This window comes from Notamacropus eugenii, chromosome 3 (assembly GCF_028372415.1).
Source record: "Notamacropus eugenii isolate mMacEug1 chromosome 3, mMacEug1.pri_v2, whole genome shotgun sequence".
Taxonomy (NCBI): domain Eukaryota; kingdom Metazoa; phylum Chordata; class Mammalia; order Diprotodontia; family Macropodidae; genus Notamacropus; species Notamacropus eugenii.
The window spans coordinates 147,373,506-147,611,275 of NC_092874.1; the positions used below are offsets into that span (position 1 = coordinate 147,373,506).

At 38.4% G+C, this 237,770-nt stretch overlaps 2 protein-coding genes, 1 long non-coding RNA gene and 1 pseudogene across 4 annotated transcripts; 1 reads left to right on the forward strand and 3 right to left on the reverse strand.

Annotated features, from left to right (window-relative positions):
• Positions 1 to 3,234: 3,234 nt before the first annotated feature.
• On the reverse strand, positions 3,235 to 6,336 carry LOC140533389 (uncharacterized). The gene is made up of 2 exons (XR_011976904.1): positions 6,055 to 6,336; positions 3,235 to 4,130 (listed from the first exon to the last, which is right to left on the reverse strand). It is a non-coding gene; the product is annotated as an uncharacterized lncRNA (long non-coding RNA).
• On the forward strand, positions 6,142 to 97,575 carry LAMB1 (laminin subunit beta 1). 2 transcript variants are annotated; one of them, XM_072653047.1, is made up of 34 exons: positions 6,142 to 6,230; positions 6,678 to 6,792; positions 7,887 to 8,062; positions 11,027 to 11,162; positions 15,038 to 15,111; positions 20,378 to 20,566; positions 20,713 to 20,776; positions 25,002 to 25,204; positions 30,358 to 30,478; positions 32,186 to 32,374; positions 32,756 to 32,935; positions 33,070 to 33,182; positions 34,833 to 34,912; positions 41,544 to 41,679; positions 43,128 to 43,286; positions 43,494 to 43,621; positions 43,800 to 43,923; positions 45,264 to 45,468; positions 46,269 to 46,412; positions 47,283 to 47,514; positions 51,499 to 51,662; positions 54,074 to 54,298; positions 55,937 to 56,151; positions 59,572 to 59,668; positions 79,927 to 80,296; positions 84,599 to 84,783; positions 85,787 to 86,028; positions 90,374 to 90,577; positions 90,897 to 91,041; positions 92,827 to 93,034; positions 93,239 to 93,380; positions 95,392 to 95,568; positions 96,917 to 97,076; positions 97,255 to 97,575. In XM_072653047.1, exons 2-34 carry the CDS (start codon positions 6,756 to 6,758, stop codon positions 97,389 to 97,391), a joined length of 5,361 nt encoding a protein of 1,786 aa, XP_072509148.1. In that variant the 5' UTR covers positions 6,142 to 6,230; positions 6,678 to 6,755; the 3' UTR covers positions 97,392 to 97,575. The 2 variants fall into 2 exon arrangements, with proteins under 2 accessions (XP_072509148.1, XP_072509147.1); XM_072653046.1 differs by lacking the exon at positions 6,142 to 6,230 and adding an exon at positions 6,410 to 6,513.
• Positions 97,576 to 98,100: 525 nt separating this feature from the next.
• On the reverse strand, positions 98,101 to 127,455 carry DLD (dihydrolipoamide dehydrogenase). The gene is made up of 14 exons (XM_072653048.1): positions 127,289 to 127,455; positions 124,676 to 124,754; positions 121,679 to 121,758; positions 120,728 to 120,796; positions 118,055 to 118,121; positions 111,226 to 111,326; positions 110,154 to 110,297; positions 108,762 to 108,863; positions 106,400 to 106,590; positions 105,373 to 105,543; positions 104,856 to 105,045; positions 103,979 to 104,116; positions 100,053 to 100,142; positions 98,101 to 99,967 (listed from the first exon to the last, which is right to left on the reverse strand). The coding sequence occupies exons 1-14, from the start codon at positions 127,325 to 127,327 to the stop codon at positions 99,902 to 99,904; spliced, it is 1,527 nt and encodes a 508-aa protein (XP_072509149.1). The 5' UTR covers positions 127,328 to 127,455; the 3' UTR covers positions 98,101 to 99,901.
• Positions 127,456 to 188,471: 61,016 nt separating this feature from the next.
• LOC140531281 (large ribosomal subunit protein eL28 pseudogene) lies at positions 188,472 to 188,871 on the reverse strand (annotated as a pseudogene).
• Between the last annotated feature and the right edge of the window lie 48,899 nt (positions 188,872 to 237,770).

The window sequence follows — 237,770 nt, forward strand, 5'->3', positions numbered from 1 at the left end:
TGTTTCATCAGTTGACACACCTGGTTCTTCTAATACTAAGATAAAGGAGACTTTGAAATTCTGCCTAGTCTGTTAAGGTTTCTTCTCACAGAAAAGAATCCCTTAGGGGGCTAATAGTCATATCCTCTCTCACTTACTAGCAACCAAAAGTTTCTCATGATTGTATGAGTTAGAGAATTCTTCAGTCTTTTAAATGAAAATATTGTGTCACTGTTAGAGAAAGTTTATGACAAATGAATGGAAGGGAAGGAAAAGAAATTTGTGTAATGGACTAACTTTTGGAGAAATTTTAGTAATAAAGGCATAGATTATTTCTTGATATATATATATATATAAAACACCCACTGAAATCAGTGTAATAATAATAACTGATTTGTATAGGACTTCAAGATTTGAAAAACTTTTTTCTCACAAGTAATATAAATAGATATATTTCAACTTTTCAATTTTTTGAAATAAGTTGAATTGATGTCTTTTTTTTATATCTCCATAGTTTTCCCTGATATCCCTCTCCTTTCTGCTCTCAAAGAGCCATACCACATAACATTTTTTTAAAGAAAAGGAAGGGGAAAAATCAGCGTTACTGGTTAATGCACCAAAAAAGGTGGAAAATATGTTCAATGTACCCCTCTACAAAAAGGGGTAGAGATGGAATGGGAGTATCTCCCCAGACCTCTTCTCTCAAGACATGCTTTTTCTTTATTATTTTCAACTTCTGATTTCATGTGTGTGTTTGGGTGTGGTTCTCAAAACAAGCAGAGCCAAGAAAACCATATATACAATGACTAAACAAGGTAATATAAATATTATTATCCCCATTTTTAAAATTAGACCTCTAATTTCATTGGTATATATATGCAATCAGACTCCCATTTATCAGAGCACATCAGCACCTGCTAAGCAATTAATAGCCCTATTTGCTGGGGGTACTAAGTGACTTGTCTGAACTCATATGGTCAATATTTGTCCAAAGAAGAACTAGAATCAAAATCTTCCTGACTCTAAGGCAGGCTCTCCATCCTCTAATCCATGCTGCCTTTCCTTATTTTACAGATGAGGAAATTGAGGTCTTGAGGACAAATCCTAATAGGATTTGTCCAGGTGAGTAAGGATCTGAGGCAGGATTTGAACCCAGATGCTACTTCTCCATTTCCTGGGTACTTTTCACTGTGCCATTCTGCTTCTCAGGATATAGCTTGTAATTGAGAGATAGAATTTGGTTCAAAGAGAAGAATCTAGAATATCATTCTTAAAATGAACTTCAGCCAGCAATGGTGATGCTTCTTTGAGATTATGACTAAGAGAAAATTTGCTTTAGGCAGAACCTGGGTACAACTTGAGCAAGTTAGATGGAGGGATCAATTGCAGCCCTATTAAATTTGCAGATGACACAAAACTAATCAGGATAAACTAACATATTAAATGATAGATAAATCAATCAATAATGAATTAACCAAGTATGCCTGGCTAAGCCCCACTTCAAGCAGCACAGTCCCTGCTCTCAAAGACCTTACATTCCATGGGGTTGGGGGAAACACAATAATACATAAAGAGGAACTGGAAAGGGGTGGGGAGAGGTGGGCTATGCCCCAACATACAACATGGTATGGAGATGGCTGGGAAGTGGTGTAGAAGAGGTCTGATTCCTACCAAAATGAGTCAAGAATCTACCCATCAGAGTTATTTGAAGAAACATGCACCCATGGCATCATAGTCTCTTTAAACTCAGACCATCTCATGAAACCCAGGCTGCCTTTCCACCTTGCTCATCTATAAGTACTTTCCCTACCCTTCTTTCCCTTTTTGACTCTTTTTCTTAACGTATTCTCTTCCTCCACTAGAATATAAGTTCCTTGAGGATAGGAACTAACTTTCTTTTTGCTTTTATTTGTATTCCCAGCACTTAGTCCAGTGCCTGGCACAGAGTAAATATCTGTCTACCTACCTGTCTGTCTGTCTATCCATGTCTCTAATTCGAACAGTTATTATTTTTAAAAAACCTCAAGCTTAAATGATAGGACAAATCAATTGCACAACTACAGTTATGTCTAGACAGCAATTCATATGAGGGGAGAGGGAACTAGGGGTTTGAGTGGATGGCATATTCAATCTGAATCAATAGTGTGACATGATTAGCCAAAAAAAAAAACAAACCTAATGTGACTTTAGACTTACATATCATAAACAAGGAAATTATTAATCTGCTAGATTAAATCTAGAATATTAACTCAATTTTGGACATCACATTTTAGGAAGGACATTGAAAAATCTGAGTTATGAACAGAGAAGGGTGATCCAGAGGACATGTGAAGATAAGTTGAAGGAACAGGTGGTTTTTTCATCTGGAGAAAAGAGAAAGAAAGGTTGGGGATGTCAATGACAGTTTTTTCCCCACACACATTTAGAAAGTGGTCTTTTCAGAGGATTCATTTCATTCTGCCTCATTCCAGCGGGCAGAGTTAGGAAAAATGAATGGAAATTATAGTGAAGTAGAGTTATGCATGATATAAGGGGAAAATTTTCTAACCATTAGAGTTGTCTAAAAGGGTGAATTCAAGACGACCACCAGCTTTTCTTCACTGCAGTCCTTCAAATGATGTCTGGATGATCACTTGTCAGGGCTGTCATCAGGGGTCTTGTAAAAGAATATTCAAGTATGTGTAAGATGCTGGACTAGGTGACCTATTCCATATGCTTCTTTTAATGCTAAGATCTGTGGTAGTTTCAGAAAAGAAGATCACTTTAGCAGTGAAGGAAAAGTACTAGCATGAGAAGGGGGCAAGATTGACAATGTCATGGCAAATGATAGGACCATAACTGAAGCTGGACAGTTTGTTGGACATCATTTAGTCCAATTCCCTTATGTTACAAATGAGGAAACAGGAACCCCCCAGAAGTTAACATTTCTCCACAACTCCTGATGAAGCCAAGGCAGGTTCTTTGCCTTCTTTTATCCTTTAAATCTTACAAAGATGCTAGTGATTATAGGCATCTAAGGATAAGAAACTGTAAAATGCAACCTTGGGACCCTGAATTGTGCAAAATCCTCAAGATCAAAAGTTTACAAAATTACAGATTGAGAGTTTAGAGGGATTTTAGAGATTATGTACCCCAATCCCTTCATTTTACACATAAGGAAACCAAGGCCAAGAAAAGTAAAGCAGCTTGTTCCTGGCAAACTCTTTTGACTACACCATTCTGATGTCATCAATAAAGCCAGTTCTGGAGAATCTGTTTTTATCTTTTTATATTTTTAATTTATGGGATAAAACAAGCATTTCTATAATATAGTATAATAGAAAGTAATTGTACATGAAACTGAAAAGCTATTATGTACAACTTGCAACTCCATGTACATATAGAATAAATTTATTATAAATGTAATTTATATATAATTTTTTTCTTTTTTCTTCTATCTCACCCTCCACCCCAGAGATAGCTACCGTTAGACACAAATAGGTGTATGTATATATATATATGTATATATATATATACACATATATATGCACACACATATGTATGTAAATATATATGATATATACATATATGTAAAATTATTCTGTACACACTTTTTTATCAGTTCTTTCTCTGGATGCAGATAACATCTTTCTTATATGTCCTTTGCTCCCAATTTGGGTATTTATAATAGTCAAAATGACTTATGCACAGTCTTTCTTAAAACATTATTGTTGTTACAGTATACAAGGTGCTCTAGGTTCTGTTCATTTTGCTCTTCGTTATTTCATGCACATCTTTCCATGTTTTTCGAAAATCATTGAGTTTATCATTTATAGCATATTAGTATTCCATTATAATCATATACCACTACTTTTCAGCCATGATTTTTGTTTGTTTGTTTCAACCTAATACTGTGATTTATTCGGCATAGAGAAGTCCTGGTGTGGAAATTCCTTCCACAGCTCATGATGGGGGATTCATCCATATTTTTTTAGTCTTAAGAGAGCTGCCTCAGCATTGAAAGGTAACGTGATTCATCATTGGTCCCGGAGCAAATATTTGTCAGAGGCAAGTCTTGAATTCTGGTCTTCCTGACTCTTGGACCAACTCTCTCTCTATGACATCGTATTTACTTGGAACATGGTCCTCTTTATTTAGTACCTTGAGTGTCCCTATAAATAGTCATTGATAAAAAGAGAAACAGAGGCAAAGTGTTGATAATTAACAACATCTTATCACTAGTTTAGCTGTATCTTCAGACAGCTGCTTGTCGACATTTACAAATGAGTGAAACTTTTCTGTTAGTAGTAGCCTAACTGTATTGTCTAATGATTAAACCAGCCTGCGCCTCATTCTGCAGCTTCCACCCCAGCAGTTTAATAATTAGGTCAGAAGAAAAAGTCACAGTTAAAAACTGACCAATTATCCCTCAACACCATCTTCTCTGAGTAATTAATGAGCAGAGAAACAAACTGATTCATGTTCGAGAAAAAAACAGACACATTTACCTTCCCCACAAATGCCCTTAGCAACACACCACAGGAGGAAAGAAGATACATGAAATGTAAATGAATTTTTATTCTTTCCTTGCATACAGTAGCAGAATTTGGTCAACTCAGCAAACTGAGAAAAATCAACCACACTCCACCCCATCCACTCTGAGGACTAAAGGTCAGTAGGTAAGCACAGTTCTGCCAAAGAGCACTGGATCATTAGGAATTTCCCATGACCCATCACCCTTCCCATAGCCATTCTTGTTCTTAGGAGAACTACTATTTACAAGAATTGGCATTTTTAAGAGGAAGCAGACTGAGAGCTGGCCATGCAACCAGGAAGACACAGCTTCAAATCCAGCCTCGCAGATATTGGCGATGTGACTTGGGCAACTTCTTGGTACTCTAGGCACCAAGACAGTGGCAGAAAAGGTCTAGCATTTATCTTCTAACCTAACTCTTCCCAAGGAGCAGTGAAATTCAATAGCAAGAGTCATTTCCCCATGGCTATGTCAACATGGGTTGAAGAGCTGTGGAATATATAGTTATCTAAATGAAGGGAAATACTTACCTGAAATGGGGGAGGACGAACAAACCCATTCAACTGAAATAGCCAAGTAACTGAGGGGAATGCATAACATTGTTATTAAATTATTTGGATAATTTTTTTAAATGTAAGTAGATAGCACCTTTCAAAAATAGAAACAAATTCAACAAATTTTTACTAAGCATCAACTGTTCATAGAACCCTATCCTAGGCTAGAAGGAAGCTATATGACAAGGGAAGCTAAGACATGGTCCTACCCTCATGAAGCTTATAATCTGGAAGGGGGAAAACCACAGTAAGTGTTATACACAGCATCACAAAAGTGAATCTGTAGAGGTGTTAAAGTGTGCATCGGAAAGTAACTACAGAGGGATGTCTGGCTGCGTGGAGGATGTGGTGTTTGGGTTGGGTCTTAAGGATGGTCAGGAATTCAACTGGTAAAAGGTGGACATTCTAGATATAGGAGGCAGGAAGAAGACAGAATATCCTGATTGTGGTTCGTACAGTCCACGGAGGTAATATGCAAGAGAAGAAAAGACTGCAGAAGGGAAGGAAGGAATGGCACCAGCTTGGTGAAAGTCTTGAGTGCCAAGTAAAGAAGTTTTCACTTTACTCCATAAATTGGGAGCCATAGAAGATTTCTGAACAAATGACTGACATAAAGAAGATAAATCTAGCAGATGTGACAAGAATAGATTGGAGAAGAGAAAGAAGGCAGAAGACCTGACTGAGGCTTTTGCGGTAGTCCAGAGAAGGACAGTAAAGGAGGCCTATAGTGGGGTGGTGTCAGTGAGAGTAGAAAGGAAGATGCACAGAGTTGCCCACCTACAGGACTTGATGACTAATAAGATACTAAACAGGGGAGAGTATTATAGATATCATTATTTCAAAATTCTTGCAGGCTCATGAGACACAAGATTTATCTGCCTTAAAAATCACCTTGTGTCCTCTCCCTGCTCCGTCCTTCCTATAGAATGGTAAAGAGGACTCTCTCTCGAAAGGTTATGTGCTTGGGAGTTTTTTAGCTCTCAGCGGATTTTTTTTTAAGTGACTCACCTCTTACAAATGTAAATGGATGAATCCGCGGTAGGTCTTCTTCCCCCACCCCTCCTCCTCATCCTAGGACCTAGCTCCTAGACCAGACGGTATTCATTCCTGTCCCAGTTCGCATTTCTTGACCCCTTGGGCATCTCCAGGGGTGCTCAAGCTGGATCTGAAACCCTGTGCTCCAGGTAATGGCAAAGTGCTAGACCCCCACCCTCCTCCCTCTAGCAGGGTGCACCTATAGCAGGAGCACCAGTCCCACAAAAGGGGGAATACTCCAGCGTGGGAACACCACTACCACCCCTCCTGCTTCTCCAAAGACCCGCCAGCCCGCCCCCTTACCCCCCACCTCCCACCGTGTGCGCATGAGCAAAGGCACCTCCCTCTGTTCCTCCCTGGGCTAAACTTTCTAATTCCCTTCTTTGGGCTCCGGGGCTGGAAGGAGCTGGGAGAAGAAGCTTTGAGTTTGGGGTAAGAAAGTTTCTGTGCTCTTTCTTTTTACTCCCTTTTCCTCCTCCTCTTTTTTTCCTCCCACTTCTTGGAAGCAGCGGGTCGCGGTTGGGGGGAGGAAGAGCAGCCCCCTCCCCCCCACTCTGATCATTTAATTTGTCTTCTGCTTCCCCCCACTCCTGCAGAGAGAAAGCCGGCGGATCCCCAGGCGGCTTTTCCCCTTCTCTCTTCTGCAGTTGCCCTCCGGCAGAAGGGAGGAGGAGATGGGATTGCTCCAGGTGCACCTTCTCGGTTTCCTAGGTAATCCGGAGTGGTAGTACCTGGTGGTGTGCTCTTGGGTTTGGCGATGGGGGAGGGAGAGAGGGAGCCGAGAGGCCGGGGAAAAAAAACCCTTTCGCCGGCGCTTTGCTGGAAGTCGAAATGAATCAGAGCAGGAATTTGGGTTCGAAATGAAACGTTTGTTCTCAGATGCCACTCAGTCTCCCTTGGGCAGAGCAGCTGCCGCGGGGCGGCGGGACCTGGGCGCCGAAAGGTTCCCCGTGCGGGGGTCTCGCTGTCCTTTTCACCTCTGTTAGATCTGCCCTCCCCGGCAGGAGCTGAGGAAGCCCGAGCCCCCGAGGTTCGGTCCGAGGCCGATCCCTCTCTCGTCCGCCTGTAATCTATTTCCCTGGGAAAGTGCTCCGAGCTGAGCGAGGAAGGCTTCGTCCTGGGAATATCCTGGCGCCCCGCATGACTTTAATTAGCCATTGATCTTCGCCTCCGGAGAGCCCCAAAGGGCAGCGAGACGTTGCCTTCCTCGGATTGTGGCGAAATGTTAGGACGCCACAAAGTTGCGAAGTTCTTGTACCCATTTTTTCCACCCCTTGGAAGTCCCACCTCTCTGGGCTAAAGGCAGGGAACCGTGCCAGTGTGCACCCCAGGACGTCCCTGGGACACACGCGCACACACACACACACACAAAATCTGCAGCCTCCTGGCGCTTTGCAGTAAGCAAGCCGAATTAATGAGTTTGCAATTAATATCCTTTCTGGTGGGAACTGGGACTCCCCAGGATTGGGCTTTTCCCCTGGGACTGGAAGATGGGGGGGGGGGGGGCAAAAGGGTGTATGTGAATGAACATTGGAAGGTGGGGCTCATTCCTGATCTCTTGTTTTAATTTCTCTCTCATCCGTCTCAATTCCCCATCCATCTCTCTGTCTTCTGCTGTTCCCGGGACCCCAACATTCCTAATCTCTGCTCTTGCTCTCTCCTCGTCTCTGTGTCCTCGCTGAATGCTACTGCCCTTCCCGCATCTTCCTCCCTTTCTCTTCTCACTCTCTTGTGCACCCCCTCCTCCTTCTCTGTACATCTCTCACCTCCGCGTGCTTATCGTGGGTCTGACTCCTCACTCTCAGCCCTTTGGGGAGCCGGCGTGCACGCCCAAGAACCCGAGTACAGTTATGGCTGTGCGGAGGGCAGCTGCTACCCAGCCACGGGGGACCTGCTCATTGGCAGAGCCCAGAAACTCTCGGTGACCTCCACGTGCGGACTGCACAAACCTGAGCCCTACTGCATCGTCAGCCACCTCCAGGTGAGGCTGGGAGCTGCCAGGCGCCTGGCCCTGGCTGGGCACCCTGGGGTCCACAGGACCGAAAGGGCCAGACTTCCTGCACCAGCCAGTTACCTACATAGGAAGCCAGAGGCCAGGGAAGGTCTCAGGAGAGTATGACTGGAAGCCCTTCCTTTTGCCCCATCTCTATGTGTTTGCACAGTTGCATCCGCTTGATGTTTCCTGTCCCACTGGAAAGAGAGCCTAACCTTGAGTTCTGTGCCTCCCTACTTTTTCCTGAATTGGGAAACACTGAGAAACTTGACTAAAAAGAAATTGTGGATTCAAGTAATTTCTTCCATCCTCCTCACCTCAGACTTGGGAGGGGGGATTGAGGGATGGTGACCACATTGGCAGTTACTTTGGTGCTCTATAATCATAGAAACTTTTTCCATTCCTTGGGTGTATCACTGAAGAAGATAACTCGCACCAGGGTTCAACTCAGTCTATATTTAGAGGGTGCCAAGGTAGTGATGACATGGGTATTTGTTTGATGGCTCATTTTTTTCTTCATATTCCCTCTTCTCAAGTTAAATATTTCATCTTCACACACCAGATCTTTTGCTTTTCCAAAAAAGTATCCCAGGTACTATATTCTGACTGAATAAAAAAAAGGCAGCTTCTGAAGGAACTCTCAAACTTGAAATTTTGAACTTCCAAATTTCTAACTTAGAAAAATATTTTTTCTTTCTCCCACCTCTCTCTTTCTTCCCTTCTCATTGGAACAGAAAAAAAAAATTCTTGAAACAGATAGTCATAATCAAGCAAAATAAATCCCTTCATTGGTTGTGTCCAAAAAAATATACCTCATTCCGCACCCTGAGCTCATCTGTTTATTGAATTCTCTGTCAAGGAGTAGAGGTCACATTTAATTTTTGAAAGTTTAAAACTTTCAAAAAGTAAAATAAAATTTGTAATTGTTCTCATCACCTATTAAGGAAAGCAATAGAAGATAACAATGATTATTGTTCCAAATGCAGAATAATATTCAATCCTGAACTATCACTAATAATTTTAGAAATCCCCTCCCTTACCTACATATGATGTTAACTCTTCAGTAGAACAAACAGATGCATCAGCTTTGGACTGAAGTCCAGCCTTTAAAAGAAAGAAAGAACCCATTCCAAAGATCTGAAAGAATGTGGTAAAGTGGACTCCATTCGTTGCCTTCCAGGTTTATACAGAGATGTCTAGACCACTTCCTGATTAAAAGTGAGGCTATAATTAGCCCCTCCTTTTTTTAAAGTTCTGGTCATTGTTCTCCATTACTAATTTCCTTTACTGCTTGGTAATGACTGTAACTGATGTTGACTTTTTTTTAATAGTATTCCAATTTGAGGTAAAATAAGTTTCCGTGGGAGATATCTCTTGTTTCATCATGGTAAAATAAACTAGCCTCTCATAGATTTAGACAGCCTTTATGAACAAATCCCCATCCCATTCTGAAAGAAAAAGTGACCTCCTTAAAGTTCCGCCAAGGTCATTATGGTCTGTATTAAATGAGAGTCAAACTCTACATTTGACATGGTAAACCTTGGTATTGTGTGAATTTTTTCTATTTTTAAAACCATTTCTACCAATATGATTGCTTAAAGGCAGTTAACTCTCAAGGAGATTGCAGAAGATATACAAAACATTTGCACAGACCTCACTTTCGTACAGAGCCTTGATATTCTTGCTCAGCTACCAAGGAGACCAATGATGCCCCACTCTAGAACATGGAGTTAATTTCAACTCCTAGAGCATGCCTGGCCCTTCTAAGAATGAACCTATTGGTAATAGTTATCTATGGATGGCAGATCCTTTCCAAGGCTACTTTAACCTTTCGTATGTCTTTGAGTTTTAGTTTACTTTTTCCTATAACTCTTTAGGAGTGGGGTAGAGCAGAATCTGATCATTGTTTTTCTGAAGTTCCCAGGCCTTATCAAAATAGCATCATCTGACTGTAGATCTAGAGCTGAAAAGGACCCCAGAGGCCCTCTGTTCCAACTCCCTTATTTTTCACTTTTGAAGAAACCCTGAAAAATGAACTGACTTGTCTAAGGTCACATAGGTAGTAAGTTTCAGAGGCAGACCCTCTGAATTTACGGGCAATGCTTTCTCTTCCCTCTACTTTATTTGCTTCCCTATGGACTTTATGGGAGACCCTGGCCCTTTTAGGTTAAGGACTTTTCAGGTACTCACTTAGAGTGAGGTAATGCTCATTCACTGAATATGCCTCTCAAGGAGCCCAATAAGTTATTCCTATTATAGTTTGCTTTTTAAAAAAAATTTAGGTGCCATAGTATTTATGTCTACATTGTTGTTGCTCAGTTGTGTCCAGTCATGATCTCATTTTGGGGTTTACTGGAATATTTTGCTATTTCCTTCTCCAGTTCATTTTATAAATGAGGAAATTGAGACAAGCTGGGTTAAGAGACTTGCCCAAGGTCACACAGCTAATAAGTGTCTGAGGTCAGATTTGAACTCAGGGAGATGTCTTCTTAACTACAGGCCCAGCCAGCTATCTACTTCACTACATAGCTGCCCCTTGTGTCTATATACACACATATATATATTTAAGTTTTTTAAATTGTTCATTGATATTCTTTTTATAATATCACTTTTACTAACAAACATCTAAAATGTTTATAAAATCTGTGAATTGTACCACTAAATAAATCTTCTCAGGTTATTTATGAGGATTAAAATGTAAGCCAAGAAATTTATGTCTAATTAAATTAGTAGTTTGTGGAAAATATGTCCTATTCTACTTTTAAACTTTTATTTACAAGGAGAGGAGGCCTTTTCAATTGTTATTTAGATTAAAAGATGCACCAGTTATAAAAAGACACGACTAGGTGCAAAATAATATTGACTCATTCGCTTTTGTCACTAATGTTTTTGCCTTTTTTATAAGCATATTGAATTCTACCCAACTGATGTGCCCGCTTAACTTTTTTTCAGGAGGACAAGAAATGTTTCATATGTAATTCACAGGATCCTTACCATGAGACGCTCAACCCTGATAGTCATCTCATTGAAAATGTGGTTACAACATTTGCTCCAAACCGCCTTAAGATTTGGTGGCAATCTGAGAATGGTATGTGGTTGGTATGGGAACAAGTTCCGCAGAGATTGGTAACCTTTCTTTGGATTGAAGGGCTCCTGGGTGTTCGTAATTATTTGTTGGTTTCTCTGTCCTGTCATTATGGCCTTTGGAAGATTTATTGCCTTGAGTACTAACATGTCTTAGTAAAATCAGAGTCCTCCGCCCTGGAGCCTTCATTTTCTTCAAGAAAGCTCTCATTCATGGTAGAGCAAATGAGTTCTTCATAGACTGAGAGGGAAACAAGTTCATACTATCTGCTACCCTCAGTCTCTCACAGAGCATTACAATTTAAAATGGATAGAGTGACTGGGGGGAAGAGGGAAAGGAGGGAAGAAGAGGAAATGGGAAGCTAGAGAGAGCTGGAAAAACAACTCTTTTTTTTTCCTCTTTTCATTTAGAATTTTTAATACTGAGAAAGCACTTGATGATTTTAAGGACCTGTCTTTCTTCATTGATGAGATAATTCAGGCACTTTTTCCGCCTTTTTAGACTTTTGTTTAAAAACTAAATTTATTTTTTAGTCATAATAATAACAATAAAAAATAATTTTCATTTAAATTAACAAAGATGTTTGCCAAGTATGTTATGCCCTTAATGTCATTAGAGGAGTTCTTAACTCTTTTGTGTGTCATAGATGAAATCTATGAGCCCCTTCTCAGAATAGTGTTTTTAAATGGATAAAATAAAATTCATAGGATTACTAAGACAAGCAATTATATCGAAATTGTTACGTTTAAAAAATAACAGGTTCACAGATTTCAGATTAGGAATCCTTACCCTCTGAGATATTGACCCCATTTTACAGACAAAGAAACTGATGCCCAGAGAACTGATGCTCAAGGACAGATAGCTAGCAAGTCTCTGAAGGATTAGAACTCAGATCTTTATGGCTCTAAATACTGCATTTTATTTGTTTTGCCACACTAAAGAATTATCATTATTATGAAGAGAAAATGCCATTAGAAAATGCACTTTAATTTCAAACATGATGAAATGGATAACAGCAGTAAAGGAGATGATAGTGGTATCTTTTTTGTTTGAGGTTTCTTGAAGAAAATCACATTAAACCTTAATAAATAAAGTGTATAAGAAAGCTACGTCATGGGCAAGGCTTCCTGTGATCAAAAATGCTTCTGGGCTCTGCCTGATTTAACTGAGTCCTTGTTACAGCACCCACATCTCAGAAACGGAGATCCAAATAGCCATTTATCATCATGGGAGAGAAAACACTCCTTGCTAGAAGTCTGAGTTCCCAGGGCAAGAAAGCAGTGTAGTCAAAGCTTTAGATGAGAAGTAAGATTTGCGTTCCACTGTCAGTAATTTATAATTTTGTATGACTTTGGACAAGTCACCTAGTATCCCCTGGAGACCCCAGTTTTCTCCTCTCAAAAATGAAAGGTTCAACTAGGTGATTTCTGGCATACATTCCACCTCTTACATTCTTCCTTCCGTGGTTGTAATTCTATCTTGGGAAGGAGGTGCATTTCATCATCTGTTATCTGGGACTGGGTTTGGTCGGTAGAGTTAATCTGCATTCCAGAGTTTGGCTGCTTTTCATGTTGTTTTCTTTTACCTTATTGTCCTTGGGGTTATTTGTTCTCTGATTCTCTCTATCCCCTTTCTTATCCTGATTCTCTCTGTCAGTTCATTACTGCCCTCTTCCCGTGTTTCCTCATCCTCCTTGTGTCTATGGTACAACATTATTCCATTGCAGTCCTGTTCCTCAGTTTGTTGAGTCATTCTCCATTTGGCTGAGTCATGAAGGATCTGTTAAGTGCTTACTCTGTGCTAAGCACTGGGGGGATACAGAGAAAGGCAAAAAGTCCCTGTCTTCCAGGAACTCACCATCTAATGGAGGAGATAATGAGATAGAGAGAGGATAAATTGGAGATAAAATGTTTCCAAGTTTTTCTACCTCCAAAAAAAGGCACCCATAAATGTTTTGGTATATATGGAATCTTCTCTGTTTTTTGTCTTGCGTGGGATATATTTCCAGCAGTACAGTGCAGTCCCCTCCATGTTTGTTCATGAAATAAGCACTGAACTCGTGTGTCGTTCTTTCTAGCCATCTCACAAGAAAGTCTTACTTGTTTGCAGCTGTATGGGAGAGTTAGCCAATGCATCTAGGTTTTTGCAAGTTACTAGGGCAGAGGGAAGCCCATGTAGCAGGAGTAAAAGAGTATAGAATTGGCAGGTTTGGGTCACTATCACAGGAGATTAGATAAGAAAAACAAACAGCATTTGTTATTTCTACAGAAATGTTTAATTTTTTTTTTTACTAGTACCTGATTTTCTCCCCTATAATTTGAGAGTTCACATTTAAGGATCTTCTTCATGAACTTTATTTTTATTTCCTTTCTAGTGCCTTAAGCAAACATTTTTTCTTGTGCCTGAAAAACTAAAACTGTTGTAGCCAGATGCTGAAAGTAGCTTAGGGACACCAGGAGTTTTGAGTTATCCTGTGTAGCGAGCTATTTGCAAGTCTAAAGGAAGTTTTGAGAGCTATAGAAGACCAGCACCGTCTTTGTTTCTGACTGACTCCAAAAAAAAAAAAAAAAGAGTTCTTTACTCTTTTCTTATGGAAGGTGGGAGGGGAGTGAAGGGGAGATTAAGAAGGAAAATATTATAGCTCTTGTACTTTACTGCTACTGTTTTGGTATCTCATGACTTTAAGCTAATGTTGAAGGTTTGGGGAAGCTAGCCACTCCTCTAATGTTTGATGTCTTGGGCAAAGTGGTCCCATAGTGCTTTAACTAACATGTTGCCCAAGAAGTGAGCGTCTGGAGTAAGTTTATATTAAGACACTTTTAATAAGTTAGATAAGGCTAGTTAGAAAGGATTATAATGTTTTTCTTTGGCATTCCAACTAACTCATATCCGTTTCAATGACCATTCTTTTTTTTCCTTCTTCTTTCAATAGACTTGGCAATTTTCCAGGGCAGAAAGTTTATTCCAAAAGCTCCTAGTGATTTCCTGAAAACCAACCATGCTGTGACTTGATTCATTCTGACATGTTGAGTTCTTCCTGCCTTTTGAGGCTCCATAGATGTATAGAGTAGATCTCCAGGAGCACCAGTCAGATATAGGATCTTTTCTTACTGCCAGGTTTGGGGAAGCCTGCTTCTGTTGTATGTTCTCAAAGGAGGCTCTCTACCTCTGGAATTTAGTGACCTTTCTAATATGTTAAAGCTGGAACTTGTTGACCTCTAGGGCATAGGGCAAAAGCCAATTTGTTTGTTCAGGCTGTGGCCTGAATGGGGATATGTTAGTATTTGTTCAGGATGGGCTTATTTATTTGGGCCTATCTGATCTTTTGTCTAATTTCAGTTTGGTTTTGAATTGTGGAAATGCACCCGTAGCTTTTTCCAGTTTTGTAAACTAGAAGATAGCTAACATGTGTGGTAGATTTTATTTATTTTCCTTGCTCTTGTCTATGAAAAGAGGGAGCTATCTGTGTTTCTTTCTAGTTGAGGAAGAATTATTATGTCTTGGTGCTCCAGCATGCAAGCTGACCACCTACAGTGGGCAGGAAAGAATTTTTCCCCTTTGTGAATATCTTGGCACAGATGGTTGGGAAGATTTGCCTCCTAAGCAAACAATAACGGTTCTGGCCATTGCTAGAAACTGGATGCCAGACTTCCGTCAAATAGTGATCTGATTCAGTATAGTCAACTGTAGAGTCCAAAGCAAAGTGATGGCCCTGAAAACTGGAAGAGATAGATGAGGGTCTTGCCACCTAGCAGCACTGTGTGATTGTTAGAATCTTTCTGCTAATTATTGCCAAGAACATGAGAACAGAAAGTAGTTAAATTGCTCTCAGATGTTCCTGCTTACCTTGAGAGTTTCTTTTCTTTCATCTTTGGTAGGTGTGGAGAATGTTACTATCCAGCTGGATTTGGAAGCCGAATTCCATTTCACTCATCTCATCATGACTTTCAAGGTAAGGAATCCATAGATTTCTCCCAGGTGAGAAGAAAGGCCATGATTTAATCTCCCTTTCCAAACTGATGACTGCTCTGGGCTTCTATATTACCGTTGCCTTACCTGGAAATGCCAGTACAAGGGATTTTAAAACAAGGGATGTAAAAATGAGGCTTAACAAATAACTTTCTGGTAGGCAGAGCAAGCTACATTTTGAAGGTAATTCAGTCAAAAACTTTTAATTAGCTATCTGTATTTGCACATGGATAGAATCAGCTTTGACTCTGCCCCAAACCACAATAAAACATCTGGAGATTAAATCCCTGTTCCTGCTCTGTTTATATTTTAATGTTGGGTTTTCTAACAGAAAAGATTCTGTTGCTTTCTTTGATTCTCAAGATTCTGGAAGGTTTTTTGAATTAAAAAATTCTTTTTAAGCAGATACATGCATATGCATTTAAAAATATAAATTTTCTCTTTACTTTCAATTTGGAAATGTAAAAGTGACTCCACAAGTAGAGAATGTCTATACACAAAGTGCCTTTGTTTCTCCTTGAGCAGCTGTCTGGTAATGACAGATTTCAACATGGCTTAAAAGTACATTTTGATGCATATGAAACCTATAATTTAATTATATCATAGATTGAAATCACTTTTGAGTTGTTTTTCATTGGAATTCGGAGCCTTCACTATACCACCTCAGGTGTATTGATCTTCTTTATGGGCCAGTAGCCATAGACATCAGTCCTGTTCCCATGACCTCTGCCATTGCCTAGTGGCTGAGGGACTAAGGCCTAGAATTTAAAGCCATTCCAGCTGGCCCAGCAGACTGTGGCAAATGTGTTGGGTTTTTTTTTTAATTATAAGATGTTATCATAGATAGCCCCTCCTCTGACCTTTCCCCTTCCCTTACCCTCACACTAATAAACTTCTGCTGTTTCTGGCAAGTCAGAGGGGGGTGTTGGATCATGGCAGTGCTCACCAGTGTTTGTGACAGGCTAGAAAGGTGTCATGGGATAGCCTCTCAAGGAAACTCCCGCACTTTCATCCCACCCCCAGGCCTGCTATCCTTCTCCCAGAAGCACCTGATCGGTTCTCCCCATCCCCCTACTTGGAAACACATGGCCATACTGGATGACTAGAAGTTAAATTTAAACTTACGCCCCTGAATATTGATCTTTATGGCAAGTGAAGCATAGAAGGTGCTTTCATTAGTTTTGTTCTACAAAGACTAGAAATGTTTTTATTACCATGGTGACCTTTTAGTTTGTCTTTTTGGGAGGAGGGAAAGAAAGGTTCCTGATTATAGATCCATCTCAGTCTGAGTTCATTTTTTTTTTTAAAGTCATCTGGGTGCATACTCATTCAGTTGTTCAAGTGCTTTACCTGGGCATAAAAAGTAAGGCAAACTGAAAAAACGTTTTGGGAAAATCAAAGTCCGTTAAGGAGAATAGTATTGGACCAGGGTAACAGCAGTAATAGCCTTTGCACCTTAGAGTTTACAAAGCCCCTTACATTGATTATTTTGTCTCTGCCTCACAACCCTGTGAGGGATATACTCTGTGGCTATTAACACCATTTAATAGATGAGGAAACTGAGAGTCAGAAAAGTTCCTAAGATCATAGATTTAAGATCTGGAAGGGACTCTCAAGGGCATTGAAGCCAATGCCTTCATCTTACAGATAAGGAAACTGAGGCTTAGAGAGGTTAAGTAATTTGCCCATGTTATAAAACTATTAAATGTCACAGGAAGGATTCAAACATGAATCTTTCCTGACTGAAAGTCCGGTACTGTAACCTCAATACCATGAGACAAGTCTTCTGTGGGAAATGACCTGTGTAGAGTTAGTTCCCTGACCTTGAAATCTGAGAATTGTTTGTTTTGTCAAATAGGATGCATAGCATAGAATTAGGCAACAAGTCATTTATGTATAAAACTTGGCAATTGAAAGTTACACATGAGATGTCAGATTTTTAAGAAGTAATTTGAACAGAAACAGCAAAAAAAAAAGTCAGGGAAGGGAAGTAGACTGGATTTTTTTCCTTTTTAAAAAAACTTAATAAAAAAAATCACTTTTGAGGTGGCAATAGTTGGAGAATTTCTAAGTTCCTACACGTTGCTTGTCATTTTGAAGTCAAGGCAAATTGAAGAATGTTAATAGAACTTGCTACTTACCCACAAAAGCTTCTTAATATTTTCCTTTGTTTTACACTTTAGAGAAATTAATAGTTTATTTGTTCATGCTTAATTCTCATTACATAGGTTAGAGTTGGATTGTTTTTGTTTTTTTCTAATAAGATATGAGATTTTAAAACATCCAAAAATTGGTTCCCAATCAATTATGCAATCTTAGGTTAAATTAACATCTTATGTTTTGCTTCTCACAAGAAACTGTTAATTTTTTAAAGGAATTAACTTCGTTCAACTTAAAGTAACACAAAAAATGGGTTTGTGAAGTGCTTTTTTGCTCTACTGTTCTTGGAACATCCTCATGGCACATCTGGTCATGATTATGTAATATTTGTTGTCAAAGGGGAGTAAAAAGGGGAAATCTTATGAAAACCAAGTCATTTTCCAGAAAAAAATTATCCAGGGATTTAGTCAGATCTGGGTTATTCAAAGCTTTTGTTTCTTTTTTTTTCTTCTCACTGCTTATGTTTTAGCTGTCTCATCGAGTAGGTCAAAGCTAGTGAGTAAAATGAGATTTTCATTTTTTTGTATTTCAGTTACCCAGGCCTTAATTAGCATGGGAAATAAAAAATGAAATGTCTGTTTATTAACTATGTCTTTTTAAATACTGTTGCTCATTTACAATAGTTTGGGGTGGTTTTTTCCCTGGCTACAGTGCTGGAAATGGGGGTACACAAGAGTGTGCTGCTTTTATATACATACATACATATACACACACACATATACACATGCACACATACATATATACACATATATGCAACATATATGTACATAATACACACATATACATATATTCATGTATGTATGTATGTATATACTCACATACATAGGCACACTATACTCACAAGGAAGGGGGAACACAGTTGGAAGGAAGATAGGCTCATTCTTTTATTCCTCTGATCCACTTGGGTCTCATTCATACCCCAAGTAATTTCAGGCGAAGGTAGAGGAAGGGGCCTGGAAAAGGGAGTGATGACAGGTATCCTACCAGAACTGGTATTTTACTAGTTTAACATTTAATAATACTAAAACTAATTATACTAGCTAACACTTAGATGATGCGTTTAGCTTTGCCACATGCTTTACATGTACTGTCTCATTTGAGCCTCAAAAACATGTTGCATTGCACATACTCAGGATATTATTATCCTCATGTTATAGATGAAGAAACTGGTTTCTCAACTGACCCATTGTCACATAGCTAGTAAGTGTTGTAAGCAGGATTCAACGATGATAAGGCCAGCATGTTATACAACAAGAATATTAGCCAGAATTAGAGAAACTGGATTCAAATCTTACCTATGTGACCATGGGCAAGTCAGTTAGCCTTACTAGGTCTTAGTTTCCTCTTCTGTCCAATAAAGGGAGTTAGAATCAAGGTCTCTGAGGTCTGGAACTAACAATCTCAGAACTAGATAGATCAAACTGCTTCTTGAAGAATCCAGGGTCGTCTTCGAGACAAGGTAAGCATTCAGAATAGGTTTCAGATTTAATGGAGCTTTCAAATCTTATTGCCCAATTATTCATTGTAAATGTTTTAAGAAGGGTCCCTGTTTAAACATACCTACCCATTTTAAAGAAGATATTTGCCATTTTTCAATCACTTCTAATTCTTTGTAACACCATTTGGGGTTTTCTTGGCAAAGATACTAAAGTTGTTTGCCATTTCCCTCTCTAGTTCATTTCACAGATGAGGAAACTGAGGCAAACAGGGTTGAGTGACTTGCCCAAGGTCACACAGCTAGTGAGCCTCTGAGGCTGGATTGGAACTAGACCCAGTCCTCTATTCACGGCTCCACCTTGCTGCCTTAATTAAAGAAGCTAAAGTTGAGGCAAATGACTGCAAAATTTTTTTAAGGTAGACACATGGAAATGGTTCCAGTTGCCAGTACTACATTAGTTAGGCAAAAAATTGACTGTCTGAGCAAAAACAAGGAAAGAAGAAACAGTTGGGGTTGGCTCTAAAACTCTGCACTCTCTTTTCCCTCCACAACAAGTAATTCCAAGAAGACATAATGGAGAATTTTCTTAGCCTGCTGGGCAAACCAGATCCTCTCCTTTCAGGGTTTTATTTCTTTGTTTTAATTCCCTGGCTACTGCTTTTGCCAATATAACCTAATATCTCAACAAGTATCGAACTTAACTTGATACAAGAACCAGCCCTTCCATGTATCAAGTAGCCATATGATTCCTAGAGAACTCAACTGGTGTTTTAAAAAAAAATGCTGTTTTTAAATTGCCATTATCTAATAAACCTAAACAAGTTTTTTTTTTTAAAGCATGTAAAATAGCAGCCAAAGGTGAAATAATAAGATACAAAAAAGGCAGGGAGATGGGATAATATTCAGCCCTCTGCATTTTGGTGCGAGTGACTTCTTTTGCTAAAGAAGAAAAAAGTAAAGAAGATTGAAAGAACATAGAAGAAAAGGAAATAATGGTTACATTGTCCTCCTTAACTTAATCTATACCATCTTTCAACTTTCTGCCAAGTTTGTTTTAATTAAGAAGAGAATATGTTTATTCACATTTTACTTCCTGCATTTTCATGTGCCTTGTACTTTGTGTAAGATTGAAATTTGGGTCTGGCCTTGGGATTTTATTGGTCTAGGGTACTCCTGGATGAGGAACCTCCCCCTACCAGTACAGGTCAGCCCCCTCTCCAAAACTTAGTCCTAAAGAGTTGCCTAGAGTGATTCACCCAGGGTTAAAGGTTCCTCAGTCTATCTCATCTATACACCAATCTCTCCACTTACTATGCCTTATGTATATGTGGCAACTCTTTGCAAATAAGAAAAATTCTTTAATAAAAATGAAAGTAAAAGATTGCCTGTAATCCCGGCTTCCGTAAAGAGTTCTTTTCTCTAAAGAGAAACAAAACTGGTTTACCTGGTAGGGCTTAAAACTACTGGCTTTCCCTGCCCTGAAGAGGAGAGTATTTAAATTCTAGCCAGAGAGCTTTGATAAGTCATAACCACATGTAGTATTTGTGGGGGCAGGGAGGATGGAGAAGAGGGGGTTGCGAAGCATTAGACTATTGAATTTGAGACAGAGAGATTTACATTTCTAACTTTGGGGACTTTTTAATTCCTTTAGACATTCCGCCCAGCTGCAATGTTGATTGAAAGATCATCTGACTTTGGCAAAACCTGGGGTGTGTACAGATACTTTGCATATGACTGTGAGAGTTCATTCCCAGGTATTTCAACTGGACCAATGAAAAAAGTGGATGATATAATCTGTGACTCCCGCTACTCTGACATCGAACCCTCAACAGAAGGAGAGGTTGGCTCATTGCTTTTAATTCCTATTTGGAGTGGGGAATTGGAGGAGGGAGACAGTTGTCTATTTGAGAATTGACCTTCAGAGATTTATTATGCTAATTTTGTGGATAGTTCTTACTATTTCAGTCCTCTCCTTTGCTTTTTTAGGTGATATTCCGTGCTTTAGATCCTGCTTTCAAAATAGAAGATCCTTATAGTCCAAGGATCCAGAGTAAGTTTGTCTCAAAATAAAAGGCATAGACTGAGAATACTGGGGATGTAGGGAAGGTAATGAACCATCAAAATATTTGCTTCTTAATCCATCGTGATCACTTCCTTCCTCCTCCTTGAGTCTGTTCAAGTGTTCACCATGACCAAGCCTCCCATTGGTGGGGAAGAGTCCTTGTTAATGGAATGAGAAGGCTAGCTCATCCTGTAGAACTGGGGTGACCTACTCCAGTATTGTTAGGAGAGACTTCAGGCCATTGTGTTATTGCAGGAAGTGGAAGAAGCTGGACTTGGGTAACATCCCTGGAAATCTTGACTCCTCACCAGCTGCAGTGTGGGTCTTCAAACATCTGTGTTTATCCAGGGAACTGAGTCTGCTCCAGAAGCAAAGAGCAGTGATGGGTGGGGAGCAAAAATTCTCATTTAGACAAAAATCTTTTTTAAACCATAGGTTTCCCTAAAACAGTTTGGAGTATGGAAGGAGAGAGATGGGCTGAAATCCAGAAGATATTGTGAAAAATGCAATTTGGCCACATCTATTATATAAAGAACTGCCTCTGAAATCCCTTCATTCACTCATTTATTCTTTGGATGAGTGTTTATTAAATGTTTACTGTGTACCTGGCACTGAACTACAAGGCCCCCCTAACATTTTGAAGTTTATGTAATCTGGTTGTCAAGGATGATTATCTGACCCCCCCAAAAAAAACCAATACAAAACCAAAAGCATGCCATACTATTGGACAGAATCAGCCCCTGGTCTTTGGAATTCATTCTGAAATGACTTAAGTCAGTGGACAATCTCTTATTTTCATGGCATTTATAGAGTTTTATTATCACTTGTTGATCTGCATAAAAAAGTTTGTTCAGTGTTAATTGCAATTTTGAATGAAAGAACTTTTGATGTACTTTGTATCAGGGGACCCATAGCTTAACTTTTATATTCTCCTTCTTGTGCTCACTCTTAATCAGTTAACAAACCCTTATTACAAGAAGCTACTAGGAGACCTGGTGGAGAGGACACTCACTGCATATGGAATCAGGAAAGTCTGAGTTTGAATCCTGCCTCAGACACTTTCTAGCTATTTCATTCTGTACAAGTCTCTTAGCATCAGTACCCTCATCTGTAAAATGAGGATAATAATAGCACCCTCCTCACAGGGTTGTTGTTTGAGTCAAATGAGATAAATTTACATAGCTCCCTCTACAAATCTTAAAGTGCTATATAAATGCTAGCTATTATTAAGTGTCTACCGTATGTGCCAAATACTTGACTAGGGACTGGAGATTCAAAGATAGAAATGAAAGTCACTGCCATCACAGACCTTGCATTCTGTGGGCTAGAGTTTATTAGTAGCTTGGGGGACCAGGAAGGTCTTCATATGGGAGAGAGAGAGAGTGGAGAGCCCCTGGGCTGAGATTTGAGGGAAGTCAGGGGTTCTAAGAGAAATAGATAAGGAGGGCATGTACCCCAGCATGGGAGACAGATATCCTGTGCATTTACAGAGCTTCACAATAAAGTAAGAAACAGCAGGAAGGCCAAGCTGGCTGGTTCAGAGCACATAAAAGAAAATACTATAGAATAAGCCTGGGAAGCTAGGTTGCAGCCAGGCTGTAAAAGGCTTTACGTACAAAACAGACAAGTCTGGTCTTAATCCAAAAGGTAGTAGGAAGCCGCCTCTTGGATTTTTGAATTATTTGGTCAGACCCTTTGCTTTCGGCATATCACTTTGACAGCCATGTGGGGGATAAATTGGTTGGAGGAGAGCCTTGTGGCAGGAAGACCAATTAGGCTATCGCATTAGTCAGGGTGAGGGGTGAGGAGGGCCTGAACTAGGTAGTGGCTTTTGAATAGAAAGGGGACCACTGGGAAACATGTTGTGAGGATAGAATTCTCTGGACCAGGAAGAATTGTTTTTTAAGCTTCAAAAAGCCATGCTTCCATTAAGATTAGAGTCAAATGTAAGAGCTAATTGTTGTCTAAAGCTTCATCAAACACTGGGTGGGGGAGTAGGTGGGGCTCTCTGGGTCTCCCTAAGTGTCTCTACAGGGGTTAACTCTAGGACCTCTCCAGCCCTCAGCCACTCTTCAGGTTTTTATCCCATTGTCCAGCATTTCTTCAGTCAAAGCTTGTGTGTGCTCAGTTTTGTACAGGGTAGCGTTTCTCAAGGTTGGTTTTCAAAAGTTCCATTCAGTGGAGTAGTACCAATGTTTCTTTGTTTAGTTCTGGGATTTGCATTGCCCCATTCATACAAAGAGCTTAAGTTTATCGTATGGACTTTCTCCCTGAATCAGTAGCCAACTTCTACCATCTACACAGCAAATCTTGCATGACTTTTGAGCCTTTTAAGGCATTTTTGTCTTTGGAGAATACCTTTTGTACTCACCCAAGAGCAAAAGTGATTCTTGTGTTCAGAATTATTACCCGAGAGCTCTAGCAGTGTCCAGATTGAAGTGTGGAAGCAATTTGAGGCCAAAAGCTTAGGGATAATGACAGGGTAGGTGGGCTAATCAGTCCTTTGAAATCCAACTTGAGTACCAGTGACTTATTAATCAAAAACTTTGATGAAGGTGATTGAATGGCAGTGGTAGTTATTTTTAAATTTATTCTAAAAAGAAGTTGATATCATTGCCCTAATTAGCTTGGGGCTCTAAGCTTTAGAATTGAGCTTGTGTATGGGGCCAATGTGGAGAATTAGGATAAAAGAAATAGGAGTAAAACCAAGTAAGACTGAACAAAAATAAAGAACCTGCCCCTTCATACTAATAACTGTGCCTCTTCAGCATTATTGCTACATTAAGTTCCTTATGAACAAGCAGTATGGCATAGAGGATAAAGGGCAGTGGATTTATAATCAGAGGACCTGAGTTCGTATCTCATTTCAGACACTGGCCATGTTATCTTGGGCAAGTCATCTAACCTCTTGGGCCTCAGTTTCCTCATTTGTAAAATGAAGAGATGGGACCCAGTGTCCTCTAAAGTTCCTTTCAGTTCTAAATGAGTCATCTTATTTTTTTATCCTTTGTACTGGTATCCCAGTACTTAGCACAGTGTCAGTACTTAATAAATAATCTTTGATTGATTGATTACACTGGTAAATGTGGAGAAAGCTAATAAAAATGTTAAAATCCAGTACATATTTTAGACTGAATACTTTCAAAAAATCTCAATATGCCAGTCTGAAATAATTTCTAGATTGTTCTACTATGCAGTGCATTTGTTTTAAAATACCAAAGTGCTTGCAAAGAATTAGGATGCTCTCAATGTAAGCACTCCTGTCTCCACTGATTGTAACTTTCCATACCTCTAGTAATGAGTATAATGAGAGGCTGTGGCCAAAAATTTATCACCTGGTGGCCACGCTTTTGGTAACTGGCCTCCCCAAACTTAGACCACTTCTAGATGACCAAGTTCATTGTCAGACCTGTGCTCCAAGACTTCAGCTTTACAAAACCTGCTAGAGCTTGCACCCCCTGCCCTAGTAGGTTAAAGGAGTAAAATTGGGAGAAAATTTTCATAACCCTTTCTACTTGATTATGGGGTAGAAAATTTGCAAGTTGTAGGTATCATGGACTTTCTTTTCAAAAATAGGTCTGGAATTGCTTCTTTTTTTTTTTTCTTTTTAGTCATGCTACAATAGCAGGTCTGGATGTGTTTTTCTTACTACATAAGCATTCCTGTCTGAATGAAATATTCGCTGGTGAGAATTGACGTTGTTTGCTTTGGGATGCCCACATGACATTAGGGTACTGGCTTAAATCATTTGTATGCTGTTCAGTGATGTGCATGTTAGAGTGTTTAGGACCTCATGATATATTCCTGGTATCTTGACCTTTGCCACCCTTTTCTTTACACATCTTTTTTTCTTTTTTTACATATTCATATATCATAGAAGAGACATTTGGATTTAGTTGATGAAATGATAATCCCTCCTTTTGACAGCCAGCAAGAATTTGTGTTGTACTTTTCTCACAGTGGACATATGAATTATAGGATAAAATTTAAAGTCTTAATGGCAGTTTTAAGTTGCTTGCCTTTCTTTCCAGATACAGGAAACTGGTAGCCAAAAATGTAGTTCCCCAAAGGACTCTTCTTTCTTTCTTTCAACTTTATTTCTTAACCCAATGAATAATATGTAAAATAATTTTATAAACTATGAAAGTCATAAATGTCAGATTAATATCATCACCATCAGTCAAGTTGTATATGTTCTTGGTTCACATGACAGATCTCTTAAAAATCACTAACTTAAGAATCAAGTTTGTCAAATTGCACACTTTGGGAGACAACCTGTTGGATTCCAGAATGGAAATCAGAGAAAAGTATTACTATGCAGTTTATGACATGGTGGTACGTGGAAATTGCTTCTGTTATGGACATGCTAGTGAATGTGCCCCAGTGGATGGTCATAGTGAAGAAGTCGAAGGAATGGTAAGCGCATGTCTGCTATTTTTAAAAATCCAGTTTTAAATAGAAAATAGAAACATTCTGGTGTTTAACCTTATTACAGTTAGGTTTTATATACATCCTCTGATTAGAACTTTGCTTGAACTTTTACAATGTTTTCCAAGCATTTTACTTTGCAGGTTTTAAATCTTACCTTTGATTCCCTATAGCCAGAAAGGGCTGGTAGTGGATAGTGTGTGTTTTATTTCTTAGTATTAGCTTTTCATTAGTGGACAAAAGCAAATTAACTTTTTGGAATTTGTTGCTTCAGGCTACAGCAAAAGTAGACATTTTTAGTCAACAAAGATTAGAAAGATGGTGAAATTGCAAGAGTGTCTGCATTTATGTTAGGGAGGATTAAAAACCACAGGCATTCCAGTCTTATTGCTAGAGGCCATAAACTGATCATCCTTTGAAAGAGAAGGGATATTTAACCCATAGGGGAATACTACAGAACTGATCCCTTGGTCTTTCCCCCCCTCTTCTTGGTTTCATTTTCTTATTTTATTTTCTCTCCTTCTATGTTTTCCTTTAACATTGTTTTCTGGATTGGCAATTACTGAAGTTTTCAGAATGGTGGATAGAAAGTGTGGTGAGAGCCTCCTTCAAAGAGAGAATTTACAAACTCTTAGTGCAGACTGAAGCAAGCTTATTTTCTTTATCATTTTTTTCTTTTTGTTTTCTATTGCAACATGACTAATGTTGAAATATGTTTTGCATGATGTCACATGAATAATCAAAATCAAATTCCTTGCCTTCTCAAGGAAGGATTGAGGCAGGAGGGAGAGAATTTATAACTCAAAATGTTCATTCTTATAAGTAATTGGAAATATTTAATGAAATTAATAAAAAATATGTTTAAAAATAAAAAAGAAATGTGAGGAGATGGTGCAAATTTGATATATACATACGTATATATTTGTGTATATATACGTATATATACATATATACACATACATCAGATTGTGTTATATGGTGGTGCGTGAGTTTTTGTTGTTTTTAAAGAGGGTTGGATGAAGTCTCAGACATATCAACTTTTTTCTCACTTATGCTTTTGTCTTTATTTCTGTCATAACTACGATTTCAGAAATAAAGGTGTAAAATATTTATTGGAAATTTTGAGCTTAACCAACATCAAAAAACCACAACTATTTCTATATACAGAATAGAACACATAAAGATAATTGCATATGAAATGGAATCTCTAGTCTATACCACTTGCATTTTTAAAGTATGTAATAAATATAAATAAAAATTAAAAGTGTATAATAGATATAAAATACAATTAAAGTATATAATAAATAAGAGCATATAATAAAAACAAATAAATAAAAGTATATAATACATTCAAAATGGCTTTGCTTATCTGTGCTTCCTTATACATTTTAAAAAATGTTTCAATGGTCCTTTTTTCCCTTAACTTTTTTTCTTGGCATTACCATTGGTACCCTCTTTCTCTCACCCCTAATCAAAAACAGAACAAGAAAAAAAACTTGTTAACAAATAAGCATAGTCAAGAAAAACAAATCTAAAAAGTTCATGTCTCCTGTACCTTGAGACTATTACCACCTCTCTGTTGGGAGGTGGTGATATGCTTCATCATAGGTCCTCCAGAGCTGTGATTGGTCATTGCTTTGATTAGAGTTCTCAAGTTGTACAACGTTGTCATTGTTTGAAGTTCTTCTGATTCTGCTCTCTTTAATCTTTGTCAATTACTACTTCCCAGGATTTTCTGAAATCATCTCCTTTCCTATGGAAAAAGAATATTCCATGCCCCACAATTTGTTCAGCTATTTCCCGACTGATGTGTTCTTCTCCCTTTGTTTTCAGTTCTCTCCCCGCCCCCCCCAACCCCCAACCCCCTACCCCCGTCCCCTGCTCTCGCCCTCTCTCTTAACTTTTAATTCATCCTTTGGAATCAGGAAGTTTATAAACATTCCCTTTCTAGTATTATTTTCCTTTTTTTACCTGTTTCCCTTCCCTTAACCCATTCCCAGCTGTTTGCCCATAGAATTTGATGTATTTGTACCCTAGACCCTTTGTCTGTTTCACGTAAGAGAGAACTTCATCTGACCCTCCCCTACCCCTTCCTCCATGTTTGCATACCCTTCTTTTCACATATCCAAGTTATAAGAAATAGCAAGTTCTACCCCTTTCTTCCTCCTTTCTCCACTAGTGTCTTCCTATTGCTGTCTCTTTAATTTACCATCTTAAATTCCTAGGAACAGAGCAAGTCTTTCCTTAGATCCTGTTTTTCTTATTTTACACCATCAATACCCTTTGAAATCATTGAAGTTCTAAAGAGACACTTGTTTTCTCCCGTTAGGGTATCATCCCTTATTCATATACAATAGTCCTTATGATTGATAGAATAATTTTACCTTCCTCGGTTTCCTCATATTTCAGAGTTCTTACTCAGCTCTGATCCTTTTCTCAGGAATGTTCAAAAATCTTCTATTCCATTAAAGGTCTATTTTTCTTCCCTAGAGAATTATACTCAACTTTGTAGGATATGTTATTCTTGGTTGTAAGTCTATAGCTTTTGCCTTTTAAAATATATTCTAAGATCTCTTGTTTTTAGTGGAAATCGCCAGGTTTTGTGTGTGGTCTTGACTATGGTTCCTTGTTACTTAAACTCTTTCTTCTTGCTACTTGAAGTCTTTTTTTTTAAATTTTATGTGAAAGGTCTGGATTTGGGTTATGATATTCCTGGAAGCTTTTCTTTTAGGGAATGATTGGTGAATTCTTTCTATTTTTCCTTTGCTCTGTGGTTCTACTAGATCTGGGCAGTTTTCGTTTATGATTTCTTTAACTAGAGTACCTAGGGTTTTTTTTTTAATTGTTATGATTTTTAGGAAGTCTGAGGATTGAGTTACTTTCTTCTTGGTTGGATTTTAAGGTATCTTTGGATCTATTATAGTTTTTTGTGCTTACTTATCAGTTTCTGGATTGGATGCTTTGTTCCAGGGCCAGTTAGGCTTTGCCCCTTGCTATTTTGGATGGGGTGATAGACTACTTTTTCTCAACCTCTTTATCACCTGAGTTCCTCCTCCTGAGGTCAGTCCCCCTGGATCTTTGAAGTTCAGAGCACTGAATCTTTAGAGGCATCTATGGCATCTCAGGACAGAATGCTAGGAATTCAGAGCCTCTAGTCCTAAGGTGTCTGGGTCTGGAGCAGCACTGCCATATCTGGACTGCTTATAACCACTTTGGTCATTTCCAAGGCTCTCACTGTTGGTGTCCTGTTCTCTGAGGTTTTCTCAGGGGAACGCTGTGCTCTTGCTCCCTTAGGATACAGAAACTTGTTGGCTCAAACTATCTCTGGGAATTGCCTGCAGGCAGGCTTATAGCTTGTTTATTTGTGTGGGGATTCCTTTCCTATTGTCTGTGGAGTTATGGCTGACTTTTGTGTGATTTTTAGGGTGAAAGGAGTCACTAACTTTAATTCTCTTTGGATTTCTTAATAATCATTATTCATTCTCATGTGATTTTTAGGCTTTTGCTGCATTAGGTTTTTAGGAACTGTTCAGGCCCCCATTTTGGCTAGAAGTTTAAAGTTGATGTCTTAAGACTAAAGAGAGTTGTGTAACTTTCCATTGCCATGTTCCTTAAATTGATGTTAGAGCAAAGGTCCTTAACTTGGGACCCATGTAGTCCCAAGGGGACCATGGAGAGATTTCAGGGGGTTCTTAACATAGATGGGGAGAAAAATATAGCTTTCATTAAGTTTTGGTTTCCTTTACAATCTGAATATTTTATTTTGTGCATTTAAAATATTTTTTTGAGAAAAGATCCATAGACTTCACCATACAGTCAAAAGAAATCCATGACACAGAAAAGACTGAAAAAAACATGTGTTAGATAAACTCTGTGTGTTCCTCTGTAGCAGATCTTTTATCTGCTTGAAATTTCTGCAGAGAATGATCCATTTCATTAGGATGCATCACAGAGTTTATTGATATGATACTTAATGTGTATTAAGTACCTGCTATGTGCCAGGCTTTGCTCTAAGCATTAGGGATACCAGTACAATAAAGAAAGACAGTCCCTGTCCTCAAGGAGAAGACAGCATGAAAAGAAAAGAGGTGGAAAGGGGGATGAGGAGAAGGTGGTGTTAGAGGGGCATAGTGGAGAAATCCAAAGGAGAGCAGCCTGGTGGGAAATGAAGAGACAGCTATCCTTTGCAAATGGAGGTTCTAAGAAGACCTCTTCATAGTGCTGTCCAACCAGAGGGTACTGATGTAGTGTGAGCACCAAGTCTGACTCAACTCATGTGGTTTCTGATAATGAGGTTTCTCAGGGAATGATGGAGAACACCAAAGAAATACATGTGAATGGGAAATGAAGAGACCCATGCAGATACATAAGAGCCTTGCTATGAATGGGATCTTGTAATTGCCTACACCTTTTAGGTCAAACACTGTTCTGAATAGAGTCCAAGGTGAACCTGACAGCCATCTTGAATTCATAGTAACTGTTAGAGACCATCCAGGGCCAGTGCACATACATGCTCTGTAGATTGCACTCATGTCTATGTAACACCTGGAATTTAAAATGTGCCTTGCTGTATCATAATGAAAAATACTATAGTGCAAGACTTCCCTTCATAAACAAAACAAACTCATTTATACTTTCCAAATGACTCATCTTTAGAGATTTTTGGGTCTCACTATACTTAAGGTGAAATTTTTTTCAAATACATAAACATGAAAACGTCAAGTATATAATTTTAATCACAGAGGGTTTAGGGAGTTTTTTTTAATGATGTTCCCTAGATCAAAATTTCCATGGTACTGTGTGAGGCACAGTAGTAAGTCTAGAAACATGAGAGCTATACAGACTTCAAGGTGCCTCTTCTATGATATGTATGTATGTGAGCTCATGAACTTGTGTCTTTTGGTTTTTCTTATTTTTTGTTGATTTTTTCATGGAAAAAAATAAGAGGTCAACTATTTTGTCAATGGAAGAAGACATCAGTTTAAAAAAATCTCATTCATTTTTGCCTAAGTTTGCTTCTGTGTGTCAGAATGGAGAATAATTTGAGAAAGTAGCTACTGCTGTTGTGAGTTCTCATAGGCACTGTCCTATGAGGAACTCCCCTGTAACGTAATGATTTTTTTTCTCTCATTTCATTTCAGGTCCACGGACACTGCATGTGCAGGCATAATACCAAAGGTTTAAACTGTGAATTGTGCATGGACTTCTACCATGATTTACCTTGGAGGCCAGCTGAAGGTCGTAACAGTAACGCATGCAAAAGTAAGTTCAGAAAAGAGGAAGGGAGAAAGAATAGATTCAATTTTTTTGTTTTTGTTTTTTAAATGATTTTTAAAATAAACTTCAAACTAACCTCAAAAAAATAAAAACCAAGTCAAAAGATCCAAATGGAAACTCTGATATATAATCTCTGATATATTCAGGAAAATGACAATATAACCAGAATTTAATAAAAAAAATTTCACTTAATATAACATAATTTTCATGTTCCCTCTTGGCTTTTGTTTTTTTTTTAAAAAGCTGTGCACATATTTTTCTTTATATAGCAATAATTATAATAATAATAATAGCTAACATTTATATAGCACCTACTATGTGTTAAGCAGTATACTATATACTAAGCACTTTGTAATTATTATCCCTCACAGTAACCCTAGGTGCTATTATTATCCCCATTCTACAGATGAGGGAACTGAGGCAAAAAGAGGTTAAGTGACTTGCCCAGTGTCACACAGCTAAAGACCAGATATGGACTTAGAACTTTGACTCCAGGCCCATCTATCTACTATACCACTCAGTTAACATATATGCTTTTCTGGTCCTGTTTACTTTGTTATTTCCTATACATCTTTCCACGTTCATGTAGGCCTTTTTTATAATCTTGTGCTGTGATACTAATATCGTAAAAGAAAGACAATGTGTATAGTGGCTAGAGAACTAGCTGAGTCAGGGAACCTTGGATTCCATTTCTACCTCTGATAAATGATGACTGTGTAACTTCATTTAGCCTCCCTGTGCTGTAGACCAAAGGGATCAAATGAGAACAATTCCTGCTGAAGCAGATTAAAATGTGATTGGGAAAGGTTTAACAAAAATAAATAAAAATACGGTACAATATAGATAATGTTACTCTGTGGTTTTCTAAGTCCAAATGGAGCCCATACAGTTTAGTGGCCCCATTTCTATTTGAGTTTGACTCCACTGCTTTAAGCAACTCTTTTAAAGCTATAAATTGCAAAGAATGTGCCAAATGTATTGGAAGAGGGAATCTCCCCCTCTGGGAGTTCCCTAGATCAATAAAATCAGATCCCTTATTGAGAATGCAAAGCACTGTGTTAGGTGCTAAAGGAGAAACAGAATTCCAGCATTGTCCCTTCAAAGCCATACCTCTCATTAGAGTGGGTAACCTGAAACCCCCTTATTATCTTTATGTAATTCTGCAAGGTGACTTTCTAATGGCTGTCAATGGTCCCTTCTTTCTCACCCAGGGAAGAAAGTGCAGCTCAGTGTGGTTAGTAGATGGAGTCCTGGTCTTAGCATAAGGAAGACCTGGGTTCAGGATGCTCCTCTAATGCATACTGCCTCACTGAGTTCCCAAAGACTGTAAGCTGTAGAACTTCCTAACCATTCTTAGTCATTCACGTTGGTAGAGAAAGTGTCCTTTCCAGAGAACTCCCTACACCAGTCAAACCACAACTCCTGAATAAAACAAAACCAATTTTATTTTTTTGTGCTTTTCCAAAGTAGTTTTTTTGTATTTGTAAGAGAAACAGAATTATTTAGGAACTCAGTTTAATTGTTAGAATTTTAATAAACCCAGGTGGGTGCTTTTTTTGCCTATATCTAATCCCATATTTCAAACACAGCCCCCCTTGGTTGACAAGTAGAGAAGAGCATCTCTCGGAATTTGATTTAGAAGGCATTCCTATGCAAGTGAAATCTTATCATTTTATTGGGCTTGTTCTGCAGAGTGTAACTGCAATGAGCATTCGAGCTCATGTCACTTCGATATGGCTGTTTACTTGGCAACTGGCAACACCAGTGGAGGAGTGTGTGATGATTGCCAACATAACACAATGGGACGGAATTGCGAACAATGCAAGCCTTTTTACTATCAGCATCCAGAGAGAGATATCCGAGACCCTAACATCTGTGAGGGTAAGTAGGGAAGTGGCAGTTCTTTGGCTTTATATTTCAGGTGTTCTTTCCTTTTGAATAATCTATAATAATAATATAGCTATATATACAAAATATGTATAATAATCTCTAATAATAATGAAAATGTCAACAGTGGATTTAGCCCAAAGGATAAGTATCTTTCTGTGAGAGCTCCAGGCCGAGTTCCAAATATTGTTTTGCTCTCCTTTTTTAATTGTTTTGAACACTAGTGGCAAAATTCACACTTCGAGAATCCGTATTTTTAGTCCATTCATTTAGAAGATTTGGAAAGGCAAAGGGGAAGTATGTGTTTATACACACCAGTACACAGTGTTTCCTGTAATTAACATCGTGTTATATCATGTTTGGGGTTTTTTTTAGCATGTACCTGTGATCCAGCTGGTTCTCAGAATGGTGGAATTTGTGACCGCTATACTGACTTCTCTGCTGGCCTCATCGCTGGTCAGTGTCGGTGTAAATTGTACACAGAAGGAGAGAAGTGTGATATTTGCAAAGAAGGGTTCTATGGATTAAGTGCTGATGATCCATTTGGATGTCAACGTAAGTACAATATGCAAAGGAAAGAGAAGTTTGGGATTTGGAAATAACATTTACTTAAAATAATCTTGTTCTTGGGCTACTAAAGTTGTTTATTCTAATTCATTTGGCTATTGGTTTTTGTTTGTTTCATAAAGCCTGTGCTTGCAATCCCTTGGGAACTATCCCTGGAGGGAATCCTTGTGACTCTGAGACAGGATATTGCTACTGTAAACGTCTTGTGACAGGACAACATTGTGACCAGTGTCTGGTAGGTTTCTGTATTTTGGGGGGAAAGAATGTAGCAAATGGTGCAATTGATAAATTTTAATTTAGAACATTTTCCCCCTGAAGAATCCACTGGCATCAAATGTTATACACATACAATCATGAAATTTAGAGCCAAAAGGGACTTTAGAGATCATGTCTATTGACCTAATCTTGCAGAAGAGGAAACTGAGACACAGGTTTATTTCACCAAGGTATTAATAGTAATAATAATAATAGCTAGTATTTACATTGCACTTTAAAATTTGCAAAGACCTTCACAAGTATCTCATTTTATCCTCACCAAAACAATGCTAGGACGTGGGTGCTATTATCATTCCCATTTAACAGATGAGGAAATTGAGGCAGATGACAATTAAGTGACTTGTGCCCAGGATCTCACAGCTAGAAAGTTTCTGAGTCCAGATTTGAACCCAGAGCTACCTAACTTCAAATTCTGTGCTCTATTCATTCCATAAGCTCTGTGTTGTAATTGACGGAATTATTACATCAGGAAGGTAGCAAAGTCAGAGAGGGCAAAGAGGGAGGAGGCATACCATGTAATGATAATAGCATTGGACTGGGAATCTGGCAACTCAGTTTCTAGACTCATCTCTGCTCCTCATCATGTGACCTAAACAAGGCACTTAACCTTTCTTAGACTCCCTTATTAACTCTTCTGCTGATTAAGGGTTAGACTAGAAGACCTCAGAAGTCCCTTTCATCTCTATAATTCTGTGTTATCCAAATGTGGTCTAATCTAGCTTAGAATTGAACTGAATCTTTCTTTAGAATCTGGAAGAAACTAAGAAACTATTAATGAGCCCATTTCCCCTGTTCTCTAGGCAGGGAATTCATTTTTCCTCCCTAAGCTCAAAGTTGTACCTTTTCGTTCTGAGTTTTGTTGAATGATGTCCAGCCTCTAAGAGATGGTGCAACTACTCTGTTTTAAAGCATGCCTCTTAAGAAATATGAAAAAGAAAATGTAACTCTGGACCTTGGGGACAGTTGTTCTGTGATTGGATAAAACTCAAGGTCATGAGCAGCCCTCTCCTCAACTTGAAATCAGGAAAACAAAGCAGCTCCCTACTGTGGTTTAGGAAGGAAAGTTCTCTTCTAGCCTGCATTCACGCTCCAGGTTATCCAGTGGAAGTATTCTTACCAGTCTTCTCTTCCTTTATCACATGTCACCCTAGCCTCTGATTTGCAAGTCAGTTGAGGTCAGTGAACACTAAAAAACTTAATCAATTCATCAAATTCTTGCCAAGTGGGAATGATAATAATACCCATGTCCTAGCATTGTTTTTGTGAAGATAAAATTCTTACCATCAAATTCTCCCTAAGAGGAAAACACAAATACAAATGAATGGAATTCACGTCGTTATTGCTTCTTCAGATTAAATATTACTTCATATCATCAGTCAGATAAACTATGCATTATAATCATACAATTGTGCATTATCTGAAATTCATTGGTTGTTTCCCCCCTTAATTTTAACATTATATAGTCATTATTTTTTTGTGTGGCTTCCCACTTCCACAGTGAAAATGACTTGGGAGGATGCTCAGAGCATATCATCACCTGTCTCTTGTTGAGTCATGTCTGTGATTACAGAAACTCACCTTTTGACCATGTAATCTTTTTGTTCTACAGCAAGAACACTGGGGTTTGAGCAATGATTTGGATGGCTGTCGACCTTGTGACTGTGATGTAGGGGGATCATTAAACAATAAGTAAGTAAAATTGCATTTCTATTCCTGTAACCATCCACATAGAATTATTGTATCTTTCTACTTTTGTGGATCACAGCAACAACAGGGGACCCATCATGTGATAAGAAAATATTTTAAAACTGACTCTACTAACTAACTATTAACTTCCGTTAGACTACCAAGTAACTTTCAGAAATCTTAAACAGATATCCAGTTTTCTATGATTTCACTATTTCTAAGAATTATTTAGAATTAACTTGTACAAGGTGAACAGGACTCGTCTCAAGGTGTTGACATGGGGTAGAGGTAGGGCATGGAGAAGGAACACAACCTCCTCAGAAAGGTATGCTTCTTTGCTTCATACCTATACCTGTGACCCTCATAACATCACAGAATTTTACAGTGGAAGTGGCCTCAGTAGCTAGATAGTCTTTACCCCCCTACCTGAAAAAAAAGCCCCCAATAGAACATCCATGACAAATGTTCAGTTAGCCTTTGCTTAAGATCTTGATGAGAGAAGTCTCCACTAGTCCACTTTCTATAACTGTAGTTTTAAGAAGTGGTGGATTTTTTTTTCTGTATCTGAAACCTAAATTTGCCTCCTTTTTGCAAAGTTCTGCCTCCTGAAGCCAGACAGAAAAAAAAAATCTAATCTCTCTTCCACTTAACAGGCTTTGAAATACTTGAAAATAACTCTTACCCTCTCTTCCCACTCTTACCACCCCTGTGCTGTGCTGTCTTCTCTAAGATAAACACTCCCAGTTCTTTTAACCCATCTTCATGTAATGTGGACCTTTGCCATCCTGTGTCTCTAAAAGCTTAGGCAATAATGGGGTCTGCCCCCACAATGAAACTGCCCTCTACTGGATGCTGCCCCACCTCTGTGCTATACCCAACCACCCCCTCAACTGAGTTTGCTCCAAGTACTGTTAGTTTCCGCTCCAGATATGAAACCTAACCATAAACATTTTTCTCCTAACTCTCCTTTGACAGTTATTATCTCATTGGTGAAAATTCTGTCTGGAATAATTCAGAATGGCCCTGAATATTGGTAAATTGGGTGTGAACGCTTATTTTAAATTCCCAAGGGTTATAGTTGGTGAATTTGTTAGCTTTGTAGGAGTGGTATTAACTATTTCTGGATTAGTCATCAACGGGCACTGGGTCAGGCACTGGGCTAGGCTCGAGAATATAAAGGCAAAAAATGAAATAGTCCCTTTCCTTAAGGAACTTACAAATAACTGAGAGAAAATGTATTCTCATATAAATCTATAGAGACTACATATGAGATAAGTACAAGGAAAATTTACAATCTCCACAAAAGGAGAGATTTCCTCTTAGAAAGATCAGGAAAGGTGTCATGTAGAAAGTGGTGCCTGAACAAAGTTTCAAAAAAAAAATAACAAGAAAGGGGATTTAAGAGTAAAAGGGAGTTTCTGTCTAGTCTGTGTCTTGCTGGAAAACACAGCAGAAGCATCTGGTAAAGATAGTGTAAGTGACTGATGAGAGAATAAACAGATGTGAATTCCCTCTTGCTCTGGAATCATCTCCCGAGAGGCTTCTCTATTCATTGAGCAGGCTTGACTTACCCACAAAATCTGACTGTCCTCTGTAAGTTTATTTTTCAGATTCTTAGTAGTCTAGTGGAAAGGGACAACTTTGTTCCATTTGGCTTCTTAATTAGGGCTTGCTCTATTATGGATTGTGGCATATTCTTGAGGACAGAGTGTAGCATCTGAAAGTTCAATAAGAACTTCTGTTCTTCGAAAACCTCAGAGGGAGAGATAATGGGATAACCATCTCTAAGCAAAGAAGGGAGACCATAAACTTCTTAGTCCACCCAAAGGAATACAGGAGCTTAGATTTGAGAACCACAGCGACCTTAGAGATCATCTAGTCCAGCTTTCCTTTTTCACAGATTTGGAAACTGAGATGCGGAAGGTTGAATGCCTGATCCAAGGTCATTTAAGGTAGCAAATTATCAAGCTGGGATTTAAACTCAGATAACCTCTGTCTCCAGAGTCAGTACTCTGCCCACTACTCTCCACACTGGATGCTTTCTCTGAGTTTCTTTCCTTTGAGACTCCCAGAGCATATGTTCATTAATTTAGTAATTGATTGCCCAATATGAAATGGCTGTCTCATATAAAAATCTTCCTACTTAAATTAAAGCGATATATAAAGATCTTTCAGAGTCTTTCGTAACAAGAATTTCTTGTATCATTTTATCCCACAGAGTTATTTTTCTCTTTTTTTCTCACTGTCCCTCCTCTCTGCTCTTCTCCTCTTCTACCTTCTTGCCTCACCTCTCTCCAGTCTTCCACCTCCAAGTTCCAATTCCCTTTCCTCTGTCCTTTTTACATCCAACTCTGTATCCATCGCCTAGTCCTCTCCATTGAAGAGCAACACTCGGTTAAAACTGGAATTTGTTAACCAGGCAGAATGTGAAAGAAGTCTTCTTTAAAGATCCTTTAAAGCAAGAAAGATTTTTAACTCTCTAATATGATTAAAATGAAGGCCCACCTTTTAGGCAAGATAGCAGACAGTTGTTGAATCCTTTCAGATTTTTTCCAGGTCTGATTCTGGAGTTTATCTTTATTGACGTCATCTGTCCCAGAACACAGCACTGACTCTTTTGGAATGAGAATTCTTTACTTGGTCTACAAGCCAGGTGCATCAATTTAAACATATTCTTCTCCAACAGTCGATTAATACTGTTTAATCTACAAAATATCCTAGTGACATCAGACTTTCTACCCAGACTCTTTGAAAGAAAAATAGTAATAAGGAAAGGAAACACCCAAGATGATGGTTTGCATTTCCCATATATAATATCCAAGCTCTAAATAGAATTCCAGACTGCTACTCCATTGTTTGATTTGGAAAAAAAAAGTTTTAAAAAATATTTTAATATATTGAGTCCATTGTACTTTTTCTGTTATACGGTGAAAGCTCACTAGTTGTAGAGAAGATTAGTCTCAATTATGGAACATTTTTAAAGGAGTGCATTTAAAAAAAAATCTGAATACATACTGTCCCCAAACTAGGCTCACAAATTTTTTTTAATGAATAAACAAGAATTACCAGAAATTAGACTATTGATTGTTACAACAGACATCGTGTTTCTTAAAATGCCTGACAACTACCTAAATAGTATAAATACCTTCCTTCTAAATTAGTGAGGTCTAGACTTAATGAGGTATTTAATGTACTTTGAAATTAGAGTCAGCATCAACAGATATTGTAATCAGTTAATATTTACTGAATGTTTACTAAATGTCTTTTGATAATGTCACACACTGTGGAGCATAAAAGAAGAATATTAAGACATGGTCTCTTCTTCCGGGAGTTTTAAGTCTAATTGTTGTAAAAAAAAAAAAATGGTTAAAATGCAAAGTTACAAAGCAATAGAAAACAATTGATCACTAAACTGTGTGACACAGACTCCAAGTCTGAAAAGGGAGAGATTTATGTTAGAGAATTGGAAGAGGTTTTGTGGAATGAAGTGGAAATCAAGATAATGAGTGTAATGAGCAGTGGGACCTAAAATGGGACCAGATTATATAAGACCTTCAGTCTAGCCAGGAAGCTTGAACTGGATGCATTAGAAAATGACAAAACAATGAAGATTCTTAAGCAAGGTTCTAGCTTAATGAAAGTGATGTTTTAGGACAATTTATTCTGGCAGTCCACCTATAGGAAGGATTTGAAATAATGGTAAGATGGGATTGGATGTATGATTTCATGGGCATAGGGAACTCTCAGTCAGGAAACTTTCAACCAAGACCTCTGTAATTTATAGTCTCAGAAATTTTCTTGATGTATTGAAAGGTTAAGTGCCTTGCTTAGGGTCACACCACCAATATGTGTCAAAGACAGAACTTGAACCCAGGTCGTTCTGACTCCAAAGCAGGCTCCCGCTCTGTTCTACCTAATTGCCTCTCTAATAATAACAGCTCACGTTTATATGTTACTGTGTAGTTTATAGAGACCTTTCCTCAAGACAGCCCTGTTTAGTAGGTAGCGTAATTGTTATTATCCTCATGTTGTTGGTGATAAAAGTGAGACTCCCAGAGGTGCCTCTGCAGTCACATAGCTAGTCATTATCAGTCAAGACTCAAACTCAGGTTATCTGACTCTTGACGTCTAGTACTTTTTATACTTAGGAAGCTGCTGGAATAATCTGCCTGAAGTGAAAACAGTTATGGTAGTGACACTGGAAAGGAAATGATGATTCCAAGAGAAATTTTGAAGGGACAGAGAGAACTTGGTGATAGAGAGGTAGAGGCAGTTAGGTGACACATTGGAATCAGGAAAATCTGAGTTCCAATCTTGCCTATGAGACCCTGGACAAGTCTTGTAATCTTTCTGAGATCAGTTTCCTCAACTGTAAAATGAGGGGTTTTGACTCACTGACCCTTCCAGCTTCAAATCTATAATCCTGTGACCTTACTAAGTGTTATCATCACCAGAAAATGGCACTGTTGAGAATGTTTAGCCCATTTGGGACAGGTAGGAAAAATTTTGTGGTGGGGTGATTGAGCTTGAGGTGACAGGAAATCCAAGTGAAGAAATTGGAAATAGAGAACTAGAGTATACTTAAGAGATGTCAATACAGGAGTCATCTGTGTAGAGATTTAACTAAAGTCATGAAACTGAGCTTGAGTTCACTCAAAAGTCTGTATTGATTGACTTGAAAGTATGCCCAGTGGACAGTGACTTAAGACTATTGATACTTATGAAATGAGTAACTACTAAGACACATTCAATTGATTTATCCAGGGAAAATTCCTTGGTTCTATCCTTGACCAGCCGCTGTTGTCCGCATAATCAAAGTTCTCATGGCTTACGCCAGCAATAGATTATTAGGGAAAAAGCAACCTGAGAATTCTCTTCCATCTTAGGTAATTAGGTGGCACAGTGGATAAAGTGCATGATTTACACAGCTTTTGAGTTCAAATACTGCCTCAGAAACTCCCTACTTTGTTACGCTGGGCAAGTCATTTAACCTCTTTCACCTCAATTTCTTCATCTATAAAATAGGAATAATAATAGCACCTACCTCCCAGGGTTGTTGTGAGAATAAAATTAGATATTATTTATAAAGTATTTTGCAAAGATTTTAAGGTACTGCATAAGTGCTAGTTAGTTATTATTGTCGTACCTTTATTCTAATAATTTCTTTCCCTTTCGGTAGTTGCTTATTTTAGTTGCTTTATTTTAGTTAGGAGGATTTAGTTGCTCTTTTTTCCCCTCTTTAAACCTTCTTTCTTTTTCATTTGCTCCCTCTGTACACATCTGCTGGGAAGGGAAATAGGATTCTGTCTTGTACTTGTGATGTAACGTCTAATGCCTGAACTGCTAGAAATCTCTTTTGTTGGGAAGCTGTGCCAAAAGAGGCCTCGGTTCTAATTGGAACAAACGTTCCTCTCCTGAGAATTGGTAAAGGGATGTTAAGAACTTGTCTCCCTTTAGGAAAACAACCACCTACATAGTGCACAGCTGGAATGTGACAATGCTATTTTGGATGATTTTAAGGAACCACAGTTATAAGCCACCCCATGAGAAGGAACTTGTCCTGACTGCTTAGTCTAAAACATATTTTAAGAAAGGATCTTGAGGTTTTGCTTCTACAGGTTGATCTAAATTTTTAGATGGCATTTCCAAATTACATCTTTAATGGGGTTTTTAAAAAGAGAAAGAGAGATGCTGGTCACTGTGGCCAAAAGAATTATTCACATAATGACCAACTTCTTGAGTTGGAGAGCGGACATGGCCCGTTAACAAAAATTGGAGTCAAAGCTTGGTGGAACCTGCCAGATCTTGCCCTCCATTGGCATAGACTTCAAAAACTCAGGGTCTTCTGAACTCCGTGGAAAGACATCAGAGTACAATTGGGGGAGAGGGGGCAGGGTAGAGGGGAGGAGGTAGAGGAAAGGATCTAATTTTACATGGAGACAAGGTAGAGGAAACGATTCAGTTTTACTTTGTTCTTGGGGCAACAAGGATAAACAAAGAGATATATAAATGAACAGGCAGAGACAGAAACTAGTGGCGCACCACTCATCCAGGAGCCTTACAAAACAAATCCTTAGAAAAATGAAAAGTCCATGAAAAGCCTGTATTTTCAAATGTATCTTTTACAATCAATTTTATGATGAGCATCTAGGTGGTTTGTTGGATAGAGCCTAATTAGAATCACAGAAACCTGAGTTTGAATCCTTCCCCAAATACTTAGCAACCTGAGCAAGTCACTTCACCTCTGCCCTCCTCAGTTTGCTCATCTTTAAAATGGGTACAGTGATCACACTTAGCTCCCAGGGGAGATGTGAAGATCAAATGAGAGAATAACTGTAAAAGCACTTAGCACAGTGCCCAGGAACACGTAGAAGTGCTCTCTAAGTGTGTTAGCTCTTATGATCATTAACCTTTCTCTGCTTCCACTTCATCATCTGGACAATGAAGATCATAGCAGCACCTGCTTCATGGGGTTATTGTGGGGATAACATCAGTCAATTATTTTGCAAATCTTAAAGCACCGTATAGACGCTAGCTATTATCATTATTAATAGGAAATATAGAACCACTTTTAATGCATACATTTCAGTGTTTGAGAATCTGTAGGAAGTATAGCTTACATTTTCTCTTTCAGCTGCTCAGCAGAATCAGGCCAGTGCCTATGCAGGCCCCATATGATCGGTCGACAGTGCAGTGAAGTGGAATCTGGTTATTACTTCACAACCCTGGATCATTACATTTACGAGGCAGAGGAAGCCCACTTTGGCCCCGTAAGTAGGAAAGTGCTAGGCATGTGGGGGAGAAGTCCATGGAGTCTCAGAGGGACCTCAGTGACCATCTAATATGACCTGTTGGAAATAGACCTGTGATTTCTCTGGTGTAGGAAACTCCCTGTACTAGAGCAGGTTGGCATCTTCTCCATAACTGGTCCTCTTAATTGATCATAACACTGAAATGTTAAGAGACTTGCTCTTAATATCAGGAGGCACACTGGCCTCCTGAGTTCTCCTGCAAAGTTGTAAGTGTCAGAGATGAAACTCGATCCCAGGTCTTCTTAGATTTGGGGCTGGCTGTATCCACTACCCTCTCTCTCTGCCTGTGTTGTAGAACAGTTGGTAGCATGGCACCTAATATTCTGGGACAGGGGAGTTGGCAGCAAAACAGGCATGTATAATTGTGCAAACCATGGAAATTGTGCAAAACATGCAAAGTCATGTCCATGGCCTTCCCATAAGTGTTGTGAGCAGCTCATGTTGACCAGTGGCCAAACTTCTGGTCCTCAGCTTCAGAACTTAAATTGTCACTGGATTGAATGGATACTCATAACCCTGTTCCCACGCTGTCCTTAGAGAATTAAAGATGCCAGTCATAAAGCAAGCCTGACTCAGCATGAGCCTGGTCCAGTTGGAAATCAGACAAATGTCCAGTGACTCATGAAGTAGATTATGGGGTACAACAGGGACTGCAATTACATTTCAATAGCAAACTCTTGGGTGAGATTACTCCCTCTACTAATACAGAGAAGCTCCCTTCTCTGAAACTTAGAGATGTAATAGAGTCGCCTAAAACAGAGGTGTCAAATATAAGGCCATATATGTGGCCCATGACACATTTAAGTGCACCGTGATCCAGATTAAAATGTAGTTCCTATCTAATTTTAAGGTATTGATGTATTAATAAGGAAGAAATGTATAAGCAGGTAGTTTTCTAAGTCAATATGTGGCCTACAGGGAACTTTACATACAGTCTAGTAGCCCCCATTTTCACTTGAATTTTATACAACTGGCCTAGGACAACAGAGAATTTAAATGACTTGCCCAGGGTCACATAGCCAATAGATGTCAGAAGCAAGAGGAAGCACATTGGCCCCAAATCTTCCTGGTAGCTGAGTTCTCCTTCTGTCCTTCTTTTAATTATATTATCCTATTTATGTTATGGGAGATGTTCCCAAGCACCCCTCAAGTCCCCTAGAACCATTGTAACTACAGATTTAAGGATAAATTTTAAAATTAAATTAAAGTTTAAACAGCACTCAAACTTTTGGAATAGCCTGTATATGCAGACCAACAGGAATAAAAGATAGTATCTGATTGTGAAAGGGAGGGTAGAGAGAAAACATGTTTTAGTGACTTTAAATTTCTCTGCCCTCCTCAAATATTTTAACTGACACAGTTTGTGATAGAAAGTTATTCTTTGTTTTTTTCCCTTGATTTTTCAGGGAGTCAGCATAGTGGAAAGACAGTACATTCAGGATCGCATACCCTCCTGGACTGGAGCTGGATTTGTCAGAGTACCCGAGGGAGCCTATTTGGAATTTTTCATTGACAACATTCCATATTCCATGGAATACGACATCCTTATTCGCTATGAACCACAGGTAAAAGGCAATTATAAGACTGTAAGTAAAAGTGGGGATACTGTTCTTCTGCTCATAGAATCGTGATGTTCCATTGGAATAAATGAAACCTACTGACTTCCCTTGTAGGTGTTGAAAAATGTTTATCTTTCTTGATTTGGCAAATGATTTGTTCAAAACATCCTATAAATAGCATTGGGCTAATGTGAGTGTTAAAAATTATTCCAGTTGCCAGATCACTGGGAAAAAGCTGTCATCACCGTACAGCGTCCTGGAAGGATTCTCACGAGTAGCCGATGTGGTAACACTATTCCTGATGATGACAACCAGGTTGTATCGCTATCACCAGGATCCAGGTCAGTCTGACGCTGGTGCCATTTTTTTTCATAGAATTGTAATATTCTGGTTTATTTTCTCCCCCTAATTCCCTTGTTGTAGAGTCTGCTTGGTTATTATTTTGATTAATAGTTTGAAAGCCTACAGGTTGACCATTGTTTAAATCCTTAAAAGCTGACATGTTTTTTTCTTGGATAGATATGTAGTCCTTCCGCGTCCAGTGTGCTTTGAGAAGGGTGTGAACTACACAGTGCGGTTGGAGTTACCTCAATATACCTCCTCTGATAGTGGAGTAGAGAGCCCATATACCCTCATTGATTCAGTAAGTGAAAGGTGGCTGTTGTTAGTCATTTAGTCATGTCATGGCAGAGATACTAGAATGGTTTGCCATTTCCTTTTCCAGCTCATTTTACAGATAAGGAAACTGAGGCCAACAGAGGTTAAGTGACTTGCCTAGGGTCACATACCCAGAAAGTGTCTAAGGCTGGATTAGAACTCAGGTCCTCCTGAGTTCAGGACTGGGACTCTATCCTTGTGCCACCTACCTGCTCTGACAAAGGGAGAGGAGGCTAAACCTGTGTTGTTTACTTCAGTTTCAGTGGAATCATACAACTGAGAACATTCTGTGGAATTGTCGTTACTTTATTTTTTCCCTTTGCTTGCTTCAGAGATCCATTTGGTTATTCATTGTAAAAATTCTTTCCATCTTATGAAAAGAAGAGGAATGCCTGAAAGGGAGTTTGTGCCTCCCTCAACATCCTTTGTAACTTTCTGCACTGAAATACCTCTTGCTGGCTCCTAGGCTACCCCTTCCTTAATTGTGTGGCTTCCACTATTAGAATGCCTTGTTGTTAGAAGGTCCTTGAGGGCAGGGGCACTATATTTGTATTGCCAGGTCTTCCTTTTGCCTGGGTATTCCCAGGTATTAGCACAGTATGTAGCTTATCATAAGTGCTTAATAAACAATAATAATAGGTCACATATAGTACTTACACACAGTGTGTGTTTTTATTATCTCATTTAATCCTCACAACACCCCTGGGAGGTAGGTGTTATTATTATCATTTTATAAATGAGGAAATTGAGGCAGAGGTTCAGTGATTTGCCCAGGGTCACACAGCCAGTAAGTGTCTGAGGCTGGATTTGAACTCAAGTCTTTCTGACTCCAGGCTCAGCACTCTATCCCATGTACCAACTAGCTATCAGTCATTCTGATGCCCTAAGTATATTATAGTTCATTTCTATACAAAGATGGGGACCATGAGGAAGATTTTTCATAAATATCTATGATATAGGGTCAGCTAGGATTTCTGTAAGATGACTTCATATAAAACTTGGTTTGCAATGGTCTATTGCAATCATATAATATTGCATATTATAGTCATCAGTGTTAGACTCAGACTAGTATTCTAGAGGGCAGAAATAAGTGTCTCATTGAACTTAATATCTCTCCTAGTGTCTAGCACAGTACTTTGCACACAGTAAGAGCATAATAAATGTTATATTGCATTGCTAAAAGATATTTAAAATGAAACAGAGTGATTTTGTCATTGGATGAAATAAGATTTCTGTTCTTCTCTGATGGAAAATCAAATTCTTAGAAACCAGCAGTAGTATAATGAGATAAGAAAACTCCTCAAGCATTCTGTTTTCCCCCCACAGCTGGTTCTCATGCCATACTGTAAATCCCTGGATATATTCACCGTCGGAGGCTCAGGAGATGGTGTGGTCACTAACAGTGCTTGGGAGACTTTTCAAAGATACCGGTGTTTGGAGAATAGCAGGAGTGTTGTGAAGACCCCCATGACAGATGTATGCAGGAACATTATCTTCAGCATTTCTGCCCTGCTTCACCAGACAGGCCTGGGTAGGTGCAAGTTGTTTCATTTGCTGAGCCGGCAGACACATTACTATTATCTGAAAAGAAGTAGCTGCTGACCATGCTGCTGGTGAAAAGTATACTCAGCATAGTGAGGTCTCTACCAGGGAAACCACAGCCCTCAGCCCCATGGGCTTAATGCTGTGTTCGTCACTTGTAACAATACAAGTCACATATCAGATGCAAAGGTGGTGGACTCTCAGGATATCAGGGTATTTTTCTATATATGTTTTTCTTTCTCTTGGTTCTTCATGTCTTTCAGTGTTTTAGTATCACTGAAGAACTTTTCAGAAGTGAGTTTTAATGGTGAATTCTCAAAGATTTAACTTAAGACTACTGGGAAATGAGAGAAAAAAGACAATAGATGTTTGGTTAGGGTCAGAAGAATACCAAAGAGATGGAATCCATTTTTTTTAAAAATACTGGGTCAGAGTTAAACCCAGCAGGTCATAAAGCCTTTATCTCGTGATCTATGAGCTAACCAGAGATGTCTGAGCTGTACGAAGGATAAGGAAGATGCAACCAGGGACTTGGGGCTGTTCCCCTTATGGAGATTTTCCCAGAATGCCTTGTATCGATCATTCAGCCCTGTTTCTCCAACCTCTTCATTAGGGAAAAGGTGATGTCATCAACTGCAGAAATCTAACAACACCAAAAAAGCAAAAGAAAATCAGAGCAGTCGGATGAAGGAGAATGGAGTAGAAAGAAAGAAATTGCAACACAGTGTGTTGATTTCTTTAGTAGGGATTCATCTGTTTTATAGATTCTTCCATCTCTCTGCTTTTCAGCTTGTGAGTGTGATCCTCAGGGCTCCCTAAGTTCTGTGTGTGACCCTAATGGAGGCCAGTGCCAATGCCGCCCGAACGTTGTTGGAAGAACGTGCGACAGATGTGCCCCGGGCACTTTTGGATTCGGCCCCAATGGATGCAAACGTAGGTTACTCAGGAAAGATTTAAATTTCTTTTTTTAAAACACAGTAAGATTGAGTAATGCCAGATATGATTATTGTCATATTTTCCAAAGGCCGCTTTTCCCTTCCCATCCATGTTTGTTTCCATTTCCATTCAAATCCATATTCAGTTACATACCCCAGAATCTAACTCCTGCCCAAATCATGAATCTTCTCCACAAGATACTCAGAATTGATCTTTCAGTATCCACCTAAAACCCTCCAGAGCTAAGTAACTTCCTAGCCCAGGAGACAGCTTATGCCACTTTGGGACAATTCTAATTGTTAGAAACTTTTTTCTTTATGTGAAGTGCAAACCTGCCTGATGATAATTTCTAGTCATGGGGCTTAGTTTCACATCCACATCTAGCAGAACCAATCTAATGACTGTTATATGATGACCTTTAAAATATTTGAAAATTGCTTTTACATTCTGCCCTCTCCAGCTGCCCCAAACTGTCTGTTTTCCTCAGTAAAAATACCCCCAATTACTTTGAGACAGCCAGGTGACACAGTAGGTAGATTGCTGGGCCTGGAGTCAGCAAGAGCTAAGTTCGAATCCAGCCTCAGACACACACTAGACTTCACCACTGTTTGCCTCAGTTTCATCCATTATAAAATAGGGATAATAATAACACCTGCCTCAGAGGGTTGTTGGTGAAGATTAAATGAGATACTATTTATAAATGTATTTAGCACAGTACCTGGCACATAGTAGGTGCTTAATAAGTCCTCATTCTCTTCTCTTCTGTTAATACATCCTAGTGTGGCATCCTAGTAAGGACGGTGGTGATTGGTAGCTTTTCTATCTGCTTAATTGTTTCTGGATTTTTTTGCTGCTTTATTTTCTCAGCTTGTGACTGCCACATGCAAGGTTCCATCAATGCGTTCTGTGACCCAGTGACTGGCCAATGTCACTGTTTCCAGGGGGTCTATGCCCGGCAGTGTGACCGATGCCTCCCTGGTTACTGGGGCTTCCCGAGCTGCCAGCCTTGTCAGTGTAATGGGCATGCAGATGATTGCGATCCCATTTCGGGAGAATGTTTCGGCTGTCAGGACTACACTTCAGGTCATAACTGTGAAAGGTAGGTGAGAGCTGTGCCTATTGAACCATCTTCAGGAGTGATTAATTGTTACTCACAGTGATTAAATCCACCTTTTTGCAAACAATGTCTCCCTGCAGATCACAGAATTCATTTTCTATTTTCTATGTTTTCTTGATTTTTGTTCTTTGTCTTCTCTAACAAACCTTGGGAGAAATAATCCATTTGAAAAAAAAATGTGCTTCTAAGATTTTTGACCTAGGAAGAGGTAATAATGGTGATGGCTATAGCTAGCAGCTGTAGAGTGCTTGAAGAATTGCAGAATGATTTACAGAAATCTCATTTTATCTTTACAACAGCTCTGGGAGGTGGGTGCTATTATTATCCCCATTTTACAGATGAGGAAACTGAGGCAGATAGAAGTTAAGTGACTGAAGCAGAATTTGAACTCAGTTCTTTCTGAGTCCAGGTGGAGTCCACTGCACGTAGCAGAAGCAATCTAGAGCTAAGGATGACCACCTGCCCCTACCCTTGGTGGTTGGCAAACTGGGTAAAATATGACTCAGGATGCCTCATTACCACTGCGGAGTATGAGGAGGAAAGCTTAACATATATGCCTTTTGATCTGTGCTGTCAGCTTTGTATGGAAAAGGCAACCCAGATATTTGGCAAGGCTACTTGCCTGGTAAAGATATTAGTAGAAAGAAGTAAGAGCTCCCTGTGACCATAACATCCAGACACTATGTTATAGGGAGCCTAAGACTCAAATAAACTAGCATAACAAAGTGTGGTTGGCCACAGAGTCAGAAGGTCCTGGGTTCAAGACTGGCTGCTGATCTACTAACTGTGTGACCCTGGGACAACGTTTAAGTGTCCTAGGCATCTCTGTAAGACTAAGTTGCTAAGATGTCTTCATGGAAATAGTTTCCTCCCTGTGAATTCCTCCCTGTGCAAGCATACCAATTTTTTCAAGTGAGTATTACTTGCATTAGCAAGGAAATGGATCTTACTGTATTTTTCTCAAAATTATAAACTCAGAGTTGACATCTGACTTTGACCCTGAATTATTTCACTCTCGGGCTTTTTGTTCACCTATAAAAGCATTGCTTTGTCTTGTGGTTCATCATCACATTGTGGTAGGTGCTTCCTTGGACATTGCAGTGAAGTTGGGCTAAAGAGACCCAAGTCCTGTTTCTCTCATTTATTGGCTCTCTGATCTTGAATAAGTCACTTACCTCATCTTAGCCTCAATTTTCTTGTCTCTAAAATGGAGACAATGATCCTTTACATAAGTTACAGGGCTATTGTTAGGATCAAATTAAATTATTTATGTTAAAATGTTTTTTGGGGAAATAGAGTTAGGGGAGCTCTGTATCTGTGATTTCATTAGTATAAAGAACTGCTGGGAAAGAAACTACCAATTCAAGTGAACAGCTCTTACCTGGGGTAGTAAAAGGTTAAATGATTCACCCAGAGTCGTGTAGTCAGTATGTATCAGAAACCCACATCTTCCCAACTCTGAGGCTGACTCTCTGTCCACTGAGCTATGTCATTTCTCTTCTGGTGGCACAGTAGATAGAGCATTAGACTTGGAGTCAGTTCAGATCAAGTCTCAGACACTAACAATGTGATCCTGTGCAAATCACTCTGCCTGCCTCAGTTTCCTCATATGAAAAGTGGTGATCATAATAGCATCTGCCTCCCAGGGTTTTTGTGAGGATAAAATGAGATATTGTAAAGTACTTTGTAAACCTTAAAGTGCTTAGCTATTATCGTCATCTTCATTGTCATTATCATCATTCCCTGAAAAATGTGTAAAAGGCACACGTACACCTATAGCTAATTATTTCTCCATGTCCACAGAGGGCTGGATGAGGAAAACTGCTGTTTTTGACGATTTCCGACATGTGTTTCTTCCATTGTTCCAATGTGATTGAGAAATGATGAAGAGCAGAGTGTGAGGGTGCAGATGGGAAACGGGAGTCGTGGGAGACACAGAAAGGAAGAACTTTCCCAATTCTAGTTCAGAGCCAGTCAGATTGTGAACAGCATATGAAAGGATATCCTGTGCAAATATTTGTGGTATTGCTATGCATGCTTGCCATTTTGTGTTTAAATAATGAAGGGTTTTATTTTGCCTTGGGGAGAATGGGAGTGGGTGTGAGAGGAGAGAAGACCTTAGCCTAGGCTTGGATAAAATATAATTTTAATAAATGTTTGGAATTCTGAGATCTAGTTTCAGCCAATTTCTCCTTATTTTTTTTTTCCTCAGCCCCAAAGTTAATCTGAGTTCAAATTCTGTGAACTTGACAGGGAAGCTCTGATCTCAGATTTCCCTGTGGGGAGGCAGGGAATCCACCTTCTATTTCTGCCAGACTCTATTTGAATGGATTTCACTTAGGAAATCTTAGAAAACCCTCTTTAATTTTACTAAAGAAGAGATAGAAAGCATTATGAAATGCAAAATGGATAACTTTGATTACATTAAACTGAGAAGTTTTTGCACAACCAAACCCAATGCAACCAAAATCCGGAGGGATGTAGTAAATTGGGAAAGAATTTTTACAGCTAAGCTCAGGGATAAAGGCCTCATTTCTAGAATATATAGAGAACTGACTCAAATGTATAATCATACAAGTCATTCCCCAATTGATAAATGGTCAAAGGATATGAACAGACAATTTTTGGAAGAAGAAATTAAAGATATCTATAATCATATGAAAAAATGCTCTAAATCACTATTGATTAGAGAGATGCAAATCAAAACAACTCTGAGGTACCACATCACACCTATAAGATTGGCAAACATGACAGAACAAGAAAATGATAAATGCTGGAGAGGATGTGGGAGAGTTGGAACACTAATTCATTGTTGGTGGAGCTGCAAGCGCATCCAACCGTTCTGGAGAGCAATTTGGAACTATGCCCAAAGGGTTACAAAAATGTGCATACCCTTTGACCCAGCAATATCGCTACTAGGACTGTACCCCCAAGAGATCATAAAAATGGGAAAGGGTCCCACATGTACAAAAATATTTATAGCAGCACTCTTTGTAGTTGCCAAAAACTGGAAGTCAAGGGGATGTCCATCAATTGGGGAATGGCTGAATAAATTATGGTATATGAATGTAATGGAGTACTATTGTGCCATAAGAAATGATGTACAAGAAGACTTCAGAGAGGCCTGGAAGGACTTATATGACCTGATGCTGAGTGAAAGGAGCAGAACCAGGAGAACTTTGTGCACAGCAATGACGACAGTGTGTGAGAGTTTTTTCTGGTAGACTTGGAATTTTGTAATAACGCAAGAACTTCTTAAAAAAAAAAAATCCCAATGGTGGTTCTCTAAGGCAAAATGCCTTCCACACTCAGAGAAAGAAATATGGAAGTCATTCGCAAAATGTAGCAGATCATGTTTGTGTATGTGTATGTTTTTGTGTATCATGTTTTGATTTGTTACATGATTTCTTTCATTTATTTTAGTCTGACTACATAGCATGACTATAGTGAAAATATACTCAGTAGGAAAGTATATGTAGAACCTAATCAGAATTGTATGCAGTCGTGGGGAGGGAGGGGGGTAGTGGGGGGTAGGTGTGAGGGGGATAAAATCTCAATTGTATGGCAGTGATTGTTAAACATTAAAAAAGAAAAAAAAAGAAAACCCTCTTTAAAATAGTTTTGAAGAATATAAAATTACAGTATCTATGTAGATTTTCCTACCGTATAACCCTGAGTGCCAAGGAAAATTCATGATCTTTTGGAACAATACTTAATTTTATAGAATGTTTTTATTCTTTCAACCAGCCTCCTATCCCCTTCTTTTTCTTGGCTAGTTTGGGTAGAATATGGCTTTCTTTCAGAAAAAAAAAATGACAGAGTGAAAAATGACAGAGTTTTGGCTAATCCTTAATTAGTTGTGTTAATTATGAGAGTATTGGATTCGATGACCTCAAAGACCAGTTATTCCTCTCAATTTCTGTCATTCTATGTTGATTTTTTCTAACTGGTTGATGTTTGGTTTAGGTGCTTGCCTGGCTATTACGGAGACCCTATCATTGGTTCAGGAGATCACTGTCGGCCCTGCCCATGCCCAGATGGTCCAGAAAGTGGACGACAGTTTGCCAATACCTGTTATCAAGATCCTATTACTTTGCAGCTTGTGTGTGTCTGCAATCCTGGATACCTAGGTAAGTGGTGTATTTTTGTGCTCCAGAGAGGGTAAAGAATAAACAAAAATATTTGAGTAGTGAATAATCTGCAAAATAGCCCCTAAAAAAGCCATTTTCATGGATGACCAGATAGTTTCATTTTTGTGGTCATCAATTAAAAATTAAGGGCATCTGAAGTTGTAACAGTATTCCTCTGTCATTTTTGATAGTAATAATGGAAAGCAGAAAACAGGAGTAGCATGGAGATTATGGATAGTCCCCAAATCCATCAAATATTTTGCCATGATTACTAAACACTAGGAAAAATGGATTTTAGTTTCACTTCCTTTTCTTACCTCTATCTACCCTCTGATAAAGGCAACAAGCAATGAAATGGTCACAGGTATACAACAGGAGATAAGAAGAGGAAAAGCAAGAGACTGGGATCATCCACACTCATATTCAACCACAGTGGGTCACATATATTGCATTTTCTCATTGTTTGGAGACCTTTGTTTTATGTGTCTTGATAGAAAGAGCACAACTCCTGGAGGCAGAGGATTTGAACTCAAATCTCACTTGAGATACTAACTGCGTGTGCAACCTTGGGCACATCATTTGACATTTCTGGGCCTTGATTTCATCTCCAAAATAAGAGGATTGGGCTGTGTGGTATCTGAGGTCTTTTCCAACTGTATATCTACAATCCTTTGATCTCTACCCAATTCATCTACCTTACCTAGAATAAGACCTATGTTTAGCTCACTCAGTGTGAAAATGAATCCTTCATTCCCCCCCTTCTCCCTATTTTTAATTTTTATGGTTACTTTCACGCAGCACTTTTGTGCTCACACAGCTCTTGGCAACTATTTAGACTTGTAGCTTCCCCACAGAAAGCTGTGGGGAAACACTTAGCGTCAATGTCATTTTTCCTTGTTAACAATCCTGAAGTTTTTAAGCAGAAATGTTTTCCCAGTTCCTTGGCAAGTCCTTGGATTAGAATGTTGTAACACCTGATCCTATGTCTTCTAAGTTTTACCTAGCCCTACATCTTCTAAGTTTTACCTAGCCATCTATTGCATATCTGTTGAAATAAACATAACATTCCAGTGTAGACAATACTACCCATAGCAGTAGAATGGTAAGGTGAGGCCATATTTTTTCCCTTCACAAAAAGAATATGATTAGATTCAATCTGGAGCTCTTTTCCCCTCAAAGTGGATTAAAAATATTAATTGAATAAATGATTCAATTCAGTCATCATTTGTTTTATATATATATATATAAAAACAGATGGCACCAATCCTGCTCTCAAAGAGCTTATACTCTTTTCAAGTTACAAGGCCCTTTCTGTATCCCATTTCAGTCCTCACAACAGCCCTATTGTATGTAGGTAATAAAGTTTTAGAATTCAACATTTTTGAAAATTAATGTTAAAACTTTATTTTATGTGTAATTGGGGAAAAAATAAAATATTAAAAAAATAAAAAATATTAGGCAGCTAGGTGGTACAGCAAATAGAGGGCTGGGTCTGGAATTGGAAAGTCTTAAGTTCAGATGCAGGCTTAGGTACCCAGTAACTGCGTAAACCTGGGCAAGTCACTTACGTTCTGTCTACCAGAGTTTCCTCATATGTAAAACTGGGGTAATAGTCACCCAGGGTGGTTGTGGTGAGGATAAAATGAGATAATTAAAGAGCAAACCTTAAAGCAGTACATAAATGCTAGGTATTAACTCCATTTTGCAGAGGAGGAAACTGAGGCTCTGAGAAATGACCCAAGGTAACAGATATTAACCTAGTTTTTCTGACTAAATTTTGCCAGTATACCACCCTCTTGCCATTTCTTTCTTCCAGTGCCTCACTATGGCATGAGGAATGACTATTCAAAGGAATAGAATGTAAAATATGGCAGGTCTAAAGATAGTTCCCACATCAGACCCATATGTCTGTTGGTCCAAGGACTAGCTTTGCCATCTATCCAGGTGGGTCATAAAATCCTGTTTTCAAGCATAACAGCTCTCACAAATCATATAATTTGCAAAGAGGCTGACCAAAATCAGTATATAATAGGATCATAGATTTAGAGCAGGAAGAGATTTTATAAATCAATGAGTCCATACCCCCACCCCTCATTCCACAGATCCAAGCCTCAAGCTGCTATTTGACTTGCCCCAGGTAACATAGATCCTAAGTGGCAGGAGCTAGGATTTGAACCCAGGCCCTCTGACTTTGAATCCACTGCTCTTATCAGTAAATGCACTTACCAGTGCTCTTGCACTGCCTCCTGCCTCAGTGGAAGGGAATGTCCACAGTGACAAAATGTAAGCTTCTCAAAGTGTAGAAGGAAGTAAGCCTCTCAGCCTTTATTCACATTTCATCATTACACAATCCTGACCCATGAACATTTTAGGGAACCATCTGAAATGCTCTTGATTATTTTCATCCACAGGAGCCAGATGTGATGAATGTGCCTCGGGCTACTTTGGGAACCCTGGAGATGTTGGTGGGGTGTGCCAGCAGTGCCAGTGTCATAACAACATTGATACCACTGACCCTGAAGCCTGTGACAAAGTGACTGGAAGGTGCCTCAAGTGTCTGTATCACACTGAGGGTGAAAACTGCCAGCTTTGTAAATTTGGGTATTACGGAGATGCGCTTCGGCAGGACTGTAGAAGTAAGAGACCAGGGGACTATGTTACATCTCTACTCTTATTAAAACAGTCACCAATATGACTTCAGGGCTCGGGGCTGTCTACTATTGATAGTACTGAGTCCATTCGAAGAATGTTTGTACACATGGGAATTAATACCCCTTGTAGCATCTCTTTTAAATGTGAAGCATCATGGAGTTGACATTCGCTGTTTTTTCACCCTTATTTTCGGTCTCACCTCAAAAACTCCAGAATCAATCAGCCCATTGACTTGAAGGAAGGCATCTCCTCTCTAGCTATTTAATATAGTGATAAATTATTCCTGCAGTGCTTTAATTTTGTGTTATAGCTACTCATGGAGGATTTTAGGCTATAAAAGTATGAGTAATCATGGACTGTCCATGAGACGAGATTGAGAGATAATTGATGGATAACTTGAGGGTCCTATTTGATGACATGAACAGGAGGTTCAGAGGCCACCCATGCTACTGGGGAGATACTTTTACTTTATGCAAAATGTACATTGCTATGAATCAGTGAATGAAACAGCATTTATTAAGTGCTTACTATATACGAGTAAGTATCAGACTCGTAGGAAGATGTAGATAAAGTTTGCGTAGGATGAGCAGGAAAGGATAGTTTGCAAGGTCTTGAAGGCAATATTCATGTTAATGACTAATAATAACCCCAGATCACTTTGAGTGTTGAAGAGGCAGAATCATTGTTGATTATCAGTCAGTAAACATATGTTAAGTGCTTACAAAGTGCCCAGCATTGTGTTAGGCACTGGGTTGGTTAGAGGCTGGACAAATTAAACAACCAAATGGAGGAACTTTAAGTTTTCTGACATCTCATGATTTGGAATCTTCCGATTGAAAGGGTCAAACCAGAGTGACATCCATGCCCAGGGTCGGGCTTTGTGCCTCCTCTGTCTCTTGTAATTCATTGTTTTCCTCTTATCAAAAGATTATCCATGGTCACTTCCTGTTGCTATTAAACTCCAGCCCCGGAGGCCCTAGCTTTTAGACAAACATCTCTGGTATGTTAAGGAACAGCAGGCCTGGATTCCTTGAAGATGTGGAGCAAAACACACTTAAAAATAAAGTAACTTGAGAAGTTTCTGTCTACCTCAACAAACGTTTTAATTTCTGTTCTTTCCTTTGCTACCTACAGCCAAGAATTCACAATTAGTAATGTTTCAAAAGGCCTTTGTTGTTTTTGATTTGTGTCCCCCATTCTTTGTCTCTTCTGCCACAATGCCCGGAACTTCATAGATGCTTATTGACTTGTTAGTGATGAGTGCAAACCAGTTCATCAAAACTGCATTTTTTTATGTAGGAAGTGCATCGTGGTGAATTAGTGAATGAAGAAGCATTTATGAATTGTTTATTGCGTGCTAGGCACTGTGATAGGCATAAATCTAACATTATAGTATCTTCACCCTCTTGAGTGCCATGGGGACATCAGAGAGATTATGATGTTAGGTACAGTCTCTCTAATAACCTGGTCCTTGTCATATTTCTGTGTATATTTTATTTGTTGCCTTTACTTCCCTCTTGAAGATTTTGTTACACGAAGTTAGGGGGAGCAGGACGGGAGTCAGACTACTGAAGCTCAGTACTCCTCTCCATTGTGTTTCTCTCACTCTTCTTATCTTGCAGAGTGTGTCTGTAATTATCTGGGTACAGTACAGGAGCACTGTGATGGCTCTGACTGTCAGTGTGACAAAATAAGTGGGCAGTGCCTGTGCCTTCCAAATGTGATTGGGCAGAACTGTGATCACTGTGCACCAAACACCTGGAACCTGGCCAGTGCTACGGGGTGTGAGCCCTGCAGCTGCGATGCTGCCCATTCTTTTGGCCCATCCTGCAATGAGGTAAGGGGGGAGAGGGTGTTGACCACTGCAGCTCAAGGTAAGGTGCCTGTTTGAGCCATCCCTGGGGTCTAAACCACAATACCATAATGACTGATGCATATCAAAGAGCTGTGATGGAAACTGTTATGGAAGCTCCTCATTTTGAATAGAATTGAGTTGCTTTTTAATTCTGGGCAGGTGAATCAAATTTCCAGCACAGCTGGAAGGGGAACCAAACATCTGTATCATGTTTCCTAGAGACACACTGAAAATAAATTCTCCAAGTCAAATACAGTCAAAGATGACCTTGAATTCCAGTTTTGATTTATGAGGATAAAAGCATGGCAGAGAAAAGATGTAAACACAAGTGCAGCCCACCAGGGAAAGCCTGACTTGATCATTGAGATCCCATTTGGATTCCTCAACACCTGCAGGAAAATAACCTTTTTTCTCTAGTTAACATGAGCTGAGTCCTCAGGAGAAGAAAAGCATTCATGCTGTTGGACTTCATCAGTAAATTGACAAGTATTTATTAAGCAACTATCATCCATCTCATGGAGAAGGGAGTGGCAGACCACTCCAGGATCTTTGCCATGAAAATCTCAAATGGGGTCATGAAGATTTGGACACAACTAAAGCAACTGAATAACCAAAAAATGCATCTAATACTGTGTTGGGCACTGGGAATATAAAGGAAAAAAAGAAAAAGAAATGATCCCTACTCTCAGGGAGCTTAGATTCTGTCTTGGGAGATATTATATACATATATACATATACATATGTATGTATATGTGTTGGAATAGGTATAATAAGTATAAAAATGACATAATATAAATATATATATGAAATATGTAGGGTAAATAGAATGAAAAATATAAATAAAAATGTAAGATAGCTTGTGACTAGAGCACCAGTAGGTGGGGGGGTCAGGAAATGCTTCATATAGAAGAAGGTGGTGCTTGAGTTGTATCTTACAGGAAATGAGGGATTCTCTGAAACAGAGATGAGGAGGAGAATGCATTGGATGCATGGAGGGACACCTGAGGAAATCCAGAGGTGGAAATGGAGTGCTGTATGTAGGGAACAGAGAAAATGGCAGTTTGACCAGACTGTAGAGAGTAGGAACAAGAGTAAAAGATAGGTTGTGGACAGAGGCATTTACATGGTATCCTAGAATCAATAAGGAGCCACTGGGGTGGGGAAAGAAGTGTTATGGTCACTTTTGTTATTGTTCCGTCTTTCAGTTGTATCTGAACCTTCCTGAACCCATTTGGGGTTTTCTTAGCAGAGATACTGGAGTGTTTTGCCATTCTCTAACTCATTTTACCAGTGAGGAAACTGAGGCAAACAGGGTTAAGTGACTTGCCAGGGTTCTGCAACTAGTAAGTGTTTGAGGCTGGATTTGAACTCCTGCCTGCATTTAAAGGAAAATGTTTTGACAACAGTGTGGAACAATGGGTAGAAGTTGTGCAGATGCAAATCTAGAAAACAAAACACAAAACTTTCCTAACAATTAAGACACCCAAAAGTGGAACAGGCCACCTAGAGAGGTGGTGAATTCCTCCTCTTTGGAAATCTTCAAGGAGAGACTAGATGACCATTTACTGGGGAGGCCATAGTAGAGTGTCTTGTGTGGTGGGACTGGACCACATATCTGCTGAGGTACCTTCAAATTCTTTGGTTCTATGGAACACAGATTGTAGTGGAAAGATACTTAAGTGAGGAAAGCCAATTAGAGAGTCAATGCAGTAGTCTAGGCAAGTGATGATGAGGACCTCTATGGGGTGGTAGCTGTGTGAGTAGAAAGGAGAGGCTGAATGTAAGAGATGTGGGAGTAGAAATGGCAAGATTTTGTAAAAGCTAGGGAAGGATCGGGTGAGGGAGAGGGAAGAGTCGAGATTACACCAGGATTATAGACCTAGGAGACTAGAAAAATGGCGGTGCCTCTGTTAGAATAAAAGTTTGGGTAGGTTTGGAGAAAGATAATGAGTTCTCTTTCGGCTGTGGTGAGTTTAAAATGTTTCTGGGATTTCCAGTTTGAGTGGTCCAGCAGTAGGTGTGTGGGACTTAAGCTCTGGAGAAAGATTGGGCTAGGGCCATTTATTCATTAATTAACAAGATTTATTAAGCTCCTGTTATGCATCTGTGAGTCATCTGCATAGAGATAATTAAGCCCTGGAGAGTTGATAAGGTTACCCAGAGAATTCATGGAGACACTGAGGAAGAAGGTCCAGGCCTGAGCCTCGGGGTATGCCCATACTTAGTGAGTATAATATGGTTGAATCCTCCTAGAAGCCTGAGGAGGAAGAGATAGGGAAGAGGAAAGCCAGGAGAGAGGTAGCCAGGGGAAAAAAACAAAACACCAAAGACCGAATAGTCAGGTAAAAGTCCTGAAGGATGAGGATTGAGAATAAGATACTAGATTTAGCATTTAAGGGATCACGGATCATTTTAAAGAGAGTAGTTTCAGTTGAGCGAAGAAGTCAGAAGACACTTTGCAATATGTTGAGTAAATGAGAGAAAAGGAGGTGAAGGCAGTCAATAGGACTTTGGCTGAGAAAGATAGGAGAGCTAGGCATAGAAAAATAATTGGAGGGGGATGGATTTAAGTGAGTTTAAAGGCAATGCAGAAGAGGCCAGGAGAAAAAGAGAGATTGAAGATTGGGGGGTGGGGGGGACAATGGAGGAGGCCCTCTTAAGGAAGAGGGGGGAGGAAAGGAATTGGCCTCGGCCGAAAAGTTTACCTCATCTGAGACTGAAGGAAAGGAGGAAAGAGTAGAGGAAGGAGAGATCTCCAGGGGTTTGAGATGAGGAGATATGGAGCTTGCAATGAAGGGCTTCAGCTTTCATAGTAAAGTCAGAGGAAATGTCCTCAGGTGAGAAGGTTGGGGCCAGGGGAAAATTTGAAGAGAAAGTTTGAGAGAGAATTTGGAATAACTTCTATTGGGAGTGAGATAGGGCATCAGGAATTAAAGGATGACCTTGCAGTAGTGAAGGACCAGGCAGCTATGGGGCACAGTGGATAGAGCACCAGGCCTGGAGTCAGGAAAACTTCTCTTCCTGAGTTCAAATCTGGCCTCAGACACTTATTAGCTGTGTGACCCTTGGGCAAGTCACTTAGCTCCATTTGCTAAGGTTTCTCAACTATAAAACAAATTGGAGAAGGAAATGGCAAACTACTCCAGTAAAACTGCCAAGAAAACTCTAAATGGGTCACAAAGAGTAGGACCTGACTGAAACAACTGAAGAACAAAAGGAGACAGACTAGTTGAAGTTAGATGACAGATTCACAGTGGACCCAGCTGGCACAATTTTTTTTTTGTGGACATGTTGGTCCCCCTTCTCTTCTTACCTAACTCACAAAACTCAAAATCTAAAACATCCTTTTATGGCAAAATCTAAGTAAATCTTGTGTCTTTTTTTTTTTTTTTTGATTAACAGTTCACTGGGCAGTGTCAATGCATGCCTGGGTTTGGAGGTCGAACTTGTAATGAGTGCCAAGAGCTTTTCTGGGGAGATCCAAATGTGGAGTGCCAGGGTAAGTCCTCTGTCCTTTTTTTTTTGTGATCATTATGTTAACTGCCCAGTTAACTGCAGTATTTTGTTTTTAGCATTTGTTGATCTAGTAAGGATACATAAAACTGATATAAGGTATCATCTTATAAGCTATCATATTATATCTTATTTTCAAGACATAAAAGAGTTAGGTTAAGGCATTCTCATCTGTAAAATGGGGTAATAACAACACCTACCTCCCTGCGTTATTGTGAGGATCAAATGAGATAATAATTATGAAGCACTTAGCATAATGCCTGGCACACAGTAAGTACAGTAAGTACTGTATAAAGGTTAACTATTGTTATTATTCACTGAGCTTTCGACACTTTCTTGTATTAGGTGTATCTTGAATTATTTCCTGTTTCACTTTGCTATTGTTATTTTGACTTTTTCTAATTATGAATGTCATGTTACTCCATCAGTCCACGAAAGCAGAGATTGCCTCATCATTTTTTGTTTTCCCCACAGGGCTAGACATTTAGTAATTATTCGATGAACATAAATGTTTATTGAATGGATTAGTTTATGAACTTCTAATCACCTGTATTCAGGGCTTGAGTTGAAAAGAGGAGGAAGATTGATGAAATGAGTTAGATACCATCCAATATTTATTGTTTGGGGGCCAGAATCCCTTGGCTTAAAGTGTGCAAAAGAACGACATTACCTCTCTCCTATCTCCTCCTCAACTCTTTCCTTGTACCTCAATTAGAGACCTGGTTGTCTTGGTTTAGGGATGCTACTGAGTGCAGGAAAGGATATTGGTTGAGATAGGGGAGGACCATGCTCAAACCAAGTTTCTGCTTGTTTTTTACCCCTTGGGAACTTGTGTTTCTCATACGTGGAGAATTTTTCTCTTTATCATGAGTGAGTGAACTTTCCTGGAATGGCATTGCAACTTTTCATCAGTTTGCTAATTAGGGTATTCAGAGAGTAGAGACCAGCCTACATGTGTCTATACAGAGGCAGATTATGTTATATACAAAGAATACCTGTTATTATTTAGTGATCTTTACTGAATGGAAATTAGGAATACTAGGGGCTAGTCTTAGCTCCACCCTCAGCTATCTCTATGATCCTGGGCCTTGGTTTCTTCATTAACCCAACTTTCTCAATTTACAAGATAATCATCAAGGTTGTTTCTAATTGTGACATGCTTTCATTCTTTAGTTCAGATATTGCATGCTTTCAAATAAAAGGCCTTTTTGTTTTACCCTGTTTGGGCAACTGGTGTGTAGAGTAGATTGTGAATTCAAATCTCCTGATCTGAATTGACTGTCTCACCATCCCTAATCCCACCAGTCTTTGCCTACTGTAAGGACTGGATAATGACAGTGGAACTTTGGGGCACCAAGAAGAAATATATAATGGAAACCCCCAAGTCTGCCAAATGGGTATTCTTTGGAAATCCCATTCATGGCACCATAAGGAGTGGGTGAGTGGGAAGTGGGGAAGAGAAAAGAGAGGTAAGGAGATAGAAAAGAGAGATGGGGGAGGCAGAAAAGACAAAGGGAGAGAAGAAAAGACAGGGAGAGGAGAAAGAACAAAGAGCTGAGAAAAGAGGGGGGGAAAATGAAAATTCCCTAACCAGAATGGCATTTTCTCAGGGAATAAAACTTATTAAAGCCAAATGAATCACAATGGTTGCAACGGCATAAAGATTAAGCAATTTTTTTTTGTTGTTACCAGATTAATTTTCTGTGAGAGTAGCTTTAAGGAGAAAAATTTATGGAAAGAATTAAAGTATTTATAGAACTTTATTCTTAAGTAAAAAGTATAAATTAAAACTCCATATAGATATTTCCTTTTGTTTCTCATAGCCAACTTCTTTCATTTTCTTCTGTTGACCTTTACTGGGAAAATGAGCTTTTGTTTTTGTTTTTTTGGGGGGGTTGTGGTTATGAGTGAGGAAAGAAAGGACACAGACTCAAACTAGCAAGACATTTGTGATCCCTTACATAATGCCAAACTGTGATTAAGATGTGGTGTGTAGAAATGTGGATACTCTGTGTTCTTTTGTTTTTTAAAAGTATCTCTTCATTAACATCAGGAACTCTTCAAACAGTGAACAAGACCAGAATTTAACATCTGATACATTTTAGAAATTGAGGGTTAGCCAAGAGTGTTTGTAGCAACATCTTAGATTAGATTAAGGCCTCTTTTTTTTTTAAAGAGTGAAATGTGTTTTCTGTGTCTTTAAACAAATCTCTTTTCATGAATCTCTCTCCTGTGGAAGTGCTGGTGTGTTACTGATAGAATCTCTCCAGTGGAAGGCTGGTTACAAATGGTACTGGATTCTCTAAGAGTAGAGGAAAAAATCCAGCTTGCAATCTAGTTTTAAATGTTTGAACCTCGCAGTGCCCCAAGGGCAGGCTTTTCTCCTGGCCCTGTCTCCATCACTACTTATTTCCAGATTCTATCAGTATGTGTCACTGGCAAAATTGAGTTTACTGCCAGAGCTTTCTGACCTTTTTTGCTCCAGGTCGACTTTTGTTGGAAAGCATGAAAACCCTGTTACCCCAAGTCAGATTCAATCAGAGAATTGTTCATTTATTACTCATAATTCTTTCCCTCTTTTATCTTTGCTTTAAACTTTCTGCTATAAATTCATCAGAAGGGTGACATTGTAAAGGAACACTGCCAACTTGTTTAGGTCAAAAATCATAGACCTTCTTTTCGGAACTTTGACTTAGGGGCAGATCTGTGGTACCCATGTAGGCCTCTTTCTTTTGCTTCTTTCAATCATTCATTCTTTCCATTTGGGAGAAAGGTCATTCCATTATGTAGAAACTGAAAATAAGGCTAAAAAAATCTGGAATCGTAGGAGATAAAAGCCAAAAGGGAATTTTGAGATCATGTAGTTCAACTTCTTCATGCTACAGATGCAGAAACTCATATTGAACCCACACAGGTTAATTAATAAGTAAAGGAGCCTGGACTAGAATATAGGTCTACTAAATGCCCCAGCAGAGGCATCTTTATATTATAGTGGGTCGCTTCTTGATTAATAAAGCAATTAATACAGTAAACCAAAGAGAGGAAAAAAAACCTGCCAGTCCGGATTCAGGGAGTGCTTTAGCTTCTAGGAATTTAAGCTGAATCATGTGTACAGCAATCACTTGATCCCCTGGGGTGGTTCATGATTTTGAAAGTCCTGTCTGCTTGCATTGCGGGGGGGGGGGGGGGGGGGGGGGGGGGGGGGAAGGGGGGGGTGGCAAAGGGGGTGGCAACAACCTAGCAAGGCAGCTCCCAGGGCTACCAGCTGATGCTAAAGAAAAATCTAAGATAGTTGTATGTAAAATCAACCACTCAGCAAGAATTTATTAAGCACCTACTATATGTCTGGCACTGTGTTAGGTCCTAGGCATACAAAAACAAAAAAAATCAGTCTTTGCCCTCAGGGAGCTTATATTCTTTTGGAGGAGGAGATTAACCATGTTTAAGAATTAATAAGTCTGTGAGATATAAAGACGAAACAAAGCAGGGGTGATGCATGGGTGGCTAACAGGGGGAATCAAGAAGGACCTCTGGAATAAGGTGACACAAGCCATGTGTTAAAGTAAAGAAGTGAGGCAGAGGTGGAGAGGAAAGGCAGTCCTGACATGGGACAGTTTGCATACAAGTACAAATAGGAGGTAGAAAGACTTATGTAAGGAATGGTAGGTAGACCGGTTCAGCTGGAACATAAAGTACACAAGAAAGAGTAATATGTAATCAGGTGACTAGAGTTGGGTTTAGAGGGCTTTCAGTGCCTCAAACAGAAGTTTATATTGGATTCTAGAGGCATTTGGGAGCCATTGAAGCTTCCTGGGCAGAGGAGTGACCTGGTCAGAACTATGCTCTAGGAATATCACTTTGGCAACCACGTGGAAAACAGATTTGAGAAGGGAAAACACATGAATGAAGCCAAGAGACTGGTTAAAAGGCTACTATAGTTAGGAGATGATGTAAGCCTGAACTGGGTTGATTGTGGTATGATTAGAAAGAAGGGGATAGATCTGAAGAAATGCTATGGAGGTGGAGTGGACAAGACTTGGTAACTGATTCGATATCAAGGTTTAAGGATAGTCAAGAGTGGAAGGCAACTCAGATTTGGAACCTTTTGGAAATGGTGGTGCTCTCTACAGAAAAAGGAGGAGGGATTTATGGCATTTAGGGGAAAAGATACATTCTGTCTAGATATATTGAGTTTAAAATGTGTATAGGACATTCAAGTGGAAATGACCCGTAGAGAGTTGGAGATCTGTGCTGGATGTGCAGATTTGGGAGCCATATACCCAGAGGTGATAGGTGTATCTTTGAGTTAATGAGATGACTAAGATGATGTAGAAAGAGGAGAGGGCCCAAGATACACCTACCCAAGATGCAGACATTGGGGTAAATCCACATTTAATGGATAAGAGGAGAGTGATAATCCAGTAAAGCACACTGAGAAGTAAGTAATCAAACAACTAGGAGAATCAAGAAAGCAGGGTCACAGAAACCCAAATTGGAAAGTGTTTCTAGAGATGGATATGGCCAACATTATCAAAGACTGAGGAGAGATCAAGAAGTGTGATGCTTGAAATAAAAGGTCCTTAGATTTATCAACAGAGAGATCATTGGTAATCTTAAGGAAAGCAATGTCAGTTAAGTTTGGGGGATTTAAAGGCCAGATTGCAAGAGTTTCAGGAATGGAAATGAAGTGTTAAGAAAATGGAGGCAAAGAATGTAAGTAGCTTTTGACTAGAAGTTTGAAAGGGAGGAAAGTACAGGATGATAGCTTGAACCTATGGTACAGTCAAGTTCAGGGAGCTCTGAGTATGCCTCAAGGAAGGAGTTAGTGCTTAAGGAGAGGTTGGAAATGAGGGATAAAGAAGAGATGATCTCTTGATCTTGCACAAGTTTCTGGGGAAGGCCAGAGGGAATGGGGTCAATGGTTTATATAAAGGGTATAAAAATAGGATAGAATGGAGGAGAGTTAATGTCGAGGTCATTTGAAATGTGGAATTGCAGAGGAAAGGGAGAACCAGACAGAAGGCTTCAAATTTTTTGTGTGAAATGTGGCATGCAGTGGTGGTGTATATGGCTTGAGGAGGAAGAAACTTGGAACTACCACTTGGGGAAGTAGGAGAGACAATCTGGGAAGAGTAAAAGAATTTTCATGCAGCAGTAAGGGTCCTGTTGGGGTCAGATAACAGAAATTTGCAATGGACCCAACCAGCTGGGTTGCATGTCTTTCTCTAGGGGTGTTCAGTACCAGATCAGAAATGAAGGCAAACCAGCAAGATCTCAGCTGCTCCCCTTGCATGTTCCTTACATTAGATTTGGGCTTGTTCAAAGCATGAACTGTCTTTTGTTTTTGTTTTTATCCTGAAAGCTTAATGGTTCCTGGCATACAGTAGGTGCTTAATAAATGCTTATTGATTGACCTTTAAGACTGCTTTTCATGTTCATTTTAGCCCTGTTGGGTGCTAAAGTGGAAATCTGTACCCAGTATGATCTGATTTGATTGTATTCACCCTTGGATTGGTCCTGGCCACCTTAACAATAATAAGGAAAACTTGGCATTTCCTGTGGATAGAAATCCTCTAGATTAGGATGAGTTTGAGACCTTTGGTACAGTTATTCATCCTTCCAAGAGCTCCTTAAAACAAATGGTCAAAACCTACATCTCTAGATGGTTCAGTAAATAGAAAGCTGGACTTGGAGTTAAGAAGATCTGAATTGAAATTCAACTTCAGACACATAGTAGTTGTGTCGGACAAGTCACTTTACATCTTTCAGACCCAGTATCTAATACCCACCTTAGAGGATTGTTGTGGGAATCAATGAGAGAATACATGTGAAGTGCCTTTGTAAACCTCAAAAAGGGCTATATAAAATAGCAGCTATTATTATTGTTGTTGTTAGCATTATGTCTAATTTCTTCAAAAATTGAAGTTGGGCTGACAGTTTTTACATTACTACCTTTTCCTGTGTCATAGGGGTGCCTCACCAAAGCCTGGGGCTTTGATTCAAGTCAGGAGATTGCCAGTCATGACTTTTCCAATGGTGGGACAATACACAGACAAACTAAATACATAAATACATAGAAGACAAACTAAATACATAAATATATAGACAAGTAACTAAAGCAGAACTTTGATTTTTAGGTTTTTTTCCCCAACTTACACCTAAAGATGAACAGATGTGAATACTCACATGTTCTGACTGAGTTTAATAACTGGGCAGTCAGTCTTTTCTAAGGGAAAAGAAAGAGAGAGAATGAAGAGAGGATGTTTTTTCCCTAACTCTAAGTCTTAGACTTACCAGTGAATGGTATCCGATGAAGTGAATGAGATGCAACTGTTGGCAGTGACCAGACATCAAGCACAAAATAGGATTGGAAGTTAATGGGACTTTTTTTTTTTTTTTTACTAGATTACAGTGAGACTTGCCTGAAGACGCTGGACATTGTAGTAAGGGGATTTAGTGAGCCTGACACCAAATCTGTAGGTCTTGCCACTTAGATCAGATTATATTTTGTTTGTTTTAAGCATGCCTAAAAATGATATATTCAGGTTGATTTAATTACAAACAGTGGCCTGGTGACCTAAGAAATATTTATTTGTGTATTTCTTTTTCTGGGTCTGTGCATATGAATTGAGGTATCAAAGGGGACCCAAAGAAGTCTTAAGATGCCCTGTTCCAGGAGGACCACCTATAATTTTGGCCTTGGTACTCTCTTAGCCCAGTACTCATGATCCTCATAATCCTCATCTTAGCCCTGGTTCCAAGGCCAGTGAGGCACTATGGCCCTCTCCAATGATATTAGTTTAGGCTATGGACTATTTAGAGTTTGTCTTCCACTCTAAGATGGCTCTCAGATATCCTGTTAGATTCTAAATGGGCCATGGGTCAAAAAGACTCTCTTCCTTCAAATTTTAGAAGTCAAAAAGCCCTTTCCCTTCTGTAAAGTATGAGAGTGACAATGTACATACCTTGATCGTTTAGGAGCTGCTGTGCTATAATAGCCATAATAATAATATCTAGTATTCATATAGCACTTTGAGATTTGCAAAGTGCTTTACAAATATAAAACAGCACAGAGGTAGGTGCTGTTATTATTCCCATTTCACTGATGAGAAAATTGAGGCAGACAGAGGTTAAGTGATTTGCCCAGGGTTGTACAACTACTAAGCGTCTGAGACAATATTTGGACTCAGGTCTTCCTGACTCCAGCATTCACCGTGCCACTGAAATGATTCAGCCACTCTTTGCAACATACCACTCCACTTTTTGGCATCTGAATTAATACAATATGGTAAGGGCAGGAGAGTGAGAATTGAATCAACCATACTGGGTTTCATTAATGGCAACTACAAATGAATCTTTTCTTTTGTTAGATAGAATAGAAAAGGAGAAAGAGCAGTCCTAACTAGTATGAGGAAAATGCAGAAGGCCAGAGAGATCTGGGCTCACAAGTCTCTACTAGCAGCTGGAATGCAGCAATGAAGAAGGCTAAAAGATAAGATCCTTTAGGGAATAGGGAAGAGAGAAAAGGAAATGAAAAAAGGAATGACTCCTGTCATAGATAAATTAGATAATAGTTTGAGGTAAGAAGGTGAAAGAGGGGAAAACATAGAAGCAACATTTTTTTTGAATTGTTGAATTCCCTGATTAAGTATAAAATTAAGTTCAGCAGACATTTACTAAAGGCTATCTGTGCCAAGGCATTCTCACACATAATCTTCTGTTCTTAAATCTCATCCCCTAGTCTTTATTTCACCTTAAGCATTTAATGTTCAAAACCTCAAACTTCTGATGCCACAGAGCTAACTTTATGTTTATAGAAGAATTTAAATCAATAGTTGATTATTCCCTTTTGAGGGTGGGGATAGAGCATAGTTATTCCAAAGGCAAATACGTTAGACCTCCAACTTAAAATTGCTGAATGGTATTATTGTATAAATGGTTTAGGATTTTTAGACAATCGTGCCAAGTCTGAACAAAACCCATCTTGTGCTACAGTAGGGAGAGAGTTTTACCCACCCACCACTGAATGTGCTAAAGAAAGAGCTTAGTTTAAGGCCTTTTATTTATTCTGCCTTCTTAGGAGTCAAGTGATTAAATAATCCCTCCATCTGGATTAAGACGTAGTGGAAGGAAGGCAGAGTTTAAAGGTCACCACCTGAAGTTCTAAAATCCCTTTTCACCCATTCATTTTGGGTGGGACAGCATGAGTCTTGCCCACAAGGCAAGCTTATCTCATTACATTATCTTCCCCCTTCTCCTCAAGTCTAGCCTTCTTCCAAACTTTCCAGTTTTTGTTGAGGGTGCCATTATCCTTGTCATCACCCAGGTTCACAACTTTAGCGCCATCTTTGATTTCTCACCGCTACATATCCATTCAGTCGCTGAATCTTATCCTTTCTACCTCCACATTTCTCTCATACACCCCCCTCTCCCTCTTTATACAATCATCACCCTAACACAGAACTTCATCAATTTTTGCCTAGATTTTTGCTATAGTCTTCTATTTCTCTCTTTCTCTGGCTTCTCCCCTCTCCAATGCACACAAAATTCAAAACACAACTGCCCAAATGACTTTGCTAAACTGCAGATCTGACCATGTTATCACCCTACTTAGTCAACTCCAGTAGCTCCCTATTGACCTGAGAATAAATTACTATTTTATCTTTTTGAAATTTCCATTTTTTATATTTAATATATGGACATTATTTTGTATTTTATAATGAACATTATTATTAGTACAGTAATACTTGTATTTAATTTAAAAATAAGTAAATATAAAAATATTGAGGGGCCAAGCTCAAGTTTTAAAATTATTGATGTGGTACATAATTTAAAAAGTTTGGAGATCAGTATTCTATAAAGTGTGTCTATCTTTAGACATTAGTTTTTAAAAATGGCCAGGTTAGGTCACAGTGATCTGTAAAACAGCCAAAAATATAAAATGTACCTTAGTCATGTTAGTATTGTCAGTGATGGCAGAAAAGAGGGAGCAGACAGTACTAAGAATCACAGAGTACTTAGACTATCCATAAGTTTCATATTACTTTTAATATATGATCTTTGTTCCAACAACTGAGAATCCCCCTAGAGAAACTTAATCATAGTCAAAATTAAATTGTCATTACATACCTACTATGTGCTAGAAACTAGGTGTTGTTTCTGTTTTTGCTGTTCATTCATTTCACTTGTGTCCTACTCTATGTGACCTCACCTTCACAGGGTGGTCATGAGGATCATATGAGATAGATACAGAGATAGAGATATAAGCCTTTGCAGACCTTAAAGAACTGTATATGTATACATATGTATGCTATTATTATTATTATAAAATTTTTTATGGTAATGGTCTACATGGACATGAAGGGTTTCTTTGATGGAAAGCATGAAAAGTGAACAGTTTTTTGTAGTGAAATTTTTGTGGCAAACACCTCTATTTTGGTAACAGAACTCACTGAGGTTATAGAATATGAAATCCTGCTCTTTTATTTTCTAAGCTATTAGTCTCATAAAACAAAATGTAATCCTGAACACTATTTTCAGACAAGATGTCTTCTCTTCATTGTGGTTCAGTCGTGACAGACTCTTTATGACCCCATTTGGGGTTTTCTTGACAACAAGACTGGAGTGGTTTGATCCAGCTCATTTTAAGATGAGGAAACTGAGTCAAACAGGTTTGCAGGGTCACACAGTTAGTAAGTGTCTGAGATCCTATTTGAATTCAAGTCTTCTTGACTCCAGACCTAGTACTCTATCCACTGTTCCTCCTCAAGGATTGGGTTCTACTGATAGAATAACATTGGGAGCGAAAGTATGGGTAAAATGGAAGCCAGAAGACATTCCAAAGGCTACAGGAATTCTAGCACACGGCTACCTGTCCCTGGTGTCTACTCTGCATACAATACATACTGTAGAGGCCAGAGTTTCCCTATGATGGCCACATTTTCTAAATGTCTTCTCAGATGACATTATACCAATTGAATTGGGCTCTGGGAATACTTCAAAATCTCTGCAGTAAGTAATGTAGAAGACACTGGATGATTAAATCATCCATATTGCAACCAAAAAAAAAAAATGAGATTTGAAACAGAGAATGTAATTGTTTTCAAATTTGACAATGTTTCCACATGATTGAAATCCTTAAAAGTATTTGATTTTGTCCTAGATAATTTTGATAGATCTATTGAAAAAATAGGCTCCCGAATATGTCAGAAATGGTCAAATGTCATATATGTCACCACAGTTTCTGCTAGTAACTGACTGACTGAATATGGACCAAGCAGGAATAGTAGATGATGCACTTTAAATAGGAATTTGGCTTGGCTCTAAAACATGGATGCATCTTTATCAGGAAGTACATTATCAATGAACATTTTTTTATGCCCAGTTGTATACCTTGATGAAATTGCATAACATGGTCAAAGGGCCATACTTGAGGACCTAGAGGGTCATATGTGGCCTTGAGGCCGTGAGGCCATAGGTTCCCCACCTCTGGTTTAATTTAATTTTTCCCCAGTGTCACACAGGTAGTATGTGATGGAGCTAAGATTTTGAACTGAAGTCATCTCACTCTGGATGATACAGGAAAGGTCCAACTAGTTATTGAATTAATTTTCCTTTTGTCTAAAGTTTCCCAAGCCTTCCAGAAGGTAGGAAAAAGACATGAATATGACAAGACAGTGATTAATGTAGTTTAAGAGAAAAAATACACTTATATTGACCAAAAGAAGAGGAAAGATTTGAACTTTTGGGACTTTTTTTTTTTACTCTGTAGGTCTCCAAAATGACAAATATGGCTTGAATTGGGTGTGGGGGCTGGGTGAAGATGGCAAACACATTTTGTAATATATTGATTATTGATTGATTAAACACCACTGGGTAAGCTATTTGACTACTTTTGGTGTTCCTCGCCACTCCTACTCTCAGACCTTGATTTCTTTTCTTTAAAAAGCCATAATAATCTTTGTTGACCCATGTCACAGAGCTAACTTTTTTTATTGTGATTATGTTTTAATACTTGGACATAACTAATACGAAAACTTTTGAGAAATTTGAAATTATTGTATGAAATTAATTTTATTAATGAAATTAGTTTTTGTATATTATGTCTGAATAATTAAGATTGTGTGTAAGAATACATAGACTTAAAGGGAGAAATGAGAGGCAACATAGTAAGAATGCTAAATTTAAGAATCAAATGACTTCAGTTCAGAATCTTAACCCCATCATGTGTGACCCTGGGGAAAAAAATCACTTAAACCAAGAGTGGGGAACCTGCAGCCTCATAGCCACATGTGGTCCCCTAGTCCTCAAGTGCAGCCCTTTGATGGGATTTGGTCAATAGTCCACACTTGAGGACCTAGAGGGTCACATGTGACCTTGAAGCTCCAGGTTCCCCACCCTAATAAACTCTGAACCTCAATTTCATCATCTGTAAAAATGGGGGAGCTGGACTTAATGACCTCTGAGGTAACTTCTAGTCTTAAATCTCTGAACTTGTGAGCTATTTAAAGATTTTATAATGGAAGACTAGTCTCTTCCCTTCCATCACCATTTTGGGGGCCAGGGTTATTTCTTAAAGTGCTTCCTTCCTACAGGCTATAATTACTAGCATCTTTGTAATCAGTTTTAAAGACGAAAAGCAGAAAGACAGCATGTACCCTGACTCCTTCATAAAACTGTTCAGCATCCACCATCACGAAGTCACTTTCTTCATCTATAAAATGAAGCCGATGATCTGACTTTCCTTTCAGCTGTAAATCTTTGACCTGGAGAGAGAGAACTCGTTTGGGCAGAGCCAGAGAATAGCTGTGGTCTGTATAAGAGAGGATCACTAAGGTGGAGGACAAGACCCAAAGAGGGGAGAGTGCCCCAAAGGGGGAAAACATGGGTCCTCTCTTAGCCAGCATGGTTTTTTGGTGATCCTAAGGATCCTTTCAATCAGCTTATCCTTGGCTGCAGTTTCCCATTGAAGAACCAGCTATGTGGTATTGTTTCTCAAAAGTTCCTTTTTCACTCCCCTTTACCCTTTAGAGATGGCCAGGTAGCGCAGGGGAATAGAGTACTGAGCTTCGAGTCAGGAATGGTTGAGTCTAAAGCTGCCTCAGACATTTGTTAGCTATGTGATGCAGGCCAAGCCAGGTAACTGCTATCAACTTCAGTTTCTTCACCTGTCAAATGGGACTCATAATAACACCCATCTCCCAGGGTTATTGTGAGGATCAAATGAAAAACATTTACCACAATGGTTGGGATATAATAGATGCTTAAAAACTTCTCTTCCTCCATCTTTTCCTCCCTTCTTCTTTCCTCCCTCCACCCTTTTCTTTTTTTCTTCCTTCCTTCTCAGAAACACTTAGAAAAAAGGGATTCAACTCATTTCCTCCATATCTAGTCATATTATCACTGTACCCATCATTTCCTCTTCTCTTTTTCTTAATAATAAGTATTTTTGTACCGTCAATTCAGTGCTAATAAGCACACCCAAAACCTCTCAGTATACAAGGAAGAACAAAAAAGAGGAATGGATATGAAACTCATCCCCATTAGTTTCCACCTAAACCCCTGTCCATCACCTCTACGTGACCCTTTCTCAGGCATCCTGTGGGCTATGTTCATATTACACCCACATTTTCCTTTTTACTAAGTGAACAGATTTAATCCTTTCCCAAATAACCTCACTTACTTTTAAAGTAAGCACCCTGCTGTGTATTCACTTACATTTATCCCACCTTTACCCCTTTTGTGAACTCCAGAAACAGAAGAAAATCACATGTCAGTTATTGTACTTATTGCAGATCATTTATAGCATTGTAGAAAGATTTTCTGTATAATTTTAGCATCTTTAGGGTGTTTGAGCGTAAATCAAGCGTTCCACTTTAACTGTATGAATGTGTGATTTTCATTGAAAAGATCTTTGGTCTTCATTCCTCTTACAAAGACTACTTACTTTCCCAAGTGACCTGATCGGAAAGGCATTTCTAGAAATGGAATAAACAAAGAAAGGATTCCATGTCTGTAATAGCTTTAGCAGTACCCTGTCCCTCATGATATTAAAGTATGATGCTTTTTAAGATAGTCATGGGTCACCTCTCAAACTAAGCCCAAGATCAGCTGTTAACATTAGTTGAACTGTGACCCAACCATCTGCAAAACATAACTCTTGCTTTTCAAGTATGAAGTTCCAGGGAATTCAGTTTCCTCAAGAGTCTCTGAGCTCTGGCTTCTCTTTAGAATACTTGCCTAGACATATCTTCCCTAGCACAGATGCTGCAATAGATCCTTGATGCTGGCAAGTGAAAGTGAGCGTGTTTCTCAGTAGCTCTCCATGGGAGGAAACTATTCTTGGCAAGTAACCCTTTTCTTTAAGTCCCATAACATTGAACTGGTATTCTCCCACCAGAGATAGAATTACAACTTCTAGAGAAGTTGACGGCATGGAAATATGAATTAGTGTAACAAAAAGACAGTTCTTCCATGAGAAAATTCAAAAATAAAATCAACACACAGACAAATCCCATAACCCAGGATAATATACGGTAAAAGGTTGGGAATGGGGGCTGGATCTGTGATTTCACTGGGGTCGGGAATAGTTCCCATATCATTCCCTGATAGGGGATCTGCCTTTGTTAATAAGGCATGTCAGTACCATCTCTGCCACTTAGAATCAGAGAGATGCTGACAACATTGAGAAGTGCTTTACCCATTGTCAAGTAGCCACCGTGTATCAGAACCCCAACCTCCCTCACTCAGCATCTACTCTCTACTATAATAAAACTCTTTGAATTCATGGGATCATAGATTTACACCTCTCGTACCCAAAGATGTTAGGTGACTTGGCCTGAAGTTCCCACAGCTCTTAAATGTCTGAAGTGGGATTCAAATTCAAATTATCAATTCCAGGTCCAGGGCTCCATCCACTATACCACTCTACCTACTAGACAGATCACGCGAATTTGGAATTTGTGACATTGATCAGGGAGTGAGCAAAAGCTTAACTTTGCATTATCTGTGGAAAGAGAGAAAGGAAAGAAAGAAAGAAAGAAAGAAAGAAAGAAAGAAAGAAAGAAAGAAAGAAAGAAAGAAAGAAAGAAAGAAAGAAAGAAAGAAAGAAAGAAAGAAAGAAAGAAAGAAAGAAAGAAAGAAAGAAAGAAGGAAAGAAAGCTGTTTACTGGGCAAATTAATAGCGTAAACAATTTATAGAGGGAATAAATTATTTAAATTACTTGAAATCAAATTTCATAGGCACTTTAGAAATCTTGATTCTGTTGTTACTTAGATGTGTGATGTTAGGAAAATGCTTTAACTTCATCTGTAAAATTAAAGTTTGGAATTAGTAATCAGTAAAATCCCTTCCAGTTCTAATATTCTGTGAGATGTCTATTTTACATATGTGCCATTTAAAATTATAATTATAAATTCTGATGTCCATAAAGCTGATACCCAAAGCATTTATATGAAATCAGACTTTGTTAACCTAGTTTTGGTTTCTGTATGTGTCTGAAAATAATAACATTGATATTACTGAGGTGGCTACATGGTTCTGTGGATAGCGTACTGGGCCCGGACTCAGGAAGACCTGAGGTTATATCCAGCCTCAGAAACTTACTGGCTGTATGACCCTAAGCACATTTAACCTCTATTTACTTTAATCCACTGGAGAAGGAAATGGCAAACCACTCCAGCATCTTTGCCAAGGAAATCCCATGAGCAGAATTGGTGTGCTATGGTCTGTGGGGTCACGAAGACTCAGGCATGCCTGAACAACAGCAAACATATACAACTCTATTTCTTTAATGTCATATTCTAGAGATTTTTCACTGGTCAATAATGCTGTTCCTCGAACTAAGTTCAAATTCAAACTCAGACACTTACTAGCTGTGTGATTATGGACAAATAACCTAGCATCTCTCAGCTTTAATTTCCTCAAGTGGGAGAATAGAGGGGTTGATAATAATAGCATTTACTGCATAAGATGAGATAATATTTATAAAGCACTTTGTAGACCTTAAAAAGGTGTCACATAAATGCTAGCTATCGTTATTGTTACTGCCATCAACGAGACTTTATTATAGGCAGAAATTAGAAAAGCAGTGGGGTACAGGGGACAATGTTGTAACTGGAGTTAGATCCCATCAGATTAGGTATTTGTAAAGCACTTATCTCAGAGTCTCAGCATGTAATAGATGTCTAATAAATATTTGTTTCCTTCCTCCCTCTCATCTCTGTCACACTGATTATCTCTATAGTCTTAGACAAAGTATTTGCCCTTTCTGAACCTTATTTTTCTCATCTTTAAAACGGCGATTATTGTGTAAAGCTCAAAGGAGATACTTACATTGGACCATAAAGATCTCAAGCTAGAATGGGGATCTTCGAGGCCATCTGCTGTAGTCCATCCCTACCTATTGTACAGATAAGGAAACTGAGGCCCAAGGAGGCCAAGGGACTTCCTTAAGGTATATACAGTTCACGTCAGCCAGTCCTTTGACTAGGCCAGTCACTTTGAGGCAGTACTCTCCACTGTACCATGCAGTCTGCTAGTAATGTATATAAAACGGTTTTCAAATTTTAAAGTGCTATATAAAAATGAGCTGTGGTTTCAGCAGTAGCAGCAGCAGCATTATTATTAGAGATTATTTTATTCTTTATGCATTACTGTAAAAATAAAGAAATGAGACTTTTACCTTCCCACTCCTCCAGGTACCCATATGTCATTTTCATTATTCAGGTGTTTTTAATCAAATGTCAAGACCTTTGCACATTTCATTGCCTTTTCAATTTTCATATTTTAAAAAATTCTATTTAAATATTGTCACACTTGACAGGATGATTTCTTTCAAACTGCCAGGGTGATGTATTGGGTCATTCTCTCAAAGATGGGTTTCCTTTGGCAAGGGGGCTCCAGCATCCTAGATACCTGCCTAATCACCAAAAGACTATCTGTACCAGGACTGAATTCTGTCATCCTCCTCCCCCAGTGAAGCATGACCAAGGTTCTCCCCATCTTCTCAACTGATTAACACTGTCTTCCAATCATTTGCTTTACTTGTCCAAAAGAAAAAGACCAAGTTTTTGTTGTTTTTTTTCCTCCGACCAAATTGAGTAACCTTTATATTTGTCTCATTATCTGCTGTGGACTAGGTAGTCAAATTTTTAATCTGTTTCTTAATCCACATTGGGAATGAACATTCCTCAAAACACACACACACACACACACACACTACTTTTTTCAGGGGGGAGAGAGGGGAATATGCTAAGAAAGCTGACAGGAAAAATTAACCTTAAACAGCCCAGAAAAGTGGGAGAAGAGCTTATTAGTTAAAATCTGTCCGTTTTGGAGAAGTGATTTGCAAACCCTGGAGGCTGGGTGATGTTATCCACCAAGATGGAGGTCTTATTCAACAGAAGACTGGACTTTGCCAGGTTCCACATTTGTTTGTATTCGTAAGTGCTTGCTAGGGATAAGCAAGGAAACACAGTGGCTGTGTTTCCTGCATGGTAAGGCAAAAAAAGACCCTCATTTCATCTTGTGTTGAAACTGACCTTTTACGTAGACACTAGTCTTGATAAGGCAAGCATGTTAAAATGAGAAGTGTTGATGCCAAGATTATTGTCACTTGAAACCTGGCTGCTTGGTGTAAAGAGCGTGCTCTGTAGTTTGGCGGCTGGTAACATCATCGATGGGATGTATAGAAGGACCTTTGACTTGCCCCGAATAATTTAATTCTTCATAAGACAGCAACAATACTGGTCAGTTGAGCAGATTAGATCGGATGGCCCCTAATGTCTCTTCTACCTATACTGTCTATAGCTATTCAGTGCCAAGGTTAGCTGCAAATTTAGACACAAATCAGGAAATGTAACCTTATCAAAAACCAGTAAATCATTTGTCTCCTTTTTTTCCCATTAAGTCAATCAGTAATTACTTGTCTAGGGTCATAGGATAATAGATATAGAGTTGAGGGGAGGGGGGACTTAGAGATCTTGAAGTCTTGCCTAAGACCACACTGGTGTTGTGAGTGGGCAGAGCTGAAATGCACACTCTAGTCCTCCTTCTTCTGCCTTATTTCTGTTATACCATTTAGAGCAGCACATAGAGAGACGGGTACAAGGAAGGGTTTGGTTTTTGTTTTGTTTTTTTACCAAGATAAGGACAGTCAATGAACATTTTGTGTAATATGGTTGAATTGCTCTAGGTTCCAAATTCTCTGGCAGTGTCCACACTGACAAGGAATCTTTTGCGTGGTATCCTCGGCTATCGGCCACAATTTTAATGGAATCTACTCGTTTGCCTCAGCCTCTCTGGAACACAAGGTGGATTCCAGCTGGCTGTTCAGCTCTCTAGAGTTTTCTTTCTACTTAGCTCTCCTACAGCTGCTTGGGTATCTTTCTGTTAAACTTAACATTTCTCAACAGTAAAGCATCCTGGGAGAATTCTGTCTCAATGATTAGGTTGGCATTTCTAGTTGGCTTTTAGATAACCCTCCATAATCTAGTAAAGTAACATAGCTGTTCAGAGTTATGTGCTGGGTTGAGAGCTCCCTTCTGAATTTATAATAATACCAACAAATAGCTAACATTTCTATAGAGCTTATTGTGTACCAGGCACTGTGCTAAGTCCTTTGTAATTATTATCTCATTTGAACCTCACAACAACCCTGAGAAGTAGATGCTCCCTCACCCCCATTGTATAGAAGAGGAAATTGGAACAAAGAGAAGTGACTTGTCCAGAGTCACATAGCTACTAAGAAGAGCCTGAGGCCAGATTTGAACCCAGGGCTTCCTGATGCCAGGTCAGGTGCTCTGTTGACCCTGTGCCACCCAGCTGCCCTAACTGAAATACTTTAATTTTATGTTTTTCAGCCTCAATCCTATTGTTTAAAAAAAAAAAAGCACTTTGTAAATATGAGTATCCAGCAATTTGAGGGCCACTTAAATTGACAATACAGGTATTCAGCTCTCAGTTGCTAATTAAAAGATGAGAAAGATGTGTGAGAAGTTATATTGAGCACTGATCAAGGCATGGCTTCAGACTTCTCTGGTTATATTTTAGTTTGAGGGGAATGAAGGGAAAGAGAGGCATGTCTCTTGACATGTCTGTCTAGGTGGGATTCATTTCCCCAAAACCGATTTAACCCATTTCCTCTTATGACCCTATCCCTAGCCCATCCCTCAAAAGAAAAGTAAAAATAAAATCAGACCTCTTTACACAGGAGGACTCAGGCTTCCTTGGTGGAAATTTGTGAATGATTTGCCTAAGGAAAATTTATGAATAATTGTTGACAGATTTGATGAGCAGAAAGCTTTCATCTGACCTACAAAGCCATCTTGTTAAATAATCTTTAAAGGAAATGGGTGTTCTGTCTCTTATATGCTTGCCAGGCTGGGTCACCTGCCCTTTATTTTTAATGACCATCCTCTTAACTAAATTATTTCCCTTTAGGCTTTTTATCTCTGCCTTCCTTTTTTCTTCTTAAAGAATGACTTGTGTTGGGGGAATGGGGGCATCATTCTCCTGAGGATTGTTTGTTCCTTTGAATAAGAGGGATCAGTTGCAAAATAGTAGAAGAGACATGTAGGAAAAAAATCAGAAGCAAAGAAAAAGGAAAGGGAGGTGCATTTTCCTCTTCTGTAAAAGGCTATCAGAGTTATCTGAAGACATGTTACTAGCCAATGGAAAATCTAGAAGAAATTTGACTCCAGAAATCAGAGTGCTCTTAGGATATAGCTCTTTTTCTTTTCAGTCATTATTCAGTCATGTCCAACTCTTTATGACCATACATGGGGTTTTCTTAGCAAAGATCCTGGAGTGATTTGCCATTGCCTTCTCTTGTAGATTAAGGCAAACAGAGGCTAAGTGACTTGCCCAGAGTCACATAGGAAGTGTCTGAGGCCAGATTTAAACTCAGGTCTTCCCAACTCCAGGCCCAGCACTCTATCCATGGAGCCATCTAGCTGCCCCATTATACTATATAGTAGCATACATTATTATGAGGACCTGGAGTTCCTGGACACAGGAAGACCTGTGTTCAAGTCTGGTCTCAGATACTTAGGGAAAGGCACTTAACCTCTTTTGCCTCAATTTCCTCATCCATTAAATGAGCTGGAGAAGGAAATGGCAAACCACTCTAGTATCTTTGCCAAGAAAACCCCAAATGGAGTCATGAAGAGTTGGACATGCCTAAAAATCAAGTGAACAAATAATAATGATAATTATAATAATAGCATCATGAATACTTTAAGATTTTGCAAAGTACTTTATAAGTATTATCTCATCCTCACAACAACCCTAGGAGGCAGGTGATGTTATTATCCCCATTTGCCAGATGAGGATACTGAAGAACAACATGGAAAAGGAATCTAAAAGGCAGGTAGGAAGATACTCAGCACTGGCATGGTGAGGAAGGAGCAGAGCAGGGCAGCCAGATGAGAAATGAGGTGTCTGAGCTGAGCTCCCCCCTTAAGTGGAGGTTCTGAAGTTCATGGCTGCACCCTCCAATCACAGGGACAGAGGTAGAGTACCAAGGCTGATGTGATCTGGCAGGATGAACATGGTGAACATAGTGAACATGGTGGAGAAGTCCCAGTGATTAAAGTTCAAGTAATGAGGTCTAAGGATTGGAGAAATCCAGATGCTTGGTGACTGGTTGGATCTAATTGTCTTATGAATTTCTTGAATGGAGAGAAAATGATTTTAATGTTGCAGTCAGGGAGAAAGGCAGGTCTTTACCATTTTTAATGTTCAGATAGATTCCTTCATTCCAGTGCCAGTATCATTCTCATAATCATAGTCCCATAAGCATGCTACCATAGAAGGAAGACCAGATCTGAAGTCAGAAGATTGGGTTTCAGGTCTGGGCACTGCCACCCAGTGTAGCATTGAGCAGGTAACTTAATCTCTTTGGATCTCAGTTTCCTCATTTGTAAAATGAATGGGTTGGCATTCTTAGGTCTTAGGTCCCTCGCAGCTCTAAATTGTTATGATTCTCTGATCATAGAAGAATGCACTTAAAAATTTTAAAAACAAAGTGCCCAAGTCTCTGGGTAAAGAATTTGACTTCATCTCATGTCTCTAAAAAGTTGCATCAATCAAATTATTCCAGGAATCCTTTATTGTTCATTGTTCTTTATCTGGTCCTGCATCCAGCCATGCCCTCTAAAGACTCTTCTTTCCTCTGGGGCTTCATGTGGTGCCTTCCACTGTTGTACAGAACCAATTTTTGATACTTTTTTTCCTTTTTCTAGCTTGTGACTGTGATCCCAGAGGAATCGAGACAAGTCAGTGTGACCAGTCCACAGGCCGGTGCGTTTGCATTGAGGGTGTGGAGGGGGCACGTTGTGACAAGTGCACCCGTGGGTATTCGGGTGTGTTCCCTGACTGCACTCCCTGCCACCAGTGTTTTGCATTGTGGGATGTCATCATCTCTGAGCTGACCAACAGGACCCACAAATTCCTGGAGAAAGCAACAGCTCTGAAGATCAGTGGTGTGATTGGTCCTTACCGAGAGACGGTTGATTCTGTGGAAAGGAAAGTCAATGAGATAAAGAGTGTACTTGCCCAAAGTCCTGCTGCAGAGCCCTTGAAGAACATTGGAAACCTCTTTGAGGAGGCAGAGTGAGTAGCTTATGCATGGTGGGAACAGTTCATGCTATTACTTCAATCTTAAACAAAGACCAAAAATTTGCCAGAGAACTCCTTACCTTTTTTTTTTTAAAGAACCACATTTTTAATAGATGCAACTCTGTTAAATACATATTGTCACCAAAGTTCAGGAGAGAAAGGTTTTCAAAAATGGTCAGCCCTAGATAGAAGTGTAGGAATAGGATAAAATATATATTATCTCCATCATGTCTGCTGATCCAAGATATTTTCAGGGAGCCTGCAGATGAGATGACAACCTGAGATTTTTATTTAAATATTAGATATTTATTTAAAAATCTACCATTTGTCCACCTGCTCTAAAGTCCACTGACCATTAAATATAAAGGAGAAGGATGAGTACCTTTTCCTAGGACCATTCTATCTGTACTCCCAAACAACCATAAAGATTGAAAAGATCTAAATAATTCATCAAATCAGTGAACAAGCATTTATTTAGTACTTACTACATACCAGATAATGCATTTATTATGCATTATTTAGAGCTTTTAAAATTTGTAAAGTGTTCTTTATATGGATCTTGTTTGAATGTCTCAATAACCCAATTTCCTTATCTGTAAAATAAGTAGATGGGACTCAGTGGTCTTCTTAGGTCCCTCCCATCTCTAAATCTTTATGATTCTCTGATCACAGAAGAATGGATTTGTGAATTTCAAAAACCAAATACCCAACTCCCTGGGGTAAGGATTCAACTTTATCTCATATCTCTAAAAGGTTGTGCCAATTAGCTTTTAGTGTTTAGATTATTACAGGTTGGATGCTATCATCTCCATTTTATATATGAGGAAACTGAGATTCACAGACACTGTGACTGCCCAAGATCACATAGTTAGCATCTGAGGCAGTGTTCCTGACTTCAGGTCCCATGCTCCATCCATCATACCAATCTGTCTTTTACGTGATTAGCCCATGTGTACTGGCCAAGAGGTACAAAGACAGTTAAATGAAAATATGGCCACAAACAATCTTTACTTGTGATCCTTAGGCAAAGGACAGTTGGTGGAACCTCATTATAAAATTCATCTCACCAAGAAAGTAAAATTGATTTATTATAACCAAATCTTTTTGGCTCTGTTATAACTAAATCCCTTTGGGATGGTGTCCAAGGTGCCTAATTGCCTAATTCTTCCCTGTAGCAGTGTTAAGATCCACATTAAGTTGTGTTAAGATCCAAATATTTGTATTACTGGTTTATTATTATTTCATCTCACGTTCTTTCTTGGGTTCTTTGTCACCACGCTGTTTTCATGACCTAGTGAATGAGGGTCCTAAAGGAACAGTGCTTTGTAAATTTGGTTACAACAAATGCTAAAAAAAAAAAAATATTCCTGCACCACACATGCTTTCTTCAGCCTCTGGGTATTTGTCTCTCTGATAGTATTAAATATTTTCATAGGCACAAAGTAGAGAGAAAAGTTAAACTGAATTATGTTGAGTATTGGTGTTGATGTTTGGGGGGGTTTTTTTTGCCATTAATTAGAAATTACTTTTCCCTTCTCCACAAACATTTCAACCACTGTCCCAGGGAAATTTCTCCTGAAATCTTCTACCATTAACTATAAAAACACTTTAAAAAACAAAGAAAAACAAAAAAATCCTTGAGTAAGGAGAAAATTGGGAGAAAATATGGTGGACATATAAATACATCCTTTTTCATTTGCGGTTAAAATATCTTATTTTCATTGGCTATTTCACTACCAAGAGGTCAGTCTTCAGAAGCATTCCCCAGCAGATCTTTTACTCTGGGAATGTGACTTCTAGTCATAATGAAAACATAATGCCTCAGCAAAATCAAGTTGGATTCCTGGGGAGTATATTATAATGGGATCTTACAGTACCAAGATCTCCAAGAAACTAGATGGGGATTTCTGCTTCCTGTCTGAGTTGGACAAAATGATCTCCAAGGCTCCTTCCAACTCTGATATGCTTTGATTCTGTAACCTTTCATTCATATTTATACAATGTCTACAAAGGGAAAGGGGAGTGATTGAAATATCTATTTAATAAGAGAAGAAACTGAGGCACAAAGTGAGCAAATGACTTGTTAAAATATCATATAACATGCCAGAGACCCAGCAATGGAGCAGTGATCTCTGAATAAATGCTGTCCATGGGACCAGATTGTCAGTCAAGGGAATCATCAGATGTTCTATGTGAATTCTTAATGCATTAAGAATAGAGAAATTTACTTGACTGTGGGTCCTGAAGTGGTTTTATACCCCTTTGGAACATAATGGTGACAAGTTTTTGAAAAGCAGTATTCCTTTCGCCAGCTCATGAACTCAAAGATTCTTCAGTGATTTCTAATTTTCCTTTGGGAAAGAACAAAATCTGTTGTTCTTTGAGAGGATGCCAGGAGGTCTGTTACAAGACTACATTTTTCTAACAGCTATAATTCTACATGCTTTATTTGCTTAACTAGTTATGGTCTGATCTTCTCACAGAAAAAAAAAAATCATTGATGTGCTTCAGTGCTAGACTGCCAAAGAGATATCTTTTGGGCATTAAGGCTAATTTTTCATTTAAAAATAATTAGTTCTCACAAAAACATGCTGCAAAGACTCCAAAGGCCCCCAAAGGAATATATAAGCAGGCTCTTTGGTAAAGGTAGCTTGCTGAATATAGGTACATACATGTACACAGATAGATACATACCTACCCTAAGCCTGGCTATTCCATTTCAAATTAAAATAACATGTGAGACAAGATTGTTCAGTTGGTTTTTTTTTTTAAGGAAGTATCTTGGTATTGCAATCTTTTCATCATTCTTTTTGCCATACATATCTCAATATCTGAGAACACTACATTCTTTTCAATGTAAAGTCTTACAGCATTCTACTCTAAAAGGGCTGTTTGTTTGGAGAAGAACAAAGAAAGTTATATGCTGCCCTGTTGGAAGGGAGGGGAAAAAAAGGCTAGTTTTACTGGCACTTATTGGTCTTCCTGGAGGTGGGATGTGTGGCTTCCTCCTTCATGCTCCATCTTGAAAGCACTGTTGGCAGAAAGGAGATCTCTGGGAGTTCCGAGAAGATGTTTTTTGGGATGGGGGTAAGATTCCACAATGGAGACTATTATGTCCCTCGAGTTATTAGCAAAAAAAAAAAAAATGCATTTGTAATTATGTGGGATGTGAAACAAATTATGTATGGTATTGGGTATTCCACACTCTGACCTCTGCTGTTGCTATGGATGGGAGTATGATAAATACATTTTGGAATCTGTCTTAAATAGTTCATCTTCCACAAGGCAGCTGGGTGGATCTTTTTGTTTTGGTTTGTTTTCTTCAAAGAAATGGCATTTTTTTCTTGAAAGAAAATAAAACCATTGGAAGACTATAAGTAATCCTATGATACCAAGGCTGGGTGGCATAGGGAGAGAGCCAGCCTCAGAATCTGGGATCATAGGACAGTAGATTTAGAGCTAGAAGCATACTTGGACACCATCAAATCCAACTGTCTCATTTTACAGATGAAGAAACTGAGGAACAGAGAGGTTAAGTGACTGACCTAAGGTCACACGAATAGTAAACATCAGATGCAGGATTTTAACAGAGATCTAGCTTCCTGACTTTAAGTCCTATTTCTGATTCACACGAGTTGTAAGATTCAAGGCAAGTCCTTAACCTATTCGTGCCCCTAGGCAATTCTCTAAAATTATAAAGAGCAGAATAAGTTTAATCTTTGTGTGTAAAGGAAGCTTCCTCGCCAGGAATTCCTTGATCAAAGGTATCACAGTACTCACAAAGGGGGCCCAACCCAGATTAAAATGGAATTGGAAGATATTTAACCAAATAGAGATACACTAAAATGTAGCTATAACTAGTATGTGGTTTTCCAAGTCAGTACGTGGCCTGTGTGAATGCCCATGGATGGTTTAGCGGCCCCTGTTTCTACTTGATTTTGACATCATTGACTTACATAAATGAAATTGCAGACCTAGTCCGAAAACTAAGAAAGAGAATATAAACATGGTATTTACAGGAAGGCGACATTGTTTGCTGAGTTGGTTTTAATCCCTATCAAGTTGAAGAGCTTCACCTATAGAAAATACTAAAATAGTCATCAGAATTTTGGCAGGGCCATGATTATTCATCAGTGTGTGTTACCCCTCTCACAATGCCGACCACAACCCCTGCTCATCTTGCATGAGCCATGTCTTGGCCATGTTTTCTCAGAAAGCCTCCACAGAGAGAATCTATCACAAAAGAAATCAAACTGTGTTTATTTTACTTGAGCAGATTTACCCCTCTGTCCACAGGAAGCTAACCAAAGATGTTACAGAAAAAATGTCTGAGGTTGAAGCGAAGTTATCTGACACAGCCTCACAAAGTAATAGCACAGTCAGAGAGTTGGATTCCCTGCAGATGGATGCGCAGAGCTTGGACAAAACAGTGAAAGAACTTGCTGAACAACTGGAGTTTATCAAAAACTCAGATATTCGAGGTAAGCATAAGGTTGAGGTGGGGTGGGGTTAGGGAATTGTTATAAAGAATAATCTAGCTCAGAGAATTTGTTTAAATACCAAACTAATCTTTCCTTTCAGTGACTCACCTCCCCATCCCCCACCATAAAGAGCTTTCTGTTTTTTTAACTCTTCTCATCAAGTTTACGGTTTAGATGAGGATGACAAATTCCATAAGCCAAATGTGGGAATTGGGGCCCAGCGAGTCTAAATGATTTCTCAAAAGTCCCACAAAGACTAAGCGGTGGCATAACTTCTGGACTAAAACTCACATTTCCTGTTTTTCTGGTTAGTGGTTTTAGTTCACTCCTTACCCCTCTAACTTTCCTTGAGTAGGAATCCTCTTGATAGCTTTGGAATTAAGTTGATACTTCTACAAATCACTTTAAATTTAAGATGTTACTTAGGGTTTTTGTTTTTTTTTCAAATCCTTACCTTATTGACTTTTCGGGCCACTTAGAGGAGCCAAAAACAGCAAAAGAAATCCCAGACTATGTTATATCACATTACCCATCACTGTTAAGTACACAATCAGCCTCTACAAATATTAACTTTGGCCCTGTCTACCCAACAGCAGAACATCTGGATGAAAAGTGAAATGTTAAGTCACCCACCCGGATGTTTTATCTACACAATGCCAACTCTCCAGATGTTTGCAAATATTCAGTGTCTGGCATCATATAATAAAACTATTCCAGATAACTGACTTAATTTTTCACTTTTCATTCAGATGTGTATCATCATGTGAACCCAGCTTGAGCGTTTTGGGGGAGCAGGGATAGAATAGGATGAAAGATTAAATTAGATTTGGGAAAGGGAAATTACATGGTCCTGTTTGTGCCTTGGGATTTTTTTCTTTTTTTCAAACAGAATTTCATTTTTTATAAGAAGCATAAGGCAGGATAGTACAAAAATTATCCATTTGTTAGTAGAAGGCAGGTGGAAATCAGCATTAACTTTGAGTATTTTCATCTAATCTTGTAGGAGCCTTGGACAGTATTACCAAATACTTTCAGATGTCTCTGAAGGCAGAGGAAAGAGTGAATGCCTCCACCACAGATCCCAATAGTACTGTAGAACAATCAGCCCTCACTCGAGGCAAAGTTGAAGACTTAATGATGGAAAGGGAGGCCCAGTTCAAGGAAAAACAGGAGGAACAGTCCCGCCTTCTAGATGAGCTTGCAGGCAAATTGCAGAGTTTGGATCTTTCTGCTGTAGCTGAACAGGTAAGCTTTGGTGGTTTGGATTTTGTGGCTGTGATGCTTAAGAGGAGAAATACATATCAGGTCCACAGACGCCTCCATTGTGCCAATGCACTAGGTACTGGAGACAAGAAGATACAAAAATCTGTATTCAATATGGCACCTTTCGTGGATGAATTGCAGAGGCCTTGAATAAATTAGGTCCGTAATCATTATAGCAACCACTGGATGAAATAGAATAAAATCCCCTTTTGCACCTCCCCCCCACTCCACCACACGGGGTGCTTAAGTGCCTTGTCCAGGGTCCCCATGTCCATAACAAAGGCAGACAAAGGAACCAGGATTCTTACTTTCTAGCCTCCTTTTTCTTCTAAACTAACCCAAATCACCTTCATGCTTCTTTGGGGCATAATCCACATTCCCTTGTTCCTACTGACTGATGTTGGACTTTGGATTTAGATTAGATCCATTTTATTCATGAGCTTTTCCCAAAGATACTGTTCACTGAACAGTACAAGCCATCCAAAGGGAGGAAGTTTTATCATTTCCAAAGATGGTTCCTAAGAGAATTATAAAGCAATCTTTCTCCCCCGGTAAGTTATTAACACATTCTTTTCAAGCAATAATCTTACCTGGGTGACCATCTCATTTTAAATCCAAGAACAAAACTGGAAAACTAGGACATTCTCAGAACCTAAAAAATATGTGCTTGAGTGCAGCTGAGGAATCAGACTCTTAAAAATTGGGCAGCAGGTCTAAGAGCTCATACTAACCTTACTTCACTATAATAGCACAAGGCACTAGAAGGGAAATGGGGCCAAGTAAAAAAATAATAACTTGCCTAGGGATAGACATATAAGTACATATGAGATAGAAGATGAAATCCTCAAAAGATACATCCCTTTATTAAGTGCCTGTTTTGTGACAGGTGAGATAAAGATAAAAATGAAACAAGCAGTTATACATTGTTGAAAGAAGCAAACATTCACATATAGGTATATAAAAAAAAATTATCAAATTTTGATGAGGAAGACATTAGCATCTGGGGAGTCAGAGGTGGCCTCCTGTGGAAGGTGGTGTTGGAGCCAAGTTCTGAAGGAAGCTGGGGATTTTAAGAGATGGAGGTGAGGAAGGAATTCATGTGAGAAACAGCAAAAATGTCTGTTAGGCTAAATCATGGAATATATAAAGGAAGGTGATACACGATCAGCCTGGAAAGGTCAGCTGGACGCAGATAGATTGTAAAGACTTATAGGCCAAGTAGAGGAGTTCATACTGGATCCTAGAGGTAATTAATAGGGAACCATTAGTATCTGTTGATCAGGGGGACGACATGATCAGACCTATGCTTTAGGAAGATTACTTTGGTAGCTGGGAGGAGGAGGAATGGGAGAAGGGAGAGACCAGTTAGAGGGCTATTGCAGTAATCCAGACAAAAAGTGATGAGAGCTTCAACTACAGTAATTTGTTAAGAATACAGAGAACAGGACTGGTGTGAAAGATATGAAACAGAATTGACAAGATCTGGCAAGTAATTGGATATATGCAGTCAAGGGTAACTGGTATGGTGGATTGACTGCTAGATTTGGAGTCAAGAAGACTTGGGTTCGAAGTTTGCTTCTCAGCAAAATGGGGTTGGACTGGCTGACCTCCGAGAGCCTTTCCAGCTCTAGCCCTATGATTCTATGAGGTTCCTACTGGCTTTTAATCTATGATTTTGTGATCCCGAAGAGAGCAAACCATCATGGGTGATTCCTACACTGAGAACATGGATGACTAAAACAATGATAATGCCCCTGACAGAGATAGAGAAGTTAATATGAAGGATGAGTTGGGAGGAAAGGTAATGAGTTCTTTCGGGTATGTTGGGGTGTGGGACATCTAGTATGTGCACAGCACTGTGCTGGGCACTGAGGATGCAAAGATGAAACGAAAGCACTCATTCTTATTTTTTTCCCCAAGCTGTCCCCAAGCTTTACAGACATTAGTGCAACATCCAAGTAAAATAGACATCCTTGCTTCATAGACAGCAAAACTTAGGACCCTTCCCTCCCCAAAAAAAAACTTAGACTCGGAGTATTTCTCTGAAATTTGCTGAACCCAACAGACTGGCTAAGTTGTTCTTCTATTGTAATTGAGTATCAGCTCCATCTCCAGCATTTTTGTTGACATTTCAGTATTTGCTCCCTACTTCACTAGGACAGAGACTGGAGCTGTAACTTCACCTCTACGGGAAATTCCCAGGTGGAAACCCTTTCTATCAACATAGATCCTTACCTTCTTTGCAACAAGGAGCCTTAGAGAGGAATACAGATGAAATGTGCTTGCGCTCATAGTCAGCCCGTGTCAGAGGCAAAGTCTTTTTGACTTTGCTGTGGGTTCTCTACTGACTGTACCATATTACATTAAAAATAAAAACAACATTCTGCTGACTACAGTGAGGAAAGACTACAAAACCATTGGGGAATTTTTATTTTGACATAGGGTCGCTGGCTTCAGACATTTCCTGTAGCCTTTCCAATCTAGGAAGTGGCAATGGAAACACCAGTGAGTGTTATCTCTTCTTTAAAACTCCTCTTATGGAGTGTGACATTCCCCACTTAGAAATCTGGATTCCTAGGGCCTCTCTCCTGGAACTCGGGACTATATGTTCCTCTTGGTCTTCCAGGTACACCCTGTCCTTTATCTCTGCATATATTTAGCTAGAATGGAGCTGTTCTGTTATTTTTTTCCCCTTACCCTTGTCTCACAGGGTCTTTTGAAACAAAACAGACCTTCTGGGTGAGCTCTTCAGCTGTCAGGCTGTTTTCCAATAAAGTATCCCTGGTGCCTCTTTGCTCCTCCTGAATAAAGCTAATATCTTGTGTAGTATCCAGGATTGTACTACTCAAGCACTTCATGTGAAATAAACCAAAAGCACTTTAATGCCACTGGTTTGACTTGAATGCAAGAAATGAAATGTACTTAGCAATTTCTCAAATTTAAATGATTGGAATGAAGAAAGAGTAGCTCAAAGGAGAAAGAAGAGTTCCGCAAAAAAAAAAAAAAAACTTGGAGAGAAATTGAATCTTCTTTTACCTGTTTTCTCTCATCTTCTTTTCAATGTTTCCCATCTGTCATCACTTTCTCTTTTCCTACTTCTTATCCCCTCTACTCCCAATCCCTAAAAGAATGAGCCTGTATTATCTTTCAGAATCACACTTATATTAATAAAGTGGCTTAAGAAAGGCGATAGCACTAGGATGGTTCTTTCTTAATCCATTCATTCCAGGGCACCCTTATCATTGCCAAATAGCGATGGCAGTCAATGTGAGTCTCATGTTCACCGCCCTTGATGGTGGCTGATACAGACTGAAGTGAGGGGTGCGGTTAGGAATGAAAGCAGCCCTTTGAAAATAACATATTTGACTACATGTTGCAATGGAAAGAGAATTGTCACTATTTCTGCACAATGGGCAATTTGTCTCAGTCTTAGTTTTGTCATCTACACAATAAGAGGGTTGGACTAGATGACATCTCTGTTCTCTCCCAGCTCTGAATCTATGACTAGATTACCTATGGGTCATGGCTAATATTTGCCACAACCTCCCCGACCCCACCGTGCCCACACACATACACACACCCTGGAATGACTTTTTCTACCTAATCACGTCCTACCCAGGGTCAGAGAAAATCTCACTCCTGTGAAACCTCCTCCAAACTACAACAGCCTGAGTCAGGGGTGTTTTGTGAAGTCTGAATTCAGTCAAAGGGTCACACTTGAGGACATAGAGGGCTACATGTGTCCTCGAGGCCACAGGTTCCCCACCCTGAAGTGTTCTCTCATTTCTCCAATCTTCATTGCATTTAAAAGTGTGTAGCAAACAATGGTAGTCTATTCATGACTGGTTGACTGATTTACAAGGGCTGTTCACTTAGCCATCATAGCAGGGACCCCTATAGATCATTATAGATCCGAGGTAAACCCTTGTTTAGGTTCCAAAGTAATTTCTTTACCTCCTTTCTCAGATTTTCCTGACAGTACTTTGACTTTCTCACATCAACAGTATTTTTGTATTCCCAAGTGGAAGACATCTAGTCACTGAATTTGTTTTGGGTGGTAGAAGATGGAATATGAATTGGTAACAGGGCTAGAATGTGGGCCACAGGAATTTCATCATCCTTCACTGATGAATTTTAGGTTTACTTCTAGAATTTTTGAATATATCCTTTCCTTCTCCATCCTGTTAACTGTGGGTTGTTTTTTTTTTCTGTACACTTCCTGCACATTGGTAATAGTGTGTTCTGAGAGAGCCACCCACGATCTGCACAGCTGCTCAGTAGCAGAATCACAATCTGAAGCATTCTATCTAACGTTGACTTGTTGCAGACTTGTGGAACTCCTCCAGGGGCCTCCTGTGCTGAGACATCATGTGGGGGGCCAAACTGCAGGACGGATGATGGAGAAAAGAAGTGCGGTGGTCCTGGTTGTGATGGCTTGGTCACAGTGGCACATAATGCCTGGCAGAAAGCCATGGACTTCGACAGAGATGTGCTCAGTGCCCTGGCTGAGGTGGAACAACTCTCCAAGACGGTAATTTAGCATGAGCAGCTTCTTGCGTTTGTTATTAGATGGAAGTAAGGGAGAAATACTGTCTAAATAACTGAAAAAAACAGGCTTTGAAGAGGGGTATAAAGTAGCTCTCTGTTCATACAAAAAATCCTTTAGTCAAGGAATATGTTTCAAATGGCCTGAGATTTGAGATGCAGATATTGTAAGCATTATGTTTTGGCCTTAGTTTCCAAACCCCACTGCAAATCACAAGGAGCAGTAGTTTCAGAAAATATTTGTTGATTGACTAAATCAAAGGAACAGTGGAGTCAATGTTTAAAATTTTATGTACTATATTTAGGTCTCTGAAGCTAAACTGAGGGCGGATGAAGCAAAACAAAGTGCCCAAGCAGTTCTGTTGAAAACTAATGCCACCAAAGAAAAAGTGGACAAGAGCAATGAGGACCTGAGGAATCTGATCAAGCAAATTCGAAACTTTCTGACTCGTAAGAAAAATGTTTTATTATTCCCTTGTTCCAGTTTTGATGTTGCATAGGAAATGAACAAGCTAATCCTAAAATGATAAATCAAAGAAATAGGGCCTCATGATTGAGATGTAAGACCTCCATTTCAGATGTCTGATGAGATTTTCTAGAGAATAATTTTTCCCTTTTCTCTAAACTGTTGTGATAAGCTTCAGAAAGTTATTTAGCAATGATATACAGATGTGAGGTCTCATAATGTTAGGGAACCAACCTCTCAAGAGCCATGTGACTACAAGTCTTGCCTCACACTGGCTACATAAGTTACTTATTAGCTAGGGCACTGAGGCACTAAGTCTCCACAAATAGCAGAAATGGTGGCATAGGGAGTTTCCTATACCAGCGAGATACAGTCTAGGCCATATACACAGATGTACAAATGCAAACTTACTAATTGAGATAGTAAGCAAACTTTCATTTCTGAAACATGCCTTTGTATATCATCCTAGAAAAGGAAAATGTGTACTAGATAAAAAACTATAAGTCAAAAAAAGGTCCTGTAGAACTCTTTTAGAACTCTTCTCCTGCTTTTTACTCTGTCACAGTCATTACAGCCTATCTGACAGAAAAGAGGTTGATATGTAAAAATAGCCCCAGGAGAGTGCTCTGAGTACACTGCTTTTGTCCTAAGGGAAACCTCAGGATATAGCGGGAGGGGCAATGGAGTCACAGGGACACAGGCACAGGTTTGAATCCAGCTGTTACTTGCTGCTTTCTCTGGATCCTCAGTTTCCTCCTCTAGGGTCTTTCCTAGCTCCAGATTCTCTCATTTTCCCTTCCCCTTACCCTGAGAATAAATGCCTTTAGATTTTATCTTTTATGTCACAATATTCATTTCCTAAGAATTTTAAGGCCAGATGGCATTTCTAGAGGTTGGATCACTCTTGGCAACTGATTTAATCCAAAAGCACTTAACTTATACAGTACTATGTGCAGTACCATGTACTGTGGCAGTATTGAAGAAACAAAAAAAAAACTGAAAAAATTCTAGCCTTCAAGGAGGTTATATCTTATTGACTTTCTTAGTATTTCTCAGGTTCTCCTCATTTCTTGCTAATTATTCAGGGTCCATTTTCTTAGATTTTTTTCTTAAATTAGAACTAGAATCAGAACCTGAGACTCTTTTAGCTCCCAGGTTCATGTTCTGCCCTTGGTCTTCAGGGCCTCTACTATCTGGTCTCATCCTGGTTTTCCATTATCTTTCAGGGTGAGGAGGAGAGGGATAGAGACAGTGAGAGACACACTTTAGGGGTGACAGTTCCCCCAGACAACTCTTTGAAGAATACTTGCTTATCAACATTGGTACAGAGAGTTCAGTGAAATCAGGTTTGGGGGTATCTATAAAATGTTCACTCCAATTCTAATGCTGCATCTACTATATAGTAAAACTGAACAAAAAGGCTCATAGATTTCAAGATGGAAGGGCACTTCAGTTTTAGTACTATCCCATTACTTTAAAGATGAGAAAATTGAGGCCCAAAGCAATAAGGAGACTGGGCAGTATGAAGCAGGACTCAAAGCTTGATTTCAAGGCCAGTACTCTTATTCGCTATCCCACCTCATTGTCTTCTTGTAAGGCAGGAGTTCTTAACCATCAGTTCTTAACCATAACTCTTAGATTCCTAAGAGTTTCATGGTTAGACTTCATGAACTTGGATGGAAAAAAATTATAATCATTTTCACAAGGTCATATCACCAAAAAAAAAAAAAAAAAAAGAGGGTTAACCATCCTGTCTTTCCTTTTCACAGAGGACAGTGCTGATCTGGATAGTATTGAGGCTGTTGCTAATGAAGTACTGAAAATGGAGATGCCAAGCACTCCACAGCAATTGCAGAACCTAACAGAAGATATTCGGGAACGAGTAGAAAGCCTTTCTCAAGTGGAAGTTATTCTACAGCAAAGTGCTGGTGACATTGCCAGAGCAGAGATGCTCTTAGATGAAGCTAAGAGAGCCAGGTAACTAGGGCTATTATAGCATCTAGTGGGGGGGTCAGTTTGAATCTGTGGTATGAGTACCATAGTGTAGCAATTTGTCTATAACTAATAGCATTTCTGGATCTTCCCTCCCCCACAAATGTATTTTCAGACTGTTGTTGAATACTTTTCATTTGTCCTGAGAAGAAATACATATAAAGATCTGATATATTAACTTTGTTTCAGCAAAAGTGCAACAGATGTTAAAGTCACCGCAGACATGGTAAAGGAAGCCCTGGAAGAAGCTGAAAAGGCTCAGATTGCAGCAGAAAAGGCCATTAAGCAAGCAGATGAAGACATCCAAGGAACTCAAAACCTACTGACTTCAGTAAGGGAATATGATTGTCGAGGGAGACGAGAATGCATTCATCCCACGAAGCATGAGTTTTTGGATAGTGGGCATGGAGTTCCGGGTCATTTTTTTAATGCCTACCAAAACAGAAATATACCATTTAACTTAGAGGTTAATCTGTGCCAATAGGTGAAGAAAAAAGCACTGTTAATTTGACAGGTCTTTGGTGACACTGGCATTGCTCTTTTCAAAAGAAACGAGGGCAGAGAATGTTTAGATTGGCCCAGCCTCTTTGCTCTCAGGAAAATTTTTTTGAGAATCAGGAGTAGGAAATACTATGTATGTACATGTATGCAATGGCAGTGATAGGCCAAGGCATTGAAAGTGTAACCCACGGGTTTTAAAGTCCTAAATCTTAAGGGAAGAATAGTAGAGGCCAAAACATCTCTCCACCAGTTTCCTAGCTCCCATACTTGGTGGACAAAATGTAAGGTGCTTCAACAGACAAGGAAATAGCATCTGTCCCACTCATAAAACAGAAAATAAATGGATATTTCTTTAGCTGAGCATAACTTTTTAAAATTAAAAATATACTTTGATAAATATGGTAGTAGGTATTAAAATTCCTTAGGGAGGCAGTTTTCACACAAGCTTTGCCTTTCAATTTTACAAAGTACATTCCAGAAATGATGAATACCAGCATGAATCCACTTAATTGGGCTGTTATATTATGAAGCAGTTCTTCCCCTCCAAGAAGGCATTTCTTAAAAGTATGAATTGCCTCAGAAACCAACACCTAGAGGCTCAGAGGCTCTGTCACCTATGGAGGATGAGTCTCCTCACAGTCTCACTAATTGAGAACCTAGCCAGCCCTAGGGTCATTTCCATGATGCATTAAGCTATGTACAGGGACCAGAGTGGAGGACATGGAAACTGTCTGTCCCTCCATGTCCCCAAGTGTTCACCTTCAAATCAACCAAGGGTTCACAGGCTACAAGGCACAGAGACTTATCCCATGATTTAGCAATCTTAAGAATCTACATCCTAACTACCAATTCTGCCCTCAGTGGAAATGAATAGTTCTCATTATCAGCTATACTGTATTCTTCACATTTGTTTCTGTCACTAGTAAGTCATTACTTGTTTTGGTCAGAGCAGGGCAATTAAAATGTTTAGAAAAGGAAACTCAGTCTTGTTAGTTGAATCAGATGTAATACATTCTGCTTAGAAATGAACGGAATCTTCAGTTTTTCAGTTTGTTGGGAGGAAGGAATCACACACATATACATTTGTTTTATATATACAGAATGTTGTTATTGAAAGAGAACATGCTATGCATGTGTGTGTACTATTCAGTTTGTAAAATTAAATATGTTAGCAGTAACTTCAGCCAGACTACTTTAAGTTTTTCTATCATATCCATACTTGGTGAAATATTTAAGAATTTAGTTCATAGTGGGAAAGTACTTACTATCTTTAGTTTTAATAGGAGTAGCCATCTCAAAGATAACCCCTCCTGCTCCCACTAAAATGAATAATGCAACAGACTTGATCATTTAAATAATAAGACAAAGTTTACATGTATTTTTTTTTACTGCCATACAACTATATGCAGGCTAAGGAATATTTCATTTATAATTTCAGACTAAACCATCAGAAGTTACAAATAAATAAAGAATTCCTTTAAAGATAAGGCACATTGAAAGCTTTTTTAAATATGGAATTTAGTTTTAGTGGGTAACCTTTACCCAAAAGATGCTAATATCTGAAATCTACAAAATGGATTATTAGTGGCATTGACACTTAAGAATTGGATTAACTCAGAAACCATTTGGTCTACTTCATTTTGCAGATAAGAAACCTAAATTGTTAAGAAATTAAATGACTTGCCCAAGGTCACAGTGTTAACATGGGGCAGAGCCTGGGATATAAACCTAGATTCCAAATTTTGTGTGTTGAGCTTAAAAATTATGTAAGAGATTGTGTTTAGACTCCCCATCACTTATGTCAATGAATGATGAATATGACTATTATATTTTGTTATTAGATTGAGTCTGAAACTGCAGCATCTGAGGAAACCTTATACAATGCTTCTCAGCGTATAAGTGAGCTTGAAAAGAATGTGGAAGAACTTAAGAGGAAGGCTGCCCAGAACACTGAGGAGGCAGACTATATTGGGAAAGTAGTGAATACCATAAAACAAAGTGCAGATGATGTTAAGAAGGTAAGTGAAGTTTTCCAGCTTTGGTGACAAGGGAGTAGCCATCTCCTAGCAAGCCCTAATAAACAGAATCTAAAAGTCTGTCACCCAAGGCTACTTAACTTAATCCCTTTCCTTTTTGCAAGAACTAACATGATCAATGAATGTAAAAATAGAAAACAGAACCTGCCTTACTTTTATATTCAGCAAAAATGAATAACTTTTTTCTAATATTTGAGGACATGGTTATCACCAATAAAGAGGAAAATTAGGTAATTACAAGAATCATAAAGTACAATGTCATGCTGAAAAACAATTATCTTTCCTCGTTGCTTTGTTTTTTGCTAAGTGTTTTTTTTAATGGAAAAAATTATTAGTGATCTTCTCCATTGTACACAGTTTCCTGCCAGGTGTTGGTATGTTAAATATCTCTTAACAGTCTGCTCAGAGACAGTATTTACATAAGATGGTGAAGAACAAAGCCCCTTAAAATTATATTTCTCAAATGAGAAATTTGTAATTCAGGCCTTCCCATTGATGCATGTCCTGATCTTATCTGTGCCATTCTACAAGTTTAGCTTTAATGTGATGTTTGAATTAAAGAATCACAAAATGCAATTTGAGAAGCACCCACTGGTAATGAATAAAGGCTGGCTGTATAAATATATTACACACACATACATAAATAAAGCCCCAAACAACCTTTATCTAAGCTTGAGTGCTCCCTGGTTTCAAGGTAACTGAAATTCAGAGATTAAATAACTTATTTAATGTCTAAATCTAGCTAAGTCCAAAAATGGATGGCTTCTAATGTTAGCTCTGACCCCCAAATTCTCTAGTTAAAATCATATGAAATTATAATATAGAAAGTAGAACCAAATCCAAACATCTTTGGTTTATAATACAGGACCTGGCCCTAACTTACTTTTACAGCTGATAAAACCAAGGCCAGAGAAGATGAGTCACAAGAGACCATGAAGCCAGTTTTTCTGACTTCCAGTCCAATTCAATTTCTAGTCTACCAAACTGACTAAATTTGTATAATTACAAGAAATTCTAAATTATCACTTCATTGTTCATTGAACATTAATAATGTTCATTTCACAGCACAGCATCACACAGCATTTACATACATTATGCCATTTGATTCATTAACACTGGGATGGCCAGCCAACTATCCTAATAGCCATTTTATAGATGAGGAAATAAAGAGTGTCGAATCTCAGTTCTACCCTGATTCTTCCTACCCAGATGAAATGTTTTCACTGAAAGTTGAATCCCCTTCTCTGCTCCTTACCTTATCTGATGCTTGTGTTTGTTGTATGACTTTACAACTAACCCTACCATCTTGTGTCTAAACTTGGTACTGCAGGTCCTCGACAGTGAACTTAGTGGAAAGTATAAAAGAGTGGAAAACCTAATTGCCAAGAAAACTGAAGAGTCAGCTGATGCCAGAAAGAAAGCAGAAATACTACAAAATGAAGCTAAAATGCTGCTTGCCCAAGCAAACAGTAAGCTCCAACTGCTGAAGGGTAAGTCTTATTTCTATAAAAACAGCTATTTGGGACTATGGGAAAGATAATTATTTTTCCCTTCTGCTCAAAACAATTTTAATAGATAAGACAAAAGAGTATTTTTAAATACTCCATTTAAATACAAAATACTGTATTAAATTCAACATTCAGGGAAAATTTGTTTTCATGTCTACAGATCTGGAGCAGAAATATGAAGATAATCAAAAGTATCTAGAAGATAAAGCTCAAGAACTGGTGAGACTAGAAGAAGAAGTCCGTTCACTTCTGCAGGATATAAGCCAAAAAGTTGCTGTTTATAGCACCTGTTTGTAACAAAGCCAGAAGGGACAGAAATGGCTGAGACCAAAGTATTGAATCAACTGTATTTTTTAAAATGTAGTTAACACATTGATGTTACAATGAAACCATGTCCACCTTTGCTTATTTAAGTTTTTTTAAATTACCAAATGTTTTTTTAATGAAGTTACAAATAAAGTACAAATGCACTTTTTATATAGAGGTGCATCTAGTTAGACTTGTTATTTTTACCAACATGGAGTTTCATTTAGTTTATTTTATATAAAACTTACTATAACTATGAAATCTTCAATGATGGGGCCTGTGGTTCCTTTTTGTTTTTTTTATTTTGTTACCTCCAGTTTCAAAGGAAAATAGCACTACGCTACAAAAAGCAAAGTCACACTGTTCTTGCTTTCTACTTTGCTAAAGGGCACAAAGTGAAAAGCAGACTAAAAAGTACTTTAAAAAACCTCAAACTAGTGACTAACGCCTGGGCTACATCAATGGATCTCCAGGATCAAAACTACCTCCTCATACCAGAGACACCTCAAGTAAGGCACTGGCATTGAGATAGGAGGGGCCTGTCAGAAAAGGGAAGTCTTCCTATCCATTGCAACTGAATAGAACCACTAAGACAAGAAAAATGTGCTGGATGTGGAGTCAGAGAACCTAGGTTCGAATCCAGACTTCAGTTTCTATATGAATGACCTTGGCCTCTATAATTGACATAGAAAACCACAAGTTCACATTATCTAGGTTGTATTTTTATTTATTTTGTTAAACATTTCCCAATATCATTTTAATCCAGTTTGGGCCCCAAGTTGGACACCTGATTTCCTTTTTACTAATCACGCCAACTCTCTTCCAAGTAACTAACTCCTTTTTTCCCTCATGGGTTCAGATATGATTTGGTGAAGTTAGTCATAGACAATAATCTGGGCTAAAAGTTGAGTTACCTTGGTACATCTCTAAAGAAGTAAATCTTAATAATTACAACATCTTACCTTTTTCTGTCACCAAAAAAAAAAAAATCAAGAACACCAGAATACCAACTCCAAACAACTAAACAAACTAAGCCACTGAAATTTAAGTTAGACCCACCCTGAGTACTTATGTTTGAGTGATAGCATATGCTAATCTTAACTTTCTTATATTTCTTTAAAAAATATGTATGTATATCCATTCTGACTGCATTTAGGAAGAATTTCTGAACCACTACAAATTTTTCCCTTTAGAAATTACTAGATTTCTTGACTGAATATACCCCAAAGTTAATAAATGTCTTCTGAACCATCCTATAGTACTTTATATTGTTACACAGGTACAGACCTATTTTTCCTTTAGTGCTCAATATATAAAAGAGTAACCATTACAAGAGGAAAATGGTCATTCTGTTTTCATTAACAAATATAATTTTATAGCATTTTTAGAAACAATAATTCACACAGTATTAGAAAAAACACTTTACCTATTTCCTGCATACACTGGAGAATGAAATAACTAAATAAAAAAAGAGAATAGGCAAGTTCAGAGTTTTGCTAATGTCGTGGCTTTCTCTGATGCATTATCTACTTCCAGATCTGTTCACAGAACATATATCCATGTATCTAAAATGGCCATTTGAATGGTTGCCATTTTCCCAAAATACAGAAAAAACGGAAAGATACGACCCTTAGCATTAAACATTTTGATGTGAAAATTGTTCTTTTTTCAAGACTGAACTGGAAAGTCTTAGACCTTATAAAAATTACACTCCAGAGATAGTTATAACCCATTTTAGTGAATACTAAATGAATGCTTAAAACTCATTTGTGTCTTCAATTAGTTAACTACTCCTAAGTCCCAAAAGCATGAGAATTAGATTGTAGCAATGTCACCTGAATGTACTTAATACTTCTCATTTACAATGATGTGGCCTCGGAAATTCCATTTTTCCCCCCAAACATGTCTATCTCTGGACTGTAAAAATTCAATGGTTAAATAAAAATTAAATGATTAACATTTATTTCCTATATTCACACTATTCTATTATACATATATGAACTTTTTATTCATTTAAAATTACTTGTTTCCAATATGAAAACCAAGTATAAACCACTAGATCAACCTATCTTTAAATGTACCTCACTTCACATGCTGTAGTCCAGCTACACCAAGGCAGGTATATTCAATGTGACTGAACCACTGGGAAGAAAGAAGTGTTTCTTTCTAGCAAACTAGCGAAGCGTAACAATTAAGCAGTTCTTGTAGTATTACAGAAAGCTCATGTATTCTTACCAAATTCGTAGTTACCAGCTATTTTTCAAGTTTTACTTCTGCAGTACTCAATGCACAGAAAATGAATAGTTATTAAATTTATTTAATATATAGCTGCTGGGTCATTCGACTTCATCCAAACCTGTTTATTAAATACTTGCTGTCTGAACAAAAACATTACTTCAGTCTTAGAGTCTCAGAGCTGTGAGCCTTCCACATTAGAAGCCCTCCACAAAAATCTCTGATATTTCAGAAGAAAAGTGTATTTCATTTCATTTCATTTCATTTTAAAAGTTGATTGCTCTGCCAAAAGATGCAGCTAGGTTTGCTTCCCTAAAGGCTTCTGAGACAGTCTGTAAGGGAAAGAAAATATCAAAGTAAGACAACTTGGAGGCGGAAAAGAATTCTAGACATAAATCCAGCATTGGAAATAGTTACCGGATGGGCGTGACAAACTCTTGCAACATCTTCACAGGATGCTCCGTACTCCAGAGCAAGGGCAGCCTCATTTATCATTTCTCCAGCGCCCTTTAAAATAATAAGTCATGCTGTAATTCTATATGTCTATGTACATATTTTATTTATGTACACATTTTGTACATATGTTTATGAACATATTTTACTTTTTTTGTTTCCTATTAAATCTACTAGTAACTTCTTTTCTTTGATCATTTTTACCAATACCCTCTGCTCACAGAGAATTACGAGTTTCAGAGCCCTGGTACCCATCCATCCTCTAGCTGGAAGAGATGATATTTTAAACAAGTCTACTATCACCGCACACAGTAGGTGCTTAATATGTTCACAGAATCATAGAGCTGGAAGTTCATTAAGTCCAACCCCCCTTTTATAGATGAGGAAACTGAAGCACAGAGCAGCTGACTTGCCTAAGGTCATACAGGAATGAGGTAGCAGAAGTGGAATTCAGACCCAGATCCTTTGATTTCAAACATTCTGTTAAATGAATGAATCCTGTTACAAATAAAATAACATCCTATAATCAGTGTTTGTATAGAGTTTGAAAAAACAAAATTTATACCTGAGGGGGATTACATAAGAATGCAAACTCTTCCCAATTATGGTAAGCTGTTTATTTACCAACTTTATGCATACGATAACAACTATTACCTGCTAAAACTTGAAGAAAAAGTTCAAAGCCAATTTTGTTTTCTTAAACCAAACAAAATTTTGAATTACATTATTTAAACTGATTTATCTTTCTTAAAACTGATTCCCTTTGAATTACAGAATTTGAGAGGTAGAGGGAACCTGAGCAGTTAACTAGGAACTCTTGTATTCTTTTAGGGTTTATACAGCAATAAAGCTGAGACAAAAAGAAATATTATTCAAAAGGTGCTAAGGAAGAGAATGTGTTCACCAGGAGAGCTGGATTTGAATTCTACCTTCAGGACTTTGGGCACATCTCTGAACTTGTTTCCATATCTGTAAAATGAACAAGTTGAAACAGAAGACCTCTCAGATTTTCAGATTTAAAGCTATGACCCTGTGAAGTATATTCTGGCATTTAGTTTTTGAAAGAAGGGAATAAGAAAAAGGGAACGCAAAAGCAATGGAAATCAAGGCCCACCCATTGTCTTACAAGCTTACCCCAACCTCTGCTCACTTTCACTAATAGTTCACAAAAATTCTGGTTAGTTTTTCAAAGCCACAGAACAGTTTTTCCATCTAAAAGCCTATACATTTTCTCTGATTTTTACTAACATAAAAACTTAACTTCAAGGAAATAACTTCAAAATCTTGGATTTTAGTTAGCTTAGCTAGGCAAATTCTAAAGAAAGTAAATAGAAAAGGGAATATTTCTATGGTCCCTATAATACCTTATCTTCCCCCCAAACCCTCTGCTCTTAGGAATTTCCCTATTGCTACTGGGGGTACCACAATCCTCCCAATCCAGGTTTACAACCTGGTGTCATCCTCAACTTACTCAAGCTTACAACTTTCTCTTGCTTTACCCTTCCATGAAGCCAATGTATTGCTACATCTTACTGTTTTTACCTTCCTAACATCTCATATATATCCTCATCTCCTCTGACACTGCCAGCACCCTCACCACTTCAGACCTGGATTATTACAATAGTCCTTCTCTGTCTCTAACCTCTCCCCATACCAGGCTATCCTCCAGTAAGCTGCCAAAGTGATCTTCCCAAAGCACAGGTCTGACCATGTTGCCTCCTAAAATAAACTCCACTGGTTCTCCACTACCTCCAAGTTCAATTATAAACACCAGCTAGCTTTTAAAGACTTTCCAGTCTTATACTTTACTTCTCTCCAGGTATAGCAAGATTGATCTTACTGTTCCTCACACACTCAGTTCTCCCTTTTTACTGTCTGTTCCCCACACCTATAATGTACTCACTCTTCTCCTCCACCTCCCAGCTTCCTCAAGACCCAGCTCAAATCTTCCATTTCAAGAGACCATTTCTAGGAGCCATTCACTGCAAGTAGATTTCTTCTGAGATTATCATTTACACATTTGCCCTATTAGACTGTGAGTTCCTTTGGAGGAGAGCCCATGTTTTTACTTTTTTGTATTCCCACTGTTTATCACAGAACTGGACACCCAGTAGACACCTAATAAATGACTGACTGTATCCATAGAGCCTATTAGATACTTAGTAGGTACTCAAATATTTGGGCTGAAGTAGTGATAATTATTAACAAATAATATTATTACTGATTAAATCCTACTCACATTTACACAGTGCTTTCTTCCTAACAACTCTGTAAGGTAGGGAATGCAAGTATCCTGATCACCATTTTACAGATAGGGAATTAAGAACCACAGAGATTAAGTTATAGGTCCACATAGTTACATATCAGAGCCAAGATTCAAAACCAAGTCTATTCAATCCATGTTCAGTCCTCTTTCCTCTCTATTGTGTGGCCCTTTACTGATCATGACTCAATATTCTTCTGTCCCCTTGATTTTTCTGGGTCTCTCCTTACACTATCTGCCCACTCTATCCTGGCCTCAACTCTCTCAAATGATGTATTTTAAAATGGACTTCATAAAAAAATGGAAAAGGAATTGAAAATGTACAAGTTTTATACATTTAAACAACAGGACTACAGAATTTAAGAAAGTCATTGGAGCCATAACAAAAAAATTTAATTAGGTTGATAGAAAATTAACCATAAAGCAAAGAGAATATCTTATGATTTGATTCATCTGTTTAACTAAAAACTTGTCTAGATCTCAAAATGCTGATTTAGATGATCTTAGAAAAACTTCCTTGCTAGGAAACAAGTTGACTGAGGGGAAAAACTGAGCAAAAAGATGATATATCCATTAAGACTTGCAGTACAGTAATCAGTATAATCACCACTACACCTTTGTCAAGACACCTGGTAATCAAAACTGATGATTCCCTAATCTACATACGTATATAAAGTCTTCCTCTCTCTTCCGAGAGAGTCCTGCATTTCCAATTGCACACTGGTTAGCTCCACTTGGCAATAGGTCCCCTAGGCAACTCAAAGTCAAAATGTCCAAAGCAGGTCATTTATTTCACTGTAAACACCTACCTATTCCTAACACCATCATTCATTCTGTCAGTTCTCAAAGTCTGCAACCCCAAAGTAATCCTCTATTCACTCTCCCCAGGCCCCACATCCAATCAGCTACTAACTCTTGTCCTCAATAGCAGCGTTCTCTCATATTCATCTCCTTGCTACTCACACCCCAACCCTAGTTAAGGCTCTCAAAATCTCTTCCACACTACTGAAACGGTCTACTTGTACTCCCTACATTCAAACTTTGCCCACCTCTAAAGAGCTGCCAAATTTATACTCCAAAACTTGGAAATTCTCCTGCTCAAATTTCAGTGGTTCCCTTCTACAAATTCCTTTTTGGAAATCTGTATCTAGCCTATGTTTTTAGGACAATTTCACATCACTCCTTTTCATGTACTCTATGGCTGAATCAAACTGGCCTCCTGGTCCCCGTATATAATATTCCATCTCCCATGCCTATGCCTATGCCTGAAATTTTTATCTTTTTCACTACTGTCTCTGGAACCTCTATCTCTCCTTCAACAGTCAATCTGAATGCTAACTTCTTCAATGTCTTTCTCAATTTCCCCTATTAGTTCAACTTTCCAAAATGATACACATATACATATATTTATATATGTAAATAATATATCCTGCATTTACTTATTTGCTAACATCTATCTCCCCAACAGAATGTAAACTTAAAAGTAGGGAATGTCTTCGGTTTTTTATCCATAATACCAAGTGCAATGCCTGACAACACTTTAAAGTGTTTCTAAATTGAAAAGTTAAACTGCAATGAGCCTATGCTTTGCAAACAGCTGGAATTTCCCTGATTTCACAATACTCACTGATCCTAGAATATGTGCTCCTAGTATTCTGTCTGTTGATTTATGACCAAGGATCTTCACCATGCCATCTGTGTCAGCATTAGTCTTAGCTCTGCTATTGGCAGCAAAAGGAAACTTTCCAATTTTGTACTCAACACCCTGTAAAAAAAACAGATAATGAGTAAAGCCTTTATAAGCATTATATATAAAACCTTATTCCATTTGGTGGAACATCTATTGGTTGGTTCAATATATTGCTCACACAGAATATTTATTCACAAATGACTTAAAAGGAAAGGAGCCCTTTAAATTTAAATGGATAAACTATCAGAAAAAGTGGGTGAGAGTGTGACTAAGTATATAATCACAGAACATTAGATCTGGAATGAATCTTACTAAACATCTGTCTAAACTAACATTTTAAAGAATGGAAAACTGAGGCCCCTCAGAAAGATGAAGTAACCAAGTCATGGTCACACAGCAAGAGCCAGAGCCAGGGCCATAATTTCCTTCCCACCTAGCATCTCTCCCACCCCTTCCCTGTCCCTACCATACCCACTGGGCTAGTGTTCCTTCCACTACTGCTCTGTATTATATTCTACACTATGAAGCCCACTAGGTAAACACACATATAAATGACATTTGGATGATCTAGTGTTTCATACAATGTGAAATACGTAAATTATAAATCTACTAGTAATAAGCTTTTAAAATGCTGAGAAAATGATTTACAGGTCTAATGTTAACCATTTAAACAAAATTACTTAAAGGTAACACCCATAAATAAGGTACATAACCACAGCTGTCACTTCTAAACAACAGCTATCTAACTCAAGTGTTGTGACTTTGGGTTAGTTTATACATGTGACCTGGAGAACCTAAGTTAAATTCTGATTACCTCTTCTTTCAATTGCTCTTCTGTTTTACCAATCCATGCAACTTCAGGATGCGTATAGATCACTGAAGGTACACAATTATAGTCGATATGTACAGCACCTCCAGCCATCCCTTCAATACAGATAATACCTTCATCTTCTGCTTTGTGAGCTAACATGGGGCCAGCAATTACATCTCCAATAGCAAAGATACTGTATCACAAATGACAAGAGAAACAGTACCCAGTGAAATCTTCAGCACTAAATACCCCAACAATAACCTAAAAAGCAAATCACACCAATTTTTTTAAAATCTACAGGTTAAGTTTCCAATTCCCAAATTTTATAGAATCTAACTTTAGTCATTCAATGAACTCACATCCCAGAATTTTAAAGTTTCATATATTGACCATGGTTGACTTCCCCCATATAAACCATTAAAAAATTTTTTTTATATATTATAAATCTCATTTTCAAAATAGGAATATCTGATATAAAATCTAAAAAGTTTATTGAAAATGTTACAATTATCTGACTTACTTTGGAATTTTGGTTTGGAATCTGGTATTGACTGGGATTCTACCTTTGGGATCCAGCTCAATTCCAAGTTCTTCCAGTCCCAAATTTTTGGTGAAGGGTCGTCGGCCAACACAAACCAAGAGTACATCACAAGTGAGAACTTCAGCTTTTCCACCAGAAGCAGCTTCAACTCTAAGCAAAAGATAAAAACAAAGTATTGGTAAACATGAGCCAAAATATACTTGAAAGTAAAGACATTAACTAAAACTCTCCTAATGCCCAGAAATTAATTTTTTAAAGTTCTGTGATAACAAAGACCTTTCCAAGAGTAATAAAATTAAGTAGTATTAAAATGTTCACTAGTTTCAGATACAGTTCACAATCTGCTCATAATTCAGTCACAGAAGGCTGACTGAGGCTCAGAAAGGTTGAGTAAGAGCAGAACTTGAATTCAGATCTTCCTAATTCCAAATTCAACATCCATTATGCTATCCTGTTTTTCTCTCCACATATGAGAGTAATTAATGTGAGATGATCCAAAATGAAATTCCTGCTCAAAGTTATGTACTACAGATCTACCACTAAGAACTCCTGGGTACTCACACAAAAAATTGGCTTATTTTCCCTCTCACTAAGTAACATATTTCTAACCTTAATTCATTTAGAGATGTTGAGGTTTTAAGCATTCTAAAAATGATCCAAAGTAAATTCCTTGTGAATTGCTTTCCATGGAGTCACCTCAAGTTACAAATTTATTAGTTCCTAAAAGAATTTTATAAATACTTCAACGATTTAACTATCTCCATAACTATATTCATTTAGTTTCTCGTTAAAAATCTAAAGCCTTGAATCCATTATCAAATTTTAAAAATAAGGAAATTTTGTTTTGCTATTAAAACATCAAGGTAAAAAGTTCTTTCAGGAGATAAAATAATCTTTAGTTAGGGTTCAAATCAACACTTAACTAAACACCTTTAAAACCTGAGTGTTTAACACAAAAATCTTCATAAAAGGATAATACAGGTAAAAATAAATGCACCACACTTACGCTACATCAATTTTTCCATCAGGTTTCTTGGTAGCCCCAGTAACTTTGGTATTTAATTTAAATTTAAGTCCCTGTCTTTGAAGGATTCGCTGAAAATTTTTAGAAATTTCCATGTCAATTCCCATACCACCAACATGACCTAAGAACTCAATTGCTGTCACATCTGCACCAAGTCGTTGCCATACTGAACCCTGCAAATAACAAATCATGAACGCAAATAAATTTAAAAAGCTACATATTTCAATGGTAAAATAAATTAGAAAATAATGTACTGTGTTTTTCAAAATAAAGTCCAAAGAATCTTAACTTTAGCGTCTTATTTTTTTGATCCTATAGAGCATTTCAGTTGATAGTGCACTATCAAAGTGAAATCATACCTGACAAACTGGCCTATAACATAGCATATTCATTTCCTCAATGAAGACTTCTAGAAAATACATATCTTCCACTCAGTTCTCAAGGCTATTTATATTCGATTTAACTTATGAGTACAGTACATTTTTAAAATTATGCTTGCTTTCTTTTAACAAGGAAGTTATAATGGATAGAAATAATATTTTAAAACAATTTCACCCAGAACCTTGAACAAATGTCCAAGAAATTACACATAAGAAATATAATTCTTTACAGCATAAGTAAACAATTAGAAAAATAGGAGTAAATATTTTGAAGTAATTCATTATCATTCTCTAACAATTCAAAAGTAAACTGTAAGATAAATAAGTTTTATTTTCCAACTAAATTTAAAAAATATTTGTTTAAGTGTGTCAATTAATGGAAATATTTATAAAAGCTTTAGAAAGTGATTCAAGATTTTACTGCATGGAATAGTAATATGAAAATCTCAACTTCATACAAATTTAATTACAACTTGAAAAAGAAAAAAAGACTAGTGGTAGAGACTTCAGGTCTTTGTAGTCTTAAAATACATGAAAACTAGCCAGAAAGACTTTTTACTCTCCTTTCACAGCAAAAGCCCCAACTCAACTTATATAAATCACCAGATCTTGCTATCTTCACGACCAATATTTTCTTTATTTCAAGCTTGATAAATATAATCTTATTTACCAACATTTGCTAATAGTTAATGTTTATATGAATTTATATATCAAAATATTAAACTCTAATTCCTAATACTGATATACACACACACACACACACACACACACACACACACACACACACACACGTATATACAAAAACGTTAACATTTCATATAAAATTTCCCTCGGCAAAAAGACTATGAATGACACTTTTGCAAACTCATATTATAAAACTGGCCTAGCATCAAGTACTCAAAGAGGACTTCAATGACCTTAAAGATATATTTTTTGGAAGTCTTATTCTGCTAAATACAGTCATCAGAAAAATTCCTGTCTTGCCCTATTTTAACAACTACATTACTCAGAAGGTAATCAAAATAATGGAGTCAATTATTCCCTCAGCCAGACTGAGTTCTCACCAACAAGAAAAAGAAATGGCTAGGGATGTGAAAGTGACAGGACACTTGAGATAAAATGACCATCATACTAAAATTCAAGACAGCTGAGTGGAACACTAAGCTTAGTCAAATATGTATCTAAATTATAATTATTAGTAAAGTATGTAATTTACCTAAACATATTCTATCAACTGCTAAAAGAAATGGATTTATATATCTCCATAAATCAAGTTATATTTCTCAAGAATGCAACTATGTAAATATAAATGTGAGAATATTCCTAGTCATAGATAACACTGCAGTAATTACACACATCAAGCCCCAGAAAACTACAGTATTTATACTAACATCTAGCAGCACTCTATCCATACCCTAACTATGCATACCTAAATGAAAAACAAAATGCATGAAAAAAATCATTACTGCCCAGTTATCACAAACAGTTCAATTGGTAGCCTCTGAGGGTATGTAGATGTGGGTATGTTGAAGTATGCACAAATGTGCTCAGGCCCTTAAGAGGAAAAAACTTAATAGTATTTTTCAAAGTTCCCAAACTTCTCCCAGTCACAAAAGATCAAATCTTTAACAGTGACCAATATTCTTCCTGAGACATTATATAGCTATCCATCAGAAATACGTTACTCTACAAAAAACACAAAATCAGAGATGATCCAAATGGAAATTAAAAGATATGGCTGGGTATAAATATGATGTAGGATACTGTCAATAAATAACGTCTTGTGTATATAACCATATATGCACATAAATATATGTGATTAATGATTATGTATAAAAAGAGTTGGAAGAAATAACAAAGGTCATCTAATTAAATCCTCAAGTCAGATCAAAAATCTTCTTTACAATGCGATATGCTGTGTGTGTACAAGCATGTACGCACACACAGACACATGTCCCACTTACCAATTCCAAACCTATTACTCCTGCACCAATGACAACCATTTTTTCTGGAACTTTTTTTAAGCATAAAGCACCTGTAGATGACACAATTGTATCTTCATCAATCTATAAAATCAAGCAAAAAAGATACCAAATTAAAAATAATCTGTGAAAAATTAGTGGGATTAAACTGTAGACATCACTTAACACCATCACTAAAATCTCTTTTTTTCTAAAACTTTCTTCTGAAACTGTAATGGTAAGGAAATTTGAAAATCTTCCCTGCCCCTTAATAGGCCCACCTGACCTGCTTTGAGCTTTGGCCCAGCCTACAGCCTGAGTCACATGGAGCTGATGGTAGGAGGAGCTTGTCGAATGCATAGAGTAAGAAGGGTGGAGCAAGAAGAGAGCAAGGCAGAAAAGCTCCCCGGAGAGAGAGGGAGTGATTTTGCCTAAGGAGGCTTGTTTGAGAGGAGGCCTGAGGGAGGGAAGGCCTGGGGATGGCATAGCTCCCTTTATTGGTAATGTGTACAAACTTCATTGTTACCATGGTAGAACTGGCTTTCTGGTTATCTGAATAAATATTTTGGTTTTGTCTTTGAGGAAGATTGTTTATAACTTGCGAATCTGCCCTGGAAATACACATGTGTATCCATAGCAGCTGCTATGCGTATTGCATTGGTGGGACAGAAACCACTACCCACAATGTCAAGTTTTACTGAAATGTATTAGAAAAAGCTCATTTGAAAATTTGTATCGGTATAACAGCAACCATACTGGCATACCTAGGATGGCTGCTAGCACAGGTTCTTAGATCTGCTTTGCTACTAGGAAAGATAGCCATTTAAGAGGTCAACAATCTTCTCTAATTACATTCAACAAAGAAAATACAGAGAAAATATAAGCAGAGAAATAAAGACCAACAGACAGGGCTCTACTGCCTGAATCAAAGCAATATTGCTAAACACTTTACATACATCCCTGGATCGAGAGAGCCTTTACATCTCAGTAGTGGGGGGTCTGAACCAATCAGAGTCTCGACCAGGTGATCACAAGATCCTTCTCGTAAGTGAATCTGCAAACTAAAATAACAACCTCCCAGTATATATACAAAGACTTGGCTCAGTCAGTAGACACAAAACCTACATGACTCAACACAACTGTTAACTATCAGGGTTCCAAAGAGATTGAGCCTTCAGATGCTCACAATTTAGCCTAAGCCTGGGAAACTGAACTCCAAAAAGAAAAAAATCCCACTTTGCTTGCTGTTACAATTGGCTCGTTTAATCTAAAGACAAAGGTAAGACTATTTTAACAGTCTTCAGTAGAGGACCAAATTTGTTCAAAATCAGAGACAGAGAACAATTTATGAAGACATTTCTAATAAAAGTGACTAGTAATAATTGTAAATTTTACCGTGATTCCAGGGAAGGGAGTAACTTCTGAACCTGTGGCTATAAGAATATTCTTTGTATTGATAACCTGAGAGCTGCCGTCAGATTTTGCTGCTGTGACCTGATTTTTTCCCGTTATCTTTCCAAATCCATCCACACGGGTGACCTTAAAAAGGGTAACACTTATAGAAGAGCAAACAAACATAACATGCATGTACATGTTTACCAGTAGAAAAAAAAATAACAACAGTAGCTGATATTTAATTTATAATGTTTTAAGATTTGTAAAGTATTTTACAACGTTCTCATTTTAACTTCATAACAAACCTACGATGTAGGTGATTTATGATTCCCAGTTTACAGATGAGGAAACAATAGCTTGGAAAAGGTTAAGTGACCTTCCCAGGGTCACATAGATAGCAAGTGTCTATGGCAGTATCTGGATGCTGGTTTTCCTGAGGCCAAGCCCAGCACTCTACTATATGACACTACATATGTATCAAATAAGAAATTCTGAAACAGTGGTTTTTCATTCAAGTAGCTTTACTGTCTTTGAATAAAGATTTCACTTGATAAAAGGAATCACTTTGAAGCTAGATTAAATATTCCCTAAAATGGAAAATTATGCTCTCATATATCCTATGTCCCAAATAAACTGTGCTACTCTTTATTCCCAATATAGATCCTAGGCCTTCTCACCCCTGTGCCTGGAATACCCAACTCCTTGACCTGACATCTAGTCATCTTTCAAAATCCAGTTCAAATGACACCTCTTCTGTAAAACCTTCCCTAATTCCCTTCAACTAGAAGTGTTTTTTTCTCCTCATAGAACACATTCATTCCTCCATGTTCAGGTCTATCACTCCTACTAGACCATAAAAAAACTTTAGAACAGAGACTATGATTTATAGTACCTGTCCAAATGCTTAACACACAGTGGACTACATACACTAGACATTTTAAAATTTTTGAATGCATGAGTTAAAACTCCAACATACCATTTGATGCCATTTTTTATGAAAAGCTAAACTACTGTCAGAAAAAATATTTTACATGAAATACAAAAAAACAAAGAAACTTAATATAAAACAAACCTTATTTTGCTTAAATAAGTGAGCAATTCCACCAGTTAAAGCCTTTACTGCAGTATTCTTTTGCTCCATCATCTTCTCTAAATTCAGGCTGACTTCTTTAACTGTAATTTGTTAAATGGATATTTAGATAAGTCTTTAATCATATTTAAAGACAAATATCAAAATACTAATTGCTTTTCCTAAAATCATGTTTCCACTTATCATACTTCTAGAATAAGTCAGACCATAGAACAATATTTTTCACCTACGCATTATATAACAACTATCTATGGAACACTATGCATCAAGAAGATATTAAGCCTATTAAACCTATGTCCTTTCTCAAAAGCAACGTCCCTCTGGCAATATCCTAATTTCTATTCCTATTTCATGGGTAATGAACAAAACAAATATTTGAAATCTTAAAAAATTTAGCTTACTGAAGAGCTTACTGAAGTAAAATACATTTTAAAAAGGCAAAACCGAAAAGCTCCAAAATATAGTCAAGGTTTACATAAGTATGATCAACTATGTTTTAACCACCAGTCATTCACATGAGACTTTGGGACTAACATATGAAAAAGGAATAAAACAGAACTGCTTAAACCTAAATGAAAATTTAGCTGTGTGGTATATAACGAGGAAAGAATGCGGGATTTGGAGTCTTAAGACCCTTGTTTGAATATGGGATCTCTCATTTCCAAACTGTAGGAATTTAAGCAACTTAGTTCATTTCTTGGCTCTTGTTTACTTTCAACTATAAAATGAGAGTTATAGGCCTATTCTCTTAGTTTCCTTCACTTCTAAACTCCTATTATTCTAAGTGACTTGCCCAGGGTCACATACTGAGGCACTGTCGCAAAGCTGGATATAGTAATGAACTTAAAAGTCAGAAAGACCTGAGGCTTCCCGCTTCGGACATTTTTTGGCTAAACTTTTATTGCTGTTCAGTCATGTCTGACCTTTTGTGATCATGGGGTGAGGGTTTTCTTTTTTTTTTTTTAATATATAATTTATTTCTTTTCAGTTCTTAACATTCACTTTCACAAGAATTTGAATTCATTTTCTCCCAATCTCTCCCCACCCCCCCACCCCAAGATAGCATGCACCCCATCCACCCCTTCCTCCAGTCTGTACTCCCTTCTATTACCCACCCTTCCTCCACCCCCCTTTTTTTCTCTATTTTCCTATAGGGCAGAACAGATTGCTATGCTCCATTGCCTGTACAGCTTAATTTCCAGTTGCATGCTAAAACAACTTTTAAGATTCATTCTTAAAGCTTTTGAGTTCCATACTCTCTCTCTCCCTTCCCACCCACCCTCATTGAGAAAACATGCAGTTCAATATAGGCCATACATGTGGAACAATACAAAGCACTTCCTTAATAATAGTTATGTTGTGAAAGACTAACCACATTTTCCTCTGTCCTAGCCTGCCCTTCACTTATTCCATTCTCTCCCTTGACCTGTCCTCCCACAATAGTGTTTGCTTCTGATTATCCCTTTCCCCAATTTGCTGACCCTTCCATTATCTTCTCTCTCCTGTCCCCGCCCCCTTGCCTTCCTGCAGGGTAAAACAGATGTCCATATCCATTTGAGTGGGTTAAGCAAAATCCCTTGAGAGTAAGGCTCACTTATTTCCTTTCATCTCCCCCCTCTTCCCCTCCACTGTAAAAGCTATTTCTTCCTTCTTTTCTGTGAGATGATTTGTTACATTCTTCCTCTCCCTTTCTCTTACTTCTAATACATTCCATTCAACAGTAAATTGTATTTTTTTAGGTATTCTTCCTTCATATTCAGTTCACCCTGTGCCCTCTATGTGTGTGTGTGGGTGTGTGTGTGTATATACACACATACCCACACACACATATACCCATGTACATACACATACCTACACACATATAATGTACACATGCACACATACCCATACCACCTACATATATACGTGTATGTGTGTGTGTGTGTGTATATATATATATATATATTCCCTCTAATTATCTTAACACTGAAAAAGGTCTCATGAGTCACAAATAACATCTTTCCATTTAGTAATGTAAACAGTTCAAATTTAATGAGTTCCTTAAGGCTTCTCTTTCCTGTTTACCTTTCATGTTTCTCCTGATTCTTGTATTTGAAAGTCAAATTTTCTATTCAGCTCTGGTCTTTTCAACAAGAATGCTTGGAAGTTCTCTATTTCATTGAAATTCCATTTTTTTTCCCCTGAAGTATTATACTCAGTTTTACTGGGTAGGTGATTTTTGGTTTTAATCTTATCTCCTTTGACCTCTGGAATATCATATTCCAAGCCCTTTGATCCCTTAGTGTAGAAGCTGCTAAATCCTATGTTATCCTGATTGTACTTCCACAATACTTGAATTATTTCTTTCTGGCTGATGATAATATTTTCTCCTTGACCTAGGAACTCTGGAATTTGGCTACAATATTCCTACGACTTTTCTTTTTGGGATCTCTTTCAGGAGGTGATCGGTGCATTTTTCTATTTCTATTTTACCCTCTGGTTCTAGAATGTCAGGACAGTCTTCCTTGATAATTTCTTGAAAGATGATGTCCAGGCTCTTTGTTTCATCATGGTTTTCAGGTAGACCAATAATTTTTACTGGATCTATTTTCCAGGTCAGTTGTTTTTCCAATGAGATATTTCACACTGTCTTCTATTTTTTCATTCTTTTGGTTTTATTTTGTAATTTCTCAGTTTCTCATAAAGTCATTAGCTTCTATCTGCTCCATTCTAATTTTTTAAATTTACTTTTAGTTTTCAACATTCATTTCCACAAGATTTTGAGTTCCAAATTTTCTCCATATCTCTCCCCTCTCCCCACCCCAAAACACCATGCATTCTGATTACCCCTTCCCCTAATCTGCCCTCCCTTCTGTCATACCCCTCCCTTCCCTTATCCTCATCTTCTCTCTTTTCATGTAGGGCAAGATAGATTTCTATACCCAATACTTGTATTTCTTATTTCCCAGTTGTATGCAAAAACAATTCTCAACATTCGTTCCTAAAACTTTGAGTTCCAATTTCTCTCCCTTCCTACCTTCCTACCTATCACCACTGAGAAGGCAAGCAATTCAATATGGGCTATATATGTACAGTTTTGCAAACGACTATATTTCCTTCCATCTTATCCTGCCCCCCATTTATTCTATTCTCTCTTTTGATCTTGTCCCTCCCTTAAAGTGTTTACTTCTAATTACTCCCTCCTTCCATTTGCCCTCCCTTCTATCATCCCCCCCACACCCCACTTATCCCTTTCTCTCCTACTTTCCTATGGTGTACGATAAGTTGTCATACCAAATTGAGTGTACATGCTATTCCCTCTTTAAGCCAAATGTGATGAGAGTAAGCTTCCCTTTTTCACTCTCACTTCCCCCCTTTCCCCCTCCATTGAAAAAACTTTCTCTTACCTCTTTTAGAAGAGATAATTTGCCCCATTCCATTTCTTGCTTTCTCCTCCTAATATATTCCTCTCTCACCCCTTAATTTTATTTTTTTTTAGATAGCATCCCTTCCTATTCAACTTAACCTGGGCCCTCTGTCTATATATATGTATAATTCCTCCAACAACCCAAATACTGAGAAAAGTTTCAAGAGTTACAGATATTATCTTTTCCACGTAGCAATATAAACAGTTCAACTTTAGTAAGTCCCTTATGATTTCTCTTTCTTGTTTACTTTTCATGCTTCTCTTGATTCTTGTGTTTGAAAGTCATATTTTCTATTCAGCTCTGGTCTTTTCATCAAGAATGCTTGAAATTCCTCTATTTCATAGAATGACCATTTTTTCCCCTTAAGTATTATATTCAGTTTAGCTGAGTAGGTGATTCTTGGTTTTAATCCTAGTTCCTTGACTTCTGGAATATCATATTCCAAGCCCTTCAATGCCTTAATGTAGAAACTGCTAGATCTTGTGTTGTCCTGATTGTATTTCCATGATACTTGAATTGCTTCTTTCTGGCTGCTTGCAATACTTCCTCCTTGATCTAGGAACTCTGGAATTTGGCTACAATATTCCTAGGAGTTTTTCTTTTGGGATGTCTTTCAGGAGGTGATTGGTGGATTCTTTTAATATTTATTTTACCCTTTGGTTCTAGAATATCAGGGCAATTTTCCTTGATAATTTCATGAAAGTTGATTTCTAGGCTCTTTTTCTGATCATGATTTTCAGGTAGTCCCATAATTTTTAAATTGTCTTTCCTGGATCTATTTTCCAGGTCAGTTGTTTTTCCAATGAGATATTTCACATTGTCTTCTATTTTTTCATTCTTTTGGTTTTGTTTTGTAATTTCTTGGTTTCTCATAAAGTCATTAGCTTCCATCTGCTCCATTCTAATGGTTAAAGAACTATTTTCTTCAGTGAGCTTTTGAACCTCCTTTTCCATTTGGCTAATTCTGCTTTTTAAAGCATTCTTCTCCTCATTGGTTTTTTGGGCCTCTTGCCATTTGAGTTAGTCTATTTTTAAAGGTGTTATTTTCTTCAGCATTTTTTTGGATATTCTTTAAGCAAGCTGTTGACTCATTTTTCATGATTTTCTTGCATCACTCTTATTTCTCTTCCCAATTTTTCCTCCACCTCTCTTGATTTTTCAAAATCCTTTTTGAACTCTTCCATTGCCTGAGACCATTGGAGGCTTTGAATGTGGAAGCCTTGACTTTGATGTCATCTGATGGTATGCTTTGTTCTTCCTCATCCGAAAGGATGGAAGAAAATACCTTTTCACCAAGAAAGTAACCTTCCTTAGCCTTTTTTCCCCCTTTTTGGGGCATTATCCCAGCCAGTTACTTGACTTTTGAGTCCTTTGTCAAGTGGAGAGTTTACTCTAGGGACGTGTAAGTTCTCAGTTCCTCCAAGGTGACACAAGGAGTTTACTCCTCTCTTGACCTGCACTTTTGTCTATGAGTAAACCACAAGCCCTCTGTTCTGCCCAGGATCTGGGTTTGGGGTACCCTCTCCAACGTCACCACCCGCTCCACCACGCCAGAGCTCCTCCTCACCTCAGGACTGAGACCCAGATCAGCTGCTTGCTGCTGCAGTGACTTCTGCCACCCTGGTGCCGGGGCTTGGGCCAGACCCACAACCCCCTCTCACCCAGGTGAAAGAGTTTTCTTACTGACCTCTGAAGCTGTCTTTGGTGTTTGTGGGTTGAGAAATCTGGGAACCACAGCTGCTACCTGTGATTCTGTGCCCTGAAGCCTGCCCCAGTCCTGTCCTTGCCTTGGTGTGGCCAACAATGAGCTGCACTCAGCTCTGATCCCCATGTGACAAACCTTTCCTGTTGGCCTTCCAGGATGTCATGGGCTAGAAATCTCTTTCACTCTATTGTTTTGTGGCTTCTGGCGCTCTAGAATTTGTATAGAGTCATTTTTCACAGGTATTTCATGGGCTATGGGGGTAGAGCTAGAGCAGGTCTGTCCTTCTACTCTGCCATCTTGATTCCACCCCAGGGTGGGGGCTTTCTTGGCAGATACTAGAGTGGTTTGCCATTTCCTTTTCCAGCTCATTTTACAGATGAAGAGACTGAGACAAATAGGGTGACTTACCCAGGGTCACAAAGCTAGTGATGGAGGCCACATATGAACTCAAGTCTTCCCAACTCCAGGTCCAGCACCTAATCCACTGTGCCACCTACCTGCCCAATCACTTAACCTACCGGGCCTCAAATCTCTCATCTGTAAAATGAGATTTGGATTCAATGACCTAAAGAAACTTCCACCTCTAAAACCTAGATATTGACTTGCTATATAATCAAAGGCAAGTCAGTGAACTTGAGTCTATTTCTTCCATAAAATAGAGATAATACTCATACTATCTGCCTTATGGAGTTTACACTGCAAACCTTACAGTACCATACAAATGTTAAATTATATTTGTTATATTCATACTTGTGAAGTCTCCTGACTCCAAGCTAAATGCTCTTTCTGCTACTCTATATTCATATTTAATCATGTTTTAGGTGAAATCTGCCTCAATCATGTAGTTCTCATCACCATCGTTTGCCTAGATTACAGTTTCTTCTTTTGGAAGACTACTGTGACCAAGAGACAAATGGAAGCAAGATAGTACTAGGCTATTTGGCTTTTTCCTCTGTGTGACATATTTCTCCTGTGTAACAGCCTTGTCAACAATACTAGCTAGAGAGAGAGAATGAATACAAAGAGATAAAAACTGATGAAAATGTCATTCCTCTGTATAGCAAAACTACCTACTGCTCTTCTTCATAGTCGATACCTTAGCTGAGGTTTCTTGTCTTGTCTATACTTTACCTTCTAGTCCTCAAGGCCTAATGTGCTCTGGCTGTTGCTCTAGCAGAAGCAGCACAGTCAATACTAGATGTCTCTAGATAGATATCAAAACGAGTCTAGTAGAATTCATGCTGTTTGTCTCCCTATGATACCATCTTTCTAATAGTTGTCTGAATTCCCAGGTGTTAGTGCTCCCTCCTCATGCTGCTTGATGACTTTGTTACCATCCATTCTCTAGAGATTAAGATTTTAGGAAATGAAAATTAGTTTCTCCTCAAAAAAGGTTACAGAACCCTGGACTAAATTTCTAAATTCTTCCATCTTCCCTTTCCTAATTAAGGCTCTTCCATCTTCCCTTTCCTAATTAACATTCCCTGTCACAAAGATCCTATTCTCATCCAGTCTCTCACCATTTGCTTAGTGTTTTAGAGCCAAGGATGACAATCTGGGAGCCTGAAGGCCATTGTTCTTTGCAAGTCAAAATTTTCCCATATTTTCTTTAACTCTAACTTTCTCTATTATAGAAACAGTTTTTTAAAATTCATCAAACTGTGCACACTTAGCTTTTAACTATGAATTGTATACTTACTTTCAATTCCTCTGTTGGCAAAATCTTTATGAGCCAAATGATAAAAATGTGAATTATTCAATAAAGCCTGAAAAGAAAAAAAAGAAAAAGAACTCAAAAAATCATAGTACTTATGAACAAAAGTGAGGATAGAAAGCATTTATGGATGTCTTTATCCATAACTGTGCCCAGTACTCTTTATCAATTAAGAGCAGCCTGAATAGATTTATTACTTAGTCATAGGAAAAGGACAGAGCGTAAAAAAGGAGAAGACTCATAAAAGGAAGTTGGATTCAATTACTCAGTCAATTCAACTCATTTTAATATATTTTTCCAGATACCTTGAAAAATACAAAATGAATAAAAACACTGTTACTGCCTTCAAAAAGCTTACTAAAAACTAATTGGTGGGGGAGACATAGGAAGAAAGGACAATAGGAAGACAGGGCAATGTGGATTAACTCATTCTGGAAAAGTGTGGAATTATAATGAGGGAAGTTTTTAAAATCTTCATATCCAATGATTCTGAGATTTCATTACTGGGAATGTATACTAAGGAGGCTGAAAGCCAGTGAGGGAGAGCAGCATTATTTGTGGTTAAAACAAAATACCTTGAAATAAAGTATGTCCCCAACACCTGGAAAATGGTTGAAGAAACTGTGGCATCTGAATACAACATAAATAGTACTGAACATTAAGGAATGAGAACTATAAAGAACTCAGAGGTACTCAGGAAGATTTGCATGAAGTGATTAAAAAGTGAAAAAAAGCAGAGCCAAAATAATATACAATGATTACAACAACGTCAATCAATTCAATATTATATTAGTAAAAACCTACTTAAAAAAAAAAGTCAGACTCCAGTTTTCCATGCATTTTTTGTCAAATAGTGTTTTCAAACATTAAGCAGCCATTTATATTTGTTTCTATGTGTGGTTGTCTAGACCATTCCATGGACTGACCATTCCAAAGCTTTTTGGTTTTTACCTAGTACTACACTAGTTTAAACAATTCTTCCTCTGTAATACTGTTTATAAACTCCATCTTCCTTACTTTTTCATATATAGCTTCATATTCCAAATCCTTATGAAATAAGAACACTATAAATTACCTCAACTAACTTTTTAGCATTGCTCCCATAGGAAAGTGATCTACATTTTGTTCACTCAACCAATTAGTAAAAAATATTTAAGTATGCACTGTCAATATGTATACTTATTTATAAAATATATGCATGTAATACTATATTAATATTCATGTACATAAGAACACACAAAAGTAAATTTAAAGGATGAGACAAAGATTAAAGTGATTTTAAATCATTTTGCTTTATCAATGAAAAGAGCCTTATTATCACTATGAATATTTTTAATTAGAACAACATAAATGAATATGCTTTTTCTCTAAATCTTGATTTTAAAACTTTGTGCTACATTGATTCATAGGTCTTTTTTTTTCCAATAAACGGTGTTAATGGCTTTCATGGTTGAAAAAATATCTCATAACTAATCACAGTTCCAAGTAGAAGAAATATGTATCACTAGCAGCACATATCAAATCATAATATTTTTTCAATCCCATCTGACAATTATACAAAGATTTTTTTCTGAAATTCAGCAAATTATTATTCACTTCTTTCTTGCTATTAATTGTTCTTAAAGACTCAACAGGTTCTGAACTTTTATATTTTTAAACAAACAGGCTCAGATCCCAGTGAAACTCTTTAAAAGATTTTAGAACAGGTTAAAAAATTGAAGTTTCCTCATCGGTAAAATGAAATGGACTCAAGTCTAAGGTCTCTTCTAGTCTTACATGTTTAATTTATGATTATGGGTGAAAAGAATAAAGGCCCAAAGTAACTAAAGAATACCTTCAAAATGAACTTTAAGTTTCTGCCTCTTTGTAACAACTAATTTAGTCAAGTTTTTGAAGCTAAGGATCTAAAATTCAATGAAGATTAAGCAGTGACGAGCAAAGTGACAGAATAATATTCCAGAGCAGACTAGTAAATTTGGCAGGTGGAATAGAATACAAAAGTGTTTGGGGGGGGAGCAGGTAGATGACACTTCAAAAGTGTCACTTATGAACATGAAAGTTACTAATAGAAGCAAATTTTAAAAGAAAAACAATATGAAGTACTTAAATAAAATGCAATGCCTAAAACTCAATCACAGGCACCTATATGTACCATTCTTCTTGATGACAACTTACTATCAGGTAGCCCTGACTGCCCATTCTTCCCAAGGTTCGGAGCTGTTACGTCAAATTGCAGGCAATGCCAATTTCCCTTTTCTCCAAGAAAATATTTTTCACCACCTCAAAGAGTAAGGGGCATTCAATATTCAATTAACACCAAGATAAGAGAAAATCTTGGCCCCTATTCTGATCATTCTAATTCAACTTGTTTGTTTAGTAGGTGGTTTTACTTAAATTCATGGCTTAGGCTGAGCCTTCTGAAAGCAGAGCTTTAAACACACAATCATTATATTAAAACTTAATTTCAACACATTTTGTAGAGGGGAAAAATAGTAAACCCTTTGGCTTAAAACAATTATTTTCATTTCCTTCCAGCAATCAGAAATTTTGATGTGAAGATCATATAAAATTTTTTTTTTACTTAGCCCAATCATTCTGTCTCAGTACTCTGTTCCAGAGATTAAGGAATTTATTATATTTTACAAAATTTTCACTCACCTTAGAAGGAATACAGCCAACATTCAAACAAGTTCCACCAAGTGTTTCATTTTTTTCTACACAGACTGTCTATAATGAAAAAAAACATTCATGATTAAACTGCAATATATAATTCACACTACTAAAATACTAAGTATAACTACATAAACTACTCTAGAAAATCAGATTTCCATTCTGAATATCACATACAGTGAAATCTAGCCATTATCTTAAATATGTAATTTAAACTCTTTTACATGAAAAACCAAAACTAATCACTAAATCTTAAATGATCATTTTTATCAACAACTTAGTAGTTCTGAAACAAATTAATTTGAGACAATAGGAAAGAGGACCTGTGACTTCATCACAGGGAGATGGTGAACTTTCACTGTGGGAAATTTCCTCTGCAAACAGAATCAAAGTGGCTACTCATCTATAACTTACTCTTAAAAGAGCTGACGTAGGCAATGACAAGTAAAATATTTTGTCCATGGTCCCAGATCTACAAAGTGTCAAAGGCAGGACCTGAAAGAACTTAGGTTTTGTCCATCCCAAAGCTATTTATTAACTATCACATATAGTCTGAAACTATTTCAACAAATTAGCCCTTGCCCTTTTTTTGGTAACTATCTGTGAACTCTATACCCTTATGATCTAGTCTATATACAAATTTTAAGTTTTGTATTATCCATCAAAACCACAGTCATAAGGCCACAAGAAAATTAACTTGGAAAGGGTAGAACACAGAATGTCCTTACTTGATCATTTCCATAGTATATAAATAATCTTTTTTAATACTGCATTTTACTTAGGAGTTTTGGGACTGCTGCCCCACAATAAGCTTTATTTTCAGAAGCATCATGTCAAAACCTCTAATTTACTTCATAAGGATGAACAGGTTATATAATCACACTAACAATTATTAACAATGCTCATTTGGCATGTGAGATGAACCTAAACATTACTTACCTTAAAGCCCAACTGAGCAGCTTTAATAGCAGCAACATATCCTCCAGGACCAGAACCGATGACTGTTACATCAGCATCAACTACAATAAAACCAAATGGATATAAAGAATTGAGAATTTATTCATTCAATACCATAAGTAAACATTCACCTAACTCTTTTTTAACCAAAGTACTTTCATGAGCATAAGAAGCTCCTGCTAAGGAACTTCTTCTAACAATGCAGGTTAGCATCTGCTCAGTAACTTCTATCCTTCTGAGAGTTGCCTGGGGCACTGAAAAGATGACTAACCCTGGGTCACATAACCCATAGGTTCAAGAGGCAGGACCTTCTGTTTAGCTAGGATTATTATTGATAGTTGGTGTTCATAATGTCATTAAAGTTTCTATAAAAACTCAAACTGCTTTAAAACTTTTAAACTCACTATATACACGTATTACTACATGTATTATATTCTAATTCTCTGAAAATTGGTAATTCACGTCTGGCATAAAAATTGCAATGGACCAAAACACTCATATAACAAGAATATTCTGTTCAAATCAATAACCATTTATTAAGCAAGCACCTACTTGCCTCAGGCACTTCCCAGCTGTGTGACTCTAAGCAAGTCACTTAAGCTGTTTGGCTCAGTTTTCTCAGCTGTAAAATGAGCTGAAAAAGGAAATGGCAAACCATTCTAGTATCTTTGCCAAGAAAACCCAATGGGGTTACAAAGAGTCCAACATGACTGAAAAGAACTGAACAATAACAAATGTGCCAGGCATTCTAGATTAAGAGGGATTTGTTATGTGAGGTTCTTTAAAGACCACTAATTAGAAATGTGTGTAATTTTAATTATCTCAGAAGAACATTAATCTTAAATAATGCAGCACTAAGTAGTCTGATAGCACTTCATATTTACCCAATTACACTAACCCAATTTATTCAACAAGTTATCTGGCCAGCTCTTTATCACAATCTATCTAGGTTTTTCACCCACTTTGATTTCCAGAGTAGATAAAAATTAATCTCTTTTTCATCAATATAAAGTTTAAAGAGATCTTGGAATGTTTGATTCAAATTAATATGTTATCTATGACTAAGAGCATTTAGGGAAACCTAAGTCCTACAACATAACAATTTATTTAATTTAAATTTAAAAAAATACAACAAGGCAGCAGAAAAATCAATTCAAGTTTCAGATGCCAATAGGCCAGCAGAAAAAACTACTGAAATACAATACGCAAGCAAAAGGGGTGGGGGGGTGGGGGGGGATTATTTTAAAGCCCTGAGGATCACTGAGAATGATCCCCTTAAATGTGGCAGCGAAAGCCACAAAAACAAATAGAATCAAAGAGAGGAAACAAGAGTTGAAGAAGGTATACACTGTTCTCAGTAATTGTGCCATTAAAACAAGTTTGTTCATTACATTACATTGAAACCAAGAGCTTATCAAATGTAAACCGACAGAAATCCAAATAAGAGCCAACATTATACAATGTATACAATATATACATTTATATTTATATATATATATATACACACAATTATACAATATATAATGTCGTTATACAATGACAATTTTCTGACATTTAAAGAATCTCAAGGGGACAGGAAGCTGTTTTAGCAACTAAATCAAAATCAACTATTTACTGAACATCAAGAAAACAAGAATTCAAAAAAGGAAAGAAACATATGGTCTTTAAAAAAGGTACCTTACTTAAAGGAATTTACAATCTAAGGGGACATAAAAAACGCATGAAAAGTTATAGCAAATCACAAATCTATAATTTTCTAAGTTTATTTACTTCCTCTGCCCATCCAGATCACAACTAGATGTTGTACCGCTCCAAACTTAGGATGTACAACACCTAGTCCATCATCAGGCCAAGCCAATACAAAACATCAATAACACTGCAAAGCAGCAACAGATGTCACAAAGCAGTATGTGACCTTCTGCCAAATAAACAGGACAGTAAGTGCTACTGGAGTCTGGACAATGAAGTTTCCCAATTCCAGGCACATCAAGAAAAACAAAACAGTGAGGTTTAACGTAAGAACTAAATAAATTTACGTCTGGTATACATTTTCATTCATATCTTAGAAAAAGCAACTTCGTACATTCAATTTGTACTAAACCCAGCATATTCAGTTTGCTGCAACCTACAAATGGTTAAATACATTTGATTTCTAAGCTATATGACCAACTCTTAACATTCTAACCTATAAGATTCTGTAACAGTTCAATTTTTCACTGTTTAACTCATAAAATTCCTTACATTGAAATTAAATGAGATCCAAGGCTATAAAGTTGATACAGTTGTTGATCTGTAATAGTTCAAGGAGTCTATTTACCTAGGTTTCCCTAGGAAATCACATGTCTAGCCCTATACATACATATGCAAAATCCATTTAAAATAATGCATTCATCTCATTTTTCATACTTAACCTAATTTATCACTCACCTGAATAACTCTCTAAGGTACTCCTAACTCTTTTGTGTTTGTGACTTTTCTCCCTAAATGTCATTTGTATATAATCAGTAAATATTTGCATGTATATGAACACACCAATAGAGATGTATATACATATCTATAGATATACATACACACAGACACATATATAGGTTTATTAATCTTAATGTATTCAGTAAATATCAGCTATTAATTACTATTATCATATATTTCCATCATGATATTCAAGGTACATTGGTAAAGAATCAATGATATTCCACCTTGCAGTCAAACAAACCATTGCCTTCTAAAAGTCCAGGAAACCCCAAAATTATTCTAATGGATATACAACTACGTTCTATCTTTATTATAATATTCATTTCTGTATCACTTGCTTATGTTCAGTATGCATTTAATAATTTAATTTCAATATTCCAAATACTATGAAATAGTCAACTCTATACCACAGATTGCTTTGTTAATAATCATTCTGTTTTTTGTTTTAGAACTTAAGGAAACTACCAATCTGATATGAAATAAATTTACCAGAAAAAGTGCACTTACTTGGTTGATCTGCATAAGTTCTCAAAGGAACTGCAGAAATCCCTGGTAGGCCATAAGGCATTCGGCTGAAGTGGCCTCTCTTGAAGAGATAAAAAGCAAGTTTCACAGTATGTAAATATTTAACTCCAATACAGTTCAAAGTTGGTAAGAATACTTACACTATTTCTAATTTCCATTGTTATATAAAAGACAAGAAGGATTATCAAAATTTTTAAAAGGGAAAAAAGAGTCACTGAAGTATTTCTTCTAAATGTTCAGAAAAGAAGAGGGGAAAGTTCAGTAAGAAACAGACAGGACAGCTTTGAAAATAACATACTGAATTTATTATACTCTATGAAAGAAAAACAAACTATATATAATGCATATTCACATACCAAAGGAGAGAATTTTAATTATTTTGTATTTATTCTGTATAGATTTATATCTGTGCATGCATGTTGTCTTCCCCAACAGAAGACAAGCTCCTTAAAGTTAAGAACAAGAATACTTTTGCATCCCCAGTACCTAGCATAGTTCCTTAGTACCAAATAGGCACTTACTTGCTTACTGACTGGCAAAATTTCAGAAAAGTACAGCTAAATGTCCTCATAATTCAGTCAAAATCCCTTTACTTAAAATAATGTATTTATCTAATTTTTAATATATTAAGCTCTAATTTATCACTGACCTGAATAAATCTGTGACCCTAACCCTTTAGTATTTTTTACTTTTCTCCCTCAATATGTCATTCATATACAATCTGCAATATTTGCTGAGAAGGTCCTATGAAGATGTTTCTTAGTTGACTGACTATGGAACAAACACTAAGTTCAAATTTTGTACAAAGCACTATACTAAACACCCAGGGGAAATCTCTAAAAGTTTCAATAAAATATGGCTCCTCCCTTCAGGAAGTTTTCAGTCTAGGTTAGGGTAAGACACACAACTATAATACAATGCTACTTTTAACAGGACATTAAAGAGTGGCAAAACAAAGAGATAAGTGAATTAGGAGGAAGAACTATAGTAGAGTAGGGATGATTCACGATCTATCAGTCATCTACTCTGTCAAGCACCGTTTTGGGGATACAAATACAATGAATTAAACAATCCCTGCTCCAAAAGGAAGAAGTGACTCAATTTCCCTTTAAAGGACTGGTAATCAGTTGAACCTGTAAAGAGGAAGAACGTTTCAAATATAGTCCAAGCAAAGTAAAAAGAATATGAAAGTAGTGTAAGATGGAAAAAAATAAGCATGAAGTGGGAGAGCTGTAGAGGGGGACAGGAAGTAGTACAGTTTGGAGGACAAAAAAAATATGGAGAGTAATGAAGTAAGGTTGGATTCATCTGAAATAATCTAACAAAACATAAGTTAAACGGTTAAATTTTACATTTCTAGGACACAATTCTTCAGAAGACAGTATAGCACGGACCAGCTGTACAACTTTCAAAACACTCTTAAGACGTGTTAGCTAGTATTAATGTGGACGTTGAGGCACAAGGAGATCAAGCAACTGGCTCTTATCATTTTGCACGGGAGAGTGAGAAGCAAAACAAAAATTTTAACAATAATTTCTCTATCCAAAATATTCCTTATGACAAAGGGAAACAGCTAGTAAAGGCTGTAATTAATTTTCCCAGGGATCTGAGAAAAAAATAAAACCTCTTCGGACCTCAGTTTCTTCGTCAAGAAGAAGGAGTGGAAAGAAATATGTCTCTTAAGCAGAGGTAGGAGGATGTCTATTTATTGAGATGGTGGTGGAGTGGATTTTTGGCCAACCAATGCCAACCAATAGCATGACTCTGGGATCTCCTAATATGGTCCGCGTTAATAGTTCTACCAGTTCCATTCGATAAACATTTATTATATGCCTACTATGTGTCAGGCCCTGTATTAAAGGCTGGGGATACAAAAAGAGGCAAAAAATGGCCTGGCCCCCCAGGAGCTTACACCCCAGCATGCCCAAAGAGTACGAGTCTTGCCAAGGATGGGCGAGGAAAGCAGACTGAGGCTTGTCGTGTAAATGTAAGAACTAAGTTTCTATCCTGCTGGCATGGGAAACTAGGAGGGACATCACGTCGGTGCCCTGAGCCGCCTCCGGTTCCACCTTTGTGAGATGGGCACGATGGTACTGTGCTGATGGTTTACTTAGCAGAGCTGTGCGGAGGGCCGCCTAGGTCTTAGAAAGGAGCGTGGTTACTCCTGCAGCCTAAGAGCTGCTCCGTCCCGGCCGCCTCTCCCAAAGCGGAGGCTGGGGCAGCACGTAGCGTCCTGGACTAGGGGCTCCTAGGACACAAGTGACATTTAAAGTGGAAGGAGGGAGGGGCTGGGGAGCGCGGCGGAAGGTGGCCTGGCTTCCCCGCCTCGGGCTCCCCTTGAGGGCAAGGCTGGGGCAAGGAGCGTGAGGGTGACCCCGAGCAGGCCGGGAGCGGGGCCGAGGACAACTAGGCCAAAGACAAGCTTTTCTCCCCCCGCCCCCAGGCTGGGTTAGGCAGCCATGGGGAGACACCAGCCCAGGCCGCGGTCCTGCCCCTTCAGGCTTGGGGCCTAGTCCCGTTAGCTAGCCGGCCCGTCCCCGCGGGCCCCCCATCTTCCTGACCATTCCCACCCCAGGCGGCGGGGCTGTCCCTTACTTTGGCCAGGGCGCAGGACACACGGCTCCAGCTCTGCATTTTTCTCCTGGATGACCCGCCGCCGTGAGATTTCACCTCCGCCAAAAGCGGCCTCCACAGCGCCAAGGACTCAAAGCTGCGCCTGCGCACCTGGCCCCTATCCCGACGGCCCGCGGCGAGCTCTCGGATTGGCTGGGACGCCCCGGAAGTAGAAGGCGGGAACCTCCCCCGAGACTGGGCGTGTCCTTAGGAGGGGGTGGGACTAAGGAACCGCTGGCTCCCTTCCGGACAGGCTGGGGTGTTCAAGGAGTTCTGCTTTATCTAGATTATAAATTCCCTTTCTAAGGGAGGGGCGGCGTTCGGGGCCAGCAGCCGGAAAGACTCATCTTCCTGAGTTCAAATAAAACTTAAGATGCTTTAATTCCTAACGGTGCCTGGCACATAGTGCATTTTATAAATATATATATACGTATATATGTATGTATGTATGTGAATGTTTATTTCCTTCACTCTCTCCCCTAAATAAAAGCTCTTTGGGGTTCTCAGTATGCTAAGAGTGTGAAAGGGTCCTGGAACCAAAAAAAATGACAGTAGGAGAAAAGAAAGGAAAAATTGGATCTTTCCTTTATAGATTTCATCGCCTTCTCATTCCCTTGAGAAGGGGGGGAGGTAGTGGCTGACCCCCAGCTTATAAGAACTGAGTTCACAGTCCTGTGTCAGACAGCTACTGAAGGTGTGACCCTGGGCAAGTCACTAACCTCAGGCCCCCAAGAAAACCCTCTGAGACCTGTAAGCTGCAGAGAAGACTATGATCTGCACTGGCAGAGGGAGATTCCAGCTCAGAAATTGTAAAACAATAGCAAATTCAGTCCAAAAAAATGTAATTCACTCTTCCATCTTGCCACAACCAAGACCATTCCTCTCCAGTACACAATCCCCAGTTTCAGAATCCCTGAATTCCTCTTTTGCTGTACAAACAGGAAAAACAAGTCACTCTGGTGGAAGGAACCTTAGTGAATGACGTGTTTTCTTAGCTGAATGAGACCATGAGTTGGAGGTAATATGATAATAATGTGAGAAACCAACCTGTCAGAGAGCCATAAAGGTCAGTGTTAGGTCCTTTCCTGCAATTTGGACACCATTTGTATGGTAAGCAGAGGTGTCAAGCATTACAGCTGATTAAAAATTCAATTGACAGTAATTAGGTAGCAAGTAATTTCCATCTATTGTTTCCCCTCCTAATTCTCCTAAGTAAAACAAATGGCAGTGAAGTCTCTGAAAAGCAGAGGTCTAACCTCCTTTCCTTTCTCCAACATTACTCTCTTTAAAAGAAAATGTTTTGGGGGAACTAGGTGCCCTGTTTTGTTTTATTTTGTTTTAATTTAGGGCCTATCTGTAAAAGCTGAAGAGAACAAGTCAGTTAGACTAGGTTCAGGGTAATCTAGGACATTTATTCCTAGCTGGATCCAGATATCACGGATTCAAAACGGGGCTCAGGTACTCACTAGTTGTGTGATGGCAGGTATAGACTATAATGTAACCAATCATGACTTCAGAGGACTCATGAAGCATGCCCAGAAGTGGTGGATTATAGGTGCAGAATGAAGGATACCTTGTCAGACTTGACTTATGTGTTGAATTGTTTTACTTAAATGTCCTACTTTGTTACAATGGAAGATTCTATGTGCAGGGAAGTCATTGGGAAGTGACAGTGATGTAACCCCAAAAAAAACATTTTAAAAGGGAAAAAGAAAAGAAGCTAGATCACTCCTTCACCCCATCCCAGCCCCCAAAAGTATTTTTACCTTAGTTTTATTTCTGATTTTTGCATGGGAATTTCTTGGTAAAACTAGATAACCATATCTAGATAAGTTATTGATTTCAATTATTATTGATAATTATTTTTTTCAATTATTGTTGATAATTATTTATTTCACTTTTCTCCACCAAGGTATATCACAAGCAATGTATATTGGTTAGTGATATCATACTGTGATGGGCATAGGACCCTGTCACTAAGAACAAGCCAACCATTCCTGACCAAAGTGGCCTCTAACCAGTCTCCAACTGGCAAAATTGAACTCTCTTAGCCCAGGGCAAGACTTTTGCCCCTACTGCTGAGCTGCTATATCTTTATGAATTTGACAGCTCATATTAAGTGTCCAGCTCCCAGAGGCTATATGTGTGACAAATCAATGCTCATCTGGAAAGGAGAAAGACTGTCTTATCCAGTGGTTTCTTGGATCCAGTCTTCAGGAAGACTTATCTGATGAGAATGAACTATTTTTAGAAATAGTTTTAGCTGATCCTCTCCAGTCTTTCCTTATTCCTTCCCCAGCAAAGAGTTGCCTTAGCTTCATGGGCCTGCCCCTTCAGATTGTTCCATGTACCCTGGAAAAGTAGCTCAGGTCTCCCTTGATTGGCAGATTTCCTTTTCTTTGGGATAATTTAGGAACCTCTTCCCAGAAAGTGGTACCGTTGGAGTGTCTTGCTTTCTAAGAGCATGAAGAAGATGAAATTGTTGCTATATAATTAGAATGAATATATTTACCTGGAAGAAAGACTTTGTTGACTTGGTGGTAATTCTGATTCATTGGGTGAGGGTGAGAGTCCTTATTTATCCTCTGTGGAAGAGAGGGGCAGCCCTTCCACAAAGGCCTCTAAGACAGGCAAAGATTTTGTATCATTCCCCTGATATAGATTGCATCCACATATCAAGTTCATTCAAGATTCCTTAGAAGATGTAACAAAACAGATAATCTTATTCATTGAGCCTCTGAAAACAAATATCCATCAAAGCATATATCAAGTAGATGTCATGTTTTCAAAAAGGTATTTACCACTGTGATCAAAGAATGCAGAATCCAGGTCAGAGAGAAATTTCCTCACATTTTCTGTGAAGTCCATTAGATGCACCTCTTTATGAATAACATTGTGCTGGTTGCACCAAGCCTCAGAACATTGATAGTAGAGATCTATAATCACTCAAAGAAGTTTCACCTTTCCATACACATAGGAAAAACCAAGTGGATAAAGAATGTCTATTGCTGAATTTCAACATACATTTGGATGAACACCCTAAAGAGCTTGTACAGTTGTGTGTGTGTGTGTATGTGTGTGTGTGTGTGTGTGTGTGTGTGTGTGTGACACCCAGGACAGAAAGTACAGATAGCCCAGAGTTGCTGTTGTTATTGATGATGATGGCCATAGATGCAGTGGGAGAACTTGGACTTTTTTAAGGTAAGGTCTTTCCCAGGTCTCAGTCTGACTGAGGCAGCACACATTCAGTGATTAAGGGTAGATAAGAAGTGTGGCAAAGAATGGTCTCTTTGATCTAGTAAAAAAAAAAAAATCAGTCAGGTTGGGAAGACCCTTGGGGTTTCTGGTCAAAACAGAAATAAATACTATTTGCATTTACTCTGAGCCAAACAGGGCCCAAAGTATGACCATTAAGTGGTGCTTGAGTTGGGACCTATTGTTGATCGATCAATGAGAGTCAGAGTGAATTGCACTTAAGATTTGGCCCTTAAGAAAGAAATCTAGCCTATAAACCCCAAAATATCTTGAGATGTTTCAAATTTACATTCCTTTAGGCTGAGTACCTGCAGATAAAGGCATGTATGGAAGGAGAGGGGAGGAGCTGTGCTGCCCAACTAGAACATGCTAGTTGGGTCCCCAATGAGGCACTTGTACTACTCACAAGTACTCACAGGTTATTGATTGTCCTTCATTCCTGATGACATCAGGAAGGTGATGCCATGACTTGCAAATGGTTGTGCAAAGTCACCAACCTCACTTTCTCCTCTGCAGCCATCTGGGTTCAGTGGCAAGATATAGATCAGGACAACTGGAGATGGCCCTGATGCAGTGGAAGACCTTGGCCTTTTGTCAGCCCAGAGCTGAACAGAAGAAAGTGATTTGGATTACTTTCAGGAATTACAAAGCTCATTTACTGATCCCAAGCTTCCCATAAAAGTAAAAACTCCTTTCCCTCTCCCAATACTAACATTTTACTAGTGCTGTTATATGGTAGTGAGACATGAAACACTACCCTGTATGAAAAACTAAAAATGAGTTCCACATAGAAGGCAATGAAAAGATACAAGGTGGATGTGATCAGGCTACCATATGTAACCATGAGAAGAAATAAAGAAAGGAGTTGCTTGCCAGCAAGAAGAATTGCTAGTCATATGACAAGAGGGAGGGAACAATGGGTGGACAACCAGAGTGCTCCCTTAGTACTTTACAATGTCAGAAGAAAGGGAGGAAGGCTACCAACATGTTGGATGGATCTCCTGCGGTGATCTTTGGGAAGAAGAGTCACACAGGATAGGAAAGGAATGAATGAATTATAGTCCACATTGCTGACTTCCAAATTAGTGAGAGCAGAGAGTCATTTAAGTTTCTGAGTTTTAAGGCTTCCCAAATGCTCTATACATATTGTCTGATTTGAATCCAACAACAACCCTGAGACATAGAGATATTATTATTACCATTTTACAGATGAGGAAATGGAAATGCAAAAATGTAAAGTGATTTGCCCATGGTAAGGAAGTGACAGGGAAGGAGGAAAAGAAAGAAAGAGGAAAGATGTGAGAGGGAGGGAGTAAATAAGGGAAAGAAGGGAAGGAAGAGGGAGATAAGAAAGGAAAGAGGGAAGAGGAAAGGAAGGAAAGAAAAGAAGAAAAAGAAGGAGGTAAGGATGGAGGGAAAAAGGAAAAGAGGGAGGGAGGAAAAAAGGAGGAAAAAAAGAGGGAAGGATCAAAAGAGGGAAGAAGGAAAGGAGAGAGATACAGAAGGAGGGAGGGAGAAAGAAGAGGAAAGAAAGAAAAGAGGGAGGAAGAGAAAAAATAAGCATTTATTATTTATTAAGGCAGGTCCTGTGCTAAGCACTTTGCAAATATCTAACTTACAAATTTAATTTATAAATACAAATATTCATTTGGTCCTCAGAACAGCCCTAGGAGGCAGGTGCTATTATCATCCCCACTTTACAAATAAAAAAACTGAACCAGATCCATGGTCACACAACGAGTAAGTGTCTAAGGCAAAATTTAAACTCCGTTCTTCCTGACTTCAACTTCTGCACTCTATCCATTGCAACAACGCTAAGAAGAATCCAAGCTCTAAAATTCCATGATTCTAGGATTGTAGTGTCTTACTTATGTTGTCATTTCTATATTTCATTCTTTCCATATATAACCAAAGGAGGCCATCTCCAGTCGTTCTGATCTATATCTTGCCACTGAACCCAGATGACTCCAGAAGAGAAGGTGAGGCTGGTGACCTTGCACAGCCCTTCCTCACTTAAATCCATTTCACTTGGTGAGCAGAACCAGGAGAACATTGTATACAGTAAGAGCAACATTGTGAGATGACCAGCTTTGATAGACTTAGCCCTTCTCAGCAATATAATGATCCAAGACAATTCCAAAAGATTTGTGATGGAAAATGCTGTCCACATGCAGAGAAAGTGAGGCTGGTGACTTTGGACAGCCCTCTCTTACCCAAATCCAATTCATTTGCATGTTATGGCATCACCTCCCTGATGTCATGGCCTCTTCAAGAATGAAAGACAAACAACAATGTAACCAGAAGATGGTGTGTTTAGTCATCTCATTAGACCTAAAGTCCTTGCTGCTAAAGATAGAATGATTACTAGGAGAATTAAAGGCAAAAATCTTCCACAGGATACTGTGTCTTTGGAATATAGGTAGTTAAGGTAGAAGCTATCAGTACTGATTAAAAAAGATGCCTTGTTCCCATCATGTAAAACTATTAATGGTTTCCTTAGTGGGATATAATCAATCAAGAAGTATTTATTGAGCCACATTGTATTGGACTGTCCCCCTTTCCTCAGGAGATTGTAGCCAGATTGTAGTTTTTTGGTTTGAACCTATTGTACCCCTAGACCAATAATGTTTAGGGGCAGATAGGTATAATTGTAGTCTAATCCCCATCTCAGAGATTAAAAACAGAGCAGCAGCCAACCTTGTGGTAATATATCTCATGCTCTCCCCAAAGCTGAATCAAAATGACCTTAGGAAAGGGACAAGTCACATTTAGACAACCTTTGGGAACATAAATTTTACATGGGCAGCACATTATTTAAATTTATATTAAATCTGTATGTTTTTGAATTTACTTATTTTTGTTTTTCCCAAGATAATGTAAGTTTCTTGATACAGGGACTGCACCCTTGATTTCATCCTTGACTTTAGGGATGCAGAACAGGGACTGCTTTGTTTTTGTATCTTTAGTATTTAGAACAATGCCTGTAAAAACTCTAGCATTATACCCAAGTACCCTGGAATGCATATATAGATCACCACTGCAGAGAGAATGCCCTTTCACAAGCTATCTCACTGGCATAGTACTAAGTCCAAGAATACCAGGTAATTCCACTTCAATAGATGTGGTGCCCAGAGAAGTACCATTTCCTTCACCTCTTTGTTCTGGTGAGTCATTAAGAGATATAGTCCTTCTCCCCATCCCCCAATCATTTCCAGATGATTCTAGACAAGAGTTATCTGTCTGAAAAACCAACCCAAGGTGAATATTCTCTCAGAGTTTATCTTCTGCCTAGTGATATCATATAGACCTCTTTGTACTCTAGACTTTACATGACCTAGGCCCCAAGACCTCAATCATATATGCAACTCAGTAGTTTCTAGGGGGAAGGAAACAGGTATTTATAGTGTACCTAATACGTAGCCTACTATGTTCTAAGCAATTTACAAATATTATTTCATTTGATCCTCAGAATAACCCTGAGGGGTGGGTGCTATTATTATTCCCATCTTACATTTGGAAACTGAGGCAAACAGTGGATAAATGATTTGCCTAGGATCAGACACCAAGTAAGCTTCTGAGTCCTTCTGAGTCTTAGTCCAGTGTTCTATCCAATATACCACCTAGCTATCTCCTAGCAAAGACTAAGCTAATGCAAGAATATGTAAATATGCAAATCTGTGGTGGTTTGAGGGTTATTGTTTTTTTCATAGCTCAGAGGGACATCTTTGTTAGAAGGAATTAGACTTTTATCCCAGAGGAAGAAAGGTTAGAGTCTACCTCAACAATAGGCCTGGATTGCCCAGTAACTCTACTTCATTAGCAGGGGTCAAGCTAAGAAGAAAAGCTTTCAAAAGACTAGCCTCTATTGTTCAGGCCCTTCTCTGGTGGGCAGAGGGAAACTGCTGTCTGAGATTTGAGGGAATAAAAGTCAGGACTGACTAAATTGCAGGCTATGGATATTCTCCTAATCTTTCCTTACAAAAAACACAAGGCCCTCTTCCCAGTACAGTTTGGGAGATCCGTTGTAGAAAACAAGTTTATTTCAATTTTTAAAAAAGGATTTTATGTGTTCTAAACAGAAGGAAGGATATATGCAACTAGAAAAATTAACTGGGCAAGACTTTGGGGACAAGGTGAGTGAATTAGCCATTACTCCTCATCGCTCCCCCAAGCAAGTGAAGAGTCATGTTCACTCTTACGCTGAATTTGGATTCAGAAAATTTGGGTTTCAGACCCAGCTTTGCTACCATCTACTTGTATGAGACTGAGAAATTTAATATATCAGTTAACAATAGCATCCTTAACTTCATTTAACCCTTTCCCTATTCCTTTGGGTATTCCTGGCTTGGAAGTCATAAGGCCTTACCATTCGGTAATTTTGGCAGGTAATATGGCCACTAGCTATAACTTCTAGCTGCAGAAGAAAACCTCTGTTAGACAATATCTGTTAGATATAATTTATTAACATCAGAGCTATTCTTACTTAGAGAGAGGGAGCCAAATGAACAAAATTTCCCTTACCTAATTAGAATTTTCTAGGCTCCAAGCAATTATTATTATTATTATTACTATTACTATTACTAATTACTAATAATTACTATTATTCTATAGTAACCAGGAAAAAAATGGAAAAAAATGACAAAATTCCACAGCAAGATAAAAGAAGGTACAGAGTTTAGTATTTTTTAAAAAACAATTCATTAAGCAGAACAATATTAACGTCAATATCATTGTATCCTTGAAGAAATATATCTAATACTATTGAATCTGATCAGAGGTGAACAAATAGATATTGCTCATAATTGAACTGATCAAAAAATCACTCTTAATTGGATTAATCAAAAGATATTCCTACTCTTAACTTGATTACCACATACCAATAAAACTCTACCTCTCTTTTTGAATTTGATTATTTCCTAAATAAATAATGACTGTATCTCTAATTCAAGTGAAACTCAAAACTTCACACAAGGACACCACAGGGTCATAATAGTATTTCTTAATATCTGTAACACAACTGAGACTTAGTATATATGCATCCACATACTCATGGGTCCCAGCACTCTTCTGAAAAATGAGTAGTTGTTTAGATAATTCCTTCAGTCCTTTGCAACCCTAAATCCAAGATGTTATGATTTCATTAATACAGGGAATTCCTAATGTGGGAACACATTTCACCAGGAGTAGGGTAATTAGTCTATGTCTTAGTAGATAAATCTCAAACATAGCCTCAGACATATAGAGATTAAGTGACTTGCCTGTGATCACATAGCTAGTAAATCTCAGTGGCAGGGATTTGAACCTGGTCTACCTGAGTTCACTACCAACATTTGATTCACTATTCCATACTACCTCAGTAATAAAGACTAACGTTTGTAAAAATGAGCAAAGATTAATACTTAACATGTAATAATAGGTTGAACAAAGAAACAAGAGAAGTCTTGTTATTTACTCCTCTCCAAAAATCTACTCTAGGGCATCACTAGTAATTTATACAGCCCTTTCAGGGAACTATTTGTTTGATGGGATGCAGCAGTAACAAGTAAGCTAAGTTTTCAAAACACAAATTGCTTTACTTCAAATCAGATGAAAATAAGTGTGTCTGGCAACTAGCATATTACAAATACCTGGCACAGAGCTGTGTCTTGCTTCAGAGATTTGAGGTAGAACTAGGAGCACCCTGAGTCATTCTGAGTCCACAGCTATCAAGAAATTTTTCCTTTGAGTGCTCCTGCAAAATCAATGGGGATTGGATTTAGGACCATAGACCTATAGTCTTGAAGAGAACACAAAGGTCCTCTAGTTGACATGTAATGAGGGGGGCAGAGGGACTAGACAATGAGGACCCAGTCCTTTGAGCATGGCCAAAGTGCTCTGCCCAGAACCAAACCATGGGGATGCTTGTGCTGAGGTTTGGTGGTGGAGGAATTCAGGACCCCCCCTCAAGAACTGAAGTACAGGAGAGGGTCGTCTGGAATGAATTCATGGACTTGAATATTCTTTAAGTTAGCAAGGGTTTATTGTAACACCAATATAAGGGGCAGAGCTCCTTACGGAACTTGCATTCCTTAAGGAACTTTTATTTTATAGTACTATAATGTTTACTATAAATTTTTGGAATAATCTCTTTGTTTTCTCTGAAGCGGACTCAGAGAGTGCCTCTTCCTGTGTCAGCAAAAGCCAGCCAGGGCTGACTCTGCACTCCTTGGGAGACCTTTAACCTACGACATATCTTGAATAATGGGACTCTCCTTTGTATCTTATTATCTATAGACACATACTATGTTATGACATATCTTGAATAATGGACACATACTATGTTATGGGATATTAATGGTAAAGAAAAATAGGCATCCTGGGTTTCTATTGAACATTGTTTGCCCTTTCCTGCATCAGTTATCTGTTTGGGGCAGGAAGCTTGCCACTTGCTAGTGGTGGGATTTCCTTCCTTCCTTGTCACCGAGACATATGTTTACCCAGCTTGGAATCCCAACATTTGATTGACATTGCTTTGTTAATTGTCTTGTCTTACTGAATTTATGATTTGCTTAGTTAAGAGAGTTTCCTCCTCATGGCAAAATGTATATAAGCCAGAGGATTTCTGCACTGGGTAGCCAGAACATTTCTGGCTCCATAATGCATTATGTAACTGTTTTCTTTATGGGGAATTGATCAATTAATTAATTAAATCATAAAATGTATGCATTTAGCCATGTTGCCTTTTCTTCAACAAGTTTTCAGGTCAACATGTCTTACTGAATTTATGATTTGCTTAATTAGGAGAGTTTCTTTCTCATGGCAAAATGTACTTAAGACAGATGATTTCTGTACTAGATAGTCAGAGTCACCTCTGACTCCATAGCGCTATGTAACTGTTTTCTTTATGGGGAATTGATCAATTAATTAATTAAATCATAAAATGTATGCATTTAGCCATGTTGCCTTTTCTTCAACAAGTTTTCAGGTCAACAGTACTTAACAGGGATGAAGCTAAAGCTTATATAGGAAAAGTAAGTGGATAATCTGGCAATTATGCTAATTAGGTGGTAATCTATAACCTTGGTCACAGGGGTCATTTACTGTGGAAACCAGACCAAAGGGTCTGTTGTGTCTGTAGCAAGATAGCTTATTGCTCTCCCCCTACTTCAGTCCATCTTTTCCATAGCTGCCAAAGTGATCGTCTTAACGTATGAGTCTGATTGTATCACCCTTCCCTTCCTATGCAGAAAACTCCAGTGGCTCCCTATTACCTCTAAAATCAAATACAAATTCCACTGTTTAGCAATTAAATTTCACAGCTTGGTCCCTTACTATTTCCAGTCTTCTTAGGCACCACTCCCTTCCCGGACATTCTATGTTCTATCCATATTGGCCTTCTGGCTGTTCTGCACACATGATACTCCATCTCCTATTTCTGCAACCTAAACTGGCTTTCTCCCATGCCTGGAATGCTCTCTTATCTCACCTCTTTTAGAAACCCAGTCTTCTTTCAAGGCTCAGCTCAAGGCCATCCTCAGAAGGAGGTCTTTCTTGGTATTCCAGCTACTGGGGACTTCCCCTCTAAGGCTACCTTACATCTGTTCAGTGTCCATACCATCTTATGTGCATGCTTTCTCTCTCATTGGAATATAAACTTCTCAAGGACAAGGGCTATTTTTGTCTTTCTTTGTATCTCAGCACCTACCACAGTGCCTGGCATATAGTAAGTACATAATAAATACATGTTGATTGGTTAATTGATATGAGTAGAGGAGAAAAACCACCAGGCCAGGTAAAGCCAGAATTTGCCTGAACACCAAATCCAAAGGGCAAGGTGGAAGGTAGAAACAGACTTTACAGTAGCCACAGTCTAAAGTGGAAGACAGAATCAGTTGACAAGCATTTATTAAGTACCTACTATGTGCCAGACACTAAAGAAAGGGATACAAAGGAAAGCAACAGCAGGGAGACAGACCATCCTAGGAAGGTGAGTAGGATTTACCAGTAAATTGATGGTTTTTCTCATGCCACTTTCTTGTTCAAGATGAAGTTGTTTATTTGCAGTAGCATATTAGCTGGCTACATCCCTTCCTCACCCTGCTTATGTCAGGGTTGCTGGGTGATCACCAGTTATCTTGACACTGGACCCCAGTGACTCTGGAGGAGCGAGTGAGGCTCATGACCTTGTACCGCTCTTCCTCACTTAAATCCAATTCACTTGCAAGTCAAGACATCACTCTCCTGGGGTCATTGGTCTTCAAGAATGAAAGGCATGCAACAAAAAAACAACAACATGGTAGGATAGCTGTGGTTCTAAACATTATCTTCCTTGGGCCACTTCCTGAACAAGAGTTGGTGTCACTATACTAAGGAAGCCAGAGTAGTTGAGCTGTAGAACTGGCATAGAGGAGCAATGGCTCTGAGGATCATATCAGCATCTCCTCCACTTGGAGGCTGCCTTCACATAGTAGCCACAAAAGTAACTTTTGAACTAGTGTTTGTAGAGGGGCTCATTCTACCACTACAGCCCACGTGTGTTTTTGGAAGGCGGAAAAACAAAAACCTTTGGAAACCTCTTGTCCTTCAGTGGTTTTCCCTGAGTCTTTCTTCCTCTTACTGTGTGTGAGCTGGGAGAAGCCTTTGTGTACCGGGTCATGCTATAAACTTCCTGAGGTCTTGGACATAGAGAACCAAAAATGTTTGGGCAGTGATGACTGTCGTATCTGTGACAACTCCTTCCATTATTTAATGTGACTCTTTCCCTATTCTCTTGGTATGTCAAGTCTCAGAGGACTGGGTACGTCATTAGGAATTCAAATATGACCTCATAAACTTAGGCATGTCACATAAACTCTGTCTGCCTTACTTTCCTCATCCTGTAAGATGAAAATAATAATAGCACCTACCTCCAAGGGTCACTGTGAGGACCAAAATAAGGTAATAATTGAAAAGCCCTTAGCATGTTGCCTGGTACATAGTAAGCATTACATAAATTTTAGCAATTGTTTAAAAATTGCTTATTATCATTAACAGTTACTTTGGCAGGTGATATGACCTGATATATGCTAAACTTCTTTACAGTCTTTTCAATAACAGAATCAATTAGATGCTACCAGACATAACTTATATGCAATTTTTTCATCCAAATGATTTCCAGATGTTTTACATGTAGCATATCAAAGATGTAACAAATGTCTTCTAATAATAATGCAACTTTTCTACAAAAAGCATAATATAACTAATGCTGATGCATTATGAATGATTTTAAATCTTTACATAGATTATCTACAGTAGCGGTCCTTAATCTTTTTTTGTGTCATGATTAGTAGTTAAGTGAAGTTTGTTAAATAATAGAATAATTAGAATAAAAATGCATAAAATAAAATATATAGGATTACGATTTATTGAAATATAGTTTTAAAAAGTTTTAAACAAGTTCAAAGATCTTAGAGCAAGAGTCCCTGGTACTGTACATTCTCTCTGCATCCTGTTCAAGACAAGGGTAATTCTGGAATTCTAAAATGAGATAATGTATGTCCAGTGCTTTGCGAACATTAGAACACTATATAAACATTAGCTATTGCTACTATGAGTGGTGGTAGTATTAAATATTTGATTTGATCAGCTTAAAAAGTTGTCAGGAAAGTTATTTTAATGAAGTATTATAAATAAAATTAAAAATCAATGAAAATGATTATTCTTGCTTTGAGACTCTTTCTATATAATTAAACTAATTTCAATACATAAAATACCATAACAACTTGTCAATCACTTTCTTTAAGGCTCCATCATGTTCTGTGTTCATTCATTTCTATTTATCTTTCCTATTTTTAAATTAAATTTTACTTTTTCAGATGTGAAGGATTTTTTTTCTCCCTTCCCCTCACTGGAAAAAGGAAAACAAAAATAAAGCCCTTGTAGTAAATAAACCTAGTTAAACAAAACAAATTCCCACATTGGCCACTCCAAAAATGTATGTCTTATTCAAAGAAAACATTTGTTTCTTATCCCCCTATTAAAATGTAAGCAATTCATCCTCATCTATTCCTCTTCAATTATATAAATGTATATCTTTCTATGTTTCTCTTGGTATTTGCATTTTCATTTCCAGATGTTTACCCAGTTATTGCCTTTTCATCAGGAATGCTTGAAAATCCTCTATTCTATGAAAGATTCATTTTTTGTTCACTTTAGGATCATACTTCATTTTACCAGATAGGTAATCCTTGGCTGTAAACTTTTATCTCTTGTCTTTCAGGATGTCATATTCCAAGCAATCTTTCTTTAAAAATTATGGTAGCTACTAAGTATTAGGCAATACTTACTAGGGATCCTTCATTTTTTGAACTCTTCCTTTGTTGTTGTTTCCTTGACCAAGAAGCTCTGTAGCTTAGATATGTTACTAAGAGTTTTAATTTGGGTTTTTCTTTCAGAAGATAATTGGCGGATTCTATGTCCACAGTGCCTTCTGGTTCAAAGAAGTTTGGGCAATTTTCATTTATAATTTCCTGACACATAGTATCAAGATTTTTTTTCTGATCATGATTTTCAAAGGTAGTCTGATAATTCTTAGGTTGCTTTCCAGGTCAGTTTTTGGGTTTTGATTTTATATTTTTTAGATTTTCTTCTATTTTTTTTCAACTTGGGGATTTTGTTTTGATATTCCTTTTTCTTTAGTTGCTTCGTTGTTTTCTGTCTGGACCACTCTAATTTTCAGGGCATTCAGTTTCCTCCCTCCCTATTCTATTCTATATCTCAGATCTTTCCTGCCTCCAAGCACTCTTGCAAAACTATTTTTTCTTCTGAAGCTTTTTTTGGATTTGTTATTACCTTTGTGAGGTCACTATCTGTTTTATCCCTTGGATTTATCCCTTGGATAAATCTAATCAAGATCTTTCCTCAGTTGCGTAAGTTTTCCTGGGTTTGTTCAATTAGCCAACATTAGATCCCAAGCCAAACCCTACTTGGGCATTGCTTATGTCCTGATTGACTCAAAGTGAATTTCTCTTTTGGTCAGAAACCCTGAGGGTATTCCCCAGCCAGTTTGATTTTTTTTTTTTTTGGACTTGGTTAAAGAGGTCATTCTTTGCCTCATTTTTTTTTTAACCTAACCTTAATCACTGAATGGGCGTTGTCTCAGTCAAATGGAGACCTACTAAAGACCTTAGCTTTAAAAGACTAAGGTCTTCTACCTGCATCTGGAGTACTGATGTGTATCTGGACACTGTACCCAGGTGACTATGGAGAAGAAACTGAGGTTGGTGACTCTGTAAAGAGTCCTCCCCTAAATTCAACACACCTGCATACCATGGTATTACTCCCCACCCCCACCGCAAAGTCATGGACCTCTTTGAGAACGAAAATAACATGGAGTGGGGATTGAACTTTAGTCAAGCTCTGCAAGTGAATGGAATGAGCAGGGAACTGTCCAATCCTGAGTATCGTGGGCCAGACTAAATCCCTCCTTCAAGGGGCTCTGAGGTTGAGAAGTCCCTCTTTTCACAGAGCTGGGGATCTTCTTTCTCTCTGTTGTAGGTTCCACCCGTGGTCCTCCCCTCTTGCTGCTGGGCTACTACAGGTTTCAAGAACTGCCAGGGATGGATTTTGTCTAGGGTCATTCTCTTGGATTCGCTGGTGCCTTTCTGGATCCTTCCCAGAAAGCCAGAGGCTGCTCTCTGATGGGTTTTGAGAACTGCTGGTATTAGGTTAGCTTCAGGTTGTGTTTCCCAAAATGTTTCAATAAAGTTACCTGTAGGTGGAATCGTCCCAGAATGTCTTAAAGTCACTCTGCAACAGCGACAGACCTTAGGGAAGGCTTGAACTTGACTGAGCCCAGGGAAGAAGTGCTTGAATTACCTCTCTGAGGCTCCAAGGACCCTCTTGAACTCTGTGCTTCAGATCTTGATCTGACCTGGCCTATCCCAGCATCTCTATAGGATTCAGGAGTTGCCTCTGTGGATTTCTTTGTTGAGTTGAGTAGTTGAGTGGGGTGATTCTGTCTATTGCCTAATAGGGTGGTGCATCTCTAGGCCTGATGCCATGTTTGTGAGGGATCTGGGATCTACTGTATCCTAGAATAAAGTCATCTTCCCACCTCTTTCTGCATATCAGTTCATCATCATCATCATATCTCTCTCTCTTTCTCTACGGGTGAGTAGCCTTCTTCATCCTTGATCTCCTGGTTTAGTCTTTTGATCCATGGTTGATTATTGGGCCAATCATAAATCTTAGTCTTTCAAAACTATTCATTTTTACAATGTTGATGTAGTATAAATTGTCCTCCCATTTCTACTCACTTCACTGTGCATCAGTTTATACTGGTGACTTTTGTTTTTCTATGTTCAGTTAATATGTATAATAATAATAATAGCTAACATTTACATCACATTCACAATATACCATGCACTGTGCTAAGCATTTTACAATTAATATCTCATTTGATCTATTCTGATTCTGTTTTTTATTATCCTTTGCATTATTCCATAAAGGTCTCTGGGATTTTTTCCTCATTTTTATCTATCTAAAGTCTATTGACTTAATTTACTCTGTTATTTGCTGCTTCCATTGACATTTTTAGTTTGGGCATTTAACTTTTAGGAATGTTAATTTGACAGCAGTGTGGAGGAAGTATTAGAAATGGAATATATTGGAAATAATGAAGAGGCTATGTCCAACTGATTTTTTCCTTTGCTATTACTTCTGTCCCATCCATTGATATTTGAACTTACATTTCTAGAGGAATTTTATTCTTTGGATCATTTATGTTTCTTTATTGTATCCCAATATTCAGCTTCCTTCAGAATAAGAATGAAAGAAGTGACAGATGTTTCCTGAGTTGGTGATACTGTGGGACTGAGATGGATGGATAAGCAGGTACAAGACGAAGGGGGAGAAATCACCAGGCCTTTTTAAGAACAAGTAACTTCAAGGCTATTGTTTGGTCACTGTAACCAATCAACAAACATTTATTAAGTGCCTACTATGTGCCAGGGACTGTGCTGAATGCTAGGGACACAAATACAAAAAAATCAAATCCCTACTCTCAGGTAACTGATATCCTATCAAGGAAGACAACACATATACATATAAGCACACACAGAATAAATATCAAATAAATACAAGGTGGGTAAGGAGGGAGGGGATTAGAAGTTGGCAAGATCTGGAAAGGTTTTGAGATGCATCTTTCAAGAAGAGAGAGATTCTGTGAGGTAGAGGTGAGAAGGGAGTACATTTCAGGCATGGGAATGTCTTTTAGAAAATGTTCTGGGAGAGCAAGGAGCAAGAGATAACTTGATAGAGTTCTGATGGGAATGAGGGAATGTAAAAAAATGTTTGGCTTAAGGAAATGTAGACCAAAGGTTGATTGAGAAGTTGGCACAAGTAAGAGTACATTGGTTGCTTAACAAGTTTGAGAGCAATGCAGAGTGGGGGCTCATGGGAAATTGAAGATGTATATTTATTTAGAATCTTGAAAGCTTCATTCAGGGATTGTGTGGGAGAGAATAACTGAGTCAGTAGCCTCTAGAGCCAGAGCAAATGAGGAACCCAAGCAGGGGAGCCTTCAGGTGCACAGTGTCCCTGAGTCTAAGGGCAGTACTAGGGGACAGGGCAGATCCAAGTCCTGATATTTTTCCTCCCTCCAGTTAGTATAAATACTGATGTAACCAGCAGGTGTTGTTGGGAAAGGAAGTCTCTCTTACTTTTGACAACTTATGCCAGCAAAATGCAATCTTTCACAAAAGGCTGCCAGATGAGATTATGTCTCGTACAATCAATCTGAATGAAAGTTCTCTAAGCTCTTACTAGTTCTGTTTCTGTAAAAGGTTGGTGGGGAGGGGTTGGAACAGGGTGATATAGGGTGCCCACAATTAAAAGTAGCAGGATGGTTCATACCATCAGCCTGCAAGACTGCTCTCCCAGGCTTATGGGCAAGTCACAAGCACTGAACAGAAGACTCCAGTGATCCATACATAATGACTCTAGAGAGATAAATTATAAAGACATGCAGATGTAAAAGGCTATGGAGATTCCTAATATCTGTGAAAACAGCAATGGCTTCTTTATTATCATGTATGGTTGTCCTGTAGATGGCACTGTTCTTGAATAATAGGTGCCCCCCTCTCTCTACCATCTACCATTTCTGACTTCTAGCTCTAACTATACCATATTGTCTCCCCCCCAAAATAACTGAGAGATAATCTCTAGGTTCCCTCCTAACTCTTGGCCTCTGGTTCTAAGTGTCTATTTATTACTCACATTCACACAGGTAAGGGAGGAGGAGAGTCATTGTATCATATATGAAAAGCACCAATGCTCTCTAGCTTCATTTTCAAGGAGGCAGCTGGGCTTAACCACCTCATTTTACAGATGAGAAACTTAAAGCCCAGGAAATCATGACTTGCCCAAGGTTACAACAGGGAATAAGGAGGCAGAGCTGTGAATCAAATCCAGGTCCTCTGACACCAAAGCCTATGTCCTTTCCATTGTGCCATGCCATTTCCCTAGTATGCTTTCTGAGAATTCATGTGCTCAAAGATCTAGAATTGGAAAGGACTTCAAAAACCATCCCATTTTACAAATGAAGAAACTGAGGCCTAGGAAGGCTAAGTGATTTGACCTAAGACAACACAGGTCATGCTGGAGGCCACTCAGTGAATAGAATGCTGGGCCTAGAGTCAGAAGACCTGAGTTAAAATCTGGCCTCAGACACTAATTAGCTGTGTGATCCTGGACAAGTCATTTAACCCTGTTTGCCTCAATTTCCTCATCTGTAAAATGAGCTGGAGAAAGAAATGGCAAACCACTCCAATATCTTTGCCAAGAAAACTCTATGGACAGTATGATTCATGGGGTCATGAAGAGTCAGAGAAGACTGAGCAACAACACAGGTAGCAAGCAGAGGAAGGATTTTAACTCTTTTCTTCTGATTGAAAAATCAGTACTTTGTCCACTGTACCATACTGCCTCCCTGGCATGCTCTTTGAATAATTTATGCTGGGTTAATTTGCACAAGTTATTAAGACTTTTTTTCTTCTTCCTCTCTCTAATTTATCAGAGGTAGCTAGGTGGCTCAGTGGATGGAAGGTTGGACTTGGAGTCAGGAAGACCTGAGTAAGAATCCTGCATTAGACACTTTACTAGCTGTGTGACCCTGGGCAAGCCACTTAACCTCTGTCTGACTCAGTTTCCTTATCTGTAAAATAGGGATAATAATAACATCTACCTCCCAGAGTTGATGTGAGGATAAAATGAGATATTTGTAAAGCATTTTGCAAACCTAAAACACTCTCTAAATGCTCTCTATCATCATTATTATTAATTGCAACACATAAGAAGACTATAGACCTGAGTCTGACGTCACATGGTGCTAAAAAATTAAAAGAGGAATCACTGAAGTTTTGATCTTTGTTTGAATGGTTAGCTTTGCACAAACTCTGTTCCATACTTATAAATCAGACCACTGCACCTAAGAAAGGAGAAAAAGCACATCTTATCAGCTATTTTATAAAGGCCAATTCTTGATTTATTTGCATTTTCTTCTTTATAAATTACAATTAAATCAATGCATGACCTCTTTGTTATATTAAGTATATTCAAGAAGATTAGTTATGAATCATTTCTAAGAAAAGATAGTTACTTGGCTGGTGTTACAGTAAGTGTCCTATTGAATCATCCATTCCAGGGAACTATTTGAATAGTTATGAAATAAAGTTCTCTAAAGCAGTGATATCAAACTCAGATAGAAACCAGGGCCATTAATCCACATCTAAGGATCCCTACAGGTCACATAGTGACTTAATTTTTAAATTTAATGTTATCTATAGTTATTGTATTTTATTTATTTTGTTACATATTTCCCAATTACATTTTAATTTGGTTTTGGAGGCACTGGAGAGCATCCATTAGCAGCATATATGACACCTCTGCTCAAAAGGGTAGGCAGATACTATTTATTACTGGCGGATTTGTACCATGAACTTAATACTGTGGAAAGAACCCTGGCTTTGGGATAAAGGACCAGGGCTCAAATCCCACTTCTGACATGGGTTTGACCTTGGGTCAAGTCACTTAAACTTCCAGAGCCTCAATTTCCTGATATGAGGGCAGGGAGGGAGGGAGGAATGAGATCAAATAAGAGCACCTTGGAAGTCCCTCTCAGCTCTATATCTATGATGCTACAATTCTAAGATATCATTTCCATAGTATGCAGTTATTAGCATAATTGGGGAGTTATTCTTTTAAAAAATAATTACTTTTATTAATAATTTATATTATATATAATTGTTATTTTTATATTATATTAATAAATTAATAATAATAATAACAGCATTCCAATACTGGGTTGACTATGTTAATATCACCACTCAGTTCTGACATCTCCATTGAGATGTTTCTACTGGTTTATCATAAAGCCTTCCTCTTCTGAATCTCTACACACAGAATTTAAATTTCATCATATAAACATTACAGTTTAAGGTTTTTTTTAAAGTATAAGGGAGGCAGAGGGAACCTTTACAGATTTTATTTAATAGTCATCAATCTGAAGGAATTCAATCCTAACCACTTCAAATTAGGAAGACAAAAGATAAAAATGTTCCAAGCACATCTAGAACATGGACATACCCCATTATAGCATTTTCACTATTTTATTTACTGTTTGTTCTTTTATTTGTTCTGGTGGGAAGGATGCTGCATGTTTTAAAGGATGATAGATAGGAAGCAGTAAAGTGCCACAGAGGAAAAAGTGCTGAACTAGGAGTCAGGAAACTCTGAGTTCAAATCCTGCCTCACACACTTACTAGTTATGTGAATGCAGACAAGTCATTTAACTTCTCTGAATCTCAGTTTCCTCCTTTGTAAAATGGGTTAGACTTCCAAGATGGCGTAGTAGAAAGACGCACATACACATAGCTCCGAACCCACAACCCATAGAACAACTACAAAGAAGTAACTCACGGCGAATTCTGCACCCAGAGGCCACAGAACATTGGAGCGAGGGAGATTTCTGTTCCGGAGAGACCTGCAAACCTCTCGTAAAAGGTCCTTCGTGCTGCAGACTGGGCGCCGGGACTGGGAGCTGAGTACAGCCCTGCCGTGGCTGCGGCACCGAGAGGAACAGATCCGAGCGGGCTTCAGGGACGGGATCTCCAGCGGCCGCACAAGTACCTCCACCCACAGGTGACGGGGGTCGGTGAGAGAGTCCCTTTGGCGGGTCGAGGGGGGAGTGGGGTGCCCCCATGGCTCGGGCCCCCTCGGGAGACAGAAGCTGAGGGGCAGCGGCAGACCAGGGCTCTCCAAGCAGGCAGGAGCCTGGATCCATTGTTGAAGGTCTGTGCATAAACTCCCTGAGGGAACTGAGCCTGAGAGGCAGCCCTGCCCTCACCTGAGCATCTGAATTTAATCTCACACTGAATAGCAGCCCTGCCCCCGCCCAAAGCCCTGAGGCTGGAAGCAGCATTTGAATCTCAGACCCCAAACACTGGCTGGGAGGATCAGGAGGTGAGGTGGGTGTGAGCAAAATATTCAGAGGTCAAGTCACTGGCTGGGAAAATGCCCAGAAAAGGGAAAAGAAATAAGACTATAGAAGGTTACTTTCTTGGTGAACAGGCATTTCCTCCCTTCCTTTCTGATGAGGAAGAACAATGCTTACCATCAGGCAAAGACACAGAAATCAAGGCTTCTGTGTCCCAGCCCACTCAATGGGCTCAGGCCATGGAAGAGCTCAAAAAGAATTTTGAAAATCAAGTTAGAGAGGTGGAGGAAAAGCTGGGAAGAGAAATGAGAGACATGAAGTCAAAGCATGAACAGCAAATCAGCTCCCTGCTAAAGGAGACCCAAAAAAATGTTGAAGAAAATAACACCTTGAAAACTAGCCTAACTCAATTGGCAAAAGAGGTTCAAAAAGCCAATGAGGAGAAGAATGCTTTCAAAAGCAGAATTAGCCAAATGGAAAAGGAGATTCAAAAGCTCACTGAAGAAAATAGTTCTTTCAAAATTAGAATGGCACAGATGGAGGCTAAGGACTTTATGAGAAAGCAAGAAATCACAGAACAAAGCCAGAGGAATGGAAAAATGGAAGATAATGTGAAATATCTCATTGGAAAAACAACTGACCTGGAAAATAGATCCAGGAGAGACAATTTAAAAATTATGGGACTACCTGAAAGCCATGATCAAAAGAAGAGCCTAGACATCATCTTCCATGAAATTATCAAGGAAAACTGCCCTGAGATTCTAGAACCAGAGGGCAAAATAAATATTCAAGGAATCCACAGAACACCGCATGAAAGAGATCCAAAAAGAGAAACTCCTAGGAACATTGTGGCCAAATTCCAGAACTCCCAGGTGAAAGAGAAAATATTGCAAGCAGCTAGAAAGAAACAATTCAAGTATTGTGGAAATACAATCAGGATAACACAAGATCTAGCAGCTTCTACATTAAGGGATCGAAGGGCATGGAATAGGATATTCCAGAAGTCAAAGGAACTAGGACTAAAACCAAGAATCACCTACCCAGCAAAACTGAGTATAATACTTCAGGGGAAAAATTGGTCTTTCAATGAAATAGAGGATTTTCAAGCATTCTTGATGAAAAGACCAGAGCTGAAAAGAAAATTTGACTTCCAAACACAAGAATGAAGAGAACCATGAAAAGGGGAACAGCAAAGAGAAGTCATAAGGGACTTACTAAAGTTGAACTGTTTACATTCCTACATGGAAAGACAATATTTGTAACTCTTGAAACATTTCAGTATCTGGGTACTGGGTGGGATTTCACACACACACATGCACACACGCACACACACATAGAGACAGAGTGCACAGAGTGAATTGAAGAGGATGGGATCATATCTTAAAAAAAAATGAAATCAAGCAGTGAGAGAGAAAGATATTGGGAGGAGAAAGGGAGAATTGAATGGGGCAAATTATCTCTCATAAAAGAGGCAAGCAAAAGACTCATTAGTGGAGGGATAAAGAGGGGAGGTGAGAGAAAAACATGAAGTCTACTCTCATCACATTCCACTAAAGGAAAGAATAAAATGCCTACTCATTTTGGTATGAAAACCTATCTTACAATACAGGAAAGTGGAGGATAAGGGGATAAGCAGAGTGGGGGAGGATGATAGAAGGGAGGGCATGGGGAGGAGAGTGCAATTTGAGGTCAACACTCATGGGGAGGGATAGGATCAAAAGAGAATAGAAGTAATGGGGGACAGGATAGGATGGAGGGAAATATAGTTAGTCCTATACAACACAACTATTATGGAAGTCATTTGCAAAACTACACAGATTTTGCCTATGTTGAATTGCTTGCCTTCCAAAGGGAAGGGGTGGAGAGGGAGGGAGCTAAAGAAGTTGGAACTCAAAGTGTTAGGATCAACTGTAATGTTCTTACCACTAGGAAATAAGAAATACAGGTAAAGGGGTATAGAAAGCTATCTGGCCCTACAGGACAAAAGAGAAGACAGAGACAAGGGCAGAGAGGGATGATAGAAGAGAGAGCAGATTGGTCATAGGGGCAATTAGAATGCTTGGTGTTTGGGGGGGGAGGGGAGAAAAGGGGAGAAAATTTGTAACCCAAAATTTTGTGAAAATGAATGTTAAAAGCTAAATAAAAAAAAATAAATTAAAAAAAAATAAAAAATAAAAAATAAAATAAAATAAAAATGGGTTAGACTTGATGACTTCCAAGGTCCCTTCCATTTCTCAACCTATGCTCCTATGATAACATGAGAGAAAGAAATGGAGCCAAGTTATTAGCTTTAGGTAGAGCTAGCAGGCAAAGGATAGAGAGTGAGGCAAGGACTAAGAGAAGGAGGAGATTCAGAGGAATAGAGTGGTTATTACTTAAGGAGACTATATCAAGATAATAAAAATATTCATTAGCATTAGGTTGAGCTGTAGTGTAAACAAAATCATCATCACAATCTTTAGGATGTATTGATAAAATAGTCCTGGTCAGTGGTCCTGGGTTCAAATCTAGCCTATTCAGATCCTATATATCCACTCAAATTGTATGCCTTTAGTCAAATCATCAATCTCCCTGGCCTTCAGTTTCCTCATCTGTAAAATGAAAGGGCTGGATTCAAAGTGAGAATTTGAGAAGTCCTTAACTTAAAATGGCCAGGGTCCTACATTGCATCCTGGGACATCTCTAGTTGTCCTGAAGAATATCAAATCACTGGACCCAGATGACTCTGGAGGAGAAAGTGAGACTGGTGACTTTGCACAGCCCTCCCTCCCTCAAGCCAAAGTCAACTTCAAGTCATGTCATCATTTTGATGTCATGGTCCTCTTTGAGAATGAAGGACAAACACAACAACCTCTTCCAGCTCCATACCTATGATCCTATGAACTATGATCCTTTGAACAGAGATGAATAATGTCTGTTCTTCCTATGTGACTAAAGGAAATGTATCAAGAGATAATCTGTGCCTTCTTTCTTCCTCTGAAGTCTTTCATCTTTACGCTGATATTATTATAGAACATAGGATTTTAGATCTAGAGCTGTAGGCGACCTTAGAGGCAAAGGAGTCCAAAGTCGGAAACAGAATCCCAGAGAAGTGACTTCTCTAGGGTCACGTAGTTCATAAGTGTCTGAGTAAGGATTTGAACCCAGGTCTTCCACCTTGGTGGCACAATGGATAAAACACTGGACTTAGAATCAGGAAGACTCATTTTCTTGAGTTTGAATATGACTTCAGATACTTACTAGCTGTGTGACCCTGGGCAAGTCACTTAACCCATTTTGCACTTAACCCATTTTGCCTCAGTTTCCTCATCTGTAAAATGAGCTGGAGAAGGAAATGGCAAACCACTCCAATATCTCTGCCAAGAAAATCCCAAATGGGGTCACAAAGAGTCAGAAACAACTGAAATGACTCAACAGCAACTTCCTGATTGCAAGTCCTGTGCCTGCTCCATTGTACCATCTGTATGTTCCCAAGCTATTGTTTGCTTGTCAGAATAATTCTTTGCTTGTTTATCTAAAACATGTGCCCTAAGTCTTCTATGGGAATATCAATCCATAAACATTTATTTTATTAAGCATCTACTATGTGCTAGATACTGTGCTAAGCACTAGGGATACCAAAAAAAAAAAAAAAAAAAGGCAAGACAATTCCAGCCCTCAAGAAGCTCACAATCTAAACGGGGAGAGAACATGCAGACAAATATACAAAGCAAACTATATACAGTATTAAAATTAAGAGGTGGGAAAGGATTCAGGTAAAAGATGGGATTTTAGGTGGGACTTAAAGGAAATCAAATCAATTGATAAACATTTATTAAGTGTCTACAATGTGCCATGCACTGTGCCAAACAAAAATGACACAGACCCTAACCTTAAGGAATTTACATTATATCTGGGGAATCAACATGTATACATATAGACAAATATAAAACATGAATAGTACAAACTAAATAGAAGTTAGTTTCCAGGGAGAGGTAGCAGCAGAAAGGAACAAGAAAGAACTCATGTTGGAGGAGACACTTGAATCAAGCTTTGAAAGAAGATAGGGATTGTAAGGCAAAGGTAGAAAGGGAGTACATTCTAGTCAGGCATGGCAAGTGGGGGATGGGGGCAGAGCACAGGCAATGGCACAGAGGTAGGAAATGAAATATTAGTATGAATAGCCACAAGTCAACTAGTTTGATTAGAATATAAAGCGTATGAAGAGGAGTAATGTGTTACAAGCCTAGGAAGGTAGGGGGGAAACTAAATTATGAAGGACTTAAAAAGCCAAACCTGCAATTTTATTTTATCTTAGAAGTCATAGAGAGACACAGGAGCTTTTCGAGGAGGGGAATGATATGGTCAGATCTCTGTTTCGGGGATGTCACATGGACAGCTGAAAATGGACTGGAGAAGGGACATTTGAGGCAGAACAATCAGTAGATTATTGCAGTAATTAAAATGATAAGGCCCTGAGTTAGGGTGGTAGTAATATAGATGAGAAGAAAGAGATGGGTTTACATGATACTACATAGAAATAATCGACAAGATATGACAACTGATTGTATTTGCTAATACAATCTTAAAAAAGAATGTGTATGCATGTATAGATGTGTGTGTGTGTATATATATATATATATATATATATCTCCTATGAACATACCATTATGCATATTGCATGTCCTGTGACAACGATCAATTAGTGAGTATATGCCCATTATAGAGGCAGCTAGTTTAGTAGATAAACGAGTGGTTTAGTACTTAATTTGGAGTCAGGGAAGATTTGAATTCAAATACCACATCTTACACTTAGGAGATGCACGACTGTGCACGTCAGCTAAAAGAAAACTAGGTTTCTTTATTTGTTAAAACATGGGTTTTTCATGGATACTTGGTAATCTGGTGAAGCCTATGGACCTTTTCTCAGAATAATGTTTTTAAATAACTGAAGAAAATATTAAATTTTGATTAAAATTCAGTGAAAATAAAGATGAAATTGTTTTCCCATCCAAAATGTAAGAGCTTTTAAAATCTATCCCTGGACCCCTTTGGGATCCATGGATGCTAGGTTAAGAACACCTGGAGATTTAAGTAGAGAGAATTCCAGTACTAGGAATTCTCCAAATGAATAAAATTCTTTTTCTTTTTTTCATTTTCTTTTTTGTTACATTTCAAATTTTGAACTCTCCCCACTCCACTCTAGAGAAGGCCGTCATTTGACACAGATATAGATATATGTAAAAACCACATTATACATGCTTCTATTTACCAGTTCTTTCTCTGGAGGTAGATGACATCTTACTTCATGGCTCCTTTGTAGTTGATTTGAACATTTATAATACTCAGAATAGCTTGGTCATTCACAGTTGTTTTATCAAATAATATTGCTGTTACTGTGTACAACATTCTCCTGGTTCTGCTCATTTCACTCTTCATTATTTCATGTAAATTTTTCCATGTTTTTTTCTAAAATCAACCTGCTAATCATTTCTTATAACAGTAGTATCCCATCATGATCACATGCCACAACAATCAGCCATTCCCTGATTGAAGGGCATCCCCTCAATTTCTAGTTCTTTGCTACCACAGAGAGCCACTATAAATATTTTAGAACATAGAGGTTCTTTTCTTTTTTCTCTGATCACCTTGGGAAACAGACGTAACAGTGGTATTGTTGAGTCAAAGGGTATACACAGTTTTATAAATCTCTGGGCTTAATTTCAGATTGTTCTCCAAAATGGTTGGATCAGTTGACAGCTTTACCAGCAATAAATTAGAATCCAAGTTTTTCCACAATCCCTCCAACATGTCATTGTCCCCTTCTATTATTTTAGACAATCTGATAGATATGAGATGATATCACAAAGTTATTTTAATTTGCATTCCTCTAATCAGTAATGATTTAGAGAATTTTTTCACATAACTCTATGTAGCTTTGATTTCTTCATCACAAAACTGCCTATTCATGTCTTTTGACCATTTATCCTTTGGAGAGTGATTCATATTCTAATAAATTTTACATTTTCTTTATATTTGAGATATGAGACTTTTATCTGAGAAATTCTATAAAATTGTTTCCCCCAGTTTCCTGCTTTCCTTCTAATCTTGGCTACATTGGTTTTATTTATATAAGACTTTTACAATTAAATATAACAAATGAACAGAATTAAAGACCCTTCAGGTATTTACTTAGCTGCTCAGCACTATGCTGGACACTATGGAACATAAGGAAATGTAAGACATCTCTCAGATAAATATAAATTCCTACACTTGACATTTAAAGACCTTTATAATCTGGCTCTAACCTATCTCTCTAGACTTATTTTCCTTTATGCCCTTTTGTACACTCTGTTTCAGATTTCCCTATCTATTCCATCTCCTACTACTTCGCACAGGATGACCCTCACCATTCTCTTCACTTATGCCAGTACTTTCTGTTATGGGAAATCTTTTCTGATAACAAGATAAATTCTTATCTTGTTTACTTATTTGTACTCATGTTGTACCATCTCCACCCAGGAGACCATAAATTCTTTGAGCATTTGGAATTTGCCTTTGAATTCCAAGTACCTTGTATGTTTGATTTTTTTTTTTAATTAAAGGGGCCATCCCATGAGTAACTACTTAAAGAGGCCTATTCATTGAATGAGTGTTTCTCACTCAAAGTGAGAATGTGAGAAGACGTTAGCCTAAAATGGCCAGGGTCTCTCAGTGCATCCTAGACCATCTCCAGTCATCCTGATGAATATCTGCCCACTGGACCCACATGGCTCAGGAGAAGAGGGTGAGGCTGGTGACCTTGCACAGCCCTCCCTCACTCAAATCAAAGTCAACTGCAAGTCAGATCATCATCTTGATGTCATGATCCTCTTCGAGAACAAAGGACAAATACAACAACCTTGTATATAGTAGGTGCTTAATAAATGCTTGTTGCATTTTATTGGATCCTAAAGGACACTCCCATGAAAAATACCATGACCTACTAAAGCTTCATTTTCTTATCTATCAAATTAGGGTGGTTTACTGAATATCACCAAGTTTCCTTCCAACTCTAGAACTATATAATCTGCATTAGCTCTGAGAAACAAAAAAACATTTTCTGCAATATACAATGTGACCACTAGGTGGCAGCAATATGCCAACAATACCAGGTAATGAAACTTTCTACACAAACCAGGTTCCTCAGAAACTAATTGCAAAATTTATTTATTCATACTTTTAATTCAAGACATTAGGGAATCGCTGATCTCAATGACTTCCAACTCTCTCCAGTGGTACAGATCCCAACCTGTCATTGTCCCAGGTGTATCACAAATTGCCTGGACTACTACAATACTTTCCTAATCAAACAAACTTCACGTTTCTCTCCATTCCAAATTATCCTTCATATAGATGCTAAAGTGATTTTTCCTAAAACACAAGTTTGACCGTTATTACTCCTCCCCTTAGTAAACTCTAATGCTCCCTATTACCTGTAGGATCCAATATAAGACACACACACTTTGGAGGCATTTACAATTCTTTGCAACCTGTCTCCTTCCTATCTTTCCAGTCTTCTGGAAAGCTTCACTGTATAGTTCACATATGAACAGCTGGGTGGTGCTATGGATAGCATTCCAAGTCTAGAGTCAGAAAGACCCAGGTTCAAATCAGGCCTTGGACATTTACTAGCTGTGTGCCCTGGGCAAGTCACTTAACCCTGTTTGCCTTAGTTTCCTCATCCTCATCATAAAATGAGATGGAGAAGGAAATGGCAAACCACTCTAAAATCTTTGCCCAAGAAAACCTCAGTTGTTCAGTCAGATACAACTGAACAACCCTATAGTCCATTCATACTGGCCTGCTTGCTGTTCCTTACATAAGATACTTTATCTCCTACTTCTTTGCCTTTATAATAGCTATTCCCCATTCCTTGAACTCTCTCCTCCTCATTTCTGTCTTCTAGAATCCCTGACTTCCTTTGAAGGAGGACTGATTCAGCTCAAAAGCTACAGAAGTTGGAGACCTTTCCCAGTTCTCCAAACTGCTACGACTTCCCCCTCCAAAGTTACTTCATATCTATTCTGTATATAACTGGTTTATACTATTTGTTGTCTGCACATTAGAATGTAAGATGCTTAAGGGCATGGATTGTTTCCTTTTTCTTTGCATCTTTATTGCTTAGCAAGGTATTTGGTACATAGTAAATATTTAATAAATACCTGTTGATTGATTGGTGTCCTTCTGTAAATCTCCTGTTAAGGATCTATCCACTACAATAGAAGCCTTTTTCCAGAGCTCTTGACATCCCTGGGATGTACAGTGCTCTAACCAATCATGTCTCACATTTTTTAAATGACTAGTCTACAACCTAGTCCAATCACATATCTTCCAGATATTTTATCCTTTTACCTACCACACATCTCTTCATGACCCATTGTGTCAATATCAATTTTAATTCTTTACAAATTAGAAGGTTCCATGATTCATTGTCATACAGTGTCTCTAAAAAAAAGTAAGAGATAGGAACTGGACCTATGAATGCACTGATGGAGGGAATAAGCTCCTGGGTGAGGAAGCTTTCTCTACAGAAGGTCCAGATCAGTACCTCTCAACAACTTACATTCTTAGAGAGTTGTGTGGGGCCCTGAGAAGTCAAACAACTTGCCCAAAGTCACACAGTCAGTATGTGTCAGAGATGAGACTTCAACCCAAGTATTCCTGGCTCTGTGACCACCTCTCCATCCACTAGACCATGCGGCCTTCATACTAAAAGAATATTGGTGATTTTTTTAAAAAGCCCAGTACTCTATCTACTGTGCCACCTTGCTGCTCAAGTAAGTAATCTGACTTACAAGGTTTTAAAATATAGAACAACTTTATTTATATAGTAAGGATCCAGAAAGGAAATAGCTTTCCCATAGAAAGTCAAGAGATCTCCCTCCCTCTTCTAGTGGGCTACTCTCCTCCAGAGTTCTGTCTCACCCAAGACATGCAATATTGCCTTATATGGGGCCCCTACAAGAAAATGACCAATATTCTCTGGAGCTTCCCTTCAAGGCTCTGGGTAGATGCTATACCTCATTGACAGTCTACTGGGTCTTCTTCATCTTCTATCAGCTCCCCTCCAGTGTCTTTTACCACCTTGTTTGTTTCTCAGAAGATTCCCTTAAAATGAGAAGTGAAGGTAAGAGCTATCTCCTGCACAAGCAGAACCTGTATTGATGGAGAGAAGCCTGCACCACAACAAGAGGACATTTTTGTAGTTCCTGAGTCTATATGGATAAATTCAGCTGGTCTTCTGTCTTTGTCTTTAGTTGCCTTCCACATTCTCTTTTAGAACACAAGGAACTGAGCTGTTTGAGTCCAGATGGGACGACTCTACCACCATCGGTGATTGCTCTTGCAATGATGTAGCTTAGTTGGTTCTCATACCAAGCAGACTCATTTTCCCTTCCACAGTTCTTCACTGTTCAGTGGTGTGATGTTGTAATCTACCATCTTAATTTATAGCATTTTGCAGATAAGTTTATATTCAAAATATTACCCTGAGCTGATATTTCTCATGACTTGTCAAAAAACAAACATTTGCTGTCTGAGGCAATTTCTGAGGAGTTTTGACTGGCTTCTTATGGCAACTGCTTCACATTGGCTAAGTCTTCCACAGGAAATGGACAACCTCTGTGTCAATATCTTTTCCTTTACCCATTTTCCTCTTTTTGATGCCTCTAGTTTATTTGCATAAGTCAGATTGGATGTATTGTGATTGTATGAAGGGTCTTCTCATTTTTATCCTTTCTTTGAATTTGCTGTAGACTGACATTTCTTCTAATGAACTGGTAGCCTGACTGCTTACAGAGAATTGATTCTGAAATGACTCCCCTGTTAGTAGCCATATGTTTCCTGACTGTTAATATGTAATCAATTTCATTTTTTGTGACGTTGCTCAACACTTGCTTTGTTCAGTGCCTTTTGACTTTTCTTCAACAAAGTATTTATAAGTATGAAGTTTGTGACTGGTCTACGAAAGCCTCTTTCCTAATTTTTAACCATATTTTCCAGCATATGTTTTGTCATCCTTCCCTGTATACAATGAAATCACTGAGTGCCACTCTACATGTTGTTTTGGCTTGTGGGATCTCATCACCTTCTTCATAGAATTTCTTTCCTTCTTCATCCTCTGCAACAGATGTCAGTAATTTGTTCACAGAAGAGTGAAAAATGCAAATACTGATTGTGTAACTGGGTTTCTAAGGGAGATTGAAAGAAAACCAGAACTTTAATCATATAAATTAACCATAATTAAAAAGCCATATGTTGAATTAAACTCCTTTCATTGAAATTAAATAAAAATTCAAATAACAAAGGAAACAACTTGGTGCTTCAGTTTAAGTGGATCCCATTTCCATTATATCAAATAAAAAAAGGTTTATTAAAGCTAAATGTGAACTTCATCATTTCCCCCCTGCCTTTTCATTTATTAGTCAATAAGCCATAAACATTTATTAAGAGCTCACTATATAGAAAGAAATGCTCTATAATGTACAATAAGAAATTATTGGAATCGAGTGCATTTAGGGTTAGGGTTAACCCTAACCCTAACCCTAAAAGAAATGCAAAATGAATTTCTTATCCTCAGGACTTTATAATTTAATTAGGAGCCAAACTTGAAGTAATTTTTTTGTTGTTCGTTTCTCAGTTGTGTCCAGCTCTTTATGACCCCATTTGGGGTTTTCTTAGCAGATATTTTGGGATAGTTTGCCATTTCCTTCTTCAGCTCATTTTTACAGATGAGGAAACTGCAACAAATGCTCAGGCTCACTCAGCTAGTAAGGGTCTGAGGCAGATGAGTCTTCCTGACTCCAGGCCCTGCACTCTACCTTCTGCATCTCCAGCTGTCCTTTTAAATAGCTTCAGAGTGATTAATTACAGGATCATGGTAACTGAATCCTCAATAGATTAAGTGACTTGCCTAAGGTCACTCAGCCAGTTAAATAGCAGAGATGGAATTCAAACTCAGATTTTCTGATTCCAAATTCAGTGCTCTGTCTATGATGCCATAATGCTTCTCAATCTATCCACAAATGTTTATGAAGGGAGTATGTCTTCACACTGTGTTAGTAATAAGGGATAGAAAAGTAACCTAATATGTTAAAGAGGCATTATAACATAGTCAAAGGGAGCCAAGTAACGAACATTTATGCATTCATTCAGATGGAAAGAATCATATAGGAATCACACAGGAATAGAAGATCTAATCCTTACTCAGTTATTTCCTAACCCTGTGACCTTTAGTAAGTCACTCAAAACTCTGAGCTTCAATTTTCTGACTACTAAAATTGGAAGAATAACATCTCCTCTGCCTATCTCACCAGGATTCTTCGAGAATCAAATGAGATAATGTATGGGAAAACATTTTTAAAATTATGAAGTGCTTTGCAAAAATAAGATTTTATTTATAATTAGCAAACATTTATTGAGCATTTGCTACATGCTAGAGAGGAGAGAAACAAGAAAGAGGGAAAGAGACACAAACTTGAATCAGACTCAACTCTTGCCCTTCAAACAAAAAAGAACATTGAATTTGGCATTAAAGGCCCTGAGTTCAAATCCTGACTCAGTGTATTACCTAAGTGACCTTGGAAAAGTCATTTCCCTTCTCCACGTCTCCCTCAATTTTCTTTATCTATAAAATGAGATCAGACTAAATGATTTCTTAAAGTTCCTTCCACCTCTAAATCTACAATTGTATGATGTAATGCTGAACCCCTCCTGCCTCTGTGGCAGGGAATAAAATGGAAGAAGGAATCGTTATTGTTGGTGAGGAAATAAGTGGTGTCATCAAAAAGAATCAAGTCTTTTAAAACAAGGAGATAGAGATACCTTCTTTACCTAGCTCTCCACCTAAAAGTATCTTTGCCTTTTTATCCATTTTTTTTCATCCTTCCCTCCCTCCTTTCTAAGGTTAATGCTATGGTCTAGATGAAATTCCTTGCTTCCTCCTCTGAGATGTTTATTTCTCAATTATCATCTCTTTTTCCAGGATCCTCAGTCTCTTTCTCTTTGCTAACTCATTTCCTGCGGCAATCAAATACGTACAGGTTTCATTTTTCTTGAAAAATATTTCATTTGGTGGCAGAACCAAGATGGCAGAGTAACAGTGCAGACTTTCTAGAGCACTTCCCCCAAGCCCAGTCAAATATCTGCAAAAAATTATTCTGAACAAATTCTGGAGCCACACAACCCACAGAATGACAGAGTGAAGTAAAACTTCAGTCCAAGACAGCCTAGTAGGTGACCAGGAAGTATCTGTCACACCATGCAGGGGGTAGGGCGCAGTCCAGCGTGGTTCACACCAGCACAGATGGGACCTGAGTAGGCCTCAGGGAGACTGAATCTTGGGCACCTGTGGCAGTTTACAGACTTCGCAACCCCAAAACGCTGAGGACAAATTGGAAAGTCAGTGGAAAAAGCCTGTGGTACCAGTGAGGGAGAATGGAGTGATCCAGCCCCAACCCCAGGTGACAGAGGGGGAAGGGATTGGAGGAACTCACAAGAGCCACAGCAGCAGCAGTGACTGCTTCTGGAGCTCTAGGCCCACAGATTGTGGGGGAGTAGAGTGACCGACAGTACACCCCGATCCCCACTGGAAGCAGAGATCTACCTTGACAAAGAGCTCAAAAGTCAGGTAAATGGTTGGGGAAATGAGCAAAAACCAAAAAAAAGAATCAGACTATGGAATCTTACTTTGGTGACAAAGAAGACCAAAACATGCAACAGAAGACAACAAAGTCAAGGCTCCTCCATCCAAAGCCTCCAGAAAAATATGAATTGGTCTCAGGCTATGGAAGAGCTCAAAAAGGATTTTGAAAATCAAGTCTTCTATGCAACATGACTAAGGTGAAAATGTATTTAATAAGAATGTATGTGTAGAACCATTGGGACAGCTAGGTGGTGCAGTGGATAGAGCACCAGTACAGGAGACAGGAGGACCTGAGTTCAAGTCTCACCTCAGACATTTGACACTCACTAGTTGTCTGACTTTGGGCAAGTCACTTAACCCCAATTGCCTCATCTTAGGTCATCTCCAGTCATCCTGATGAATATCTGGTCACTGGATTCAGATGACTCTGGAGGGAAGAGAGGCTGGTCACCTGCACAGCCCTTCCTCACTCAAAATAAAGTTAAGTGCAAATCATGTCATTATTTCTCTGATGGCATGGTCTTCTTCCACAATGAAGGACGAACACATACATGTGTAGAACCTATGTAAGATTGCATGCCATCTTGGGAAGGCAGTGGGAAGGGAGGGGAAAAAATCTAAGATATATGGAAGTGATTGTAGAAAACTGAAAACAAATAAAATAATTAAAAAAACAAAAACAAAAAAAGGAAAATCAAAGAAGAGAAGTAGAGCAAAAATTGGAAAGAGAAATGAGAGTGATACAAGAAAATCAGGAAAAAAATGAGTCAACTGCTTGCTAAAGAAGACCTAAAAAAATGCTGAAGAAAATAACTCTGTAAGAAATAGACTAACCTAAATGACAAAAGAGATCCAAAAAGTTAATGATGAGAAGAATGCCCTAAAAAAGCAGAATTGGACAGATGGAAAAGGAGATCCAAAAGCTCGCTGAAGAAAATAATTCTTCAAAGATAAAAATGAAGCAGATGGAAACTAATGACTTTATAAAAAATCAAGAAATTATAAAACAAAACTAAAGGAATGAAAAAATAGCAGACAATGTGAAATATCTCATTGGAAAAACAACCGACCTGGAAAATAGATCCAGGAGAGACAATTTAAAAATTATAGGACTATCTGAAAGCCTCGATCAAAAAAAGAGCCCAGACATCATCCTTCAAGAAATTATCAAGGAAAACTGCCCTGATATTCTAGAACCTGAGGGTAAAGTAAATATTGAAAGAATCTACCAATCGCCTCCTGAAAGAGATCCCCAAAGGAAAACTCCTAGGAATATAGTAGCCAAATTCCAGAGCTAAAAGAAAATATTGAAAAAGAAAATATTGCAAGCAGCTAGAAAAATAATTCAAGTATTGTGGAAATACAATCAGGACAACACAAGATCTAGCAGCTTATACATTAAGGGATCACAGGACTTGTATTAAAATATTCCAGAAGTCAAAGGAACTAGGATTAAAACCACGAATCACCTCCCCAGTAAAACTGAGTGTAATACTTCAGGGAAAAAATGGTTATTCAATGAAATAGAAGATGTTCAAGCATTCTTAATGAAAAGACCAGAACTGAATAGAAAATTTGACTTTCAAACACAAGAATCAAGAGAAGCATGAAAAGGTAAACAGGAAAGAGATATCATAAGGGACTTACTAAAGCTGAATTATTTACATTGGAAAGATAATATTTGTAACTCTTGAGACTTTTCTCAGTATTTGAGTTGTTGGAGGGATTATATCCATATAGATAGAGGGCACAGGGTGAATTGAATAGGAAGGAATGACATCTAAAAAAATAAAATTAAGAGGTGAGAGAGGAATATATTGGGAGGAGAAAGGGAGAAATAGAATGGGGCAAATTATCTCACATAAAAGAGGAAAGAAAAAGCTTTCTCAATGGAAGAGAAGAGAGGGGAGTTAAGAGGGAAAAAGTGAACCTTGCTCTCATCATATTTGACTCAAGCAGTGAATAACATGCACACTCAATTTGCTATGAAAATTTATCTTACACTTCAGGAAAGTAGGGAAGAAGGGGATGGGGGAGGGAATGATAGAAGGGAGGACAAATGGGAGAAGGGGGTAATTAGAAGAAAACACTTTTGAGGAGGGATAGGGACAAAAGAGAGAACAGAATAAATGGAGGTCAGGATAGGATGGAGGGAAATATAGTTAGTCTTTCACAATGTGACTTTTGTGGAAGTCTTTTTCATAACTACACATGTATAACATATATCGAATTGCTTGGCTTCTCAGTGGGGATGGGTGGGGAGGGAGGAAAGGAAAGAAGTTGGAACTCAAAATTTTAAAAATGAATGTTAAAAATTGTTTTTACATGCAACTGGGAAATAAGATTATACAGGCAATGGAGTATAGAAATCTATCTTGTTGTACAAGAAAATCGTGAGGATGGGGATAAGAGAAGGGAGGGGTGTGATAGAAAGGAGGGCAAATTGGGGGAAGGGGTAATCAAAATGCACAGTGTCTTGGGGTGGGCAGAGGGGAGAGATGGGGAGAAGATTTAGAACTCAAAATCAAATGGAAATGAATGTTGAAAACTAAAAACAAATAAAAAATAAGTTTTACAATAAAAAAAATATATTTCATTTAGCTTTACCATCTCCTCAAATTACCATCCAATTCTTCCTTTTCCTTTCACCACCAAATTTCTCATGAATGGCTTATGCCTACTGCACCTATTTCAGAATGTAACCTATCCCATATCTTGTTTTCTGGAAAAATGGCTAGTGACATGACTTGTTGGGAGCTATAGCAATCTACAGGTACAACAACTTAAGGGGGATGGAGACCTACATGTATCATTGACTCTTGGTCAGCATAGCTGCTGCAGGAGTAGTAATGGGCACCATCTTCTAGGAACTGCAGAGAACTGTAGTGGAAGCTATGTATAGAGGACAAGAGGCAGTGGCCTGCTGGGAGTCCTGACTACTACACAACTGTAAGTGGCTACAGGTAGATGAGTCTCTAAGAAAGAGTTTCTCCTTGTCATGTATTGCTATTTTTTTCCTTGAGTTCTGATAACAGTTCAATTTTCTTTCTTTGATCTTTAAATTTTTTCTTTTTTTTTTAGCTTTGTGATCTCCTTGCATGTAAGAAAGAGTAGGCATTATCATCCTGCATAGAGTGAAGTTTCCAGATTTTCTGTGCAGAGACAATAAGCCAGAAATGTAAGAAATCTCCCCAGAAATACCTCAAACTTCCCTGTCATGCAAGAGCCTCTGACATGAAGGTTATTTGCTTTTATAACAATGGCAAATAAAATTGGTCTTAGGACTCATTCCTGGGCGGTCCCTGTTGTTAACACAAAGAAGTGCCTCTATAACCTACCTTTAATTTGTTTGTTTGTTTTTTAAATTCTTATTATGAACTTAATCGCCAACAAATATTTCAATACACTGAGAATAGCAACAGCAAAAAATATTGCATATGAAACCACAGACTTCTTTTATATAGTTTTGTTTTTATAGGTTAAATTTAACAAAGTACTAAGAAGATTGTCCAGTTTGTGTTTTTTTCTGAACTTCTGTTTTCTTCTGTGTATTTAAAAAAATTTTGTTGATGCTATTTTATTTTCTTTTGTATATAAGTCACTCTTTGTCTAATAGAAGTCTTCTTTTCAAACAAATAAGTTTTTAAAAAATCAACTTTGACCATGTCTAAAAATGTATGTCTCCTATCATTAATTTTCTTTTTTAAAAATATTTATTAAGAAGTTATGTGCAAAGCATTATACTTTTGTTGTTGAGTTGTTACAGTCATGTCCACTCTCTGTGACCCCATCTGAGGTCTATCATTAGTTTTCTCCCTCTAATTAAGTCAGTTCACTTTTACAAATAGATTACAGTTTGGTTAAAGTACTATTATGATGGAGCTGAAGTCATCTGTTTGATTTCTCATTCAAGTTAGCTAGTTAGGCTGGTTTTCACTCATGAATGCTGACAGAGACCCCATGCTGGTCACTGGTTTTACAAGTACCAGTCACTATAATTCAAATAATTCAAAGTACATGCCTTAATTATAGTGATAAATATACCCTCTAATAAAATTTTCCTCAGTAACTCAAATGCTCATGACTCCCTCCCTCACCAAACAAACAGGTCCTTTGGCATAAAACCTATTTGATGCCTTTTGGAAAATATTGATCAAGTATACCTTGTTCTTCCTTATACATATATCTGTTTGCCTCTTCAAAGAACTCCAGTGGCCAAGAAAATTAGTATAGCTTCTCCTTATGAAAAACATATTTTCTATCCCTGAGTAGATTACATTTATGTATGTGTTCTATATATAATTTTACCATTGTCCATAGAGTATGTACTGCTACCTTTAACCTCCCCCTAAGTGTATTACTTGAACTATCAACCTTATTGAATAAGATTTCCTTCCCTTTATTGTTCTACTGGGTATGCTATTGCATTCTAAACACTTAAATGATCTGTGAGTCCACTGACAAGGCTATTTTAGTGAATGGTTAAACAAATTGTAGTATATGAATGTAATGGAATACAATTGTGCGATAAGAAATGAAAAGATGATTTTAGAGAGACCTAGAAAGACTTGGATGAATTGATTCAGAGTGAAATAAGCAGAACCAGGACAATAATTTATAAAACTATACATTAGTATTATTATTAATATTATTAATGAACAATTCTGAAAGACTTCAGAACTCAAATCAATGAAATAATCCATCATGATTCCAGAGGACTAATGAAAAGAACATTGTCCACCTCACAATAGAGAGACAATAGACTAATATTATGAATGAGAAATGCATTTTTTTTGGATATGGCCAACACAGGAGCTTGTTTCACATGACTATGTTCGTTTGATTCAAAGGTTCTGTATTTCTTTTTTCCTTTTTCAGTGAATGAGAGAAGGTAGGAAGGAGGAAAAAGTAAATAAATGCTTAATAATTGAAAAAAATTAACATAAAAAAGTTTACCAAAATGCCCAAGCACAATGAATGGACCCCCTTCTTCACTCTCTTGACATCATGAGGATATCAGCAGAGCACATAGGCTGTCTCATGCCCTCACCACGTGAACTTTTTTGATCATCTATTTCTTTGATGATATCCTTTACTCTAGTTCTTCCTTATAGTTCCTTATTTGTTATATTGTTGTATAACACCTGCTATGCACCTCCCATTGCCCTCTGAGTGATAGTCACTTAATTTTTTGTAGACTGCAGTGTTTCATGACTCATAAATACGTAACACTGGTAGAATTATAGGGATTAAAAAGATAACCCCTTGCTTCAGAGAAATATTGAAGGTCATTAAAGGAACTTTGTCATTCCCAAAGGCAATCCTATCTGTTCTCCTTTCTGACTCTGGGCCTAATTGATCCATTTGCAGTATTTATCTAAAATCTGTCTTTCATGGATGAGTTTCATAAGTTGTCCTCCATATTCTAATTTTGAAAATGCGTATTCTTCATCCACTTGGTTTTTCTTAATGTTTATAGTTAGGCTAAACCTTTAAGTAGTTATGGATCTCATAGATGAGATATGAATTTTTATGTTGGTTTGGTGCTTGATGAAAACAGCAGAGTTTCAGCAGTCATGAACAAGCAGAAGTTTCTGGAGGACCTCGCCAGCTATTAGAAATCCCTCTTAAACTTGGACTATGCTCCATATTTGCTCCATTTTAGCTACCATCAATTTTGGTAAACATACATTTCCCTGTTCTAATGCCTCACTTAATATTAACATTCCAAAAATCAGTGAGCAAGATTCCTTTTTTTAAGGAATCTTGAATAATTTTAATATTTGCATGAGTGACGCCTTGTTGGAAGATAGCTTTTAAGATAACCTTTGACTTTATTAAAATAAAAACTTGTTTATACTCAATAAACAGTAAGCATGGGGGACTTTGTATTCTCAGTATCCTGTAATCAATTTTGTAACAGTAAAGATATGTTCTACTATGAATTATCACTATGAGAGCCTGTCTATTCTTTACTAACATGGTCATTAAAGATGCCCTTGATTTATTTATATATGTATGTACTACTATCATAAAACTTTTATACAGATTGAAAAACACACATATTTTTAGTATCAATTGATGCATCTTGAGAAGAATACAAAATCTGAAATTTCCCATAACCTGGCTTCAATTTACCTTTATAGTCTCATGTAGCTCATGTGGCCCACATTACAGTTGAATCTGACTCCAGCTACAGGCAAATTCACAATTTCCCAAATTCATCTTTTCTCATGTCTATTCCTTTGTTCATGATGTCCTCTATATCTGGAATGCCCCCATTTCTACCTAGCCTTAAATACTCAGCTTGAACCATCTCTGCAATAAAGTTTTCACCAATTCCCTATCCTAATCCAGAAATAATCTCTTCCTCCCCAGCTCTCTAAGACTTCTAGCATTATTTGAGTACCTGTTTTATTTCCCATACCAAATTATAAATTTCTTAACTTGGGGGTCATATCGTATTCATCTGTGCCTCTACCCCACCACCCCATGACAAACTTTGCAACTAGAGGAAACTCATCACCTCTAAGAAGCAACTTATTACATTTTTGGAATATTCAATTATTAGGAAGGTTTTTCTAGCATCAAGCCTAAATTGGTTTCCTTGCAATTTCTACCAATTATTCCTGGATCTTACCTGTGTGACCAGACTGAACAAGCCTTGTCTCCCTTCCACGTGAGAGACCTTCAAATAGCTAGTGAAAATAGCTATCACTTCTCTCCTGATCCCGTATCCCTGCCATAAGTCTTTTCTATACTAACTATACCTATTTCCTTCAGAAGTTGCTCATATGGCATAGTCTTAAAGCCCTACATCATTCTGGTTGGTTTCCTCTACCTGTTCTCCAGATTATAAATTCCCTTTCTAAAACTGTAGTACCATGGAGCAAGGGCATGAGGTCTGATGAAAGCAATGTGCAATTGGACCTTCCTATTCCAAAAGCTGTGCCCCTCTTTATTCAGCCCAGTATCACATTGCTTTTTTAAGCTTCTGTATCATATTACTGACTCAGATTGATTTTGTAGTCCACTAAGACCCCTAGATCTTTTTCAGAGTAAATGCTCTCTATCTATGCTTCCCCCATTTTATACTTGTGAAGCTGATTTTTTTTACCCACAAGGATAAGATTTTACATTTGTCCCCACTGAATTTCATGTTTTTAGATTCAGCCTAGTGCTCTGGTATGTCAAGATCCTGAGGATATCTCATAAATCTTTATCCAAGCCATTGATAAACATGGTAAATATCACAGAGCCAAGCCCCAATCCCTGGAGCACTCCATTGAAAGTCTCTTGCCATAATTAATCATTGAATCATTAGACCATTACCAACTATTCTTTGAGCCCAGCCATCTACCCAATTCTGAATCTATCTGATTGTCTTGTTGTCTAATTCATATCTTCCATCGTTTTCACAAGAATAGCATGGCAGCTAGGTGGTAAACTGGATAGAATGCTGGGTCTGGAATCAGGAAGACCTGAGTTCAAATCCAGCCTCAGACACTTACTGACTATGTAACCCTGGGCAAGTCACTTAACCCTGTTTGCCTGTTTCCTCATCTGTAAAAAGATCTGGAGAAGGAAATGGCAATATATTCCAATATCTTTGCCAAGAAAACTCATGAAGAGTTGGATATGACTGAAACAATGAACCCACAAGAATTGATACTTTTAGATAATTGTTATATTATTCATTCAACTCTAGCTAATTTTTAATTCAGGACCCCATAACCAAAACTTCAGAAAGGATTTGTGATATCAGTAGCATCAGGAAACAAGTAGAATGGAAACTCTCATGCAGATTTCAACTCATCTGTGACTTAGTAGGTAAGATTAAGGAATCACTTGAGGCATATGGAAGTGAAGCAGCTTATCTAGGATCACATATACAGACTCAGAGGCAAGAACTGACACTGCATTATCCTGACTCTAAACCCTGCACATTCTATTCTGTTTCTAGAAAGTTGTATTCTACCATTTTAAAATTAGTAAATAAAAAGATCTTGAAGAAAGGAACCCACTCCTTTCATGAAACAGGCAAGTTAGGAATTACCTGGGCAGGATTTAAACCTAGAGTTCAATACATATAAGTACACTGAAAATTTTTGTTGTTGTTCATATGCTGCAGTTGTGTCTAACTTTTTGTGAGGCCATTTGGATTTTTCTTGGCAGAGATACTGGAATGATTTGCCATTTCCTTCTCCTGCTCATTTTACAGATGAAGAAACTGAGTCAAACAGGGCTAAGTGACTTGCCCAGGGTCACACAGCTAGGAAGTGTCTGAGGCCAGATTTGAACTCAGGTAAATGAATCTTCCTGACTGCAGGCTCGGTACCCTATCCACTGCACCACACAGCTGCCCTACACTGAAAGCATATACCACAGTAAAAAAACAATTCAATAGCTCTGTTGTGTTGTTTTTGTCATATATACTGCCATTTACTATATGTATTGCCACATATTCCTGGCCCTGATTATAATAGTAATGATAATTAATATTGATACAATTTGTATTTTCATGTTTTTTTTTTGTTTACTCCTCACAACAACCCTAGGACATAGGTGCTATTAATCCCATTTTATGGATGAGAAAACTAAGCCTCAGAGAGATTGATTTTCCCAATGTCACACAGCTAGTAAAAGTCTGAGGCAGTATTCAAACACAGGTCTTCCTATTTCCAAAATCCAGGTTCTCTACCCACTCTACTGTTGCCAAACCATGCTAAGTAGAAGAGCACAGGAGAAAGGCCATGCCAGACTTGCGTGAGAGCTAAAGGCTTAGCAGGGTGTAGGCCTGGAATTCCTAATGGAAAATTACTTTTTTTCTCAGAGCAAATTAAAAGCTTTTAAATCTTTTTTCCTGCAAATGACCACTGCACACTCTTAACTCACTTTTTTGCACACTGCCCTCATCAGTTCAAAGGACTTGTGATTTGTAGATGCTATGCATCTTTGCATATGTATCGCTAAGTGACTTATCTAAGAAACCAACTCTTTCCTGTACTTTCTGAAAGTTTCCTCTCTAGCTTTCTAGGTTCTGGAATCTGACATTGGTTCCCATGTCAATATCTGAAAAGTCAAAATCTAGAAATGGGGACCAAAGAGTTAATTGTTATTATTTAATAGCATTTTTCCCCCAGTTACATGTAAAGGCAATTTTCAACATTCATTTTTTGAAAGATTTTGAGTTTCAAATTTTTCTCCCTCCTTTCTCCCCCTCCCTAAGATGGTAAGTAATCTGATATAGGTTATACATGTGCAATCATGTGAAACATATTTTCATATTAGTTATGTTGTGAAAAAAGAAACAAATATCTTTTTTCTTATAAAAAAGATATTTGTTTCCAGATTTGTCCCTGTTTTTTACTGAAGGAATTGAATCCAAAGAGAACAAACAAATATTCTAGAAATCCGTAATCATTCACAGATCCATAACGTTGTTTCTTTTACTTTATTTTGTCTCCTGGCACAACAATTTCCTTCTCCATCCTTTTGCACAGGAAATCTTTAAAAATGAGATTAGTCTATAATGGTTTAGAAAAGGAGAAAGAAGACCTATGTTAGCCCCTTGTATGTGTGATTCTATTAAATTTGTTTATGGAGATGGGGGTAGAATAGGGCGGAGCTTTTCAGCTTATGATGAAACAGCAAAAGTCAAGCCACAAAAAGGCCAAAGATTATAAGTTATTGAAAGGGCAGCACTGAGGAGTCACATGTTTACCCCAGGGCTGACCTTCTGTATGATTTTATTTTACTTAAAATAGAATCAATAAACACATCCAAAAAAATTCATCTCTTATTGTACTACACACCTATATACGCCCTGAAAAGTCACAAAAGTTTATGACTTATAAGTTTTTTTGACTTATGAACAATAGTTCACATATTAACAAAGTTAAAATAAAGCAGAAGTCCTGGGGAGTTTTTTTTTTCCCTTCTGAGTCTATCTTAGTCAAAGTTGAAGATAAACATTACCCATTCTTGGTCTATGGAAGATCTGATACTTACAGAGTCACTGACACTTAGAACGAGTAGGTGGGATCATCCAGGTACAGGACCTTAAGTCCTTCAGTCTTAGAGGAATGCGAAATTGTCTTCTTTGTGAAAAGTTGGAAAAAGTCACAATCCTTATTGCTTAATAGGAAAGAAAGAAACTAGCATAAGCTCCCAGGTTCAGGGCCTAAACTCCATTGTTTAGCCTGAAAAAAAAAATCAGGCTGTTGACAAATCAAAATCCTTGGTAAAATGGAAAAATGCAACTGATAGCAGGCATCATATTTGTCAGTGGTTAATGCCATCAAATGCATCATTTATAAGACTTCAGTAAATGTAGAACAAATGAAATCCCAGATCTAGTCCTTTTTCCTATGAGTGGAAATAGGGTGCAGTCAACAGAAATAGAGAAATTGACAGAGAAGAAACTCATTGGAAGGGAAGAGGAGGAAATTATGAAGAAAAGAAACCATGCAAATCAAAATATATCAACAAGTCAAAATCCTAGAAATGGACACTAAGTTCTTTTTTTTCCTTAGGACAAAGATATTGATTTCCGGATTTATCCCAATTCTTTTCTGAACGAGATGAGTCCAAAGAGAACAAAGTCATAAATTTTGGAACCCCCTAATCATTTACACCTCTATAATGTTGTGGCATTTTATTTTGTTGTCTCGCACAACATATAAATTCACAGCACTTAGAAGTGTATAGGAGATTGGACAAATTTAATGTCAGTGAACTGAGCAGTAAGTAGGAATTTGGGCCTCTGGGACCAATTTAATTGAGCTGGGAGAGAGAAGAATGAAGATATAATCCAAAGAATGGATGGATCATTTCTATACAGAGTTAAAGCAGAGTGAAAACAGGGTTCCTTGGAGATGAGAAGGCTGAGGAACAGGAAGTCAGGATGCCAAAAGTGGGGTTAAAGGGAGGATGGAGAAAACTGTAAGCCAGGTACTGAACTTGGGAAAGAGGAGGGATATTTATTTGGAGTTCTATAGATAATAGCAACAAGGATCAACTGATCGATAAGTATTATAAGTATAAGTACTATATGCCAGGCACCATGCTAGACTCTGGAGACACAACTACAAAGAATGAAATAATTGCTACTCACATTCTAATGGGAGGGACCAGTATATAGTTAAGAATATACAGAATAGATATTCTATAGATATAGATGTAAAGATATTTACACAGAATAGATATAAACATCAATAAATATAAGGTAGTTGGGAATGGAAGACACGAGGTTAGGGACATCAGGAAAGGCTTTTCAAGATCCAGACAGGCTGTAATGAGCTTTAAAGGACAGGGGGTTTCTGAGTGATAAATCTGGAAGGGACAATGGAGAGCAGAGAGCATGCCAACTCCTCCTGGCAGAACTGGAATAATATTCCATATGTCAACACTCATCTTCCTCTGTGCAATTCCCTGTCTCTCCTCCTTTTATGGTTTAATAACTGGTATAATGGATCTGGAGAAGGAAATGGCAAACCACTCCAGTATCTTTGCCAAGAAAACCCCAAATGGGGTTAGGAAGAAGTGTACCCTGGACAGATGGAACAATAACAACAAAGGATCCTTCAGAGCCCAAATGTTCAAACAATCAATTCATTCGATAAAAGCACATTCAAATTCCTCTAGGTAAGAGCAGTTCCCAAGCCAGTTAAATGGCACTTCACAGGAAGGTCAAAGCTGCTGGCAAGGAGATTCAAATCCATAAACAATGAAGTTCACTGAGGTCTTAAGAACTCACTAGAGTCTTACAGCTGACTTTATATTGTCCTTGTCAGAAAGACCCACAGCAAGATTCTGGATTAATCCACATGGGGCAAAGCTATCTAAAACTGCCCCAGGTCTTCTCCATAACTTCTTTGTCTACTTTAGTCCTGGCTGGTGCCCTAAAAATGTTTTGTTAGTATGCTGGCCCATAACATAACCCTCACTCCACTCCCTTCCAGCACTAGCCACCTAAAAATCCTCCTTCCTTTGCCCATGAAGTTGCCATTCTACCCACTGTGGGCATGATATTGGTGCAGGGTTAGCTTCTCCATTGAGCAGCTAGGGTAGCTCCTGGTTTGCCAAACCTGCTGCTCTCCTCTCCTCCCCTCAATAGAAAACAGTTCTATCCCTCCTCTAGTCTCCATCCTCCTCCATCCTTCCTTCCCACTGTTCCCCCCTTTAAACCTTCCTCTCCAGAGGTACAGTATTGAAGTTAGAGTCAGAAGTCCCAAGTTGGGATGTTGGCTCCATCCTGTTCAGTGATTCATTCCACCTCTCTAGGTTTCTACCTCCTCATGCATAAAGTAGGGGGTAGGGAGGCTAGTTAGATGAACTTCAAGTTAACTTCCAGATCTAAATCTGAGATCTCATGATCATTGATCTCTTTCTTTCAGGTTCCTTTCATCTTCTGGTACTCATTGAACCCTAACTTTCTCCCAAGTCTTCATCACATCTCTTGTCATATACTACAAGTTGTGTGGTGCTTTATCTCATATCCCTGGACACATAAGGCCAGAAGGAGTTGGCATATTCCTTGTTCTCCATTGCCACTTTCAGACCCTTCACTCAGCACCGACTTCTCTTTCTTTAATGTTCATTACATTCTGTTTGGATCCTTGTTGCTATTATCCATGGACCTCCAGAGCCCTCTTTCCCTTCAATAACTTTGGTACCTAGCTCACAGTCTTCTCTACACACTCCAAACACCTGCCTTCCAGGTCCTCACTCAGCGTCTTCAACTACCATGACTTTGTTCTCTAATGTACTTCAACCAAGTATAGGAATAGTTGCACTTTAGACTTTCTTCTCATCCCCCCCAGCCCAGCTGAACTGAATTTGCACCACGGATCAGAATTCTTAGTTAAAGTTCTGCCTCTTGGTCCATTGTGTCAGGAGGTATGACAGAAGGAACCACCAGCCCTGGAAAGACTGCCAAGGAACATGGGCAAGACTTAGGAAAAAGTCAGTTTTAATAAAGCACCAGAAGATAGAGAAACCTGAAAGGAAGAGATCTGGGATCCTAATTTTTTAGCATTATTATTTATTACAAGCATTTATCTAGTGTTCTAAGTTTTGTAAACTGCTTTACAAACATCATTTCAGTTGATCCTCATATTAGCCCTGTAAAATAGATTTTGTTATCATCTCCATTTTATACATGAAGAAACTGAGTCTGAGGTAAAGTCAGTCAACAAGCATTTGTTAAGCTCCTATTATGTGTCAGGTGCTGTGTTAAGTGATAGGGATGCAGAGAAAGGCAAAAGACAGTCCCTGACTTCAAAGGGCTTACCAGCTAATGGGGAAAAACACACAAAAGGAAGCTGAAAAGTGAGGAGGAGTGGGCACATAAGCAGAGAAAAGCATGATAGAGAAATCTGGAGGATTTCTATACACCTGGGTAGGCAATGAAAAGATCGTCAACCTGGACATGCTTATGTGGAGATTTTGGAAGGAACTCTGTACCATCCAATCAGAAAAAGGGAAGGGGGCCCACAGGGCAGAGGGTACTGATGAGGTGAAAGTTCCAGGGCTGAAGTGATCTTAAAGGATAAAGAATTTCCTAGGAAAATGCAGAATTTTCTGGAGAAGTACAGAGGAGCACAGCCAGGTTTGGTTGACATACCTAGGGTCACACCAATTGTTACAAAGTACTTAGAGATGAAAGAAACCTGAAGGTCCTCTAGCCATTTTACAAGTGAAAAACATGAAGCACAGGGAAGTAGAATGACTGGTTCACAGTCACCAAGGTAGCAGGTGATGGAGCCAAGAGGACTAGAGGAGGAGGGATAGTCTTGAGTTTGATATTTATTGATGGGAGTGATGGCCATTCAGCCAGTGAGGACCAGATGATCTCTCTCTGATAAAGTACATCTTCTTTGGGTATAGGTCCCCAGGTCAGATAAAGGAAGGGTGGGTCCTATCACAGTGGGGAAAAAATACTCCCAGATGAAGAACTTTACAGCCATCTGACACTGGTGAGGTTATAGCCAGGACCTGTAGGGAATAATCTGATTTTGGGAGGGAGGGAAAGGCACATCTTCTCAGGATTTACATCCTTAGAACATTGAAATATGGGAAACAATTGCCCTATGTTCTGGCTCTAACAACGAGAGCCTAACAAATATATAATACCCTCCAATTGTCTCCTGGCTTAAAGGGATAACTTGCAACTTTTGCACAGGTAAGAAGAAGGCTTAGGAAACAGCCACGGCCTTCTGCCTTGGAAATTGCTTCCCTGGTCTGGCATGGTGGACATTTTTTTGGTCTCTCAGTGAGCCTGATGATAATTACTTTTTTCCAATTCTTTTCAAAATGTATGAATAACTTTATAAGACTATAAAGTTAAGTTCTAATTACATATGGTTTGTAATGAAAGCATAATAAAATTTTAGAACTAAAAGTAATCTTAGAAGTCACCTAGCCTTACTCTTCCCCCTACCATTTTATACACGAGTTAAAAGAGAAAGGCTAAATGACCTGTTCTAGGAAGGACACCCAGCTAATTAGTGATAAAGCAAAAACTCCAGCCAATTCTAGTCATTTCATATCAATACATAATCAGAATAATTTAGTGATGTGTATTACTTCCTAAAATACGTTTCATTCTAAGCACCCATTTGTCATTTTGCTGAATATCTCTTTAAGGCTTTGTAATCACAGAGACTACATTAGTTTTCTTCTGTTTTTTTTAAAGTTGTAGTCAAAACTTCCAAGAGGATTTTTGGAAAATTCCATAAATGGGATGTACATGTGTGGCATGAAAGGATAATAAGGTATCAATCTTCTGACTATGGGTACCTTGAATCTTGCAGTGATGCAGTGGGGGGGGGGGGGAAGACTTCTTTCTACCTCCCATCCCTTCCTCCTTTCCTTTCCTTTGTAGTATCTGTGTAGCAGAGTAACCTATAAGCTATATTTCTGCCTGGTTTCCAGGTGTCACCTGCACATTTCCATATGCATAACCCAACATCACATCAAACTAAACTTATCTAAAAATCAGATTCACTATGTCCCTCTAACAACCCAGATGTGCCTCCTGAATTAGAATCATAAGGTCACAAAAATTTAAGGGCGGAAGGTAACACAAAGGTGATCTATTCCAGCAATGCAAAGGATACTGGAACTAAAAGCAGTGATTCAAATGTTAGCTCTGATAACTATTAGCTGTGTGACAATGAACAAAGGGCTTAGCCTTTCCAAGATTCAGTTTCCTCTCCTGAAAAATGGGGATAACAATGCTGGCACTATGTACCTCATAGGATTGATGTGAGGAAAAGCTCTTTGTATAACTTAATGTGCTAGAGAAAAAAATTATTATTGGAACAAGATGTTACTCAGCTCAGAAATCTTCACTGGCTACTCACTATTGCCTCCCAGGTAAAAGCCAACTCCTTTTCCTGATGCTCAGGGTGTCTACTGGCTGCATCACTCTGCTATTTTGTCTCTATCTCATAATCCTCATCTCCAAATTTCAGCTAAACTAAATCAATCCCCTCTACTCCTTGGCCCAAACAAAAGCTATATTCTTTTGCTTTAATGCCTTTTCTCACATCCTTTCTTTCCTGTGCATAGGAACACCCTTCTTCCCTGTTTTTGAATGGTGAATTCTTACTCATTTCAAATGCCACCTTCCCAATGATTTTTTATTTTACTTCTCTTGGTTGTTCCTCTTCAGAGTTCACATAGCATTTCGTAACTATCTATGCTAGTCCTTCAATCCCTACTTAGAGCATAAACTCAATGAAGTAAGGGACAGCGTCTTATCTAAACATTATATTGCCCCTGACACCTACGTAGGCTGAAAGAAACTTTTACCAAGTACTTACCATGTGCCAGGCACTCTGCTAAGCACCTTACAAATATTATGTCATTTGATCCTCACAGTTAACCCTAGGATGTGGGTGCTATTATAAATCCCATTTTACAGATAAAGAAACTGAGGCAGACAAAGGTTAAATGACTTGCCCAGGGTCACATAGCTGTTAGCTTCCTGAAGCTGAATCTGACCTCTAGGTTGGTCCTGCTACCCATTGTGCTCCCTAGCTGCCTCTACAAGAAGCACAGTAAATAGAGTGCCCAGCCTAGAGTCAGGAAGACCTGAGTTCAGATCGGACTTCAGATACTTCCTGCCCGTGTGATAAGTCACTTAACTGACATTTGCCTCAGTTTCTTCATCTGTTGAATGGAGATAACAATAGCACCTACCTCTTGGGGTTATTGTGAGGATAAAATGAGATATGATTTGGAAAGCACTGACACAGTGCCTGGCACATAGTCAGTGCTATATAAATGGTAGTTATTGTTGTTATTATTAAAAGAGACAAAGGGAGATGGTAGTTGAACACAGAGAGAAATAAGGAGAGGGTGAAAGAAATCCAAAACTGGTTTTAGCATACATGTGAGTACGTGTGTGTATGTAAGTGTATGTGTGTGTATGAGAGAGTGTGTGTGTGTGAATGTATGCCCTTTAAACAGAAGGGCACTTTAAGAGAGAGCAGAATACTTTCTACTTCAAGAGATGCTCTGTTCATTACTTTTACCTGAAGGACACATGCAGAGATTACATTACTCCTGCACAGGTACAAGAGGAAATCCTTTCAGACACACTCTCTTCTAGAGCTATTTAACTGGTTCTCAAAGGTAGTTAAGATCTATGCCAGGCCAAGAAGTTTAAAAAAAATTGTTCATTTAGCTACCTTTGTAATAGGGTAGGATTAGGAGGAAGGAAGGAAGGAAAGGGAGGAAAGAAAGAGAGAAAAAAAGAAAAGAAAGAGAAATGAAGGAAGCAAGGAAGGGAGGGAGAAGGAAAAGAAAAATAAAGAAAGGGGAAGGAAGGAAGGAAGGAAGGAAAGGAGGAAGGAAACAAGGAAAGAAAGGAAGGAAGGAAAGGAGGAAGGAAGAAAGAAAGAAAGAAAGAAAGAAAGAAAGAAAGAAAGAAAGAAAGAAAGAAAGAAGGAAAGAAAGAAAAGGAAAGAAGGAAACTGGTAGGTTATTCAGTTTCCTACATTTGTTTCCAGGACCCTAAGAATTGCTTTAGTACAAATCTAGGAGGAAAGCTGCTTTTTGACACAAAGCTTGAAGTTCTCCAGCATAACATAAACTGGAGATTGATTTGCTTCAGACTGATAACCTGGACAATTCAGACCACAAGATCCATGATTCAGGGCATAAATTATCCAGATTGAATGTTGACACTATCAAATTAAAACTTAAATTCCCAAGTCTTTGATGATTTTGTGTTGCATATACAACAGACAACAAGTACACAAGAGTCATAATATATCAGCCCCCCCCCCAATTAATCAATCAATAAACATATATTAGGCACTTATGATGTGAGGCATTATACTACAACAGGATGTTGGTTTGGATTCCAAAATAAAGGTCATAGGAAGGAATTAATCAAGAAGAGATCCTATCTGCTGAAATTCATTGCCAAGTCATGGATCTGATTTTTTTTAGCTTAGAGATGGATAACATAATATAATAAGCAGTCAGAAATACAATATGCCTCTAGACTGCAGAGTAATATATAATTATTTTTTTAAACTTCATTCTTCATATTTTACTGTGGGTTTAATTTCCCCTTATGTCTTCCTTACATTTTATGTTTTATATCTTTCTAATACCACTCTGAACTTGGTTAAGGCCTCTCAGAATATAAACTATGTATGCTCTGTCGTGGAGTTCTATGGTCTATTTACATTTTCAGTCCTTCAGTCCTATCATTTTGACCCCTAAAGAAGGCCACCATTTTTTTCCAGTCAGTACAACCTTCTCTCTGTAAATAAAGTTCCCAGCTCAAACTACAAAAAGGAGTCTCTTTTATGGAGTGTTCTGTTCCTGGGACCGTTCAAAAGATTTGAGAGTTTTGTTTTGTTTAAAAACAAGTAATGACCCTTCTCCAACCACATATCCCTAGCCTTTCAAGAGAAATTTGGCAAGAAGTCAGATCTGTGAAACAAAATGGATTATGTTAGGCCAATTCTGTAATTTTGTTTTCCAATTTTCTTATCTTTTATTTTTGAGATCTTTCTGCCATGAGCTTTGACAGTCTAGGGACAGGGATAGTTCAGAACAATCTTTTAAAGGTAGCAAGTTTTCCTTTCTATCCATTCCTTCATTGGTGAGCCAGAGTGAGGGAAAAGAAGGGTAGCTACTCTTCAAACTAAGAAACCGCTATAGTGAAGCTTGGTTAAGCCTAATGGGACCTATGGGGGTAGAATCAGAACTGAAGAGACCCAGAGGAATATCTCCCAGAGTCTGGACAGTGACAGTGAAGAAAAATGAAGAGGATGAGAGTGGTGTGGCTGAGATCCTCAGATGTGCTTACTTCTTCATCTTTTGCTCATAATAGCATTTGAGAATTCAAAGAGGCCTCAGGAACCATCTCCAACCTATATAAAAGGAATCACCACTATCAGATACCTAAAAAGTAGTGATCTAGCCTCTTCAGGAAGACTTCCAAGGAGGTAGAATCCACCACCTGCCTACACCGCCCATTCTACTTCAAGATGGCCCTAATAGTTAGAAAGTTTGCCTGGCATTAAGTCTAAATTTTCCTCTCGCAGCTTTCATGGTTCTGGTTCTGACTTCTGGAATTAAAGAAAATAGAATTTAATTCCTTCCTTCACATGATAGCCCTTCAAATATTTGAAGATAGTCATTATGCCCACCCTGACCCACCTTTCCCCCAAGTCTTCTCTTGAGTCCAGGCTAAACATGCTTAATTCCTCCAACTGATCCTCCTAAGTTGTGGATCAGAGGCCCATGCACCACTCTGGTTGCTCTCTTTGCACTCCCTCCTTTGAACACATCAATGTCCTTTTCAAACTATAATGCCAGGTGCAGCTAGGTGGCGCAGTGGATAGAGCACAGGAGGACTTGAGTTCAAATATGGCTTTAGACACTAAATGTGGGCAAGTCACTTAAACCGAACTGCCTCAAAAAAAAAAAAACCTAAAACAACCCAAACAAAAAACTATGATACCCACAACTGAACACAATATTCCAGATAAGATCTAATAGAGGCAGAGTAAGGTTGGCATATTGCCTCCCTGTTCCTGGAGGCTGCACCCCAAATCCCCAAATTGTACCTTTTTTTCATTTGAAAGCTATATTTTTTATAACAATTGATTCAGGAAAGCTACAACTGCACATAGGAAGAGACTGCTCTCATACTGTAGAAGCCCAGAACTGAATATTCCTACAGAGTTGGAAATAATAGAAATGCTCAATTCGTGGCATAAGTTTACAAGTTGTTATTCAGAATCCTACATACATTGAACATGAAACATATATGTACATTTTGTTAAGAATCACATTAAGGTATCATTATATTCTGGTCTTAATATGTAATGAGTAGTTATTTTGGTTGATTAGAATCTTAGACTAGCTGATAACTAACAATTTTATATATCAATTTACTTTGAGATTCATCAATTTTACAATGAATTAACAACAAACGCTGTAATCATACTGCTAAGAAAGACAAAATACGTGCAATCTATTCCACCCGGAGATCCCCGCTCCCTGCTAGACTCCCAGGCCCCAATTTGTACTAGCTTTCCTTCTCCACATCAGCTTGCCTTGCTGTCCATTAACCTCCTTTAATATTTTTCAGAAAGATGATCATTTTTACCCCTATGAAAGCCAGAACTCTCTCTCATTTGGCCTAGTGAATTTCTGTTAATCAGTTGGGAAGCACAATTAAGCACCCACTGTATGTCAGGTCCTATGCTAGGGGCTGAGGATAAAAAGAATTGAACTGTTTCTACAACCTTGCATACAACGAATATCTAAAGTCAAACAGCCAATTTGATAAAAATTTTACCAATTTTACCTTTACCAATAAATCTCCACCTAGTCTGAGCCATTCTATCCTTATAGCTTCATTCTTCGGGATCTTGGTTTTTCCAGCCTTTAAAAGTTCACTTTAAAAAAGCAAGCACCCTAGGAAAGGTCAGACTTTAAATGTTATTAGTTAATTATTAATTCGATTCAATTTTTAAAAATGTATTAAGATCTACTATGGGCAAAACACTAGATTAAGTTCTAGGAACACAGAGCTTAAATCAGGGATGGGGACCCTGCGGCCTTGAGACCACATGTGGGCCTCTAGGCCCTCAAGTGTGGCCCTACCCCTGGAAACAGTCACTCCCTTCATTCTAACACGAAGACCAATCATCAAAATAAGATAATTTTAGGTGGGTGAGAATACTACCAAATATTTTGTATAGAAAATTATGATGAGATAAATTTTGAAGGAAGCTAAGGATTTTAAGAAGTGGTGATGAAGAGGGAGCATATTCTACACATGGGTGTCAACTTGTAGAAAGACACAGAAGCTGGAGCTGCCAACAAGAGACCAATGGTGGCCAACCTGGGAGAAAGAGAACGAGGAAAAAACAACATCACAGAACCTAAGGAAGAAGAGTGTATTCAGGAGAATGATATGATTAGAAGGAGGACTGAGATACAAAAGGGGCTGTTGGAATGAAGAGATCCTTGGTGACCCCTAGAGAGAGGATTTTTATTTGAATGTCAGGATCAGAATTCAGATTCCAAGGGGTTGAGTGGGAGGAATTAGAGCCTGCAAGTACAGTAACTTTCTCTTGGAGCTTGGCTATGAAGGGAGAAGGGATAGAGGATCATGGCTTGGAGAGACTGTAGTGTCCAGAGGTTTTCAAGGATCGGTAAACATGCATATGTTTGTAGGCGATGACAAAAGAGCCAATGGACAGGAAATTTCAAAATTGTTATTAGTTAATACCTCATCAGGGATTAATGTCTTATGAACTTCTGCTCTATAACATACCTGGTACATTTTTGAGAGGTTGTGGCTTGCGCATGGTTACAGTGTGTATGTGAAAGAAGGAACTTGAAGCCAAGTCTTCCAAAGATCAACTCCCTATGGATCATACTATCTGCTTCTCATATGTCCCCTGAACTCACATAGCATATTCTATGATTATCTTCCTCCTACTCCCAGATAAGCTAGACCAGGACAGGGACAAGTCTTCATTTTGTTCCCTTTGCTGCATTCTTTAACACCTAGCATAGTGCCTTGCACACCATAGTCAATAAGTATTTGTCAGATTGGATTGAAACAATACATTCGATGATGCTTAATGGCCAACAAATTTCACATGTGGTCAAGACATGCAGAGGCAGCTAGGTGGTGCAATGGATAGAGTGTCAAGCCTGGAGTCAGAGGGCTTATCTTCCTGAGTTGAAATCTGGTCTCAGATACTTACTAGCTTTGCGACCCTGGATAAGTCATTTACCCCTGTTTGTTTCCTCATCTGTAAAATGAGCTGGAGAAGGAAATGGCAAAGCACTCCAGTATCTCTGCCAAGAAAATCCCAAATGAGGCTACAAAGGGTTAGTTGGACTGAAACAACTCAACAAGATGACATGCAACATCATCTCTGGAGTCACCCTTGCCATGAATATCATAGTTTGCCAACTTCTGATCTCGAAACTGGCTAGCCTCTGACCTTTGAGCTTGAATTGTTCATACTCCAACTATGGCAAGAATATGTTGAAATACTGATAGCTGCACCCTTGTAGATTTTTGTTCTGTTGGGTTTTTCCTTCTTCCAATTGTTCCTTCCCTGAATTTATGCTACAGGTTATAAACTAATTCTGACTTTCTTCAGACTGATGGAGATCAGAGAGGGGTGTTTTGAGTTCCAGAGTTATAAAGTGTCCTTATTGGACAAAAAAAGGAGACAAAGTGGTTTAGTGGAAAGCACTAGAAATCTATCGTGAACTCGAGTCTCAGTTTTGTCACTACCTGGCTATGTGACCTTGGCCAAGTCTCTACCTCTCTAGGCTCTCATCTGCAAAATGACAGCACAGATGATCCCCAATTTCCCCTTCAGCTTGATGTTCTATTTTAATGCTCTATAATTCAGTTAAGAGAAATAAAATACACTACACAGTTACCTTTTATTTTTTAAAACACTCACCTAAGGCTATTTACTGACAATTCTGGTGCTTGGGGTAGGTTTGTCGAGTTGTTTTAGTGGTGTCTAATTCTTTGTGACCCTTTTGGGGGTTTTCTTGGCAAAGATCCTGGAGTGATTTTCCATTTCCTTCTCCAGGTCATTTTACACATGAGGAAATTGAGATAAACAGGGTTAAGTGACCACAGTCATACAGCTAGTAAATGTCTGAAGCCAGATTTGAACTTTCTGATTCCCAGCCTATCCCTCTATCCCAGGGTGGAGAACCTGTAGCCTCAAGTAAAGCTCTTTAACTGAATCCAAACTTCACAGAACAAATTCCCTTAATAGAAGGATTTGTTCTGTAAAACTTGGACTTAGTCAAAAGGCCGCACCCAAGGACCTAGAAGGCCACATGTGACCTCAACGCCACAGGCTCCCCACCCCCACTCTATCCATCACCTAGTTGCTTAGGGTAGGTACCCTCCAAAAAAACTATGGGTAAAGGAACAAGAAAGGTACCCATAAAACAACTTACAGTCACCAGATCATCATTTCCCATTTCAGCAAATTATTCTGAGCAAATGGATTCCAGGTTCAGGGTTGCTTGTTTTTTGTATGTGTTTGTTTTGGGGGGTTTTTTGTTTGTTTGTTGTTTTAAACTATGCAAGGGAGTCTATCAGTGCACTTTAAATATCAGAACGCTAAAATAAATTTCAGATTATCTTCACCCTAGTTAGAGGTTGGACCTGAGTTAGATTCTTAGTTATGCAACCATCTTTTCAGAATAGATAAAACACAGTGCAAACTACAGAGATATGTTGTTTTAAACAAATCCACAGATTTGGTCTCAGGACAGAAGTGTAATGGCAATGAGACTCAAATTTGAAGGGACCTTAGACATCATCTACTCCAATCCCCAGGGACTGCTAGATGGTGCAGTGGAGGACATGAGTTCAAATCTCACCTCAGACACTTGACACTCACTAGCTGTGAACTTGGGCAAGTCACTTAACCCCAATTGCCTCATCCTGGGTCATCTCCAGTCATTCTGATGAATATCTGGTCACTGGATTCAGATGACTCTGGAGGAAAAGTGAGGCTGGTGACCTGTACAGTCCTCCATCACTCAAAACAAAGTCAAGTGCAAATCATGTCATTATTTCTCTGATAGCATGGTCTTCTTCAGCAATGAAGGACGAACACACACACACATACTCCAATCCCTTCATTTTACAAATGACGAAATGGTCCCAGAGTAAAGTGATGGGCCACTAGCTCTCTGTGTGACTGGGCAAATCAGGTAACACAATATTGTCTGACTTCTAAGCCCAGACTCTTCCAATTTTGCCATCAAAGTGAAGTGGAGATTTGAGAATTATCTCATTGACGCCTATCTGTCATTTTGATGGACTTTGTCCTTCTTTTCTTTCAGGAATTTAGAGATAGAGAAGTCAGATTAAAGTGCTGGACTCTGAGTCAGGACCCTTGAGTTTGAAGCCTACTTCAGACAATTATCATCTGTATGACTTTGGGTAAGTCACTTACATTATCAAAGCTTCAGTTTCCACATCTGAAAAATGAAGGTATTATTTCTACTCTCAACTTCACAAAGCTGTTGTGAACGAAGCATTTCGCCAAGCTTAACATGCTGTATAAATTTGAATCCTCCTTGCATATCTTGAGAAATGTGTGTATACCTGTGTATATGTATATCTATCAATCAATAAATATTTATTAAGTACCTACTATCAATCAGTTATTATCTTAAGCATTAGGGATACAAAAAGAGACAACAGATAGTTCCAGTGCTCAAGGTTATTACAATCTAAAGTGGTTAACTGTGAGGATTACTTATAGGGTTGGAGACAGTCACAGAATTACAAATGTTATGTTTTGGACCAGATGAAATCCCTTTATAGCTTCTTATGGAACGACAACAAACTGTACTGCAGATTTTACAAAGATACAGAAAAGAGGACTGATTAACTAACGTTGAGTTCACTTTCTTCCACTACTGGCACATTTCTACTCCCTTTTGGGTCTTCGTCCCCAGCCAAAACATCAGCCAGCCTGTTCATCAGAGGTTCTTTATCCTTCTTTGTGTCGTAATCTCCTTTAACAGTTTGATGAAGTCTATGGATTCCTTCTCAGAAGACTTTTAAATTCATGAAATAAAACACAAGATTACAAAGAAAACCAATAATAATGAAATAAAGATCAATTTTTTTCCTATCCAAGTTCACAGATTCAGTGAAATTTGTTTAGAGGTCCATTGGATGTCTATAGCCCCCAAGTTTAAAAAAAAACCCTTGAATTAAACCCAGCATTTCTGAGCAGGAAAACACCTTAGAGATCAGACCATTCAGTCCAAACTTTACATTTTGCTGATTGGGAAACTGAGCATCCAAAGCCCTTCATAACCTGGCCCAGTCCTGCCTTTCTAGTTTCTTCTACCTTACTCCCCCTTTTCCCCCATAACATGCATTGCAGGGACACTAGACTTCTTGCTGTTTCTCTCACAAGATACTCATCTCCTACTGCTAGGTAGGGCTATCCCATAGGCCTGAATTTTCTATCCCCTTACTTAGCCTCCTGGTTTCCCTGACTTCTTTCAAACCCAGGCTAAAATCCCACCTTTTACAAGAAGCCTTTCCTGATGCCCCCAACTCTAGTGCCTTCCCTATGTTGATTATTTCCAATTTATCACTAATCTCTCCTATATACTTGCTTTCATGATGTCTTCCCATTAGAATGTGAGCTCCTTGGGAGTAGGGACTGTCTTTTGCCGTATTTTCATACTCTGAGCACTTAGCACAATGCTTGGGGGTATATAGTAGATGCTTAATATATCCTTGTTGACTGCTCAGTCAAGCCTTCCTCCAAAGTCATGATTAAACAACAGTCTAATTGGATTAAATTGGTAACTCAAAAAGTAATGGACCATTTATCTCAGAGCACAACGTTCTCATGGTTTGACAGTTCTTACCTGTAAGGCAGAAAACCTCCATTCAATTCAAATCTGGTTCTTCCTTCAATCCCCATCTCCCAGCTCATGAGAAATCGTACTCTTCACCTGCTTAATATATCACCCCCACCTGCCACAGGTGTGAGGGAGGGGGCAGTAATAGTTACCTCTCCCAATACTTGCTAGAGAAGCAGGTATCTTCCTAATGGGGCATAGTTGTAGTTTCTCAGGCATTGGGTAAATATTGAGCTGGACATTACTATTACCATTCCCATTATTAATACTATTAGAAGCATTACTGCTTCAGTGAATTCTGTGAGATCAGGATCACCACCTCCAATGTCCTGGGAGTTCTCCAGAGTTCTAGATCTCTACTCTGGACTTCAATTCATGCACCTATCTCTGCAACTCAAGTCTGAAAATGAAGCACTTCCCAGATGCCCAGAAGCCTGAGGTATCAATTGGCTGTTACAGCTCTATCTTTGGCAGTGATAGGAGTACAGGCAAAGCTCCTTGTTGACCCTGGAACCATTTCTTTGTCTCTCTCTCCCTTTTAAACTCCTTGGGCAGTGATAGTAACGCTTCTTAAATCATGTCTATAAATCAGTCCAATCCAAATTAAGGAAGGAGGAGAAGGAAATAAGCATTTAAATCATTTCCTACTAAGTGCCAGAGAGCAAAACCAATTGAAAATTGTCTCAGTCTTGGCCCTATGGAAACAACTGTCCCCAAAAGACAATCTTCCCTGTCCTTGAATAGAATTACCTAAATTTACTTCTTACATTTATGACAATCAGTGGATTATTTCCCAGTGCTCAACTGATGTGCTACACCAATCAGCCAATTAAGCCAAATTAAGTTACCAACTATGTAGTGAGGGGTGGCTAAGTGGCACCATAGTGCACAGAGTTCTGGGCTTGGAGTCAAGAAGACTCATCTTCCTGAGTCACTTACTAGCTTCAGACACTTACTAGCTGTGTGACCCTGGCCAAGTCACTTAACCCTGTTGCCTGTTTCCTCATCTGTAAAATGAGTTGGAGAAGCAAATGGCAAACCACTCCAGGACCTTTTCCAAGAAAACTCCAAATAAGATCACAAAGAGTGAGACACAACTGAAAATGAATGAACCAAAACAAAGCTATGGGTACATAGGCACTGTACTGGATATGTTCATATTATAATGTTTAAAGTTCATACATTAGTTTCCTTATAAGAAGTCTGAAATAGGGGAGGCACATATTATTATTCTCATTGTATAGTTGAAGAAACAGGCTCAGAGAGATGAAGACACTTAACACAGATCACATAAGCAGAAGACATGGAAGATAGCTTTTCTGACTCCAAGGTGGGTGATCTGTCCACTACGGTAGATCTTCAAAGAACACCTTGTGAGACAGCATTCGTTCCTTTATTCAATAAACATTCATGAAGTGCCTACTACTCACAGGAGATGCAATGAAAACTGCAATCCATCCTCTGTTCATAAGGAACTTACAAAATTCTTCAAAGACATGTAAGTAAATGTGGCTAAATTGGAGACCAATTAATTACAACAGTCATGGTTATATAATCAATGATTAGAGTCTCGTGGAGAAAGTTGTTCCTCTCTTGGGCTCCTTGACAGTAGGGACAGTTTCATTCATTCTATCTGTGACTAGTGCCTAGCACACAAATGGCACTTAATAAGTACTTGTGGATTGATTGATTCATTGATTCTACATTCCTTTTGATTAAGCTTCTCTCTCTCTCTCTCTCTCTCTCTCTCTCTCTCTCTCTCTCTCTCTCTCTCACTTTCTCTCTCTCTCTCCTCTTTCTGTTTCTTCCCTCTCTGTCTCTTCTCTCTGTTTCTGTCTCTCTCTCCTCTCTCTGTCTCTTTCCTCTCTCTGTCTCTCTCTTTCCCCCCTCTTCTGACAGATGTGTCCATGAGTACTCTTTTACCATTTCAGATCGCAAAATCATAGGTTCATAGATCTAGAGCTAAAAAAGGATCTCAGAAGCCATATAGACACACCCCCTCATTTGATAGATGAGGAAACTGAGGCTCAGAGAGGCTAAGTGTACTTATTGTACTTTCTGTGCCACTACACAGACTAGAGGCTTCTTTGCAAGAGGTCTCCAAAAAACTGTATTGTAACCAAAGTCCTAGGCACTCTGACTTCTCACGGCTTCCATGCATGGTTGGGTGGCTGCACCATTCTGCCTATAATCCTGACCCCAAAGTTGCCATGGCTCCAATGATCACTTTAACCACCTGAGACTGAGGACAAAAAAATACAGACTGAAAACGAAACACCCTCAGACCCATTCCTTGGAGCCAAGGAAAAAGAGAGGCAGCAGGGAAAAGATGTTTCTCTCCTTCTAAATGGTTTGGTTCATGGCATCCACACTGGGTGCAACAGAGAAGAACTGCTGAAAAGAATACAGCCAAAACAATGATGGAAAAGAGTGAACACCTGAGCCTCACCAGTTTTAAAGATTCAGGTAGCCAGTCAACAGAAGATACCCCCATTCATGGTAAGGAATGCAGTGGATTCCATGTTAGGCAAACTAGATATGCTCAAAAAAAAAAAAAATCCAAGTTAAGGAGAACATTATATACAGTAATAGTTACTATGTATGAATACTATTTCTGATAGACTTAGCCCTTCACAGCAATGCAAGGACCTAAAACATTCCCAAAAGACTCTTGATGTAAAATGTCATCCACATCCAGTGAAAGAACTATGTAATTGGAATGTAGAATGAAGCAGACTTTTTTATGTTATGTTTTCTTTTGGTTTGGTTTTTTCTCATGGTTTCTCCCATTAGGTTTTCTTGCGGGGGGGGAGGGGGCAGTCTGACTTTATTAGCCAAAGGCTAATAGGCCTGGCACCTTAGGTGTTTTTAGATGGATGGGTTCGCTTCTTCACCACCACTGGTTTCTGGCTCTGTAGGATGGCACTGGCCCAGCTCAGAGTGGCCATGCAGAGATCTTTCCAGTACTTATTCTTGCAAATGATGTGGCAGACGCTGTTGACTGTGACCTGAGCATCTATTTTGATTGTGGTCCTCACAAAGGAAGTGACAGGCTGCCTCTGACCTGCCCTCTGCTTCAGCAGCACCAAGATGCCCTTGCTGTTGGCTGCTGGCTCAATGCCCACTGTCTTCCAGTGGATCCACCAATTGTAGCAGAGCAAGTTTCAGGCCTTAAGGTTGTTGGGCTTAGTGCTGTACATCTTTGATGAGGAAGCTGGAGCAGTACCAAATGACCATCCACTGCAGATGGGCCAACATGGCAGCAGCGAGCAGTGGCTCCTGGAGACAGAAAGGGCTCCCATTCTTCTATGCAACATAACTAATGTGAAAATATGTTTAATAAGAATGTACGTATAGAATCCATATAAGATTGCATGCCTTCTCAGAGAGGGAGAGAGGAAGGAGGGGCAGAAATTTTAAAACTTATGGAAGTGATTGTTGAAAACTGAAAACAAATAAATTAATTATTTTTTTTTAAAAAGTCCAGGTTACAGTATAGTTCCATTACTGAGATGTGGGAGGAAAATACATTCATCAAGGCGAATAGAGTGTTGGACTTGAAGTCAGGATGATGTGAGTTCACATCCAGCCTCAGAAGTGACTTAATTTCACTCAGGCTCATTTCCTTCATCTATAAAACGGGGATAATACTAACACCTACCTCACAGGTTGGTGTGAGGGTCAAATGAGATGATTTATGTAAAGCCTTAGCAAGTCAAATCAAGTCAACAATAATTTGCTAAGTGTTTGCTACATGCCAAGCACACAGCTGTATTAAAAAAAAAGCCAAAACCAGGGTTGGAGAACTTGTGGCCTTAAGGTCAAAAGCAGCCTTCTAAATCCTTAAGTATGGCCTTTTGACTGAATCTATTTTGGGATTTGTTCTGTAAAATGTGGATGCAGTCAAAAGGTGGGACTTAGGGATTTAGAAGGCTGCATGTGGCCCTAAGGCCTAAGGTTCCCCAACCCTGGCCAAAACAGGCTCTGTCCTCAGGAACTCACCTTCTAATTAATGAGATAACATGCAAACAACCATGTACGTATAACATAAGTGTGTGTTTGTCCTTCATTGCTGAAGAAGACCATGCCATCAGAGAAATGATGACATGACTTGCACTTGACTTTGTTTTGAGTGAGGGAGGGCTGTGCAGGTCACCAGCCTCACTTCTCCTCCAGAGCCATCTGAATCCAGTGACCAGATATTCATCAGGATGACTGGAGATGACCCAGGATGAGGCAGTTGGGGTTAAGTGACTTGCCCAAGGTCACACTGCTAGTGAGTGTCAGGTGTCTGAGGTGAGATATGAAGTCAAGTCCTCCTGACTCCTGCACTGGTGCTCTATCCACTGCATCACCTAAGAAGAGGGTAAATTGCAGGAAAGCTCCGATGGAAGGTTCTAGTACTAATGAAAAACTGCAGACCTTCAAATGATATCATCATCATCATCATCATCATCATCATCATCATCATCATCATCATCATCATCATCATCATGGCTTATTTGGATCCTTTTTATAAACAGATTCCGCCTGGAGCCATTGCTCAAACTCCAAGTTTGGCCAAGGTACGTTCGAGGCTTTGGCTAAGTTTTCCTTTCGTTCCCTCCTACTTCAACTCCAAAGACCACCCAACAACACTCCCACCCAGTAACACAATATCCCCAGGCCTCCAACAGAATCAAACGAACCCTTGCCAGTCCTTCCACAGGGTCCTACTCAGCTAGAGAGCTGGAGACGATGAGGTTTGAGGGAGAACTGTAATTTGAAAAGGTCCATAATGAGGCAAATCACATATTCTTCTGGGAAGTATTTAAGGAGTCTGAAAAAGGAATGAACAAATCTCAGATTACACTGGATTTTTTGCTCCCAACAACAGGAACGAAGATCATATCTAGCTATGACAGGCACAGAAGAAATGGCTCCTACACAGCAAAAACAGGAATTCTTCTGAATTATTGCACAAAACACCTTTGAGTGTACTGTGCCTACAACCCAATGCATAGTTGTGAGTCTGTCATCTGCCAGCTCTGTACCCACTGGCACACACAATACATACCTAAGGCATGTTGGAGCACTGACAGATTTTTAGTCTCAAATAATTCCACATTTCTTAGGGAAAAAATGCCTAGGAAATTCCATCTACTATTAAAAGGATTGTCTTAGATAATTTGGCATGGAAAATCATGCCACCATTAAAATCTTGTTAGTTTCATCTATTAGAACACTGTAATTATTTTACTGTACTGATAAAGCCAGTAGGAACATAGGTTCTGTTCCCAGGAAAACCCAGATACCTTTGCTCTCTCCTATGGTCACACATTTTCTCTTTAACCAGCTGCATCCATCCTGTTAATCACAACTGGGACTGCATGAAAGTAGAGGGAGATAAGTAGAATAATGATGATGATGATAGCTAGAATGTAGATAGCACTTATTTGCAAAGCACTTAATAAATATCTTGTTTTATCCTCACAACAACCCTTGGAGGTAAGTGCTATTATTATCCCATTTTACAGATGAAGAAACTGAGTCAGGGGTTAAATGACTTGCCCAGGGTCATACAGCTAGCAAGTATCTGAGGCTGGATGTGAACCAAGATGACTCCTTGATGCATCCACCTTGATGTACTGTGTCACCTACAATTGAAGGGGCAGGTAGGTGACACAGTGGATAGAGTATTAGCCCTGGAGTAGGAGGACCCAATTTAAAATCTGGCCTCAGATACTTACTAGCTGTGTATCCTGGACAAGTCACTTAACCCAAATTTCCTTCCAAAAAAGCAAGAAAGGAAGGAAGGAAGGAAGGAAGGAAGGAAGGAAGGAAGGAAGGAAGGAAGGAAGGAAGGAAGGAAGGAAGGAAGGAAGGAAAAGAAGAGAAAAGAAAAGAAATTGAAGCAGATGCCATAGGGAATCTGAACAGTGGGGGAGTTTGTAGAGCTATATTTGTGACTGAAGGAAAATATATTAATTTTTGGAGGAAATGAAATGGAAAGGAAAAGAAAACTTTTGAATCTTCTTGAATTATTTACTATACTTAGGCCAAATTGCTGGCATTGAAGGTTGAAAGTCCTGAGTTCAAATTCTGCCTCTACACATACTGGCTATGTGACCCAGGAAAAGTCACCTAGTCTAAGATTGTAACGGTAGAGAAGGTATTAGTAGAGGGAGAAGGGGGAAGGGAGAAGAGAAGGGAATGCATTCATATAGCACCTACTATGACCCAGGTAGTATATGAAGTATTCCTATTGTTGTTGTTTTTAAACAAATAATAGCACTTAAATAACTTAGCCAGAGTCACAGAGCTAAGTGGCTGAAGCCATATTTGAACTCAGCTCTTCTGCTGAGTGGCACAATGGATAGAGCACTGGCTTTAGAATCAGGAAGACTCAGCATCATGAGTTTGAATCTGGTCTTAGATATTTACTAGCTGTACGACTCTGGGAAAGTCACTTTACCCTGTCTGTCTCAGTTTCCTCATCTGTAAAATGAGCTGGAGAAAGACTTAGCAAACTACTCCAGTAGCTTTGTCAAAAACAACAATAACAAAAAAAAAAAAAGATGGGGTCACAAGGAGTCAGACATGACTAAAAATGACTGAACAACAACTTCCTTACTCCAGGCCCAAAGTTTTATTCCAATGGCCAGGGTTGCCTCAAAGAGAGTTAGTGGTGCCATGGAGAGAGGGAGAAAACTTCTCCCTGCAGAGAGTTTTCCTGATTAGGAGTTTCCAACTTCACTGAAACCATGTCTGGTCCAAAATTTATCCCCCTCACATATGATCCTCAGCCTTATCATTATTAATTAAAAGTAGTAATTAAGTTGACAAATAAGTTTTATACACATAATATGTGTATGTATACATATGTAATATATATAACATATTATATATATAAAAATATATAAGATATATAATAAGTAAATAAGTTGACAAAGTGCTCTCTTCATCGTACCCTGTGATTTAAGTAGAGCCAAGTTGACTATTCCTAATTGTTTAGAAGAGGAAACTGAGGTTCAGAGGGGTTATAGGTGGCCTTCTGAACCAGGATTTAAAACCAGATCTTTTAGTTACAAGATCTGTGGATCTTTCTGTTGCCTGAAAAACTATGTGTGTGAGGGGGATGCTGATATTTCTTTTAGGCCCATTAAATACAGTGAGCAGACCACCATTATAATAATAGCTTGTATTTATAAAGCACATTGACATGCAAAATGTTTGTAACAAGCCAAAATAGAAGAGATTTGGCCACACATGGAGCAAGTGATGAAGAATACACACCTATCACACATGTTGCAAGGTTATAGAGTTTTGACCACACTCACTTAGAAGTCTTCCAGGTTCAGCCTGCCATTTAACATTATACTCTTCTATTGAATTTTTACCATCCTAAGTTCTATATCAGTTCAGGAATATGTTTGAATAATTATCTCATTAACAGACTTATAATGTCTTTCTCATTTAGGTGATTAATAAGCTTGAGCCCCCATTCCAGTTTAGAGAAAAATCTTTTTTTCCCAATAGTACTCTTATTTTCTTATATTTAAATAAATATTAAAATGACTGGATATGTATGTCATTTATTAACAAATAAAGCAGATAATAAACATAGACATATGTATACGCACACACAAATCTGAAACTGCTTACAATTCTTTCTGAGGCAATCAGAGTTAAGTGATTTACTCAGGGTCACACAGCTAGTAAGTATCTAAGGTCACATTTGAACTGAGGTCCTCCTGCCTCTAAGCCCACTGCTCTCCCATACCATTAGCTGCCCAACTATTTACAATTCTTTAGCCATGGCACGTCACAGTCCAAGTTACCTGGAAAATCTGAATTCATTCAGTTCACTCCAGATAATGATTAAAGTACCTTAAATCTTCTTTTCAGTACGAATTCTTTCTCTTTTTGTATTCTCTTCAGACATCACAAGAATCAATGTTTTATATTCTTTCGAAATCTTCATAGAATTCTCACTATAAGCTTTGCTTTGTAGAATTTCCTCATAAACTAACACTTAAGCCAGTTCTCATAAGAAAGAAGTCTATCATCACCTTCTTTCTCCTTGTCACATTCTTTTTTTTTTTAGCTTTTAATTAGTATTTTACTTTTCCCCAGTTATATGTAAAAACTATTTTTAACATTTGTTTTGAAAACTTTGAGTTCCAAATTCTCTCCCTCCCTCCCCACCCTCATTGAGCAGACAAGCAATTTGATATAGGTTATATATGTGTCACCTAGATTCTTCAGTAATCCTTGTGTATCACAGTGTGTATTGTGTATACATTTATCTATCACAAAGGAAGCTACACATCTAGCTATTTCCTGACTCCATAAGAAGGGGGATTTCACATGAAGCCATTTTCTCACCTGACTGTACTAAGATATCTCTCAACTAATTTTTCAAAATGCCAACACAGAACAACTTTTCTTCCTCGAGTCTGTCTTAGCTCTCATCTTACACCACTGCAGCATCTGCAAGATAGACATCTGGAGCAAGGGTTATGCATATATTGGCTCATTTGAGCCTCAAAATAATCCTGTGAGGTAGATGCTGCTAATAGTTTTATGAGTTCAATATTTAAAATGAGGAAAGTAAGACTTAGAGACATTAAGTGAATTGTCCAAGATCACATCGCAAATAAAGAGTCTGTTGTAGAATTAAAAACCCCGGTCTTTCTGACTCCTACTCCAGCTCCCTGTGGCCTTATACCATGCTACTTCGAATGTTCAAGTAAATGCATGTCCACATAGTACAAAAATCAAGCCGAGGTCAGACGATTACCCTTACAATTTTAGCAATTCAGACCCAGAATATGTTTTAGGACCTCAGAGAAGTCAATCCAGAGAAATCTGAGTTCTGTTACTGGGGGCAATAACTGAATGGCAAAATGCCAGTCTAGAGGAAATCTTCAGTCTAGAGGAAACCAAAGTCCAGATGAATTCAAAGGCTGTCTAAAATCCAGTCTACTGAACAGATAATGAAAATTTGTGTACAGACTCTACAGGCTGGTAATTTCCATATTTCCAAGGTGATCCTGTTTAATATAGGACCTTGACTCTACCTTCAGAGCTGATATAATAAAACAAAAATAGTAATAACTCAAATTTATAGAGTGCTTGGAAGCTTGCAAAGCATTAAAAAAAAATTTGGAGGGGAGGGAGGAGGCAATTGGGGTTAAATGACTTGCCCAGGATCACACAGCTACTAAGTGTCTGAGAGTGGATTTGCACTCAGGTCCTCCTGACTCCAGGGCCAGTATGCTATCCACTGCAAAGAACAATTATTATCTAATTTTATCCTCACAACAGCCATGGGAAGTATCCCCATTTTACCTTTCAGGAAACTGAAGCAAAAAGAGGTTAGAGAACCAAGGCTAGGCCTTTCCCAGCATTGCTCAGGCTAGATTTTAATTCAGCTCCTCTCAATTCCAAGACTAGTGCTTTATCCGCAGCAACACTTAGCTGACTCCAGAACTGATCCAGACTACGGTATCACTTGAAATGGGGATGATCCTTGGTCAGATCGTATTCATGTCTCTGAGGGGAATTATGTTATCCAAACTTGCTTCAGTCCACAGCATAAGGACCCTACTTCCCACTGTTGACCCTTTGTAATCAGAGGTTCTCATAGTCCTGCATGCAAGTACTGAGGATAGAACAAGTGCATGTGTGGGGAGGTAGGAGTGGAGAGATGTATGGTACCAGTGAGGTCTCACATGTTTTTTTCCCTGAAGATTGAGAATATGTCTAGCCTTTCCAAACTCTGTGCCTCTTTCATCTTCTTCTTGTTTCCCTGAATTTTGGGAAATCACACATATAGTCACAGAGACATTACCTCCAAAACATCCATGCTATGCATTCTGAGATTGCTATGCCTCTAAAAAGAAAAATAAATTCTTAATTCATTCTTAATAACCCCAGGTTTATCCAGTTATTATAAAAGAAAGATGAACCTCCTTCCACAACTATGACACATTCAGTTCCTGAATGTGATTAACATGACCATAAGAATATAGTTGTTTACAGCAGAATTTTATAGGTAAATTTACCGAGATTATACCCAGAAAACACTAAACATCATGGGTAAATTTAGTATTTACTGGGAGCAATACCTTTATGGGAAAACTGAATCACCTGTGACTAATTCAATATCAGTTGAATCAGTAGTTTGGTTTTCTGTACAACTAGTCAAGTTTATAAACTCTTGTTTAGCCCTTTCTACTTGCTAGGCATTATACTAAGACCCAAGGATACAAAGAAGTGCAAAAAACAATCTCAGCTCTCAAGGAGTTCAGTTTAGTGGAGATTACATGCAAACAACTGTGTACAAACAAGATATTCTGGGATAGAGTGGGGAGAACCAAGATGGTGGAGAAAAGGCAGTGATTTGCTGAGCTCCCCACAAAACCTCTCTGAACACCTTTAAATAATGCCATAAAACAATTCCTAAAGCAGCAGAACCCACAAAAGGATGGGGCAAAATGATTTTCCAGCCAAAGACAACCTAGAAGATCAGCAGGAAAGGTCTGTTGCACCTGGATGAGAATGGAGCACAGTCCAGCACAAACCATATCAGCACAGATCTGGAGCAGTCCTTGGGAGCTACTGAATCAGCAGGGGCAGCAGATACTTCCAGAGCTCTCAGCCCACAGATGGTAAGAGGCATGGACAACTGGTCAAAAGGAGATTACAGGGGTCTCTTTGCTAGCACTGAGACAGGGCTCTGTTGCTTTGCCCATATTCTGATGGTGGCAATCCCAGGGTGAGAAGGAGCAGTAGCACATTGTGGGCTAGAGTACAGCATGGACTCTGATAACAATTTGAGGGTTGAAAAGAGTGCTTATGATAACAGAGTCATAAGTCATTCCCCAACTGATAAATGGTCAAAGGATATGAACAGGCAGTTTTCAGAGGAAGAAATTAAAGATATCTTATAAAAATATATCTTATAAAATATATATATTAAAGATATCTTATATGTCTTATAAAAATGCTCTAAATTACTATTGATTAGAGAGATGCAAATCAAAACAACTCTGAGGTATCATATCACACTTATCAGATTGGCTAACATAACAAAACAGAAAATGATAAATGTTGGAGAAGATAAGAGAAAGTTGAAACACTAATTCATTGCTGGTGGAGTTGTGAGCTGATTCAACCATTCTGGAAAGATATTTGGAACTATGCCCAAAGGGTTATAAAAATGCACATGCCCTTTGAACCAGCAATACTACTTGTAGGGCTGTATCCTAAAGAGATCATAAAAATGGGAAAAGGACTCACATGTACAAAAATATTCAGAGCAGCTCTTTTTGTGGTGGCCAAGAACTGGAAATTGAGGGGATACTCATCAATTGGGGAATGGCTGAGCAAGTTGTGATATATGAATGTAATGGAATACTACTGTGCTATAAGGAATGATGAACAGGTGGGCTTCAGAAAAACCTGGAAAGACTTATACCAACTGATGCTGAGAGAAGAGAACAGAACCAGGAGAACATTATGCACAGTAACAGCCACAGTATGCCTGGACTGATTCTGATATTAGCCCTTCTCAGCAACGAAAGGACCTAAAACATTTCCAAAGGACTCATTATGCAAAATTCCATCAACATCCAGAGGAAGAACTATGGAGTCAGAATTCAGAATGAAGGAGACTATTTTCTCTTTTGTCATGTTTTGTTTGTTTTTCTTATGGTTTCTCCCATTCATTATAATTCTTCCAACATGAATAATGTGAAAATGTACTTAATAGGAATGTATGTGTAGAGCCCATATAAGATTGCATGCTGTCTTGGGGAGGAGAAAATTTTAAACTTATGGAAGTGAATGTTGAAAGCTGAAAACAAATAAATTAATAAATTTGGTGGAAAATTTTAAAAAAATAAAAAAATAAAGGATGAACAGACAGACTTTAGAAAAACCTAGAAAGACTTATATGAACTGATGCTGAGAGAAGTAAGCAGACTCAGGAGAATATTGTACACAGTAATGGCCACAGTCTGTGATGACTGACTTTGATAAATGTAACTCCTCTCAGCAATGTAAGGTCCTAAAACAATTCCAGAGGACCCATGATGGAAAATGCCATCCACATCCAGAGAAAGAACTGTGCAGTCTGAATGCAGAGCAAAGCAGACTGTTTTCTAGCTGAATAATAGTTATCTGGATTATCTTTTCAGCAGCCTGATTCAGACCTAGGCCTACAACAGAAGTAGCTGTAGTGCCATGAACAGCTCACTGTAATTGTAGTCAGGGAACCTAGGTCTAAATCCTGACTCTGCTGACCTTTAAGTCATTTTACCTCTGTGGGCCTCAGTTTCCTCATCTGTAGAATTAGGGGGTTGGATTAGATGGCCTCCAAGATCCCTTCCAACTTTAAATTTATGTTCCTGTTGTCTGTGTTTATGATTGATACATAACATATATATGTGTATATATACATATATATCTAACACAGACACAAACACACACATACACACACACGTTTATATATACACACACAAGCATATAAATGTATGCACACATACACAGTAAAATGGTATGGGTCGTGTCTTTTGATTTGTCCATAAATTGGATTTACACAAAGTTTTACATTTACATTACAAAATTTACATTAGAGTTACACAAAGTTGTCAGCCTCACTCTCTCTTCCAGAGTCATCACAGTTCAGTGACAGGACAGAATCAAGATGACTGGTGATGGCCCAAGATGCAGAGGATGACATTGGCATCTTCGATGTCTAACCAAGCTCTAAGCATTCCACAAGTCCCTGTTTCAGCTGCCTTCATGACCGTTGGAATGTTCTCATCTGCCCATTCCACTAGTGGAAATCTACCTAATACCCCCTAATTCCCTGATGGGTTTGAGGCCCTTTGGTTACCTTCAATCTAGGTTAGCCTGTTTGCCAAAACAGTTCATCAGGGTGGGGCCACCATTCATACTACAGCTTCTTGGAGCCACGGATGAGAGTTAGGTGGATCACGTGGATACCAAAGGTGGAAAGTAACCCTGAAAAGGGTGTGGCAGCCCTTATAACAGAGGTTTTAGTCTTCCCTGAACACACACACACATATATTACCAACACAATTCTGCAAAAAGAAACTCTACAAAGAAACTTCCTACCCTGCTATGAAGGCCTTCTAAGGTTAAGTCTTTAGGGTTTGGGTGGAACCAAGATACCTGTTGTACACCAGAACATAATAGTGATTTGCTTATGTTTACAATACTATTGCTTGACGTAATTTTTCAACATGAAACTCATCTACCATTCAAAATATGGGAAGATTGCATCTGAAAGATAAAGTAGGCAAAACCCTCTGGGGCTGGTGACTGATTAATTAGTTAAATTCTCTTCCTAATAAAAAAAGCAATTAAGACAAGCAATAACCCCACTTAAAGCTGAGCTTGGGAGTCATATATTGTTTCCTTCTCTGATCGTTAGCCAGAAGTCTAAATTCTAGGCTTATACATTAACTAAAAATTGGTTTTTCCTCTGTCAAAAGCTATATCTACACAGGCCACCATTTGTGTATTTGTTAGTTGAGTTTTCTTTGGCTATACTAAGTCAATTTTCATATAATAACAAGGTTTATATTGTACTTTGAGTTTTACAAAGTACTGTACATATATTCTCTTATTTGATCCTCAGAACAACCCTGTGAGGTAGCTGCTATTATTATCCACATTTTACTGATGAGGAACCAGGGGCCAAGAGAGGTTAAATGACCTGTTCTGGATAACTCAGCTAGTAAGTGTCCAGGAGGCAGGATTTAAAATTAGGTCTTCCCGACTTCAAGTCTAGCATTCCATTCATACCACCACCCATCTACCTCTGCCACATTCATTAGATTAATAACATGGTCTTAATTTCAGTCTGTTAAAAGCCCAGCACTGACCAGATCAGCAGCCTATGTTTTTCTACAGTTGAGTAGAATGAGTTTGTTCTCTCGATTGACTATTGTGATATACAAAGTAGGGTAATAACCTGGTGAGTCAGGAGACTTGGGTTCTAGTCTCAGCTTTGTGACTTATTAACTACTTGGCCTTGAGCAAATCACTTCCATAGCCTCAATAACCTAATTTGTTAAAGGACTATTGTAATATATGTATTACCTTCTTCACAGGGTTATAATGAGTCAAGTGCTCTATGTGACAAGATCTTGGAATGGGGAAACAAGACTCAGCTCTCCCTATTCATTCCTGAAAACCCCTGAAAGACTCACATATAACTGGAAGACAAGTAATTTTGTATTTGTCCCTTCTAAAAGAACAAAGCAAAGGGGAGCACATGGAGAAAGCTAGCAAGAGAGAATGAGAGAGGACATTGGCAATTGGTAGATAAGAATAGTTAGCCAGAAGTCAAACTAAAAGGATAGGGAGGGGTTCATAAAGACAAGGCTCATCCCACCCCAGCACAAGGCAGGAAGTCAGCAGTGCTTGAGGCTGCAGGACAACTCCAAAGTGGATTGGGGAATGGGAATGGCTTTGGTGATAGATGTTGGAAGTAAGTGACTTGCCCAAGGTCATGCAGCTAATAAGTGTCAAGTATCTGAGGCCGGATTTGAACTCAGGTCTTCCTGGGTCCAGGACCTGTACTCTGTTCGCTGTGCCACCTAGCTGTCCCTGACAAAGGATTTCTAGGAGCATTCCCTCCAAGCAGTGAGGTAAAGCAATAGGTAGAGAGTGAATGAAGTTATTGTCAAAGAGCACTGGGAGAGTACAATGGAAGTCCCAGCAGAGACACTGAGACCCATTTCCAAAATAAACTATGAACTAATATTGACTGCCACCTGCCGGGACCTGAAGAGAGCTGCAGGCCAAGAGAGGATGAACCTATATGGCTACTATCATATGTCAATACATCAAGGATCTATGATTTCATCAATGGGGGGATTCGTTTCTCCAAGCTAGGTTGCAGTTGGTTCTAATTTAATAATAAACCAGAGCTGCCTGAGGCTCAAGGAACTTAAATGTTTTAACTGTGGTCACAACCATAAGTATTAATGTCAGGATTTCAATGTCTTTCTGACTTCAGAAGTTGCCACGATGTCTCTGGTTATTCTTGTAGTAATCACCAAACGGAGACATCATAATCAAAGCTACATGTGCTCTACTTTAAAAACCCTAACTCTCTAGTCATAAAGCAGATACCTCAGGATAATTACTCCATTATTCACATTTAGAATAAGTAATTTTTTTCACTCTGATAGCATCTCACATTTATGTAACCACTTATCATTTACATTACCCATATGTCATCAGGGATCCTGGGGATAACTCTGTGAAACTTCTCACTTCCCAGTCTCATTTCCCAGCTCAGATAACCTGTAAGTTCAGTATTTGACACCATCATTTCCACCTTTCCAGAGCTATCGTAATCGAATCCTCTTACAAGAAGGCAGACTCATAGTCTTAAAACATGAAAAGGTTTATTTAAAAGTTAAGAAAATCTATTAGAACTCGTGTCATAAACTGTAGAAAATATCTTCCAATTCGGAAACCTTCCCCCAAGTTCTACTTAGCCAGGCTGAGTCTGACTCCAACTCCAAATCCATTTGGAGTTTTTCCACTGGAATATAGTTTACTTGTTCCTAGTGATTTGAACTCCTCAAGGCAGCCAAATGTTCTCTTAGATTCTTGCTACATATCTGCAGCACTAACTGTTAGTCATTTTTTAGGTCAAAGATCATTCTCCTTGGTAAGGAAAACCAAGGCAAAATGAGAGGTGGACAACCATTCCTTCTCTCTGTCACCTGCTCTCATTAATTCATCCTCCCATCATCAGTCCTATGCCTTATATTTCCCTGCATCCCCTATTCCCATGTAGTTAATTTAAAACTCTTTTTGTTGTCCTAATTTTTCTTCATGAGTCTCAACTCATTCTGAGCTTTAGCCTTCTCAACATTATTTTTACATGACCGTGATATGATTTTGTAATAATCTTTCATTCCCTTTCCTGATTTCCATCTTCCTTACATATTTCTTTAAAATATGAGCTGGTCAATGAGATCCTTAGACATCCACATCTGTTACTTTAAACATTCCTCTTTTCCCTGCTTAGGATTTCTTCTCCTTATGTCTTCAGGGACTCATTCTTAAGAGCTTCCAACTTCCCCAAGACTGACTTCCCCTATAGAATTTTAATCCATGGCAGTCTACTTATCTTTTCTCTGAACCTTCTGAAATCTGCTTTCCCAAGTTTTAGGATGTATATCAAACTCAACCTCGTTTTCTTCTCCTCTATCACAAATTTTAAGATGGAATGGTTATTGGTCTTCAAGGTTCCCTTTATTTGATTCCAAAAAGCAGTTCCTATTTGTTGCATCAGATCCAGAAAACAAATTTCCCTTATTGTTTCCTATATCTTTCAGAGGATGAAATTATTGTTGATATGTCAATAAAGTATTAGGTGCTTTGCTTTAGGCAAAGAGAGTACTCCAGCAGATATTTGAGCAACACCACTGCCATCTATTGCTTCTGTCCCAGGCTTTCCCAAATTGATTAGCTATTTCCTTTTTCTTTCTATGTGGCCTACAGCAAAATCCAGTGATGATATTGGGGTTTTTTTTCTGCTTTCATTTCTCTTCAACATACCAGAGTTATTCACTATTGGTTAGAGAGATGCAAATCAAAACAACTCTGAGGTACCACATCACACCTATAAGATTGGCAAACATGACAGAACAAGAAAATGATAAATGCTGGAGAGGATGTGGGAGAGTTGGAACACTAATTCATTGTTGGTGGAGCTGTGAGCGCATCCAACTATTCTGAAGAGCAATTTGGAACTATGCCCAAAGGGCTACAAAAATGTGCATACCCTTTGACCCAGCAATATCACTACTAGGACTATATCCCCAAGAGATCATAAAAATGGGAAAGGGTCCCACATGTACAAAAATATTTATAGCAGCACTCTATGTAGTTGCCAAAAACTGGAAGTCAAGGGGATGTCCATCAATTGGGGAATGGCTGAATAAATTATGGTATATGAATGTAATGGAGTACTATTGTGCCATAAGAAATGATGAACAAGAAGACTTCAGAGAGGCCTGGAAGGACTTATATGACCTGATGCTGAGTGAAAGGAGCAGAACTAGGAGAACTTTATGCACAGCAACAACCACAGTGTGTGAGAGTTTTTTCTGGTAGACTTAGATTTTTGTAATAACACAAGAACTTCTGAAAAAAAAAAAATCCCAATGGTGGACCTCAAGGCAAAATGCCTTCCACACTCAGAGAGAGAAATATGGAAGTCACTCACATAATGTAGCAGATCATGTTTGTGTATGTGTATCTGTTTGTGTATCATGTTCTGATTTGTTATACGGATTCTTTCATTTATCTTAGTCTGACTACATAGCATGACTATAGTGAAAATATACTCAATAGGAAAGTATATGTAGAATCTATACAGAATTGTATGCAGTCGTGGGGAGGGAGGGAGGTAGTGGGGGGTGGGTGGGAAGGGATAAAATCGCAATTGTATGGCAGTGATTGTTAAACATTAAAAAAATAAAAAAATTAATAAAAAATAAAAATAAAAAAATAAAAAAAATAAAAAATAAATAAATAAATTTTAAATTTTATAAATAAAAAAATAAAAAATAAAAAACATACCAGAGTTACTTTCACCTGGGATATATGCCTTTCAATAGAGATTCTTGAGCTAAAGAAATGACATTCAGAGAATAGACTTTTAAACGTCATTAAGGATACGAAGAAGCATTTGGAGAATTGTGCAAGCTGGTTAGACTGGTCCAGTTCACTCAAAGAAAGAAGAGGCAAGTAAATAGACAACTGGAATGACTGATGAATATCCATGAGTGTAGACCTTGATGCCAAGAGAATTCTACCAATGCCTGTGTTTAGCTTCATCTCCTCTGCTGATGATCAGTGTACCAATGCTACCTGAGGTCCATTTACATCCTGTTGATGCGTTGGTGTGAAGCACCAGCTCCTCTTGTCTGCTTCAGTATAAAATCACATACTCTCTAAGCCCTGCATACAGACCTTCCATACCCAGTCTTTTATTGTTTTCATAACCAGTCTTGTAACCCTAACCTTGGCTACAGTTATATGTGTGCAGAGTTGCAACCATGGTGGAGTGACTTAAAAATCCTTAAGAAGGATCTTCCCAAGCAACAAAAATTGAGAGGGCACAAAATTTTTAAATAATAATTTTTAACTATGCAACTTTTAGATTTGTTACACTTACATTTTAACATCACTTTCACTCCTTCAAAGACAAAGAAATGAACTCTCAAGAATGAGTGGTTGAACTAGGAAGCTAATAGATGTTACATTTTCTCCTTCTCTAACCCATCCCCCAAATGCTCATGGTCATATAGCCAGTAACCATTAAAAATGGGGTCATAAATACATACTCAGTAACTTAATCACTGACTCAAAGAAGTCAGGGGAACTCATTCCAGGTTGATGACCCTCCTTGTGGCAGCCTCAAAGGTATCCCAGAATCTCGGTCTCCTCTCCCCTCACACCTGATTTAAGAGCACATGAGTGTCTTTTGCCCTGGTGCCAAAATTGTTACTTACAAAACAGCATATCTTAATTTCCCTGAGTCAAGTCAAAGCTTGTCTTTTATTATCATGTGGTTGAGTATGTCTAGTAAACTGGTTGGCATATTATTGCATATATCAAACCAAGCTGGTTTGCATATTATCAATAAGCTCCATAATTATATCAACTGAGTGTGAGGTTTTGTTTCTCCTTCTTGAAATCCTTGACTTAACTCGCACATGAGGTCTTTCTGAGTTCATGGAACAGTATGTTCGGTCTGGAAGGGAACTTAGAGGCCCCTTATTTTTATAGATAAAAAGATGAACAAAGGAGGTAAGTGATTTGTTCAATTTATTACACATGGTAAATAATAGAGCTAGGACTGGAACCCAGGTTCTCTGACTTCTTCTGACTCTAAATCCAATGCTGCCTTCCTCCCCCAAATCATACCAATAACCAGTCACCTACAACGACTACAAATAAGACCAATCCTGGGTTTTAGAGACAAAAGCCTTCATGATCTATCCAATTTGTTTGTGTTATGTGGCTAATAACAGAGCCAGCCTCACAGAGGTCTTAAAAGGATAAAATAAAATTATTTTTCATGATTCTTGCCTTTTAGTTCTAATAATAACCTTCTTAAAGTTCCCAAGGGGAGAAAATTCTCCTGTAATATTCCTTAGAAATTCTGAGTTCGCATCAGGTACTCATTATAGCAACATTCTGGATCCAGACTACCTTTCCAAATATATGACTCCCCTTCAGGTATTCTACAGTCAATCAAACTGGCCTCCTTGCTGGTGGTCTTAGGTGACATTCAGTCACCTGTCTCTGTACTTTTGCACAGAAGACCTCACATAACCAGGAATGCCCTCCCTTCTTATTTCTATCTCCTCTAAATGTCCTTCAAAGCTCTGATCAAGTACCACTTTTGCATCCCCTCAGATGTGACCCCATACCAACCACCCCTGCACAACACAAACACTATCCTGCATTTATGTACTTTGTATGTATTTTCAGTTTTGCATATATTTTGTTTCCCCCATAGAATATAAGCTTCATGAGGACAAGAACTTTTGCATTTTTGTCTTTCTGTCTTCAGCACCTAGTATAGCATCCGGAACACAGGAGACAATGCATGAATGAAAAAAAAGCATTGATTAAGTATTTATTATGTCAGGCATTGTGCTAAATACTGGAAATAAAAATATAAATAAATGCATTTTAATTAAATGATTGAGTGGTGGCTTCAACAGCCTCAAACAAATGCCCATTTCTAAGTGGCCTTGAAGATGCTTTGGGAATTTGAATTCTCTTATCCATGGACAGAATTTTCATTGTAGTTTAGTTTCTGTCTTGCCCTTTGTAAGCTGACACTGTTCCTGAACTCTCTAATTCTCCATGTTTACTTGTCCTATGTCTCATACCTCAGGGTTTATCTCTTCTTAAAAGCAAATCTGTTAAATTAATCTGAGAGAATGTGTTAGCGAGTGTTAATGACTTTAGGTGTTGGCTTTCCTGGGTCAGAGTTTGCTTACTCACACGAGTTTTTGGGACACAGTGTCTTAACCTAAATGACAATATAAATTTCAAACAGTCAGTAGAGGAATTGTTTTTGGCAGGGAGACTTTTGGTGCCTCTTGAATAAATCTGTATTCCTACATTCGCTAGTCAAACCCAGCCTAGGAATGAGTACAGTCTGGTAATAGAAAAATGCCGTAGAGAATACAGTATGTTTCCCACTGGCTCTACCTCCTGCCTACCTTCAACCATCCTCCCATGTGGAGTCATGGACTGGAAAGCATGCACCTATATTTTGTTATGTTATATTAACATTGCATAGAAACACAAAAGAAATTTCCCCTTAAAGTGGATCCAGAGAAACTTCTCTCCACAATCTGATAAATGGTCAGTCTCTACCCCATGGGTCAGAAAACCAAGTGTATCATTATTATCCTTACAGACCCAAATATAACTAGAATAGACCTTATAACCCTGTATGACACTGACCCCTGTGCCGTGTCAATATTTCTCTTTCCCCTCAGTATTTTCTTCTCCCTTTTCCTATGTTTAGAGCGCAATTTTCAATTATAGATCAAGGACTTGCGATTTCATTGTTGTGGGAACTCCCATCATGGACAATCAGTTGGTCTCAGAGAGGTTAAGTGACTTGCTCATGGTCATATAGCCAGTAACCATTAAAAGTGGGGTCATAAGTATATACTCAGTAACTTAATTATTGATTCAGAAGGTACTCAAAGAAGCTCTTTTCAAAATACAAAATGGGTGGAAGTAGAATGAAGTGTGGTTATCTATCTTTCTGTACCACATTTTCACTTTTTAAAATGCATCTCATTTTTTTTGTTTGTATGATTCCTTTTCCTAATGGAAAATTTTTGGTATATGTAATATAATATAAAAATTTAGATTTTATGTTGAAAGAAAAGAAATAGAGTCATAGATTTAGAAGTAGAAAGGACCTCAGAAACCATATGATCCAACCTCTTCATTTTAAATGGAACAGCGGCCTGGCCAATGAGGAAAACCCATTCATGGGAGGGATGATTGGTGACCCCACTTCTGGAAGGATGTGATGATGAAGAATGGAGAAGCCTGGCTCTCTGCCTCAGAGCATTTTTAGGTATCCTGTGACTGCTTCTTGGCTGCTTTCTGCAAAGGTGGTTGAAGTGCTATACAAAAGGCACTAATCAACCAAATCTCCTCTCTCTCCCTGGCAGATTGAGTGAAGAGGAAGACATGTTGTAAGCCTCCAGATGGATAAACCTCCCAACTAGTCATCATATAGATTCAAAACCACACAGCACCTCTGTTGATTCTGTCCCTGTAGTGTTTGTTCTTTCCTGTTCCTAAATGAAAGAGTACTGGCCCAACCTTGTGAGATGGAAAAGTTCAGAGAAATCTCTGCAGGTCCAGTGAAGGAGTCCATGGCAGAGATCTCTGCAGACACACAGCTGAGTAGGGTGAGGTGTAAATACAGTGCTGAGAAACAACCTGAAGTAGCCAGCCCAGAAATCAATATATGCAGCAACCATTGATCCAGGTTCTGCAAGCAAGACACTGATGCTATACACTAGTGATGTGACACTCAGAAGGGAACTCTGGGGTGAAGGCTTTGTAGAGACCCTGTTAGGTCTCAGTCCACTCTTCCCAGGGACAGAGGTGGTAAAGAGGAGAATGTGTTTGGTTCAGGGGAATATTTCTGTACTTCCTCCTTACCATACCTTTTCAGTAAATTTGACTTTGCAAAAGCCAGTTGATTTTAATCGATTAGATGACATTGGGACACATCACTGGAGACTGATATTGAGGGGAAGCACTGGAATCAAACCAATAACATTAGAAAAATACTCTCCAGGGGTGGGAGCCTGCAGCCCTAAGGCCACATGTGACCTTCTAAGTCCTTGGGTGCGGCCTTTTAACTGAGTCCAAGTTTTCCAGAACAAATCCTTTTATTAAGGGGATTTGTTCTGTGAATTTTGGATTCAGTCAAAAGGCTGCGCTTGACATGGATCAAGGTCTATCACTTTTCTCTCACAACTTTCTTTCATAACTTCACTAAACAGGTAAGAGCAAATTTCCCCGAGGTCAATTAATAGAAGGATAGATCAGTGAACAAACACATCAATAAAACAGCTCTGTTAGAAGTTTGCATAAAAGGAGGAAAAATTCTTTTTGTGTCTAAAATCAACTTCTGTTACAATAGCAAAAGGTTTGCCTTTTTGGTGAGACTTTATAAATCTGTCTCTAAGTAAATATAAATATATAAGTATAAATATATTATATATATAAATATATATTTATATAAATATATATTTAATAATAATAATAATTTATATTTTTATATATTTAATAATATAAGTATATATTATTAAATATATAAATATATAAATACAAATATATACATGTTTCAAAAATAAAATGTGGAAGATATTCCTTGAAGATAGTTCTATTAGACAACAAATCCTAAATTAGGATAAGATGTCATATTAGGGAAAAGAATGAATTTCTGTAATGTTATTATTCTTTGATAATGTGATTTAATTTAAAATATGTTTGTTGTAATTTAGAAAGTGCTGCTAGTCACTAGTCCATGAAAATATATGTATGTGTGTGTGTGTGTGTGTGTGTGTGTGTGTGTGTGTGTGTGTTTTAATTCTGTATTTAAGGAGATTTACAGAGAGCCAGGCCTGGAGTCAGGAGACTCATCTTCCTGAGTTCAAGTCTGACCTCAAGCACTTACTAGCTATGTAACCCTGAACCAGTCACTTACCCCGTTTGCCTCAATTTCCTCATCGGTAAAATCAGTTGGAGAAGAAAATGGCAAATCACTCCAGTATCTTTGGCAAGAAAACCCCAAATGAAGTCACAAAGGGTCAGATATGACTGAAAAACGGCACAACCACAGCAACCACAACACATTTTATATGGTAAAACTGAGCACTGCAAGACCTTACCCGCTTAAAACCCTGTCCACAGATGTCTGTCTTTAGTGATCTAACCCTGTGGTCTGGCATTGTCCAATCCCTCAATTAAGCAAGCAAGCAGCAACTAAGCACTTACTATCCACCAGGCGAGAGGTAGTGTGTGGGAGGAGACTGAGAACGGATGGTTAAGAAGACCCAGGTTTAAGCTTTGTCTCTGACACACACTGTTGTGCATCCTGGACAAGTCACTGAAGTTTTCAATGTCTCAAGCAAATCTCTCTAACAAAACTAGAAGCTGCTAACATTTTTTGGTAGAAGGATTTTCTCTCCTATGAGTTCCTGACACATTTGAAATCAGAGGTCTAGTCCCTATGTCCATCTTATTTCACATAAAAAGTTACATTCCAGGTACATACAGAATAAGTGGAAGGTGATCTTAGAAACTAGCAATCAAGGATAATAATAACAATGCATATTTACACAGTATATTAAAATGAATAAAACACTGTCTTCACAAGAGCTGATGGAAGCAGGCAATTCAAGATCATTATTTTTCATTTTATAAATGAAGGCACCGACCCAGCTAGAAAAGTATTAAAGTTGAGACTAGAATTCAGGTCTTTTGATGTCAAGACCAAAAATCTTTCCATCATACCCCGAAAGTTAGGTGGCTTATCTGACCTGGATTTGTGTAATGAGTATCACCTGAAGCAGTGGTTGGTAGAAATCTACTATTCCCCATTTGTGGGAAGAGCACTTATGGTTTAGGTTCTCTGACCATAAGACTGGAAAGTTCCTGCCATATAGGAAAGTTTTTCCCTAAAAATGAAATTAAACCATCCTAGAGATTTAATTTGTCTAGGAAACTGAGGCTCAAACCATTGACATAGCTTCCTCATAGCCTAATGCACAACACTTTAGTGCCCAAAGTGGTCTATATCACCTTAGGCTTGCTCTCACCACCATTTTCAGTCAATATGCCCTTCTGATAGCTTGTTTCTCCATCATGTCCAAACCTTCATGACACCATTTGGGGTTTTCTTGACCAAGATGCTGGAGTGGTTTGCCATTTTCTTCTCCAGCTCATTTTACAGATGAGAAAACTGAGGTAAACAGGGTTAAGTGACTGATCTAGGGTTACAGTGACCTGACCTCAAGTCAGACCTGAACTCAGGAAGATGAGTCTTCCTGAATCCATATCCACTGGAACACCCAGCTACTCAAAGCAGATAGGATATGTACCATAACCAAGATGAAAAACTGAGACATAGAGGTGGTGATTTTCCCAAGCTCACACCTTACTACCTTAGTTAGGGGTCCTAAACCCAGGTCCTCTGACTTCAAATGCAGAATGCTTTCCAATGAACCACATTACCTCTGCAACCTTCTCTGCCTTCCTCTCCTCCATAAGATCTATGTCACCTCCATAAGGTCTATGGCAAGGTGCTTTATGCCTCTTAGCCAATTCAGTCTTTCACAAAGAAGGTAACCAGGTCAGATATTCAGTAATAAGGTTTATTGAGTAATTCAAAGCTGATTAATTTGTGACCAGATAAGAGGACAATTTTAGTACAGGGTAAACACTTAGAAAGATATTCATATCCTGATACTGTTAACATGACTTAAGGCATTATTGCATTTTTGATTAAGCTCATTTTCTCCCAAACACTGCAGAAAGTGTTTCCCTAACTCCAAAACAGAAAAGGCCTCTTCTGGAGCAGTTCTTAATTTGTGTGTGTCATTGACTCCTTTAACCTTCTCAGAATAATGTTTTTAAATATATAAAATAAAATACATAGGACCAAAAAGGAAACCAATTATATTGAAATATAATTTTCAAAATACCCCCTCTACCCCTCACCAAAAAAAAAAAAAACTTCATGGTTTCTGGATTAAGAAACTCTGTTCTAGATTCTCTCCCTTCAATATTCACTCCCAGAACTCAGCTGTATAGTCCAAATAACTCTCAATCTATGAAACTAGCAACTACCAAAGTTTTCTACAGGTAGTACAAAAAAAGTGACCCAAGATGATGTTGGAAGGGAGAACTGGGAACTCAGAAGGTTACAAGGGTATAAAGAGCTCAACAGTCTAGTGAACCAGGGTGTATAAGGCTGCCCTGCTCTGAGGGAGAGGGAGATAAATTCTCCCAACCCCTATATGATAAGCTCAAGGTTGTTTTTCCTCTAGGGACAGTCAGCCCACAGTCCAACCTCTGAAACTTTTAATAATTAATTGGGTTAAATATAATTACTTAGGGATAGGAACTGAACATCCGATTTCATTGACATAAAGAACTACCAGGTGAGGGAACTCCTACCTACGCAGGTAACATAGTCATAAAGGATTACCTAGAACAGTGGGGTCAAAGTCAAATAGAAACAGGGTCACCAATCCAGGAGAACTCATGGTGACTTAGTTTTAAAATATAATATTAACTATGTCTTATTGCACTTTGCTAAATATTTCCTAATTACAGTTTAATCTGATTTGAGGAGCACAGAGCCTCGTTGTTTGACACCTCTGGTCCTAGGGTATTGAGAAGTAAAGTGACTTGGCCAGCGTAACACAAACTAGAGTATGTCTGAGGATAGACTTGAACTCAGATCCTCTAGGTTCTGGGACCAGATCTCTATGCATTGTGTTGTCACCATCTCTCATAAAGTTATAAAGACTAATAACAATTAAAAAAAATAATATCTAACTAGCTGAGAAGGAATCTTACAAGTATGTAAGCATATATCAATCAGGCCTCATTAAGTGCCTACTATGTGCTGAGAAAACACACATAAGTGACCATAGTTTTTGCCTGTACAGTCCTTCCATTCCAGAAACTCATTCCTGCTTCCTACAATCACAGCACAAAAAAGACAGTCTCCCCAGGGGTGCAGAGCTTTCCCAGAGTCCTGTGTGACATATCAAAGTCAAGAGGTTTGGCTAGCGTTAAATTAAACTCCTGACCTCTCCTGAAGGTCTCTTGGGATATTGTTATAATCAACACACCTCCTCAGACTCCCAATCCAAGCGCCAAAAGGCTCCGATCCTTTGAAGCTCTTTCCAAGTTAACCATTAAATCAGTAGGCCATTCAGAGCTGCTCCTAGGATTGTTTTGGGAAAAAGCAGCAGACTACACACACATAATCTTCTTTTAGAATAGTGCTCTGTCTCTCAGGCCCCAGGAACGATAAGATGACGTTATTTAAGCAGAGTAACCGGGGGGGTTTACATACTGTTGGCAGAGTCATATACTCAGTGTACCTTACCCCAGTATAGGGCTCTGGTCCAGCCTGTTAAAGATAATATAAATCCATCAACAACAAACATTTATTAAGCACCTACTAGGTACCAGGCACTGTGCCAGGCAAGAGGATCGCAAAGACGAAACTAAAACAATTCCCACCTGGGAGGAGTTTAATGAAGGTTTCTTTTCTCCCTTTATTTTTTCTTTCCTCCTCTAGCTCTCCCTCTTTTCTTTTAATTTGCCTCCTTTTCCCCTTTTCCTCTGGTCCATGCCTTAGGTCCTCAGTGGCCCTCAGGAACAGTCAGGCATACTGTTTGATGTTGTTCAGTCATTTCAAACTCTTCATAACCCCATTTGGGGTTTTCTTGGTAAAGGCAAAGGTACCTTTTCTAGTTCATTTTATAAATGAGAAAACTAAAGCAAACAGGGTTAAGTGACTTGCCCAAGGTCATACAAGCAGTAAGTGTCTAAGGTAGGATTTGAACTCAGGTCTTCCTGATCATAGGTCTGGCCATCTCTCCACTACACCATCTAGCACCTTCCTGCAGCACTGAGGGATAAAGAAACTATTGACTCCTGTTCTCGTACATTAGTTTAACTATTGCCCTGGGCTCCAACATGGGGGACATATTTTCTCCCCAGCTTGAGACCCTCCTGCACCTTACCTAATAATGCTTCACTGGCCTATGCTACTATGTTGGCATGATCACACTCAAGGTTACTACCCTGGGTCCAAATGCCATGGTACCCCTTTCTTCTTCCCTTGCCATCTTTCTTAACCAGTTCTTCTGAGATTTTGGATCCCCCTGTCCTCTGAACCATGACCACAACTCTCATCACCAAATTTGCCCCAAAGTACCAGGATTCCCAACTTTGGTTCCAATCTCAGGTCAGAAATCTGGCCAGAATCCTTTTAGGAACCACAGTTTCAGTCAGCACCTAAATCTCTGTGAAACAAACCAGTGCAAACACAGTTAACAAGGTTGTCATTGTTTTTTAGTCCTGTACAACTCTTCATGATCTCATGGACCATGGTGTGCCAATACTGTCCATGGGGTTTTTATGGCAAGGATACTGGAATAGTCTGCCATTTCCTTCTGTAGTGAATTAAGGCAAAAAGAAGTTAAGTGACTGCTAGACTCTAGGTCTAGCATTCCATCCACTGAGCCACCTAGTTGCCTATAACAAAATGTCTCTTCTCTGTTTCTAGATGGTGCAGTAGATTGAGTCTTAGAGTTGAAGTCAGGAGGACCTGGGTTCCGATCCTGCCCCAGATGCCTGAGATACTTTCTATGTGACCCTAGATAAGTCTCTTAACTTCTATCCACGTTTCTCCATCTGTAAAACCTTGCCTCCTAGGGCTGTTGTGGAGATCACTGAGATACCATATGTAGAGTGTTTCACAAACCTTAAAGTGTTATGAAAATGCTAGTTATAGCTTTTCTTATTTTTATTCTCAATTGCTATATTAGAGCTTGCTTGAGGGAACAACCAATCTGAATAAGTTATTAAGCAGACTGGAATAATGAATGAGATGCCACAGAATTTTGTTTTTTCTCAGATTGGATCTAGTGATTTGGCAACTGATATGGCTAGCCAAACTTTCTTCCATCTTGGCCCTGTCCTCAGTCAATACCCTAAATAGTAAGCAGGTAGCAACAAAAGTGGGTAGCTAGGTGGCACAGTGGATAGAGCACCAGGCCCACAGTCAGGAAGACCTGAGTTCAAATCTGGCCCCAGACACGTACTAGCTATGGCACCGTGACTAAGTCACTTAACCCTGTTTGCCTCAGTTTCTTCATCTGTAAAATGAGCTGGAGAAAGAAATGGCAAACCACTCTGGTATCTTGGCCAAGAAAACCTCAAGTTGGGGTCACAGGACTGAGCAACAACAAACCAACAAAGGTATAGGAAAGCCCCCCAAGCATCCTTTATTTGATATGGAAGCCCAGAGGCTGAAGGACACTCCAAGGGACTGCTCCAGTTATCTGGAGCCTCTTCAACAAACAAAATGAACAGAATGTTATCAGTGATGCCTAAAGCTTCATAAAACACTGAGTTTACATAAAATGCTCATTTCAGCTAAGCCTTCTAAAAATATGGGAATTACTCAATGATTAAAGGTCAAAGGCTTAGCATTTTGAAGGTCGATGACTTATGCTGTTGCGGTCTGCATGGAGAAAGTGACAAAACACTTGAAGAACAAGACAGAGTCATGTCAAGGAGAACAATATCTGCTAGCTACCTCATTTTTTTCTCCAAAGGAAACCTCAGGCAAACAACCATTGCATTTCAGCTGGAGTTATGTAGTCTGCTATTCAGAAAGGGTAATGGGAAATTTCTGAAACTTTTGCTTTAGGGTCCAAGATGTCAAACTATAAGAATCAGTAGCTCCATTATTAAATTTCCATTTTAACAATCTTCCTAGCTAGAAGAAATCATGCACAGATATCTCATATCAGGATTAAATTACCCAAGGAGAATTCAATTCAATTCAACAAACATTTATCATTTGCTTCAGGAACAAGGCACCTTTTTAGGCCCTGAAGAGATAAGTTAGAAAAATGACACAACCTTTACCCTTGAGAAGTTCACAGTCTGCTAGGGAGGCTATGAAATGTATTCCCAAATGCCAGAGGAGAGACTTAACCAAAGTGTTCCAGAAAAAAAATGGAGGAAGAGAAGAGGGACACCTGACCTGGGATTCAAAGGAGAAGAACAATTCCAACAGGTATTGATAAGAACATAGTGAGTTCTATGTACAGGCGACAGGCTGGGTGAATGCACAGAGATAGGATGATGAGACAGGATGATAGCATAGGAGGAAGAATAAGAAATAATCTGTTCAGTTTGGCTCTATGCATAAAGGGTACTATGGAAATTCCAACAAAATACATCTGGAAAGTTAGCTTGGAACTAGATTTCGGAGGACTTAAAATGGCAGACTAAAATATTTGTGCCTTAAGCAAAAGGCAATAAACAATTCCTGAAGGTTTTTCAGAAGGGAAACTAATATGGTCTGCCTTGTACATTAAGTAGATTATTTTGATTTAAAGGATATACTAGAAAGACAAAAATAATAAGTATCTGAATTAGGATCATGGTGGTTTGAGTGGAGAGGATGGAATGGATTCAAAACATTATAGAAGAGAAAGGACAGGACCTCAGTGATTGGATATGGAGTGAGTGAAAGGAAAGTTGGAAACAATATCAAGGTTTTGAGCCTGGGTGACTGGAAAACTGTGGTACCATTCCCTCAAAATTGGTAAATTTGGAAGAAAGGTGATTTGGAAGTGGAAAGGTATTGAATACAGTCTTGGACATTCTAAGAATATAGTTCTGGGAGACATTAGATGCAAATATCTCTTGGGCAGAAGGACTAGAAGTCAAAAGGAAAAGGTTGGATACAAAGAGTTAGGAGGCCTCTGCCCAGAGTCAGTAACTTAAGCCATGGTAATAATGACATCACTGAGAAAAAGAGCATAGATGAAGAAGAAAAGAAGGTCTAGGACAGAGCTTTGGAGAGTGTGGACATTGAGAGTGGAAGGGAGATGATGAACTGCTCTCATGTTATGTCTGCGTGAGAGGCTCCAAGATAAAGTAAAAAGAGAACCAACCGCAGAATCAGGAAGCCCTGAATTCAAGTCCCCTTCAACCGTATTCTGTGTCACTAGGTAACTTATTTAACCCCTCTGTACCCCAGGCAACCTTCTGGTGCAGAACTGTTGGCAATATGCTTTGGTAGAAGGAGTTTCCTTACCAGAAGGTCCTTACACCAGAGAAATCATAGGTCTCAACCAAAAAAAAATTTTTTTTTAAAGTCTGGCACAGTGCTAGGTGCTAGGGTTACAAAGAGGAAAAATGAAACAGTTCATTGTTGGGGAAATAAAATGTAAACATAAAGTATAATCTATAATGTAATGAGGGGGGTGTAATCAGAAAGGTCTTCTCCCCCCAAAAAAGTGCTCTAATGCAACCCATGGAACATGTGTGGAGCTAAGCTGAGCCCTCTTGATCACTTCCAGGTTCATATGTTCAGCAATGAATGACATTGGGATGATTTAGCAATCTCTTAATCCATATGACAATAGCTGGGGTCCAAGGGAAGATACTATGTCAAAGAGAATCAGCCATTGAGCCAGGAAAAAGTAGCCTACTCAATAGACTTTAAGGATTGACCCAATCATCTAGAGTCCAGAGCGTTTCCTCTCTCTTCTCCAAGCTTGTGAGGACTCCTTGACAACGTTCCCTTGGACTTTCTGTGAGGGAAGGGAGTGCCTGGGCAGCTATAGGTGACCCAATAGCAGCCCAAGATGGATACTTCCAGCCTTGGAGGTAATCTTGTGAATTTGAGAGGTGACAAACTCCTGGGTCCTTCTTGCATCCTGGGAGAGGCTTCCTGCAGATACTAGAATGCTTCACTGAGGGGATTATTACTACCAGGACCTGGTCCTTAAGGAAATGGATCAGAAAGTAAGGAATCCACTTGGCAATGAAATGGCTATTCAGCAGACCCACAAAATACCTCATGAGTTAGTATTTGAAGAATTAACCTCCAAGGAAAGTAAAATAGAGTTATCAGTTATTGTTTTCTGCTTTTAAGTCTGTCAATGAATATTTATGAGTCCTTTGTATTTTAGGCATTTCTTTGGTGTATAGGAAATAAATAGTTATTTCTCATGTCTGATATACATTGTACACTAAATACATTTCAACTCCCTTTTGGAAAGACCCCAGACACAAGCCAACCTAAGCTTGAAGTGATTTTCCTTGGGACTCTGCGGCATGAGCATAAAAAGCCATAGAGAGCAAAAAAGACAAAAAAAAAAAAAAAAAGAACCTGACCCTTTTCTTTAGGGTTCAGGCTCTTCTTAAACTCATTCAATGTATGGGCACAAAGTAGGGGTCCCTTCATAAGAGAAAGTATCCCAACTTACCTGAGCCAGTAGGATACATTGTTTAATTTGGGGAAGTGGAGGGTAAAGAGTTCTAACATCAAGGAAGAGTGAGAGTAGATGGTGCTTGAGCTGAGTTTTAAAGGAAGCTAGAGAGTCAAAGTGTCAGAGGTAAGGGAGAACGTTCTAGGCAGAGGGCACAGCTTATCAAAAGGTAAATTACAACCAGGATACAAAATGCAGTGTCTGTAGAACAATAAATGGTCCAGTTTGACTGGAACTAAAAGTGAATGAGAAATAGTGAGAGTAATCTGCAAAGATAGGTCGAAGCCAGATTGTGAAGAGCTTTAAATGACAGAGATGTTTAATCTTATTCTAGGAACAATGGGGAGCCAGTGAAGCTTCTTGAGCAGAGGAATGATATGGTTAGACTTGTCCTTTTGAAACATCAAGTTAGCCACTGTATGGATTAGAGAGGGGAGATATAGGGGGTTAAGGACACTAATCAGTAAACTATTGCAATAGTCCAGGTGAGAAGTGATAACATACTAACTAGGACGATGGCCATGTGAGTGAAAAGAAGGGGATGGATGCAAGATATGTTATGGTTATAGAAATGACAAGACGTGGCAAATGATTGAATCTGTACAGAAAGAAAGGTAGAAAGAGTGAAGCATAGAGGATAACTCCAAAGTGTCAAGAGTGACTGGAAAGACGGTGCCCTGGACAGAGATTAGCAAGGTAAGAAAGAATTAGCTGGGTTTCAGGGAAAAAATGAGTTCCAAAATGGGTACCAGGGTTCTATTTAGGATGAATTAGAATGCTGGTATGATATTGTGTGCCAGAATAAAAAAATATATAGGTACTCCAAGAGTAGACTGAAAGTGAAATGTTATAGTATTAGAAAACAGATACTACCACTATATTGAGTTTAGTCAATATTTAATTAAATATATGATCAGGCAGCTAGGTGGATAGTGGATCGAATGATACACGTGGATTGAACAGAACCTGAGTTCAAATCCAGCCCCAGACACTTACTATTTGGGTGACCTTGGGCAAGTCATCTAAGTTCTAACTGCCTCATTTTTCTCATCGTAAAATGGAAATAATAAAACCTAAATTCCAAGACTGTGGCAAAAATAAAATAATATTTCAGAAGTACTTAAAATACTATATAAACGTCAGGTTATTATCATGATGAAGTACCATTTGGGGAACTAGGAGAGATATTAAGTTTATGCAAGGCCAAATCTCTACCTGCATGAAGCATGTAGTCTAGGAGGAGACATACATAGATCACTCTAAAATCTGTAGTGGCTTTATGGAGTTTCAGTAGCTAAATAATTAGAAATATATGGAATAAGTCTGCTGAACAAATTGGTTAGCTTATCATCTCAAGTAATGCCCAAGAAAGAACTGATCCAAGAGATTATAGAGGTCCTGCAGAGTTGTAACTAGGGCATGAAATTTTAAAGGGAGTTGACAGGATATATACTCCTCTTGTATGAGGCACATGTGGGCATAGCACCTGGTTATCAAATATAATTAAATAAAATGGGAAATTATCTGATAGTTTTTCCTTTTCCATCCTCCAACTGATGGAACACACTCCCAAATAAGGTCTTCCCTGCCAGTCCCTTACCATTATTAGTCTAGTACTGACCTGGGCTTTTTATTCCTACCTCACATACATCTTTGTTCTCCACTTACCAGGACAGTGTCCCATGTTAGATAAGGCATTGAACTTGGAGTGAGGAAGAATTATGCTCAAATTCTGCCTCAGACACTTACTAGCTGGGTGACCCTGGGCAAGACATTTAACCTTTCTGAGTCTCAGTTTCCTCCTCTATAAAATAAATTGAACTTGATGACCTTGGAGCCATCTAAATCAGAGCTCTTCTAGCTCTAAATTTATAATTTTTATGATCCTGTGATCCTGAGGTCGATCCTTGAGATCTCTTCCCTTCTTAGAGGAGGTGAGGAAAAGTTTGGAAAGGTAGGATGGTGACAGATAGTGTTTGTGTGTGTGTGTGTGTGTGTGTGTGTGTGTGTGTGTGTGTGTATTGGAGGGGAGGGGTTGAATGTGTCCATGTGAAGTTTGAACTTTACTCAGTGGAAAAACAGAATCTTTAAAAGATTGTGAGCAGAGGAGATAAATGGCCAGACCTGTGCATAAGGAAGAAAAATTTGAGACAGTGATTTTAAAGATGGCTTGGAGGTAGGAGAATGGAAGGGAGAAGAACTATTAGGAAGCTGTAGGCAGGTGATAATGAGAACCTTTACCTGTACTAGCATGGTGGCAAGGGATATGTAGAAGTCAAATTGAGAGAAGTTGGCAACTGGATATTATGAGAGGTGAGGGGAAGGAATATTCAAAGATAATACCAAGATTTCAAACATGAGAGATGTGTATGAAGGAAGGAATAACAAGCAGAAATCTAAATCAGAAGGAAGAGCAAGATTCGAGGGAAAGAAAATAAATTCTAAGATCAACTGAGTTCTTGTGGAGTTTGAGGTGCTTGTAGGTGGGAAAATGCTTGCTATATGCAGTGGGTGATGTATTTCTGGAAATTCACAGAAAATAGAGAAAGTCTGGGCCGCATCTGGAGTCAGTAGACTTGAGCTTACATCTCAACTCTACCACAAGCTGCATGATTTTGAACAAGGTTTTGAACTTCTCTAGATCTCCGTTACCTTGGCTGTAAAATGAGGCAGCTGATGTTTAAACATCAGCTTTAACCGGCCAAATATCTATGAAATGATCGCCAGGGCCAGGAAAGGAAGTGAGATTAACAAAGGAAAGAGAAGAAAAAGAATGGGGTCAAGTTCAGAACATAGAGGGATGCCAAATTTAAGGTATTAGAAAGAAGAGGAGTAGCTAATAAAGGAAAGAGGAAGGGAATCAGCAGAAGTAATAGGAGAACTAGAATAGTAATGTGTCTCCGAAAGAAAGGAGAAAATATCCCATTGGCTCTGGAGGCAGAGAACCTGGGTTCACATCCTCCTCTGATGCTTACTGCCTGTGTAAACTTGGGTAAGTCTCTTAGCCCACCTGGGCCTCAGTTTCCTTGTTTTTTAAAATAAGCAGGGTAGACTAGATGGCCTCTCAGGTGTCTTGTAACTCTAAATTTATAATTTATAAGGAGTAAAGAGAAATAAGATGGTAGGCGGATGGGGTAGATGAGTCAAGAAAAGGCTTTTGCTTCTTTTTAAGGACTAGGAAGACCTAATCATACTTGTAGGTATATAGAAAATATATTGAAGATTTATGAGACAAAGGGAATGATGGTTGCAGTAAAGTCCTAAAGGAAGAGTAAGGGGCTGGAATAAAGACTCTGGTAAAGGTATTTGCCTCTCTGAGACAAGAGAAAATGATGAAGATGCTGAGAAGTTTTAAAGAGCAGAGTTGAACGCACTGCTATTTTGTGGTATCAGACTTCTCAGTGAAGTAGAAAACTAAGTGATCTGTTGTAAATATGGGAACTATAGGTTGTGGAATTAAAGAGGAAACATGACAAGGTTTAGAATAGACATTGTGGGAATGAGATAAAGAGTCAATAAGAATGGGTTTTTAGGGGTATTATTAACCTTTGGAGTCAAAGATACCAGATAACACTATTAGCACATAGACTGAATTGGAAGATAAGTTTTAAATGGCAAGGAGACAAATCTTAGACTAATATTTCTGAGAATGTTGTTAAATGTACTGTTCCCAGAAGTTTTTTTGTTTGCTTTTTTAAATTACCACTTCATGAAGCTTAGAGTCTAGTAGGAGATATACACAAATCACTCGAAGACCTGTAATGGCTTCATGGAATTTCAATAGCTAAGTAATTGGAAATATATGGAATAATCTTCTGTACAGATTGGTTAGTTTGTCATCTCAAGTGATACCCAGGAAAAAAAACAGTTCAAGGAATTATCCTCAAGTCAACTCCAGTCTTGAAACTATTGATTTAACAGAAAAATAAACTAAAGTTCCTACCAAATCCCTAGATAGTCAATGCTTTAATAAGTTATGGTTGGTGTTTTTCTTATTGGGGCTGAGGTGGGAATAAATTTATGGGAGCCAATCCAGGGAACATGTCCCATAAATCCCAAAGTTCTCAGGGAATCTCTAGTACATGATCCCTGGGAGAGCCTCATAGGCCCACTCCTACATATATTCTTGCCCCCAGTACAGTATTATTTTCTTCCTACTCCCAAGTTAACATGAGTCTCTCAATAAAAAAAAAATGAAGTTACTATTTAGCCAGACAGTTCCCTGATACATGATGCCTAGAATTCAAAGTCACGAGAATCATTTATTGTACCATTCTCATTAGAGGACAGAAAGACAACAGTCTTCTGATAGGACAAACTCCTTTCAAAAGCCTTCACAGACAAGCTATTTCATAAAGATTAAAATAGGAGTAGAAAAGGAACACTTTTGTTAAATGTATTTTCTTCATATTAATGAAATAGGTATCATGCTCATTCTGCAAATGTTCCATTTGGGTGTTTTATTGTAGCGTACATATGTCCTTAAGTCCTGCTAGAAAAAGCTTCAAGCATGGTCCCATAGATAGACTGTGCCTCCTATCTGAAAACCAGACTAACTCAACAACTAAAGACTCCTCAGCCAGTTGACCACTAGTTGTTGAGTTCTTTGACCACGACAACCCAGTAAACAAAGACAAATCTTAAATGGCCCTCAGTTCAATGTGTATATTTAGCGTTTGTGATAAATGTGGCAGAGAAAGGTCAGAGATGCTCAGAGTCACATAACTTTTTGACCACCCATAAACATGAATTTGGCCTGCTAGATCAATGAGACTCTTGTCCAACAATGGAGTTGATACACAAGAGGGACTAAGCCACTTCAATGTTGACATTCTTACTACAAAATAAACAAGCAATCATAAAGAAGTTGCTGTTAAATGGTGGGATAGCTTTCATTAGAGAGGTAAATAAAAGAGTTGACAAAGTTCATTTCATCATGCATGCAAAGATAAGAAGAAGCATAATTTTGTGGAATACTTGTTAATTAGTCCTATTGATCATCTCACTCATGATGAGCTGGAGCCATAAAGATAACAGTAGCTAATGCACCAAACCTATTGCAGAGGAGGAAGTAGAAAAATTTTATGGAAAAACTTGCAAAAAATACTATTCAAAAAACAAGTCAGCATTACACATTGACACTTGCAGACTTTGATGCAGACATAGTCACAGGGGAAGGATGGAGAAAAATTTATTGGAAACCATGATTTAGGATTATAAAATGCAAAAAAAGCCAAAGGCATGTTAACTATTCAAAGTCTTACTTTTATATAGGATGAATCTTTTCTCCAAAAAGAGAGTTGGAAGGTACTGGATAGAGAGTGAGCACCAAACATCATAATAAAAAATGAAATTGACTGTATCTTAACAACAGAAAATTACCAACATGGGAATCAACTGAGAATCAGATTCTACGTACATTGGGCCATCTAGTAGTCACAGCAAAAGTCAAGATGAGTTCCAAGTCAGAGAAAATTATAAAAATGAGATGATATTGTATATAATTACAACAGAGCCATCCCAACCTTCTTAAACAAGCTATTGACCCTAAGGAGCAGAGAATAGATCATAATGATTGGTTTACAGCTATAAGAGACCTCAGAGACCATTGAGTCCAACTAGTTCATTTTACAGATGAGAGAACATCTGTAGGGGAAGGGAAACTATGCCCACGGTAACAAAGGTAATAAGTTGCAGAAATGACATTTTAATACAGATCCTCATATTCCAAATCCAGTGTTCTTTGTAATAAATATTAACTTACTTTCATTCTTCAAAAAAAGTACAAAAACACTGACTATCCCTATTTCTTAAAGTAATTTGTCCTCCGCTATTGGCATATCTGCTTATACTCAAGATCTTCAACTGAATTCCCCTCCTCTTGAGATTTTCAGTCATTTCAGTCTTTTTTTTCTTACATTCTACTATCACTCACTTTCTGACATAATGGCTTCCCTCCAATGCTGAGGCATTCGTAGTTCATTGGCCTGAGTGTCTGCCCTAAATGACTTTTTGGGAGACAATATTGGCTCCAGCTGTAGGCCAACATCCTATTTCATCAAATGATTGCTGCCACCACATAATCATCACACCCTGTTTTGTTTTAGTCCAAAAATTGGATTATAACCTTTCATCACATAATTGTCATATGGCATAATTCTGTCTATCATGCCACTTAAAAGGTAAACAGAGCAGTGATGTGTTCACCAGTGGCATATAGATATGCATTTATCTCTCCTGGATTGTAAGCCCCAAGCTTACAATTCTCAGACCTCATGCATTGTCAGTATTTAATTTTAACACATATGCATTAGTTTTCCATGCATCTTAATCTTGAACCAAAGACAGTTTAGTAACAAATGATTTTTTAAGTAATACCAGCACAGTTTTAAAAAATTTTTGGCATAAAATCTGTTACAATTATGCAGTGAAATATGGTATTCTTTGCTTCAGGTCTGGTAGATCTACACATGTATACTGGCATCCTGCCCCAGTTCCCTTTGCTTCTCAGTTCTCTGGCTGAGTACTGTTGCCCCACATAACACTACTACGTTACTAGCCAGAGTAAGCTCCTATCTTTGATTTTCCTTCGGGGAAAGAGAGGAGCACAGAGCTGTATTCTATTTCACTCTCATTGATTGGTTTATACTTCCTCCTAGAGTGTGGTAGCTAGTAGGGGTAGGAGTGTTGAATGAATGCTTTAGGAATTAGAGAGTAGCCTTCTCTCTGATTAGTTCATTGAGTTGTTACTTTGCTTGGGTTCTTGGTATCCTAGACCATGAAGGCAGAAGAAATGTTTGATCTCATGCATAATTCTTATTGTGGAGAGGTTTGAGAGTTCTCAAGAATCGGAGAAAATATCAATTCCTCTATCTTATTGGTCATGTTACAGAGACTTCTTAAAGTAATTTAACCAATCTAAAGCAGGTTCCAAAACAAGGACTACCAAAGAACTTGAGACAGCACATATTTGGTCTTTTTGCTAGGCGGAGAGAGATGGCAGCCAAAGGCAAATCCAATTTAGAGTATGAGTTCATTTACAGACCAGTATAAAGAAGGACAGGAGAAGACTGAAAATAGTATATCCCCATGAAAGAGCAAAAGCAAGTAGAGGGTAAAACAAGTTTACAGAAAGTTTGGTGTGACACTTGACTAAGCCAGAACATCCCAAGAACATTTATGCGCAAATATAGGAAGACAGTGAATAGAGGTAAGACCAAATATATTTACCTGTGTTCCTATGGAGATTTTGTTGGGATTGGGGCAAAGAACTCATACACTATAGATTGAAAATTAGATGATGTGGGGGCCAGAATGGCAGGAGAGAATGTGATCAAGGGCACAAGTGAAAGGGTTGTCATTGGCAAGAAGTATCACTTCATACTTTGAGACTAGAATAATGGAGGAGAGGACTGGAGTTAATCCTGAAAAGAGAGGGAGATCATGAGATGTAAATTCAATTTTTGAGTGATATGTTAGGCAAGGTTTTTTTGCTAAGTAGAAAAGTGGTCAGATACATAAAGGAGAAGGGAATGGAATGTTTGAAAAGACCACTGTGAGAAGAGCCAAAGATAGAAACACAATTACCACCTATACTAAAATATTCATAGCAACTCTTTTGTGGTAGCAAAGAACAGAAAACAAAGTAGGTACCCATCAATTGGGAAATGATTGGATAAACAGTGGAATAAGAAAGTAATGGAAAATTTATGTAGCATAAGTTGATACAGAGTGAATGAGTAGAGCACAAGGATGTATATAATGACCATTGTAGTTCAGTTTTTCACTTTTGTCCAACTCTTTGTGACCCCATAGACCATATTGTCAATGGGGTTTTCTTGGCAAAGACATTGGATTGGTTGGCCATTTCCTTCTCCAGTGGATTAAGGCAAGCAAAGGTTAAATGACTTGACCAGGATCATACAGCTAGTAAGTGTCTGAGGCCTCATTTAAACTCAGAACTTGACTTCAGGGCCAGTGCTCTATCCACTGAGTCATCTAGCTACCCTTATAATGACCATAGCAATGCATTATGTTTGTTTTTTTTTTTTTTTACAAATCACCTAAAGGCATTCTAATAACAGTGGAATTAAAAACTAGCAACGATCCCAGTGAACAGATAATGAAAGATCACTTCCCTCCTCTCAAAGACACTGTATCATTTGTCTTTTGCTTAACTATTTTTCTTTGGTTCTAGGAACAATTCAATGATGGGGGAGGGGAGAGGAGAAGAAAATTGAGAAATATGTCCAGAAATAACTATAATACAAGAGCAAAAGGCAGCACTAAACTTATTTTTAGTATTTTATATGAGTCATCTTCTATGATGAATCATTTTAATAGAAAAAAGAGGAAAAACAATGAGCAAAACTGATTAACATATTTTTTTTAAATCTGAAAACATTTGCAATATTACACACCTGTAGCTCTCCCTCCTCTGTAAAGGAGTCAAAGGAATTATCTTCTCATATCTCTTCTTTGGTGCCATGTTTGTTCTTTTTAGTTTTGCAATATTTACTTTTAATTATAAAAGTTAATTCTTAAAAAAATAAATGCTTATTAAGTTGAGTCTCCAGGCCTTCCCTCTTCCAAATTTTCCTCATACTGTTGAGGGTACCACCATACTCCTAGGCTTGCAATATAGGAGGCCATCCTCAACTCCTCACTATCTCTCACCTCCTGTATCCAATCTGTTGCCAAGTCCTGTAGATTCTACCTTTGTAACACCTCTCACATATGCTGCACTTCTTTCTTCTTATATTGAAACTCTTTGGGGGAAAGTCCTCATCACCTCACTCCTGGACTATTAAAACAGCCTTCTGATTAGTCTCCCTGTCTCAGGTCTTTTCTTACTCCAGTCCATCCTCCATGCAGATGTCAAATTGATCTTCCTAAAGTCCAGATATAACCAGGTCACCCCACACCAATATGATAAATTCCAATGGCTCCCTATCACATCCTTAAGGAAATATAAATTTCCCTTTCTCCCCTCTCCCATATATTCTGCCTTCCTTCCTATTGTTTCCTGCATAAGACTCTCCATCTCTTAACTCACTGGCTGTCTGCCATGCTTGGAATTTTCTTCCTCATGTACCTCTCCCTATCTCCCTGGATTCCTTCAAGTCCCAGCTAAAATCTCATCTATGAAAAGCCCTTCCAGATTTCCCCTTAACAAATTAGCCTTCCCTCTGTTGATTATTCAATGTATGCTGTATGTATCTTGTTTCTACATAGCTGTTTGTATATTAGACTATGAGTTCTTTGAGAGCAGGAACAGATTGTCTATTGTTTTGGGGTTTTGCCATTCTTTGTAACCCAGTCTATGCCTGGCACATAGTAAGTACTTACTAACTAAATTGAATTTTTGCAGCATTTTCAATGACCTCCAAGCTTCTCTGTAACAGAAAAGCATATGTGTGTGTATGTGTGTGTACATATATATATGTACACACACATACATACATCCACACACACATATATATATACATACATACATATATATTTTAATACCAGGATCCTCAAACTGATATGAATCATAGAAAACTACAAACTCTAAGGAATTAATTTGCAGATAATCCAAAGGGCATTGAAAATCTATCTGGTAGGAATAACTTAGCTGCAACATTTGACTAAGATGACCTAGACATAAAACATATTATCAAGGAAATGGAAGATCAAAAAAAGTTGATCATTCCTACAGCAATATCAAGGGATAGTGGGCAAACACTCTAAACATTACAATGGTATTCACAAAATGTTCTTTAAAAATAGACCCAGAGGTCACCCTCCATCTCTCTGGGTAAATTCTTTCTGGAGAGCCATATCATGGCGTAATTAGCTTAATGCTGGACCTGAAATCAGGCATGCCTATGTTTAAATCCTCTCTCAGAAATGTACTTGACATATGACCTTGGTCAAGTCACTTAATATCACTAGATCTCAGTTTTCTAATCTGTAAAATGCAGGAGTTAGACTCAATGACTTCTGGGAACCCTTCTAACTCTAGAACTATGATCCTATGATTTGCTATCAAACAAGAATCAAAGAAAATGATAAGACATAAATGACTAGTCATCTATACTGATGAAGGGAACACCCATGATGATGAGATCACAAATATATCAAATTATTGTCCAGGCTTTTCACTGAGATTGGATCAAGATCTGAAATTAAAGAATAAAACATAGACTTACGACATGGAATGGCCCTCAGCAGACCAACATTCCCTAATCCTTTCCTCCTTTCCTCCTTATTCTAGGTTGGACAGCCAAGGTAGTATGGCAAAACTCCTTAAGCCCATGCCCTGAGTCACAAGAGCACAGATCTGCTTAGGACCAATGTATTGAATAGAATGCTGGACCTGGAATCACCACCATAGATATTCATACTGTGGCCCTCAACAAGTCACTTAATTTCTCTAAACTTCTGTTTCCTCATCCACAAAATTGGACTCCACCTCTAAGTTCCTTTTATCTCTCAGTCTATGATACAGTGACTAAACAGCCACTCTGACTAGTAATTGGAGAATTGGAAGGAAAGGAAATTTAAACATTTCCTATCCATTTGTCTCAGGAATTAAAATTCTTAAATGGTGGCATGTGGCAGATCACAATAGCTGTTGAATGAGTGAATAAAGTTACTGTACTGTGCATTTTAATTGAGTTAGTTGTCTTTCATTTCTTCATTCAACAATATGACTAAGTTACTGTATGTCTTAATATATCGTCCTTGGTGTATGGGGAAATTCAAAGATAAATACTTGGTAGCTGACCTCAAGGAACTGGGAAAGGTAAATAATTTACTAACAGCTAACAGATTAGCAGGAACCAATCAATCAAAAAACATTTATCAAATGCCTTCTATGTACCAGATACTGTGCCAAATGCCAGATTTAAGGAAAAAAATGTGACAGTCTCTCTCCTCAATGAGTTAACAGCCTATTGGAGGAGATTACATATACATAGAGAGATATAAAAAATAGATACAAGGTCATTTGCACAGTAAGGTCCTAGCAGTTGGAGGAATTAGGAAAGAAAAAGTGGTGCTTGAGCTGAGGGCTAAAGGAGGCCAGGGATTTCCAAAGGCAGAGAAGAGGGTAAGAGTACTTTCCCATAATGAGGAAGGTAGAATGCAAAGGCAAGGAGATGGAGGTGAGTGACTCTTACTAGTTATGGGTTTTACTAGTATAGGTTTTACTAGGGGCAGGTAGGTGGTGCAGTAGATAAAGCACCAGTGCAGGAGTCAGGAGTCGGGAGGACCTGAGTTCAAATCTCACCTCAGACACTCAACATTCACTAGCTGTGTGACCTTGGGCAAGTCACTTAACCCCAATTGCCTCATCCTGGGTCATCTCCAGTCATCCCGAGGAATATCTGGTCACTGGATTCAGATGGCTCTAGAAGAGAAGCAAGGCTGGTGAGCTGCACAGCCCTCCCTCACTCAAAACAAAGTCAAGTACAAGTGATGTCATTATTTCTCTGATGGCATGGTCTTCTTTGGCAACGAAAGAAGAACATGAGAATCACAATACCTGTAGTAGCTATCTCACAGAATAATTGTAGGGATCAAATTAAATGTTTTTAGAACATCTTGTAAGCTTTAAAGTATGACATAAATTTGTGAGCTACCATAAATGCTATTGGACTAATAAGTAATTACCACTGTTGGTACATAAGCGCCCTGGTGAATGAACCAAAAGATAGAGAAAGGTGAGCCAATTCCACAAATGTCTGGTGTTTCTTAAGTGCAGAGCGCTTTGCAGAAAACTGGGGAGCTAGAAAGTCCTTGTTCCCTCTCCCCTTCAATCTTTCTACACTCCCCAATGCATGTACCATATTCTAACTTATATTATGGTTATCTGTATGTTTACCAACTAGACTATGAACTCCTTGAGGGCAGGAACTAAAGCATGGAAGAGGAAGGAAGGTATGTTATTCAGTCAGGAAGTGTACCATGATAGGGAATCTCTGAACCTTCAAAGGGGAGAGTGAAGTTAGGTGGGGGCAAGCAAAGGGGGTGATGATGGTATCCCCATTTGGGGTTTTCTTGGTAAAGATACTAGAGTGGTTTGCCATTTTCTTCTCCAGTTCATTTTATAGCAGAGGAAACTGAAGCAAAAAGGGTTAAGTGACTTGCCAGGCTCACAAAGCCAGTAGGAGTCTGAGGCCATATTTGAACTCAGGTCTTCCTGACTCCAGATCCAGCACTCTATCCCAGCACTACCTAGCTGAATTTACCTTATTCCTATTTTCAAAAATTGCCTAGAGATATTAAAAAGAGTAACAAAAGCCAAAATGAGAATTCAATAAAAGAATAGAACATTTAGAATTAATTATTATAGGACTGTACCTCCATGTGCTTTTGCTGATAGCAGAGCTTAGTTGTGCTGATTCATAGTTTGAGCATTTCTTCCTGACTTTGATGTAGACACTTGAGGTATTCAAATATAGCCTTCCCAACCTCCCCCTGGAGGGAACCTAGACTATGGTAGTTTATATACCTCCACAGGTCCTTCAGTAAAGGGCATCCAATAAATAATAACTCAGTGGGTGAAATTTGGACCCAATTAGGTGACTATTTGAATACCCAATGCCAAGGAAAGCCATCTCAACATAATGCCAACATGCAAAGAATCTCTTTATTGCAATATTTTTCTTCTCTTTTTCCTGGGAGGCTCTTGCTTCCTTGTTTGTATTTTCACAAAGAACAGCAAATCTGGCCTTTAGAATGATAAAAATGTTTCCTTAAATGTACTTCATAGCTGCTGTCCATTGGACCTAGGTGGGAGGTTAGACAGAAGATATTTAAAGCTAAGGATCTTGGCAGTTGAGGCAATTGGAAAGAAATTGCATGAGCCACTAGCTAGAAGCTGATGATAAATAATGATTTAACAAAGAAGTAGCATGGACATTCAAGCTAGATCCCTTGCCTTTACATAAACCAAAGGAAGGGGTAAGTATAAGTTCATGGGACTTGGGCAAATGGTCTTCCAACTTACAGGAAATCCCAATAGCTGAGTCTTACAATTCTTTCATTAACTCCATTTCCTTATTGGCTCTTTGTAACAACAAATGACTGTTTTTATAGTTGGTAGGCATTTCTCAAGTAAATCAAGGCTCTGGTGCCTTAAGTAGGTGGAGAAACTTTTTTAAAAAATAGAAGCAGGCAACCAGAGCTAAATATGAACAAGGTCTGTAAACCTCCTTGAGTCAATCAAAGCCATTATGTGAAAGACTGATTCATACTCTGAGTACTTTGTAGGTTAGGGAAATATTCCTCAAAGTAGAGGAAGAAAAGATTTTGAGCGTCTGGATTTGAGACATTGGATCAAAGGGAAGACTGAGCTATTGAAGAGAAGGGAAATATTTTGAATATTTTTTATCTCTAGGCATTGCTGAGAGGAGAATCTAAACTGAGGGGAAGTGCCAAGAAAAAGTCAGCTCCTTCCCCAATTTTCCCTCCAAATAGCTGTCTATCCTCAGACACTATAACATAATCTGCTGTCTCACTATCTAAATGTTTCCAATAAACTAAATTTTGCCTTAATCATAAGGAGGCCAGTTAAAAAATACAGCATATCAATCTAAGGTGAGGTAAAGAACCTAACTTGTGCTTTGACATTAAGAAATTTTCCTAACTGAAATTTTAAATCAATTAAGACTAATTTCAGAATTTTCTATCTAAAATAAACACCCCAAAATGAGAAACTAAAGAAAAGGAAACCAAAGAGAGCTTAGGAGCTATTATATCTCCCCCTAGACTAAAAACAAATTTTTGTACCAGGGTGTTATGCTTATCATTGAGATACCAAAAATTAAGTAGAGTGGGAGCCATAACTTTCAGTTTTTGATGAACTTGTGTTAACACAATTATCAAGAGTGCAAAAATAATCCAGTGGCCCTATGTGTGACCTCATCAATGCCAATATTCCCTCCAACAATGAGGCTTGTATCTCATCCATGCCTACCCATCCCCTGCAGTTCTTATCCATGACTTCCCATAAGTTCATTCTGAGAGTGGGGGGGTCAGAGCTGAGGAATACCCAATATGTTGGTCATCTTCCTCACTTTCTCCTGACATCATGAGGTCCACCGCCTTCAACGATGTTCCTGTTCTATTAATTACACATTTCCCTAATGATAGCTTTTGCTCTTGTTCCTTTTCAAAGTTTCTTATTGATTACATATTGCAAACTGATTGTATCCACCATTGACTTCAGCATGATGTTGTCCCTTCTATTATTTGAATACCGATAGTGTTCCATGGCTCTATAAGCATACGACAATTTGAGTAAGGCATTGGTATTAGAGACATCAACTTTTGTTTCTGAGAAATGTTTGAGTCCTTAAAAGAGATCGGCACTTTCCTTTAATAATAGTTTATTCTCCTTTTCCTGTTTAATCCTACTCATCTTTTTATTCTGTCTGTTGTAAATAAACAGAGTGACAGACCAGTATACAAATAACAAATTGGTCAGAGTCTGAGTATGAATGCAAAACCTCCTGCCTAGTTGAGAAATCTAGTGTCCTGTGACCTTTTTCTCTTTATAGTTTCATCACCTGATGAAACTAATATCTTTTAAAAGACCGCAAGTCAATAATAATGGTGATAAACCAGAATGTCTTCTAGCTGGTATCCTCAAGCCCTTCCTTATGTAGATAGGTTCTTGTGGTCTGGAATGTCCTCCTGGAACATGTTGTATCTACAATTCCTTCAGGAATTTGGCAGTTTTTTTTCCCCTAGGGCTTTTAGGTGACACTGTGGAGCAGAAGAGGACAGTCTTTGGTATTTCTATGTGTCAGTACACTGGCCTTTTCCTCCCTCCCTCCTTCTCCAGTGGCAGGCCTTCCTTCCCTAGGCCCCAGAGTGATCATGTTCATTCCTTATCAAAACCTTTAAAATGTGGAAATTTATATTTTTAAAAAAGACAAAAAACATATATAAAAAAAAGTTCAATCCAAAGATGTAAAATGGGGAAATTTGTATTTTTAAAGGGTTAAAAAAATCTTATGCTAAAGAAATTAAAGTTCCTATGGTAAAATTTCAGGCTACACTGAGTTGGGAAAAGAAATTTTACACAGACAAAAGGACTGTTTCATTACACCTAAAATAGCAACAAGGTAAGGTTGTCATCTTCTCTGCTTGCTTGCTGAATAGGCAAAAGAGTAATCTGAAAAAAGGATAAAAAGTCTGAAGGATTAGCCCCATTGGGTATTTTGTGGTGGATTTGGGCAGACCTGTAGTTGATTAAACGAAGGAACCACATAGAATTCTCTGAATAGTCTGCTAAAATCTACCAGAATACTCAGCTCTCCTGTAGTGCATAGAGAAGGCTCTTCCATGGCCCCTACTTCCAGGATAACACCCCAGCCCCACTAAATTTCAGAGATTTGGGCTGAGTGTGAACTGATTCTTAGTTATATTTAATTGGACGATTCCAGGAGAAATCTGCAATGTCATTCAAACTAACAAGTCAAACTAGTGTCAAAGGTTATAGTGCAGGGTTTTGCCTGAAAATATTTTACAATCCAGGTTCTCAGCAAGTTAAGCAAAGGCATATGAAACACCTTCCTTGATAAAGGTGGCCCTGAAAAATCTGACTGCTATTACACATAGACTGAAAAAAAAAAGCAACTGACAGGAAGCAAATACTGATAACAGAACGATTTAATAAATCCTAGAGTATTAAGTTCACAGGGTGTCCATTTAACTGAGCTTAATCTTGAATGCAGACCAACTCATTAATTAAAGAATGATGTGCTTAGCCCTTGAGAAGTAGGGTGAATTTTTAGTTAGTACAGTTATGTGTTGTACTAACAGCATGCTTCCTGAAGAGGTGTTACATAAGGCAAACAAAGAGAAAGAAAGAATGGGCAGGTGGTAATCCTATCTATAAAATGGGAGAATTGGACTTGTTGATCTCAAAAGTCCCTTCCAGTTCTAACATTCTACAAATCTCTATCACATTTCATTTTTCTCCTGTGGGTCATACTGTAGCCTTGAATTGGGATTCTCCATAAATTGGAAGTTATTTTGTATTAGCTTCAAAGGGTCCTAGAGATATATAGACTAGTTAGTCAAATTTTAACTCTTGGGCAAATTAGAAGAATCCAAAATAAAAGACAGTGTTAAGAAATACGGCATACTGAGGAAAGGCAAAGTGCTTTTCAGGCTTCAGGCTCTTTGAAAGGGTAAATGAGTAGTAGGAGAACAAGGCAGAATTAAGAAGCATGGTTTTAACTTATTTCAAATTTTATTTTTATCAATCAACCAAAATGTATTTTTCTTTTTCTACCTCCTACCCCCTAAACTGATGAAACACAAAACCCTTGTAATAATATACATAGTCAAGCCAATTCAGGTATTCATTCATTTCAATTATATGTTTCACTTTGCACCCTGAGCCCATTGCCTCTCTGTCAGAAGGCCTGTAGTACACTTCATTATTTGCCCTCTGGAATTACGGTCACTCCTTATTTTCAGCAGAGTTCTTAAGTCTTTCAAAGTTGTTTGTATTAACAGTATCATCATATAAGTAGTTCTGATTCTGCTTACTTTACTGTATATAGATTCACACAAACTTCCCAGGTTTCTCTGAAAGCATCCTTACATTTCTTATGTCACAATAGTTAGACTTAGACTTATAAGCCATAATTCTTCAGGAATTCCCCAACTGATGGACACCTCCTTTGCTTCCAGTTCCTTAATGTTACAAAAATCTGCTATAAGTATTTTTATGCCTCTTTCTCTGATCTCTTTGTGGCATTAGCCTACTGCTGGTACTGCTGCATCAAAGAGTATGCAGAGTTTAGTAGCTTTTTGTTATAGCACCAAATTGCTTTCCAGAATGGCCAGACCAATTTGCTGTTCCACTAACAATTAATTAATAGGTCCAGCCTTTTTCTGTTCACTTTGTTAGTCTGATAGGTGTGAGGAGTAACCTCAGAGTTGTTTTAATTTGCATTTCTCTATTTATTAATGGTTTAAAGATTTAATTTTTAAAGGTAAAATTTCATTGATATCTTTCATTTTATATTACCTGATTTTCCCCTTTCCCCTTTTCCTAGAGAACAATCTCTTGTAACAAAGAATAAAAAAGGAGAAAAAACTTCAACAAAACTAACCAACATATAGAAAAAGTATCATAATGTTGTTCATTCATAGTCCTCACCCCTTATTTATTTGACTCTTAAAATGCATTTTTTAAGATTTTAAACCAAAGACTTTTTTAAAAAGTTGGGATGGAAAGTTGGGATGAGAATTACAGGGAACAATGCTGGAGAAAGGACTTCAAGAGAGGGAGTAACCTGAACACCTTGAGGAGAAGGACCTTGTTTTTGCTTTTCTTTGTATACCCAGTGCTTAGCTCAGTGCCTGTCACCTAGTAGGTAAGTTATAAATAGGTGTTGACATTTTGGCCGAACAAACAGGAATTTCTGTAGATGGGAAAGGACTAGCTTCAAGATCACAGAATCTATGTGTGGGAAAGGGTCACAGAAGCCAACTAGCCCAGACTATACCTAATAGAGAATCCCTTCAACTGTGTTTTGAACAAGAGACCATTCGATCGTCCCTTGAAAATTACAGATAAAAGGAACTCTGTCCCTCCCAAGTCAACTCATTCTAGGAATAGATCCAACTGGTAAGACATTTTTCCTTATATGGACCAATGATCTGAATCTTTGCAACTTATGCCTATTACTACTAATTCTGTTCTCTGGGACCAAGTAGAAAAAAATCAAATGTATTTTTATAAGTGGAAATATTTGTAGGAAATGGGGAAAGAGCCAGTAGTCAGAGAGAAATTAAAAATAAATCATTGAGTGGGGATAATACAAGGAGTAATTTGTTGGAGGAGATTAGAAGGAATGGAATTGTTCAAGCAGGTAGAGGGATTAGCTTTGGTAAAGAGTAAGGACACCTTATCATGTGGAGCAAGGGCGAAGGAGGAGATAGTGGCAGAAGGAATATGCGCAATAGGAGAAGGGGAGAGAAGAAAAGGGAGCTCACATTGAATGGCCTCCATAAAACAAGAGGCAAGGATCTCAGTTGAGAAGGTGGAGGGAGGGAGAATCATGGGTCATTTGAGGGGGGATGAAAAGGTTTAAAAGAGATGCCGCAAAGAGAATCGTGAGTTCATGAGGGAGATAGAGTAGGATTGTCTAGCAGCAATGAAGGCCCAGTTAAGGCTGTGTAACACAAACTTGTAGGGAACCCAATCAGAATCGATTTTCTCCACCTTCATTCAGCAGCACAAAGGTGGAGAATGGTGTGAGGGATCCAAGGCTGAGGCTTAGCAGGGTGCTATCACCAATATAATAAGGGGGTAGGGACTTAAGAGAAGAGGACAGTGTAAAGTTGAATTGGTTCACCAAGAGGTCAAGATGGGAGAGAAAAGGAGTGAGTGACTATTGCAGGGGATATGACCTGGGAGAAAATTGAGGGGTCAAAGGATTGGCAGTCTTCATGTGGATGAAAAATAGGGGTGGGTAAAAGAAGGCAAAGAGAGAGGTAGAAAGCCAATAGATTACAGTGAGATAAGGAGATTTGGGGATTCTTGAACATGGACGTGGTTCATCTGTGGCTGATGGCAAGATCAAGGGTATGACAGTCTTTGTGTATGATTGAGGTTAAGTGGAGGAGCAATTCATGGGAGGTGAGTAGTTTGAGGTGCTGAGTAAGGTGTTTGAGGAAGACTCCATATGTACGTTGAAGTCCCCTAACAGAAGGAAAGGAGCTAAGGAAGAGAGAAAAATTGTGAGCCATGTACATAACTTATTGACAAAGAAAGGGGAGTTCCCTGGAAGGGTGGGGAGGTTCTGTAAACAATAGCTGCTGGGATTTTGACTGCAAGGTGGAGATGAACATTAACTTCAAAAGAGGAGAGGTTACTGAGTGAAGAAAGAAGGAAAAGAATCTGGACGTGGCAATGAGGAGCAGAGTATTCCAATTCCTCTACCTCTACCAGTGAGCCTAGGGGAACGAATGCGGACTCAGACATGAAGTCAAGCAACATCAAACCAAGCTTTTGTTGTGTCATTCAGTACTTTCCATCATGCCCAACTCTTTGTGACTCCCTTTGGGCTTTTCTTGACAAAGATGTTGGAGTGGTTTGCCGTTTCCTTCTCTAGCTCATTTTACAGATGAAGAATGATCAAATAGAACTGAATGAATGAATGAAACATCATAAAAGATAGCCAAGATGCAAAGCACTTTAACCCAAACAAGAGAGCTAATGTTTAATCTTAGTAAGTAAGGAGAGTTTTTTGTTGTCGTTCAGTTGTGTCCAACTCTTTCTGACCCCATTTGGGATTTTTTTGGGCAAAGATACTGGTGCGGTTGCCATTCCCTTCTCCAAGTTATTTTACAGATGAGGAAACTGAGTGAAGTAACATATGCAGAGTCACCCAGCTAGTAAGTCTCTCAGACCAGATTTGAACTGAGAAAGATGAGTCTTCCTAACTCCAGGCCTGTCACTCTATCCACCGTACCACCTAGCTGCCCCAAACCAAGGTGCCTAACATTTTCTAAACCAGAGAAGTGAAATAGATTACTTACTCAAAATTCTGTAAAATAATGGGATTTCCCGCACATTGGGATGGTTATTTGCAAATAATTTACCACTTAGTTATTGAAAGTTTCTTATCCTCAAGAGGTTTTGAATTTAAATCCAACTTGACAAGTAGTCCAGATCAAAATAGGAAGAGGAGGAGAGATTGCTATTGGGGACAGTGGGATACTTCTGGGTCTAGGATTACTCAGGCTAACTTTAGATTTCATCACATTGTACTTTAATTTTCATTGTAGTTTTCCCATTGAGACACATCTTTGCCCTAATACAAGAATGACTTTTTAAAAAATCTGCTACAAAAGAGAATCTATGGAAATCATTTTTATGACATGATCATAAAGGAATTAAGTGTCTGAAAGGAGAATAATGATTCTGTTCTGTGCTAAATAGATGTCAATATTTGCAGAAAGGTGTAACAGTGTAGTAGAAACAAGCACTGGATTTGAAATCAGGAAAGATAGGTTCAAATCCTTCCATGGATTCTTACTAGCTCTGTAATAGGGGGCAAATCAACCAACTTCTCTGAACCTCAATTTTGTCATCTCTAAAATGATGAGAATAGTACTTGCCTAAGAGAGCTAATAGAGATAACATATATATTTCACCATCACTAGAGTTTGACAGCCAGCACTTTGTCCCAGTTCAGTACTATATGCAAGGCATGCTTCCTCTTTACATTAATGTTCTCTCTCACCCTCCCTTTGTGTCCCACTCCTTTGCTGATGTGACACTGCTCTCACCAAAAGGGTCTACTTTAAAGTGCCATGTAAATATCAATTACCTATTTATTTGGGTTGCTTATAGTCAAATCGAAGGATGAAACTTTAAATACAAGGCAAAAAATAATTAGGTACTAAATTGAGTAAAGTTAAGTTCTAGGTAAATTTAGGAACTCCCTAAGGATTTTTTTATTTGTCTTTGTACACTTAGCACCCAGCACAGAGGCTTGTACATAGCAGGATTTTAATAAATTCTGGTTTGATTAGATTGGGCTGATACCACTATAACAAGAGGAAATCTGAGATGATCTGAAAATATGTATGACCTGTGGAGATGATAAAGAGATGAATCTGACTGGAATAGAGAAGGGTCTGTGCTCCTGGGGAGTTCAAGGCAGAGGAGAGAAGCCCTATGGGAATCTTAAAATCAAAGGGCTATTTTTTCCTATTATGAATGTTGTCATTCAATCATTTCAGGCATGTCCAACTCATTGTAACTCCATTTGGGATTTTCTTGGCCAAGAGTGGTTTGCCATTTCCTTCTCTAACTCATTTTACAGATGAGAAAATTGAGGCAAACAAGTTAATTGACTCATGCAAAGACACATAGCTAGTAAGTGTCTTAGGTCAGATTTGAACTCAGTTCTTCCTCATTCTAGGCCCAGCATTCTAGCTACTTTCTAACCATCCTGTCATGAATATTACTATAATAATAAC

Excerpts from the sequence above, each read along its gene's own strand:
- DLD (XM_072653048.1), bottom strand. The coding sequence starts at position 127,327 with ATGCAGAGCTGGAGCCGTGTGTCCTGCGCCCTGGCCAAA. Across the intron at positions 106,591-108,761 it reads GAGTAATAGGTTTGGAATTG|GGTTCAGTATGGCAACGACT; the intron begins GTAAGTGGGACA and ends TGTTATTTGCAG. Across the intron at positions 105,046-105,372 it reads TTCCAAACCAAAATTCCAAA|TATCTTTGCTATTGGAGATG; the intron begins GTAAGTCAGATA and ends TTTGTGATACAG.
- LAMB1 (XM_072653047.1), top strand. The coding sequence starts at position 6,756 with ATGGGATTGCTCCAGGTGCACCTTCTCGGTTTCCTAG. Across the intron at positions 54,299-55,936 it reads GCTTCGGCAGGACTGTAGAA|AGTGTGTCTGTAATTATCTG; the intron begins GTAAGAGACCAG and ends CTTATCTTGCAG. Across the intron at positions 93,035-93,238 it reads GATGAAGCTAAGAGAGCCAG|CAAAAGTGCAACAGATGTTA; the intron begins GTAACTAGGGCT and ends ACTTTGTTTCAG.